The following is a 212282-nucleotide window of genomic DNA, read 5'->3' as shown; positions in this document are numbered from 1 at the left end:
TTTTTCTGTTGCTAATATTACACAGATACTGCGGAGAAATGTATCAACTTTATATCAACTAAATGTAGCAATTTGTAACAGGTCAGAATTCTCCTGGATTACTGAGCTGCCAGACTGAAACAAAAGAGACACAACCATAAATCTTTAAACTTAAATTTTGGAAAAATGATAAAAAATAAAAGATAGAAAGTAATTGAAAAAGGCCTTTGTTTATGGTCAACAATCTGAAAACAACTAAACTGAAAAAAAGTGTTTGGAAGTTGAACAATGCCATTAAATAAGAACATGATCTTTGTTCTATAGTTATACATGAAAATATAGTTTCCTGGTGTTTATCAACCCATCGTTTCTGTATCGATAAAATGTAATAAATGTGTATCTGTATACATAAGGAAACCCATGACCTCCCTGGTATTTTATTAAACATACAATACTGGGATTACCCAATTCGTAAATGCTTTATTTGTAACTGTTCCTCATTTGTATACTGTTTTGATATCAGTTACATGAAAATTGCTTTAGAAACATACCAATGCCTCTTTGATTACGTGTATGCTACTATGGTGTGCATGGAGCCACTTATTTTGTATATACAGCACAATCTTCCCAGAGAAAGAGGACATTTCTGGATACAAAACACATTGTTGCATTATTTTTCAATGAGGCAAAAAAGTCAAATAATTTATTAAACTGAGAATAGTTGACTTCTTTAAACTTATAGAAACTTGTCAGTTTTAATTAGCTTTTTCAGGTAACTTTCCACTTTTTTCCCCATGAATAAATCCTGACCATTCGAGGTTTCAGAAAATACTTGTGCATATTTTTTTCTATTCATGTTTTTACGCCAATTTTTTTTTAACTGAAAAACAAAAAAAACCCTGCAACTTATTGATAGATAATCCCCAAAGCCTAACACAAGGTGATTAGTATCTTGTAGCTCTGTGGAGGGAGACTGGCTCCCTCTAAAAATGAAAAGTTATTCTTTATTGTGAATATAGCATGTGAGACCACAGTATTTTTCAATTCCTGCGCATATGATAATCATGGATGCTTACATGCAGGTCGTAGAAAAGACCTAGGATTCTAAATTAATAATTTTTAGAAGCTGTTTGTGGTCTTTTAGCTTTTGGTATGCTATACAGGACAGAATAGAAGCAAGGGGAGCAGGAAAAAGGGACTGGAATAGAATAGATCACCACTGTCTAAAGCCTGGAGCAGAAAAAGCAGACTGACTAAACATACTTGTTGAAGGTACTACATCCTCAATTGTACAAGCATTATTTTGTTGCTACTGTGAGCAAAAACTGTTTTCCAAAATGTCTTTTTAATACACCATTTGCAGTCCTGGCAAATGTCATCCTAAAGTAGTCCAGTTTAAAAGATGATTTAGAATAAAAAAAACCCTTTGCCATTAAAGTGGCCCTGCATCAATATATTGTGTTGCACAATAAAATAAAATTTTACTATAAACTTTATAACATACATTACTATTAAAAAAAAAATAATCTTCTCACTTATCTTCTGCTTAGCCAACTTCTTTAACATGATCCCAAAGCATGCACAAACACCAACATTAGAGGCACTGACCAGTAAACATTGGGAGCAGGGCTCTTCACTGGTACTGTACCTTCAATCTAGTTCAGTGCTGTCCAACTTCTGTGTTATTGAGGGCAGAAATTTGTCTGGCCTACATGGTGGAGGGCCGATAATGGAAGCCAGTGTAAGCCACTCCCTGTTTTTAAACCATACCCACTTTAAACCACAAGACCATTACCACATTAATTGTAGTAGCCGACCAAAAAAACCCAAATGGTTGGGGCTCACTGCAGGGATAGTGCTCATATTAAACCATACCCTTAAATCCATATACCTCCTCATCCCCTGTGGATAACACAGCACCCCCAGCACATGATTAAACACCTTATGGGCCCCTAACAATAATCTATTTCCAAATGCTAACAAACCCCATAACAAATACCATGCTTATGTTCCACAGAGAAAGTAGGGCACACACAAGCAAAGCATGTTGCACACAGGCAGATCAGGCCACACACAGGCAGAGTATGTCACACAGGCAGATCAGGGCACAAACAGGCAGAGTATGTCACACAGGCAGATCAGGGCACACACAGGCAGAGTATGCCACACACAGGCAGAGTATGGAAGGCAGAACAGAGCAGAAGACAGGGAAACCCATCAGGACCACTGTAAGATGTACCACATACAGTGATACAGTGCTGGTGCCCATTTAGCATTTTGTATAAAGTGTGAACAGATGAACAGTTTTGGGCTTTAGGGTGTGAACAATAGAGGTGTGAATAAATGCAGGGGGATCACAGGTGTGAACAATACAGGGGATTAGTCTGCATTTGAGATTTAAACAATGCAGGGGCCAGTTAATCTTTGTAGCGATACTATTTAAAGTTTACACATCGTAAGCAAACACAGCAGGTAGGTGGGGGGCCCCACAAAGGGGGGGGGGTCGCCAGTTGGACAGCCCTGATTTAGTTCACTGAGCCCTATGCACAAGACAATTTCTAGCCTAGTATTTTGCCAAAACTTTAAGCCTCGTTTAATGTTATTCCTTTAAGAAATTACCTCCCACTGTATCTATTTATTATTATTACATGTATTCAAGAAAAGAAATGTTCTTCCAAACAGAAAAATGTTCTTTGCATTAATATTCACAATACTGTCTTCAGCGACATTTATTTTAAATCATTCAAATCTTGTAAAGCAAATCAAATGTAAAAAAAATATTTATTATTTAATACAAAATATTCTTTACATTAGCATGGGGCAATATACAGTACACATTAAAATACCTCAGTAACAGTATTTAAAGTGAACGAAATGGAGTTAATGAAAAGCTATGAGGGTACCCCCAAATTAGTGGCAGTCCTTTTGGTATTATCCCTTTTAGTTGAGTTGGATTCCTAGATTATGTTTACGCCCCGAGACAGGCATGGCTTTACACAATACAAAGCTATCCTTAAGGACAAACAGAATATATTGGGGTATGTCTTTTATAATAAAGGCCATTATTTCCTAATCTATACAATAAATATACCTCGAAAATTGTGTACATCAATAAAAACACACCTTGAGATAAGACATCCTGTTTAAAAAGTAGAGCATAATTTAAACAGGCTCTAACTTATTTTCTAATACAGAACACCCAATACTGTTTGACAAGTTTTTTCCCATTAGTGTTCATTCTGCAAATCTGTTCGTGCCTTCAGTTGCTCTGGAAAAAAAGAATACACAAAAAACTGAGGAACAACAAACAAAAGCTCAATTATTTCAGTTCAAGATATTTTCTTTAGTATTTTTACAGCACACAAAATGAAACTATTTACTTTAGGGATACACCAAATCCAGGATTCAGTTCGGGATTCAGCCTTTTTCAGCAGGATTCGGCCGAATCCATGTGCCTGCCTGCACCAAATCAAACCCCTAATTTGCATATGTAAATTAGGGTCGGGTAATCATTTTTCCATGTTTTCCTGTCATGACCATAATTTGCATATGCAAATTAGGATTTGGTTCGGTATTCGGCCAAGTCTTTCACCAAGGATGCGGGGATTCAGCCGAATCCCAAATAGTGGAGTTGGTGCATCCCTAATTTACTTACACATGTTCTAAATTGCAATGGTAATACATACAACCAATAATATATTTTCTTTCATTGAGAACGATGAAAGTAATTTGATAATTGGTTGCCAAGGGTTACAGCAAATATGCAGTATAGAACCTGTGTGATTTTAGCAACAAATCACAACATGACAAATTGCTGCAGAAGTACTAAAGTGGCTTTAGGTAATGAATGCCAAAAGATAAATGACATTCATTGAATAGGTTCTTTACAGACAAGCGTTAACAAAACAAAAAAAATGTGTGTGTGTGCGCATGTATGTATGTATGTATATATATATATATCTATATCTATACACACAGTATATATATATATATCTATATCTATACACACAGTATATATATATATATATATATATATATATATTGTGGGGATTTGCTCAATTGGTGGCTGCAGTGCTTGCATAACACGAAGGGATCAGCAAGTGGAGTTTGTAAACAGGACTGGGCCTGCTTGTTTATTCAGCAAAATAACACAGTTCAAGTGTAAAATGAAAACAGCTTACTTCAGCATGGCATAAATCCAAACAATCAGGAACTTTCAATGCCTCCTTACAAGCCCCAGTACCTCTCCCAATGAGTCTGGCTGGCTTGGTTTTAGGGAGCCTGATCTCTCCTCTCAGTGCTTCCCCCTTCTCACTGTTCTGAATTGTAACACTCCTTTTACCATTCAGTCAGCTGAACATGATCCTGGCACAAAATCCATAATGGACCTAGGAATGGAAGCTTCATCCCACCCAATGCTCTACAAAGCCTCCGACTCCAGGACAAACAAATTACAGTGGTGGTAGAGCATAAAAACAATAAGTTTAATTTGTGGAGGGTGCCAAAATGTATGGCACCTTTTACCACCAAGGTTTTCCTTGCCTTATACAGGAATGTCCTACTTCTGAGCTTTCTGAAGATCTGGTTGCAGGATAACAGATCCAACACCTGTTTGCAGGAAATAACTTTAGTTCCATTAAGTTACATTGGGATCTGTCCACATTTTGTTTATTGTTATGATCAGTCACAAAGTACATCCACTGTGACTATGCAGCACATCAAAACAAGACATACTATGCTATACTAAGCATTTTCTGGCACTACTGGGTACTATACTTACTTACAGTTCTAGCCAAATAACACAGTACACAAATGTTTTGTTACCAAGCATTTCCCAGAGAGAAGAAAGAGACCAAACGAAGGCCAGATGCTTTTTTTTTTTTATCTACATCAAACATTACCTTGTTCACTGCACATTTCCTCCTTTTATTGCTAGGTTTTCTAACTGCTGAAGTGCACGAAGTTCTTCTTGTGAAAAAGGTGACACCTAAGGGTAAAGTATTTCAAATTATAAATAATATTTTATAACTATCCCCCCTCCAAAAAAAACAAGAAAAAAAACAGCATTAGTGCTTGTACAGATTAATTTAGGAATGATGGTTACCATTTTGTTACATTTTAAAAAATATGGATTCAGGATTTTGTATTGCATCTTCTCATTCTAAAGTTCTCTACTGATGTCACCGATATTGCAGGTAGTGAAAGGTAGGCTGCCACTACAATATATAATGTCCACTAGGGTCAGGAGAATTTGACCCGTTTCGCGTTGCCAAAAATTTGCTGCCAGCGAAATGTCGGCAACGGGCATTATTTCTATTATTTTTTGTTGCGCAGCAAAATTTTTTTGACGTGCATAATTTTTTTTTTCTATGGGTGCCATTTTCGCAGCGAAACAAGGCAGAAAAATTCATCCATCCCTAATAGCCTCTTTAACTTAAACCATAGACTGGTCAGAGAAGATTAATGGTTTACCAGTATCTGCATTTATGAGTGCACATGAATATCCTTTGTTATGTTAAAGAATTTTAATTACTTATTTGAAATAATCCATAAAGCTATACAAAATGTTGGATATGGTCGTGCTCAGTATAAAAAGATGGTAGAAACGGATGAGAAATGGCAGCTTAAATAGTTGGCAAACCTTTTAAAAGAATACCTGAAAATCAGTTTGTTGTTGTAAGTGTTGCACCATTTTCAATGTGTTACCAATAGTCGCTTGAATACCGTCTACTGATTTTTGCTGGTCAGCTGCAATCGTTTCCAACTGTGCTGATAACGTTTTGAACCTTAATTTCACTGTTGCCAACTGCTCCAATAATTTCACAGGGTTTTCCTAAAAAGGTATTAGAAAAATGCTTATAAGAACATTCAGTTGGTTTTAGATAGTATACAAGACTATTTTCAAATCTTTAATATTTTTTATGTTGTTCCTCTCTAGTGTTTTCAATCTGGAAGTTTAGTAATCCAGGTGCAGTCTCTGAACTGTTAAACCATCTCAGCAGCATCTGTGGAATGAACAAATTAGAACAATTTACAGAGTTGGTGACCCCCCCCCCCCATTCCAGAGCTTACACATGAGAAGATGAAACTTCAGTATTAAAGAAATGGTCAAAAATTAAAAATAGAAAACAATTGAAAAAATAATGAAAGGTGAACAACCCACCAGGAACAAGATAGACAAGGAGGATCACGTACCTATCATACAACTAGAACAGGGATGGCAATGCCAGCCAGGTAGTGCAAATATCCTTTAATAAAAGGAGCAGTGATGGATTTCCAGTGTAACGTAATAGATTTCTTAAGATATGGGGTGAGATAAACCCTTTTTAGAAATATATCTGGTATAAATCTTTTACAGAAATGGACATACATCTTTCCATGTATCTTCCACTAGGTCTGACATATGTCATTTTCACTTGGTACTATATAGGGGGTTAAGGACTGCCTGCATTAGAAGGGTATTAGAAAGACAATGGTTTGTGCAGGCCTCCAAGGTTGTCTCTTTTAGTTGTATGGGTGTGTAGAGGAATTGCATTTGAAATGTACACTTTAGCTGAATATACCAAAATGTATGCCAGGGAGGGGGAGGAAGTAGTGTTTGTAATTTTCTTACATTCCATTTTCTTAACCTCAAGGGGTTTCATTCCCTGTCCAGCTCGATGTACAATGCATAAAAATACAATATATATATATATATATATATATATATATAAAAAGTATACACATGGAAGACAAACCACATATTAAATATACACAGAAATCATATCAGGACAAGTGCTATGTGGTAAGAGACATAGTGGGAAGGAGGTCCCTGCCAGTAGAACTTACAGTCTAAGTGGATGGGAGGTACAAATTGGAGATGAAAAAGTGCACAAGGTAAGGCATAGTTGTTAGGCACAGGACTAGGCTAGGCTAGATGGTAGGCTAAGTTTCTTCTTGAAGAGATTGAGAGAGGATTCTTTATGAAGGAAGTCAGGAATTCCAGAGGTAAGGAGCAGCAAGAGAAAAGGGTTTGAGACGAGAGGTGGCAGTAAATGGACAGTGAATGTAGATGGTGTGAAGAGAAGGTGGCTTTGAGAGGAGCAGAGAGCATGACCAGGAACGTATAGTGTGACAAGAATAAATGTAGCGAGGAGCAGAGGAGTGAAGGGCTTTGAATGTTAGTAGAAGTGTTTCATATGCTATTCTTTGCTAAACAGGCAGCCATGCTAAGGATTTTAGTTGGGGTTGAGCAGGTTCCTTTTTAAGAGAGAGCACAAGGATTATAATGGGACAACATCACTAAAAGTAGTACTAGATGGCTATTATCCTGATAAGCTAATGAATAGTAGTCAATAGTGTACATCAAGAAGCATTCCACCTGGCTTCTTTACTCTTATAGTTCATCCACATATATCACAAAGGGTCTGTACAGATGACTGCCTATTGCTATGCTAAAACTGGAATGGATTACCTGTACGGATGCATCTTCTGGAAGACTTTTTCTTATCTCAAACTCCAGTTTTTGTTCAATGTAATCCAAGTCTGATTCGGCTTTTTGAAACTGAAATTGATAAAATGTTGCTGTCAAAATTCAGCAAAAGCTTCTTTGGTCTAACACCGACACTATAAACTAAATACATTAACATGTATATGTTTGTGCAATATTAACATCCAACAACCACCCCTTCCAGAAATGAAGTGTAGCAGAACTAGGATGGTGACTGCCATGTTTAGCTGTGTTAGTAGGTTCCCAGCTTGGACTGTGATAACTGGTAAGCAGGTGTATACCCAGGGTTTACTTGCCCTTTATTTGTTTTTGGGTTTTTTTCGGGTCAAAGAATACTAAATTCCACACAACCCAGCAGAAAGTTCAGCAATACACTTAAGAGGACAGACAATGTAAATACAAATCAATATGAGAGGGATTTCTAGTCAGACCTAGTAACACCAGTAAGTTTAGAGAAAAATTAGGCCACACGTTTTACACATTTATTATGAATCTGCTTCTAGCAGGCAGTGTATCAAAAGGGCATAGTTTGTCGCTTGTCAAAAAAACGGTCGCCCATAGACTTCAACGCATTCAGCAAATTGTCATTTCGCAAATTTTCGGCTAAGCAAAACGGGTACAATTCGGCCCTTATACATAGGGCAAGAAATTTTCAGGAGATTCTTCACCCATAGCTATCGCAGATTTTACAAAGGCAAAAAAATGTCCTCATTTGCTATTGTGTGCTAGTGACATTTCAGTTGTAAGAGATAGCATATTCATTAAATGCCCTAACTAGGGATGCACCGAATCCACTATTTTGGATTCGGCCGAACCCCCGAATCCTTCACAAAAGATTCGGCCGAATACCGAACCCGAATTTGAAGGGGAAAACATTTTTTACTTCCTTGTTTTGTGACAAAACGTCACGCATATGCAAATTAGGATTCGGTTCGGCCAGGCAGAAGGATTCGGCCGAATCTGAATCCTGCTGAAAAAGGCCAAATCCTGGCCGAATCCTGGATTTGGTGCATCCCTAGCCCTAACAGAAATAGGCAATGTTTGGGACCTTTTCCCTTGTATATCTAAAATTTGACCTGTATGCCATAGACCTGCAGATAAAAGTAATCAGCAAACTAAGAATTTATAGAACAGTTTATATACAGTTTTATTTTGTGACCAAAGATACACATATAAAAATATTGTTATATTTCGAGTCCTTGTGACTACAGACTCTTCCTCTGGTATTTGCTTGTTATGTGAGGATCTTCTGCTTGCAGATGCTTTGACAATACTATTGCACTGCTAGCTGTATAGTACAGTAGTGCAATAAAGTCAGAGCACACATTAACAGAACAAGCTCCCAAATTCAGGTGACCATAAGCCAAGCAGGACTGCAGAGCATAGCCCATCAACCGAGAGACTTGCTGGAAAGAAAAATTAAATACATTACTGAATCCAGTCAGAATGTGGCCAGTGGCCCTGGCCAATGCCTTTTTAACATTGCACTGCTTTTGTGTGTGTGACCACTAGTAGAACAACATAAAAAGGGCACTGGACAGGCTCATACAATTGGTTTATATGCAATATGATTAAACAAGTTACATTTAACATACAGAACCTAAACCGTAACATACAGAACCAAAAAAGCCTCCCTTTTATATTTTGGTTGTGGTAAGTGAATACTGTATATGGTTCTTAGCTCAATTTATGATCAGCCAGTAAAATGATATTCGAATTATGTTTCTTGTCCACTGGATCGCTGTACCAGTCTGGTGTATAACACTCCTTGTAAATAGGAAGATCCATGCCTCCTAAAATAACTAGTTTGTTCTTCCCCTTGCCAATGACATCAGAAGGCAAGGCCACAATGTACGGATTACCGTATATACTCGTGTATAAGCCGAGTTTTTCAGCACTCAAACTGTGCTGAAAAAGTCTACCTCGGCTTATACTCGAGTCAGTACCTGCAGACAAGCCATCTCCCGCTGCCTTCTCTCTGCGCACGCCCCTGGAAGTCGATGAAAAGGAAGACGTGCAGAGGCGTGACTTAAGACTGTACGACGGAAGTATGAATGCGCACTGTTTGCGCAATCACGTTGACTTGAGGAGCGGCGCGTCCTGGCATGTACCGGTATGTGAGTGTAGGAAGTGATATCTGGATGGAGTTCGGCAGCGATACAATCCGACCTGGTTTCGGCAGCAGCAGTAGCCTCCCACATACACAGAGGAGGGACAGGCTGATCCGCCGCCTGCAGGTACCAGGTGCAGCTAATTAGGCAGCAGCATGCAAGTCTAACGCCCACTCCCCGGGGACCCTCGGGCTCTTTGGGCAACTGCCCCCAGCTCGGCTGTGTCTCCACCACAGCCTGTAACCTTGTTGAATCAATTATACTGCACGTTTTGGCTGTGCTAACAGTGCAGCTAGCACACAAATAACCAGTGCTAATTTAGCTGTCCAGTACCGTACATTAAATGTCAATATAAACTGCTCATGAAGAGGCTGTCATCCCTTACTTAATGGAATTCCTTGCAGAACAGCAGTCATTTATGAGACTATAAAGGGTACTGGCAGAGGGGTTAATACCCTCTAGGACTGTGGCTGTGGGATAGCAGTGACAATTCTGAAGGGAGGGGTTAAAGGGCTGAGCAAGCAGGACAGAAGCAGGAAGAACAAATGAATGAAGCAGCTGAGCTGTTTGCTTTTCAGAGACCAGAGTAAGAGGTATGTAAAGAATGTAGTGAGCCATTTCATTAATTAGATTTTTGTTGTGACCAAATTTAGGAAAACTTACCAGTAGCTGCTGCATTTTTCAACCTAGGCTTATACTCGAGTCAATATGTTTTCCCAGTGTTTGTAGGCAAAATTAGGTACCTCGGCTTATACTCGGGTCGGCTTATACCCGAGTATATACGGTAACTTTTTTTATGCAAGTAATAACAAATAGCCCAGAGCAGCTGTGGATACTAGGGAGTTCTACTAGAAAGATAGAAAGCTGAACGGCATTGGTCTTTACTGGCTGGACACAATAAGCCCTATGTACAACATTTCTAGAATAGACAGATCGGGCTTTATTTCGACCAATGCAAACTAAAGAAAATATACTTATTTTGACTTTCCAGTCCTAAAAAGCAAACATATAAATTATAAACTGTATGGGTCTCTCCCAGCGATAAATGGAAATTTTAGAAAACCAAACGAGCAGGCACACCGCAAGCAGCAATGCGAAGTTGAATGATAACTATGTTTATATGGAAACGGATTTCTGGAAACAATTTATTCGAGTGTGATACCACATGGCCAAAATTTTCAACATAACATAGGAACTGTCAGTAATGTCAAAGCAAAGTCCTGTTCTATTTTATTTCCTCCCAACATAGCCTCCAGTACTTTGCTACAAAACAACACAGTATTGGCTCTAAGGTGATGGAATCTGGCCCCCATTTAACTCACATAGTTTACATGTACATTTCTTTAACCAGACAAAGCTGTGGCTCAGTGTAAAAGGCTTTTATATGTACCCATATTAATTATATTGCCCATGATGATACTTTATGTGAAAGGAGATGCAATGATTTACAAGCAAGGGGATATCGGTCCAGCTCCTTCAGGTATGGGACCTGTTATCCAGAATCCTCAGGACTTGGGGTTTTCCAGATAACGGATCTTGCCGTAATTTGGATCTCCATAACTGAAGTCTACTAGAAAATCATATAAACATTAAATAAACACAATAAGCTAGTTCTGCCTCCAGTATGTATTAATAATATCTTAGTTTGGATCAAGTACAAGGTACTGTTTTATTATAACAGAAAAAAATAAAAAAACATTTTTAACATTTGTATTGTTTGGATAAAATGGCGTCTATAGGAGACAGCCATTCTGTAATTCGGAGCTTTCTGAACAGATTACTGGATAAAGGATCCCATACCTGTACAAAAAATGATCATGATGAAAAGAATCTTCCTGCACAAAGCAGATGAATCCAACTGTGGCTTTTGTCAGTAACTTTAATGGAGCGAGTCAGACTAAGGCACAATCTATTAGAAGACATTGGTCCTTGATACAAAGGGCGTATCCTTACTTTTCTATCAATTCCCCTTGTGTCCTATAATAAAAGTGTGTACTTTATTAATAAAGTTGGTAAGGGCTGCATCTCCTCCAGTGAAATAAGCGAGACCAATTTTTGGGACCTCCAAAACAGGGCATCTTATACATCTTGTATATATACAGGGCGTCTTGTATGCAATCTACGGTTGTGCTACTACAATGTTTGAACATTACAATAAATGATAGAAATACAGTAGGACCCCATCAGAAAGGATGTTGCGTCTTCACTGTCCGGCACTAGTAAGGCTTTATTCATTTGTCCCTTGGTTTTTCCTAAGAGTTTTTCTAGTGTCCCCAGGAAAGCATAAAAACAGGGTCCTACTGTATAGACATCCCTGCCAGTAGTTTACATGTAATTTTGATTATTGTGTTTATCTTTTAAGGTGCCCTGTGGCTCGCTCTCTCTCTCAACACAAAGTGTGCAACCGTATTTTGAAATGTAGGTAAAGCATTAAAAAAAAAATACATACATACTGTATACCAATAGTTTCCAGACCATGAAAAATGTAATTTTTATTGTTACATAGTATCTGCTTCCAGATACTATGTAACAATACAAAATCACATTTTTTCACTAAAGGGAGTGCTGGTTTGGAAACTATTGGTGTATGCAAAATTACCGTGCACCCCTCTCTTTATCTATTGCCTTGGAGTGCGGATACTCATTGGAGAATTATATATATATATATATATATATATATATATATATATATATATATATATATATATATATATATATATATATATATATATATATATGTAGACAAATGACCAGCAACACCGAGATATTTCATGAATAGTTCAAGTGTATTCAAAAAAACATGCAAAGCCGACGTGACGTTTCGGTCCACTCAGGGACCTTTCTCAAGGCAACCATGTCAAACATCCAAATCAGTTTATATACCCACAATCCCATTAAACCTATCAACAGGAAGTGACAAAACATCAGGTGTAGCAAATCCCTCAATGCTAAAAAGGGGCTGTGACAATCATAAAATAGTTTGAGTGCTAATATGTATAAGTGGTAGCTTAAAAATATAAAAGTGATGAAAGTGTTAAGAATCGCTCATTAGTGTTACTGGCAGAAATGTTGTGAACATTAAAACTTACAAGAAGTAAAAAGTTGTACAAAGTGATAAAAGCTAGTAAGATTTCAGTAAAACACTGATACATCACTATATTAAGATTGTAACATTTTTAACATATTGTATTGGTTACTCAAACAACCCCCTGGTGTTAAAAATCTATAGAATTATATCATAAACATTATAACTATAGTACACACAAGGTTAAGGCTGAACCAATTCTAATGTGTTATCTACAACATGTATTACACAACAAGATATGTATAAGGCCATCTGTATATTATATATTTACTTCTGTGTTAGGCCAGGAATATATTCATGGAACCTGTATCCAATACTAAATGATCTCATAGAAAACAATTCAAAGTGAGAGAGCTATTTAGACCCTTCGGAGCTACACAATTAAGTTCATATGTCCAAAAAGCTTCCCTCTGAAGCAGCCTGCGGTCCGTGTCTCCGCCTCTTAATGAATCCTGTATGCAGTCAATGGGCATGCACTTAAAGGCAGATGCCGGGTGTTTAGCCGACAACCAATGTTGAGCCACCGGTTGTTTTGAGATATCCTGCTTGGTTTCCCTTCTTGGTTTTGGATCAAGCGCTGCTCTAATGGTGGAACGGTGCATGCTAATGCGTTCCCGTAGTTGTCTGCAGGTTTTACCACAGTATAAAAGCCAGCAAGGGCACTTTATAATGTATACCACGTTCTGAGATGTACACGTGAGCCTCTGCTTGATGGTATATGCTTTGCCAGTGTGTGGATGGAAGAATTTGTCGCCTACAATTAAAGAGTTGCACATAAATCTTACTAGCTTTTATCACTTTGTACAACTTTTTACTTCTTGTAAGTTTTAATGTTCACAACATTTCTGCCAGTAACACTAATGAGCGATTCTTAACACTTTCATCACTTTTATATTTTTAAGCTACCACTTATACATATTAGCACTCAAACTATTTTATGATTGTCACAGCCCCTTTTTAGCATTGAGGGATTTGCTACACCTGATGTTTTGTCACTTCCTGTTGATAGGTTTAATGGGATTGTGGGTATATAAACTGATTTGGATGTTTGACATGGTTGCCTTGAGAAAGGTCCCTGAGTGGACCGAAACGTCACGTCGGCTTTGCATGTTTTTTTGAATACACTTGAACTATTCATGAAATATCTCGGTGTTGCTGGTCATTTGTCTACATAATTGATTTCTTTACCTTGCACCCGAGTCTAAACATCAAGAGCGGAGTGCTGCCCACATGGACTTATATATATATATATATATATATGTTATCCTTCCTGCACCTAAGCACCTTACCATTATGCTATACAATGAAGTACAATTTATTGTATTGGAACATGTTGTGAAATTACAGTAAGGGGAGATTGTAATAAAAACAATCAAATAGACCTCACTATGCTTAACATGTTAAATCCCTTGGATGCGTGTTTTTTTAATAGGGATTATGATTTATACATTCTTCCTTAAACATAGATTTTGATACAAATTAAACAATATTTCCATGTACACATTTTTTGGTTGTTCTCTAGACACGTATGGCCAGCTGAAAGGGCTTGTTCACATATTTTCAGATAGTTAATGAGAAATAAAAACTCTTTCAGTTTCAGTTTATTATTTTTGACTGTATTCTAATATTAAAATTAAGCATAATCCCTGAATTTCATTAAAGGCAACCGATATCATTGATAAAAGAGTGACTTACACACCACAGATACTATAGACAAATGTATTAACTATTGTAGCAAACTGTAACAGTTTAGAGTCTGCACTTGGACTGCCAAATTCCTAGTCTGAAATATTAGAGGGGAACGTCTTTTTACATTTTTTGAAAACAGTCAAAATAAAAAATTGAAATCAATTTTAAAAGTATTTCTTTTTGGTGTACTATCTGAAAACAATTAAATTGTAAAGTGTTTGGAAGGTGATATATCCCTTTAATGATAATAATCTGAGTGAGATTCTTATTTCTTTCTATGCAGTCACCAGTGATGCTCTGAAGGAGTAAAGTCTAAATCAAAGCACGTGGGCTGTTGTTGCAGTTGATTGGGTCTGTTTTGATTGATGTGATTGTAAAACATACAGTAGTTTGCCCATGAGCAACAGACCATGTAGATATTTTCCTTTCATTGCTCATTATCCAGTTTACTATGTTGCCTATAACATGTTTAACAAACCCCATTCCATGTGACAACCATGTGTGAGCACACAAGTCAGAACCATAGGTTTGTCCTAAATTAGGAAATGTAATACAATTGCTGAAAGGCAGCGGATTAAACACAGCTGCTCTAGAATTTATCATTTTGTTGTAATGTTTGGTTAGACTCAAACAGTTTTCTCTTCCACTTTTATACATGCCATATCATGACCATAAACATAGACCCACTGTATTTACCTTTACAGGGCTACAGTGGCTTTTTTTACAATCTCAGATTTAAGACTTAAAACATATTTTGGAAAGGTTTGCAATGGCAAAGAATAACCTATTAATACATGGAGAAAATAAATATGCATCAATTAAATCCCATTTCACCATGATCGACCAGATCAGTAGCTCTTACATTATACCTGGATTACCCAGAATGAGCCCACAAAGCCCTTGTATTTTTTGTACTTTTTCAGTTACACTGCAAGAGGTCAAGGCAAACTTCTGTAAACATAAAGGACCTCCTATACAAACTCCATAAAAGAGAAGGAAAGTTCCAATCTATGAGGGGTGCCAAATGTTAGGAACCCCCAAGGATTGTAATTACTTACCTGAAGCCACAGGCTGCTTCTGTTAGCAGAAAACTCTACTAGCCTGGGGTAGTTGCAAGCAAGCAATCCTCTTCCTCCAGTCTTCTTTCTTTAAAATCCAGAGACCAACGCATTCATGGTAGAGTGAAAAAGCCGCCTTTTTTGTTGCGCACAACAAAAGAAGGTACTTGCTCGCTCACATGTACTAGGGGCCAGTCCAGTTTTCTGCTAACAGAAGCACTGGCCTAGATATCGGATAAGTGACTACAATCCTTGGGTGTGCCCTAACATTTGGCACCCTCCATGGATTGGGTCTTTCCTTCTTCTTTAAATGGTAGATTCATGTCTTTAAAAATTGTTCATGGTCCGGTGTGATCTGCTACAAAAAAAACCAAAGGGGGTGCAAATCTGCGTGTAAGACCAATGCTTTGGTGGGATGATGTTACAAATTGTAACAAGTTCTCCACAGCTTACAGACAGCATGCAGGAACTACATAACCTGCAATGCATTGTACTGTGATGTTCCTTTCCTTATTGAAATCATGTGTGCATGGAATTGTGGGGTTTGGAGGATGCAGGCTGAGGACAGATGGCTATTGATACAAAGTAACAGTAGTCAGACAGATTAGCAAAGTAGTCAGACAGATCAGCAGGGGGCTAGGCTTAGGGAACTGTTCCAAACCAATAAAATCATGAACATTTTGCATATTTTTAGGGTAAGGCCATACGAGGAGATTCGGGGGGATTTTGTCGCCTGGCGACTAATCGCCTCGTCTTTTGATCGACTATCTCCCCGAACTGCCTAAGCGTTTTTCCCCATAGGCTACAATGAAAAGTCGCCTGCACTAACGCACACGTGGGGATGCGTTTTCTATAGTCGCCCGAAGTTGCTTCACTGACTTTTCATTGTAGCCTATGGGGAAAACGCTGAGGCAGTTAGGGGAGATAGTCGCTCGAAAGACGAGGCGATTAGTCGCCAAGCGGCAAAATCTCCCCGAATCTCCTCGTGTGGACTAGCCCTTAATTGAGGTATATTGCAAAGTTGCTTGAAATTATGTTTACATTTCAAAAAGCTTGTTATGTTTTTGTGGAGTTCCCCTTTCATAAACTGGCTACTGATACACCGTTCCGAAAAAACATATAAATGAATTGTTAAACAATGTAGGGTTACCTATTGTATATTGGTTAGTGGCTTACAATTACTTCATAATGCAAAATGTGATGTTTTGGGGCTTCTCTGCATGTTATGAGTCCAATAAATGATTGACATCAGGTAGCGATTTCCAGGGCACCTCTACTAGTCATAAACATTGTGATTTTGTTTTCAGTTGCAAACAATGTGTGCCTCAAGTCCTTAGGGATCAGCATGCACAAACAATGTATTTGTGCAAAAGGCAGCTCTACTGGACCTGGAACTGTAATGGTGATTGTTCTCTCATGTCAAAGGGCTCCCTAAGTGTCATATTTGCATTGAGGCCCCGAGTGCCACATGCTTTTTACGATAGCAGCCTGTCGTTGTGGTTAAATGGCGCAGGGTGTGAATTTAACGTGGCACAGGCAACGTGCAAGTCCATTCGCCCCATACACCACTAACTGGGGGACGGCGGAAATAAGCGGATGCAGGAGGAAGCTAAACAAGATAAGGAATGTCAGTGCAGGCGGCAGATAGAGGGTTCATCGGAAAGCGAGATGGGCCATTTCTCCAACCACTGACATGGAAGAACTACAACTTTCTGCAGCTACATTAGAAACAGCTACACTAGAAGCGGATACGGATTAGGGGAGAATGGCGAGGCGGATGGGAAGGTCCAGCAGGGAAAGCGGTCCTCAGCTCCCGCCATTTCACCAGGATAAATGCCCCTCCGCGACAACGAATTTAGTCCCTTCAAGAACAGCTCAGACGGCCATCATTCCCGCAATGAAGCAACTGGGCTACCACCACACTGGGGCCTCGGATGCTGCGCTTCTCCGCTCTTTGGCGCGTTACTCAGACATCTCTCCGCACGCTGCACACTGACATTTATCTTTAACAATATCCGCCCCATCAATTTGTCTTCACGACCCCCCATCCTCCGCTCCTCCCATGGACTGAGCGAAAGAGCACATCCACAAACACGCGGATCGCACGCTCCGCGCTCACACCCCTATCGCGGCCGTCTTACCAGAGCCTCCAGCTTATTGACTGACGTCTCCATGTTGAATAGTTTACATTCCTCAGGCGGACCCGGGAATAGTAGCGGGTGAGGGCGAAGGGGAGGAGCCCAGCCTGTGGGAAAAGCGAATATGGTGTAGAAAAAAAATTCACGCCGCTGATTGGACAGCTGTCATTCGCAGTAAGCCTATGATAAGACAGACGTCGAAAAAAGCATTTATGCCATTGCCCGAAACAAAATAAACCGTCTTATGACACAGTCTCTATAAATGGTCTAAATCCAAGTCGTTCGGCATGGTTTATAGTTCAGTATCTCTATTATTGGTGCTAAAGGCGTCCTTTGCGCTTTAAATCCTTTTTGCCACAACAGTGTGTGGAATTCGCTAAATGTGATGTGTTGATTGGTTAATAATTCCATCCCATCCATTCATAGCGTGCTTTCTGATTGGTTCATGTCCTTTTTCGTTACCCATTCCGAGTTATCTGGCGGAAATTAGGCGGGGCAAAACACAGGGTGCTGGCATCTGATTGGCTATGCGGGATGCGCAGCGATTTTGAATTTGCCTTTTGGTGACATGACAAATACATGAATGGTAGCGGCTTACCAGTAAGTACCAGTGCAGAGTTTCCAAAGAATGCATTCCTTAGCGATCAGAATGTTACAGAATTCATGTCATTCAACCAACCTAATAGTTTCGCTTCAAATTAATTTGATGTCACATACCTCCCAACATTTTGGAAGTAAAAAGAGGGACAAAGAAAATTGTTACAAAGTATCTTATTTGCACCTACTAGCTGTTCTGTGCTCTCTGCTAAAAGCCAATTAAGTTAGAAACTTTGTTTCTTTTTCTGTCTGTTCAGTGCAGAGAAAATAGGGACTTTCCAGTACAAATGAGGGACTGCGGGTTGAACTGCCAAAAGAGGGACTGTCCCTCCGAAAAAGGGACAGTTGGGAGGTATGATGTCAGCGTTGTCTTATTAACAAAAAAGAAATCCCTCTTCATCGCATCCTGGCATATCTGAGCTATTATACCTCCTCCTTTAAATGGATTTTTTTTAACATCACAGTTAAAAGACCACACAGACATCAGCGCTAAAAAAGGTAACCCCCCCCCCCACACACACACAAGTTATAAAAAGCTATTGGGGGCCAGGGCCCTCCTATAAGTTAAAAAAATTGGGGCCCCAAAGAACATTTTTTAGAAAAACATTGGTGCCAGGGCCCCCTTACAAGTTAATAAAAAAATAGGTGCCACAAAGAATATTTTTTAAAAAAAACTTTGGTGGCAAGGGCCTAGAGTATTAAAATAATACATTGGTAACCAGGGTATTAAAAAAATAAAAAAACACACATTGGTGTTCAGAGGAATTGAACTCAACTAGGACTTCAACTTGGCCTCCTTTCGTAACTTTGGGTCTTTCCGCCGCTTCAGGACTTCAATTTCCGATGTTTTCGTGACTTCGGGTCTTTTCGCTGCTTCAGGACTTCAATTTCGACTTTTTTTTTTGTGACTTCAGGTCTTTTCGCCGCTTCAGGACTTCAATTTCGGCTGTTTCCGTGACATCGGGTCTTTTCACCACTTTGGCTGTTTTCGTGGCTTTTCGCCACTTCAGGACTTCGGCTGTTCAGCTTTTTCGTCGCTTCCGCATCTCGGCTGTTCGGGACTTCGGAAGGAGGCGGCACAGCTTCGGCGCTGTCAAGGGGGGCCCGGCTCTTTGAAAAGTTCAGTACTGCCAAGCCCCCTTTAGGCCCGGGCCCGGTACACTTGTACCCCCTGTGCCCCCATGATGGGGACCCTGGTGACTCGTTGCAAATGTAACTGCATGTTAAAAGCATTTCCCTTGTTTGTTATAGTTTATACAGGAGTAGTGACCAGCTCCATGTTGTAGCTCCCACACTTTCCAGCTATAGTCAGGTGATCCCAGTGGTGGCCAATAAAAGGGAATACATGTTTGGTAGTTTTAACCTTGAAAGCAGCTAGTAAATTGCAGGTAAATATTAGTCCCTGTGTAATATGTATAATGACGCAATAGAATTAAATTCATTCAATAGAATGAAGCAATGAATCAGATGCAACTTGAGTGTAGGACTGGCCAGATATGGGATGACTTTGATGTATTTGGCCAGCTTAAATATATTGTAATATATGGACAAGCAATCCCTGTTTTGTTTAAAGGGTAAAGGTGGCCATAGACAGAACAATTACGATCATCCAAGATCAATTACGAACAATAGAATTCTAACTGTATCTGACGATTCAGCACTAACAACGGACGATGTTTGGATGCTTTCAAAGGCACATGATCAAAATTTTCCGTCCAGAACGAGCCGACCGATATTCAAGTCTTTTGCCGATATCAGTCGGCTCTTTTCCCACCATACACGCACCAAATATCGTACGATAATTAGTTTTGTACAATATTATCTTTGCGTCTATTAGTAGCTCAATGCACAAAATGTCTCCATGTCCTAAATATATTGATAATGGGTTCAGTGCAGATCACCTCTTGTATTTGTCTATATGTATTTTGTGGTCACAGCCTCATTGCACCCCCGCCTAATGGTTTTAAAAATTAGTGGTGAGCACAACTTTCCCTTGTTTGTTATAGTTTATACAGGAGCAGTGGCCAGCTCCATGTTGTATCTCCCACCCTTTCCAGCTATAGTGTGATGTGATCCCAGTGGTGGCCAATAAAGAGGGCAACCATGTTTGGGAGTTTTAACCTTGAAAGGACTGGCCATACCAGGGATGACTTTGATGTAGTTGGCCAGCTGAAATATATTGAAATCTATGAACAAACTGTCTGTCGTAAAAGTAACTTAAATGTCTGTATGTGCATAAATGCTTTCTTCAGTGTGACAAGAGGTGGTTTGAGGCCATATAGCAGAATATCCTACAATATCTATAAACAGCTTAGCTTGGTACATAAGCAACATATTGATCACGCTTCATCAGCGAAAATATTATAAACCTTCTGCTTAAGCTTGTAGAAATGTAAGACCTCTAGGATAATTTTGCTTGGTAACAGCTAAAAGTCTTTTTTTTTTTTTTTAAATCATGCTTTTTTTACAATTTTTTTCCCCCAAGATTATGGCAATTTATAAGGCACGTTGACCAGGCAAACACAAAAAGAAACCATGGCAAGTGATGAAATCTAAGGGGCAGATTTATCAAAATGTGAGTTCAGATTTTAATAAAACTCGCCCACATTCTATTTATTCCTATGGGATTTTTAGAAGGATATTTATCATTAGATCAAAAATTAGAGCTCACCATTTGATAAACACGCTTACAAAAATCCCATAGGAATGAATAGAACATGGGTACATTTTTATTTATTAAAATCTTAACTTTCATTTTGTTTACAGTGTTCAGCCAAACACTGTAAGGTCTATATGTTGATTCAAGACCTTTATTTGTAGATTTAGGGCAATTTTAATAACTTTTTGTCAATTTTGTATGTAAGCTAGAGTCAGATGCTATATTTAAGTCATGTGAAATGAATTGATGATGGATTTATTTGCCTACTATAGCTACATTAAATTGTGTCAGCTAAAAAAACTTTCTCCTGAATGCTGCAGTAAACCGTGCTTTCTGTTTCTATGTTTGAGCTTTCCTTGTATTGCCTCTTGTATGGAAACCATCTGTTGGGCCTGCAGGTTTATCTGTCAGATTCCATGCATGACTTACCTGTGGAAGGCAGTTGTTATTTACAGAAACAGCAGTGAAATTACAATCTAAAAATCTTTGTTCAGAAAACACCTCAGTACTATGTTCCTGGGAAATGAAAGACATACCACCAAAGTGGAGTATATTATTATGCAGGCTGAGAGGGGTTCCCAAACTTTTTCTTATGACTGTAAATGTAATTTGGATTTATTTGTTACTGGGAAAGAGCCTTAAACCCACCTTCAAATGGTGAGGGCTTACCATTGCCTTGTTAAATGGAAAGAAGTTTAATGACAGAAGAAGAATCTTTTGTGCATCCAAAGGTTAAGCACCCCCAAGTAATTGTATTGACTTACCTAAACCCCCAGGCCAGTGCTCCTATCAGCAGAAATTTGCACCATGGAGTGATCCTCTTCCATTGTTCTTCAAATTTCCCAGGGCAAACGCATGCGCAGTTCAACTAAATCGGCGACTTTTTAGTTAAAGTTCGGCTCTTCATTCTACTGAGCATGCGCAGCGCTCCGTGGTGCTCACTGGTATAACCCCGGGCCCGGCCCAGGGTTTCAGGTAAGTCAATACAATCACATGGGGGTGCCTAACATTTGGCACCCCCAAGTGCACCAAGCCTTTTCCTTCTCCTTTGAGGACAATGTTTGTTTTATTAAACCATATATTGCATGATGTATAAAACCACTTGAGCTAGCATTCTATATTACTCACTATATCACTAATATCAACTAACTAAAAATCCTTCTGCAAGTGTTCTTTCTTTTAGCTATTCATTTTGGAAGAAAAATAAAAAAATATATAACTTCTATGGTTCTTATGTTATTGAACATTTATAAGCATTAGAAACACCTCCTTCATTTTTATTTTTCACAGTAGGAGAAAATGTACTTTTGTAATAATCAATTTAATTTCCCTTAGCCACTTGCATGCTGTAAAACATACATTTTATGGTTTCAACTGTGAGGGACATAACTGCTGTTGCTGTAAAACATACTCTTCTGTGTTGCACTTCTATTCAATGTGGCATGTTCACTGCAACATGTGGTTCAGCTAGATCAAATCCCTGTTAGTCAAATTGTTAAATACACATGATAAGTAAATATACATATGAGTAGGTGCTGGTATAATTCAAGCTGTGTTTGTGAGTGTGACAATTACATGCTCATTAATTGTGTACAGAACAAACCCACACAACATAATTTATATTGCATCCTTACATTTGGGGGCCGATTCATCAATAGTCAAATATCGAGGGTTAATTAACCCTCGATATTCGACTGGGAACTAAAATCGTTCGACTTCGAATATCGAAGTCGAACGATTTTGCGCAAATCCTGCGATCGATCGATCGAAGGATTTTTCGTTCAATCGAACGAATAAATCCTTCGAATCGAACGATTCGAAGGATTTGAATCCAACGATCGAAGGAAAATCCTTCGATCAAAAAATCACAGGCAAGCCTATGGGGACCTTCCCCATAGGCTAACATTGACTTCGGTAGGTTTTATCTACCGAAGTAGGTGGTCGAAGTATTTTTTAAAGAGACAGTACTTCGATTATCGAATGGTCGAATAGTCGAACGATTTTTACTTCGAATCGTTCGAATCGTTCGAATTCGAACGAATTTAACCAATTCGATGGTCGAAGTACCCAAAAAATACTTAGAAATTCGAAGTTTTTTACATTCGAATTCTTCACTCGAATTTTGTAAATCTGCCCCTTAAAGTCAAGATCATGTGCAGAGAATATTTCCAAAGATTTTACAAATATTTCCAGGGCCCATAGCAACCATGGCTGTACTATCATTATTCAATCTGTAGAAAAAATTATCAAAGTTTATTGCTAATTGGACACTATCAGAATGTCTGCTTTATATTTGTAAATGACCTTTGATGTGTATTATTTAACGTGCAGTTATATTATTCTCCTAAAAATGTTCTTTAATTCAGAATCCTTAGTTTACACTGGCTGCATTCTTTGCTACTTTGCAGAATTCCAGATCTAGTAGTAACAAGTGGTACCTGGCATCTAAATTTGCTTCTGGTTGATGGTTTCATCAGCATTCAAAATGTAGGGAATTTTCTAGTGAGAGCTTTTCTTTCTTTGTGCTGGAAGAGTCACAACAACAGATTGAAAAAGGTTTGCTAATGCTTACATTCTTTAACCTTAATGTAGTACATAAACAACTATTTTTTTTTAATTTACAGAATTTCCTGGTATCTTTCCTGGTATCCTGGTGACACTAACCTAGCAAACAGCCACTTTAAAGGTATAGGGTCTAGTTCAACTTGAGGTTTTTTTTTTCCCTCTGAAAAAATGTTTTCCCCTTTAAAACTCTGACCAGAAAAAATCAAACTTTAATAAATAACCCCCTAAATGTTAACGAGAATACACACAGTTATTCAACTTGTGCAAAATAAATAAAAGTTATGTTGAAATTACAGTCTGCCTACTTTTTTAACTGTTAAAAAACAATATGGTTTTGGGTGCACACTAAAGCTTGCCATAGATGTAAAGATTTTTAAAAGATCTTTTCGTTATTGTGAGACCACGATTATCTCAAAACGATCGTTTAAATGTACGATTTGTCCATCAACTGATATTGTCCATTCATTTGATATTCATATATTAATAGTTAATCCATGATAAATCTATATCTAAACGATGTTTCTACTAGTTCATTCAGTACTATGGTAAATTCATTATACTTTGTTCCTTAGTCTAAATTGATATGGTCAACATTGTTACAAAATAGTAAAAAATTGTAGAAAAAAGTTCATTCCACTGTCCCATATGGCTTATTCTTTAGCAACACTGCTATTAAAAAGATACTGTTTCATATTTACATTTTACTTCTAATCACAGTGGGTACAGAATCCATTTATGATTACAAAATTCTATATTTCTGTTTATATAATTTTATGTACATATTTCATATCTTTATTCAGATTTCTGCGACCTAAAAACCGTTTCCCAAACTTCATTATATATAACAGCTAATATCGAAAACTGAATTTAATCCCTGCGGCTGTCTGGTATTCAATTTGTGTATCCATTTCACTTCCGCTCGCAACAATTTAGCCCGCAGGTCTCTCACATCCAAGGTTACACGTTCTATTCCCTGTGCTTTCAGCATTGCCACATTACTATTGCTACACATTTTAAAATGCCCTGATACTACTGTGGTTTCACTGCCTGATCTTATAGTGTTAATGTGTTCCCTTATTCTCTCTTTCATTGGCCTAATGGTACAACCTACATATTGTTTGCAACAAACTCTGCACGTTAGTAGATACACTACTGACTTTGTATTACAGTTTATAAACTCATTAATTTTGTACTTTTCATGTGTTACACTACATTCAAAACTATCCGCTACATGGACCACTGAGCATGTCACACATCTCATTGCATTACATTACATGTCTGCTTGACCCTGCAAACATAGATAGATTGCACTGGGACCAATACATTTTTTTTAACCTGGCTGATCAATTTTCTGACAGATGTCGGACAAAAAATTGAAAGATGCACGATCATTCGATTACCACTAAAGTCACGATAAATTACACTGAAATAGATCGTTCACCAACGAAAAAACTTTGCATTTAACTAAAGGTGGCAATGTACGATAAGATCTGCTTATTTGGCAAGGTCTCCAAATGAGCAGATCTTTCCACGATATGTCCACCAACGGCGAGGCAATATCGGGTTAGCTAAGATTTTCACACATGCCTGATTGATAAAGCAACTGATATCCCTAGTATTTGCATATCAGCTGGGATCATGGGGCCTCCTACAATATTTCTTTTTTAACTTTTTCTTTATTGATTTTTATAATAACAGAGATAGTAGAGATAATTAGAATTAGGGAGAAAGAGAAGAAATGGAGAAAGAAGAAGGGGATGGGTTACTAGCATCCTGTGATACATCAAGTTTATATTAATACATTCAGTCCAAAATATCTACAGATCTGCTGTCTGTCTGTGGATCAATCAACCACCGGCCCCAAATGTTCCCAAACTTGGCTGGGCAGCAGCGTGCCATGTAGGTAAGTTTTTGTTTCGGAAGCATCTCATCTATTAACTTGATCCAAAAACCCAGAGTTGGGGGTTCAGGGGCCTTCCATGTCAGAAGAATGGCTTTTCTTGCGAAGTGTAGTAGTTGCTGAAGGCAAAGTCTCTCTCCAACCGATAAGCTGAGGTCCTCCACGTGCCCCAAAAGGCAATATTCAGGAGTTCGAATTTGGGGCAGACCTAGCGAGGATCCCATGAATTGAAGAACGGCTGCCCAGAACGTCTGGATTTTAGGACACTTCCAAAATACATGCATATAATTACCTTGTTCAAAGTTGCATTTCACACAAACATCGGGATGTCCCTGATAAATCTGTACCAGCCTATGGGGTAGACTCTGTTTAAAAACTTTATATGTATATATCTGTCTCTAGTTGAAATGTGAACATCGGGTACCTGTTCCAAGATGTCCTTCCAGGCTCCCTCCTCCAAGTGGGGGAGATCCTAAACCCATTTACAGCTAATGTGTGCAATGGGATCATGATCTTCCCTTAATAGCATGGTGTAGAACCAACTAAGAGGCCTAGAAAGATGTAGGCAGGTACCGTTCTCGAATAAGCTCTACGACTATGAGGGCTTCCCCCGAAAACTGGGCTACGTATGCATGCCTGAGTTGAAGGAACCGAAACAGCATATGGTTGCTCAGCCCTAGTTCCTGCTTCAGCTGATCGAACTGCTTAAGTTCTCCCTGCTTCACTATATCATTCAAGTATTTTACCCCAGCAGTTGCCCAGCCCGAGGGCCTCCTACAATATTGATTGGTATGTGTATGGGCAAGTTTAGCATATGACAGGTGGACATGGTGCCATATACCACAGAACCATATGGAAAATCCTTGAACCTTGGCTTGTAACTGACCTGCCATCAATTAATAACTGAAAGTATCTGGACACCCACCTGTCTGAGATCTAATGTAGGCTCACACCGTCAGCTGTGTATTTTAAATTAGTAGGCTGTTCGTATGATGTTCCCTGGATACTCCGTCCTGGCATCCACAAATGATGCAAATGTATCATAAAGGTTAGGAATCATACAGCAGGCAGAATAACTGCTAATATGCTTTTATTTTGTGTCCACACGACAGACATGTTTCGGGCTTCAAGGGCCCTTTCTCAAGTTGAGAAAGGGCCCTTGAAACCCGAAACATGTCGTGTCACTGGGGTAAGTGACTAAGCTAGAACACTATGGTATAAACATACACAGCACAAATATATTGAAGAAATGTATGGATTAATTGGGTACAATGTACTCAATATTGCCACCTATAGGGAAAACCGATAAGATAACAGCTGTCTTTAGGGGTAGGCAGCAGAGGCAGGCTCTAAATCTGACAAAACCTAATTCTCTGTCTCTGTGCAACTGTGCCTACTGATTCTGACCTGAGTGTATTACTAAGAAACAGCTTTCCGCTACCGCCATTTATTCAAGTCACCAGATGGCGCTTCGTGGCGGTACCTAATACAATTAGCGAAAAGGTTCCACTCGGAAGTTGTTTCCGTACGGACGGTTTCCACTTTGCACCGTCACTGTACTCCGGATAATTTGGTCCCCCAAGCAATACTGAGGTTTCTTGAATCAATACAAAAACATGGTGGGGAGTGGGGGGCCTACCGTGTTACGGGACCTTCTAGGGTCGGACATAGATCCGGCGTGGAAGGATGAAGAGGTGTGCGTCGTGGGACTTTTTGGTAAGACGGCGCTGGCGCAGGGAAGCTGGCAAAAATGCTCCCTCGTCAACTCTGTGTGCGACCGGCACATCTTTCCGCTATTTCACCGCGCCCCGGAGCGGCCTTCGGAACGCAGTCTCTTCCAGACTTATTATGAACAGGATTCGCGGGTGCTGTACGTGCTTCTGAACGGACTGAGTGATACGGGCTCCCTGCTGAAGGCCTGTGAGGATTTGAGCCGCGGAGTGTCCCATGCAGAGGCGCACGAGTGGTGGAAGGATGAGGAGAAGTTGTACTGCATGCACCTCCTCTATCTATTCTCAGTGTGCCATATCCTGGTGCTGGTGCACCCTACCTGCTGCTTTGATATCACCTATGAGAAACTGTTTAGGGCTTTGGATAGTGTACGACAAAAGATGCTGCCATCACTGAAGCCAAGCTTGAAGGATTGTGCTGTGGGTCTGGACTGGAAACTCAATGCCAGACCTTGTCCACCCAGGCTGCTCTTTATGTTTCAGCTTAATGGAGCCCTTAAAGTAGAGCCAAAGGGTCAAGGGCAGCAGACCAGTGACAAACCCAAAAAGCACTCTCCAAAGAGGAGGCTGCAGCATGCTTTGGAAGACCAGATTTACCGCATCTTTAGGAAAAGCAGAGTCCTGACTAACCAATCCATCAATTGTCTATTCACTGTGCCTGCCAATCAGGCCTTTGTGTATATAGTGGCTGATGAGGATGAAGACCCTGTAAACATACTACTGGAGGGTTTGAGGCACAACTGCACTTTGAAAGATACAGAGTCTTTAGTACCTATTTCGGGTCCGAGACGTTATCAAATGATGAGACACACTCGCCAGCTGTCTTTCACAGTTGAAAATAACACAAATTTATCTGGTCAGTTGGTTGACTGCACCCTAAGAGAGTTCCTCTTCCAGCACGTGGAGCTGGTTCTCACAAAAAAAGGGTTTGATGACAGTGTGGGGAGAAATCCCCAGCCGTCTCACTTTGAGCTCCCTACATACCAAAAGTGGGTTAGTGTGGCTTTAAAGCTGTATGAAATTATCATTGAAAATAAAGATGATGATCCCCCTGCTTTCCCAGGTGGATTTCCCCCAAAGCTTCTTGCTAACATGAAGGTATTAGAAGGGTATCTGGATGCAGACACCAAGTTCTCAGAAAACAGATGCCAAAAAGCTCTACCCATGGCACATAGCGCTTATCAGTCTAATTTGCCCCATAATTACACCACAACTGTCCATAAAAACCAACTTGCCCAGGCCTTAAGGGTATATAGCCAGCATGCCCGGGGACCTGCTTTCCATAAATATGCCATTGTTCTTAATGAAGATTGTTATAAATTCTGGAGTAGTGGACATCAGCTTTGTGAAGAAAGGAGCTTAACAGATCAACACTGTGTACACAAGTTCCATTTGCTGCCTAAATCTGGTAAATTCGGCTGTCAAAGTGTGGTTTGTTTAAATATTATATGCAATAACCAAAGTGTTAATATTTCTATCACTCGCCCTGTTTTTAACACTTTTTCTCGGGTGCCAAAATTCTTAGCTTTGACATGTATCAATTTGTACCATTAAACATAAACCAAAGTCTAGCTTGTTCCATGTACTTTGAATATTCAGTTAAGCTGGTGGCACACAGGGAGATTAGTCACTAAGAGACTGAAGTTTCTGTGCACTAGCTTGCATTAAAAAAAGCAAGGTTTTGCAGGTGAAGTGGAGCCAATACTCTGTCTGACAGGGCTTTAAAATAAAGGACTGTTCCCATATGTGAACTTAGGATAAGTAGTGCCATCCAGGGACGGAACTAGGTGTAGGCAGAGTAGGCACATGCCTAGGGCACAAAAGCTGGGGGGGGAGGCACCAGGCATGATCCTCTGTCGCCTACCCCATGTCCGGTCCCCTTTCTCTGACAGTCTGTTCTATATGCAAGTGTATTTCTACGTGCGTCAATTCGCGCAAGAAGCATGGCATAAAGCATAAAAGATGGTGAAGGATTAGAGGCTCCAGGGAAGCTGTTATTGATACAGACATGGAACTTGTTATCCAGAATGCTGGAATGTGGGTTTTCTAAAAAAGGGATCTGAATTTGTAATTTGGATCACCATACCTTAAGTCCATTAAAAATCATTGACTAAAACATTAACTAAACCCAATACAATTGTTTTGCCTCCAATAAGGATTTATTTTATCTTGGTTAGGATCAAGTAAGAGCTACTGTTTTATTTTTTCATAGAGAAAAGGAAAATCATTAAAAAATATATATATGTACAGTATTTTATTAAATGGAGTCTCTGGAAGATGGCCTTCCCTTAATTTGGAGCTTTCTGGCTAACAGGTTTCCGGATAATGAATTATACCTATATAATGTTCCAACATATTTACTAATCACAAATAGATTCATATTGCACCCTTAATAATTGCATGTATACATAGAATGTGTATACCCACACTCCTAACAGACACTTCTAACTTTAATGGCATAGTTTTTCATAGTTTTTTATATCTATGTGCAGATTTTAAGAGCTTACCAGAACTATACTGGAGATAAAGATTTGATTATGAATGAGGTTATTTTTCATATGCATATTAGAATTAGTTTTTTTACATAGCTATTGGACAGATTATGTGCTTTCCCTTCAGAAAGCATTTACCAGTTCACTATGCTTTTGTGTTAAATAAAGAGCATATTTTAAAAAAAAACTTTTGCTCAATCTTAGGAGAAAAAATTGAACCAGAGAGAAATCCACCAATTCTATTTCACAACAGTCGGGCACGTTCGACAGGCAGCTGTAATTGTGGAAGAAAACAGGCACCACGAGAAGACCCGTTTGACATAAAAAGTGCAAATTATGATTTTTATCAGGTACTATATGTTATGTTATCCTTTTAATAATAGCATGTGTAGTGTAAGCATATTTAGGCTAGGTTACCAAGTCTTGTAAAATATCAGGGACACTTCTCCAAATCCCAGTGTTGTAATGTGGTAAGCGGAGCCCAGCAGCTTTCATTTGTAATATGTGTCCCTGGTTTTATTATCTGGTAACCTTATACCAATATGGTCTTTTTTTCCCTATATGTATTATATTATGTTGTTTTTCTAAGCACATTATAATTTGTTTGATTTTTATTATATTTAGGGACAGAATAATTTGCGCGTCAGTGAATTTGCGTAGTTACATCCGTTGCGCAAATTCGCCAGGCGTAAGGGTGCGAAGTAACACTAGCGAATTTACGCCAGCGTCCGTTAGTGAATCGCGAATTAACGAAAATGCGCTACGCTAGCGAATTAACGCTAGCGTTAGGCGCTTCGTCATTTAGTGAATTTGCCCCTTAGTCTTTAAAGAACTGAATGCAAACACTAAGCTAAGCAAATACAGTGTTTTGTCTGCCAGTGGCAAATGGTGTCACAAAAAGTGTTGATTTTACCAGCTAATGACCCATATGTGTGCTCAATATTAATAGTGGAATTTGCCTCTCAGTAAGCACATTTGAGTGTTTGGGGATTTTTTTTGTCCATAATCTGCCCTGTTCCCTTAGTGACTGATTTATCTCCTTTCAATGTGCCCACATAAGAACAAAAGTTTTAAAATTTTTTGAAAACAAAATTCAATTTTTTTTTCAATTATTGATGTACTGCATCTCTTTATGTAAGTATATGTCACAATAGCATGGTATAATTTTTTCTGTTTTGCTGTACAAATGTTCATGTTCAGATATAGTTTGTGATTTTTGCCATACTTTCGATATTTAAACAAAGTGCTTATGCATTCGACAGATCCTGGAAGAAAAATGTTGTGGAAAACTGGATCACATCACCTTCCCCATATTCCAGCCCAGCACTCCAGACCCAGCTCCTGCAAACAACGAGGCTTCGCCTGCTGCACATGATGGTGAAGTTGAAGGAGAGAAGATAAAGGATAAGGAACCACAAACTCAGGGAGAAAGTACAAGTTTGAGTTTAGCACTAAGCCTGGGCCAATCCACTGATAGTTTGGGCACATTCCCAGAGGGCCCAAAAGCAGGAGGGGACAATACAGAAGCTTCTGGCCATGGGACAGATGAGAAGGTTGAAAAAAGGCCAAGTTTAGTGGATCGTCAAGCCTCAACTATCGAGTATCTACCTGGCATGGTACATATAAATTCACCAAAAGGACTTTTACCTAAATGTTCTAGTTGGGCTTTGGTAAAACTTGGTCCTGCCAAATCCTACAATTTCCACACTGGATTAGATCATCTTGGCTTTATTCCAGGAACAAGTTACTTAATGCCTTGGGACATTGTAATTCGCACTAAGACAGAGGATGAAGGTGACCTTGACACAAACTCTTGGCCAGCCCCCAACAAGTCCATTCCTGGGAAAAGAAATGCTGTGGTAATGGGGCGGGGCCGTCGAAGAGATGATATTGCGAGGGCATTTGTAGGTTTTGAGTATGAGGATTCTAGGGGACGTAGGTTTATGTGCTCAGGCCCAGATAAAATAATGAAGGCGATAGGTAATGGACCTAAAGAATCTGCAATCAAAGCACTCAACAGTGACATGCCTTTGTATATGCTCTCACCATCACAGGGCAGAGGACTTAAACCTCATTATGCTCAGCTCATGAGACTGTTTGTTGTTGTACCAGATGCTCCTGTACAAATTATATTGGCTCCTCAGGTAAGATTTAGTTAAATGTTACAGAGACTTACTAAATTGTTGGATTACGCACCTTCCTTTAGTTGCAGTTACAACCCCAATAAGCCATGCAATAATATTATAGTTTCCTGGGGTGGTGCTAGGTGGAAGAAATAATCAAAAAAGGAAAAAAAAAACATCAGTGCAACCACTCAAACCACAAAACAACAAACCTCTCCCTTTCGGTCCTGTAACACTGCCTTTATTACATACATTTTGCAATACACATTAAAAACATCCTATGCAAATTAACAATGCAGCTGCATACTGTTGGTTTAATACCTTGATTAAAGGGTAAGCCAAATATACCATTGAAGTGCATAGTTCAAGATATGTATTTTTGAGCTATAGGACTCCAAATCTAAACTGCCACTATACATGTGATTCCAGCTAGTCTGCTCAGTATATGGGCATTTATGTATCCTGTATAAGTTGGCATGTTTATAATCTTCTCCCACAAGGTGCAGATGTTGGCAAAGTGTACCTGCAACTGGATAACATGCCATCAAATCAGTTGAACTCAGACACATTCTTGTGCTAATTAAAGTCCAGGTTACATATGTCTGCCTTGACCCTGGTTTCCTGGTCCTTAATACAAAATACATTGACAAAATCACAGTTCATATTGGGACACTCTAAGCATTTAGAAGCTTTTATATATTCAGGTAAGAGATTAATTGGCACATTGCAGTGACTATCTAGTCCAGGAGCATTCAGTATACACCATGGCATACTGTTTTAACTAATAGTAAAAAATCCCAGAACAGGGTTATCATAACCATAGACCTATAGATCCAAGTGAATTTAGGAGTTTATTACATACAGTAGCTAATGTGTTGAGTTCTTACAATGGGCATGCATTTGGACAATTACAGCTTGATTCACATATCCATTGTAAAATGTCTCAATTAAGCAAAAAGATTTTAAATTTACAAGCATAATGCAGAACTCATAAAGGGGTATATTTATCAAAGAGTGAAGTTAGAGATCACCTAGAGTGAAATTCCACCAATCTCCGTTCATTTCTATGGGATTTTGAAAGGCGTATTTATCAAAGGATGAACTTTCACCCATTGATAAATACTCCAAATAAGGATTTGCTCCAAATAAGTATTAATTATATCTTGGTTTGGATCAAGTACAGGGTACAGTTTATTATAACAGAGAAAAACTAAATTTTTAAAAATTGGATTATTTGAATAAAATGGAGTCTATGGGAGACACCTTTAAGTAATTCTGAGCTTTTTTGGATAACGGTTATCCAGATAACAGATCACATACCTGTATATTATAACAACTGTTATGTATATTATAATGAATATAATAATGACAGTTTTCTTTTAAGGCAATGGCACAAGATTTATTAAGGGTCGAATAGTAAATTCAAATTTTCGAATAGTTTTTTTGGTGTCAAAATTCAAACATTCGAATTTTAATTCCCCAATTCGAATGTGAGATTTATCACACCTCGACCATGAAAATAGTTCTAATTCGAATATTCACCACCTAAACCTGAATTTTTGGATCAGGACTATTCGATCGAATATTAGACGTTCAAATTTTTTCCTAAATAACCTCCCATTCGAGTTGTGAGTATATTCGAATTTATTAGAGTAAAAAAAAAAAAAAATTCACATTCGAAAATCGACCTGATAAATCTGCCCATTAGTGCTGAATATAAAACATTTTACATGTGGCAATCAAGCTTAATCATGGGAGAATGCAGAGTAAGTTGGATCATCAACTTTAAAGTGTTTTACATGTGGTGATTCCAATTCCTCCTGGTAAAAAAATAATTTTCAGGCACTATGTTTGACGTTGTCCTTACATCTATTGCTTTTTTAATTAACTTGGTGATATACTTGGATATTGTGATATTTTAGCTTGCCAATGATAATGTTGTATATATATTTTAGGTGCAGCCAGGACCTCCTCCTTGCCCTGTCTTTGTCCCTGAAAAGCTGGATATCACCCTTCCTTCTGATGGACTGTGGGTTCTAAGGTTTCCCTTCTCTTATGTCTCAGAACGTGGGCCCTGTTACCCTCCCAAGGAAAACCAGCAGCTTCCGAGCTACAAAGTCACGAAAGGGATATTGCGAACTGTCCCCCAGTAAAATGTATTTTTTTATTAAGGAAACTGTATTAAGATAACATATAGTCCAAGCATGCCATATTTAATTTTGATTATTGGTCAGAAAAAAACTTGTTATATTGTAAATGCTCCATTCCACTTCATTCTGTAATAGAAGACTTTTGATCTACAATTATGTGCAAGATTAATCTTAGGGTTATTGCAGTGTGGTCTAACACATTAATATAAATAAAAGTAATTGTATTCCTATACACTGCTTTTTGTCTATAATATTGAATTGTGTAAAGCATAACTAAAACCCCGAGCTACTGTATAAATTGCACTAATTATCCCATGTTATCTCCATATGGGGACTGAAAACAGTCTGTTGAAATACACTGGCCAAAAACCAGCCCCTATAAGGGCAGTAGCTTTTTGTCCTGTCTGTACCTAGAAATATTGTGTTGTCTCAGGCACATGCAGCTGTTTTATGCGAAGATATGCGAGTTTGTATTCGCACTGAAATTAGCCGCAAATGCCTGCGCCGAGCTAAACCAGTGGTTCCGGGTGGAGACAGGAGAGGAAGTTCATGCCTGCATACGGGCTAATTTTCGGCTTCCTTGTTTCAGCAGGCCCTACAGTAGAAAATGTACTTATTACTAAACGTAATTTTATTGTTTTCCTGGACTGACCCCTATGTTACAAGCACAGATAGCACTTCTCTACATATGTATTGTGCACCAGCAGCTAGAGATCATGCACAGCATGGCTGACACCTCTAAGTGGATTGACTAAGAACTGGACTGCAACAAAATAAGATGTGGAACTTTGACAGGGCTAGTTGTAAAAAATCATTATTACTCTGGGGGGGGGGGGTGATGTACAGCAATCTTAAAGGTTCCCATTATTTCTATTTTTTATTTTCCCATGGAATTGTTTGATAGAAATGTTAAAAAGGGAATGTATAGCATTTAGCTCTTTTTTTCTCTATGGTGTTGTTACTCATTCATCATCTTACAGTTTTTGCATTACCTAAGCTGCTATTATTGTATAGGCAGGCTATCTACAACCTTCCTGATCATCTATTGGTAAAATTCAATTTATCAAACAGTCTTGATTGATAAGATTATTTATTTTGATAACGTCTAGATCGCTTTGTCCAGGCACAGAAAAGTGACCCGGATTAAATTTCAGAATATGCATTTATACACTAATAAAGAAATAAAAAAACATGTCACACCAAAAGCATAAAATGTTCCAATCTGTTATCGTGCCCTTGCATATGTCTCAGGCTCTGGGCCAAGAGTACTTAGCATACACATTCAAAAACATGCTCTCATTTAAAGGAACAAGACCTCACCCAAATTATTCTTCTGTTTTGTTATAAACTGCTAAATGGATGCAAAGAGGCAGTGCCATGTGCATGATCAGACCTCATTGAATGGGTAGCCAAGTTCAGTAAATTGAATTCTTTGTTGCAAGATCAACCATGAATATATATACCAGCATAGGCATTCACCTGTTTTAATCACAATTCTGCAAGAAAAGTTTGTGGTCCTTTAATATGTGCAAAGTTGTATCCTGTCATAAAGTGTATAACCTTTATTGTCTAATTGATTGATAAATTATGTGTATGTTTTTGGTGTATTTGATTTGGAAACAGTGACTAACCTGAATAGGTCTCTTAATGACACTGTTCGTAAATTACATTTTTGTTAACTGTACAGTACAGACTGCATACTAAGGGTTCAAGTTTATAAATAAATCATGCATTTTACTCGGACTGATCTGTTTATCATGTAAAATATATCAGCAAATTTCTATAACAGCTGTCTAAAGATGTAAGAATGATAATAAAAATGCTGGAGCTACATAGTTTACTTAAACCAGAACTGTCTTTTCATGGTTAAAATTACAAAAGAAATGGGTTTATTAGGGATTATAAGAAAATAGGTTTGAGGGTGTGAAATGTTAAAAGTAAAGTTATGCAGAGTTTAAAGGTCAAGCATGGGCAGATATAAGATGCCGAATTTTTGACCCATTCTCACCAAGTTGGTAGCTTATCTGCCCATGTATGCAAAGGGCACACACACCCTGCCCCTCAGTACAGTTGCTGAATTTAGCTAGGCGATATATATCTATATGTATAATAACAGTGTTTTTAAAAAAAGTTTTATGTTATTCCTTTATAGAAAGAAGCCAGCAGCACACTGAGTCTGGTTGTAGTTGTGTTCAAAGATGAAAATTTATTAAGCCCATATGCAAGAAGGCAACGTTTCGTGCCTACCAGGCCCTTTATCAAGCTTGACTCGGTGTGCTGCTGGCTTTTTTCTGGATATTGTTTTGACCCAGTGACAGGAGTGGGTCTCACAGTACAGCACCTGGCACTACAAAAGTGTGATTTGGGAAGGTGAGCGCTCCACATAATTGAGCCTATTCCTTTATAGAAAGTGAAGAAAATTATGCCATTATTCTGAATACAACTGCGTGTGTGTGTGTATATATACTGTGTATGTGGAACAATAAGATTTAGGCAAGGAAGAGCCTGAGAGGCAGAACAACTGCTCAAGTGAATTTATTTATGTTTCACACTACATGTTTCGAGCCTCCTGGCCCTTTGTCGACTCGACAAAGGGCCAGGAGGCTCGAAACATGTAGTGTGAAACATAAATAAATTCACTTGAGCAGTTGTTCTGCCTCTCAGGCTCTTCCTTGCCTAAATCTTATTGTTCCAGTTTGAAGTGTACCCAGGTGGAGGTACTTAACAAGGATTGAAGCCGACGAATTGTATGCAGAAGGGTTACAGGTAACAGTCACCAGACTGATTTTATACTGTGTATGTGTATATATAGATAGAGAGAGAGAGAGAGAGAGAGAGAGAGAGTCTGAAGAGCAGCGCACTGACCCCTAGAAAAAGGCAAAAAAAGCCCAGGTACTGGCACAAAAAGTAATAGTATAAAGAACACAGAGACTTAATTTATGTGCAGAACTTTAATGGTGTAAGTCGACACCAGCACCAAGGGTCTTTCTGTATAAAAAAAATCAATCTATTATTGCATGCTATGTCAGGGCCGCCCTCAGGGGGTACAAGTGTCCCGGGCCTGAAGGAGGGTCTGGCAGTGCTGCACTTTTGAAAGAGCTGGGCCCCCCTTGACAGCGCCAAAGCCGTACACCCATTTCCGAAGTCCCGAACAGCCGAAATGCGGAAGTGCCAAACAGCTGAAGTCCCGAAGCGCAAAAAGACCCGAAGCCACGAAAACAGCCGAAGCCAAACTCCCGAATCGTCTAAAAGCCGGAAGACACAAAAATAGCCGAAGCCGAACTCCTGAAGCGGCGAAAAGACCAGAAGCCACAAAAATAGCAGAAGCCAAACTCACGAAAAGACCTGAAGTCGCGAAAACAGCCGGAATTGAAGTCCTGAAGCTCCGAAAAGACCCAAAGTCACGAAAGGAGGCAAAGTTGAAGTCCTGAAGCCATGAGTTCAATTCTACTGAAAACCAATTTGTGTTTTGTTTTTTTTTTTATCCCCTGGCCACCAATGTATTATTTCAATATTCTATAGGCCCCTGCCACCATTGTTTTTTAAAAAAATGTTCTTTGGGGCCCCAATTTGTTTAACTTGTAAGGGGGGCCCTGGTCACCATTTATTTTTAATTTGTAGGGCTGCCCTGACCACCAATTTTTAAAAAAACTTTTATGGGGGGCCCTGCGCCACAGTTTTTTATAACATATAAGGGGGCCCTAACCATCAATAGCTTTATATAACTTGTGTGTGGAGGGGGGTTACCTTTTTTAGCACTGATGTTTGTGTTCTTTGGGGCCCCAATTTGTTTAACTTGTAAGGGGGGCCCCTGGTCACCAATTATTTACTGATTTTTGTGTGGTCTATTAACTGTTGTGTGGAGTGGGCAGGATCTGGGGTTGTTGTTGTTGTAAGCGGCCCCGTGATTTCTAATGGCAGCCCTGTGCTATGTACAACAGTTTTGGTCCCCGGAATGTCTGTTGTGCATAATATGCAATAATAAACTGATTTTTTGATATAGAAAGACCCTTGGTGCTGGTGTTTGTTGTATTTTTCTATACACTGGCACTAGCACTGTTGGAAAGTGCTGCTGTCCGTGAGTTTTTATATATATATATATATATATATTTTTTTTATTTCCCCATCATGTTAGTTGAGCAAAATAAACTTTACTCATACTATATTTATTAATTAAATTTTGATTACTTTAGTCTTACAATTCTCTATTATAGTAAGCAGACAGGTGCTATTTTGTGACGAGGCAAGTTGTGTGTCACCCCAATATCTTGTGTATGCGCCAGAATGGGGGACCTAATGCCCATGCATGGTACCCTACACAATTATGTGGGAGGGGCAATGTAAGGAGTGCAGTGACATCTAGAAAGTACTGAATGGAAAGTAAAAGTGACGGCCCTGCCTCTATGCCTGAGGCATAGAGGAGGGGCATGCAATATATGATTGACAGCTGAAACATGTAAATGAGTTTATAAAAGGTATTGGTGTTTTAAAGAAAAAAGAACTTGGGATTTGTTTATTTTGCAACATGATACAGCTTTTTATGTGTGGGTGACAGGTCCACTTTAAAATGGCAACCAAACTGACTGATATGGAAGAAAACAGAAAACTACCATTCAGATGGATAGAAGAATAGCCAAAATGGCAAAGACTCAATGATCAGCTCCAAGAAGATCAAAGAAGGACAAGACGTCTATGTGAAGCCAAGCTATCGGCAAGAAGCCCCTGGAAAGTCCCATTGTTGAAAAACAGACATGCTGGAGAGGTTACAATTTGCCAAAGAACACATTGACTAGCCTAAAGAGAAATGGTGCAACCTTTTATTGACTGATGAAAACAAGATTGTTCTTTTTGGGTCTAGGGGCCGCAGACAGTTTGTCAAAGGGCCCCAAAACACTGAATTCAAGCGACAGTACACTGTGAAGAGAGTGAAGCATGGTGGCGCAACATGACATGGGGATGTTTCTCATACTATGGTGTTGGGCCTATTTATCACATACCAGGGATCATGTATCCGTTTCAATACATCAAAATGGTTGTGTTGCCGTAATGCCCTTGAAATGAGAGTTTCAACAAGATGATAACTCCAAACACACCAGTAAACAAGCAACTTCTTGGTTCCAGACCAACAAGATTGACTTTATGGTATTATACCGGCCCCGGCCTTAGCCGGTGTTTTACCGGCTAGGCCGGTAAAATACCAGCCGGGTGGCAACCCTAGGTTCATATGAAGGCAAGAGGTCTGTCCCAGCAGCACCCCTCCCTGCATTGCACCCATAGGCATGTGCCTCTTCTGCCTACCCCTAGTTCTAGCCCTGCATACAGGCAAATTGTATGTAAATCTAGTTGAAACAGGAGTAAAACTGGAAAAAAATATTTTAACATAGAATCCTGCTAAAACCAATTGACTTCAAGCTGCTGAAAATACGGATGACCTTGGCATGTCTGTTAGCGCGATATTTTTCCCAAAGTGAAAAGAGCTTATCATGTAAAGCGAACATTGAGAGAGTATCAGAATGTAGTGCAGCAATAAATCTGATTTGTGCCGAGAGGCGGTCGACTGCCACGTGATACTTTGGCGGCACCTGAACGCCGAGCTCCTGCTCCTTGTACCTCCGCGCTCCCAGAGACCACTCATTCCCCCCGCTTTGGAGCGCGCGTTCCGAGCAGGAGCGCGCATTATCACAACATGGCGCTGCTGTGAGTTACTTGTTTTGGGGAGTATCAGGCAAAGCCGACGGACAGATAAAGAGCTAGGGAAGAGACTCCATGATTCAGACTGGTCCCTTAAAGCAACCGCCGTGACTGGAGGAAGTGTGCCTACCACCAAGGTGAGAGTCGCTGTGCCAGTAGCACATTCGTGAGGCGGACACCAGTCCATCACAGCGGCAAGGCTCCGTGTAGCTCCACCGCTCTTGTGGGATGGAAGTTCAGTTGTTGCCTCATTGTGCTTCAACCACAAGGCTGTGGGACAAAGTAGAGGTGCGCTCTGTCACCTGCAGCTCGTACAACTGTGCGACTGTACCAGTGTGCACCAGCTTCTTTTGGAGGTGCGATAGTAGGCGATGTAATGTACAGACGTGGTATCCCAGTGTAACCGCATAGAAATCAGCCAATGTGCCTGCTACTGGGTCAGGGAATAAAGTTGCATCTGGCTACAGCCCCAGACTCTGATAAGACAACTTGTATGGGCTGTGCTACATGGCAGACTGCATTTGTATCCTCCTTAAAGGAACAGTTCAGTGTAAAAATAAAAACTGGGTAAATAGGCTGCACAAAATAAAAAATGTTTGTAATATAGTCAGGCAAAAATGTAATGTATAAAGGCTGGAGTGACTGGGTGTCTCGCATAATAGCCAGAACACTACTTTCTGTTTTTCAGCTCTCTTGGTTTACACTGACTGGTTACCAGGCAGTAACCAATCGGTGTCTTGAGGGGAGGCCACATGGGTCATAACAGTTGCTTTTAAATCTGAGCTGAATGCTAAGAATCAATAAAAAACTCACTGAACAGATATGTACCATGTGGCCCCCCTTCAAGTCACTGACTAACTCCGAGTTAGAGAGCTGAAAAGCAGGATGTTGTGTTCTGGCTATTATGTTACACACCCAATCACTCCAGCCTTTATACATTACATTTTTGGCTAACTTACTATATTAGAAACATTTTTTTATTTTGCACAGCCTATCTATTTACCCAGTTTTTATTTTCACGCTGAACTGTTCCTTTAAAATCCAGACATACTGCCTGCATGTAACTGGTGATATTTCTATGTTTCTCAGTCTGAAATGCTTATCCAACTTTGGGTGTTTTTTTTTTATATTGCATTTGCTCCCAACATGTGTGCATTATCAAATGGCAGATCTCCTTTGTAGTTAATTTATTCAGTGTAAGCTATTTTTTGAGCAGTTTTATGGTGGCCACAGACTAGCCGATACTATTCATTATGTGACTGATACTTACGTGAAGGCCAGCCAGACTACTACTAGGTTATGATTAATCTGAGAACATCTAAGAAAATCTTTCATGCAGTTTCATGTAAATCTGCAAGTTTAAATGTTATTTAAAGTAGGCAGCACTAATAACTTTGGTCCTTGAATGATTGCTTTTAAACTATCTCTTATAACTGGCATTGGCTTATGGGGATTGTAGTTCAGGCCTGAGCATCCATGTCCAGCAGTTGGTAAGGGTGCAGCCTCGTGAGTCATGGATAGGTCTGCAAAGCTCATGCTTTGACCTGGCTGTGTGATGTGTCTATTGTTGTTGAACTACTCAGGAGTTTGTTGTATGTTACACATTGACCTGTCACATCCTACTAGTCCTACTACTAACTAGTAGGACTAGATGAATATTGTCATCATATTAATTGATTCAGTTTTATTCTGCCTGGTTGTACCTATAAGCAGATCTAAATGTATGGTCAACTTCAGTAGTGGATACTATTTCTTACAACTTATGTTCTTTGGACAGACTTTAGCCTCATATGCCTGTTGCAGCATAGTTTTACACTGCACCACAATAACTTATTTTCAAATGACCCCTGCTGGCAGTGATATACAATTATTATATGTAGGATTTATGAGTTGTCACTATTTTGCCGTTGTTCTCTTTTGCTGTTGTTCGCTGTTTGTGCTGCTGAGAGTAAAGCTGGTCATACAGGGGCAGATGAAATCTGCAGACATACCAAGTTGGCAGCTTATTGGCTCATGTATGGGGCCCTCCGACGGGCTTCCCCGATCGATATCTGGCTGGAATTATTAAACAACTTATCTACAAAAACTCCTAGATCCTTCTCAGTTAAGGAAACGCCCAACACACTGCCATTTAGTGTATACCTTGCATTTATATTATTTTTGCCAAAGTGCATAACCTTGCATTCATCAACATTCAACCTCATTATCAGTTTTCATTGTAACGTCACCTGTGTTTTAACTTTTTCTAGGCGTTTAGCCATACAAAATACATTTTGTATATCAATGGTATGCATTAATAATACCAACAGTAATCACCTTTCAAGGCAAGCAGTCTCTATTGACTTGACTTTGAGACATAGTTGTGTCCTCAGCTTCTGTAAAGTGATCTTTTCTTTTTTGCCTTGAATAGATACTTACAGAGTAGGATCTATTCATATGCAGTTTAAGTAGATTTTTTGAAATAGTGGTCATGGTTGGTCTTGTATTTTCAACACATCTTTTGACCAGAATTAGATCTGCATCTTGACATAAGAGTGTGATACTAATGGGCCATTGTGGGGAAAAGAATGATTAAGTTGAATTGTGTTGCCAGGGTGCTTGATCCTTTTAAACAAAAACTGTTAAAGAGTGATCCTCTTAAAGTTTCTGAGATGGTTAGTTCTTTCAGCTGTCAAATTACAGACTAATTTGTGTAAATTAATGTAATTAAAACATCATTCATAAGCCGTTTGTAAGAAGAAAAATATGAAAGAAAAAAATATATATATATGTATATTTTTTGTTTACTTAATAGTGACAAACTGATATTTGCAGATACATTTTTATTATTTATGATTCTAAAAACATGAATGATGTGAAGAATAATAGTTTTATTGTTATATATTTAATTATGTAGAAATTTGTAGAAATTTGCTATAAATCTTTGAGTGCAGTTTTTATTACATTCGTTTTTTTTTAATAACTTTAAATCATTTAAAGGTATGGAATCCATTATCCGGAAACCCATTATCCAGAAAGATCAGAATTTGTGAAAGGCTGTCTCCCATAGACTCCATTTTATATAAATAACCCACATTTTTAAAAATTATTACATTTTTCTCTGTAAGAAAAAAACAGTAGCTTGTACTTGATTCAGACTAAGATATAATTAATCCTTATTTAAAGCAGAACCATCCTATTGGGTTTATTTAATATTTACATGATTTTCTAGTAGACCAAAATGACGTTTCAAATTACAAAAATATCTGTTAGTGCTACGCAATATGTACAGTGCTACGCAATATGTTGGCGCTATATAAATACATGTTAATAATAATAATAATAATAATCTGTTATCCAGAAAGCCCCAGGTCACAGGCATTTAGGATAACAGGTATATGAATGCTAACAACTAAACAAATCTCAAAGTCTGCAAACATAGCAGTTTGCCCCCTAATCCCTTGCTCACTTTGAAATTATGTTAGAATTGACTTCCTCCGTTCATGTAAGCAAGTGACTCTTCTTACAGAAAATCATACACTAATATGTCTGTTCAGTTATTTATCCTGTGTTAATGGTATTTTTGCTGTTACATTGCTCAACTTTATTTAAATGTAGTTGTTGCAGCTAGTTTGTATTTATATGCTTAGGTTGTATGATTTTTCGAATGAAAACAGAGAAAATGCAAATTGTGCAGAAGATCAAAATTTTTCAAATTATTTTTCTCTTTCTAATAAAAAAAGCATTACCTTGTAATATTCTGTATTAAGCTAGAATTGGTGTTAAAGCAATCTTGCGTTTATTTAATGTTTATATGTTGTTTTAGTAGACTTAATATATGGCGATTTAGGTTATGGAAAAGCCTCTTATCCAGATCCAAAGCATTCCAGATAATAGATCCTTTACCCGTTTATATAATTTTTTTTTTTTCTTTCAATAGTTTTTATTGAGTTTTAACATTTTAAGAAGAATAAGTAGTTATAACAGTTATGCAATAACATCAAGTATTTACTTAGAGAAAAGTAATGAAGAGAGAGAGAAGAGTAGAGATGGAACCGGTCCTGTCCCAATCCAGTGGGCCGATCGATTAAAGAAAGAGAGAGGAAATAAAGCAAAAGAAACTTTGACGGCATATTATGTAGGGTTTGCAATGTAGATTTTGTCTACCATTGAAGCTTTAATATTTTATGCAAATTATGTAATCTTCACGAAAGCACTGTGTATATACTTTTTTTATATGATTTTTTTGGTTCCTTGGTAAAGAAATACATATAAGCATACTTTTTATTTAAAATGGAGACAAAAAGGAACACCAAGAGCCCCAATAGTGTAATATGTTTTTACAGGGAGTAATGGTAGAGTAAACAAGTTAATACTCACAAACCAGGGTTACCGATAGGCAACCACTGTATAGGCAGGTGGGGAGATTATCCTGACCCCACTCAGGAATAAAACGTCGCTCTCTGTAGAAGAAGAAAAAGGGGATGATACCCCTCCACTCGGGGTGGACTCGATATAGTAGTAAGACAAAACAGATGCGCCAAAAGGATAAAAATAGCTAAAAGCACTTAAAAACCCAATGGGTAATTCAGAGGAGGTAGTAATGAACTTACCTCCTCCAAGCAGACACCAACGAAAGTGGTAATTTTCAATAATAGTTTATTCACAAAACAGTATTGCAACGCGTTTCGCAGGCATTTCCTGCTTCATCAGGCAATATGGAACGGGAGCAAAAACAACAGTGTCTTTGTATAAACACGCCAGGCGCCTCTGTGACGAGAGAGGCGCCTGGCGTGTTTATATAAAGACACTGTTGTTTTTGCTCCCGTTCCATATTGCCTAATGAAGCAGGAAATGCCTGCGAAACGCGTTGCAATACTGTTTTGTGAATAAACTATTATTGAAAATTACCACTTTCGTTGGTGTCTGTTTGGAGGAGGTAAGTTCATTACTACCTCCTCTGAATTACCCATTGGGTTTTTAAGTGCTTTTAGCTATTTTTATCCTTTTGGCGCCTCTGTTTTGTCTTACTACTATACTTTTTATTTAGTTTAGGCTAATCCAGTCTTACTCATTGTATTAGTTTTGCATTCTAGGCATTAAAGGGGTTATTATTTTAAAAATATAATTCTGGGCAACTTTCGAATATGCATTTACTGCGTTTTGTTTTTTTTGTTTTTTAAATAGTAATTAGATTGGAGTAAAATGTCCATTTAAATGCCAACATATTTTTAACGCCCCTCTATTCGACAAAAACATCTTAAAAGTAATTTTGCCTGTTTAACACTTTTGAAATCTGACAAAAAAATATTTTTTGATGTTAATAAGGCAGTTCATAACCCCAAAAAACACATTTCTACTGTATAGTTTTATTTGGTGTATCATTGAAAGGACATTCTAGAATTAACATTGAATTCCAAAGTCTACAAAAGCTTTGTTCCCAGGGTAGAAAAATCAGATGCTACTTTAAAACATCTTGAACACTATTAAACCGTTATTATTAACGTGTTTTGGAAAGTTGCATAGAATTACAACTGTTTTCATATAGCAACATTTTATTTTTGTGTGTACCTCCCCTTTAATATGTAATTGTTTAAAGTTGTCCCAAGTAAAACGCTTGAGTACTGCACTGAGACATAATTTCCTGCTTTTATTTTTCCTGATGGCCCACAGCTGGTTGTCCCTTATGGGAGCCTAATTAAGAAGTAAGGACGATTTTGCATTAGCAGCACCACAATTTGCATTTTATGGCAGTCTGAAGATGGCACATACAGGCTTTTCATCTTTTCTTGTTTAGATTTAGGCTTGTAAATTAAATTGGTGTCCAAGACTACAGCAGTAACCACAGATGGACAGAGGAGGAGTTCCTCACTCTTACAGCTGCTGCATATGTGAATTTGTTTATCACCTATACTAAAGGGATTTTTAACGGCTGAAGAAGAGCACACGTTGTGTGTATTGAAAGGCATCTTTTAACTTTTGTTATATTTACAACTTTTATATTTGCACTTTCACTCCTCAAATGTTTGTAACAAATAGAGACTTTGGCTGCATTATATGCTAATACTTGTATATCAAACTTGACTTGGAGAAATATTTTCCCATTTCAGACAGTGGCAGCAATTTTTGTGTGACATTCAGGTAAGATAGCTTAGAATGATGTTGTTTACTTACAGTATTATAACCATTTACGTTCGGGTGGGACTAGAACAATGTATAATATTATTATCCTAGCATATAATAAAGTGCTTTACCTAAAATATTCATATCGTTTCCTGCTGCTGTGGAGTGTACCATCCAGTTTCCCTCCCTCATACACACACATACACACACTTTGAGGTCAGTTTTACTAGAATTTAGTTAACTTACACTGTATTTCTGGAAATCCAAACAACGGGTAAACGCACATGCTCCATGTAGCTAGTGCTCTGGGCAGAAGCAGATCCAATATTCCAACACTGCAAGTAATGTTACCTTACTTTCAGTTAAAAAACTATGTTGGAAAGTAATAATTGTATTTTTGCTGTCATGAAAAAAGAATGATAATAGAAACAGGCAGGGCATTGTGGCAACTGGATCATTGTTAGACAATGTTAGACCTGGTCTTAAAGGAGAAGGAAATCAGCTCCCAGAATCTGCGACGAGGGGAAAGTATAAAGTATGGGGCATTTCCCCGCGGAGGAGGGGGAGTCTATGTGGGGTGGGGGTTACGGGTTTTTTTCTACAAGGTTTCCTTCTCCTTTAAGTTTGTTCCTTGTCTAGTAACCCTTAGGAACAGGTAGTGTGTACTGCTCAGCTGATAATACCTCAGACTGGTTACTAGGTGTGGGCAAAGTTTGTTTTTTTTTCTAATTTTTTTTATTGTATTATGTTGATTGTTTCTATAATCTAGCATATTGGAATATAAAAGAACAAAAGTTAAATTACATACACTTTCTCTTTTTTTATTTACTTACAGATTTTTCCAAAGAGAAAATATGAAGTACTTAACTCATTTGGGAATATTATATTGTCTGTGGGAGCCTTTGTTGAAAAAAAAAAATCTAAGCTTTCCCTTCAGTTTTAGCCTTTAATGTCCGTTTATAGCAGCAATTTGCTATACTTCATTGGCTTTTGTTTGCAGTAAAGTCTATTTCTTCTTGTCTGTAATGAGCTGTTAGATGGCACTATAACTTTTTTTAGTCTTGGATTTTTATTGAATTTTCTTTGGCTGGAATTCATTCTGCTGTACAGATTTTACACACCCAATTATTATCTCTTCATAAAGTTGTTATTTCTGTTTTCAAAACACCCAATATCAGAGTATTCTATATTTAATGTAAATGTATATTTTGAATTAGTGTATTCCATCTTTACTGAGTTATCATGTTAGGCTCAAAACATAACATGAATCACAGTTAAGGTACCTTGCAGAATTAGGAATTACTAGAAGTTCAAATATTTATATTTACATTAGTGTCAGACTGCTATGGGTTATGCTTTAGTTTTCTTTTAAATGAAAGGAGAGATGCAGAACTGAAATACTGTACACAAAAATGCCTTAAATACAATTACGTGTTGTTCTTAACTTTGTCTGCATTTGTGCACTTTGAACTAATTCTTATGAACTACTTTACATATTGATTTGGAATAACATCACATTGGTATGTAGGAGGGGTTTGTAATCCCCGCCTTGCCCACCCCCTACTCACCCCTTAAATACAGGTTTACTGGTGTATACTTGCTAGGCTTGATAAAGGGCCAAGAGGGGCCTGAAATGTTGCCTTTTTGTGAATGTTTATGGGCTAAATCCAGTAAATCACCCTTTTCACTGAGCAATCTTTTTGATATGCTTCTGGATTTCGTCTATACCTCTGCAGTGGTTGTGAGCCAATTGCCACTTTAGAGGCTCATGTTAGAGCACTAGAGCAGCAAATTGCAACATTGCGGTTGATTGGCAATCTTGAAAGGAGTCTCCTGCTTACAGTTAAGGACCCAGTGGGGTCATATAGTTTGGGGGGGGGCAGAACAGCAGCAGGATGGCGCAGTTAGCTGGGTGATAGTTAGAAAATCCAGTGTGGGCAAAAGGAAAAGGGAGGCTACTCCGGGGTTTATACATCCCAACAGATTCACCAGATGTGTGAACTCTGAATTGGCAGTTCTAAAGGGGGCTGATCTCCATCAGCCAGGAGACCAGTCTCTCTAGTAGTGGTGGGGAGGGGAGCAGAGCCAGGTCTAAACAGATTGTGGTTGTAGGGGATTCAATTATTAGGAAAGTGGATAGGATAATCTGTCGTCCGTGTCACTACAACCAAACAGTTTGGGGGGTAAACTAAAGAATTTAGGGGAAGCAAGGGTCGATGGGGCAGTGGGATTAGTAAAGGGTTATTGAGGAGGAGTGAGGGCAGGGCCGGATTTGAAGTTATGGTGCCCCGAGGCCACATGTCCCGCGCCTGCTGCTTCGTGAGTGCGCGTACTCCCGACCCTGTACCCACATGGTCCTAGCGAAACTTCCCCCCTGTGCGCTCGTGAGTGCGATCTCAAGCAGCGGAGCATTGGGGAGCTTTGGGTCCCCAGTGCTCCCTAGGAATGCGGCTGGACGGCATGCCACCCCTAACATTTGCCACCTTAGGCCCGGGCCTTTGTGGCCTCCCCACAAATCTGGGCCTGAGTGAGGGGGCATACAGGTTACAGCTAAGGAGGGTAATTGCATTCTCTAAAAATTATGATATAATTGATATCACTGAGACCTGGTGGGATAAAACATGTACTTGTGCTGTGAATTTAAATGGTTACACCCTTTTCAGGAGGGACAGAGGGATTTAAAAGGGTGGATGCGTGTGAAATAACAATTGATGGTTGATGGCACTGGGGAAGGGTGGAATCCCTATAGGTAGAGAGATTTCAACCGGGCAAAAGGTGTATGCTATAAACCACTTTGTATAAGTGACCAGAATGAATCCCAGCTACTTTTACCAATAGAAGCGGCTTCGCAACTAGTAATTATTATGGGTGACTTCAATTATACAAACATTGACTGCGGTAATGAGGTTACCAAGATAGAAAATCAAGCGGGTTTGTAAATATGCTAAATGAAAACTTTTTATTTCAGCCTGTTCAAGAACCAACTAGGAATCAGTCTCTTTTGGATCTTGTAATAACTATTAAATCCGAATTTATATCTAGCATTTGTGTGGGTGAGCATTTAGGGAATAGTGATCATAACATGGCCCCCTTTGTGATTATGTTGCAGACACAATTCTATAAGTGTGTAACTAAAACACAAAATTTTAGACGTGCAAACGTTGAGAGTATAAGGGCATCTCTGCAATTAAGTGGGAAATGCTTTTCACATGGCTAAACACAGAACAAAAATGGGAAGTTTTTAATTAAATATACATGTCAGTATATTCCCCTTGTAAGCAAGGAACGTTGTTGCAAAACAGAACCGTTGTGGTTCAATAGAAGTGTTGGTGTTGAGGTGGAAGAAAAGGCCATTTGTATAATTTACTTTCTCATACTAAAATATCCTTCCTGTCATTTCTACCATGTTTATAATTGTATGGCAGTATTTGTGGAAAGTGTTAGTTCATACGTGTGTGTGTCTGTGTGTTTTTGGCGATGGAGATAGAGGAAATTATTTATATAAAATGAAGTCTATGGCAGAGGGTCTTTCAATAATTTGGAGCTTTCTGGTTAATGGGGTTCCGGATAACAGATTATATATTGGATTTGCAATATGTATTAAACATTTTAAGAGGAAAATGTATCATATTATTTTATATCCTAAATAACACTTTGACCTTACATGTTTCTAGTGATATTCTTTTGTTCCTCAGGAAACTACCATAATGACATATTAAAAAGAACTTTTCTGCACTGGATTGAAGACAAAAGCAATGTCCATGATGAAGTCTAACATGAAAAAGACTGCAAAAGGTAAAGCCTCGCCTCTCTACAATGGATAAAAGCATGGCCATGGAATGTAGGGGGACAGGCAGATATGTAACTTATTCAGAGTCAGTGTTAAAAATTCTCATGGGAACTGTTTGCCCCTTGATTTGTATTTATAAAAAATATATTAAAAAAAAAACAGTTAAAGAGGACTTTTTACAAATGAAATTCCTTTTTTACTGCAAAAATTGTTTTGCGTGAACTGCTTTGACTTATTAACATGTGTTTTCTTAAGACGTTAAATGTTTTACTCATCATTCTATTGAGTAATTCTGCGAAGTACTCATTTTGCAGGAAAAGAGTATATATTGGCACCAAAAATAAACAGCAATTTTGTTAGCTCCACATACTCCATTTCATATGGGATAATTTGCTTGTGATGTGGTTGCTTAGGCCTAAACAAGTGGAACAAAAAAGGGCTTCCAGGTTGGGCACTGAGTCATTGCCTTGTGCTACTCTTTAGCAGGTCTTATGAAGGATTCAGATGTTCCTTTTTACTGCTTTAGTATTAATTCCATGTTCCTGATTCCAGGATTTCTGAGACTATCCCGACCTGGTCTTTGGATTTTCAGTTTTTGAACCCTGGCCTTCTATTTGTCTTAACTGAGGGTTTAGATAAAGGGCAGGCAAGTCTCCTGTCGGGGGAGCTTAGACTTTCTGAGTGAAACACAAAGGGGCATTGAGGCGCACTGTGCAAAAAAGGGATCATGTTTGCATATTAAGAGTATAAATGCATTGTAAATATATTTTAGTTGCACCCAGGAGGACAGCTGTACCAAGCCCGGTGGCTATTACCCTTTAAGGGGGCCTGGCTATGCTGTACTTCCCACTAATTGCTTTGTTTAACTTTTATGGGGGACCTTCGCTACCATTTTTTTTAACTTTTGGGGAGTGCCTGGCCACTAATGATTTTCTTAACTTTGATGGGGGCTTGCCACCAATTCATTTTGTAGGGTGGCCCTGACAACAAATGACTTTTTATAACTTGTGTTTTTACTGTTTTAGTGCTGATGTCTGTGTGGCCCTTTTACTGTGGAATGGGTGGGATCTTGGGTGTAGTAACCAGTTTGTGACTTACAGGGGGCACATGGGTCATAACTGTTTGCTTTTGAATCTGAGCTGCATGCTAAGGATCAATTGCAAAGTTAACTGCCATGTGCCCCCCATCTTAAAGTCACTGACTAACTAAGTGTTAGAGAGCTGAAAAGCAGGAAGTAGTGTTCTGGCTATTATGTTAGACATCTGTTCAATCCACCCTTTATACATAAAAATTTTTGCCTAACTAACTATATTAGAACATTTTTTTTATTTTGCACAGCCTATCTATTTACTCTGTTTCTATTTTTACACTGAACTGCACCTTTAATGCCTCCAGAACATATAAAAGTATAAATGCAGTGTTTGTTTCATACTTCAGGAATAGAAAACAGTATAAATACTGTTATAACAATATTGTATGGTCTTAGAACACAATCCAGTATAAGTGCATAGCCACTTTACCATTTTATGCTCTCAGAAAACATTTGTCCTTTCCTTGGTGGGTAATTACATGTAACAATTGTAAAAATCCTTTGAGCATTTCAAACTCTTCTTTTGGCTCATGAGAGGCTCCTGGACAAGGGATGGGGGTTCTAAAGGAGAACTGTGCATTGCCTGCTGAGCCCTGTTGCTGCTGCTGAACTTTAACCTAGCCTGGAGTGGAGGAGTCTGCTTTGCAATATATTTTGTTTTGCTCCACAACACACCTTACACAATGCTAGAGAAGTATAAAGCATAGTGACCACCTTTAGTAACTACAGGCACAAATACAGTTTCCATATAAAATGTTTGTGTATTCTGCGTTATCTACAAGACAACTGCTGCCAGGAAAATAGTGGTAGTGTTCACCCAGGCCAGTGCAGTGCTTGTCAGTGCAGAGACCAGCACTAGCGGTTGATCTATTTCTCTGCATGTGTTAAAGGGTTTCACCTTCCAACGCTTTTTAGTTCAGGTAGTTTACTAGAAATTACTTTTTCCAATTACTTTCTATTTTCTATGTGTTACCATTTTTCTAATATTGAAGTGTAAAGTTTCATTTTCCACCTGGAGTCACTGACTGTAACCTGTTCTAAATTGATACATTTAGTTGATACATTCCTTATCTTTAGTCCTGCTGAACTGCATCCCTGAGTTTCATTAAAGGGGTGGTTCACCTTTAAATTAACCTTTAGTATGTTCTAGAATGGTCAATTTGAAGCAATTTTTCAAATGGTTTTCTTTTTTTGATAATTTAATTATTTGCCTTCTTTGTCTGACTTTTTTCCAGCTTTCAAGTGGGGGGTCACGGACTCCATTTAAAAAACAAATGCACTGTAAGGCTACATATGTATGTATTGTTATTGCTACTTTTTATGACTCCTCTTTCTATTCGGGTCCTCTCCTATTCATATTCCAGTCTCTTTTTCAAATCAATGCATAGTTGCTTGGATAATTTGAATCCTAGCAACCAGATTGCTGAAATTGCAAATTGGAGAGCTGCTGAATAAAAAGCGAAATAACTGAAAAGTAAAAGAGTAATACAAATTTAAAACAAATTGCAAATTGTTGCAGAATATTACTCTGTCTACATCATACTAAAAGTTAATTGAAAGATGAACATCCCCTTTAAAGGCAACTGTTCTAATTGATACAATAGTATCATAGAATCATTAAACATTAAACTTCAATTGTGGAAAAGCAGTAAAAAAATTTAAAAAAAAAATGGAAACCAATTGAAAAAAGCCTTTATTTTTGGTGAACAGTCTGAAAAGGTGTTTGGAAAGTGAACAATCTCTTTAATATGCAGGCTGAAAAACAGTCATGTCCAGCGTCACACTGGGCCGGCGGGACACTGGGGAGGGGGGCCTGATGTAGCAGCACCGGTGGGCCCAAACCCCCCGTCTGACCCTGGTTATATTTGGCACTACCCTAATCTCCTTTATACTATGAATATCCTGAATGAGTAACTAGAGTCCCCCCTGCTATTTTTCCAATTCTAGGACCTGACAGAAAGGCAAAAGCTTAGTTTTCTGAACAGTAAATGTCACCTGATGGATTAGTAATATTCAGTTTAATTTCACTGAGCAGTTACATGGGCGAATATATGGATGAAACCTTTAATCATATTATCTTTATATATAACCTTTATTATATGAACGTCTTATACAGTATAATTATAAATGATCATATTTCACTTAAAGGAACAGTAACATCAAAAAATTAAGTGTTTTTTAGTAATGAGAATATAATGTACTGTTCTGCAATGGTACAACTGCCGTATTTGCGTCAGATACTCTACTATTGTTTATATAAACAAGCTACTGTATAGCCATGGGGCAGCCATTTAGAACTGAAAAAGGAGAAAAGGAAAATGTTAATAGCAGATAACAGATACCGTAAGATCTGTAGTTTACAATGGGATTGTTTGGAATGTATCTGTTAACAACTGTGTATCCTGTGCTTGAATGGCTGCCCCCATGGCTCTGCAGCTGCTTGTTTATATAAACTATAGTTGTGTTTATCAATTAAATGCATCAGTTTTAACAGTGCAGGACAATGCTACATTATATAGTATAAAACTCCGTGCCCTTTATCATCCTTTTTTTTTTATTGGCTTTTTTTATTTTTTTTCTCACTGTTGGAGACTCAAACTGAATGGATGCTACCCCAGGCACCATCCCGTATAGTATTAAGTTCAACTGAGATTTGTAATGTTATTGGGACTTAATATCTGCCTATTTGGTTTGTTGATTGAACAATTCCTGATTGGCCTTTTTTATCTTATGAATTCATAAATACTGTTATTAAGGCCTAGTACCTAGTAGGCCTAGTAGGCTGACACACAGGGCAATTGGTCACAACAAGTTTTAAAGCCCCAATCATCACGACTATTAACCAAAGTTGCCCTCCCATCCAAAGAAAAGTCACCACTGGACCCATTTTCTTTTTTCAACAAGTGGGCGTGACTAGCTGTAAAATCTATAAAATAGAAATGTACAAATGACCATGACTAGCATTATATCGCTATTTGTCGCCACAATCAGGTTTTTTTTTAAAAAAAAAGGCTGCAACTTATTGCCTTGAGTGTCATTGCCCTAAGAAGATTTTAATTTTAGACCAATGTTAATTTGTCACTTTTTATACCTTAGAAACATTTAACTGGGATGATTACTTGAATGAGACCAGTTCAGTAGCTGCACCACCAAATTGTTTCAGACAGGTAAGCGTTACTAAACTATTCTATATTGAGTACTGTTTTTGTAAATTTTTCTGCAATCTGTTGCAGTCGGGCATTGTGTTTTGCTTCCTTTCAGTGCTATGTTTGTTCACCCCAATTAACACATTTTTCACTGTTAAGGATACAAAAAATGTGTTGTATAAAAATATTACAATGGTTTATGTGGATGAGAGCTGTCACCATGTTTTTTGCTTTGATTATTAGTCAGTAGCTTTTGATATAAGATCTTAGGGGCCCCATACAATTTGTCATATGTAGATCAGCTACAGGGCTTTCAAAAGACAGTGAAACCTCTGCTAGAGTTAAATTTCTTATTTTTTTCGACAATTGCTATACAGGCTTAGGTCAAAATGTGACCTATCTAATGGGCCCACACGCTGTCACTACTTGGTACCTTGCATTGGCAATTCAGCTTGTTGTTCCTGTTGCGCATTACTGGAGCGCATGTCTGACTTGTGCTCTTCACTTTCCTTTTTAATGCTTTGCAAAAACATGCAAAAACATGCAAAAACATGAATTACATACATTTTATTCAAATTGTATGTAGAAGGAGAGAGAAAAGGAAGGGAAGGGGGGGGGCAGAAAGAAATAAAGGTATGGAAATAGGAGAAAACAAGAGAGTGAAATAACACTATGTGCTCTCTAAGTCCAGACACATTAACCACCTCAGTCTGTCATCTTGTTAGGAAAAGGCTTACTATGCCAGGTTGTAACAATGTGGTGACCTATGGAGGAGGGGGGACTCTGCCCATTGCCCTGTTAGCCCTGTTAGTAATAATAATATAATAATAAGTCTATTTAATATCCAGGTGTCCCATATTCCAGTGTATAGCTCAATCTGGTTATCCAACTGTTATTGCAGTTCTTTTTTGTGTATTTTATTTACTTTTACAAATCAGAAGTTTTTGTATTTCATGTGGGGCCCCAGACAATTTTTCTTTTTCCAATGTGGCCCAGGGAAGCCAAAAGGTTGGACACCCCTGCTTTATATCCATACAGTACATAATATAACTAGTATAGGTCAATCTAAAAACAACTGGACTTGCTGAGTAATCAATGAAGACGTTTCACTACTCATCCGAGCAGCTTCTTCAGTTCAACTGTCTGCTACATACAGTGCTGTTCTAACATCTGTACCCCGGCGGATTCAGAACACTTCACACATCCATTCATGCAACTCTCACAAGTAACACCTGTATCTAGGAGTTGCATGACACATTGGATAATCCTATCACAACTACACAGAATCAACACCTCTGTGAATTTCTTCAGATGTCACCTCTTTGAAGAGTTACATTGTGCCATTGTAAATGGATTAGTGGAAGAGTTTATATGACGAAAACTTCCCACAGCAGTCAGTTGAACTGAGTAAGCTGCTCGGATGAGTAGTGAAACGTCTTCATTTATTACTCAGCAAGTCCAGTTGTTTTTAGATTGACCTATACTAGATATACCATGACCTGGATGAATGAAAATCTTCATAGTCAGTACATAATATAGTTCTCCTTATTGTAAAATATAAGGATAGAATAAGTAAACTAGGTGTCCATTGGCCATACAAAAGCACAAGTCTGAAGGATTTAATTTATAGGATATTTATGGCTGTGTATTATATGATAATTAAATGCTATTTTAAAATATAGCTATATTGTAGGTATAAAGACTATTTACGGTACACATTAGCAAAAATGGACCTTCATTGGTTATAAAAGGGACTTTACAATAAAAAAAACAAAAAAAAAAAAACACTGAAACTTGTTTTCATGCAGGGTCTAAGTATGATTTGCTTTGCATGTGGAGGCTTATACAGTATTATTTTCTGTAGTCTAGGACACCACCTAGAAATGATTTCAAAATTGGCATGAAACTGGAAGCTCATGACCCTCGAAATGTTACCTCTGTTTGTATTGCTACTGTTATTGGAATCACTGGGGCACGTCTGCGTTTACGGCTGGATGGCAGTGATGACAAGAACGACTTCTGGCGATTGGTAGACTCTTGTGACATTCAACAAATTGGCACTTGTGAGAAGAAGGGTGACATGTTGCAGCCTCCTTTAGGTAAGAACATCTGTTTGAATAAAAGTATATTTTAGAGCCATGTGTAAACTTGATAGCCAGTGATGCATTTTATTTGTAGCTTATGGCAAATGTCACATGAGAAAACTTGTTGCTGCAACTTTGTTGGTTGTCATAGTGGCATAATTACTAGGCAAATTTTGACCTTAAAATGCGAAAGTATGCGTTTTTGGGCAAAAGTCAGCTGCAGTTTGCGTTTTCTCAACTTGATATTTTTTCACTGGAAGAGAAAACATTTCACAAGTCATCCAATAGCAAGTCAAGTTGATTTGACACATTTCTTCAGATATCCTCTTGTGACATAATGCTTATATTTTTTTCCTTTGATTTTCACAGGGTTTCGTATGAATGCATCTTCTTGGCCAATGTTTCTCTTGAAAACACTTAATGGAGTGGATATGGCACCAGCAACTTGCTTTAAAAAGGTGGGTTATGGACTGGTATGCCAGTTATAGACAAATCAAATTTGTCTTTCTTGTTTATTCAGTTTATACAGTCATCTTGCATTATGGACATTCTGTTCCTGTTATTAAAAATACTATCACCTATTCAATAATTACAGGGCAAGAAATTGAATAAATAAAGTAATTTGTAATGCAGTAAAAAGTGAAAAAAAGTGAAGTTAATCATGGCTTTGCAATATACATTAATTAAAATTTTTATGGTTTTTTAGTCATCTGTATATGTATTGTTATTGAAAGCAGTTTTTTTAGTTCTAATCTCTGTCCTGATGGTTAAGAATGTGAATACAATGTATGACAAGGCAGCTGATTAACAGACCTGTCTTTGCTGGGGAACTAAACCATTTGCAACATTGTTTAAAAAGTAACAACCAGGAGTTAGTGATACTGACATATTCAAAAATATTTCAAAATATTAATCTACATTAAAAGTTACCTATAGGTCATGTTGATAGTTTTTCACTGATAGTTCTGCTTTTGTAAATAATTGTTCCTAAACCTGACTGTTTTGCCAACCTGACTGTCCCTTCTTAACCTGCCAGTTAGAGTTTCTGATACTAACTGACTACTGCTGGCAGCCCCCTCATAGAGGAACATGTGCGTAAGAATGGTCATGTAAAATCATCAGGCAAATACAGTACTTTTATGGCAAAATTATAAATAGCATGAGACAATGTTGTGATAGATATTCAAAAATGTTATTTTCTGATGTCCGTATCTCTTTAAGCAAATGCTGCTTTCAATAGCAATTGTTTTTACAAATAACTTTAAAAGCACTGAAAAAAGCATATTGGAAAGTTGCTTAGAATTATGTTTTCTCTTCTTAGACAAACTTTTATTTTGGGGTTAACTTGCTCTTTAAATTTTAGTTTTAGATCTGACATCTGACTCCGTCACTATGCTTGTGAATGCCAGTAGCTAAAGACATGGGACAAATTTAGCCTGTATAAGCGTTTTTCTACTGGCAGATAAAATGTATAGTGTGACATTAGCCTAAAAGCAGTTATCCGGGCAATAAAAAAAATAACTGGCACATCACAGAAGCTGTCTGGGTCCATAAACATTCCTGTACATCAGTGAACTGAGAAACCCTCTGTATACCTCTCCTAGCTGTAGCCTTTGTTATAAGAAGCAGCTCATTATGCAGAGTGTTTCCTAATAGCCTGCCTTCTTCATTACAAAAAATAACCAAAAACAAAACAGGCAGAAACTGTGATCGGCACAATCCCTGCTCATGCCACTAATGTTGAAAAGGGGGATTTAATTCTTGTTTAAGGGGCTCTTCTAGACTTTGTTTAGTTTACACCTTTACTTCCCTTTGTAAACTCACTCTTTTTAAAAATAGCAATAAGCATTTCTATATTTTTCATCGATATTCTGTAGTTGTTGGGGAAACACGACAGCAGTTCCTTAACTGATCTTTATTTTTGTGGGCAGGAAATTCAAAAGCCATTACAGAATTTCTTTAAAACTGGAATGAAACTGGAAGCAGTGGATAAGAAAAACCCTTATTTAATTTGCCCAGCGACTATTGGAGATGTTAAAGGGGATGACGTTTTTATCACTTTTGATGGCTGGAAAGGAGCATTTGACTATTGGTGCAAGTATGACTCTAGGGACATCTTTCCTATTGGATGGTGCTCTTTGACTGGGGATTCACTACAGCCCCCTGGAAACAGTGGTAGGTTACAGATCTTAAAACTTTTACTATGATCATGCTGAATAGAAATCTTTTATTATATATCTTTAGTTGTTTTTTTCCCCACTGATTATATGTAGTGCTGTTTGATTATTAAAAAATACAGTAGCAGCTGCATTTAACCCATTAAGTGCCACAGATCATAGAATCTATGTTCTGTGGATAAAAGTACCTAAGTGCCACAGAACATAGATTCTACAATCTGCAGCACTTCCGGGTTGAGGAGCGGAGGAATGGCTGAGCAATGCCTTTTATATTTCGGTGGTTATATTGTGATTATGGTCATTTTATTGCATGTTTAGCCATTTTATCACATTTTCAGCTCTGTGTTGCTTGTTTGTTTCTGTCGGTAAAACATATTTGGCCATTCTAAAATATGTCAACTGTTCTTCTGACTGCTGATTACACTAGGCGAAAAAAAAAAGCATTGATTTTGTGGCTTTATTGGATTTTAGTGATTTTATTGCATTTCACACTGTTCTTTGTTACTTAGTTTTTGTCTGCTACAGAGACCTCCATTTGGAGGTCTCTGTGCGCCACATAGTTTGGTATATCTATGCATATTTGGTATCAAACTGTTCAGTAGACCCCTGGAATTCATATTTAGGATGTTTTATGCGGATACATTATGAAATGTGGGGCATATAATGGGCAAACTTTGTGACGATTTTCAAAAATTTCAGAAAAAAACGCTATGTTTAGCATGGCTTTGCAGTTAGGTAGTTTGTTTGCTGTAGAAATACCCATTTAACTATTTTTTAATTTTGAACTATTTTCATGTGGGCATCTCTGTATATCACATAATTTGGTTTATCTGTGCATATTGGACATCAATGTGTTCAGTAGACCCCTGCAGTTCACATTTAGGAAATGTTATGCTGATATGTTAAAAAATGTGGGACATACAATTGAGTAAAATGCAAGCTTTGTGGCCATTTTCAGAAATGTCATCAAAATTGCTACGGCTTTGCAGTTTCATAGTTTGTTTCATACGCATATCGGGTGCTTATATTGCAGCAGCCAGATTGTCAGCCATAAAAATTAATTTGCACTATTCTCATTTGGGTGACTGTACACCACATAGTTTGGTAATCCTATGCACAATGGGCATCAGACGGTTCAGTGGACCCCTGGCATTCATATTTAAGATGTTTTTTCTTTGTACCCTAATGCTATGTGGGAGATAAGATGCTAGAAAGTAGAATCTTTGGGGCAATTTCAGGTATTTCATAAAAACCTACAAAGGAAAGAATTGTGTCTCCTTAATTTGAAGTAGAAAGATACGGTTACCTATTTTGGTTTGCCTGAATGTGTCCTTTCCAAAAATATATGGTTTTGGGGGTCAATGTATTTTTTGTTTTTACCCCACAAAATAATAATTTATGCAGTAAATGTTTTGATTTTTCAAGTAACCTCCAGGACAATTTGTATGTACTAACTTCATTTTAAACTGTAAACCCCAGATACTTTGGTAATCCAATGGCATCAAACTGTTCAGTGGACCCCATGCATTCATATTTAGGGTGTTTTTTTCTTGGTGCCTGTGTGGGAGATAAAAAGCTAGAAAGAGGAAGCTTTGAGGCATTTTTCAGGTATTTGATCAAAACCGACATTCTTGGGAAAGCATTGCGACACCGTAGTTTGGAGTAGAAAGACATGGTTACCAATTTTGGATTTGTCAGAATGTGTTCTTTCCAAAAATAATATGGTTCTAGGGTCTACATACTGTTAGTGTGTCTTATGGTACATAATACACATACCTGGTACTTATATTGCAGCAGCCATAAAAATTAATCTGCACTATTTTCTTTTAGGGACTCCACATAGTTTTTTAATCCTATGCACAATGGGCATCAAACTGTTCAGTGGAACCCTGGCATTCATATTTAGGATTTCTCTTGGTACCTAATGCTATGTGGGAGATAAGATGCTAGAAAATGGAAGCTTTGAGACAATTTTCAGGTATTTCATCAAAACCGACAATTTTAGGAAAGCATTGCAACTCGGTAGTATGGAGAAGAAAGACATTTGTACCTATTTTACATTCAACTGAATGTGTACTTTCCAAAAATATATATTGGTTGGGGGATCAAATTATTTAACTTTTTGTGTTTTTACCCTGCAAAAAATGCACTAAGTGTGTGAATTATTCAGTCGCTGAAGTGACTTCCGGGACAAGTTATATGTGCTAACTTCATTTTGAGGTCTCTAAACGCCAGAAACATTGGTAATCCTATGCACAATGAGCATCAAACTGTTCAGTGGACCCCCGACATTCATCATTAATTTTTAGGATGTTTTTTCTTGGTATCTACTGCGTTGTGTGAGATACGAACTTGCAAATTGAAAGTGTTGGGGTGTTTGTTCAGAATTTTCATAAATTTTTATAGAAACTGCTACATTTAGAAAAGCTTTGATGTTTGGTACTTTGGAGTAGAAAGACATGGTTACCCATTTTGGTTTCGGCAAAATGTGTACTTTTGAAAAATAAATTGTTTTCTGGGGAAAACCTTATGTTCCAGGATTTTTGGGCTTTGGAATCTAAAGTATGCCATATTCTACTGTAGTACAATGAAATTCTGTAATTAGTCAGAAATCTCCATAAAACTGTACTTATCTGGTATTGGCACGTTCGAGACACTTGAGGTTATCCAAATCACTTGAACTTTTGTGCATTAAATAAAATATTTTTCTGGTATAAATCCCTAGATCGTGAAAAATAAAAAATGTTATGTTTTTTTGTATTTAGAGCTCTAAATCTTGTTCCAAAAGGGGGAAAAAAGCAGATTTAGAAAGCTCAGGTTCTCCTGAAAAAAAAAAAAAAAAAAAAAAAAAAATATATATATATATATATATATATATATATATATATATATATATATATATATATATATATATATATATATATATATATATATATATATATGTATATATGTATATATATGTATATGTATATATATATGTATATATATGTATATATGTATATATATGTATATATATGTATATATATGTATATATGTATATATATGTATATATATATATATATATGTATATATATAGTTTTCCTAGGTAAACTAACATCCCTCCCAGGAAATGCCCCTAAAATGAGATAGAGTTCTTTAAAAATCTGGTTTGTATGCCCCTGCTGTAAAGAAAGAAAAAAAAATATGAATAAAGCAGGAATAGACAGTCTTTTATATGTTATTGAGCAGAAAGGAGATCTGTACGGACTCATCTTTGTAGTTGCTCCCTTAATTTCCTTTAAAAAACTGGTTGACATGTCCCTGCTGTAAAGAAAGAAAAATAAATCAAACAAGAATAGTCAAGGAAATGACAGGAGATGGACAATCCTTTGTAAGTCATTGAGCAGAAAGGAGACCTGTACATCTTTGGTATAGCTCCCTTTGCAGAATGTGACCATGCCATTAAAAAAAATAATAATAATAATAAATATATAAATATATATATATATATATATATATATATATATATATATATATATATATATATATATATATATATATATATATATATATATATATATATATATATATAACACACATATACACACTTTCCAATTATATCCATGTTATCATTTTCCCTGTTCATCCGTCTGATGCTTCTAATTCACTAAATATAATACTCCTCCAATTGATTTTCAGTCTTTATAAAAGCCCAGTGTCACCGAAAGCCCTTCAGTATACTGGACATAACTTTCTGAAATACTACCAAGCCCCACTATGCTTCATTATGGCAGGTTACCCATGCTCAGTGTCTCTTGCCAGATGTCCGTAAAAAATGTTTTAGTTTAGTTATGGCTCTAACTGGTAGTATACTCACTAGAGTTAGTATACTGTTTGTTCTAACTTCCTAGTGGGTCTAGAGCTTTGCCGGTTTGTCTATTTCTTTATAATGAAACAAGCTGTTGTTATTCTGCTAAGGCTAAGTCTTGCTTTGAGTTACTTAACTTCTGGCCATATATGTCCTTGGCTGTCATTTCCCTCCTGAAATATATATTTTTTGGGACTTTGTACCCATGCTTTTTCCTCATTATAGCTCTCTGTCCCCATCTTCTGGTCAAATGAACATACAACACACAAACAACCTTATGTAATAAAAAACAATGTTTGTCCAGGTGCAGTAACCTGACGCAACCAATAGAATATTTGCTTTTATATAGGTGATCAATAAATGCTGTCTGCTGATTAGTTACTACACCTGTGTAAACTTAGTGTCTTTTATTACCTATATGACGTTACACATTTTTCCCCAGTAAATCCTACTACTCTTCCGTGCTACCTTTCCCTAGAGCACAAAGCCAGTCTTAAAGGAGAGCTAAAGCTTAACTAAAGAAGTAGGCTAGAACTATTGTACATTATGTTTTGGACTTCTACACCAGCCCAAGTCCACCCAGCCATTTAGCAGGGAAGATCTGTGCCTCTGAAGATGCCCCAGTAGCTCCCTATCTTTTCTGCTGATTCATTGCACATGCTCTCTGCTGCTGTCACTTACTGATCTTAGGGTCCCACTCAAAATATACAATACATATATAAATATTTATAATGTTCTATCACAATATATGGCTGATTAGTAATTAATACAGATAATAAGTACATGAAAGTCAGTGGGAATGTGACCACTCAAGACTCCCCCCACCACGCCGTGTCCCTCCAATTAGCTCCACCGCCTCCGTGTGCTCAGCCACCAGCGTCCCAGCTATGATATAGATCCCAATAATAAATTCCGGCGGCACTCCAGATAGGTATAGAGGAGGTTTATTGCAACTTACGTGTTTCGGGAACACGATTAAGGGAATGTGTTCCCGAAACGCGTAAGGCGATGCTGTTACCCTAATGTTGCAATAAACCTCCTCTATACCTATCCGGAGTGCCACCTGAATTGCTTACTGGGATCTAATTAGTACATGGCAGCACAAAACCAGTTCAACTAGCATCAGAATTTAATAATTGACCTTGTAACATCAGCTTACATTACACGCCAACCTCATTTTCAGTTTGATAATTTGCGACAACCCCTAAGATTAGCTTCTAAAAAGTCTGTGACACTCACACTGAGCATGTGAGTGTCACAGACACTTTCCAAAATGCTGACAATTTGGACGTCCTGGATCACTGCTGCTATTGAGAAGCTGAATGCTCTTATCTTATCCGTTTAGACTATTGCAATCTCCTCCTAACTGGTCTTCCTGACTCCCATCTCTCTCCCCTCCAATCAATCTTAAACTCTGCTACCAGGATCCTTCTGCACTCTCCGAAAAGGGAACCTGCTCAACCCCAACTAAAATCCTTAGCGTAGCTATTAACATTCAAAGCCCTTCACTCCTCTGATCCTCACTACATTTCTTCTCTTGTCTCACGATACGTTCCTGGTCGTCTTCTCAGAACCACCTTCTCTTCACACCATCCACATACACTGACACCTCTCATCTCAAACCCTTCTATCTTGCTGCTCCTTCCCTGAATTCCTCCGTAAGGAATCTTCTCTTAATCTCTTCAAGAAAAAACGAAGAGCCTACCTTTTGGACCACTAGAACATTAGCCTAGTCCTGTCCCTACTGACTATGCCTTGCCTTGTGCACTTTTTCATATCCAATTTGTACCTGTGTTAGCCTCCCATCCACTTAGACTGTAAGCTCTATGGGGCAGGGACCTCCTTCCCACTATGTCTCTTACCACATAGCACTTAAAGGAACAGTAACACCAAAAAATGTACGGTAAGTGTTTTAAAGTAATGAAAATATCATGTACTGTTGCCCTGCACTAGTAAATTTGATCTGTTTGCTTCAGAAACACTACTATAGTTCATATAAACAAGCTGCTGTGGAGCAATGGCGGAAATTGAAAAACGGCTATATGGCACAGGTTAACTAATGGATAACAGATAACACCATTAGACAGACAGAGCTTATTTGCTATCTGCTGTGTAACCTGAGCATTTTCTCATTTGAAAGGCTGCCCCCATTGCTACACAGCAGCTTATTCATAGCAGTTTTACCAGTGCAGGGCAACACTACATTATATTTTCATTACTTTAAAACACTTTTATTTTTTGACGTTACTGTTCCTTTAAGCTCTTTGTCCTATGATTCTGTATATATTTATTATGTGATTTGTCTACCCCATGTATTATACTTCTTATTTATATATATATATATATATATATATATATATATATATATATATATATATATATATATATATATATATATATATATATTGTACTTTTATGCACTGTACAGTGCTGCGGCTCCTTAACAGCGCTTTACGAATAAAGTTATACATACATATAAAATTTGGCATTTTCAGCCATATTTATTTTTAGCGTTTAGTTCTCCTTTAAGCCAATACTTCAGAGAGCCACAATACTTTTTCAGCTGAGAATACTAAAATATCACAAACAAAATTCTACTTTGTATTTGAACCATTTGAGGATGAAGGCAAATTTTTATTGTAATTTGCATTTTAGAACATGATGATTTAATGCTGGGCTAGCACTGTATCTCAGCTTGGACAAATGTAAATACATATGAATTGATATTAATGAATTTCCATAATTCCTCAAAATTAAACCAGACACACAGGTTATTTTTCTGTTGCTCATCTATAATGGTAGCAATAAATAGTTGGGATTAAACAGACTATACATGTTCTGTTAAATGTAAATGATCATTTGATTTTGTGATGGATGGAAAATTCTATAGTTACGTATAGCAACCAGTCACAATTATTTTTGGCCTGTCTACTTCATATAAGGTTATAATTTAATCTAACTGGATGCTATGGCTACATTTATGCAATTGTTTTTCACATAATATGTCTATCTTCCTATGTTACCTAAAAGGTTATGTTCATGGTACACATGACAATCCTATGGAGAAACACCTCAGTCTAGCATTGCTTTCTCATAGTCCCAGTACTTGTATATTTAAGCCAAAAAAAAGTACATCTAGCTCTAGTGTAGTGATCCCCAACCACTGGCTTGTGGGCAACATGTTGCTCACAAACCCCTTGGATGTTGCTCCCAGTGGCTTCAAAGCAGGAGCTTTATTTTTGAATCCCATGTTTAAAGGCAGGCTTACAAAGTTAAATAGGGTTGAAAAAAGACCAAGTCCATCAAGTTCAACCCCTCCAAATGAAACCCAACATCCATACATACACACTGACCCCTCCATACACTCACATAAACGCACTCACTATGTTGTAGATGAAGAAAATAGTTTTTATTCAAGTGATTTTACATCTTAATCCGAAGTTTTTCCCACCTGGGGACCTATCTATACCAACTATAGATTTTAGTTTCACAAGAGCCTTGGATATTTTGCTTTAAAGGAGAATTCAACCCTTTAGCAAATAAAAAACCCTACCTCCCCACCGCACGTAGACCCCCCTCCCTTCTCCCCCCCAGCCTAACTGCCGCCCTGGGGAAATGCCCCTAACTTTTTACTTACCCATCGGGGTTGGCTCGCAAGTGCCCGGTGGGAATTGCTATAGTGCGTATTCCATTATTTTCAATAAGGCTTCATTTTGTGCATACTTACGCTCGGCTGTAAGTTTTTAAAAACGCAATGTAAAAACGGCAATGTAACTTTGCCCTGATGGAAAACTAACTGCAAAGTAAAGCAGTTTGCGGCAAACTTGCTGTAAGCGCAATAGCACACCAAACTTTGCTATTTAGCACATTTTAGACAGAAAAAAATAAAAAATAAAACCATAGTACTTAAATATACAAACCTTACTTTAAAGTTACTGTTAATAAAAAATATGTATCCTTTTGTATTGATTTGTTTGCTTCAGTTGCTTTTACCAGTCAGCAGCCTGTTGCTAAGCTGTATTGTATAAAAACTATGTGTACTGCCAAACCAATAGGCTGCCGTCCAAGTAGGGGCTACCAGAAGCAAATCACAGCCCTTATTTGGCACCCCAGGAACTCATGCTTTTGTTGCTCCCCAACTATTTTTTAGAATTGGTTGTGGCTCATGTTTAAAAAAAAAAAGGCTGGGGACCCCTGCTCTTGTGCAGACAGCAGTTCTGCTGCTGTCTCAGGTGGTAGTTACCATTCAAGTAAGTTGGAAGTGATGGGACAGATTTGGCACCTCTCCACTGGTGGAGAAAGTACTAATTGTGCTATTGGCCTATATAGCATGATCGCTGGTGAATGTAGATACAAAATATACAGATTACTATATAGTTGCCAGATTGATATTGGGAGTTTTCCATATATTGATGGAATGTCCAACCTCTGCTGCCTAGTTTTTGTATCATCAGCATGTTCTCAATATGATTTGGGGGCATACTTTGCATCTGTGGGTTATTTGTAAGGTAGGAATAGTGCTATGTGTAGCAACACAAAATTTCACAGTTACAACTTGTCATGGAACGCATAATAAAAACTGCTGTTAACTGGAATTCTACTGCAAGGCTGTGGTACATGGAACATTTTTACTGCCACTGCCAAATGCCTGTCACTAATCCATGCTCCTGTACTTGTAGAGTAGGATATTATTGTTTTGACTACTGTTCTCCACCAGAGGGCAGTATGTGTATGTATGTTCTATCAACCTAACTATCAAAAGTAATTGGGGGATTCTGAGATTGGCCAATATATAGAAGGGATGGTTTAAAACAAAAAATACTTTTACATTTAGCAAATGTTTCTGGCTTGCTGGTATTGCTTATTGAGACATATTTACCTATACTGATTTCTTCAAGATAATAGTTTTCCAAATGTATATATATAATAATATGCTGGAAATGTGACCATGAAAATGTTGGTGTAATTCAATTAATAATGCCATATTATTTAGGTGATTGTATGTGTTCTATTATCTATTTTTTGCATTTATGTTTAAAGCTTTTGACTAGGTTAAGGCCCTGTATTTTATGCCCCCAGGTGTTGTTGCTTTGTAACAAAACAGTTTTGATAATTTACTTTCACCCATCCGTTGCTTCTTCCCTGTCATCTTGGTCTAGTGATAGGATATTATCCTGTCATCCGTTCACTTGGTCTTTGTCAAGTGGGGCTTCTATAGTTGTCAGACCCAGATGCTCTCTGGGTGTGTCTCTACAGCTCAAGTAAGCCAACATTTTCTGCCCAGTTCCTCATGCTAGAAGAATGCATTGTGCCATAGGTTGTGTTGGGAGTTAAATCAGAGGTTATAAGAAGTTCAGTTGTTGTTCCTGCTTGGGCTGTGTGGTGGAGCATGTTTCTCACCCCATACCTCCAACCATCAGATGGGGTTGCAAAAAGATGAGTGATAGTGTTCTTTTCTCCTAGAAATTTGACAGGGGAAGTCTTGGAATAGATAAGGGCCTGCAGATCATAGTTGCCTTTTTAACTCTAATTAAAGATGCTTTGTCTTTGCACTGTAGCGGACTAGTCGGCAAACAAGGAGATAGAGCCATTGTAGGTAATTTGGCCATTTTTCCTGGCAGTGAGCAAAACAGCATCTCTATCCTTGAAGTTCAAATTCCCACTCTCCCCTATTGAATCCTATTATGTGCTTCTAAATGAAAACGTTACCAATGCCTACTTGTGGAGGGTTCATATGTAATATGAAAAGATTTCCCACTGTCAATGATTTATTTGTTTTGTTATTGTTGCATAGGGAAGGGGTCACATGTGCCAAGTTGTAATGGCTGCTGAAGTCTCTGAATCTTTGTTCCACTTTGTTGTTAACAATTTCATTAGTAAATTAATGGGTTAGCATTCTGTGTGTAACTTACTTATACCATCCTTATGGCACCATGGCATCAAATTTTATCCTAATGTTAAAAAAACACTTGTTACTCATTCATATAATGCCTTTCAGATCATTTAGATGTAATTTTCTCCGAAATTCTGTATCTGGAAGTACTGCAGGTCATGTCAGTTGCTCAATATTACTTTGCTACTTTTCATTGTTTTACTAACATATAACATTATGATGCAACATGTATACAAAAGCAGATGACTTTACAAAAATTTTAAACAGATGTTCTGCTTTCAGACTCTGAGTATAGCAAGTCCCCTAGAGACTGATCCGTTAACATTGCCTCTCTGCAAAACCTGCTTCTTCCATTCCCCTCCCATCTGGAGACTTTTCCAGTACACCCCTATTAACAGCCTAGCCTAGTTCTTCCCCCAATAGGGTTTTCTTACATTCCATGTATTTTATCATTTCCACACTCTGAGCACCTAGCACCCACCAACTGCTGTTACTTCTGGGGACTGATTGACCTGTTTTCAAAACTACATTGTCCATAAAAAATGGGAAAATAGTAAAAACAGTATGTGATCCTTGGTACATTGTTGGACTACAACTTACAACAGTCTCTGACAGATATAAGATTAGCTGAGCTTATATTCTCACACACACATTGCATAACTGTATTTAATTGGTTTTGTTTCTATGAGGCCATTAATTTGCATTCTATTTTCTAGTCTAAATGAATACAACATAGGTATAACTGTACAACGTGAGGATACATTTACTACTCCACGAGAAAATCTGCAACAAATAGTTGACGGGAAGCCTTTTTTTGTTCTGTTCTTTAAAGCATAACATAAACAATATGAAATGTCTTTAGTAAACGGCTCCACCGTTTTCTAAAGCATCTTTGTTTCCTGCATGAAGTTACAAGATATGTACAAGCAGAGTAAAACAAGTTACTCTTTATGGGTTTATTTATGTATTTGTTTTCCTTACCCATTGCCCCTTGATACATCCTAATAAACTCTTGTGTGACTTTTAAACCTTTCTTCACTTGCCCAAATTGAGCTTAGTTGGGATACTATTTTCTTCTCCGTGTACATCAGTGCTGGCTGCTCTGTTTCTTTTCCCCCGCTCCCCCCCTGCTTGATTTCTTTCCAGATCCGCTGACCCAACTCAACCTTTGCTCTGTCTCCCAAGGCTGGGGTGAAGCAGCCTGAGCAGGTGACTGATGATTACTGTCAATACAGCTTGCAGACAATATGACATTACTTTAGCAGTTTCTCTTCCTTTTTTCCCCCCCTTTCATTATTTTAATCTTCCCCTCCCCCTCTGCCAGCTTTCCACACTCTCCTCCCCACCAGCACCAAATGCAAATATCTCATTACCCATTTGCTAAGATTTTCAGGGCTGAGCCAGCAGCAGGGGGCTTTGTTTTAGACTTCTGTCTGTTTTGGTCCTAGTGAAACTGAAAATCTAACCAGGGCAGAATCACAAGATCCTCCTCACACTTATGTGCAGATCTGCCTTCAAAATTAAAAGGTAGGGAAACCAGATACTGTTTATTTTGTGTCCCACCTCACATATGCTTGTAGCCAATTCATTGTGTGATCCAGACCTTTTGTGTTGGGCAATGAAAGCTAACAAATACCATGTGAAGTCAGGAAAAGGATCTTATATCCTTAGATAACTGATCATTTCCTCAGCGATACAAGGGACACATGTATTTAGCGCACACTGTGAGAACTCCTGAGTATCATAAACTATTTTCTCCAGAGCTGAGATGCTGCCTACTGTCAGCCTGTATAATATGTGGAGCAAATGCCACTTACTCTCCAATCCCCTTCTCTTCACAAATTCTATGTCTGTTAGAAAAAGTGTCTTTATGCTTTCTGTCTTCATCTGCATATTAGTCTTTGGACTGAATTTTTCATAAAGCCACTGATGCCTATCACTACTCTTACACTGTCAATAAAAATAAGTTGCCTGTTTTTTTTACATACCTTGTTTTTAAGGTTGCTTTGATATATGTGCCTGTATTAGTTAGAAAAGTACATTTGAAAATGGCTGGGATACAGCACATGTAAATATATTACACATATTTGTGTATGATAGTGTATATACATTTGCATATTATGGTCCATTATGGTTTGTTGAGTTATAGATATTACTTTTTTTTTTTTTATCTCTGCTGATTTTTCAAGTGCTATATATACTGTAAATATAATGATACTGTGTTTATTTTTCACTCCATTACCCCAGCATGCAGATTTCCTCACGTGGTATCTAAAGACTAGTTGGCAACGTTATTATTCATAATTAGTAATGCAGAGTACATTCATTTATAGAAAATAGAGGAAAGAAACAGCCTTGAATTCTACAAGTTTATTTATTTAATTTTCAAATGAAATTGTCATGCAGTGCTGCCAAAAGTCTTCCCTTTGTGGTGCATGAGGGGATGCTTTCTCTGTCCTTGTCTAAAGGATGCTGCATTCTGTTGGATTTTTTTTTTCTTCATGTAGTTTTTGCATGTATTTAAACACTGATTCAGATTAACTGGATTTGTACAGTAACTTTTGGAACTGGACACAGATTTCCCTATTTTTTCTGTTTCTGATGCTAAATAAAAAAAATGTTACACATTGATACCAGATAAGATATGCCTTATTTTACAGTGCTAAGATGAACGAACAGTAATCAGTTCAGAAATCTGAGAAGGGGTAATCAATTTATTCAAATTCTATGCAAACTGTTTTACTGTTTTTATATTTGTTTTGTCTGTAAAGGTACTTAAATTATCTCATTAAGTAAGTAGTAATGATGACAGTTGGAAGCTTCATAGTTCTCATTATATATGTTTTGCATTTGTTTTATGGCTATATTCTGGGTTTGATTGGTTAAATTAAAATGCAGCTCCTTTTTAGACTATCAGCAGAAATGGAGTGGAGAAGTGAGGCATTATTAGGGAAAATGTCTTTTGGTTTAATCATGTTGTTCAGCTGACATGACTGATTCTAGGAATGCCTGGCTTTTTGCTGTAAAACATATAAATACACAGGTAGCACGGGTGCACATACTGTATGTGCAAGAAATACATGGTTAGAAACCAGACTAACATATTTTGCTTCTAGCAGCTGGCCAGCTCTGTAATATGAGCTTGAATGAGCATTGAGTTTTCTCTTTTTAAGTTGTTGGCTCTCCAGCTGTTGTTGTAGATGTCTTCAACTATTTATCAGAAACTTGATAAGGGGTATGGAGGCCTTGAAAAGGCTGTAAACGCCAGTATATTAAAATGCCCTACATACATTTGTGCACATAATATCTGCTTGCATTGTCAATAATTCAGGATTATTTTTTTTATGGCCTCTAATTGTGTTGTGCAAATGATCACTTTTTCCTCTTTCTGGAGAACCTCATGCATGAATATCAGAGGAGTCTCTGAGTGCAGCTTCATGTAGCAGATATTGCCATGAAAATGAATGTGTTTGTGTTTGCTGCTCCGTGTCCTTGTATGCAGTGTGACACTGGGCCTGTCAGTAGAGCTACACATAGAAGCGGATCTGCTTCTCTACTTGCATTCAAAAGATAGGCCGACAGAAGTGACCCTATGCCTTGTGTGCCCTCAATATAAAGTGCTTTGACACAGCATGATTTCTGCTGCTCTAAAAAATACCTACTTTTATTTTGTGTACTGTTTATAACTGCACATAGATTTGACATCAGTCCCTGGCCAGTGGAACTTTAAGGCCCCTATTATACTCATACACATTAGTCAATTTAATGAGGACTCCATTAAACTTCCTGTATGAAAACCAGACAAAACCAAGAGGAGAACATGCTAACTCCTTGCAGATAATTTTTTGGCTGGAATCAAATCTGTAGCCCCAGTGCATTGTTCTGCCTTGACATAAGGGACGTGTACCGTTTCATATTTATGACTTCAAAAATGTTTGCATTATGTATAGTTAACAACCAAGTAATTTAACGTTTACACAATTTTACCATTAGAAAACTAGCATATTTACAGTTAAATTCTTGTGAGAAAAACAAGGTCCGTAATTTATTTGACTGATGGCATATCACAGAATCAATTGTTTACTTTTAGCTGTTGTAACATGCGAAATGCCTCTGCAATGAACTTTTTAAACAGGAAAGTGGCATTTGTAAACAAGTTAAATCTAAAACAAAAGGACCTTCTGTTATAAGAGCAATGAAGAGGTGATGAATAAAAGCAGAACCAAGGAATGTCTATTAATATAGTGAATAAAGTACCCCCTCTTGTAAATTATAAGGATATTATAAGTTACAGAGGAGTTTCATGACCATATAAAAACACGAGGCTGAGGCTGAAGGCCGAGTGTTTTTATACAGGTCATGGAACTCCAAGGTAACTTCTAATATCCTCATATTTTGCAACAGGTGGTACTTTATTTATTATAATACACAAATTTCAGTGAGTCATGTGACAGAAATGACATCAGAACTCAACGTTTATAAGGATATAATTTACAAGATATTCATGGCTTTTGTGTATTATAGAATATTATTTTATGCCAGTGTTCATGCAAAGATTATTGTTGTTTTAAGTGAAGGAACCACAAAGTTTACAGTTTTTGGATTGATTGTATGAGACTATGCTTTACCTTTATAATGTATAAAAGTAAACTTGGTTTAGGTTCATATAAGCCACCTGCATCCCTACATATATATGAAAGTCACACCTTCACTATTTTAATAGAGAGTTCTAATCTGCAGGGTTGCAGTCTAACCGTGACAGAAACATTGGAAGTCACAATTTTCTCTGCAAAAATCTTTCCTTGTAGCTCCATATTTGTAGAAAGATTCTAGCACACAGAGATTCCTCCTGCATAATGGACTCCTGCTAACAAATCGGTCACAACAAAATGGAAAGGGAAGGTGGGTTGTATTCTGGTAATCTAATTATCTGCCTCGCAAGGACCAAACACGGCGTAGCTTTAGTTTATCTGTTTGCCCTCTTTAGCTCAAGAAATAACAAAAAGGCTAGATTTGCCCTAAATAAAACAAATACTGTACAATGTGTTATTTATGCAGAAATGTGGGAAAACTGTGAATACGGGGATGTTAATTCAGGGTTATACTGTATAAATGGTGCTTTCACAATCTAACACATTTACTTTAGCAAACAAATCAACCATGCTGTGGGTCAGTAGTGCATTGCATTCCGTACATTCAGTTAGAGCAGGTAAAATCCGTCAGTGACTAGGGATATGGATATGCTGGATATGGATATGTTGGTTGCATTTGGAAAAGAAATGTCATGTTGACGAACATACAAATAATCCTTAAATATATAAACTGTGTTAAATATATGCTTATCTGTGGGAAAGAAAAAAAAACACTGAAACAAATGTATTAAGGGGCAGATTTACTAAGGGTCGAATATCGAGGGTTAATTAACCCTCGATATTCGACCAGGAACTAAAATCGTTCGACTTCGAATATCGAAGTCGAACGATTTAGCACAAATCCTGCGATTGAACGATCGAAGGATTATTCGCTCGATCGAACGATTAAATCCTTCGAATCGAACGATTCGAAGGATTTTAATCCAACGATCGAAGGAATATCCTTCGATCAAAAAAACGCAGGCAAGCCTATGGGGACCTTCCCCATAGGCTAACATTGAGTTCGGTAGCTTTTAGCTGCCGAACTAGGGGGTCGAAGTTTTTCTTAAAGAGACAGTACTTCGATTATCGAATGGTCGAATAGTCGAACGATTTGTAGTTCGAATCGTTCGATTCGAAGTAGTAGTCGAAGGTCGAAGTAGCCCATTCGATGGTCGAAGTAGCCAAAAAAACACTTCGAAATTCGAAGTTTTTTTAATTCGAATCCTTCACTCGAGCTTTGTAAATGTGCCCCTAAGTGTTCACTAGTGTACTACTAGTGTTCTAGTAGTGGCAATTCCACTTTAAAATTTGTTTCATTTGTTGATAATTTTATTGTGTGGCAACTTCTGTTCCTACTGAGCATGTTCCTTGAGGCTTCAAAAAGTCATCTGTAACAATTGTAACATTAGTTACTGGTATTCCTCTGATGCATATATGAAATGTATCAACTATCATGATTGGTGCCATTAAAGAAAAATAGTTGTGTACACTGAACACTATAAAATCTCCTGCTGTGCCTTAGGGCTAAACTACATGGGATATTTTGGTCTGATTTTGAGTCAGGCTTTATCTGGCCCACAAAATCACATCCTACAACCGTGTGAGATCCTACAAAATCTGATCCCCTCTGCTGTAAGATAAAGCTGCCGATATCTATCATTTAGACCAATTTGACAGCTTATCTGCCCGTGTATGGGGGCTTCCGACGGGTCTTCCCGATCGATATCTGGCCACGATATGGATCGGGAAGGTTTAATTTATACCCGACCGACCCGTCGGAGCCCCTTATCGTAATTCGATCGTTCAACCATACAGCCAAACGTTCGAATTACCCCCGATATAGCCATGCCGTTAGTGGCATATCGGGGAATGATACGCTCGTTTGGAGGATCTTTGAGTCTATGGCCAGCTTAAGTCAGATGAGATAAAGTCGGATGGTGTGTTTTGTTCATGTATAATTCATTTAGAGTTTTCTTTCATGTGCATTAGTTACAGTATTTCAAGGATGTGCAACAATATTACAGAACCACAATATACAGAAAAAAATAGTTTTAAACACACCAGTTGAACCAGTGCTGCACAACGGTACATTACATTTAATTTTTTGATGTTACTGTTGATTTCATGGACACCGTGATTGATTCTCACAAAAAAAGGTTTTAACAGCGCTATCAAAGAGCTTTAAACATTCTCTTTCTTTGATGTGTTTTCTTGTATCTCTGTGTCACATTAGAACAATGAAAATCACTCAATCCTTTGTGTATCGTGGCACCTAGAGAGGGTGTCAGTGGACAATCTTGTGCATTCCTCCAGCAATCTGGAATGAATTGGAAACACCAATTTTATGAAAGTACCAGCTAGTACTTTCTGCTTTATGAGTTATGTGCTGAGTTATGTGCTTGTTAAGTTATGTCTTCATGGATCATTTTGGGCAAGCACCTTAACTTTATTTTTTATTAGGGAGATGGCCACAGGGCATTTTTAAGTATCCAAAGAGCACCCAGGCTGTCTCTCGTTGACTCCAATGGGAACTGTCTGTCCCTTCTATTACAGTGGATTCTCTGCCTGAAATCAATGTTGCACACTTTCATGCAGAGAACTACATGTACATGTATTCTTGAAAATTCAGCTTGTTTTATGGTTTAGTCTATTTTCCCTTCTCCTCTCACTGCAGTAGGCGTCCACAGCCTGGACAAACTACCAGCATCTGGGAATTGGGTAAGCGGGAGGAGGTCAAAGCTAAATCTTCTGACACTTAAGTTGGCCGTAGATGTTGAGATTTTTAAAAGATCAGATCCTGATCGTGAGACCACGATCTTCTCAGAACGAATTTACCATCAACTAAAAAGACCAATTTACCAGGAAAACAAAGGGGAGCTGCCTGCTTCGCCCTGCAAACATAGATAGATTGCACTGGGGCCATCAAAGATTTTTTGACCTGGCCGAAAAATTGTAAGATGTACGATCGTTCGAATACCACTAACCGCACGATAATTTCGAAGGATTGGTCGGGCTTCCCTAAAATCGGTCGTTCGGCAAGAAGAATCCGTCGCGTCTATTGGGAGCTTTAATTGCTGCTGCTGGTATGTTGCAGATACACAGGAGATATACACCAAGTGAAGTGATCAGTTTCTGCCTGAAGTAATTCACCAGGTCCATTGGCTGAAATGTTGGTGTAATTTCCAGTGCAATTTTAGAGTACACACTAATAAAAACAGTACTTAAAGCTTTTACTTACACAAACTAAGCCTAAGTGTAAGCTCAAAATCGGTTCAAATGCGAAAGCCTTATAAATATGTGATTCATATAACATTTATTGGTGTAAATATGCAAATTTCCAAATCTCTCTTTTTTGTGTACTGTAAGTCCAGTTCTCTAGATTTACTAGAACCTTAGAATCTAAATCAACCTAATTTTGTAGAGAGCTGATCTGATTTCCTCTGACTAATGTAAAGTAAAGACTTTGTCGCAGGGTGCCAAGGTGCTGTATTACAACAATTGTTTTAGTAATAACAGAGGAATTGAATAGCTTTGGTTCACAATTTCAGGAAGACCTCAATATCCAGTATTTGCATGACTCTGTTGAATAGCAATGCACAACTCTGCTTATAAATATGCAAAACAAAGGCTGCATGCCTGAATCAATTCAGTAATGCCTTTCATACGTTTTGTTCATTGTTGGTCTTGAGAGGTTGTCTTGGGGGCAATACAAGACAACTTTTATTTTTCATTAAAACTCATGAGGGCTTCTTTTTACTTCATCGAATTTGTTTGTTAGCAAACTCAGGGCATGAGATATTTGCTGTAAATGTGTGCAGCTGACTCAGGTAGTCTGTGTCCATCTTATGTTCAGATTTGCAAAAATAATATATTTGGTAAGCCTCACTAAATAATGAGTTGCCTAAGGGTAGGACTACATGGATGTTTTTGCGCGATCCAACGCACTGCGAAATAATCTAAGAGAGATAAAGTCGCATCGTTGATGCGACACAACTGTCGGATGCAGACGCAGCGTCTGCATTCCGACAGTCGTGATGCATCGGATCAATGCTGCGACTTCATCCAACATTTCTATCTCTTACCTTATTTCTGTTGCATGCTTTTTTTCGCAGCGCGTCGGATTGCGCCGAAAACGTCCATGTAGTCCTACCCTTCGGCAACTCATTATTTAGTGAGGCTTACCAAATATCATATTATTTTTGCAAATCTGAACATAAGATGGACACAGACTACCTGAGTCAGCTGCACACCTTTACAGCAAATATCTCATGCCCTGATTTTGCTAACAAAGATACTTATTGAGCATCACTTCCCCTGATTGATTATTTAAACCAAGCCATTTTTTCCATGAATCTTTCATATGGTATATCCTTTGCAGTTGCTCTCCCAAAGACAACAAGTCCTACAGCAGCATCACAGATAAAAGGTATTAGACGTTCAATGCAATCACCTCAGAAACATGTGCAGACACAGAAAGGAAGGAAGCCAATGCGAGACAAGTGCCTTGAACAAACCTCTGCTCCTCCAAGGAAAGGCAAGCGTCCAAAGAATACGTCTCTGTCACGGAACACCCCCAGCGCAGAAAACCTCAAAGCAAAGGGTACAGGGTTAAAGCCAGGAAGAAAGGTCACTATCATTCAAATTTTCATAGCCAAACTGTTAAATGTACAGAAGATTGATTTTTTTTTTTTTTTTTTTTTCATATGTTTACACCATCTTTGGCAGGACTGGAAGCAGTCTGTAGATAATTTAAGAATTTTGCACAAATCAAATGTTAACAGAGACCCTTTTAAGACATATACGGCTTCATGTTAATGAAAATTAAATAATCAATAGTGCACAATTTTTTTATTACTATTATTATTTCTATTATTTAGGCCATACTGTGTTTTTGCATCATAAATTTACTTTAAACATTTTTAAATTTAAAAATTTACAGTACAGGTATGGGATCAGTTATCTGTAAACCCGTTTTCCAGAAAGCTCTGAATTACAGGAAGGCCATTTCCCATAGTCTCCATTTTATCCAAATAATTTAAATTAATAAAAATTATTTGCTTTTTTTCTGTAATAATAAAACAGTACCTTGTACTTGATCCTAAGTAAGATATAATTGATCCTGATTGGAAGCAAAACAAGCCTGTTAGGTTTACTTAATATTTAAATGATTTTCCAGAAAACTCCACGTTTGCATAACAGGTCCCATTCCTGTACTGGGGAATGAATGCTTCATGTTTCATGTTTTTTTTTCTATAGTGTTTTTTAGTATTTCTATTTTTTTTATATTATTTATCTGTGGACATATGTGTAAATTATTAATAGGGCACTATGTGGGGTTTTAGTACTAGAATCTTATAAGGCACTTATGCAAAGACACATTTTATTACATTTGCTAATTTTCTTTCCTGTTGTGTCCTCTAACTTCTATTTTCCATTTTATTTTCCATTAACACTGAGCTCAGGGAAGGTGCACCGCTGCTCTTGTCGTGGTTGTTCCATTTGTAGCTTAACATTTTACATTATTTCAAATGCTCCTTCCATGAAAGCAATGTGTACGCTTGTAATTCATAATAAAATTAGTTAAATCTCTATGCTATCCTTAAGTACTTTGGGTGTATTTATTGTACTATGTGCTGCGCTTTGTGGACACAATTGTGCTTCATAGTGTTAATGCCGAATTTCTTTGGGAAAGTAATGTCACTAAAAGCACAACTGTATTTTTCACTTGCAGAAAGAAACTTTAACATTAAACATATCTCTGCCTCTTGGAAACACATCTGATGTAGACCACAGCAAATCCCAGATACTTAAAGATTGTGTTGGAATACTGGATTCTCCTATGGCAGTGATATCCACAGGTAAATAACACTAGTTTTCTAGTAAACAGGTCCTGATCAGAATCAAGACCAGTTACACCAAAAATTGATTGGCATATGACTTACTTCTATATGATATGATTCAGTCTACAAATAAAGAATTTTCAGAAGTGTAGCTTAAATGCACATTTTTATTTTTGTAAAATAAGGCCTGTTGACTAGAACATTTATTTAAGAAAAAATGTAACCCTATACCCTAACAGGGTGTGTCCCATTTCATGTGCACATGTACAGGTATATTATTTTCAGTGGGCACTGTATTTCTTATTTGATAAATAGCAACATATATATTTCCAAGAAGGTTCTTTTCAGAGAACTTGCATTTCCTGTTAATGGATAAATAGACATATATTTACAAGCATAGGCAGTACACTAATATTTGTAGATTTTTGCTTTGCCTAAAGCTTCTGATATTTTTGTGCACACTGGCAAAAGAAACTAAAGGAAAGATTATTTGCAGCTTTAAAGGAGAAATCTATTTATTATAAGTGATGAGACCCCCCCTTTATAAAATGCTGCATTGATATCTAATGTGTGTGCTTTTTTTGTAGGTTTATTTTAAAGCATATCTGCTATATTAATGGATTTTATTCTCCTTTTTATCTGACCCTATAATTATAAACGCTATTACAATCCTGTAAAAAAAAAAAACAACAAAACCCATATTTCAATACTGAGAGTTACCTATTTGTTGCATTTTAAAAGGCATGCTACTAAGAGGGATTTTGAGATGTGTTTGATCAGGGCATTATTAAGAAGTACAATTGAACAAGGTGGTATTGCATTAAAATGTGGGATTGCAATGCCACACAAAACCAAGCTTCATCCTTGCCTTACATGATCATGAATATCAGAACAAGTTGCGTGGCATGTCTACAGTTTTGAAAGTATTCAGTGATGTTTGTGCACAGAAATTACAGTTCTATTGATTTTTCTTGTTCTAGTTTGTGTATATGTAAACAAGCATGGAAATTCAGGACCACATCTGGATAAGAAAAAAGTATTACAGCTTCCTGATCATTTTGGGCCTGGACCCGTAAATGTAGTTCTACAGCAGGCAGTGCAGGCCTGTGTTGACTCTGCCTACTACAGTAAAGTAGTCTTCAACTTTCTTAAATCAGGCCATCATGGCGGAGAAGCCATAACAGGTTTGTCCTTCTCTCTTATTATTTAAAGGGGAACTCCACAAAAACATAACTTGAGCTTTTTGAAATGTAAACATAATTTCAAGCAACTTTGCAATATACATCAATTAAAAAATATGCAGACTTTTCATGATTTTTAATCGTTTGGAACAGTTCCCTAAGCCTAGCCCCCTGCTCTCCTGCTGATCTCTCTGACTACTTTGCTGAGCTGGCTGACTACTGTTACTTTACTGTTACTATTAACAACCAGCTGTCCTCAGCCTGCATCCTCCAAACCCCACAATTGCCTGCACACGTGATTTCAATAAGGAAAGGAACATCATAGTGCAATGCATTGTGGGTTATGTAGTTCCTGCATGCTGTCTGTAAACTGTGGAGAAGTTGTTACAATTTGTAACCTCAATGTTTAGTCTCTCCTTCCCTGCCAGGATTTCAAATGATGCAGAAAGAGGACAACTGTTAAAACAGCTGGATTTCAGCATAGAAAATGGCATTTATTCATACTTTTTGAAGGAACAGGTTACTGTGATCAATATATTAGGCATTTCTGTATTATGTGGGCCTCTTTATCAAATATTGGTTTGGAAGCCGGAGTTCCCATTAAATGCTTATACAAATAAAATGTTTTCAAATGTTTACATTGGGAGGCACATTTATCAAGGGTCTAATTTCAAATTCATGTGAGTTTTCTAAAACTCCCATAAACTCCCATAAATTCAAATTTCAATTTACCGAAATTTGTCAATAAAATCCAATCTTTTAACTTATGAAGTATGATTCACCTGAATAAATGTTTCTCCATCTACTTTGCAGCTTCTTTTGATGGAGCAAAACACACTGTTCATCTTCCGACAGTGAACAGTGCATCTTTTGTGTTGCGATTTTTAGAGAAACTCTGTCACAGCCTGCAGTGTGATAATCTGTTTAGCAGCCAACCTTTCAGCCTGCACATGGGTGGAGCACACAATTCAACAGACTATGACAGGAGTAAAACAAGTAAGGACACTTTAATTGTAGTACAATTCTAAAGATTCAGTTTTCTGTGATTTCTGCGAGTATTTGCCACTTGGTACATTTTCTTGACTATTGTAAGAAAAAGATCTGCAGTAGGGATGGGCGAATTTGACCCGTTTCGTTTTGCCAAAAATTCGCCACCAGCGAAATGTTGAAGACGCCCATAAAAGTCTATGGGCGTCAAATTTTTTGTCGCACATTTTTTTTTTGTCGCCCGACACCATACAAGTCTATGGGAGTAATTTCCACGGCAAACAAGGCGAAAAGATTCGCACATCCCTAATCTGCAGCCTTACGTCCACATGGAGCAAATTTCAGCATGAAAAGAAAAGATTTAAAAAAAAATATTATGTAGTAATGGGCATCAACTTTTATGTAGAGATTATTGTATACTCTACTGTAATGTATGAGGCTACTAGTGGTCACAGATTAGTTTAGTAATGCTATAGGTCCAGGTAGAGGGCTTTTATAATGACCGAAGTTTTTCCAGATATCTTCTGATAGCCGTTCAGATTTAAGTAGGGCTGTTTTATGTCTTAAATGGGAATTTTTGTCATGGGAAAATTTTTTTTTTCAAAATGAGTCAGTTAATAGTGCTACTCCAGCAGAATTCTGCACTGAAATCCATTTCTCAAAAGAGCAAACAGATTTTCTTATATTCAATTTTGAAATCTGACATGGGGCTAGACATTTTGTCAATTTCCCAGCTGACCCTGGTCATGTGACTTGTGCCTGCACTTTAGGAGAGAAATGCTTTCTGGCAGGCTGCTGTTTTTCCTTCTCAATGTAACTGAATGTGTCTCAGTGGGACATAGGTTTTTACTATTGAGTGTTGTTCTTAGATCTACCAGGCAGCTGTTATCTTGTGTTAGGGAGCTGTTATCTGGTTACCTTCCCATTGTTCTTTTGTTTGGCTGCTGGGGGGGAAAAGGGAGGGGGGTGATATCACTAACTTGCAGTACAGCAGTAAAGAGTGATTGAAGTTTATTAGAGCACAAGTCACATGACTTGGGGCAGCTGGGAAATTGACAATATGTCTAGCCCAGGGGTCCCCAACCTTGTTTTACTCGTGAGCCACATTTGAATGTAAAAAAGAGTTGGAGAGCAACACAAGCATGAAAAATTCCATGGGGATGTCAATTAAGGGATGTTGATGGCTGTTTGGTAGTCCCTTCATGGACTGGTAGCCTACAGGAGGCTCTATTTGGCAGAACACCTGGTTTCTATGCAACCAAAACTTACCTTGAAGCTGGGAATTCAAAAATAAGCACCTGCTTTGAGGCCACTGGGAGCAACATCCAATGGGTCGGTGAGCAACATGTTGCTCACGAGCTACTGGTTGGGGACCACTGGTCTAGCCCCATGTCAGATTTCAAAATTGAATATAAAAAAATCTCTTTTGAGAAATGGATTTTAGTGCAGAATTCTGCTGGAGCAGCACTATTAACTGATTCGTTTTGGAAAAAAAAATTTTTCCCATGACTATCCCTTTAAGTAAAATTTCTGATACTGTTTCTGTATCAGGAATGTTTTTAAACTTTGGAGAATGTATGGAATTTGTACTTCAATAACAGCTGCAGCTTTGCAGCTTGAACGTTCCTTGACAATTTAATCTATATAGCAGTAAATGCCTCATCAGAGTGTTTGATCCAAATGTTTTCTTCCTTCAGATATTCTTGTTATTGTCAAATTTTTAAGACATGGGCTCACGTGACAGGTGCAAATATCTGTGTATTATTTCATCAGACACTACTTATATTTATGTAATTAAAAATCCTGTTATGTTTCATTTTGAAGCAAAAGAAGAAATCACTGATAAGAGCAACAAAAGATATTGTCAAGACCCTCCTTCATTTTCAGCCCCTCTATCTCCCAAGCTGCCAAGAACAGAGGTGCATCCTCCAGAAGGTAGGTACCTTATTCGTGTTTTTCTAATCTCTGCCAGAAGCAACCTAAATGGCAAGAAAAAGCAAAGTGTTAATGTGGTGGCACATGTAGCGTTCCAGAGAGAATAGTTGCCCAACGACAAACCTCTTCTTCTTCGGGTGACTAATCTCCCCGAAATGCTATCCCGCTGGCTGGAATGTGAATCGCCAGCGGGATGGCTCTCGAATCACTTTGGTTTTCCGAAGTCACCCGAAGTTTCCTCGCGAGGCAACTTTGGGCGACTTCAGAAAACCAAAGGGATCCTAGTACAAAGGAAGGCATTTCAGGGAGATTAGACACCAGAAGAAGAGGAGATTTGTCGTTGGACGACTAATCTCCTCTGAACGCTATGTGTGTCACCACACATACATGGGACATTAAAAGAGGCTGATGGACCTATTCAGCAGAATATCGACCTATGTATAGGGCCCTCTATGACTAATCTCCTCTGAACGCTATGTGTGTCACCACACATACATGGGACATTAAAAGAGGCTGATGGACCTATTCAGCAGAATATCGACCTATGTATAGGGCCCTCTAACAGGGCTATCTGACCATTACTTGCCAAAAAAATTTCCAGATGTCAATTGGGCAGGTTTATAAATCCCATCAGGATGAGGACTTCATTACTCGTCGATACTGTTCTGTCCCCAACGGTCTGTATCCCAGTGATTGTGTTTTGTCCTTAGTCCAAACAATCGGATCAACCCATTAGCTCCAACCTTGAGGTGGGCATACCATGGGTAGATTTGCTTGTTTAGTGTTACATATCCTTATGGCAGAGGATGTCCATGTCAACTTTTGTTCCCTGAAGTATATTCCAGATTTTGTGTTTTCTTGAGTTGGGAAAGGGGTTTTGGATTTCATACTAATAAAATGTTTCCATCCAAGGCCCTCATACGCCTTTCCATGGATGTCCAATTAATGTAGACCTGCCGATAGATAAATAAATATTGTAAAGAAACCTAGAGCTACACAGGCAAGAAACGTTCATGGCCTAGGGCACTAGGGATACCCAGCCTTTTGTTTTTCTTGTTAGGGGTGCTCTATAAATAGGTGGATTAATGCAGTCTTTTTTTTCTGGCAGTATTTAACCCTCTAGTCTCCAGCATGTAACTCTGTGTCCCGTGAAGTCAGTTTTTTTGTATTTTAAATAAAAATACCTTTCTGTAGCAGAAACATTGCCAACAGAAGAAAACACCACTCCAAAAGATCAAAGATTTTCAGAGGAGTCCATGGATTCAGCACAAAATACATTAAATACTCCTAGCCCAGCTACTCGAAACACAGCAGAGTACCGCAACATAGGAGCTGCATCAACCTATTACAGGGGCTCAGTTCAGCCTGTCACTGCTACCTCAAATTCTGCTCCTGTTGTACGAAGATCATCTTCTAGCTCTGCCAGCAACAGCTATGATACTAACCGAAATTGGACTCAGAGGAGAATAGAAGGTAAATATTCCAGAAGCTTAAACTGTTTATTATACATTTAATGGCAAATCCTTACACAGATAAGAGGCTGGTCAATTTTGAACAAAAACACAACAGTAATTGTAGACTTGCCATCTTAAAGGGGGGTTCACCTTTATGTTATCTTCCAGTATGTTATAGAATGGCCAATTCTAAGCAACTTTTCAATTGGTTTTCATAATTTAATTTTTATAATTTTTTTGAATTATTTGCCTTTTTCTTTGGATTATTTCAAGCTTTCAAATGGGGGTCACTGTCCCCATCTAAAATCAAATGCTCTGTAAGGCTACAAATATTGTTATTGCTACTTTTTATTACTGATCCTTCTATTCAGACCCTCTCCTATTCATATTCCAGTCTCTTATACAAATCAATGCATGGTTGTTAGGGTAATTTGAATCCTAGCAACCAGGTTGCAGAAATTGCAAACTGGAGAGCTGCTGAATAAAAAGCTTAAAACCTCAAATAATAAAAATTAAACAAATTGTAAATTGTCTCAGAATATCACTCTCTACATCATACTAAAAGTTAATTTAAAGGTGAACAACTACTTTAACATAACTGGCAATTAGGGCCACGCAAAAATATATCTTTTGTTACCTTAAATTAGGGACATTCTATGAGTATCTTTGATCAGGACTGCCTATCTGCAAGGCAAGGAAATTACTTCAATAATTCATTTAAATATGTGTGCAGAATAATAGCAGTCCGACATCACTAACATGATCAATCACTGTTTTGGGTAGAAATTATATTTCTACATTGCAAATAATTTACTACAGGTATGGGATCTGTTATCCGGAAACCTGTTATCCAGAAAGCTCCAAATTACAGAAGGGCCATCTCCCATATTTATCCAAATAATCCACATTTTAAAAAATGATTTCCCTTTTCTGTGTAATAAAACAATACCTTGTACTTGATCCAAACTAAGATATAATTAATCCTTATTGGAAGCAGAACCAGCATATTGGGTTGATTTAATGATTACAAAATGTTCTAGTATACTTAAACTAAGAAGAACCAAATTATGGAAAGATTTCTTATATGGAAAACCCCAGGTCCCGAGCATTCTGGATATCAGGTCCTATACCTGTAGTAAAGTAATAGAAAACCAACAGACCCAACAGTCATGATGTGGATGCTGCTTATTCTGTGTAACTGAATCATTAATTGAGGCTTTTTCCAAATAATAATAATAGTTAGTTGCAAATGACAGCAGTGTCGAGTTCAATTCGTGAGGTTATTCATTCTGTGAAAAAAAAACAGGTGTCAATTATGGCTTTTTTTTAGAGCAGAGACACGCGTTGAGATTTGGGGAAATTTTGTCACCTGCCAACATATCGCCTCTTCTTCGGGTGACTAATCTCCCCAAAATGCCTTGGTAAAGGTCAGTGAGCCCTATACATAGGTAGCTATTCTGCTGATTAGGTTCATCAGCCTCTTTTTTAATGTCCCATGTATTATCACCTTAAGGGTGGTGGCACACGTAGCGTTCCGAGATTAGTAGTCCAGCGACAAATCTCCTCTTCTTCCGGCATCTAATCTCCCTTAAATGCCTTCCCGCCAGTTAGAATGTGAATCGCCGGCAGGATGGCACTTGGAGCACTTCGTTTTCCGAAGTTGCATCACGAAGAAACTTTGAGCGTCATTGGAAAATTAAGCGATCTGAATGCCATCCCTCCGGTGATTACGATTCTAGCCAGTTGGAAGGCAGTTCAGGGCATTAGTAGCCTGAAGAAGAGGCGATTTGTCGCTGGGTGTTTAATCTCCCTGAATCTCCATGTTTGTCTCTGCCCTTAAGAAAGGGAGGCAGCAAATGCTGATAAATCTTGTCAAAGGCAACTGCTGTGCATGCTAGTTATATATAGTACATTTCTCTCTGAAAATCTGAGTAAAATGGGTCGTTCCAAATAAATAGCAACGATAATGTTGTTTTCATACAAAGTGAATTGCTATCTAAAATGACAATTTTGCAGTGTATTCTGTAAAACACACTATAGCATTCATGAGCTTGTATAATAAGCTACTGTATATTTTGTTTTTAAAGCTGCAAGTTCTACCACAGGACCTGAGCTTCACTCGTCAGAGCGGCAAACCTCACAAGGCCTCGGCAAAGACCCAGCCATGTGGTCCGTAGATGACGTCATGCGTTTTGTGAAGGAAGCCGATCCCCAATCACTGGCCCCTCATGCAGAACTCTTCAGAAGACATGTAGGAACACGTGCCATTATTTATTTATTTATTTACCACAACATTTTTTATTTAACTGCTCTGACCTATTATATATAGTACAGCTCCGCTCTTCGTGGAAATGCAGTCCTCAGATAATCACTATATACTCCCACACAGAGACCGCAGGGCACTTCACTTTCCTTGCTTCCTAGTATGTGTGATCAAACTCGGCTATTCATTGGCACCACTTACTAAACAGACTAAACTTGATATATTTCACAATGTGCTAAAGGATTAAGTTAATAATTGTGATGTTTTCAGGTCACACTATGTTTAAGTCCTATTTCATTGATTGAATATGACTAATGTGAATACGTTTAACATCTGTTTCCTTCCCTCTTTACAGGAAATTGACGGCACAGCTCTGCTCCTACTTAAAAGTGACATGATTATGAAATACATGGGACTGAAACTTGGCCCTGCCCTGAAGTTGTGCTACCACATTGAAAGACTAAAGCAAGGAAAGTAATTTGTTACTGGACGCAATTGCTAGCAGCCGTTATTTACCTCTAGCATCATCTCACATATGCATAAGCTTGAAACTGGCTATAAAATACCTCCTTTTGTAATATAATACTAAAGATCTCAATTATTTTTACAAAACTTGTCAATTTTTTTTCAATTTAGATATATTGTTTTTACTCTATGGTGGTGCTAAACAGCAGGAGAACTGGACCCTCTTTGTCTGCGGATTTTTGCTGCACAGATTGATGCAGATGTAACCAAAAGGCTAATATACAAATCAGCATGCAAAGCAGGAGTGGCTAATACCAGAAGACCAATACCAGCATTGTTGAATTTTTTTTACCTATTTATTTATATATATTTATATATATATATAAAAATGTTTTTAAGAAAAATTTTAAGACTTGTGCTAACTTTGGCAGCTACACTAAATGTAATTTTCTTTGTCTAAAACGTTGAACAGTGTTTCCATATTTCTACAGAACAGACTTCAAAATCTTTATTTTATATCCACTCCTGGATTATCCAAACTCTCTCATTTACCAAGTTTTGGAAGAATTTTACTTTAAAGCAAGACTTTCTACCTGCCCATGTGTGTACTCATGTTGCAAACAGATTTATTTAGATGAAATTGAAATTTAACTAACCTGGTAGCTTATATTTGAAAGGGAATATGTAAAATCTTAAAGGGATACTGTCATGGGAAAAACTTTTTTTTTTTTTTTTTTTTTAAAACGCATCAGTTAATAGTGCTGCTCCAGCAAAATTCTGCACTGAAATCTGTTTCTCAAAAGAGCAAGCAGATTTTCTTATATTTAATTTTGAAATCTGACACGGGGCTAGACATATTGTCGGTTTCCTAGCTGCCCCAGTCATGTGACTTGTGCTCTGATAAACTTCAGTCACTCTTTTCTCCTGTAGGCAAGTTGGAGTGATATCACCCCCTCCCTTTCCCCCCCAGCCAGGCCTGGATTTGTGGCAAGGCCACAGAGGCCTGGGAAAAGGGCTGCAAAATTTTAGGGGCGGCATGCCGCCCTGCCGCATAGTGAACTACATTGGGAACTCTGAGCTCCCTTGCGCACGCTTGCGGGGGGCACTAGGACCGGAGCCCTTCGGGTGGTGAGCAGGGGAATCCGGCCCTGTCCCTAGGAGCCCATCAGCAGAACAATAGTAGGGTAATCAGATATCAGCTCCCTAAAACAAGACAACAGCTGTCTTATAGATCAATCAATAGTAAAATCCAGGTCCCAGTGTGTCACATTCAGTTACATTGAGTAGAAGAAACAACAGCCTGCCAGAAAGCAGTTCCATCCTACAGTGCTGGCACTTTCTAAAAGCACATGACCAGGCAAAATGACCCGAGATGGCTGCCTACACACCAATATTACAACTACAAAAAATTAATTTGTTGGTTCAGGAATGAAATGTTATATTGTAGAGTGAATACATCATCAGCCATTTGGAACCGACTTGTATTCTAACCCTTTCCATTTTATAATAGGACTCACAATCATATAATTGCTTTCAGTAAATTATATTGAGAAAACAAAAACACATATATACTACCTTTTTTTTTTTTATAGCCATTATTTGTCTGTGTCTTTATTTGATGTATAAAGTCATTACCAGTGGGGACTCATTTATCAACTGAGCAGTAAGGGTAAGGCCACACAAGGAGATTCGGAGAGATTTTGTCGCCTGGCGACGTATCGCCACGTCTTTTGCGCAACTATCTCCCCGAAATGCCTCAGCGTCTTTTCCCCATAGGCTACAGCGCAAAATCGCCTGCGCTAATGCACACGCGGCAATGCGAATACTGAGGCAACTTTGGGCGACTATGAATGAAAAGTTGCCTGCGCTGATGCACACGCGGCGATGCGTTTTCAATAGTCGCCCAAAGTTGCCTCAGTATTTGCATTGCCGCGTGTGCATTAGCGCAGGCGACTTTTCATTCATAGTCGCCCAAAGTTGCCTCAGTATTCGCATTGCCGCGTGTGCATTAGCGCAGGCGACTTTTCATTCTAGCCTATGCAGAAAAGACGCTGAGGCAGTTCGGGGAGATAGTCGCGCAAAAGACGTGGCGATAAGTCGCCAGGCGACAAAATCTCCCCGAATCTCCTCGTCTGGCCTTACCCTAACTCGTAGTAACAAATGATTAAAGGCAAAATGTGATTGGTTGTCGTGAGTTACTGCCACGGTGCAAACGTTGATAAAGGAGTCCCATTTTCTCCTAAATCTGCTCCCATCAAAAATGACAATGGATTGCTGAAGAGCCTCTCTAAAGGGATATCTACTTGTGTAACGTTTGGTTTCTAAAAGGAATACATTGTGCTTGGAGCCTCCTATGCAATATTCCATGTGTAAAATGTAAATGCCGTATTGTACGAATATACAGGACGCCAATGACACAAACGCACATACGTTCTTACTGAATGTGTAGTGATAACTTACAGTGTGAATTATATTTCCTACTGCCTTTTGTATACAAAATGATCTATTTGATGTATTTTCTGCACACTTTATTGATGAGAAGGCTTTTCTAATGTTTGATTCCTCAGGTTTTAGCAATTAAATGTTGCTAACTCTTGTGTCTAACTCTTGTTTTTGTTAACAACGGCAAACTGTAAATTTACACATAATATACAGTGCGGATTTCATTTTAACAGTTGAAATAAAACAAGTTGTATAAGAAAAATGGACAATAGTGCTAAATCTCGGGCCATAAATCTGTACTACAACTACAAGTACAAGGGAAGGCTCACCGGTCCATTTTGTAAGCAACTTTAGTTGTACTTTAAGTCCTTGCAACCCCAGACAGGGGAATTGTGAGCACTGCAGTGCAACAAAAACTGGAGACCTTTCATGTTCCTGCACTAGGAGCTTAGAAAAAGAATATACATGGTACAAAAATTCCAGTAAAAGTAAGAAAATAAGATATCAATATAATGCCCTTTATTCTTATGTGGATTATAATCTATAATAATATTGAACCCAAAATAAATCACTTTTGTGCATGTAGGTACATTTTTCATAAAATATAGTTGGGTGGTGGGAGTGGTGGAATATTTTTTTTCCAAAATGAATATGCAAATTCGGGTTCCAGTTCAGTGTGGCATTTGGCTACATTTTTGGTACAGTCTTAAGTTCTAAAGTGCAGTCTGTATTGAAATAGATCTGCAGTAAATAGAAACTACAGCTTTTATGTCACGTTGTGATTTATTTCTATTGGTTGTGACTGCTTAGCTGTCAGGTAGGTTTGTTTATGAGCTTCTCTCGTTCCTTGGTTTAACTTGATGTAGTTTCAGTAGTTTACATATTGTCTGTGCTTTTTTTTTCTCTTTAAGAAAATGTTTCTAACTAGAAAGGTTAATTTGATATCTTTAATGGCTATGCATAAACATTCATTATTGTGAAATGAGGGAGTGCATTGAAAGGCTCTCCAAAATAAAGCCCATTTACCTTGCAGACCTGGATTTGCACTTTTCTCTCTTTGCAGTAATTATATATATATATATATATATATATATATATATATATATATATATATATATATATATATATATATATATATATATATATATATATATATATATATATATATATATATATATATATATATACACACAAACACACACAGTGGTGTGAAAAACTATTTGCCCCCTTCCTGATTGATTTCTTATTCTTTTGCATGTTTGTCACACAAAATGTTTCTGATCATCAAACACATTTAACTATTAGTCAAAGATAACACAAGTAAACACAAAATGCAGTTTTTAAATGAGGGTTTTTATTATTTAGGGAGAAAAGAAATCCAAACCTGTGTGAAAAAGTAATTGCCCCCTGAACCTAATAACTGGTTGGGCCACCCTTAGCAGCAATAACTGCAATCAAGCGTTTGCGATAACTTGCAACGAGTCTTTTACAGCGCTCTGGAGGAATTTTGGCCCACTCATCTTTGCAGAATTGTTGTAATTCAGCTTTATTTGAGGGTTTTCTAGCATGAACCGCCTTTTTAAGGTCATGCCACAACATCTCAATAGGATTCAGGTCAGGACTTTGACTAGGCCACTCCAAAGTCTTCATTTTGTTTTTCTTCAGCCATTCAGAGGTGGATTTGCTGGTGTGTTTTGGGTCATTGTCCTGCTGCAGCACCCAAGATCGCTTCAGCTTGAGTTGACGAACAGATGGCCGGACATTCTCCTTCAGGATTTTTTGGTAGACAGTAGAATTCATGGTTCCATCTATCACAGCAAGTCTTCCAGGTCCTGAAGCAGCAAAACAACCCCAGACCATCACACTACCACCACCATATTTTACTGTTGGTATGATGTTCTTTTTCTGAAATGCTGTGTTACTTTTACGCCAGATGTAACGGGACGCGCACCTTCCAAAAAGTTCAACTTTTGTCTCGTCGGTCCACAAGGTATTTTCCCAAAAGTCTTGGCAATCATTGAGATGTTTTTTAGCAAAATTGAGACGAGCCTTAATGTTCTTTTTGCTTAAAAGTGGTTTGCGCCTTGGAAATCTGCCATGCAGGCCGTTTTTGCCCAGTCTCTTTCTTATGGTGGAGTCGTGAACACTGACCTTAATTGAGGCAAGTGAGGCCTGCAGTTCTTTAGATGTTGTCCTGGGGTCTTTTGTGGCCTCTCGGATGAGTTGTCTCTGCGCTCTTGGGGGTAATTTTGGTCGGCCGGCCTCTCCTGGGAAGGTTCACCACTGTTCCATGTTTTTGCCATTTGTGGATAATGGCTCTCACTGTGGTTCGCTGGAGTCTCAAAGCTTTAAAATGGCTTTATAACCTTTGAAATTGAACTCAGGTGTGATAAACCACAGTTAAGTTATTTTTTAACAAGGGGGACAATCACTTTTTCACACAGGCCCATGTAGATTTGGAGTTTTTTTTCTCCCTTAATAACGTAAACCTTCATTTAAAAACTGCATTTTGTGTTCAATTATGTTATCTTTGACTAATAGTTAACGGTTTTTGATGAGCAGAAACATTTAAGTGTGACAAACATGCAAAAGAATAAGAAATCAGGAAGGGGGCAAATAGTTTTTCACACCACTGTGTGTGTGTGTGTGTGTGTGTGTGTGTGTGTGTGTGTGTGTATATATATATATAGATATATATATATATATATATATATATATATATATATATATATATATATATATAATTATAAGTAATTACAATTACGCCAGGCGTTAAGTACAGGGTTCCCTTGCACCCATCAACCCTGCGATCTGCAAATTTTTCAATGGGCAGAATGAGATTGGTCCCAAGTGTATAGTGATGAATAAGGGGAAAGGAACCTTTGGACATTCAGCTGGGTTTATGTAATTGTATCTGAACTGCCAACAATAAGAAAACCGTGACTGACGCAGGGACTGTTTCTCCACCTTTCCTTTGGCTGGAGAATAGTCATTCAACCTGCTCCCGTCCCACCTCCATTACCTTGTTTCATGTTGAAGTGATAAAGTCCCTCTGCTTTTCTTGGTGGACAACACACAGATTCTCTAGAAAGCAGAGGGATTTCCAAGTGCCAGAATGAATGAGCTTATTAATTGAAAAACATTTCAGTCGGTGCTGTGAAGGGATATAACAATGCTTCCCTCACTATGCAGGGTATGCACCGAGTATAGAATCACAACAGCCTATCAAATATTCTATTATTTTTACTCATTTTAATTGGATGTATTTGTCTTTTCTCTGAATGGTAGCTTTTATTTAAAAGTAATGTTTCTGCATTAGTAAACAGCTTCTCCAACCAATCGCTGTTTTTGCATCATAAAATGAAATCCAAATTCAAAGCAACATTCATTCACTAAAGAAACTCCTCTTACTGCACAATTATTTTATGTACATGGATGCTGGATAATGCAGTATCTACATATTGCTGAATGTAGTAGGGATGCAGAATATCTACTATGTACATCAGCACCAAATTCAGTTTGTAAGATTCCAGCTGTACCATAGCAGTAGAATACATTTTCACCTTTAAAGAGGTTGTTCCCCTTTAAATTAACTTTTAGTATGATGTCGAATGTGATATTCTGAGACAATTTGCAATTGGTTTTTATTTGTGGTTTGTGAGTTATTTCGCTGTTTATTCAGCAGCTCTCCAGTTAGTAATTTCAGCAGTTGCTATGGTCCAAATCACCCTAGCAACCCTGCACTGATTTGAATAAGAGACTGGAATATGAATAGGAGAGGGCCTGAATAGATAGACGACTAATCATATGTAGAAATAACTGTGTGTAGCCTTACAGAGTATTGGAGGTTAATGAAACCCCCCCCCATCCAAAAGATTCCAAAGTGAAAAATAATCCACAAACTTTAAAAAAGAAAAAATTGCTTAGAATTAGCTGTTCTATACCATACCGAAAGGTATGAACTTAAAGATGAACAACCCATTTGTCAACTTTACAGCTGACTTACTTTTTTGTTATTTTTTAATATATTTTGCATCCTTTCCAGTGATCACATCTCCTATTCTTACAGTCCCTCATTCAAATCACTGCAATGTAATCTGGTCATTTATACATTTGTGACCCCCCCCCCCTATTTACAACTGTTAGTACATTTCTCCCAAAAAGGCCTGGGAGATTGTAGTGCTTGACAAACAAACTCCTGGTTGCCCTCAAATCCAGCCATGATTGATATTTTCCCCGAAACTGCTTAAAAAGGACATCATTCAGCAAGTGACTTGCACATACAAACATTTATTTAAATATGCAGTGTAGCTATCAATATTAAATACAGCATTGAAGCAGTCCTTGGCAGTAAAAACAACCCTGGCCAGTCCATAAAATGTGTAATCCAATTAAAAATAGGTTGCTTTCCTGGACTTGCCGATACAAGTAACAGATTAAAAAAAAAAACTTTAAAGGTCCTCTGGCTAATAACTTGTAGTGTGTAATAAATTACAAAGGTGTCAGGATGATCCACTCATGTACAGGTCCATGTAGTACAGAGATGCCTAGGTTTTTAATGACAACAACAAAAAGTCTTCCTTTCACAGTCACCAACACTGAACTAAACATGGAGAGCTCCCATCCCTTTGTGTAACTAGTAGACTTAAGGTTATTGAGATTATGGCCTTGGGGAATATACAGCAATGAATTTCAGACGCCTTGTCTTGGACTAGGTGTTATTTCCTAGGGAAAAAGGCAGCCAGCCTTTGCTTTTTTATGGGAAGAATATGTATCTCTTGTGAATTCACTTTCTTTAACTTTACACTTCTGTTTTTGATTGGTTTGCGTAGTGCTTCTGCGGTTTCCCTGTGCTCGGCCTGACCCTTTACATCGTAGCACTGAACACCAGAGACCTGAGGCAAGTCCTTCTTGAAAGAAAAGTTTTTCGTGGAAACCCCAGAAAGCCCCTTTATTTTGCCACAGAAAATGGCAGGAACTGCATCTTTAACCGACACGATTACTTTCGCTGTCTGGGAGCTGCTAACTAGTTCAATGTTGTTGTTGGATTTTGGCTCATAAGCAGCTCTGGCACTTTGCACAGGGATCCATTTTTGCTGGCGTAATGGGTCGGCAGTGTTGCTGCAGATAACTTTACTGTCCTGCTTCTGTGCCAGCTCATGATGAACTAGAGGTGGACTAAAAGATGCAGCAGTCACACTGTTCTTTATTGGGAGATGCCTTGGAGAGTCAGACATGGACCCGCAAGACATGCTTGTGCTCCCATGTGGATTTGTACTGGGGCATCTTTTGTTTATCGGGACAGACAGATCAAGAACACCATCATCCTGTATCACTTCAGTACTTATATCAGTGTTTACAACCAAAGGTTCGTTTTTAATTGACAAGTCTAGTGCTTCATTTTCGCTGCTCATTTTAATTACCGAATGGCGGTAAAACTGAGAAAACTCTCTCCTGTCTGCGATTTCGAATGGCTTTAATTCTTTTTCCAAAGGGGTTTGGGTTTCCTTGCAGTTCTTTGGAATATCTACTGTCGATTTTGGCTCATTTGCGCTACCTTTTGTCTCGGAGTGTGACATTGGGATAGGGATTGGGATAGGTATAGGCACTGGCACCGGAAGTGGTACAATCACTGGGTATGGCACTAGCAAGGTTGCAGGAGGGACAAGTGGAGATAAAGGCGAGGAGCTAAAAAGTTGGGGCGGAATTGTGTGAAGATTGCTAGATGCGTAATCTGGAGGTATATGACATGGAGGTGGTGCCCCCAAGCTATTAGCTGATGGGAAAAAGTCTTGCAAGACAGAAGGAAAACTTGGAGCTGTAAAAATTGGTGGCAGCACTGCTTCCTGTGTTGGGCTGGAGGTTTTCTGATCTAGAATCTGTGGCTGGCCAACCAACGTAGCAGCTGATGGGAAGATGTGACTCTGAAGAGAGGTAGCGGGACATGGAGAACCCTGAGGTAAAACCAGAGGTGAATTCAAATGCTGAAATACATGTTGCTCCAAAAGCACAGGTAGTGGGACGGGGCCTTGTGCTGTTATCACATAGGGGGTGCTGCTATTTGTGCTCATTTGTGGTGGTGTCCCACCTGATAACTGCCAGTGTATTGGTAATACTACTGGACTTTCACCTAAGCAGATTGGCTGAAGTACAGCTGCTGCCATTTTCATGGCTACTCCACTCTGGGAATCTGTGGACGGGCTCAAAACAGCCGGAGCTGGAACAGTCACTAGCGGTGAAAGGGCTTTTTTCATTAAGCCTGAAGGATTAATATTCCATGCTTCTGCAGTAATTAGCTGGGCAACCCCATTCTCCAACTTGTTAGGAAGGGTGGAAGGAGGGCTGTTCAAATCAATTTGCAAGTCTTGGTTTTCTTTATAGAGCTCCTCCATATTTCTCACTGATGATGTGGAAGATCTCACTGGTGCTCCTTACATTGCCTTACTTTAGCTCTGGATTCCCACAATCTTGCGTGAAGTGCAGCTGCATCTTGATAGCCTGCAAGATACACAGACGGCTTTGATTAGCATTTAGATCACAGCTGCCTCTAACGAAAATACATTGTATTGAAATTGGGATTTTATTTTCATTTGTTAGCAAACTGCTTGCCTACAGTTACACTGAATTAATACATGTGTGGGAAGATAAAGGGACATATTTTATCAAGCCTTTTTCATTACATCACCTTGGCCCTGAATTACCTGTGTTTTGTGTTATCAGTGTAGATACTTGGTAGATTTGTACTAAATCTGCTTGTGTAAAGTAGGCCTCTATCTAACTGGTCGAGATAATGTCCTAGGCCCTGTGCTGCTCTATTAAGCTACAACTGGCCATGTTTCCTTATTGCATGCTGGAAGCATTTATTAATGCACAGTAATGTACAGGACTGCACCCTTCCAATTACCAGCTGAATAATTTACCATAATGATATCCGCATGTGGGAGACAAGCCATAGATAACTGTCCATTAGTTATGTTAATTTGTTCCTGCTTATTATTCTAGCATATGAAATACGTGTGGCTGAGCAGGAGGAAGAGCGCACAGTCTGGAACCAGCTTGTTACCAAGGTACGTATGTCTTAAAGTGTGTATCTGCCTATAAAGGGTTCAATGAGATCTAATATATACATCAATAGAATTAGGGGAGAATATCAGTATTAAATCAGCCCAGTAACATAACTGGAAATGTTACATTAAGAGGCTCCATTAAAATTTCTCAGGCCAGTGTGATCCCCAAGAGACATTTGTGTTTCAATAGCTACCTCTAACTTATTTAGTGGCAACGTTGTTCCCCTGTCAGTACTTCTAATGTACAGTGCTATGTATGGAAGCAGTGCTAGAGAATAATATACCGTATAGTTCACTTACATACACTCACAGGACACAGTAAATAAAAGCTAAAATAAACTGGTCACTTTGAAAGGACCTCATGTAGAAATATAGTACAGTAGATCCTATGACACAACGCCAGCAGCATGTGATATTAGGGAAGTTGTAAATCTTGAGTTTGAACATCTTTAGTATACATGTACTATAGGTCAACTACAGGACTCTGCTGTACAAGTACACATTATTGTTTGATGCACACAGCACAGTTGGATAGTGCTTTTATATGATTTTCTGTATTCCATTTAAGTCTTCAGGCTTCTCAATGGCATGTTCAGTAGTCTTGTAAATAAAGACATGAAACTTGTTGTTGTTGGCTGATCTCTTCCTCTCTATGCTAAGTCAGTCCCCTATCCCCGAATGCTCACCCCCCAGTTACAGTTGTATTCAGAATAATAACAGTCTGACATCACTAACCTGATCAATCACTGTTTAGGGTAAAAAAAATTATTTCTACATGGTAAATAATTTACTAGTAGGTGTAGTAGAGTAATAGAAAACCAACAGACCCAACAGTTATGACGTGCATGTTGCTGATCCTGTGAAATTGAATCATTAATTGAGGCTTTTTCCAAATAATAATAATAGTTAGTTGCAAATAATAGCAGCGTGGAGTTTAATTAGTGAGGTCATTCATATTTCTCTCTGAAATATTAGAGGAAAATACATATAAGAAGTGCTGCTCAGCTAAAATGATCTCAAATGCTTTATAATGGCAACCACAACCTGAAAGACGTGGAAGAAAATGGAAAAGTTCCATACATGGATAGAAAAATAGGCTCAGCCAATGATCAGCTTCAGGAAGATCAAAGAAGGTATAAAGTTACCTGTGAGTACTGTTACAATTAGAAGATGTTTATGTGAAGACAAGCTATTGGCAAGAAGCCCCCATGTTGGAAAAAAAGACATGCTGGAGAGGTTACAATTTACCAAAGAACACATTGACTAGCCTAAAGAGAAATGGTGCAACATTTTGTGGACTGATGAAAGCAAGATTGTTCTTTTTGAGTCTAGGGGCTGTAGACAGTTTGTCAGACGACCCCCAAACACTGAATTCAAGCGACAGTACACTGTGAAGACAGTGAAACATTGTGGTGCAAGCATCATGATATGGGGATGTTTCTCATACTTTGGTGTTGGGCCTATTTATCACATACTAGGGATCATGGATCAGTTTCAATACATCAAAATACTTGAAGAGGTCATGTTGCCTTATGCTGAAGAGGAAATGCCCTTGAAATGGATGTTACAACAAGACAACGACCCCAAACACACCAGTAAATGAGCAACATCTTGGTTCCAGACCAACAAGATTGACTTTATGGAGTGGCCAGCCCAATACCTGGACCTTAAAGGAACAGTAACACCAAAAAAATATAAGTGTTTTAATGTAATGAAAATATCATGTACTGTTGCCCTGCACTGGTAAAATTGATCTGTTTGCTTCAGAAACACTACTATAGTTCATATTAACAAGCTGCTGTGTAGCAATGGCGGAAATTGAAAAATGGCTATATGGCACAGGTTAACTAATGGATAACAGATAACACCATTAGACAGACAGAGCTGATCTGCTATCTGCTGTGTAACTTGAGCTTTTTCTCCTTTGAATGACTGCCCCCATTGCTACACAGCAGCATATTTATATAAACAATAGTAGTGTTTCTTAAGCAAACACAGACGTTTTACCAGTGCAGGGCAACACTGCATTATATTTTCATTACTTTAAAACACTTTTATTTTTGACGTTACTGTTCCTTTAATCCAACTTGTGGGGTGACATCAAAAATGCTGTTTCTGAGGCAAAACCAAGAAATGCAGAAGAATTGTGGAATGTAACAGGTGCCAGAAGTTGGAGGACTCCATACAACACAGATGTGCAGCAGTTCTCAGAAACACTGGTTATACAACTAAATATTAGTTCAGTGATTCAAAAGAAAGCTAAATCTTGAATTTTTCAGTTTATAAAGTGAATGTTTTAGTTTGTAAAGAAGAATGCAGACACTGCTATTTTTTTTTAACAGCCTAATATTCCCTATTCGTCACTTTCTGTAAAGGAATAAAAAAAATGTAATACATTGTTCTTCATGTTGTCATTTGGAATAGAATGTGCAGTGTTCCCAGTGCATTTGCGTGTATGGAAATAAAAGCTAATATAAGGATTTTGATCTTTATTCACTTTTTATACACACTGCTATTATTCTGAACACAACTGTATATACAGTAAGTAAGCTGTGTGGCCCACCTATGGTTTAGAGGCTAATTCTGCCAGGGAGCAATTCATACAAATCTGTGTACAGTTTAAATGCAGTTTGTAGGGATGTGCCGCCACTTGCAATCATGCTCAGCAGCCAAGTCCTGTACACTGTGTTGCTTTATAAGCGGCCTTTCCCAAAGCAAATTCCATTCTTCCCTACTTATCATTTCTATTAAAGTCTGGGAACCAGAAACATGGGCCCTTATCTTTTCCCCAGCATAAAATAACAGACTCCTTACTGTTTACTCGCTGACACTGCAGCCAAAGCCTTTCAGCAGTTTTGGCAACTCACTCTCCCGGGTTTCATGTCTTGAACGTGGAATACAAAGCTTGTCCTGTACTATATGAAGAAAAACAAATGTTTCCCAACTTGACTATTTCTTTTCTGCTGTCAATGAGTTGAAATGTCACCGTTGCTAAGCAGACTCTGCGTTGCTGTGGTGCTCCTGTTCCTATTGGTGCATTGGCAGAGAGAGTTCACGTAAGGCTGGGGTGCTCCATGGACAAAAAGGAGGCTTGTTTTATTAAGGAGAATTCATAAAAGCAGGGAAAAGCTGACTTGCTGGTAAAACAACAATGCAATATCTATTAGTTTTGTCTATCCGCAAAAGTGAGAAAAAACTCTTTCTCTCTCACCCTCTCTCGTTCTCTCTCCCTTTTTGCAATATACCTTCCAACACTATACAGACCAATTGGAATGACAATTGTTCACCTTTTAGTTAACCTTTAGTATGTTATAGAATACAAGACTTTGGTATGGTATGTTCTACAAATAGACATGGAAACACTACAGAAAGCACAAGGCAAGAAGGCATACCTCTGATGCAGAACCCCATGCTACATTATATTACGTGAGTGAGTTGAGATGAGGGGGCTGCTATGGTACCCCCAAAACTAGAAGTCTCATCAGAATTTGAGTTACTTCTCCACAATCTAATGCAGTATAATTACACTTTATGACACACAATGAAGTATTATCACTGTGGCATTTCTACATGAGGGTTCACGTTCAGTCAAGTTTCAGTAAAATGCTCTCAAAACCAAAGGCCGTCATGTTGCACATGATACTGACACACTTGTATCAAGGACGTTAGTAATAAGTATTATAAAGTACCAATATTCCAAGTGTTATACTGTACAGGAAGGGGATCAATTATCTGGAAAACTGTTATCCAGAAAGCTCCAAATAAAGGAAAGGACATCTACCATAAACTCTATTTAAATAATTGAAATTTTTCTGTAAGAATAAAACAGCAGCTTGTACTTGATCCAAACTAAAATATAATTCATCTTTATTCAAGACAGAACAATCCTAATTGTATTTAATGTTTACACAATTGTATTTAGTAGACTTAAGGTATGGAGATTAAAATTACAGAAAGATTCTTTATCCAGAATACCCCAGGTCTCAAGCATTCTGGATAACAGGTCCCAATCCTTTCTGTTTCACTAAAATAGGTTGGTTGCTCCATTTCATTCACAACCCCAACATGCTGAGCTTCCTCCTTTTTCGTAGGAAAAATCTGTTCTTTATCTTGTAACAACCCTTTATATCTGAATTTGAGACAGGGCATGTTCTTATTCTGTATGTTAGGGACACGCCTTTAATACCAATCTAGGGGCCGAATTTACTTACCTCTGAAGTTGGACCAGCGATGACTTTGCTGCACTTCGCCAGGTGTAGATTCGCCAGGGTTCGAAGTTACGCTAGCAAAGGCAAATTTGCATACGGCGTGCAGTTAAAATACAATGGGCGTATATGCTGCAGTAAAGACATTACACTACACAAGGCCAGGGAACCTTAATAAAATTATATAGAGGTTTTATATTGCCCTACACATGTGCCCACAGTTTAGTTTAGGTGCCATATGTAAGCAAATGTAGGAGGGAAGAAGGGTACCCTAAAAAAAACCCGATCTTTTTTTCAGCCTATCACCCTATAAAAAGTAAAAGACGCCATCGGTTTTTTGGGACTTAGAAAAAAAATGTAAACTTTTTTTTGAACCATCCCTTTCTACTCTATTGCACTTCGACTGGTCTGAGGTGGCGTCTGGCGCAAGAGGTAACGTTCAAGAAAATCCGCAAGTTAGTGAATTAGCGTAGTTACGTCCTTTCGTCATATCGCAACTTCGGCTGGTGTAAGGGTGCGAAGTAGCGCTAGAGTAGGTCCACTTCACTAGCGAATTTACGCTGGCACTCGTTAGTAAAGTGGCAAAATGACGTCACGCTGGCGAATTTTCGCTAGTGTTGGCCACTTCGCCCTTTAGTAAAGTTGCCCCTAGGCGTCTTTTGTGATGTTGCCCCACTTCCCAAGCCGAAGGGACCACACCTGTGCCTCCTCCTAATAAAATAAATATAACAAAATCATAACTTTGTTCAGTTGCAGCAGCATTTGCCCTAAATGTAGCCCCCTTGACCCAGTATTTTTCATTAGCATTCCATTTTGTTTCATATTGCTTCATGTTTCAGTTGCACTTCTACACCAGTAACCTACCTTAATCTCTTATTCTAGTCATACCACTAAATCTTCAATAACAGGAGCTCTTTGCCATTTCTAAACAAATTGTCTCCCCTACCTACAGCAGTCACTTTCTTGTACAAGGGTATATTTAATAGCAAGTCATGCACAGAGCAAGGACATTCGGGTGACTGCACACAGCTTCTCCCAGCTGCACGCTCCAGCAACCGAAAGCGAACAACACTATCACAGTACGACTCCAATCATTCGTATTCTATTTGCAATACAATATTCAATGCGTTTTGCACAGTTGTTGATAAAAGGGATTATTTAATTATAATTTTAGTAAAGAAAACGGAGTGAACGTAAGGCCTCGTATACGTCGACAGTGAACGGTTCAATGTAAAAATAAAAACTGGGTAAATATATATTACAGTGGAACTTCAATTTTACATCCCCTGATTTTAAGTTTTCTCTCATTTTACATTGTTGTTTTGTGGTCCCATCTATATATTATGCATACTACATTTCCCTGATTTTACATTTTCATGTATTTTACACCATTATTTTCTGGTCCCCTGAAAAATGTAGAATGGGGGTTCTAATGTAAAATGTAATGTATAAAGTCTGGAGTGACTGGATGTGTAATATAATAGCCAGAACACTATTTCCTGCTTTTCTGTTGCTGGAGTAACATGGTTGTTTTTGTGAATTTGCTTTTGTTTCCCTCCTTCTTTTTGCCCCACTACTGGACAGTTTATGAATGTACAGTATTTGCACAAGGGATAGCCTGCAGGATATTCAGACAGAGCTACCATTAAAGTTACCAACATGCAAAATAGCCGAGGAGCCCAAGCAAATTGATGATGCCAGCAGGGTGACGAATTTTGCACTTGCAAATGCTAATGAATGCAAAACTCAACCTGTCCATGCCGATATTCTAATTCAAAGAACAGAAGGTCGTCTTCCTGCTGTGCAGTATTAATATAAGTGTTTATTATACTAACAAGTATATATTTTCCACTGCATCGATCTTAAAAAATGACTTGCTGTTCATATAACAGCAGCAATTAAACAATGCAGTCTCTAAAGAAAAGTGCTAGCAGTAACTCCAGACTTACTATGCCTGTTATACTGCACACAGGAAGATCTGGGTCAGAGCCTGCCTCCCAATAATAATAAAAAAAACTTTCAAATTGCTCTTTTGAGCACTTTTGAAATGGTCTTTTCTCTAACCATGATGTAACTATTATCTATTTATTTTAGCTATTTAGAGTTAATTCAGTTTGTGGCCAGCTACTCCAATGAGCTATTGCTCAGTATATTCACTTCTCATCCAGTAATGCATCGTAAATCCTACAAACCCTGGTATAAAATATGCACTGGGGCCCCAAATTACCACTAATTTACCACTAACCTACAGGTCTTGTGATGCCTCATCAGTCACATCTCATCATCACACCACAGCACCACCATACCACAGCAGTCTTTAGCTGATAAAATAATTGTAGTACCACAGGGAAAGGTATATTGCAGTAAGGCCCCTAGATTAGCTGATTGTCCACCCACAAATTGGGGATTGGCTGGCATGTAAGGTTGTCACTTTTGTGCAGGCAGGGTGTGGGTCTATGATGTCACAGGGCGGGTCAGTGACATTGTGGGTGGGGAGTGCTACATCACATGGGAGGGTCTAGGACGTGTTGACAGTGCCGTAACTAGAGGGGGCGGGCCCTGGTGCGTGACACGCAGCCGGCCCCACCCCCCCTCCGTACACGACGGATTTCACTGGCCAGCGGGCTGCCGGGTGCCCTGAGGGGATGCGGGCCCTGGTCCGCTCGCACCCCCTGCTCGCCCCCGGTAGTTCCGCCACTGCGTGTTGCTCAGAGATTGGCTGGTCACCATGACAATCAAGGGAGATCTTGCCCGGTTTTCCTTATTTGGAAAACTGGGCAGACTGTGTTGACCTGGGCAGCCCTTCTGAAACCAGGCTGTCTGGGTCAAATCTGGACAGGTGGCAATCCTACTGGCGTCATATATAAGTACTGCACCCTGATGAGTTCTTCCAGCTCTCCTGAGCAGCTTGGGAAAGCAGCCAGTGGTAGTCAAAAAGTAGGTCAACTAAAGGTTTCGATGTAAATTTTTATTAAAGCAGCACTATAGACAACTATTAAAGGGCATCTTTCAACCAAAGGTCTACGTGAATGGCCATGTTGGGACATTAACAGGTCTATTTATTATAGGGATGCACTGAATCCAGGATTCGGTTCAGGATTCGGCCTTTCTCAGCAGGATTCGGATTCAGCCGAATTCTTCTGCCAGGCCGAACCGAATCCAAATCCTAATATGCAAATTAGGGGTGGGGAGGGAAATGGTGTGACTTTTTGTCACAAAACAAGGAAGTAAAAAATGTTTTCCCCTTCCCACCCCTAATTTGCATATGCAAATTAGGGTTTGGTATTCGGCAGAATCTTTAAGGATTCGGGGGTTCGGCCGAATCCAAAATAGTGGATTCGGTGCATCCCTAAATTATTATGCTCTGTAAAACTTAGGGATGCACCGAATCCAGGATTCGGTTCGGGATTCGGCCTTTTTCAGCAGGATTCGGCCGAATCCTTCTGCCCGGCCGAACCCTAATTTGCATATGCAAATTAGGGGCGGGAGGGAAATCACGTGACTTTTTGTCAGAAAAAAAGAAAGTAAAAAATGTTTTCCCCATCCCATCCACCCATTGCATATGCAAATTAGGGTTCGGATTCTTTTCGGTATTCGGCCAAATCTTTCACAAAGGATTCGGGGGTTCGGCTGAATCCAAAATAGTGGATTTGGTGCATCCCTAGTAAAACTACATTTCCGGAAAAATTGTGTAAAAAGCTGTGTAAGACAAATGGTGAATTTATCAAGGTGTGTATTATTTCTACGTCAGGTGAACGCCAGATTTGCCGCTGTTATTTTACACTGCTTCAGACTTCCGGCAGAAGTTGCTCAAAGAAAGAGCGTGTCAAAAAAATGATGCCATTTTAACACTGTTTTTTACACAGTGATGTGTGGTGAGTTATTCTGCTGTTTTTTTACACAGCATAATAAATCTGCCCCTTAGAGCTCTTACAGACGAGAGTTTTTACCTGCGCTCCTCTGCGTTCCGTTTTTCTGCGTTCAGCCGCAGGGGAGCGCAGGAATAGACGCATTACATTTTTTCCAATGGGGCTGTACTCACACAGGCGCGTGTAGGCGCCGAACGCAGGTTGAGATGCCTACATGCGCCTGTGTGAGTACAGCCCCATTGGAAAAAATGTAATGCGTCTATCCCTGCGCTCCCCTGCGGCTGAACGCAGAAAAACGGAACGCAGGTAAAAACGCTCGTCTGTAAGAGCCCTAAGAATAGTGTCGCTGGCTATGCGCACACATGTTGCTTATCACACACACGTACATAACAGCCAAGTCGGGAGGTCTTTCTTACAGGGTTTAGAGGTGTATAATTCAATGGCAAATACATGTTTTTAACATTATATTTCCCCTTTAAAACAACAAGAAAAAAATGTTGCAATGAGCACTGTGACAATTTTAAGATCACCCTGACATTTCAAGAAGTCCCAGGGAGTTAATGAATTCTAATTACATGCCTGCCATTAGCTTGCTAAAAATGCTAACCAGCAGGAAAAGAAGTCATTACCATTGCCTGACATAGTTCTCTTTCTTACTTGTCAATATCATTCATTGCCTTCGTGTTGTCAGCAGGAAGATCCAAAGGCAGCAATGCTCACTCACAGCTTAAATATATCTATCCTACTACAAATTGTTCGGATAAATATCTATATGCCCACTTCTTTTGCTCATAGTTCCACCGCTTTTGTGCAAGCTGCAAACATCTGTGTAGCTGTATGGATGGCACTGTAGTATGGATGGCGATTTAAAGGGGAACTTTTGCAAAAATGAAAATTTAATATACCGGTAAGCTTCAGCACACTGAAATACAATCAATTATTATTCATTGTTTCTGAAATAATCAAGTTTATCTGCACTACTCCTCTCTCAGCATCTGTTTCTCTTCATTCTGTCTTCATGCAACAATTGGGTGTCAGATGAATGATCCAATGTATCTTATAGGTGGGGGCTTCCTTTCCTAGCAGATGAATTCCAGTACTGATTCCAGTACAAACAAAATATAACAAAATAACTGCCTTTTGAACAAATTCTGCATGTAGAGAGACACGATGTCTGGTGATTTTAATAGAGTGAGCTTTAATACATCTTATAGGCAAAAGGAGCCCCCCTATAAGATATATTGGATCATTCATCTGACACTCAGCTCCTCAATAAGGAGAAACAGATGCTGAGCGACAAATAGTGAAGATAAACTTGATTATTTCAGAAATGGTACAGAATTTGTAATTGATTGTATTTAGAAAGTTTCTTATTTCAGTATGCTGAAGCTAATATTAAATTTTCATTTTCGCAATACTTCACTTTTAAAGAAAAACTATACCCCCAGATTGAATACTTAACCAGATAGAGCGGCCCTTTTTATGCAGTATATTCTTACAGAGACCTATATTGCATGAGGGAACTCATGAAGTGGCATATACTAGTACGGTAAGATGAAACAAATACTTCAGCACAGAAAGCAAAGAGCTCTAACAACTTATTATAGAGGGAAATCATAAAAGCAAGGTGTACCATACAAGGGGCCGTACACAGCATGGGCAGCTTTCAATATCTCAGGCCTGCAAGTGAAGCAGCAAACACTAGCTATGCAATGAAAGGAGCACCCACTGAATTAAACTACAACTTATAATCACATTTACTGTAAATGTATGCAATTCTAGCAGAGATGCTGCTTTTATTTTAAGGTACTACCAAAAAACCTGGCTTGAAAACAAACAATAATAATGTGTCCATAATGCCTGTTGCCGCTTAAGAATGGTCTAGTTAGTTTATGCTACTCCTTAGGGACCAGTGTCGGTTGTCTCTGCAGGGCAAATTATGGGTTTTAAAGCTAGCCATAATAACGCTGTAGGGCATTAACACTATACAGGGAAATATGTTTAAAAAAAACCCTGCCATTTTAGTGCAAAATTTATTTTTTTCATTTTTCCTGCATTTTCTACCAAGTTTTAATACAGAGAGAAAGTATCAGAACAATGCCAGCATCAGGAATGCCCAGGACCTGGGGTTTTCTGGATAAGGGATCTTTCTGTACTTTGTGTCTCCATACCTTTAAGGGTCTCCATTTTTTTGCTCAAGATTTTAAGGGAAGAATTCTTCGAAATCTTTCAAGTTATTGTTCTCCAAAGTTACTAAAGACCACAATCCGAAAATACTCCAGCTAGAACCTGTCGAAGACATCTAAATGTCAATGGCAGATGGTCCCTTTAACAACTGGAAGATGTATTTTGCCCTCATGATGTTTGACACTGGTTTTTGTTAAAAAACAATTCAGGTGACAATTCAAACTGACGCATGATTTAGTTGAAACTTTTCCCGCACATACAATTTTCGCTCAGATTTTTTAGTAAATTAAGCCAAATCATAGTTGGGAGGGAGTTAGGTCAAATTAGAGGAAAATTAGAGTTTTAAAAAATACCCCCCCCCCCCGTATGTCTGCTAAAAAAAAAACATTTCAACATTAAATTGTGTCATTTTATTATTACAGGGAAAATAGAAATCATTTTTAAAAATTAGACTTATTTAAAATGGAATTTATGGGGGATGGAACTTTCTGGATAACAGGTTTCCGGATAAGGGATCCCATACCTGCATTAAACAATCTTAAATATGTAGACAAGAAATATATAGATATCATGTGTTATACAGTATTTAGACTAACACAACAGGAAATACATAGATATTGTGTCAATGCGTTTTACAAGGCACTGTATGTGTGATCATGGGAACACAGAATGTATTGTGTGTGTGTGTGCTTTGGCTAGTAAATTATAGTCTGTGGCCACAGAGCACTCACCTAGTTCTGCTGAAAGTTTATAGCCAGTGACAGGCAGGTTTAAAGCTTGGAACACTGACTTCCAATATGCAATTGACCAAAAAGAAATTCTAAACAGCTGTACTGTAGCTTTCTATTATCTGCAGTAAGGGCAAATGAAAGTCATTGCCTAGAGGTGCTGACTTACCCAATGTGATAGTTGCTGTTAGTCCAGTGTATGTTCTGCCTACTTTGACAGCCCAATAGAATGCTTCTGCTTGGCCCTGTGATCTCTATCTAACATCAATCTTGCTGGGACTTTATTTTAGAGGTCACTGTTCTTCATTCATTTTCTTTTTTTTTTTTATACAATATGAGCTAAACCAGACAGGAACAGAGCAGGACATTTCTATCCATCCCCGTCTGATGCACCAGTAGATAGAGTTATAAAAGCCACTCGCATGTACATGGAGGAAACCATAAAAGATTAAAAGCTTTGCCAATAAAAAAAAATATCCGTGAATTCTGGATGCAGGTCCGCTTAATGTGCTTAGAAATAAAACACTGAAAACTAACAGATTTGGCAGCAAACAGCTGAACCAGAGCACTGGGTATCTAATGAAAAGCAGCCAGTGCCTAATAAAATGCAACAGCAACTCACATCTGGTTTTTGGGAAGGAGTCACTTTCGATTTTGCTGTTCTAAAAATAGGTGGCACAGCAGAAGAAAAAGGTATAAACAGGCAAGAAAATACAATATGCAAGTCTAAAAATAAAGAAGAAAAGTCACCCTGGGGATGCTGGGTAAATATATTAAATCTGCTTGTATCCAAAATGGCTCCCTGTTCTGTATAAGGGTGAAAGACAATTCATTAAACGTTTGGATGGAGGCAGATTCACCACACTATTGTGCATGTGCTCACCCAATGTGCTGCAGGGGATGCCTAGGATATCAGAACAATATGGAGGTGCAGCTCTCACTTTGTACCAGATACCTTGGGCTGGTGCATTTCTTTTAAATTCTAGGAGTATCAGTATGGAGTAAATGTACAGGAATAGAATCAGTTAGGTGCCTAACAACTTTTGCACTCCCCACTGACTCTACCGTTGTGCTTTAATACAAAAACATGGTCTAGGAGTACTTTAGCAATTGGAACATGTTTTTTACCTTCCGGATTCTCAATAGTTTAAAGCTATTTGAAACAGGTTTTCGTTCGATAATCCAATAAATTTGAGATTTCCCGGCAGCGATTCAATAGAGTTGAGTTTTCCGGGTGACAATTCAAAGAAGTCATACCATTAAAATAGATGCTCGATTTTGTTGCGACTTTTTTTTTTTTTTTTTCAAACTGATTTTTTTCGAGAAGTTTCATTGGTCAATTAAGGGAATTCAGATTTAGGAGTTTGGTCTAATTTTTTTTTTTAATAAAGTGAGAAAAACTCAGGTTTTAGAAATTAACCCCCTAAGTGTAGCTCTGTTATTACTGATACAGAGGTTGAAAAAAAGACACACGTACAAGTTCAACCTCTTTATCCAAAGAAATTGTGTTTTTCAGAAAATATAAAAATGCATTTTGGCTCCCACTGAGAGTACAAAGGAGTGTTATGATGCACAACCTCTTGTTCAGGCCTAGAACTTAGGTTTAAAAACCCCCTCACTTCCAGGTTGAAGAAATGAAGAGAATGCTCATTAGACTCCTTTGCTAATTATGCATCTGACTCATCTCTGGCTAATCAAGGCACTGTATAAAATACCCATATTATAAATGAATTAAATAGGAATTCATTTATTGGTAGTAAACTGGGCTTAATAATGGAAGAACGCAAATGATTGTTTATATTCATCACAACAGGCCAGGCTTACAGGTGTCGGCCTGTTAAGTGCATCATGCCTCCTACAGATAGCTTTAAAACTGGCAGCACAATGTAAATAGCATTACAGCTATTTGATCTTCAAAAGGCTGTTAGGCGGTAACAGGAATTCTGTATAGAAGTATATTTAAGGTTAATGCTGGGGCTTCTCAAGGGAACTGTTCATTCCAAGCACCAAACAAATCTCAAGTCAGAGTATATAGCATTTAGAGCAGATGTGTTGCAATATAAACCCCAATTGCTTCTGAAAAGTGCCGGCTTTATGGAAATATCTAGGCAGTTAACGTGATTATTTGATCAATCATTCTTATTATGACACCTGTGCAGATATTCAGCAAATCATCCTCTGCCTTTCTCTGCCATGTTACAGGTGGAAGGAAGAGACAAGGAGATGTCGTACAGGAGGCTGTTGTTGCCAGTGGGGCAGTGCTGTCAGCTTGTAGAATACGCTAAAAAGGGTAAAGAGTTTGAAGAATTCTTTTCATCCATTAGGGGGTAATAATTGGCAAGTCATTTTGAATGCACTTTGGTGAAGCATCAGTCTATCTACATGTGAGCTACAACTCTCAATGCAAGGACTGTAGCTGTAGCTGATGTGAAGAGGCCCGGGTGTTTGGCATGCTGCCAAGAGAATTGAGAAAAAGCATCTTTGGGTCTTCAAATACAGGTATGGGACCTGTTATCCAGAATGCTCGGGACCCGGGGTTGTCCAAATAAGGGATATTTCTGTAATTTGGATCTTCAAGTCCAGTAGAAAATGATGTAAACGTTAAATAAACCCAATAGGCTGGTTTTGTTTCCAATAAGGATTAATTATATCTTAGTTTGGATCAAGTACAAGGTACTGTTTTATTATTACAGAGTATAATGATTTCATATTTATAAATTTGGATTTGGATAATATGTGCCACAGCCACCAGAATTCCTATGGACTATAATTGGGGAAGCTTTGTGATAACACCTGTCTGTGTTTGGGGCAGGGATTTGTGTGACAATTACGAAATTAACTATGGGACCCAATTTGGAAAAAATTCAGTGCCACCTGATCCTCTCAGTGCCTTAAGTAGGAACCTCAAAGGATTCAAGTCTATTAAAGTAAATGGCAACAAATACTACAACACTCCCAAGCTCTGATACTTCCAAATAACCTTGTTGTTGGCACGTGGTACAGAACTGAAACTTTATTGTACACCATTAACCTTTTTGCACACTTCACTCTCCCCAAACCTCTTCGGTAGAGTGTTCAATTATTTTTAATAAACAGAGGTGGCAACCCTAGAGTTGGGACCCCTGTTAAAGTGAGGCCCAGATAAGCGAAAATCATATCATACTTACCGAGATTTTCCTTTCCTGGACTGGAACATGGCAGTGGGCAACAATGGGTTAATCCCTCCTGCCATGCAAATGGGACAGGAAATACCAAATAAATTCCTGACTTCCTCCCCCGGCCGCCATCTTGATTCTCTTGGAGTCTCCCCTAACGAGGGTGGGAAGCCATGCCCACTGCCATGTTCCAGTCCAGGAAAGGAAAATCTCGGTAAGTATGATATGATTTTCGCTTTTCCTGTTCCTTTCACATGGCAGTGGGCAACAATGGGATGTACAAAAGCAAGAACTACATAATGCAAGGGAGGGTATTCTTTTTATTTTTGACCCATAACAGATTTCAGAACGGCTGTTCCAAAAGCCGTAGATTTGCTCATAAACACATCAAATTTGTAATGCTTAAGGAAAGTGTGAAACGAGGACCATACTGCAGCTTTGCAGATGTCTTCAGATGAGGTTCTGGCTTGAAAAGCCCAGGATGCTGCAATTCCTCTTGTTTAGTGTGCCCTGATGTTAACGGGTACTGTGCTGGCATTTACAGAGTATGCTGATCTGATGCATTCTTTTATCCAAACCGCAATAGTGGATTTTGCTGGATGCTCGCCCCGTTTTTTTCCTTCAGGTATAACCAAGAGGGAGTCTGTTTTTCTAAAGCTGCTCACTCTGTCCAGGTAAGTTGTGATACATCTGACTACGTCCAATGTGTGCCATTTTTCTTCCTCACTGTTTTCCGGATTGGGAAAAAAAGAAGGTAACGTTATCTCTTGCGTCATATGGAAATCCGACACCACTTTTGGTATAAACTTGTCTGCTGTTCTTAGTACTACTTTGTCCTGAAAAAATAAAATCTTTCCTGGACTAACAGATAACGCATGCAGTTCACCCATTCTTCTTGCCGATGTGATTGCAAGTAGAAAACACATTTTTAGGTTTAACATTTTCAAAGGAATTTCTTCTATAGGTTCAAATGGTTCCTTTGTTAGTGCTTCTAAGACAATACTCAGGTCCCAGGGAGGGACTTGTGGCCTAGAAATAGGAAAGATTTTTTTAAGTCCCAGGAAAAATCTTTTGATCAAAGGTTTGTTTGCCCAGGATATCTCAGTGAAATGTGATATAGCCGTAATTTGTCCTTTAAGCGTAGAAGCGCTTAACTTCAAGTCCATGCCTTTCTGCAGGAACTCTACAATCTGGATTTCTGAAATTTCTTGGAAATTGATTCCATTAGTTTCACGCCAATTGTTAAATTTTTCCCAGATAGTGAAATATTTTTGGATGGTGTTGGGTTTTTTTGCAGCTATAAGTGTAGATATAGAAGCTGCTGAGAGGCCTGATGCTGCCAGGTTTATCCTCTCAAAAGCCAGGCCGTCAGAGCCCATTTTGCTGGTTGCGGATGGATGATTTCTCCTTGTGATAATAGATCTATCCTCTGTGGTAGTCTGAATGGGTGATCTATGGCCATGAGTTGTATTTGTGAAAACCATGGCCTTCTTGGCCACCAAGGCGCTACTAAGACTACCTCCGCTTTGTCTTCTTTGATTTTTTTCAAAGTTCTTGGGATCAGGCTGATTGGAGGAAACACATATGGTCTGGGGATTCTCCAGGAAATTGAAAAGGCATTCGCCACCCTGGATTCCCTCTCCTGTGTCCAAGACGCATATATCGGTATCTTTGCGTTGAGATGTGTTGCCATTAGGTCTATAGAAAATGGACCCCATTTCCTGAGTATTTGTTGGAAAACCTGCTGATGCAGTTCCCACTCTCCATTCTGTGGTTTGGACCTGCTCAATTTGTCCGCCAATGTATTTGTTATGCCCGGAATGTATTCTGCTGTTAAGTTCATCAGGTTTTTCTCCGCCCATGCAAACATAATTATGGTCAAGTTCAATAGGGTTTTTGATTTTGTTCCCCCTTGTTTGTTGACGTATGTCACAGCTGTTATGTTGTCTGATCTCACCAGCACTGACTTCCCTTTGACTAGGTGACTGAATGCAAGCAGACCCAGGAATATAGCTTTCAGCTCTTTCCAATTGGAGGATTTCTTCCTCTCTTCCTGTGACCATAATCCTTGTGTTTTTAAGTTTTGGGCATGGGCTCCCCAGCCCCACTTGCTGGCATCTGTTGTCATGATTAACCAATTTACTTGGTGTAAACATACCGGCTGCAACAGGTTGTTCTTCCTCTTCCACCATTTCAAAGATTCCCTTGTCCTTGGGTGTAGCCTGATTGGTTGTAATGGAATTTTGTAGTCTTTGTCCCACTTTTGTAAGAAGTCCATCTGAAAGATTCTTACATGTGACATTGCCCACTTCACACAAGTTGTGGTGGATATTAATTTCCCCAGAGCTTGCTGGCAAGTCATTGCCGAGTGCGTAGGTTTCGATAATACCTGTTTTACCGTTTCCAGAATGTCTCTGATTCTTCTTTCTGGAAGGTATAGTTTGAAATTTACGGTGTCTATCATGACTCCTAGAAATTCTAGCCTTTGTGTTGGCAATATGACACTTTTTTCGTAGTTTATAAGCCATCCTAGCTTCTGAAGATAATTTATGGTAATTGCAAGATGCTCTGTAAGTCTTCCTTTTGATGGAGCTTTTATCAGGATATCGTCCAGATAGGCGAATATCTGGATGCCTTTTAATCTCAAGTTTGCCACTATGGGTGCCAGAATTTTGGTGAAGATTCTCGGTGCCGTGGCTAATCCGAATGGAAGTGTTCGATATTGGTAGTGTCGATTTAGGATTTTGAACCTGAGATACTTTCTGTGACTGTTTTTTACAGGAATGTGTAAATAGGCATCCTTGATATCCAACTTTGCTAACCAATCCACTTGTGACAATGCCTGTGAAATAGAGCTTATTGTTTCCATCCTGAATGGCGGAACTGCCAATTTTTCGTTTATATTTTTTAGATTCAAGATTACTCTGAACTCTCCATTTGGCTTTTGTCTCAGAAATAGGTGTGAATAGGTTCCTAGAAACCTTTGATTTCTTGGTACTGGAACAATTACTTTGTTTCTTTCCAATTCCTTTATGACTCGCTTCAAATTTTTTCTCTCTCCCGCAGGTCTCATTTTGTCCGAGGATACGAACTTTCTGAGGGGATTTTGTGTTAGCTCTAATTTGTATCCTGTTGAAATAGTGTTCAGGACCCATTGATCCGAAATTTCCAGAGCCCACACCTCTGTATAATTTTTTAATCTTCCTCCAACCAGTGATGGGGCTCCAACACCTTCATGCCTTTTTGTCTGTGTTATTCCAGGGTGTTTTTTGATCATTTCTTTTGGAGGAAAAAAATTGATTCTTGGGCCTCCATTGCCTGGAGAATGGTTTTCCCGGTTTGTATTGTTTCGCGTCCTTGAGGGAATTCCTCGGATTTTTATTTTGAAATCTTCTGTCTCTACGCTCCTGAGGCAAAAAAGATGATTTTCCTGCTGAGGCTTTAGATATTATCTGATCTAGTTCTGGCCCGAATAAATGGTTTCCCTTGAATGGGAGAGAGCATAAATTGTGCTTGGATTGTGAATCCGCATTCCAGTGTCTGAGCCACAAACTTCTTCTGGCTACTACAGAAAGCCCCATGGATTTTCCAGCCAGTTTTATGGAATCCATTGAAGCCTCCGATGCGTATTCATTTGCCATCTTGATGTCTTGTATCATCTCTAATAGTTTTTCTCTTTCTGTTCCCGACTTGATTGCAGACTCAAGTTCCTGTATCCAGATTTTATTGGCTCTCATTACTGAGGTTGTAGCCACGGATGCCTTACATAAAGCACCCCCTGTCATATAAGCTCTTTTAAGAGCTCCATCCTGCCTCCTTTCCATAGTGTCCTTTAAAGAGACCCCTTCATCTACTGGTAAGGTGGTACGCCTGGCCACCCTGGTAATAGCTGCATCTACTTTAGGAGGGGTATCCCATGTTTTGGTATCTTCTGTAGCAAAAGGGAACATTTTTTTGAATCTTCTTGATAATATCTGTTTTTTGTCTGGGAATTCCCATTCCCCTACAATTGTGGATTGAATGACTTCATGTATAGGGAAAAGGTGGTTTTTCTTAGATACTTTCTTAAACATCTTATCCTGCTTCTCTGGGTTCTGAATTTTGTCTTCCAGATCCAGAGTTTTCCTGACTGCTTTAACTAGAGACTCAATCATGTCTGTATTGAATTCTGATTCCCCCTCTTCTTCAGATTCCATGTCAGATAGTTCACCTTCAGATTCTGTTTCTGGTAAATTGATTCTATCGAGGGTGTCCCCTTGTGTCTCTGTCTGCTCCACAGGGTTGTGGGCTATTTGCCCTAGACTACTGCCTCCATCTAAGTTTCTCATAACGTTATCAGTTACTTGCGACACCATATTGGCCATAGATTGGTTGAAAGTGTTCTTCATCCATGACATGAATTCAGTGAATTGCGTCGGTGCTATCCCTGAAGCATCAGAAAAGCATTTTTCACATAGCCTTTTATCCGGCATAGCAGATTCCTGACAAGATGCACACTGTCTCCTTGTCTTTTTCCTTTGTCCAGAAGGAGAACTCCTAAAATAAATATATAAACATTAGTATCTTTCTTTTATCCTTGCAGATCATCCCATAGCCTCTCAAAAATCACCCCCTTGAGCCTGAATGCGAGCGTCTGGAGCTCATGATGAAGGCAGGTTTTCTACCTGCAATGCCAGCCTAAGAAAAAAACATTTTTTATGGCATATTAGTATCATACAGGCTCACAACTGTTTGGTTCAGAAGGTAACCATCTGTTACTTACACAGCACCCTTCTGAAAGCACAAACGGCACAAGCAGCTTACAACAGCCTTACCAACACCAGGCAGCATAGGGGATACAAACCGCCACTATATTGAAGTTTAAATGGCTCTCGGTTCCTTTTCGCGCAGTTTTTTTCAACTTTTCGCGCCCCTTCCGGGTTCGCGTAAGTTCGCGCATGCGCAGATCCCCTGCGCCATCTTGGAACCGGAGAAACACTGACGTCTTATTGCGCATGCGCCGGATCTCCAGCATTGCGGCTGACAGCGTCAAACGGCACCATTTGGCCTTAGTCCACATTCGGACTTCCCTGAGCACACAAGAGGGTTTGGAACCTCGGCCTGGGACTTCAGGAAAGGAGAGGTACTTTCTCTGGCACATCTGGGGGGAGCGACAGGAGAAAAAAAGATGGCGGCCGGGGGAGGAAGTCAGGAATTTATTTGGTATTTCCTGTCCCATTTGCATGGCAGGAGGGATTAACCCATTGTTGCCCACTGCCATGTGAAAGGAACAGGAAAAGTTATATAGGCTCAATTGGCCTAAGGCCCTCCTACAACCAATTAAGCTCCGGCTGTTGTGAGTCCTTTGTATTTTTGCAGGATGAAAGAAGCAGATCTGCTCTGCTTCTCTCAGCCTGCAAAAATATGCAGACTGACAACAACAAGAGCCAACAGCCTGTGTGCCCATAGTTTAGTCTTTTTCTCATATCAGCTGGCTACAGAAAGACTACTGAGAACAAAATTCTGATTGGCTGCTTCTTTCAGTTGAATAGCCAACCCTAGGGAGACATTCACAAAAGTGAACTAAAATTCAAGTAAGAAATATTATTGGACTTAAATTAGAGGTAAAAGGTGGTCATATTCTCAAAAGTTTTACTCCATCAATTCCACTAAAAGCCTTACTTTTTACTAATGAATTAGCCAAGCTGAAAACTGTGTTTTAAAACTTTATTTGATAATTCACAAATATGAAAGTAAATTCATACAACTGCTTTACTCCAACTTTTTGATAAAAAAAAAAAGCTTTTTTGATATTGGGAGGGGTAACCAAAAAAAAGTTTGATTGACCGTGAATTTGGTGTAAACGAACATTTAACATTTCAAGTCACCTTAAGACTGCTTTTGTACCCCCAAGGTATTCATGACTGCCAAGGAACCTCCATTTTTTAGACAAAAATACTACTCACATACTACCAAATCTGGTCTAAAAAAACATATAAGGACTTGTCCAGATGAGCACTTTAACGGCTCTTACTGACGAGCGGTTGTAGCTGCGCTCCCCTGAGTTCCGTTTTTCTGCGTTCAGCCGCAGGGGAGCGCAGGAATAGACGCATTACATTTTTTCCAATGGGGCTGTACTCACACAGGTGCGTGTAGGCGCTGAACGCAGGAAAAATGCAGCATGTTGCGTCTCAACCTGCGTTCGGCACCTACACGCGCCTGTGTGAGTACAGCCCCATTGGAAAAAATTTAATGCGTCTATTCCTGCGCTCTCCTGCGGCTGAACGCAGAAAAACGGAACGCAGGGGAGCGCAGCTACAACCGCTCGTCAGTAAGAGCCCTTACCTTCGCATCCTTGTGTTCCATTTTAAAACACTCAGTTGCAGGCAGGCAGTGCAGGAAGGAATACATTATTATTATTAATTTAAAGGGGCCTATACTGACAATGGTGCACGTAAGCACACAAATGCGTACAAAGCAGCATGTTGCATTCCACCTGTGTTCGTCTCTATGTTTTTAAAAAATCAAGGTATATAATAGAGATATATGGTTTTTAGTGGGATTGTAAACTGGCCAGCCACAGGGCAGAATTATATTACAATTATTATAAATAAAATTACGCTATATGCAGCATCTCCTTATCTAAGTACAGGTATGGGATCCGTCATCCTGAAATCCGGAAAAAGCTCCAAATTACGCAGAGGCCATTTACCATAGACTCTATTTTATCCGAATACTCCAAATTTTACAAATGATTCCCTTTTTCTCTGTAATAATAAAACTGTAGCTTGTATTTGATCCAAACTACAATATAATTAATCCTTACTGGAAACAAAATCTATTTAATTTTTACATGATTTTCTAGTAGTCTTAAGGTTTGAAGATCCAAATTACAGAAAGATCCATTATCTGGAAAACCCCAGGTCCCGAGCATTCTGGATAACAGGTCCTATACCTGTACTGGAATTACCTCAAAGCATTGGAGGAGTACCTTAAAGAGGGCTTGAGGCGGAAGATTCGGCAGGGGAAATTGTAGGAGTAGTCAACTCTCCATTTGGTTCCATGTGTCTGTGTCAGTACTTGCCTATTAAATAAGAGTTGGCTGTGTTCCTCCCTGTGAGCGCTTTAAAATATAACACAGATTAAAACGATCATCTGCCCAAGCCCCAAGGGCTGCACTAATTGTACATGAATATAAATGTAGTCAGTGCAGCTGATCAACTTACATGAATCAAAAATAGGGCAAAATGTGGGGAAACTTAAAATCAGGGAATGTACAATTGAGTTTTTCCCTGTAATATAGATCTGATCCAAGTTATACCACTGAAAAATGACAAAAAGGAAAGTATCAGTGGTTTCACAGCAAATGTTAAAGCACCTGCAACAGTTATTGTGAGAAAGCAATGCAAAATTCAGTATAACAAAATCTTTGACTGTGACTTTAACAGAATATTAAGTGTACATGGAGCAGTGTAATCATATCCACATTTGTCCAGGCGGACTAATTTATGTTGACAGGACTGTGAGAAAATGAAGAGTAAAGGTTATGGAACCCATCAATAATATTCTGAAAGGCAAGGAAAATCAGTGTGCAAAGGCATTTTATAAATGATCACAATCAAAAGTATGAATGTGTCAGGGTAATAAATAAGTCAAACTGAGAGCAAGGAGAGGAAATCTATTGGCTGTCCCAAATAAATGGACTCATCTCATGCTTGACTAGTGGCACATTTTACGGTACATCCAATTTACAATTGATTTCATACCTTCTAAAAAGTGGCAACAACTTCCTGAGATATAAAACCCAGGACTGCATACCATCCCCTGCCCCAAAAAGGCTAATGGTTTACTATAAGGTTACAGATCACATGAAAAACAGGGTCACTTTTAGAAAATCCAGGTAGAAGGGTTAGGTAGTTTGTGCTTTATTTAAAGGAGTAGTTGACCTATAAGTTACCTTTTAGTAGGTTAAAGAATACACTATTCTTAGCCACTTTTCAATTGGTCTTATTTTTTTAAATGACTTGCTTTCTTCATTTATCCCCAGTAGCCAAACAACGATTGCTCTGTGAATCTACAATTGTATTGTTATTGTTAATAATTGTTGCTTGCCTTTATATTTCAGGCCCTTTCTTGTTCATTTTCCAATCGCTCTTTTAAATCAGTCTGGTTGCTATGTTAACTTTGACCCTAGCAACCAGGCAGCTGTTAACATGCCAAACTAGGGAGCTGCTGAACAAAATGGTAAAAATTTAAAAAAAAAAATAAACCAATGGAAAATATCTCAGAATATCACTACTTCATACTAAAGGTAATATAAACGTGAACTACCCATTTAAATGCAATTAGTCTGCAATCATTAAAGCACAGTATTTGCATGTATTAGAAGTGTCTCTCAATTTTAAATACTCTGGGATTGGAACAGGTAAATATATAAGATGAAGTTCTGGGGCAAAAACTTGGTGAATTAGTTTCGCTGCAACGCAGAATCTATTTTTCCCTCATTAATATTCTCCCCCCAAAATAATTTTTAATTCCATGTTAACTCATATGACAATTTAACTACAAAATGTCCCTAAAATCCATGCCCCCCCCCCTTATACTGAATAATTCAAATGTTTGAGATCTAATTTTCCAGCAGATGAACAAGCCATGTAAAATATCTATTCAGCATAATAAAAAGGAGCACGTCTAATTGGTGCAGTTATGGGTACTAACTGCCTTGGAAGGAACTAATGCAAAACACACAGATGCTTCTGTCCCATGTGGGTCATTCTCAAACTCAGGGGGGAAATTCCTGAAAAATATATCCCCACCTCTATTAAATTATAAATGCAAAGAAGCGTGAAAAAATGTGTCAACCCTTCCTCCGTCTGCAAAATGGTTTAATATTTTATGACCAGAGCTAATTCAGATAGCAGGTCTGCATTAATGTATTTGTTCATGTAGCACTAAATACAGTCAAGCAAAGTAGATATGTAAATGCAAAGACTGGTTTTTATGAATTACTCCCAGTGCAAGCCTGTCTCAGTACAATTAAGGTAGCCTAAAGGATTATATAAAAATAAGTGGATAATTGTAGAAAATCCATCTGAAGGAGTGCTTTTTATTTCATTTAGATATGTCCATGCTTTTCACATAATCTGGTTTAAGATTTGAAAGATAAGCAGTCCACAGGCCAAATGGATATTGCATGATCTGGCCAGTTATTTGGAGTGATGGCCCAAAGAAACAAATTTGATCCACCTGCAGGATGTAAACATGTTTGACATCAAGCCTCTAAAGGTCAGACTTGGGGCCTCCAGGCCATTCGGCTGTTGGGGATGACATACTCAACACTGTTCGTCACACCGATAAGTGGTAAAAAAATATAGGTTATATATAAACCTGACAGGTTTAAAAGAGCAGATCTAAAAAATGTATGGCAATTTAGCCAAGGCGATGGTTTTTGTAAACTGCGAGCTAGGAGCATTTCTGCTGGGAATGCTGGAAGTTGGAGTGCCTTCAAACTCCAGCTGAATCTGAATACATTCTTCTGGCTCTCCCATGCCATCCCATGCTATTGCTTCTAAAGGATGCAGGTAAGGATGATGGAACTCAAGACATTTTGTGGCCGGTGCTGTTTCCAAGTCCTCTGACCTATTAGGAACGTGAAATTGCAGATGACCTGTGACCCACTCCACCTCTCCTGTCCTTTTCAGCTTCCTGTTCCCCCAGCCCATCCATACTTCTTATAGGTATGCCACTGCATATACAGTAGTGCTTTTTCAGGAGCTTTCTCTGCCAAGCACCTCTGTAATGAAAACAGCACTCTAGGCACAGAAACGCTTTAATGGTAATCACAAGCAATGAGATTCTTAGTGCTGCGAGGGAGAGAACCTTTTATAAAAATGCACACCACAAGCTTTGATAGATTCAATGTAACGATTTGTCTGACTTTTTCTCTACTAATCCATCTTTCTATTCTCCAGCATTTCTCCTGCCGACATGACATGTGCCGCACACAGGGCCGCCATTAGAAGCCATTACAGGTCCTGCCCACTCCACACCACAATTAAAAGACCACGCAGACATCAGTGCTAAAAAAGGTCACTCCCCCCACACACAAGTTAGAAAAAGCTATTGATGTTCAAGTGGCGCCAGGGCCTCCCTATAAGTTAAAAAAAAAAAACATTGGCGCCAGAGCCCCCCATAAATTTTTTAGAAAAATATTGGCGCCAAGGCCCCCCCCTTATAAATTAAAAAAAAATTGGGCCCCCAGAGAATACTTTTTGAAAAACATTGGTGGCAGGGGCCTATAGAGTATTAAAATAATACATCGGTGGCCAGGGGATCAGAAAAAAAAACACACACACATTGGTGCTCAGTAGAATAGAACTTGTGGCTTCAAATTTGCCTCCTTTCGTGACTTCGGTCTTTTCGCTGCCTTAGGACTTCAGAGCTTTTTGGCCGTTCAGGACATCGGAAGGGGGCCCGGCTCTTTCGAAAAGTGCAGCACTGCCAGGCCACCCTTTAGGCTCGAGCCCCGTACACTTGTACCCCTGTGCCCCCCTGATGGTGGCCCTGGGCGCACACACATCATCATTATAAAGAAGACACAGAGCTGCTAATGGAGGTGCACCTTCAAGATGATTGAAAAGAGACTGTGGGGCTATGGGTCAAAGGCACAGGTTTATCTGTATGTATATTTTCCATGCACGGTAGAACTCAAAACATAAAAGGCAAATTCACCTTAAAATGAATCTTTTAACATCCTGAAGATAGAAGCAATCAAAGCAACTTTTCAACTGCCGCTGCTACTCTCCAGTCAGGAATTTAAAGTGCTCTCAGTAAGAACCACCAGAAAGAAATATCATTCTGAAGCTTGATATTTAAACTTATTTTATGTCTTATACTTCTAATCAGTTCATCTCCTGTTTATCTTCCAGTGTTATTCAAACCTCTGCCTGGTGTCAAGGGTCAGTGGCAGGGTCACCATTCCTTAAAAACACTATGGAATGTAAGAAAAGGTCTAAAATTTGCTACTGTTCCAGTTACTCACAGCATCCAATCATCTTGTAGCATTCATGACAGGGACATGGGCAAACTTAAATTATATGTACATATATATATATATATATATATATTTCATATATCATATATATATGGACAAACAATCCCTGTTGTGTTTAAAGGGTAAGGCATTTTATTAGCTTAAGGCACAACCTCATTGCACCCTCACTTACTGTTAATGTTGCGGTGAGCACAACTTTCCCTTGTTTTTTATATATATATATTAAAACATACACAGACACACACACATACATATGCTCAATTGGGTTGCTTAATGCATCTGCAACCAACACATGCTGTCAGTCACTGACAGATTTCAGCTGCTCTAAAGATGGCCATAGACGTGCAGATTTACCTTCATATAGGATGAATGATCATTCGGTGCCATCTCCCGACCTGCCACTTACCATTCAGATCAAATAAAGCAGTAAAAGAACAGATCAGACAATGTTCTGCACCTGACAGAAATCGTAGGAAAGTTATGTCCGACAACAGCTGGTGACAGTCTCCCACTTATATCGTCAGATCTGCAATAAATGCCGACAGAAATCTTCTAAGCTGTCCGATCGACTGAACGACAGATCGCCATGGCGGACATGTGCGTGTCTATAAAACCGGAAGCTGGCAGCGTAAGGTTGTGGGCAGGGAAATCAAGTAGAAGAGCTCATTCCGAACCCACCCACAACCCGAAAATGGGGGAGCGAGGTAGGGCCAGCCCGCACATCACTAGTAGGCAACATTACTTGAGTAACCAGAGATGTACTATGCCCCAATAAAGGACAGTGTGAGTGGTAAGAACAGAATACACAGAACAACAACATATGTAACCTTCCAAAACAGAAGAAAGGATTACACAGAAACTGAGTAACCAAAGACATACCCTGCCCAGATAGAGGTGGTATACAGTGAGTGGTATACAGAGAGTGTAATGGCAGATACTGTCCAGGCAATACTACCCAGGTACATATTTGTATAAAATATAGAAACGTCAGCAACTGGGAAATTCGTAGTAAGGACGACAGCCCAGCAATTGGAAAGCTAGTTGGAAATAACACGTATGGCAAAGCCATTACAATTGCTGTTGTACCATATCTATTACTTTAGCCCTTGAATTTTATAACAACATTACAAAAGTTTAAATAAATTGCAATTGGGCTGCTGATTTGTGCAGCAAAAACCTTTATAAATGAATTCCACTGCACCCCCTCCCTCAGAGAACACAAAGAGACTGATCACTTTGTGTAACAGTAATGAGATTTCAACCACAAGGAACTTAAAGTACCATTGAGAACTATAAACAAACACCAGGCCTGGAAAACAAAGAGAGAACTTCTGTTTTTTCTGTTGATGGTAAAGTGATGCCTGGAGCATCAATTACATCTCATATCTCAATGAATGAAAGGATCCTTTAAAACCCATTAGGCCATTAGAAAAAGTACAGCCCCCCTGTTTAGCGTTTGGGATAAAGCCTACTATAAATTCTCAATGGAAATTCAGTCTGGTAGATCTCAGTTTGCAGTAAACACTGCAGCAAAGAGGTGTGACAGGCATATGCAACAAACACAGCATCCCTGAGGAACCCCAGGAATTCATTCCTTTCCCATAAATGTTATATTTAAATTAACAGTATTATTATATTGTGTTACTATTATACACATGAACTTCTCCATACTTAACACATGTTTGTTAGATGTATGGTACGTAATAACTTTTCTGGAGAAAAATCATAATATGGTATGGGACCTGTTATTCAGAATGCTTTGGACTTGGGGTTTTCTGGATAAAGGGTCTTTCCATAATTTGGACCTCCATACTTTGTCTGCTAAAAAAATTATTTAAACATTAAATAAACCCAATAGGCTGGTTTTGCTTCTAATAAGTATTGATTATATCTTTGTTTGGATCAAGTTCAAGTTACTGTTTTAAAGGAAATCTTTACCCCCAAAATGAATATTTAAAGGAGAAGGAAACCCTTTGCAAAAAAAACACGTACCAGGAGAAGAAAAGGCGTTCCTTCCCCTTTAAGCAACAGATAGTTATATCATATTAAGTGACATATTAAAGAATCTTACCAAGGACAGTACTTCTAAAGCAGCTCTGGGAGGGAAGGGGGGGGTCACCGAATCTTTAACTGTTCTAAATTAATACATTTACTTGATACATTTGTTATCTTTGTCCCTGTTGAACTTTGTCCCTGATTTTCATTAAAGGCAGCTGTTAGAATTGATACAATAGTTGCTAATATTCTACAGATACTGCTACAAAATATCATACAAAATGTAGCAAATTGTAACAGTTCAGAATTTGCCCATGGATCACTGGGCTGCCAGACTGACACACCAGAGACACACTTCAATTTTGGAAAAACAATAAAAGATGGAAAGCAATTGAAAAAAAGTCTTTGATTCTGGTGAACAATCTGAAAACACCTAAACTGAATAAAGTGTTTGGAAGGTGAACAGCCTCTTTAATATTATAGAGAAAAAGAAGATACTTTTTAAAAATGCTGATTATTTGATTATAATGAAGTTTATGGAAGACGACCTTTCTGTAACTTTCTATATAACGGGTTTCCTGATAATGAATCCTATACCTATATTGTAATCCATATTGTAATCCATTTATCTTATCTGCTGAAAATTATTTTTTTTATTTTGTAGTAAACATATTTCTAGTGGTCCTATATGCCCCAGTGCTGTCCATGGGTCAGGTATTCTATGTAAAACATATTTGTGGACAAGATTTTAATAGATAGTTGTTGTCATACAGCTATAAATAGGGGGCAACTATGGAAACCTTGGTCAGGCTAAGGACCATGAAAAGTTTGGGGAGAGCTACACTGGACCTCCAAATAACCAGGACATTACATGTATGGGATCCGTTATCAGGAAACCTGAATTACAGAAAGTCATCTACCGTAGACTCCATTTTATCCAAATAATCCAATTTTTCAAATTGATTGTCTTTATCTCTGTAATAATAAAAAAGTACAGTGTGCTTGATCCAAACTAAGATATAACTAATCCTTACTGGAAGCAAAATCAACCTATTGGGTTAATTTACATGATTTTCTAGTAGAGTTAAGCTACAAAGATCCATTAACTGGAAAACTCCAGGTCCAAAGCATTCTGGATAATAGGTCTGATACCTGTATAACACTATTCAGCAACAATATCTGTAAGCCTGCCATGAGAGTTGTAGTTTAGTGAAAGCTGGGGGACTTAAAATGCAACTTTTGAGGGCTGATTATAACAGATGATTACTGAATTTGATGATAAGGCTAGTATGAACAGAATACAGAATGTGAAAAGAAAGTCATAAAATAATGTATTTATAGAGTTTAGAATTGTGTCCACAAAGGACAGATTACAGCAGATGCTATTTTATGAAACCTGATTATAACTCCTAGGAAAACAATGGTAATAAATACATATTCTCAATCTGATTAAATAGAAAAATACAATGTTCCTAAGATTGTTCTCTGGAAAGCTAATTGAACTGAAATAAAAAACAGAACATACTTAATGTCTTCCTCCTCATCTGTCCTCTAAGCACAACACAGCCTGCTTAGTCTCTTCCTCGTCCAAGAGCTCTGGCTCCAAACTATCCAAATAAAATACATCACTGGATTTGAGTGTGCTGAATTCTGCTTTACATTGCCTATACACCTGAATATTGCAAGCATGTTTCATTGCCATTAGGGGAAAGGGAATTGAATGTGTTGGCCAGAGTAATATAATTATCAGGTGCTGGGAAAGGTCTTTTTTGCACCAAGACTGCAGGAGATTTTGCTGAATTGACTGTCATTCTAGCAAGTTATGTGCTTTTTTCTGAACTGTATTTATGAGGCTCCAAGCAGGAGCATCTGTCCAGGGTATTGTGCATGGATGAACCTGCAGATCAGCAGCTTTAGATGTACTTCATCATCTGGAGGGCAATCCATATGTTGGATAGTTCCAATTTATAACAAGAATGACTTTTTATTTGCATACACAGGAATAAGATCTATTATCCAGAATGCTTGGAACCTACGGTTTTCCAGATAAGGGTTAATTCTGTAATTACGATTACCATACCTTAAGTCTGCTAAAAGTAATTTAAACATTAAATAAACCCAATAGGATTGTTTTGCCACCAATATGGATTGGTCCAGCATAGTTGGCATCAAATTCAAAGTGCTATTTTATTATTACAGAGAAAAAGGGAATCATTTTTTAAAATTAGAATTACAGAGCTTCCTTTATAATGGGTTTCTGAAAAAGGGTTGCCATACCTGTATATCTAAAGCTGGCCATACATGTACCTGTAAAATGACATACAAGATCAGTCTAAAACACAGGATTTGCATTAGATATTAGTGGTTACACTTTTTAAAAAAATCTTTAAGCAAATCAATTCCTGTCTTTGTACAGTCATGGCTAATAAAGTATGGCTAAATCACAGTTGTATGTTGTATTACTCATAAGGCATTATATTAACAACTTACAGTAGCATGTATAAAGTTTTCTAGAATAATTGGTACTGCAAATTAAAACGGAGGTCCCAAGCATTCCAGATAACCAATCCCACACCTACAGAGAAAAGGCTAGCGGTTTAAAATTTACGTTGATCATTTGGCCACTGGGGGCACACTTCCATTGATGTGAATGAAAACAGTGCAGTAAAGCAGCATAGAACAATCAACATAAATGAACACATCTAAAATGAGATATGTAGATAAATAATATTCTTCGTAGGGTAAAACATGGTCCCACCACTTTTACTTTTATGTATAGCAAAATCTTTCTTATGAATATGCTACATAAGAGTGAAACCAGCATTGTGTTAATGCAGGGCTTTATGTTGCTTTCTCTTTTGATTAGGAATAGCAGGAGCCAGGATTGAAACATTTTTTCACAAAACCCTATGGCTTCATATAAATAGATCACAAATAAGGTCCTTGTACATTGAATTTCTGGTATTAAAATAATAAAACCATAAATACAAACTATTTATTAAATCAAAATATAAGCAAAATATTGTAGATAATTAATGCAAAAGGGCTTCATTATTGCGGCGGCAGTATGAAGCTTTCCTGTGCGATGTTTGTATTGTAATTTAGTCCCATACATTATGCATTAGAGATGTGAGTTCCTAAAATCCAGCATCAAATTATCTACAGCTCCACCCGAAAGACATGAAAGTCTATTCAGGCTGAAATAACTGCTTGTGTATCCCGCGCATCCTATTCTCTGGCCACCAGAAACCAAAGTGCAGAATGCATTATCACTTTAACAAGCAGGCAACTTCAGAGCAATACAATGGGAGCCCAAACAGCTCCAATCAGATTGGATTTCAAGAAAAACAGATAAATGTGCAAAACTACAGCAGTGCTCCATCTGGAGAATCCTCCATTTTGCTTTTCATCTGCCGTTAAAAGACAATGGAAAATAACCTTTTCATTCCAGCATGCAGCTCCTTCTGACATATCTGAATTGGGCCCAGTCAGATTGTAATTAAAGGGACCTCCCACCTATTTTTATTCAAATACAAAGGTGGAATACAATAGCTTCTCAATGTAACGGCAAAGCATTGATATTTGGCTCCTGCTGTTAATAAAACATCTGTCACAACTTAACCACTTTGAATCTTAAATGGGGACATTTTTATAATTATAGGAATGCTATTAAAATATTGTGTGTCTCTCTTTTCAGCATGCTGCTGTCATGGCTTTACAAGGACAGTTTGTTGCTCTTATCAGGCTCCCTTTTGCTCAGTAAAAGAGATGCTACATGATGCCCTCTTCACATCCAAATGTAAATAGTCTTTTTTTTTTAAAAATAAAATATAAACAAAATAAAAAGTCTATGAAGCTCTGAGTATAGAAATCATCTTCTACAACATGTTCCACTCCCCTTGCCATTATTAAGCCACCAAATATATCTGCCTAGCCAAGAAAATAGGGGAAAGAAAATGACCCCTGGGATATGTGCATGTGAAACACAAGGCAGCAGCTGTTTGGCAACATTTCTAAACAGCAAATGCAATGACATTTTATTTGGGAAAACCTGCCAGTTCCTTTTTCTTAGCTGCATAATATACAAAATGGGATATTTCATTTTAAATGGCAAATAGGTAAAAGTGATCCTTTGGTTCCAATGGATGGAATGAAGTGCATAGTATATTAGATTAGGGAAGATAAATAGATAGATACAGAGAGTGAGCCAATATATATGTATACATGTAAATGGTTATGCAGATGGGTAGTTAGACAGCTATTATTATAGGAATACATAGACATATATATTTATATATATATATATATATATATATATATAGACAGGGGGATTCATGTTGTATCTATCTAACTTGCAGTTGCAATCTTCCAGTTGTTGTTAAACTACACTTTTCAGCAATCCTTCTTGCAGAGTTGAGAGCTGTAGTTTAACAACTGTTGGAAGGTTTGTGTAGGCCCCTTCAGAAGATTGGCATAGAGAGGGATTAGTTTCCCATGTATATATCTTGCAAAGTAAGGAATGTGCTTTACATATATAGTATAAACTAAGGCTTAGAGAGCCAGTGGGAATGAGGCTGAGGTGTCAGTCAATCCCAGAAGCAGCAGCAGCAGAGTCAGAAGCTGACCAGGGAACATATGAGCAGAGCCGTTCCTGCTGGAGAGGATCCAATGTAGGAGTACGATCCCTCGCACCGGCCTCCATGGTTGTGTGTAGTGACAGCAGGGAAGGGACAGACGTACTCCACATCCTTGTATCCTCTCATAACCTTCCCCGCCCATGGCACGGCTTTCAGCTCTCCTTATTTGCCCCACACGCCTTGCCACTATATATCTGTTACCCTGTGGTGCCCGGGTTTCTGTAAGAGGATGGCGCCTAACCCCAAGCGCCGTCCTCTTCTTCCAAATGCTTCAACTCCCAGGATCTGCGCCCTCTTACCTGGACAATCCCTGGCACTAGTGATGTATCCTTCCTCCAGGCACCAGAGTGGAGATGAAAGCTGCTGTGGGGATGTCGCTTTCGCTTGCGGCGCTACGGCTGCTCCATAGACAGAGAGAGCAGATTGCTGGGTGCTGGGTGTCTGTGCGCCGCTCCTCCCTCTGCTCTCTGTCAGTGGCACCGCCCGACAAGCTGTGGGCCGGCTGCTTTGCGTCTATCTCCCTCCTCTGGCTTTTGCAATGCTGCCCAGTACATCCCATTTTTTATGTGGGATTTTTGGGAAATCATTGCGCACCTGTACAATAATAAAACTGCGCCTGTCAGATTAGCGCTCATTTCAGATACATGCAATGGTTTGAGGTGTTACAATGAGGCGTGGTTCTGTTTACATTATTTACCACATCCAATAGTTTCATACAGGCGCAGGCATATATTGGATTAGCCACAATGTGAATGTCCAACCTGAGGTACAACCCTAGCTCACACACACAGCCTTGTTATATACAGGAGGTTTATCCCCCCGAAACGTTGATCACGAGGTGATATAATAAAGAGGGGTGTCCCCCCAACTGCTGATCATAGCGTGTGTGCGGATCCGTTTCTTGTTTGCTGTTGTTATATACAGGACCACTGAGAGTTTAACAAATAATAGGAGCAAAGCAGATCTGGAATGGGAGTAAAAATAGGCCGTGCTATTCCAAGTACTCAGAGGCCCAAATAGTCCTCTACCAGGCCCAGTCCACTTAATAATGATTGTCTATGGGACCTTTGCAACAGCCCCTCTGGCATTTGCCAGAACCAGGGGCACTTCGCCAATGAGGCGAGTTGAGGCTGTCGCAAAAATGCCGCTCCTGGTACTTTTAGAGCCGAATTTCCATTTTTCAAACCGGAAATTCGACTCTTCTAGCGCAGAGAGTGCAGTTATGCTCTCAGCGCAAGCGTACTGGCCCTCTCTGCCACCCTCGTGGAGCCCCCTGGACCCCCTTAGGCGCAAAAAGGTTAGCGCACGGGGGAGGAGGTGGCAGCAACTGCTGCTGCCTCAGGCGGCGGAGGGGTCAGGATCGCCCCTGGCCAGAACCCACAGAATGCCAGTCTGGACCTGGAGCAAAGTTATAGACAGTGTCAGACTGGGATGCCTGGGGCCCACCAGAAAACTGTTGGCCACAGGCCCACTCTCCAAAATATTCTTCCTTTTTTTGTCATTACCTTTCTTTATTCTTTTAATCACTTGTCCTCAAATATTATCATCAGTCTCTACCTCCATTTCTTCTCTTTATTCTTATATATAAATGGGGCAACTGCTGTTTTATAGGCATACAAGGCAAATAGTTGGGTTGGGTCCGACACTGCTTATTGAGCAAACAGCTCTTGGGCCCTGGAGAGCAAGAAGGGGCCCTATGACACTCGCTGTTAAGCAATTTTAATATATCTGTGTGAAAGATTTTGCTAGTAACACCACTACTTGTGAAACTGCACACACAAATTACATACACTGAGCACTTGTCTCCCTCAGGGTTCCCTGATTTAGCACTAACACCCACCCTCAGCAAGTCTCCCATCATTCAAGGCCTGCTGCTGTAGTTAAGATAGTGGCATTTATTTCTCTGTCATCCTGTCACTGAGCATCTCTCTGCATCTTTGTCTTCCACACACAATTTCATTTTATTAATGCATTGCAGAATGGCACTGTTATTTCTGCCTTTTATTTCCAACCCTCGTGTCATCCTATAGTATATTGCTTTGTTTGTCTTAACATTGTCCCCATGATTTGCATATCTTAACAAATCAGTATCAGAAAACATGAAGAAGTTATACAGGTTGGTGTATTCTGTCCAGGCTCTTTACATTTTTTAGTAGATCAGACTGTAACAGTGACATGTATTCTGTTGGTTATAAAAGAAATGTTTGAAGTATCTTTCTTTTATGGGACCAACAATCTGTGACCAATAAATGCTCCAGTATAAATTGTGAATGGGCCTGTGTACAGGTACAGTACAGGTGAGCTGACAGAAACCATTTGGAAATACTGAAATTCTACAAAAATGCTGGCTTGCAAAATATATTTAAAACTGTAATTGTTGGCTTCAAGTACAGGTATGGTATGCAATACCTGGAAACCTGTTATGTAAAAAGCTACACATTTCAATACAATGCAATACATTTATATGTGCAAGTGAACACAGCAACACTTTATTCACAGTTCGCTGATACTGTTTCCCTTCATCATTACAGAACAGTACAAGGTAACAGTGTACAGAGCATATCTGCAGCTTATCCCCTGGTGCTCTACTTTCACAGAGGCCCTCCTGGGTTAGCAGGTGTCTGGTATAGATGGGTTGAAAGAGGTCCCAAAATAAATTCACAAAACTCACCAAGTACTGGAAGAGGCCAGGTGCACCTCCCTGAGCCTTCAGCTAGGGGAGCGCATTAAAACATATTGATGTAGAGCAGACACTCAAAAAGCAGCATATCAAATCCAAAAAATTTATTTAGGTACACACTGAGGTAGCATTACGCATTTCGTGTCTTACAAACACTTAATCATAGGCATCCTATGGGAAACAGGAAACACATAAGGCTACCTCTGTGTCGATCAAAAAAATCCAAAGGCAGCAGTCTTAAACTGCAAATAATTTTTATTTGGGGAAGTGAATGTCTCATGTTGTCACGAGTATGATATTCACTTTCCCAATTAAAGATTATTTGCAGTCTAAGACTACTGCCTTGGATTTGTCCTAAAATTCAACCTTCTTTGATTGATTCAATTGAGGTTTTAACATGGGATAACCCGCAGGATAACCAACAATCGGTGAGCTGCAGTTAATCTATATACATAATTGGAACTACATTCATGTGTACCTAAATTTATTTGTTTGGATTTTACACATCTGTTGGAAAGACTGCTCTTTGAGTGTCCGCTCTAGCAGGGGTCTGGCTCAAGTTGGCACATACAATTTGTCCTTCCTACAACAGTTTACACAATGCCTGACTTTGTTATGTTATTACTGTGGTCCTGTACTAGCTGAGTGCCTGCTGGGGTGCTGGCCCTACTATCCCTCTGTGGAGCCTAAACTGCTCAACAAGCTGACCTAGTACCAACTCTCGCCAACTAAGGCGAGGTCTATATAACTACAGAAAAGGGGGGGTTGTGGGTGCAAACCTAAGGCCAATTTCAAAATATTTAAAGCCATGTCTAAGTAATTCAAGTAAATATGCAAGTGCATGTAATTTTTAAAACAGGGTTCTTTTGTTACAAATTATGATCATAAAATTGATATGCCACCATACCACGTCAAGGTAAACCCCACACGGTGGTCCCTAACTTGTTTACCTCTAATCATAGTAAAAAAGGTATTTTACCTCTCTGCTTAAAGGAAAACTATACCCCCAAAATGAATACTTAAAGGAAAACTATACCCCCCAAACAATGTAGGTCTCTATTAAAAGATACTGAGTAAAACAGCTCATATGTAAAACCCTGCTTCATGTAAATGAACCATTATCATAATAATATACTTTTGTAGTAGTATGTGCCATTGGGTAATCATAAATAGAAAATTGCCATTTTAAAAAATAAGGGCCGCCCCCTGAGATCGTAAGATTCACTGTGCACACATACAAACCACATGTTAGGTCACATGAGCCAATTAACAGACAGAGTTCTGCCTTTTGCTTCCTCACTTCTTCCTGTTACAGTTAGTGTTGTAGTATTTCTGGTCAGGTGATCTCTGAGGCAGCACAGATAGAGTCACGAAATGGTGGTTCAAGGCAAGAGATGTAAAAGGGCAATATTTATGTAAATATATATTCCAGTTTGGTAAGATTCTTTAATATGTCATTCAATTTGATATAAACTATCTGTTGCTTAAGTATTCATTTTGGGGGTATAGTTTTCCTTTAAGCAACAGATAGTTTATATCAAATTGAATGACATATTAAAGAATCTTACCAAACTGGAATATATATTTACATAAATATTGCCCTTTTACATCTCTTGCCTTGAACCACCATTTCGTGACTCTATCTGTGCTGCCTCAGAGATCACCTGACCAGAAATACTACAACTCTAACTGTAACAGGAAGAAGTGAGGAAGCAAAAGGCAGAACTCTGTCTGTTAATTGGCTCATGTGACCTTACATGTGGTTTGTATGTGTGCACAGTGAATCTTACGATCTCAGGGGGCGGTCGTTATTTTTTAAAATGGAAATTTTCTATTTATGATTACCCAATGGCACATACTACTAAAAAAGTATATTATTATGATAATGGTTCATTTACATGAAGCAGGGTTTTACACATGAGCTGTTTTACTCAGTATCTTTTAATAGAGACCTACATTGTTTGGGGGGTATAGTTTTCCTTTAATAGCATTACTTTCTATGAACATCTCCTTTGCCTTGGTTTCAAACTGCGAGCTAAATCCTTCCACTCCGACTGCTGATGCGGCTTTTAAGAGGGAGAGACTGCCCAAACCAACGCCCATTTTTAAAAAAAATGTGGTAGTGGGGTCTGATTAAAAACAAAGCAGAATGATATGTGCAGTTACACGTTGGTGTGTATGCGCGTATTTGTGGAGTGTGGGAGTGTGTATAGTGGTGAACGGGGAATGTGTTTGTGGAATAAATATAAGTGTATGTATGGTGTGGATGTACTGTATGTGAAAAGGAAAACTAAATGAGGAATGTGATGGGTGTAATGTGTGTGTCTGTGCAGGAGTGTCTCATGGGATGTTGGTTTTTTCACGGCTAGATCCTCCCACGCCGCTAGCATTTGCGGCTTTTAAGAGAGAGAGATTGCACAAACCATGGCTCTTTTTTAAAAAGACAATAGGACCACCAAAAGGTCTATATAACTGTCTAAATAAAACTGCATAAATTAACTGGCCTAATTAAAAAAGATGAAGGTCTGGGTGGCTCTCATCTAAATTAATGCCCTGAGGTGAGTGTCTTTTGGCATTAACCATAAGTTATTTCTGCAAACAGTCAAATAATCCCAGGCCTGGCCCACATTCTGCTTCCTTATATTACATTCCTACAGTGAATCCTCTATTCTACATCAAATTACATCAAATGTATTCCTCTTATACTTTTTCCTGTGGCACCAGTTTATCAGAAATGTGTACTGTCTCCTGAACCGTTTGTGGCAAAAAACTTTGCAATCACAGTCATATAATTACACAATTATACTGTCCATTCTATGCTTTTAACTACAGTTCCTGGTACCACTATGCAATAGTGGGGGTCTCAAAACTGGTTTGCCTTAGGCAAATTGATGATAAAAGCATGACATCTTGTGTGGCTATCAAATTACATCTCCTGTAATAAACAGAAGATCTAAATAATGATAGAAAGAATAGAAAAATGTGGATTTTGCAGCACAACTATTTACATTTACAAAACTGCTCCTTTGGACCTGTGTTGTTGGATGTAGATAATACTCTCATGAAGCTGGATTAATACCTGCTATTTGTAGATAGTGTGATGCTGCAAGGATTATAACTATACTTGGTTTGTAGCTGTAATGGGACAGGTTTCCTAATCTGCACATGCTGGCAGCTATAGATACAAAGCCACTATAGCTTGAGTGTGTGTTTAACATTTCTGCTCATTACATTTTAGTACGCTATTTAACACTCTTCCCCATAATAAGCCTGGAAATATAAAGAAGCTGTCCGCCAATTCTTTTCATGTAATAACTATAATAACTTTAAATATCAGCTCTTTATTCTGTGATGGATGGCCTATGGTGCCAGTAATGAAAAGGAAATAAGTATGAAGGAGGGAGCATCAGGGCTTTAAGTCAGGTCCCGAACTGGAAGACCTTACATTGCTTATTGAGGCAATTACAGTGACAAGCCAATCACAGGAACAGCAATAAGGCAGCCGCTCACATTCATTTGTGTCTTTTTTATGTAACTCTTCCTTGCCCTGTCATAAATTTAAAAAAAAAAAATGGATAGGCAGCACCACAAATATATACCCTTAAATACGCACATGGATACTTGCACATGCTAGCATAATAAGTGTCCTAACTCTCTATGCATTTTCTTTTCTAACATTCCTTTCTTCAACCCTTTGTTCTATTCTGATATTCATAGCCTCTTCTATTAGGATAAAAGTAACATTTTTAAGATGGTCGCTACATTGAATGGTCTCTAAATTTCAATAATTTATTAATCTGTCTTGGAAAAGCAACCATACATACTTAGAACAATACACCTCTGTGCAGTGGCGTAACTATAGAGGAAGCAGGCCCTGCAGTTAGGGTTGCCACCTTTTGTGGAAAAAAATACTGGCCTTCCTATATATTTATCTTTTTTCCCTATTCATAACATTGGGATCAACCATCATTTTTACCAGCCAGATGGCAACCCTAATTGCAGTGGCAGAGTGAGTGGGGTTGGGCGGGTCTGGGCAGAGAGTGGGCAGAGTTGGGGAGGAAGTGGGTGGAAGGATGGGGATCAGAGTGCACTGGGCCTCTCTGAAGATTTTTTTGCAGGGGGGGCCCAGCACACTCTAGTTATGCCACTGCATCTGTGTATCGCAGAAGATGATGTAAAGTTCAGGGGGAGTGGGATCACCCATGCACTATGGCCACAACACAATAGTAGAATAAATGTCCTTTTATTTCTTATTCAAACTTAAACAAGCTGTATCTTCAGCAGGTGAAAATTGCAACTTAAACACAGTTTCAGCATATCAGCTGACATGCTCAGCAAAACTGACAAAATAAACAGTTCAGTTTAAGGGATCAGTCTCACTTAGCCTTGCAAAACTTTTGATCCACAGTCAGGAGAGCAGTTTCCAACACACTTTTCCTTGTGCAGACCTCAAGTATGTCTACAAACCCCCTTCCTGAACTCTCAGGGCTCTCTTATTTCCTGCAGTAATTAGCCCTCCTGTGCACCTTCCAGGTACCTAAATAAAGGGGAAATATACCTGTCGTCCATGACCCACCCCAGAATTCCTGTACAGTGATTATAATCAATGCCATCAATAACCACTATAAATATATATTAATTACAGGATAGTTACAGAATCTTGTAGAATTAAGTCTAGAGCAACTTTTCTGAGTTTTCTTGAAAATTATTCACCTCCCATCCGAGTGGCTTCCAACAGATTGGTACAGTCACAGACATCCAGTCATCCAATGGTTCCATTGAACTTATTCAGTTGGGTATTAACCGAAACTCACAGATGTATGAAAGTGTGATGCAGTCACAATGGTTCTATGATCCTCATTGAGGCAGGTGTTCATTTTTCAATGTACATGACTGGAAGTGTGAATTGTGAATTGTATGCAGAGTTGTGACAAACTGACCAGACGCCCAAGGCAGACACTAAACTGAAGGCGCATAGATTGGATTCCGTTGTGGATAGAAACACTGAGTGAAAGGACTGTGTAAAATCTTCTTTTATTAAATCTTCATTAAAAGCACCAAAAACTGGACAGGCAGAGCTGGGGAGTGCATGGCTCAACGCGTTTCGTGACTACAGCGGTCACTTCATCAACCTGGCCGGCCACCTTGTCCCCTCCTGTGTGCACACTCATTTCCACGGTGTTGTTAAGTGTGCACACACTCATTCGCGCAGTGACATCACATGGGGTCACCAGAGAGCACAGATAGAATCTGCAGCATGGGGAAGAGGGCCTGGACTAGGGGTAAGTGGATGGAAGAGGTATGTGCCCAGTGCCCCCTTTCACCACCGTCTGCCTACCCCTAATTCAGGCCCTATATGTTGCTGACAAGCGGTGTTGCAGGCTCGCTCCTCTTTTCAGGGATGTTTTTTCAGTTTGGCAGAGAAGGCCTCCTTCACACCTCTTCAAACTATGTGTCTTCTCTATCCAAAATATACACATCCTCAAAGGAGTGTCCCTTTTCCTTTAGATTTAGATAGATTGCTGAGTCTTGTCCTGATGAGTTAACCCTTCTATATTGGGCCATTCTCTTGCTGAGCCTTGTTTAATCTCCCCAATGTGTAGATCCAAGCATTCTTCACTACACTGTACAGTACATCACTTTTCATGTGCTGTGGCAATGGGTCTTTTGGATGTACCAACTTCTCATATCCACATAATACTTTATATAATGGTCTGCTCAAAACTGCTTCATTGAGGACTTCTCCAAACAATTCCTAGGGGTGCCGCTTGTTTTATTTCAAATATGCATTTGCCGCTCACCACACAGTGATCCTGGTCTGGGAGCCAAGCCCCAGGCCCTTCACTTGAGGAGGCAAACAGTCAAACATCAAACAAAGCAGTGCATAAACAGGTCACTCACCAAGTCACTTTGGTGGTCTGGGTGCCGTGCCCCAGACCCGTAGCATGGGGAGAATCAACACAGCGATGATACACAGACAAGTGCACAGGCTTTCAGTATAAGTGCTAAAAGGAAGAAAATCATTTTTCAAATCAAGTCCTGACCAAGTTTCACCATAAAATCCATCAGCACATAATATTTAATTGTTTTACTGTGGATACTGTAAGCTGGTATCTGTGTCTATTTAACATTGTTGTACCAACTTTTGTATTCATTATAATACACAAGTTTCAGTGAATCATGTGATAGAAATGACATCACTAAGCACCGATGATATTACTAAGCACCATTTGTAAGGATATAATATTCATGGCTCTTGTGTATTATAGATAGATCTAGAGAGAGAGACGGATATAGGATTGTTTTACCACCAATATAGATTCATGCAGTGTAGTTAGGATCAAGTACATGGTATTATTATAGAGCAACAGGAAATATTTTTTTTAATAAAATTTTTTATTTGTTTACAATGGACTCTATGGTATGGGACATGGTCTTCCTGTAAATTGGAGCTTTCAGGGTTCTTTGTTTTTAAACTTTACTTTGTATAAAAAGTTAACGCCTTTGCGGAGATGTTGTCTACAAAAGTTAGAATAAACCAAACAGGTATCATGTTCTAGCATAAATATTTTATTCGTTTATGGAAACTCTGTATTTTCTATAGGAATGGGATATGTCCAGAAACCCGTTATCTAAAAAGCTCCAAATTATAGGAAGGCCATTTCCCATAGTTTCCATTTTATTCAAATAATTAAAAATTTGAATATATATTTCCTTTTTCTCTGTAATTATATAACAGCACCTTGTTTCCAAGTACTGGAAGATATAATGAATCATTATTGAAAGCAAAAGAATCCTATTGAGTTTGTTTAATGTTTAACTAATGTTTTAGTAGACAAAGTATGGTCGGACCACGCGGCCTAGGGGCGGCCGGCAAAGAAATCCGGCGCTGGATAAAAATTATCTTGGGACATGGCATTTCCAGATGTGGAGCCAGTGTCGGACTGGCCCACCGGGATACCAGGAAAACTCCCGGTGGGCCCAGGTGTCAGTGGGCCCTCATGCTGCTAAATATTTGGCCTATTTCATGGCCAATCCCTATTTATATTAGAACAAAGAGGCTAAGTAGATGGAATAATAGATTATAGTATGTAAAAAAAAAGAGACTAGGAGAAGAGTGAGGAGAGGAAGAATAATAGTACCGAGCATGGGCCCCTGGTCTAAGGTTTTTGGGTGGGCCCCTGGTGCTACCCAACCCATATATATATATATATATATATATATATATATATATATATATATATATTATTTTTTTTCTTTTCCCTGATGAAAGCTCCAAGATAGATAAAGACCCCACTGAGGGTCGAAACGTCGATCTAAATAAAATAGATTTCCTTCTACAAATTTATATTAATTTATATATATATATATTTGCATGAAAAAGGCAAATAAGGGTAAAGAAAAAAGGTTTTTCTTCCAATGTTTCGGTCCCTAAAAGGAACCTTTATCGTACAGTATAAAGCTGAAGGGATAAGCATAGGGTCTAATATTCCAAACTTGGCTATGAATGGAAACTGCTAAATGTGTTAAGGCAAACACTTTGCAGAACATGACGCCAACCCCAACATCTCCAAGCATAATCACTTTTCTCATTGGAGGTTTTCCTTGCCTTAGGCATCTGGTACCGATATTAATATGAATATATGGGAACTGATTGTAGATAAATCATACATGGTGCAGCTCAGTGGAAACACATGTGGTTAACTGGTGCTTATTGGGAAGAAAGGTCAGCGCAAGATTTGTGAGGCTATTTCTGGACATTCTTGAAACTCCATCATATACATTAACAATAGTCACAAACAATAATTCACCTTTAAACCTGTATATTTCCAGAAAGGGATAACCAACTTTAATAAATCTAACCAACTCTTCTTCTTTTTTTTTTTTTTAGACAGTATTCTGTAACAAGAAATTAGATGATGCAAATACGTATTACCAATCAATTTTATTCTTCTGTTGATTACAAATTTGGAATCAACACAAAATTGTTTTCTTTTTGCTGCTAGGGCTAATGTATACATTTTATATGCAAACAAACTGAACCTTTGAGAAATCACATTTTCACAATGATTTTAAATACTATATTGAACAAACAAAATTTCTTTATATGTGTCTACATTTATGTCCCTGTGTAAAATTATATGTTTATGGAAACTCTGCAAGTCATCAGCTAAATATCTTAAATATTGATGCCCCTTCTTGACAGGTGGATATATATTTTGTTAGTTTCCCAGGTTTCATGTAACTTGTGCTCTGATGAACTTCTGTCACTCTTTAATGTTGAACTGCAAGTTGGAGTGATATCACCTCCCTCCCCCTCCCTGTAGCCCTTCATCAGAACAATGGGATGGTGACCAGAAACAGCTCCCTGACACCTGCATTACTAAATTGCTCCCATGCCCCAACTAGTGGTAGAAATAAGAACAGCACTCAATAGTAAAAATCCAAGTCCGGATTACCTGAGTCACCACTGCATCAATTACACTGAATAGAAGAAACAGTAGCTTATAAAAAGCAGTTCCATTGTGAAGTTTTGTCCCTTACTAAAAGCACACAACCAGGCAAAATAAGATGAGATGTCTACGCACCAATAGTACTGCTAACAAAAAATACATTTATTGGTTCAAGAATAAAATGTTGAATGGTAGAATGAATTCTGCAAAATGTACACAGTGTGATTAAGTTATAAAAACTATATCATCCAATCATGATAAAGTCACTTTAAGATCAATCTCACTTTCATTCAGATCTGATTTTCACCTTGTTTCGAGTGAATGGATAAATGCTGTTTTGGGAATATCATAATTTTTTACAACAATATGGGATAATCCAAATGTCAGCTACCCCAACTATATAATGTTTCACTTGCAAAATGGAGAGCAGAAAAACACACAAAATATTGTTATATTACCTGTTGCAATATTTTGTTCCATTATTTTACACCACTTTCTAGTTTGCATTATGTCAATTGGACACATTCAAGAAAATTAATAATGGCATCATTAACAGCATAAAAATAAGGTAAAAAAAGCAGCAATTTTTACAAGAATATGGCCATTGCTTTTTATGCTGAAATTGTAAGAGATCACCTGAAATCAATATACATTAGGGGGCAAATTTATCAAGGGTAGAATTTCGAAGTACAAAAAAAGAGGCTTAATTATTAGAGGTAAAACTACGAATGTCATTGAATTTATTAAATGTTCAGATCAAAAAAAGTATGAACGAAATAAAGCTCTGGTGATACGAAAAAAATATGAATACCTCGGACATTTTTCGGACAAGTCATCGAAGAATAATCTGAAAACCTTAAAAAAAAAACCTCTTTAAAAATAGTCCAATAGGATCAACTCATCTCCCGCTTACTTGACAAATTTGGGCATGAAAGGCTTTCATGGTTTTTACACTTAATAATTCTTGAATTTTTATAGCTTTTTAGAAATGTAGGAAAACCACAATTTTTCGTGCTTCGTGGAAAAAATTGCATTTGAATGTTAATAAATGGAACCCTTAGTTTATTTTAATACAATAATAAAAATGTACTCATGCTTAAAAAAAGTTCTATATATTGATAAAATACATTTATTTGGCCTCATCATAACCTTAAATAGATTATTTTTATCCTTTGTCTAACTTTAAAAGACACATTTACATTTTTTAAATTCTGTATAATTCTTTGTTAATTTTATTGTCTTTTTATTGCTCCTGATATCTTAAGAAATCCAGATAAGCCTTTTGATGACTGCTTCTCACATTTTAGTGATTTTCCAGGGGACAGCCAGCATCTGAAATGTTTTTTGTTGGTTATTTATTATTTGCAATGTATTACAGGTTCAAATAAATAGTGCTAGGCACGTACTGCCAATAGCAGTAGTTCTCAACTGTAGGGGCTTAAAGCAGGCTCAGCCTCTAGACCAATTAAGTAGACATTTGGGGAGCCCAGCTTGAAGGTTATGATGAAACTGAAGTGAAAATTACTTTCTACCTAAGATATACTTTGAACTATTGCTGAATGACTGATGCACCAACAACAGCATCCTAAGATAAGGGAACCCTGACTAAAGGCTGGATCTCAAAGGGTGGCTTGAACTCAAAGTCCAACAACATCATATCTATAAGATACCACACACTGAAAGGCAGCTTTATCAATTTTCTGGTTTTAGGAAAAATAGATCTAGTTGTAGAATAAATAACAAAAACACAACTCAAAAACAGCTTTTTACAATTTTGAGTACTAGAAAAAGTCAAAATAGTCATAGTCACAGTCTGTTGCAGAAAAACAAAAATTACATTGCCCCATTCATATTCAAGAAGGACAATATTTTTACTTGTTTATCATGCAAATGTTTGTGTTTTTTTCTGTAATAATTTGCAATTATATGGATTTTTAAAAAACATATTTTTGTTTTTATTTGAAAACTTTGCATGGATCTATTCATGTCCCCGTATCAGGAGTAAAGAAGATTAATAAGGCTTTGGTTAAAATAAAAAGTACTGTAGCAGAAGAGTACTGTATGATATAAAGGAAGGGAAGTTGTAAAACTGTAAGCTTTAACATTATGGATTGTTGCCATAGCAACAAAGATACTAAACTTCCAGAGGGGAAGAGTTCAGTCTATACTGGTTACATATTACCTTTGGAATAAAGTTCTAAATTAGCCAATAGTAATAAATGGATAGGATAGAACTAGTGCACACTGCAACATTGTTATTTAATGTGCCACAGAGAAGCATTTAGTAGTGGCAAAGCACCTATAATTTCCAGTTTTTCTGATGTGCCAAATGATCAGTGGAAGGTGTAGCAATTTACATAAATTTTTAGGTATACCATTCCCCAAAAAATAAGAGAGATGGTCTCTTTTACATATATATTGACAAATTGTGCAATATTAAGGGCCCCAGTTAAGGGTGCCCCCCTAGATTTAGATCATGCTTTTGGATTCTTCGATATTCTGTTGCTATTCTATTCTGTTTGCTTTTTCCCATCATATGAATAACAGTGACAGGAGCTGCCTTATTTAAATGGTTACAGGCATAATTTGAAACATCAAAGTCATATTAAGGGACAGGGCAAGGGATAACACCACGAAAGCAATGTGTTGCTTTTATGTTGCTTTTCATTTTTAAAGGACTCTGTTATCTTATTTTGCTGCACCCCTTAATTTATATAAAATAGGAGAATCCTTATTTTAGAATCTTAGAATGAAAAAATATCAAAAGTGAGTATATACAATTTGTGTGTGTTAGTGTGTGTACACACACTGACATAATACACGAGAAAGACATTCTTTAGCGTGCAGCATTATACACTTGGTAAGAATGAATGCAAAGATCCAGGTTCCAGTATTATAGCCCATTCCAACTCTAGCAACATGGTAGTGACCTATTGGGAACAAAGATCAGATTAAAAGTATCACTGAAACTGTATACCTATTGGAAGTCATGTAAAAACAGCAAATTACTTTAAGCATAATCATAATCTCCCCATTGAAGATGAATAACTGGGAACTGTTCTACTGAGAAATCTTATTATTGCATTTTAACGAATTAGCTTTCCAGCTTGAGGCTAAATTGGAACTTGAATTAATTTTCGTCTCTGGATCTGTTTGGCTGGGCCCTTTGTCTACTGATGTCTCTAGCAATGGGGCTGCATATAGGACTCCCATTGTAATTATACTCCTTTTAAGATGGTTATCATTTTCACTAGTGCTTCTCTGCTTATGAAATCCCTGTGATCAAGTGAAATTACACGGCACATTTATTCCATAGAACACATCCAATTTTTTTTAATTAATAATAATTCCAGCCAACATAAATGAAAAAACTGATTTTAATATAAAATTTTATTTTTAAATTAACTGCACCCAAAGATATATTCACAATGCCCCCATTTATGTGTTCATCCTGCATAAATAAATGTATGTTTGCAAGTTCAGCAAGCAGCCATTTTTGTTTACATTGCAATTCTTGGCAGGATTTGGTCCTCCCTGGATAATGCTTGTAGTTAGCTACATTCTTACAGTATAACAGGATGCAGGGTTTGTTTTTAATTAAACTTGAAGAAAGTAGACAAATTATGCCACAATAATACATGTCCTAACAATACAAAGTAATGCTGAAAGGGTACACATGAATCTTTTTTAAAGAGCCAGTATACCCTTTGTTCAACAAGAGTGCAATGAAAAGGGCTTGTGTTGAACGTACTTTTTGTTCTATTATAATAATCTATTTTTTGTGTTCACTTTTTGAGATACATGGGAGACTAAGGTTAGGGTCAGATGGGTCTGGAAACAGGCTGCTGAAATCTGCAGGCTGATTTCAGCCCCTAACTGTTAGCTGAATCCTCTTCTCTGCATTGGCTCAGGTGCAAACACACTCGCCTGATTTGGGTGTAGAAACACAAGAATTTGCATTTCATGCTGAAATCTGCCAAGTGAAGAGGATTCATCTAGCAGTCAGGGGATGAAATTGGCCTCTGCATTTCAGTAGGTTAATTTCAGACCTGACTGACCCTTGCCTGAAGTTACTCCATGTTTGGTCCTTGGGAGATAGATACAGTAATTAGAGTCCCAGAATACAGCCCCCTCTCTTGTTACTGTTTTGTTGCAGGATATCATTATGCACTGGGTACCGGAATCTATCTATCTGGAGTTCTGTCTACCGCCCAAACAGGGTCAGACTGGGCCGACGGGACACCAGGAAAAAACCCGTTGGGCCCCCGGCTCTTGTGGGCCCCGCCGGCCCAGATCTGCACCCAGACCTGCGATTTAAAGGCTCCTTTTTGCTGCTCTTTCCTGCCACACCTGTCTGAAAACCATAGTGCACGTGGCGCAGCAGGGGGGTCTGGAGGGGGGCAGCAGCCCTGGTGGGCCCCCCCAGTCTGACCCTGCCCCCAAAGACCAAGCACTGAGTAGCCCCAATCACCCTGTTTATCACAAAAAAAAACAGATTTTTATGGATTGAAAATATGAATTAAAAAAAACTATGTTCATCACAAGCCCTCTTCATTAATCTCATGCTGAACAAGGGGGTGTATCCCCCCTTAAAGGAGACTTTTACCTTTACTAGTTGAGAAGTGTCTTTGTCGTGTCTTTCCTTTCAGGTAGTTCTTTAATTCTGGATTTGATCTCACAAGAAAGGAAGTGGCAATGTGGTGCAAATAAATGACAATAAGAGTGTAACCTGTACCCAAGTCTAGGCAAGGGTCACACTGCCTCCACCCCAGCCTGACTGGGCAGCAACCAGCTCTCCGCTCCTAAAGCCATGTCGGAATGTTCACTGCAGTGAACTAGGCATTGGCACTCTAAACAAAGAAGATCATGCCCATACTTTTTTTTTGTAATACTGACATATTCCTATTGCGTTTTATAGGAACCCATAGTTAGTATGTGCAAAATAAAAAAATTTTCAATAAAGTTAGTTAGCCAAAAATGTAAAGGCTGGAGTGACTGGATGTCTAACATAATAGCCAGAACACTACTTCCTGCTTTGCAGCTCTCTTGGTTTCCACTGATCAGGCAGTAACCAATCAATGAATTGAGGAGAGGGGGGCACATGGGCCATAACTGTTGCTTTTGAATCTGAGCTGAATGCTGAGGATCAATTGCAAACTCACTGAACAGAAATGTACCATGTGGCCCCCCTTCAAGTCGCTGACTAACTCAGAGTTAGAAAGCTGAAAAGCAGGAAGAACTGTTCTATTATGTTACTGTTCCTTTAAAGGTGACGTAAACCCAAAATAATACATGTTGCCTCGTGAAAGAAAATGTAATTCTATGTATCTTTTCGATTCACATTCATTATAGATTTTTAATGGTTATGAAGTCATTTGTAAATGTAATTGCTATTGAAAGCAGTACCTGTCTGCCTCTTTGTATTATATGCATTTGTGGTTCTGGGACAATAGAACAGAACACAATAAGACAGATCTGTAAAGAAGCATGCAAGACATTGTAAGAAAGGGATTGTTGGCTGGAGGAGAGCTAACTTCTTTTGAGAGTCAGTTTGAGGAGTGCAGAAAGGGACAAACTACTACTGTTTGTAATTGCTGTTACAAATAACTTAAAAACAAAAAAATAACTAAAGTCTTTTAGAATTTTAGTGAATGTATTTTGGAAAGTTGGTGAAATGTATATTTTCTTTCGTTAGATGTAATTATATTTTTAGGTTTACATTCCCTTTAAATCAAGTATCCTAACGTCATTATTTAGCAGGTACCTTTTTCCTAGTCAAGTTCCATTTGAATAACGTAATTTGTTGCGTTACAGGATAGCCCTGTTACTCTGTTACCCAATATCTACAAAATCATTATCAAGGGTCAGATTTACTAAAGGGCGAAGTGACTAACGTTTGCGACGGTTCGCCAGCGTTACCGCTTTCAGGCACTTCATCGATTTACTAACGGGCGCAGGCGTAACTTTGCTATCGAAAGAGACAGACGCTATCGGTCATTTGCAGTCTATCGTCAGGTGAATTTTCGCTCTGGTGTTACTCTGCAAATTCACTAATATGCGGATTTTACTATACGTTACCTCTTTTGCCAGACTGACCTTCGCCAGCTCAGACCAGGCAAAGTGCATTGGAGTGCATAGATCTTCCTCAATCTTCTGTTACTTACATCATATTTTTAGTGGAAAAAGTCCCAAAAAACACTGGCGTCTTTTCCTTTTTTTTTAAGAGTGATAGGCTGCAAAAGTCCTTACATTTTTTCTTGGGTAATCTTCACTTTGATTGGCAAAGTAACGCTATAGAAAATTCGCCAGCATTCGGCGCCCTGGATGTAACCGCATTTTATTAAATTAGCATAGTATGAGCGAATTTTCGCCCTGCAAAGTGTTGCAATGGCTGCGAATCTGTCGCTGGCGAATTTTCGCCGCTTAGTAAATTTACCCCCAAGGGTTTAAAAAAGGTTTAAAAAAAGAGCCAATAGTCTGAATCGATTCAACGTCAAAGAGCCTATAGTCTGAATCGATTCAACGTCATTCATTAATTGTATCCAAAGCCACTCCTAGCACTTCTGCATAGTTGTACTCAGCCAGCTATAGCTTTACACTATCTTGCATCCGTGTGGGTAACTTGCTGGCTCTGTATAAATGAGGAGGAGGAGGCCACATCCCAGTGCAGTAAAAGTTATCATAGGCCGTTTTTTGTTAACCCTGGTACTAACCTGCCATAAACTGCTATCTGTGCAGTCCTTTGCTTGGCTCTATTGTGTCAATCTTGAATCTTATTGTGAATGGTATGCAAGTCCTCCGATTGATTCAGGGAACCCTGGTAATGTGCCACACACTGCTATCTGAGGCATACCTTGCCTCATATGTGAGCCCCTAGCATTCAGATCCACTTTGTGTGCTTTGCCTCCTACTGCAATTCATATTGATGCTGGGAATCTGGAAGCTACCACCACCTCAAAGGTGGTGATAGCCCTAGTGTTCTTACACTAGGCTGCATAAATTGATGCAGCAGACTTACACATAAAGAATCATGTGCAGATATTTTGACATTGAGCACAAGAAATAACACAGACTCAACTATGAATAGTTTTAAAGAAATTGTGTCCCATTTGGCAAAATCCGTGCAACACAAATCAGGTGCAATTGCGCTGTAACTAGTGGCAGATCTCCCACTTGTGGCCGTAATGATGATCGGGAAAACGCTTTATTGTGGATAAAAAAAATATGGCAACCTGTGTCCCCACTTTGTTCTTGCACTTGTAAATTAGCCTTTTTTGTGTTTAAACACTTGATATTCCCGAAGGTTTGGCAGGAAATTATTTATATGGGTGACACAAGTTTAATTTTAAAAATGTAGAATAGCACCAGAATTATTGATACCTTTCTGTTGAGACCTGTCACATTAAAATATGCAACCCTTTCTTGGATTTCCACAGTTATTGTTAGTTAAAGGGGCAGTTCACCGTAGCATTTAGCTTGTAGTATGTTACATAGTGTCCTGCACTTCTTCTATATTGATACCATTTACTTTTCTGAGCAATTGAATTTTAAGTTAATTGATGTTGAAACATCTTTTACAGAAAAGAACATCCCACATTGTAGATTTTGTTTCTTTTAAAACCTTTTGGTAAAGCCCAACATTCCCCTTTATCAGTGTAACATCTGCTGGCACAGACTTCTAGCGGCCTCAGTTATCATGAGGTGTCAGGCGGCCTGCCAAGATCATCTGGTTGTTGATATTATTTAATAAAGCTATGGCCTTGTTTTGAGAAAGAAATTTGTGTGTGTGTGCGTGATTGCATGCTTGTGTTTATTTAAACAAAGGGAGGGAGGTTTCAGGTCTTACCCAGGTCAGCATGTTCTATTCGAATGCAGTTTCTTCTCCCAGCAAGCCTTTCATTAGTCAGCATTGTCTTACATATTCATTATTCTGGTTTTGTCCTTCTTAGCGGTGTCTTTGAAGTGCCTTAATATGCTGTATTGCTGTGTCCATCACTTCATAGATCACCATGTGTCCCTGCAAATCCAAATTCAATTCTCAGTTTGTACAGGATGTGCTTGTTGTGTATTAGATTCAATTCCGTAACCTGCTGCTCTGCATAAACAAACGGCGGCTTCAGGGCCAATAAAATGGGGTTCCTGGAATGAAAAGGGAAGTGCTGCAGGGCTACTATTAATGCTATTAATAAGTATGATTTAGCATCTTTTCACTAAGCCAGGCAGAAATGCAAGGCTAAAATCCCGATTTTTACTAAAGTCTTAATGGGATCATCAGAAATCACATGGAACATACAATTGATTAAAAATAAAGGACAACAAGGTAATCTTTTGCATACATGTTGTGTTTATTAATTTGAATGAATTTAAATGAATGGTCCAACAATTTTTATCCCATAAAAATACCAAAATAAATAACTACATTGCACAGCAGGAAACATAAGGCATGACTTTTATACTGCAGTATAGCTACAGTGCCATCTATAAGAATAATTGTTGCCTTGATGAGATAGAACCAGAAAGATATTATACAGCATGTACCATAGCAATATTAGCTATATATATATATATATATATATATATATATATATATATATATATATATATATATATATATATATATATATATATATATGTAATTAATAGACAAATAATGGGCCTGTGCCACTAATTAATGTTACATCTAGGATGAGCTAGACCTAGTAATACAGTTCAGATCTGCACTGAGAGATGTTACAGTAGGTGTCTGCACACAGTTCACATACATTTATGCAGATTAAATGCATTTAGTGGAGCTCACAAAGCTTATGTACTCAGCAGGGATTCACAGGGTTGGATATCAGTCAACCACAGCCAGCAGCTAAACCGCAGGGCACAATCTGCTATTGTGCTTTGGAAGAGTCACTTAATCTATCCTAATGGTGGAAAAACCCATGGGACAAATGTCTATTAAAGGCAGCAACTTAGTTGTATGGTTGAAGTAAAGCTCTGTAAAACGCATATGTGATAACACTTTAAAACGTTATTAATGGCACCAAAATCCTCTTGAATAACACTATTTCGATTGAGAAAACAAGACCACAGTCTGGCTTTGCTAATCGGTTTTATGGGAAAAAAAATACAACTGTTTTGAAGATTATCATCAGACATAAAAGCCACAGAACATTGTTGTTTCCCAGAAATTAAGAACACTGCTTTGAGAAACAGATTTAATAACTGGGAACACTGCATTAGGAATGTGTGTAAGGCAAGTGCCCTTTTGCAGATGCTCATTTACCGTCGCCGAGAGCTAGCAAAGGGAATGAAGGTCTCAACTGTGCTGTTATACCAGTCCTTTTGACATTGCGTATATGCCCACAGGTTGCTAGATTTACGAAATACAAAAAAAATTGTGTATTTAAACCATTACATGTCAATAAATAATAACACTATAGTGCTGGTGTTATAGATAGTACCGCATCTTTTAATATATGCTGCAAATTTGCTTTACATGGCAATGGGTGGCTAAATCTTTGGTAAGCCTCTGTTTATCCAGAGGAATGCAGAAATCATTAGGAAACAAATTTAGCACTATCAATTAGGGTTGCCACCTGTCCGGATTTCTCCTGGACAGCCCTGTTTTTGGAAGGGCTGCCGGGGTGAAAAGTTCCTGTCCGGATTTCCAAATTAGGAAATCCGGACAGGACACTGAAGCAAGTTACATGGCAATCAGCCAATTGCTGATCACCATGTCATCAGTCCCGCCCCTGATGTCAACCGTCCCGCCTCCCCACGACAACCGCCCCCCGATGCCAAACACAGGTGATGCTGCATTCAGAGTAAGCGCAGCTCTTTGCACCTCACTCAAGGTAGCAAAGTCAACATACATTTACCATTTTGAGGAGTGTGTGGCGCCCTGATGCGGCAGCCCTGGTGAGACTTGACCCTCTCCCCAGTCTGGCACTATGCTTTCCCTCATGTTTCCCTCTGTTTTTTGTGGTACCACCAATATATAATGCATTTCCCTGATTTTACACCTTCCCAGATTTTACAAATTATATTTCTGGTCCCCTGAAAAACATAAAATGGGGATCTACTGTATGCTCACTTCTTTTTGCTTGCACCCTATATAATCATCCTGGCACTGTGCAAAAGAATAAATACTGGGTGGATAAGACTTCCCTATAATGCTAACATAACATATACAGTTATGGGCTTCATTATCCAGAAACCCGTTCTCGTGAAATCTCCAAAATACAGAAAGGCTGGCTCCCATAGACTCCATTTTATCCAAATAATCCAATTTTTAAAAAAACAGTACATTCTACTTGATCCAAACTAAGATATAATTAATTCTTATTGGAAGGAAAACTTGCCTATTCTGCTTATTTAATGTTTATATAATTTTCTAGTTGACATAAGATATGAAGATCCAAATTACAGAAAGATCAGTTATCTGGTAAACTCCAGGTCCTAAACATTCTGGATAAGAGGTCCCATACATGTAATCTGAGGACACAGGGACATCTAAACTAAACCAATATATAATGTAACTGAGATTTTTTCAACACTCAGCACTGAACACTCAACAGTAAAGCAGAATGTATTCCCATCAAGGGTATTCTGTACCAGTAAATACAATTTTCCATCATCTCATGCAATAAAGAGATTTCTTCACTGCGATATCCTGGAGTGTCTGGTAAATGGCGAATCTCTAAACTTGAAACTGTTGTATGGAATTAGAAGTAGAGGAGTCATTTTATTTATAGGTTGTTGCAATTTGCTTTAAGCACATATTGCATTTTATCTTGAGAATGTTTAGGGATAAACCATTATTTTCACAAGGGGGTTAATGCATGGCCACAGGCACCACACAAAAAAAAGGAATGCACCATCTTGTTTAAAGGAACAGTAACACTAAGAATGAAAGTGTTTTTAAAGTAATGTAAATATAATGTAGTGTTATGCAGCACTAGTAAAACTGTTGTGTTTGCTTCAGATAGACTACTATAGTTTATATTAACAAGCTGCTGTGTGGCCATGGGGGCAGCCATTCAAGCTGGAAAAAAGGAGAAAAGGCACAGAATACACAGCAGATAACAGATAAACTCTGTAGTATACAAAGGTATTCTTCAGATACTGTGTATCATGTGCTTGAATGGCTGCCCCCACAGCAGCTTGATTATATAAACTATAATAGTGTTTCTGAAGCAAACACACCAGTTTTACCAGTGCAGGTCACCAGTACATTGTATTTTCGTTTGTTAAAACATTTTTATTTTTTGGTGGTACTGTTCCTTTGTTCCTTTAAGAGCTGAGTGTGACTCTTGTGCAAGGACTCACTTTTGCCGTGGCCCCCTGCAGGGTATGTGCCTCGGTAGTTATACCACTGACTGTAAAGGATTCAGTCAAATCTCAGCACTTTTTGCAGTATTGGATTTGGCTGAATAGTTTGTGCCAAACCAAATCCAAACCTGGAGTCATGAGCATTAAAGTAAAAGCGACAAATATTTTGAAATAATAATATATATTTTTTATTTTTCTAGTACATGAATATGCAAAAACCACAAGCACTCTTTATGCGACTGCATTGGAATAATATACCACCTTTGCTTTTTTTTTTGTCATTTTATGTTATTCAGATTCTAAAAATGCCATATTTTAGGTTCAGCAAGAATGTAAAATGAGAGGACCAACGCTGTTGTTTTGTTTCCAACTTGCAGTCAATTCTGGCAATTCTGCACTGGACATATAGGATCATATTTATGTAAGCTCCCAGCAGGGAAATTCCACCACCCTACTTACATTCACTTTTATAGGATTCTTATGGATAAAGTTATAAAAGGGTGAACTCTCACTTTCACCCATTGATAAATATAGTAATATGGCACACAGGCTGATCGCTGGTGTTTAAGTGTTTAAGTGTTTGGTTGTCTGTCTGTATTTATTATATGCATTTAATTTTACATTCATATTTATTTTCTGCAATTTCCATATTCTTGAAAACAGACATAATCTAGTCTAGGTATCAAATAATTATTTTTGTGTTATTTAAATAACTATCCTAGTTCTTTTATATATTTTAAAGACATTTTGGGCTAGTTAATTAATTCCCTGGGGTTAAAAATGTCTATGTTTCAACCTATGCATGAAACAAGCCAATACATGCTAATTATAAATATTTGTGAAAGCTCTGCATGCACCTTCTGTTAAAGAGAATGTGCTTTGGTTTTATTGTCTGCTATTTATGCAGTCTGTTAATGCAGTTGCAAAGAAATACAAGCACTATTCTCCTGAGCGCTGGGACTTTCACACAGATGATCTGTAAAGCCCATCTCCTCTTAATGCATCATGGCCACACCTGATACCAATCTATTGCTTAGGAAGCCATTCTGTCCCTGAATCACTGCCTGTCACTCACACAGAAAAGCAATTAAATAGGCAATTATTGCCTTATATTGCATATGACAGGATATCCCTTAACAGATGACTACGAAGAGAACCTCAATCATCTTTCTCATTTATAAGGATTTAAGTTCATAAGCAATTTTAAAACCAATCAATGTAAATAGTCACACAGAGCACACAGCACTCCATTTACATTTTGCTTAAGGGGTGAGAATCACTAGAATTTTGTGTGTTTATTTAATGAAATTATTTGATTTGATTAAAAAATCTTAGTGACATATAGAAGCCAAAAAGGCTAAGAAATAATTACAGTACTTGTATCATGTAGCATGGTATAAAACTTAATGTTTAGTCTATGTGATTTTAGGCACTTCTGATACTATACTATACTATAACACACTATTAAAGGTGTTACTGGTCTTTTAGCTGTTGCTGTCCTATATATATATATATATATATATATATATATATATATATATATATATATATAAATAAATATATATAAAAAAAAAAAAAAAAAAAAATATATATATATATATATATATATATATATAGTTTTTTAGGAGAAGTGCTTTCTTGTATTTGACTTAAAACAAAACAAAAAAATAAAATATATGTATACAGTATGTGAGACTTTAACATGCCAAACTAACTAATGTAATAAAAGTCATCACGTTGCCAATCATTTTGCTTTAAAGAGGTGACTTATAAATCCTGCTGCTATGAATAACTAGACCAGAAACAATAATTGCTACTCTTATACATAATCCCCATAGAGTAAACTGCTAAATATTGGAATAGTATTATATTTCAGATGTAGGGGTTATTAATAAACACAAGTACAAAGTACACAATCAAGTGTGAATTTGCATACACAAGCTACAAAGGAACTTATTTTTACACACACTCCTCGCAACTTGTGTCTAATCCACCAGTTAAAGCCTGCTTTGCAGAAGGTGCAAAATACAGGAAACATAGATGGGTTGCATACAGGGGCGATCCTGGCCCCTCCGCCGCCCGAGGCAGCAGCAGTTGCTGTTGCCCCCCCTCCCCCAGAAATTTGCTCTTAAAGTACCAGGAGCAGCATTTTTGCTGCCCCTGGTACCTAGCGGGGCGCTGCCGTCTGAGGCGAAAGCCTCAACTCGCCTCATTGGCGAAGCACCCCTGCTTGCACATATACACACAACAAACCTACACACAATGTACGTTGGTTCCAAATTTTGATGAGCGCCTACTGTATTATTTCACACATGACACATTTTGTCCTGTTAAAGGGGAAGGAAGACGACATCTTCTTCCACTCGATCTTCTTCCTGCTGTGTACGGCGTTTTGGCGCATGCGCAGTAGGATCATTTCGCCGGTACGGATCTACTGCGCATGCGCCAAAAGTCACGCGCATGCGCAGTAGATCGTACCGGTGAAATGATCCTACTGCGCATGCGCCGTTCAAAGCAGGAAGAAGATCGCATTGAAGAAGATGTCGTCTGTGAACTCCCTGGACTGGACCTGCGCAGAAGGGTAAGTAACAAGTTAGGGGCATTTGCCCAGCGGGACGGGTAGGCCAGGGGGGAGGAGGGAGGGTGGGCAACAAACGGGTGGGGGGGTGGGGGGTTTGCGCCGACTAGGTTTCCTTCCCCTTTAAGAGGAGTAAGGATTCTGAAAAAATATCCCTGTTAGACACAGTACTTAATCTTTTTTTTCTAATCTTGAATTCAGATATTTAGGTAATCTTTAGAATAAGTAAAGATTTAAATAAAAATCACATATTTTTATTCCACAGCCTTAGGCATTTTTGTGTATATTTTGGAATATACGGTACCACAATTTTGTTTATTCTCCATGGAACATTTACATAAAATAAAACAAAATGTAGCTAAAATTTACTGTTTCTATCTAGTGTGGCTATTTAGTATAGTCAGCATATGGTATTATTGCCAGAGGATATTGCATATTCAGAGGTGGCCCTATTTGGTTTCCCCAGAGATTTGCAGTAGGGACATGTTGGAGGAGATCGCTTGGGTATTATAACTGAGTCATCAATCACTAGAAAAAAGCACATCAATGCTTGTGGCCCAGACAGTAGGAAAGGTAGATGAAAAGCCTAGCAAAACTAGTTCATGTATAAACATGAAAGATAAATGCACGGCGCAACAGAAAATAAACAGTTGAGTGGCTTTTTATGATAGCTGAAATGAATAATTTCTGATTGTGAATTCCATTCTAACAAAGAGGGAATACATTTCCTATTGTGAGGTTGCTTTGCATTCAGTGACCTTTCCCAATCCATGTGCTAGTCAGATTTCTGATGAAATAAAATGTTTGCAATAGGTCAAGTAAGCCCTGGCTGTCTTTGGAAGCATTTAAGGCAGAGACAAGAAATAAAGGATGCCAACTCCATGTGCCAAAGCTTATCCTTCACTCATGAATTCAAGTAAGAGAGATAAACAAGGTCTAATTAAAGTGCATTGCCAGGACAGTTACTTGTATAGAAATCACTGTGCTGATTCTTACATTTGTACTGACTATACATAGGCAAAGACTCTTACCAGAGGGTTGGAAGGCATCAAATGACATGACACTAAGAAAATAATAAATAAGAAAAAATAAAAATAGACCCATCTACTAAACACAACAGCACCCATACATACACACTCTGAACCCTCCCCATACACTCACATAAACTATATATATATATATATATACTCATATATCAACTATAGATTTTATTATCATAATAGCCATGGATATTATGTCTGTCCAAGAAATCATCCAAACCACTTTTAAAGGCATTAACTGAATCAGCCATCACAACATCACCCGGCAGTGCATTCCACAACCTCACTGTCCTGACTGTGAAGAACCCTCTACGTTGCTTCAAATGAAAGTTCTTTTCTTCTAGTCTAAAGGGGTGGCCTCTGGTACGGTGATCCACTTTATGGGTAAAAAGGTCCTCTGCTATTTGTCTATAATATCCTCTAATGTACTTGTAAAGTGTAATCATGTCCCCTCGCAAGCGCCATTTTTCCAGAGAAAACAACCCCATCCTTGACTTTTTATCCCTTTAATGTATGCCCTTTTTTAGGCTAGACAATGATAATGTTTGCAGTAATAGGGGAAGAATTCGATGTTACGGTATAACTCAACTTACCAGTACATAAAGGGGCATATTTAAAATGTTGTGTAAAAAAACTGTGATAAAATACACTACACATTACCATCTGAATGCCATACAAGGTTTTCCCATTGACATAAAAGGGCATAAAATAATGCCATAAAATAAGCTGATCACATGGTATAAAAGGAAATACTCGCCTTTATAAATACCTAACACCATTATACCAAACTCAACAAACAATTAGGCTAGAAATACTACACCTTAAATTTTGGTCTCTTGAACCAGCCCAAGGTCAACACATGACCCTTTTAAATGAGAAAACTAAAAAGAGAGAACTAAAAAGAGACATTAAGGAGGGAAGAAAGATTGCTGGTCTCAAAATAAAGTAAAAAAAAAAATCCATGGCCAGCATACTCTGTGAGTTTGGAGCTTTAGTAGTACTACTTTGTAAAAGACAGGTAGGTATACAGTATATTACCAAGTATAAAGTATTAGTAATTGTTAATAGTTCTTAATAGAGATTGCACAACCTAATCACTTTCCCTTGGATGTTCCTCCCAGTGGCCTCAAAGCAGGTGATTCTTTTTGAATTCCTGGCTTGGAGGCAAGTTTAGGTTGTATAAACACCAGGTGTACTACCAAGCAAATCCTCCTGTAGGCTACCAGTCCACATAGGGGCTACCAAATAGCCAATCACAGCCCTTATTGGGTATCCCCTAGGAACTTTTTCATGCTTGTGTTGCTCCCCAAATTTTGTATATTTGAATGTGGCTCATGGATAAAAAAAGGTTGGGGATCCCTGACCTAGACCATTCTTGATTAAGGATTACCCTCATTCACATATCTAATGGAATATTAAAGGTGTTGTTTAAATTCAAGTTAACGTTTAGTATATTATAGAATGGCTACTTCTTAGCAACTTTTCAGTTGGCCTTAATTTTTTCCTTTTTGAATTTTTTTTGGTACTGTTTGAATAGTTTGCCTTTTTCTAATGTGAGTCATTGACCCCATCTAAAATTCAAATGGTCTGTAAGGCTACAATGTATTGTTATTGTTACTTTTTATTACTCATCTTTTTATTCTGGCTGTAACGAACATACCTGGTGGTCTGGGGGGGGACGACAGGGACGCCTGTCGCCCCCTCGGCGGGGACGACGAGCGGCTCTGTAGGCCGCAGGCGCCGGCGTCTTAGGGCGCGCGCGTCGCGCTCTGGAATTTCTTAAAGGCGCAGGCGCGCTGACGTAGTGACATCAGCGCGCAAGGGCGCGCAATTCAAACACTATTTAAAGCCCATTAGGGCTGTGAGACTTTGCCCGTGATAGGATTTCGTTCCTGGTGCTTTTTGAGCTTTTGCTGTATTCTGAACCTGTTTTGATTCCTGTTTTTGACCCCTGCCTGGCTATTTGACTATTCTGAATTCTGGATCCTGACCTTGCCTGCTTACGACTACTCTACGATTGATCACCCGGTTTTGACCCTTTTGCCTGTTTGATGATTCTTGTTATCTGCCTGCCTCGACCCAGCCTGTCTGACGATTCTGTTGCCTGTTCCGTTTGTACCGTGACCTTCGGCCCAAAAGACTCTGCTACCTGCCGTGCCCCTCCGCTAGCCAGAACATCTTGCCTTGTACCCCTCGTTAAGTCCAGGTGGCACCCAAGTAAGCTGAGGGCTCCTCCCGAAGCCCAACGGTGGTCACACTACTGGTGAAGCCGAGCCGAGACCAGGGTACTTGGCACCTGTTCTGGTATTGGGTGCCGGCCGTGACACTGGCCCTCTACAATTCATATCCCAGTCTCATATTCAAATCAGAACATGGTTGCTAGGATAATTTGGACCCCAACATCCAGACTGCAGAAACTGCAAACTGGAGAGATGCTGAATAAAAAGCTAAATAACTCAAAAACTACAAATAATAATGATAAAAAAAACAATTGCAAATTGTTTAAGAATATTACTCTCTAGATTATACTAAAAGTTCATTTAAAGGGGAACAACCCCATTAAGAACAATTCCAATGGTTCATGCTGTGCATTGTTGAAATTCTTCCTAGACTTTTCAAGAAATGTAATTCATTAGGAGCTACAGAGCCGCTGTCAGTGCTACGATCAAAAGATATTTGCAGCAGCAGGGCCAATTCTTCTGTTGGCTGATTGCAATTAGTAAATGTGTCTAACTTGATGATTTTAAAATAGCCACACTGCAGGAGCTAACGCGCTGTAATAGAATCACCACGACATTCATTTGACTTGTCCCTGAATGCCCCATAATGAGGTGATTAGATAGTGAAAGCCTACCCTATCGAGTGGGTACTTTTCTTCAGTATGAGAACTGTGAACAAAGCGAGAGCTCTTTTAGAAATTAAATTATTCCTACTACTTACTTTTAGAATAATGGGCCACAGGCACTCAGATATATACAACTGGCTTCAGATCTCATTTTGTGAGCATGATGTTTTTTTTTATTTAAGATCAGCTATGTTTTTGGTTATAACACAATGAAGAGGATATTAATCAATGTCTGTTCTTCGGTTATGTGGGGTAGACCCTAGTATTTTCATTACTAGTCAGGTTCAGGTACACCATGAGCTATGAAACGGGGTTCTGGATGCTACTTCTGACCTCTTGCATCAATGGGAATTTGGTGGTGAAGATCCCCCCAAATAGAGGAAAGAACATTATTCATTTTATGAACCCCTTAACCTGTATACCACCACTTTATGTATATTTTTTCTTGAGTCAAGATCTGGATAATCAAAGAGTAATATCTTGGCTTAAGCATAGAGGCTAGGGATCAATACTTTCTTTAAATATTGTCTCAACCATACCAGGCGCACACTACCCAGAGCAGAGCGTTGGCAAAGGATCTGAGGACACAATACACAGATTTATTATTTCTGTATTTCATTCTATAAATGTACTGGTCTTGCCCCAGACCCTCATATTTATCATTATGCTCTGCATATTTATTTGCTTTGTAAGAGAGAATATCATTATTGGATGACTATGAATACACTACACGAAATATCATTCCATACAATAAAGAATGCCTAGGAATTCTTCAAATGAGAATAAGAGATAAGAGAGATAAGGCATTATGTGTAGGATGTAAAGTAAGAAGAGGTTATATAAAGGGAATATAAATCCCCCCTAAAACAGAGTGTAACTGGTACCGTTTTTGGCACTCGAGGATCTGGACCTCAATCTTATTTTAACTAAATTTAGTTACTGTACAGAAACAGAATATGGTCACTGAAACTGCACAGACAAGCTGCGCCACAATTAGATGCACATGGCCTCTTATCTCCAATGCATTTGCACTAATTGGGTTCATGCATAGAATGGCTAATTAAACATACATTTGGAAATACATTAGACAATGATTTGCATACACGTGGAGAAAGAAGAATTGTTTATGAAAGCAGTGTCTAAAAGGGAACACTAAGACCTTGATTTTTGTTGTAAAGTAATACATTTTTCTTTCATATAATAAAGCATAATGTAAGGGGTAATTTAAAACATAGCTTCAAGAGACTGCATTAAAAGACATATATACATGTATATATTTCCAAGAACATTCAGACTGTTTTTCTTTTTTATGACATTCAGGCAAGGTTTTTTTTTTTTCAAGGACTGTGGAAAATTAACTGTTTGTGTACTGTAGTCTTCAATTTAGAAATATTTGACATTTACTGCATACACTGTACTGAAACATTTGGAAAACCACAGAAACCCTCTCCTATGCTGTGGTGATGATGACACCTTATGAGCAGAAAGTGTATTTTCTGTAGGCTGAGCTTAATATGCTGACCTATTGGGGAAAACAAATTATTTTCATAAGCAGTATACTGTGGTGTATGTGATTGAAGTTTGCTGCATGGTAAAATATTTGTGACATGACTGAATGTTTGTATATAGGCGGTAGACAAAGAGGAGACAAGAACCTTTATCTGCCACTGAAATTTTGTTAAAAAGATTACACACCTCCCAACATTTTGGAAGCAGAAAGAGGGACAAAAAGATTTGCTGCGCAGAGCACGTCAAAATGTTTTGACCATGCCAATTTTGTGACCACACCCCCTGATTACCATGTCAATTTTACAAAATGTGGCATCATTCTGGTAGAGGTTGATCTTGGTTTCATGTCTCTAAAGAATGTTTTTCCAGAACTGTGCTGGCTTTTTTACATGTTTTTTTTTAGCAAAGTCCAATCTAGCCTTTCTATTCTTGATGCTTATGAGTGGCTTGCACCTTGCAGTGCTCTCTCTGCATTTACCCGCTCAATACAGACAGTTGGGATGTATGGGATTATGGCATTAACAAAATGCTTCCGTTAATGGTGCACCTCCAGCAGAAGTATGTATTAAAAATCTTATTTTTTTAAATTTTTTTTCAATATTTAATTTTGAAATCTGACATGGGGTTAGAGATGTTGTTAGTTTCGTAGGTGCCCTTAGTCATGTGACTTGTGCTCTGATAAACATCAGAACAACATTCTTTACTGCTGCAATTCAAGTTAGAATGATATCAGCCCCCTCCCTTCCCCCTCTCAGCAGACCAATGCGAAAGTATCAAGATAACAGCTTTGACATCTGCATTTCTAAATATGTCCCCATGCCCCACCTGGTGGTATATATGAGAATGGCAATGTGAAGTATTGGCGCTTTCTGAAAGCAGGAACTTGACATTGGAAATGACCTGAAATGGCTGCCTAAACACCAATATTACAACTAAAAAAATTATTTTTTGTTCAAGAATAACATTTTAAATGTGCACAGTGTAATTTAGTAATAAAATCTATACAATAAAAATCATGACCAAAGACCTTTAAACCCTGAATGGCCTTCTAAAAGCACCATTTAAGAATATTATAGCATGCTGCAGTAACCTGTGTCTGTTTGTTAAACTCTAATTCTGGGACCTATAGTTCAACATCAGTGGGGTACAACAATTTTGCTGTCATATAATGCTTGAAGTTTTAAGGAGGGGTGGAAACTGGCTGGTAAGTTATCATGAACAGATGATTTGGTGTTTGTAGCTTAGCTATATTTGTTTGAGGGCTTATTGATTCAGAGGGAAGGCTATAGGCTGGATGGTGGTAGCATTCCTTTGAGAAATTAGGGAAGAGGAAGATTAGGCATCTTTCCCTGTGGCATAACATCTACAATTCAGATGTCAGGGAATGCTGTGAAGTCAGACAGATGTAGGAAGGGGAAGCCATTGTTTCTATCACTGCCATCACAAACCTACCTTCTGAGAGCCATCACTCCAGGAGAGAGAAACCAATTGCCCTGCTCCTAATTTGCAGAAGGGGGCCTAATAGTGATGGATGAATTTATTCGCCAGGCAGAAATTCGCTGCGAAATTCCGAGTTTTGCCCCCGAATAATAAATTTGCAAAATTGGCACATAAATTTGCCGGTGTCAAAGTTTTTTTTGACGCCAGCGCCAATTCCGACAAGAATGCCGGCGACAATTAAACAGACGTCCATTGACTTTAATGCGCGTCAAATGTTGCCAGTTTTGGAATTGTCACCGGCGTAAATTTTGACACCCATGAATTGACGCCGGCATGAAAATTCACGTTTCGCAAATTCGCCAATCACTAGGGCCTAACCTGGAGTGCCTTTCTTACACAGAAACAAGAGATATAGACAGATAATGACTTGCTTTTCCTCGTGGAGACATTAACAGTAATCAAGATGTTTTCGCTTTCTTTCAGGTTTTTGCCCAATTCAACATCCAGATGTTTTGCTTCCCTAGTAGTTATGATAGCTGTTCCCTGCTGTTCTGTGTCTTCTTTTGTCTTTTCTTACAGATGGTTTCCAGTATCCACAACCTCATACTTGTTACTCAAAACTTCAGTCTCCCATGTCCCTCTTATTTTCTGCAAGTGACTTCGCATCAGCAAATCCCAGATTTCTCCACAATTATGAGTGTATAATCTACACAAATATAGGGAATTGAATTAATATTTTCCTCTATATCATGCAACCCATACTGGATTGACATTCTGTAACGTAAGGTATCCCAAACCCAGAACAAACCCCTAGGTCCCAGCCTCCGCTCACACTGCTGCCTTTTGCTTCGGGAGGAACCCTCTGCTACTCAGATGCTGTTGGGTCTTATAGTGAGATGATTAAAGAATGATTTCTGGGAAAGCTAGGGAAGCAAACATGTGCAGGAAGAGTGGAGAACAAGGGATGTGGTCAAGGGACATGTTGGGTCAATATTAATCAGGCAGGGCAGTACCAAATCAGAAGACAGGAACGTAGTCGGGGCCACAGGTCGGCATCAAAAGCAACAGTAGCACAGTACAATAAAGAGATCTGAAAGAATTGTCAAAGAACAGGCAGAGGTTAGGACAGGCAGCCCACTAGGAATGGTCAGGAACAGGCAAGACAGACTAAATCACACCAAGGAACTATTGAAAATAGACTTATGTTGGGCAGAGAGATATTGCCCGTGGCCCCTTTAAATATTTGAATTTTATGGCAAATGTGATGATGTCAGACGCAGTGCTCACGTCAAACCCAGAAGTGATGCGAGCGTCATTTGGCATGTAGGACCGGATTTGTGGCGAGGCCACAAAGGCCCGACCTAGCAAATTATTTGGGGGCGGCCTGCCGCCCTGCTGCTCGCTGAGGAGCACCAGGGATGCGCAGCTAGCGGACCACACCGCCAGCGGGTGCTTGGACCGCCCACCCTAGGGGCGAATGTGGCATGCAAAGGAAAGTAAGTGGCAGGTGTCCCCACCCCACTAGACCACCAGGTACTCTCACACCTTCATTTGAACCCTAGCAACCAGATAGCTGCTGAAAACTGCAGAGCTGCAGAACAAAATCTCAATGATTTTAAAAAAATAAATAAATAAAGACCAGTTGCAAGTAATCTCTCTAATGCTTTATTTAACAGTATTTCTTTCCAGCTGACAAGAGGTCATGGGTTTGCGCCAAAATATTCGGAAAGGGTTTTTTACAGTGAGAGCTGTGAAGATGTGGAATTCTCTCCCTGAATCAGTTGTACAGGCTGATACATTAGATAGCTTTAGATAGCTTTATGAAGGGGTTGGATAGCTTTTTAGCAAGTGAGGGAATACATGGTTATGGAAGATAGCTCAAAGTACAAGTTGATCCAGGGACTAGTCCGATTGCCATTTTGGAGTCAGGAAGGAATTTTTCAAATTGGAGAGGGTTTTTGCTCTCCTCTGGATCAACTGGCAGTTAAGCAGGTTAAAAAAAAAAAAGTCAAAAGGTTGAACTTGATGGACGTTTGTCTTTTTTCAACCTATGTTAGTGGCTATTGATAATGGTATGGCAGACATTCCTCTTTATTTGAGGAATGGGGCACAAACTCCCCACTTTTGTTTCATAAGAGGAGGTGATGGCTCATGCATATTGCTACAAGGGGCCTTAATTAATATTGCTATTTGTTACCATGTATTGATAGTTGAAGAATAGTGTGAATTTCATTTAATTAATTTATTAATACAAAATGTACATTTATGTAACTATATTGAATTACTATATTTAATGTGACTGAGGGTGGTTTAGGGTTGCTACATTCTGTCTGTGGATGGTTGATATATATATAAATATATATGGATGCACAGTAATGTTAAAATAAAACACTATTGATTAATGAAACTAGAGTGCTGATCCATCGTGAATAATTATATATATATATATATATATATATATATATATATATATATATATATATATATATATATATATATATATATATATATATATATATATATATATATATATATATATATATTAGTATAACAAGACCCTAATCCTGGCAATGTTCTTGATAGAATCATAATTAACATTTTACTTTAGAAGAAGGGCTGCATGCACTGTGTGATTTCATTGCAAGTGTGAGAAGCGCTTACACTGCTTTATGGTTCCCTAAGCCAAATATACTTGCATTGTTAAAGGGAATCTGTCGTCATTTTAAACTTTTTTTTTTTTTGCATTTTTATAAAAAACACACATCCATAACACTGTCTGGCAAATAAAATGTTAATCCACAAATCCATGCATAAGTTATTTTAGTTTGTATTTTGTCATGGGGGCTTCCATTTTTGCTCATTACACATTCATCCTGTGCTGCTCTAACAGCAGGCACAGCATTACCTGTGTGCTTGGAGGCAGCCACTCTGTAATGAAAAGCCAGGTCGCACTACGACATGAGAATCTAGCTGTACACTCCCCCTCCCCTCTCTGCCCATGCATGTGATGTCTGGAGGAGAGAGGTCACATGGTTTGCAGGGAACCAATTACTTTCACTTTCCTACGTCCTGCTCTACAGCTGCACTAGCAGACCCTCCTCCCACAGACACTATCAAAGCTCCTGCCCTTCTGTAAGTTTGATCTCTGCATTCAGGGCCGGCCTTAGGTCTATTGGACCAATTGGGCCCAATAGGGCCCCGAACCTCTGGGGGCCCCGCACCACAGGGCAACACAAATAATATTTCCCTCGCACATGATGCTGCCTGGCCTGCCCCCAACTTTGAGAGTCCAGCCCATCCCCAAATCCATAGGTCCAGCCCACCCCCAACTCTGATAAGCCAGCCTATCCCCCAACTCCATAGGTCTAGCCTGCCCCCAACTCTCATAGGCTCAGCTTTCCTTCAACCTTGATAGGCCCTGCCTGCCCCCAATCCAACCAAGCCTGCTCCCATGCTGAATTGGCCCAGCCTGCCCCAAACTAATTGGCCCAGTCCACTCTCCTATTTCCTCCCTCTCTCTCTTACCCTGTGTGCCTATATTATGTGCCCCTATTTCATCCCTCTCACTCTCTTACCTTGTCTGCCCCTTTCCTTTCTATTTTGTGCCTGTATGCCCTTATTTTCCTAAATACTTGGTGTGTCAGTAGCCAGCAACACTTTGTCTAGGGGCCCCGCCAACATGGTCCCAATTGGGCCCCACATTTGATAGGATCAGCCCTGTCTGCTTTCCTTTGGAGGGGGAGCTTTCTCTCCTTGTTGCCTTCCTAGTTAGTTTTACTGGTTACTAGATGAGGTAAAGGAGCTGTGAGTTCCCTCTGCTATCCACCTCACACACACCTTGCTCCTTTCCTGCCTGCAATACTTCTTTTTTTCATTAACTACTTACTGCCTCCTTTCTCCTGAACTATTTTAACCCTTTCTAGACTTCCTCCTAAGTTTTCCTGGTTTTCAAGTATGTCCTTATTTTATCCTTTTTTCTATTCCCTGTCATCAGTCCTGGGAGTGTACTCCTGTGTTTCTCCTGTGTTTCATTTTTGTGTAAACAAATTTAAATAAACTATCTATATAAAATATTTTTTCCAGTGCCAAAAATGAATTGTGTGTGTGTATGTATGTGTATATATATATATATATATTTATTTTTGAAACGTAAGTGGGGGCAGAGTGATCACAGGACTATCTTATTTCAGTCCTTCTGAAGTGGTGTCAGTGGGAGCTTATCTTGATACCTGCCTATTGTTCAATTGACAGGCTCAGCAGACAAGGCTCTATTTACATTACAGCAGCTTGTAGGAGGGAGGGGTAATGACATCACTCCAACTTGCAGTGCAGCAGTAAAGTGTGACTGAAGTTTATCAGAGCACAAGTCACATGACCTGAGGGCAGCTAGGAAATGTCAAAATGTCTAACCCCATGGCAAATTTTAAAATTAGATATAAAAAAATCCATTTCTTGTTTTGAAAAACAGATTTCAATGCAGGATTCTGCTGTAGTAGCACTATTAACTGATACATTTGTAAAAAACATTTTTTTCCACGACAGTATCCCTATAATTTAAAATGATGAAAGCAAATGGCAGACACGTGACACAATAGGAAATTTGAATGGAATTTAATAAAGTAAAAATTACAGCCCTTCCTAAATTTAGCAAAACTGAGAACAACTCAAAACTTTAAATTAAGTACAACCCCGCCCCCCCCGAAAAAATATAATATGCTATTAATTGCTTGCAGAACAATGCAAATCATAGCAATCTGTGCAAGCTGGGTGACTTTGCTATTCATTTAAAACAACTTTCAATCTCCATAAGGAATAGATTGTTAATACAATTTAAACTAGCAATAAATAATGCACCAAAATTAATAGATTTATGTTGCCATCTCATTTGCCTTTTCATTTTTAACTTGTTATATATGTCAGGGCTAAAGACGCTGATTCCTTTGCAAGAGATTTTACAATCCTTGTAAGTTCCATTTATAATGAAAGCAAGCTGTCTGGAAAGGTCAGTGAGAAGGGTAACAACATATAGTGTACTTTTAATGAAATATATTTTGCTATCATTTAATGATTTCTTGACAATCTGGATTGAAGTTAATTTGTAAAGCACTGCAATGAAATATAAACTAAGACATCACTCTTTCAGAGAATGATTTACATGGTGTATTGATTGTGAATTAGACCACAGACAAAACAAAGAGCAGCTTGATTTCCTAAAGAGAAAAGTGATCTTGAAAGGTTAATTTTGTTACCAAAATTAATAAGTGATATGATTACATCCTTGTACTTCCCTAATATTGGCCTCCAATGGGCTGTGAGATAACTACCATACTATAAACACAATATTTTGTTGCAAATGGGATACAATTAAACACATAAACATATAATAAGTGTACAATCAAGGCAGAGTTGGGCTGGGAATCCTAGTGTCCTCTAGAGAATCTGGCATTCAGAAACCATTTTCACAGCAATTAGATGTAGTTAAATTTTACAAGTGTTATACAGGCCTAAGTAAAAAAAGGTTGAAATGTTGGATTTTTCTTGGGCTGGAGTCCAAAATTGTAAGCAATTTTGGGCAGGGGTCGTCTATACCTCTTCGGTTATTAGTTCCCTTGTATCTAATACTGAATGTTCATGTATAAACCCATTTATTGTACAGACCTGCTGAATAGGATGGTGCTTTACAAATACATGCATAGTAAGGGAAAATGGAGGCGGAGATTTGGTTGGGGGTACTGTTAAGGACAGGGAAGACCACATGTTGTATTTACAATATTCTCATGCTGGTACCGGTATTAAATGTGTGTTTTCAAATGGAGTCTGACTGGTAAAATGGGAGAGTTGGTGTTGCTGGCACTAGAGGGGAAATATGATGTGGTTGTTGTTGCCAAAACATGGCTGAATGATTTGCATGCCTTGCAAGTGAATATCAGCAGCTATGCTCTGATTCAGAGGTACAGAGGCAATGGAAAAGGAGGAGGGTATGTCTGTTTGTTAGGTAGGATTTAAAAGCTAATAAAAAGCAGGAGGTGATGTTAGAAAATGAGGGAGCAAATTAATTGTAGCGGTGTGCTATAGATCCCCTAATATAAGTGAGGAGGAGGAGGCTAAGCTCTTGATGCAAATAGAAAAGGCTGCTAGCGTGGGGAAAGTAATTATAATGTGGGATTTTAATTACCCAGATATTGACTGGAGGAACAGTACTGCCGGGACAGTTAATAGAAACAAGTTTGTAAACTTGTTGCATGACAAATTTATTGCACAAGTTGTTGAAGAGCCAACCAGAAAACAGGCCATACTGGTCTACTGATCTCTAATGACCCAGAACGTATAGCAAATATGCAAGTAAATGCACCCCTGGGTAATACTAACCACTGTTGGCTCACCTCAAACTAGTCAGTGGCTGACTCAGCTATACATAAAGCTTTACTAAAAATGAATGTGAACAGGTGCAAGGGCCAGATGGAATACACCCTCGGGTACTAAGAGAGCTTAATTTGGGTTTAGACCGGCCTATACATGTGATTTTATCAGACTCCCTTTCATCTGGTATGGTACCTATGGATTGGAGAAAAGCTGAGGTAATTTCTATATTTAAAAAGGGATTACAATCTCAGCCTTGCAATTATGGGCCACTTGGTGGGCAAATTAGAAGGCTTGTTAAGGGATCTCATTCAAAATTTTGTAAATGGCATTATGAACTGTAATCAGCATGGCTTTATGAAGGATAGGTCATGTCAGACAAATCTGATGAGGCAAGTAAGATGCTGGATGGGGGGTAGTAGATCTATTCAGATTTTGCCAAAACTTTTGATACAGCGCCCCATAAACAACTGCTCTCTACACTAAGGGCTGTTGTGCTTAATGAGGATGTTTGCACATGGATAGGCAACTGCACTAGGCAAATCCATAATGGAAAAGGACCTTGGAGTCCTTGTAGATAAACTTGTCTGTAGCAAGCAATACATAGTAACATAGTAACATAGTAAGTAAGGTTGAAAAAAGACACATGTCCATCGAGTTCAACCTTTTTTTTTTTTATATTAACTACCTATCTGCCAGTTGATCCAGAGGAAGGCAAAAAACCCATCTGAAGCCTCTCCAATTTGCCTTAGAGGGGGAAAAATTCCTTCCTGACTCCATAATGGCAATCAGACTAGTCCCTGGATCAACTTGGATTATGAGCTATTTCCCATAACCCTGTATTCCCTTACTTGCTAAAAAGCTATCCAACCCCTTCTTAAAGCTATCTAATGTATCAGCCTGTACAACTGATTCAGGGAGAGAATTCCACATCTTCACGGCTGTCACTGTAAAAAAATCCTTCCGAATATTTAGGCGGAACCTCTTTTCTTCTAATCGGAATGGGTGACCTCGTGTCAGCTGGAAAGACCTACTGGTAAATAAAGCATTAGAGAGATTATTATATGATCTCCTTATATATTTATACATAGTCATCATATCACCCCTTAAGCGCCTCTTCTCCAGCATGAACATCCCCAATTTAGCCAGTCTTTCCTCATAGCTAAGATTTTCCATACCTTTTACCAGCTTAGTTGCCCTTCTCTGTACCCTCTCTAATACAATAATGTCCTGATGGAGACCAAAACTGTACGGCATATTCTAGATGGGGCCTTACAAGTGCTCTATACAGTGGAAGAATGACCCCCTCCTCCCTTGACTCTATGCCCCTTTTAATACAGCTCAAGACCTTATTTGCCCTTGATGCTGCTGACTGGCATTGCTTGCTACAGCCAAGTTTATCATCTACAAGGACTCCAATGTACTTTTCCATAATGGATTTGCCTAGTGCAGTCCTATTAAGGGTATAAGTGGCTTGGATATTTTTACATCCCAGGTGCATGACTTTACATTTATCAACATTGAATCTCATTTGCCACTTAGCTGCCCAGATTGCCAGTTTGTCAAGATCATGTTGCAAGGATGCCACATCCTGGATGGAATTAATTGGGCTGGATAATTTTGTGTCATCTGCAAACACTGATACATTACTTACAACACCCTCCCCTAAGTCATTAATGAACAAGTTAAAGAAAAGTGGACCCAATACTGAGCCCTGGGGGACCCCACTAAGAACCTTACTCCAAGTAGAGAATGTCCCATTAACAACCACCCTCTGTACCCGATCCTGTAGCCAGTTTCCTATCCACGTGCAAACGACTTCATTAAGCCCAACAGACCTTAGTTTAGAAAGCAGTCGTTTCTAGGGCACAATATCAAACGCTTTGGAAAATCCAAATAGATCACATCTACTGCCCCCCCACTGTTCAGAATCTTACTTACCACATCATAAAATGCAATCAAATTCATCTGATATGACCTATCCTTCATAAAACCATGCTAATTGCTGCTCATAATGCCATTCATTAGGACAAAATTTTGAATGTGATCCCTTAACAAGCCTTCAAATAATTTGCGCACCACAGATGTCAAGCTTACTGGCCTATAATTGCCAGGCTGAGATCGTAATCCCTTTTTAAATATTGGAATAACATCAGCTTTTCTCTAATCCATAGGCACCATACCAGATGACAGTGAATCTGAGAAAATCAGAAATAAGGGCTGGTCTAAAACTGAACTAAGCTCTCTTAGAACCCGGGGGTGTATGCCATCAGGCCCCGGAGCCTTGTTTACATTAATTTGTATTAAAGCTTTTTGAATCATATCCTGAGTCAGCCACTGACTAGATTGAGCTGAACCATTCGTGCAGTTATAAAGTGAGCCTGTGAACCCAGACTTCTCTATTGTAGAAAAGAACTGATTTAACACATTTGCCTTTTCTGTATCTGTTACAACCATACTGGTACCATTATTTAATGGAGCAACACTCTCAACCTGCATCTTTTTACTATTAATATATTTAAAAACTTTTTAGGGTTAGTTTTCACCTCCACCACAATTAACTCTTCATTTCTTTTCTTAGCCTTCCGGATTGCTGATTTACAACATTTATTACAGTGTTTATATTCATTAAATGCAGCTTTTGTCCCTACAGATTTGTCGTTTTTAAATTCCTTTTTTCTTCTTTCCCATTAACTTCTTTACTTCTGTATTAAGCCACACAGGATGATTCTTAGAGCTTCTACGTTTAGTCCTTAAGGGAATAAATTGAGAACAGTAATGATTTAATATCATTTTAAAGGACAACCATTTCTGTTCTGTGTTTTTAGCCAAAAACCTAATGCCCCAATCAATGCTCTGTAGGGCAGCCCTCAAGGCACTAAAATTAGCTTTTCCAAAATTCATGGTTTTTGTTGCCCCAGTATATTTTTGTTTTTTGCACCAGACTTTAAAAGATATAACATTATGGTCACTATTACCCAGGGGTTCAATGACTTGCACATTTGCTATAAGTTCTGGGTCATTTGAGATCACTAAATCAAGAATAGCATTTTTTCTGGTAGGCTCCTCAACAACCTGTGCTAAAAAATTGTCGTGCAATAAGTTTATAAACTTGTTCCCATTAACTGATCTAGCAGTACCGTTGCTCCAGTCAATATCTGGGTAATTAAAATCCCCCATTATCATTACTTTACCTAAACTAGCAGCCTTTTCTATTTGCATTAGGAGCTTAGTCTCTTTCTCCTCACTTACATTAGGGGGTCTATAGCATACTCCTACAATTAATTTGCTGGATTCTTTACAATTGGTGAAGAACTCCACCCATACGACTTCTGCCCCCTCATTTTCTAAAATAACCTCCTCCTTTATATGAGCTTTTAAATCCTGCCTAACATACAGACATACCCCTCCTCCTTTTCTATTGCCTCTATCCCTCCGAAACAAAGTATAGCCACTGATATTTACTGCCCAGTCATGCAACTCAATCAGCCATGTTTCGGCCACACCAATCACATCATATTTTCCTTCCAACACCAGCAGCTCCAGCTCTGGTGTTGCATTTGTAAACATACATTTAATACTGGTACCATATTGAACATATGACATGTGGTCCTCCCTATCCTTAACAGTACCCCCAGCCAAATCTCCTCCCCCATTTTCCCTTTCTTTGCCCACTATCTCATCTAACCTGTTTTCCACTGAATCTTTTACTGAACCCCCCCCACACCTAGTTTAAAATCTCCTCCAACCCTCTAGCCATCTTCTCTCCCAAAACAGCTGCACCATCATCACTGAGGTGCAGCCCATCCCTTGCAAAGAGCCTGTAGCCGACTGAAAAATCAGCCCAGTTCTCCAAAAACCCAAAACCCTCCTCCCTACACCAATCTTTCAGCCACACATTAATCTCCCTACGCTCCCGCTGTCTCCTTAGTGTTGCTTGTGGCTCAGGTAATATCTCTGAGAAAATTACCTTGGAAGTCCTCACCCTCAGCTTTGCACCTAGTTTTTTAAAATCATTTTTGAGGACTTCACCACCTACTCTAACTTTGTCATTGGTATCTATGTGTACCAAGACCGCTGGGTCTTCCCCAGCCCCTCCCAATAATCCGTCCACTCGTTCCACCACATGCCGAACCCTAGCACCAGGCAAGCAGCAGACTGTTCCGCATGTAGGGGCCTTGCGACAGATTACCCTATCCACCTTTCTAATAATTGAATCCCCTATAACTAGAACCTGCCTTTCCTTCCTTGCACTCCCCCCACCAGCCGTATTAGAGCCACTGCCTCCCGGGGTGCTCCGAGAGTCAGCCTGCTCCATACACGCCAGTTCGGAGTTTTCCTCCCCAGCATCTTCAGCCAAAACGAATACCATTATTCTTCCACTGTACAGAGCTCTAGTAAGGCTTCATCTGGAATATGACACTACAGAGGGTTCAGAGGAGGGCAACTAAGCTGATAAAAGGTAAGGAAAATCTCAGCCATGAGGAAAGACTGGACAAGTTGGGGTTGTTCACGCTGCATTTAGGCAGGTTATATATATATACTTAAAAGGTTAAACTTGATGGATGTTTGTCTATTTTCAATCTAACTTACTATGTTATTATAATTAATAAGAATAAGAATAAAATAGACTGGGCCCACTATAACATCCTCTAGTATTTTGGCACACAAGCTCAACCCTGAATACATTTTATCTGTATTTATATTTATACAGTACAGTGGAACATGGATTGATCAGGACAGTACATCTGCAGTGTATGTGACCGTGCAAGACATTTACATGCTCATGTGCTCCTTAACTCCATTTTATGACATCATATTTTTGGTAGGACACCAAACTAATAATAAACTAATATAACATAGAAAGAAACTGAGTCAAGAAAATGGACAATACCTTTCATTAAAACTACATTTTTTCCCTATTGTAAAAAAAATATAGGAAAATTACTTTTAAATAGTTTTATGGATGCTCTTAAATGTCTGATGAAAATACTGTCTGTGATGGGTAAATCTAAATTGGTTTTCATTTATATATGCTATTTCATGAAAACAGTATTGATTTAGATTCTGGCCAGGAATGGGACAAAAGAAAAATAAATACATTTATGGCATATTTGTTATGTCTTCATTTTGTTCGGACTACTGATTACCTCCCTGTTTTTTTAGGAATCACAGTTTTTTTAGAGAAAAACTAACTGTTAGCAAGGTTGGTCTGATCTTTTATGTATAGTGGCAGATTCTGAACATGCAGCATATTATGCACAGTTGACTAGTCCCCCATTGCCTCCTCTTGACTATATGTAGGAAGACCCTTGCCTAGTGCAGTTATAAGTATACAGTTAAATTGTATAATAACCATAGGACAAAATAAAGAATTTAGAATTAGGAGTAATTCTCTGTTGGCAAGACCATTTGTGCTTTATACACAGGAGTGCTATATAAGTAATATATGTGATGTAAACAGGTTACTCAACAATAAAGGAAATGCCATGTTGTCCTTGGGTAACCTTAATATCTACACGAGGAGTGTTATAATTGTTATGGCTGCTTAATCACTCTTTATTATATTGATATTTTTTAGCCATTGCGACTTTTGTTGTCCAGTATATGGGACACTGGAAAACACTTATATTTCCAATTACAGTCATTTCATTACTTTTTATTCTTGCAATCCTAACCACAATTGTTATATTCTAGATGCATTTAAAGGGAAATAATAAATACAGGATTTAGCATAGTATTCCCATTGTGAAATTCCTTTATGCAGATCATGCTAATACCACCTAATAATATGAAGATGTGCTAGTAAACAAAAACACATTTTAAAGTTTGCACAGTAAAGAAACGGAATGTTACATCCTGAACTTTGTTATGCTTATGAATTCCTTCCATCATGCAGCAAGCAATGAAAAAATTATTTAATTCAGTGACAAAGTACATATTGGTGTTTACGTGCAATAATAACCAGTGGGAATTATTTCTTCCTTTGGACATTTTTTTACCGCAGCATTGTGAAATATTACACTTATAATGTGTGTTTAAGAATTCCTAAAAGATTTCCTTTTCAGAAGCTGTGATGTCAAAATTAGCCCACTTTGCCATTTTAATTGCACATTTTTCATAGGTACAATGGAGAATTCAATGCAGGCTCAGTGCCAAAACTGAGCCCAGTACTAAAGGAACTTAACCCCCCAATTAAGAAAAGCCTCAACCTACTAACCTAGATTTCTCACCTATCAGTGCAGAGTAAGCGCAGCGGAGCTTGTGGGCGCCATCTTCCAGATCACCAGTCTTCATCTGTAATAGAGTGCCATATTGGCGCAATCGCAGTTGGAGCAGTCTTCAGGTTCATACCGACTGTGCATGCGCCAAAAGTGACGGAAATTGCAGAAGAGGACTCGAATTGCTAAATGGCTGTTTTAATTGAGACTACATTAAGTGGGGTTTCCGCCTAAAGAAGCTGCATACAGACAGTTGTAATGCCAGTAATACACTTCCAAGATATCTAAGCCCCCTCTCCATCCCCAGCCATCATAGTTTGCCTAGAGACCCTGGGTGGCCCAGAGCTGTACACAAATATGAACAGATGACTTTGCAATCTTTTAATGTAAATTCATTTTGCCTCATTGGTGTATATTATAAACTCTTACTCCCCCTTCCCAATGTGTTCATGGGAAAGTACACAGAGTCCAGCCAAGGTCCCATAAGTTTTTTTTCTGGTTTTAACTGGAGAACCTCATAGAGAGGTGAATGTTACTCTACAGTGTGATGATCAGGCTCTACAACAACTATGAGATGACCCATGAAGTCAACATGGAGAGGGAGCAAGGTGTTGACATAACATCCAAGCAGTTAAGGAGAGTAACTAAAAGGGAGCAAGTTAAAATAATCAAACAATATTCGTGTAGCTGGTTAGTTTGTATGTTCTAAAATCAATTTACCAGAAGACTCAAGAAAAACAAGAATCAAACTATGTATATGTAGGATTATGTAGAATATGCATTTAATTAAATTTTCTTTTATACTACAGATGCAAAATGTGTGCTTTTTTAATAATAAACAAGGTCACATAGTGGATTCTAGTTTGGTTGGACTTTTTTATTTTAAAAAAATCAGAAAAATCGGATTTTGATTAATAAGCTTCTTATTATACACAAGACTTCACTTGATATATTGTGGGACTATGGGTATTTCTTTATCTTAGCAGATGCATTATCGGTACATCATAATTTTTAAATTTGGCTAAATACCCAGGGTTGGAACTAGGGGTAAGCAGAAGAGGCAGCTATCTAGAATGTAACTGTGGGGGGGGGGGGGGTGGGTACAAGATAAAAAATTTACTGCATGATACAGTTGATTCCCATTCCGCTTAATCAGTACTGGAGAGGGGAATGAGTGTGGGGGGGGGGTCTGGGGTAGTGAGTGGAAGGGGGTCTCTTGTGGAAAGTAGGAAGTGGTAAGTGGAAGTTAGTGGAGGACAAGAAGAATTTGACCTATTGGCCCAGCTCTGCGAATCTTCCATAAAATATTTGCCAGAATACCAAAATGTACTCACTCGAATGGGAGGCTATTTATGGAAAAACTTGAACGTCTAACAATCGATCGAATAGGAAAGACTCGAAAATTCAAATCGAATTCAAATCTAATTTGAATCTAATTTGGATCAAGTTTTCCTACGAAAAAAAAACTTGAAAGTCAGGAAGACTATGAAAATCTTCAAATGGTTCAACGGACCTCTGCCATTGACTTCTACACAAACTGCTTTTAAATGGAGAATAGTGGAATTAGAACAGTTTCCAGGGTCGAGGTGTGATAAATCTCACATTCAATTTAAAATTCAAATTGGTGGTTTTAAATTAGAAATTGTGAGTTTTGACCAAAAAAACGATTTGAAAATTCAAATTCGAATTTACCATTTGAACCATAGTAAATCTCTCCCTAGGAAGCGGAACTAAACATACACTCTGCAACCTAAGATATTAGAATTATTTTCAGGATGAACTTTTATATCATCCTGGGTTATTATATATCTTACTTATCTGAATTCTTCTAATACATAGATTGTGGAAACATCCTTCATTTTTCTTTACCAGCAATAAGAATTCAATGGTCTGCATGGATTATTTAGAAATAACTAATGTCAAAATAAGCAAAAACAAGTAGTGCTTACAATGCAATGGCCGTCACTGGTGCTTGTGGACACTGCTGGGACCAGTCAATTCTAATACGCTCCATGAATCATTGCTGTCATAAACTGGAAAAATGTTTCTTTGCTTTATGCAGATTTAAATGAGTTCTACCAAGAATGGTGGTAGTCATTTATGAAGCTTAATGTGTGCTATTTGTTCTCTGCATGAAGATTGAGCCTAATTAACATTAATTATATCAATTTGGTGCTGATAATGACATTAGATGTGTCAGCCAATTATTCAGTGTGCTCCAGCAAATGAAATTATATATTAGTGTGATGACTATTCTGCAGCATTATGCTTGGAATGAAACTGACAGGTGCAAACCTAAGGTTAAAGGAAAACTACAGCCTAAACAGAAGGTGCACCTGTGTAAATGAGAGATTGCTTGAACATTTAGTGGAAAATTTGCTCATTAATGTCATTTGTAAGGATAGAATTATTTAAAGCAGAGAACCTTAACCATTTTCTCAGGGGACCCAAATAAAAAGTCAACAAATCAGCTTTGCGACCCAAAAATTGGTTTTGAAATTGTAGAAACATAGAACTAATGAGAACAAACAGAACAGAAAGCTGTGCACAAAGACTATTTCCTCTCAACCAGCTATAAACAGCAAATATCTTTAGTTCATTAAAAAGTACCTGTATTATTTTCCATAAATGTTTTCAATAACTACAATATATACGTGGGTTAGTTAAGGTGAATTCCTGAAAACTATATGTCAAACAAAATTATCATTATCAATGTTTACAGTCATGGGAAAAATGTTTTTTTTTCAAAATGAATCAGTTAATAGTGCTGCTTCAGCAGAATTCTGCACTGAAATCCATTTCTCAAAAGAGCAAACAGATTTTTTTATATTCAATTTTGAAATCTGACATGGGGCTAGACATATTGTCAATTTCCCAGCTGCCCCAAGTCATGTGACTTGTGCTCTGATAAACTTCAATCACTCTTTACTACTGTACTGCAAGTTGGAGTGATATCACCCCCTCCCCTTCCCCCCCCCAGCAGCCAATAAAAAGAACAATGAGAAGGTAACCAGATAACAGCTCCCTAACACAAGATAACAGCTGCCTGGTAGATCTAAGAACAACACTCAATAGTAAAAACCCATGTCCCACTGAGACACATTCAGTAACATTGAGATAGAAAAACAGCAGCCTGCCAGAAAGCATTTCTCTCCTAAAGTGCAGGCACAAGTCACATGACATGGGGCAGCTGGGAAATTGACATTATGTCTAGCCCCATGTCAGATTTCAAAAGTGAATATAAAAAAATCTGTTTTCTCTTTTGATAAATGGATTTCAGTACAAAATTCTGCTGGAGCAGCACTATTAACTTATTCATTTTGAAAAAAATTTTTTTTCCCATGACAGTATCCCTTTAACAAGAGCCCCAGTCCATGAACTAGCCACACAGCCTTACAGCATGATGGAACCTCCACCAAAGTTGACAGTAGGTAGCAGGTGTTTTTCTTGGAAAGTGGTGTTCTTTTTCCGCCATGCAAAGCACTTTTTGTTATGACCAAATAGCTCAGTTACATGCATTCATATTAGCAAAATTACAAAGGTTCCCACATTTTTGCACAGCCAGTTTTTCCACATTTAATTTAATTTCATACAACTGAATACTGCTTCACTAAAAATCTTTGTTCAGAAAACACCCCAGTACAAAACGTTTTCATATGACTGTATATATATATATATATATTATATATATATATATATATATATATATATACAAGATTCCTCTGCACTCAACCCATTATCAATATATTTAAGACAGAGACATTTTGTGCATACTGCTACTGAAAAATGCCTTACCCTTTAAACAAAACAGGGATTGTTTGTCCATATATTGCAATATATTTAAGCTGGCCAACTACGTCAAAGTCATCCCATATCTGGCCAGTCCTATGCTCAATTTTATCTGATTCATTAAGAATTCTATTGCTTCATTATACATTTTACAAAGGGACTTGGTTTTACCTGCAACTTAACTTGCTGCTTTCAAAGTAAACCTCCATACTTGGCTGCCCTTTTATTAGACACCAGTGGGATCACCTGACTATAGTTGGAGAGGGTGGGAGCTACAACATGGAGCTGGTCACTGCTCTTGTAGAACTATAACAAACAAAGGAAAGTTGTGCTCACCACTAGTTTTTAAAATCATTAGGCGGGGTGCAATGAGGGTGTGACCACAAAATACATATAGACAAATACAAGATTCCTCTGCACTCAACCCATTATCAATATATTTAAGACAGAGACATTTTGTGCATACTGCTACTGAAAAATGCCTTACCCTTTAAACAAAACAGGGATTGTTTGTCCATATATTGCAATATATTTAAGCTGGCCAACTACGTCAAAGTCATCCCATATCTGGCCAGTCCTATGCTCAATTTTCATCTGATTCATTAAGAATTCTATGGTTTAATTATACATTTTATAAAAGGGACGAATACGTTTTACCTGCAACTAAATTATTATGCAGGAGGCTAAGAGGGGTTCCCAAAAGTTTTCATATGACTGTATATATATATATATATATATATATATATATATATATATATATATATATATATATATATATATTGTGGTAGAGTGACCAGGAAAAGGTGGAAAAAGGTCACTCTAGCCTGTAATTTCTCCCCAGGTACTGAGAGAGGCTCCAGGAAGGGAGTTATTAAACAGAGAATCAGCGCTCTGTTTCAAGACTTTAGTAGCCAGGGACTCCATTCCGCAGATCCAGTCCAGAGATTGGAGTTCACCTTCCACAGGAAAGCTGTCCTGTGGAAAGACTATTTAAAGTTGATTGGAATAGGAGAGGGTGTCTCTCAACAGGGCACAGCAGGTAGGAGACCTGGCTGTGTAAGGAACTCCCAGAGGAGCTGGGAGTGCTGCCTGTTACTGCAAGAAGCAGAGGGAGCCCGTGACTCTCACAGAGAGTATTGTGAAGGGAGTGAGGAAGCCAGGAGGCTGAATAACCACGGCAGGAAGGAAGTCCTGTGAGTACAGGGGTGAGCCAAACTATTTCTTGTGCTGGTTGTCCACAAGGGGCCCAGTCTAGTCAGGGACTGCTTCAAAGTGTGAAGGTAGTGCCCAGTGGGCTAGGTTTTATTTTTATGATTTATATTGTATATTGTATCCTGAAAATGGTCACCCCTGTGCATTATTAACGGGGTGTGTTAAAAAGTTGGGAAATAAACCTGTGTTTTCCTTGAAGAAGCTGTGTGTCCCTGTCTTTCTGCTCCTTTCTCCTATGCTGCCTGCTCGCCATTGACTAATCCCCCCTAAAAGTTACGTGTTCAAGCCGCCAGCTTGTCACAATATATATATATATATATATATATATATATAGCAGTATCAATAATCTTCTTTCCTGACAGCAATTTAAACTTTACAGATTTTGAGTGTTTTTACTAAAACTCTTTATCAGAAATAAAGAAAGACCTTCATTTACTCTTGTTGTAGAACTACAAGTTCCACCAGTCCAACAAACAATATGTAGGATGTATTTCAACATCTGGCTGTTATATAGCAACATGGAAAAACATTTGGACAAGTCTAATAGCTTATAGTATGGTTGTAGTTCTGGAGGCCCACAGGCCAGCCGTGATTTTTCAAAAGGTTTTTATGGCCCTCAGGAGATGAACAACATTCACTACAGTGTTTAGGTCAATGCATATGCTTTTCTATACATGTGCCTAGGTGCATGGAAGGCCTGTATTTTACACACTTGGTGCAAAGGATGTTCAACCCACAAAAAATGAAAAGCTAAACATTTTGTGGAACTTACCTCCCTTCATCAGAACTCCCAAGCCAGACATCCTTGTGAAAACCTTTGTTGGATAGTGTGTGCAAGAACTACACAGTATTGCAGAGCTGAGTGCTTACAACAAATAATATACAGACATAAATACAGCAAAGTTCATTCTCTGCAACTGGGTTAAAACAACAGAGCTGTTCTGATTCCCTCCCTAGAAGGCTGCCAACTTACTGAGCAGAGTGTTTGGTCAGAAAAACAAGTTATTAAAAAAAAATATTTCTGCACTGTACATATATTTCTAGTATTTTAAAATCCGTTCAAGGATTTTTGCTACCTTATTTTTTTTCTTTTTATCTTTCTATTGGAAATATTCAATATTCAAATACTCAAGTTATTTCGTATTTCTTCTCCCCCGGCTACTATTGCTTTGTACCAGTTCTTGTTTCAACGTTACCTAAACTTCTATTGTCTCATGTTGTCTATCATTGTCTATCATGTTCAGCTCTCATAGGGGCAAATTTACTTAGGTCCAATGTTTTGCCATACTTTTCGCAATTATGTCAGATGTTAATTACTATGACTACCTTTATACCTGCTAAGTTCTCCTTGAAGTGGCAATGGTGGTTGGAATAGGGGAGCCTGGAGAGGGCCTGGAGAGGGAGGGGCCCACAAAGGCAGGACCCCTTGGTTTTTTCCAGAACTGTCGGACCCTGTTCAGGCATATTCTCCACCAATATAATCAATTACTGGAATAGGCCTGAAATCACTGGAAAATGTATTTTTGAAAAACTCTTGTTATTATTCATTAGAATCTTTAATCTGAATTTACTGTGCTGCATTGCTCTCCTTAAAACAGATGTGTTCAGACTTTTTGGATTCAATCTCCCCTTTTGAGATCCAACATTTGCTCAGGCCTCACTGCAGTTCATAACAATGTTACAGATTAAAATACAAACAATGGTATACTATAGTAAAAAGTTTTAGATAACAGCATATAACCATTCAACCATCAGCCATGCAAACTTGGCTCCACTACCCCTTCATTGGGCCATTGTGAATTTGGAAACTACTTCATTGAAGAACACTCAACAAAGAATTAGGCTACAAATGTTAATACACATGTTTTGGGCCTCTCTATAGATGCCTATAGTAACTTAAAAGGATGGTGCTGCTCTGCACATCTTTGAAGACATAGATCATTACAGTTATAGGGTTACGGCATCTCTGGGTAAGTAGAATAAGTATTGAACATAAAAAATTAACATTCCAAACCATATTAATTTTGTGGCTTTAGTTCTCTGAACACTTGAATGTTTATATCCAAACTGGAGCCTCCATATGATGCTTGCTTCATGAAGCTTCAGAATATAAAAATTAACAGCACATTCAGTACTTTTCTTAAAAGGGAGAGGCATCAGTTTTGTTGAACTATGCCTAAAAAATAATAATGCAACCGACTGTGTTATACTTTACCAAGAATAGTTTCTCATAGCAGCATTTGCACCATTGGGGTAGGAGTAGGAATTAGCTTCTCTTCTTGCTGTCATTTATATACATATTCCTATCACTTCAGCATCCTCATTCCAGTCTCTTGCGTTTTATGCTTTTTACAATCTCTCTGTAGATGTTCTTGACTTCCTCTCTGGCACCTTCTCTGACTTTGAAACTTGTCTCTTTTCCATCCTTTGCACTACACAACAATAATGCAATATTGGCTTGCCATTTTCTCCATCAATCTGCTCTTCTTGGAACTTCAACAGATACATCACCCCATAAGGATGGGGAGGGGGGGGGCAGGCAAGTACCACTCTGCCTTCCTCCACCTTGTTTTGGCCCATCTAAATCTCACAGTTTTCCACTCTGAGCCTATTCCTACGAAACTGGCTAACTCTTTGCTGTATGGTGGCTTGATCAGTCCTAACACCTCAGATACCTGAGATCATATTTGACCACCAATATTTAAGCAGTCGATCTGTTATTCCTCTTCATATTCATGGAGTGCACCTCTTCCTGCTGACCAATACATTTTTACGTATGTTCCAGAGGAAATACACTTTTAGTTCTCACCATATAAATGCTGTGTTTATTAAACTTTCCATCAGAGCCCACATCATTAATTTCTAATCAGCTTTGGGTATAACAAATCCCCCAACAATCTTCTCTAACAAAAAAGTAATGAAAAAAATTATTTTCTTCCAGTTCTTTGTAACAGTTGCAGGTCTCTAAAGTGTTCAGGTGCAGAGCAAAGTACTCTGAGCAATGTCATTTTAGTATTTTGCATTCTCAAGTTTCCATGGATACAGGTATAAATTTGTACAGCAGTATTTAATATCCCATAGAAGGGAATATGTATGTAGTGTCAGTGAAGTTCACCACTACTAACATCAGTGTTAGTACACAACAAAGCATAATAGATACTTTCCTCTCAGCCTACAAAAAAAATATAAATCGTATAATAACTCCTGCCATCTTGGTGCTACCTACACAATTGCTGAATTCTCTCTCTACAACTTTTCAAATGACAATGTTCTTATGAAGAAGCTGTAAGCTGTCTCAGTGGAATGAAATACCTGCCTCATTTGTTCCTTCCAAAACACTTCCGCTTCCAGGACCCACCACCAAGATTTTCCAGACAGGAAAAAATATATTATACTATGTTTAACAACCACCTGTTTTTACATCTCCACTAAGGAGAAATTAAAGGCAAACATGCTGTGATGGTACCTGGAGGTATCCCTGCAGCCTCCTCTTCTGCACGCCTCTTCTGTTTGACGTGCATGCAGCGCACCTGTTTATATTCAACATGCCATGTTGGATGTCAGTGCAATTGGCGCAAAATTCAAATATATAAAGGCTTCTTGTCCATTTTTTCGTTGCCCAATGTATGTCTATTCTAGATAGTTTCTGGGTGCGCTTCTAGATTCTTTGTTCCTTGACCTCTGCTTGTCCTTGACATCTGCTGTATTGCTGCCTGAACCAAGCTCGGCCTGTTATTGACTAGTCTTCTGATTCTATACTGTGCTGCTTGACTGGTTATTGACCTCGGCCTGTTCCACAACTACGCTTACGCCTTTCCCGTTCCTATTGTCACATGTTCTGGTTCCCTTGCCTGCCCAGAACCCTCACCTTGGTCCTCTCACCTGGCAGCATCCAAACAGCGAAGGGCTATTTTCCGAAGTGAAAGGCAACTGTTATAGAAGTGTGGAAGTGTGAGCCGTGACCGGGACCTTGGTGTTTATTCTGGGTTTTGGGATATCGAATGTAACACATGCCTTTTCTCACAATGCATTACTTTCGTCACTTGTTTAAAGGGTATATATTGTCAAAAATGAAAATCCCCCTTTGCCTTTGGGGAATAAATAGAAGCCTTTTTAAAATTGCAATTAATTATTTTTTATTAGCCGGTTTTGAGTTGCTTTTCAGTTTTGAGTTGAGCACAATCAGTTCCCCCATATACCAGCTCTTTCAGCAGCACCCCTAACCTTCACGGCCCATGGCAGTCTCTGCTGCTTGGCCCGCCTTCCAATGAAAAACAAATAGGCAATCTTGTTTGCAGACGCCTGCTCGATGTGCCTCACCGTCACTTGACTACCTACTTGTTTTTTCATTGGTAGCCAGGCGGGACTAGGAGAAGAGGCAGACGGGCCAAGCAGCAGAGACGGCCACGGGCAGTGAAAGTTTTGTGCGCTGCTGAAAGAGCAGGTATTTGGGGGAATTGATTGCGCTCAACTCAAAACTGAAACGCAACTCAAAACCGGCTAATAAAAAACAATTAATTGCAATTTGAAAAAGACTTCTATTCATTCCCCAAAGGCAAAGGGGGATTTACATTTTTGACCATACACCCCTTTAAACTGTTAATAAATTAACTTGGTCTAATGGATCTGTGAAAATGACCACAAACCTATACTACAGGAGTCAACGATTAACATTCTCAGTGATAACCTGACCCCAGCATGGGCAAAGAAAGAACCGGACAGATGAAGCTGATTGAAAATAACTGCAGCATTATGCATTTAGTGTAGATTATGATGGTTTACAGGAAAGACCTGAATGTAGATCCCCTGCAAGGCCACCTATCTACTATTACACTGTAAGGGGCAGATTTATCAAGGATCGAAAATCCTTCGAATTCGAATATCAAATTCGAAGGATTTACCTCAAAATCTTCGATTGAACAATCGAATAAAGATCTAATGATTTGAAACGATCGATCGAAGGATTTCTATTCAATAAAAAAAAACGTAGAAAAGTGCTGGGGAAGGTCCCCATAGGTCAGACTGCACCTCGGTAGGTTTAAAGTGGTATGAAGTCAAAGTATTTTTTAAAGAGACAGTACTTCGATTATCAAAGATTTTTACTTCGAATCGTTCAATCATTCGATTCGATCGAATTTGACCAATGGTCGAAGTTCCCAAAAAAATACTTCGAAATTCGAATGTTTTTACATTCAAATTATTCACTCGAGCTTAGTAAATCTGCCCGATAGAGTATGGTTTAATCTGCCATTCCCTATTTCCATAAGCAGTTAGCCTCCCATCCACTTAGACTTTAAGCAGAGACCTCCTTCCCACTGTGTCTCTTACCACACAGCACTTAAGCTCTTTGTCCTGATATGAATTTGGTGTAAATTTAATGTGATTTGTCTTTCCTGTGCATACTTTTATACATATATTGTACTTTTGTGCATTGTACATTGCTGCGGCTCGTTACAAGTTATACATACATACGTGTTGATCCAAAATATGGAAAGACACATTATCTGGAAAACCCCAAGCATTCTGGATGATAAATCCCATACTTAGAGAAAATTAATTTGCCACATATTGGCATCTGTTCTCCACTGACAAGTGATTTATTGTTCTGCAATAAAAATGTATGTCATTAAGATAAAATATTTTATAGTGTCCTCTCCTCACAATTCTTTATTTCAAAAAGCCAAAACAAGACTTCCGTCCAGATGGACATTATCATTTTAATTACATGTAACATCATTGGAACTGCATTAAAAAATATTCTGGAACACAATGTATTACGGAAAATATTGTAGAGATAAAAACGAGATGGCTTGGATCAAAGGGAAGTATTTTTAACATTTGTTGGTTTCTTGTATGTTGCCATAGTGATATGTAATTCTGTTTTTAAACATCATTGTTTATTTTCACATAGAAGATAAATCTATGATACATCCTGTATTAACAGGGCCCCATGCCCTATAACCCATAGCAACCAATCAGATGTTTGCTTTGCAGTAAATACTGGCTGCTTATTAGTTGTTGTGTTACTAGAACTGACACAGACGTTGCACTTATTATATTAGCTCCATATGTGAAAACAACTGGAGAATTTATAGTCAACTTGGTCTCAAAGGTAAAAAGGTAATACCGTGAGGAAAAAAAATGCAGTTTAGAAATAGAGACTTTTGTACATTATGATGCACTCTAAAACTCTGTCCCTTCCCCACCCCAAAAATGTAACCCACTATTAAAGAGTAGTATAACAATATTGAGAAAATAAGAAGTAAAATTAGCCAAAAGAAATAACCAAACAAAAGTATACTGTGACCTAAATGAAATAAAGTAACCAAGGAAAATAACTAGATATGAATATTCTGAACTATTAATGCTTTGCTGCCACTTTTTTTTATTGTAACCTCCCTCTCCCCAAAAAAACTAATTGTATTATTAAAAATCTAACATATGCCCATCTTATGTGAATCTATGAGAAAACATTTTTCTAGAGTCCAAGGAAATGTTTTAATATACTTACTAGTCCTTTACAAATGACCACTGACCACCACACAGAGGAAGGGACAAGGCAAGATTATGGATATTAAGTAGTGCCTTAAGGTGGCCATAGACGCAAAGATCCGCTCGTTTGGTGACATCGCCAAACGAGCCGATCTTTCCCCGATATGCCACTAACAGGGATGGCTATATCGGGGGTAATCTGAACATTCGGCCCTATGGCCGAACGATCGGATTACGATGAGAGCGCAATGGGCTCCGAAAAATGTCGGGACTCTCCACACACGGTCCGAAAATCGTATGAATCCTCGATTCGTACGATAGGATCTTTGCGTCTATGGCCAGCTTTACACTTGTTGTTTGAAGCAAAATGCTTTAATCAGGAACACCCTGTCTTAGAAACCCCTCAATACAGGAATATGAGGTTGCTGCCAACTCAATTCAGCTGCAGTTTAAATAACTCAGGAGGGAAATATACAGTGAGGTTATGAAAAATACTAAATCTATCAAACAGATGAGTAGGGCTAAGTTAAGTAAAATAATGAACAAGCCATAGCCATGGAAACTATAAAAAAAAGTATTAGGTTAGAAAAAAAGATTGGAGAACATGGGTCCAGGCCACAATAACAATATCTCAAGGCTGAATGTTCCAGAATAGATGAGATAAAACAAAAAAATAATAAACAGGATGAAAAAAAATCAAGAACAATTTGAGTGTGGACTCAAATACAGTGTAATTTTACAGGGTGGTTTTGATGATGCTGTCACCCTTCAGAATCATCAACCTGATCTCCATTTTACTGAGGTGTCTTCTAGGTTAAGTCTTTTCCCTCCTATGGTAGTCATGTGGCACTTATTTAATTCCTGTAATAACAACACATAGAGCATGACTGGATGCCATACTCTACCTTTTGCCTATAGATGCACAAACCTATCCTTCAGCACTGTCCAAATGTTTTTATATTTACCCCATTTACTACAGTGCCTGTTCTGTATAGTATCTGCACGATTACACAAGGCTGAACTGAACTGTAATTGCCAATTACAATAAATGCAATATATATTCAAGAATATGTTGTTGGTCATCCAATTGTTTTATTGTGCTGCAAAGAACTTACCCTTGTATTTTGAATTAGATACATAAAACAGTATATTACAGTGGTTAATCAGTCGGGTTCCTTTCTGGATTAGCCCATGTATGTCCACCTTTACACACTAGCATATAGTACCACACAGAAGGAACCAAAATCTCAGAACAAATTCTGACTTTCAGCAGATTTGGCTGCAAATTTGTAGACTTCTGCAACCACTTCCTCCTCCACCCCTGCTAATGGGCCTATTTAAAAGAAACAGAACTATTAGGAGCATGTCACATTTAAGTTCCCTTTGCAGATGACCTGTCTCTCAACTTTCTCCGACATTGTAAGTTAATTGGAAAAAAACATCTCTGTAGTGATTTATGATGCTTCAAGTAGCTGTTGTGAGGGTGAATTTTGCATGTGCTGTGAAACATGTATGGTGCCAAAATGAAAGAACAAGTCTGATAACCGTTCAAATTCAATATTTTCAGGTTACTCTTGGATCCATACAGTGCCTATTGTTTACTGGCAATGCATTGCATTAATCAAAAGAAGTCATGAAAAGGGTAAAGTAGATTGTAATCCCCAAGAGAGTATCAAAATCCTTAATCTCAGAGTGACCAGGATCAAGCCATAGTCACATTAACAAGTTGTATCAGCACTATACTTTACAGATTTCTTGCTCCACAAAAGGATTTATATATTTCAGTTCTCATAGTGACCCCTAGTGGCAAATAATATAAAATATATTTAAAACTTGAATCCAGTCCCAACATAAGAATCTGTTTTGCATACATCATCCTTAACACCCTCTTGTCATACTATATTGAACAATACTTTTTTTTTGTTAATCTATTAAGTCCTACCCCCTCAGAAGCCATGTTCCAATATATTGCACTGATGAGATCTGACAAGATTGAAACAAGTTTGGATATGCAGTACGGCTCTAAACCATTAGGCTGTATCTGTGCTATAAACCAGTGGTTCTGGATGCAAAGCTGGCTAAAGGGACATAAATGAGTGATTTGCACGTCTCTGCCCAAGATGCCTTATGGGAGAATTAAGACTCTCATTTTTGGTATCTAGGCAGTGCTGTGTGTATGGCATGAGACAAGTAAATACCTTCTGATTTCAGGCTTCACTTTGCTTATACTCTGGCACAAGCAGTCTAACTGTGCATGTAAATATTTTAAAAGGATCCTCTAGATATACCTTTATCAACATATTAAAATGCATGTAAAGGCAAAAAAAATAAAATCCAATTTTTACTTTCTTTAATGAAAAAGAAACCTATCTCCAATTAAAAAATGTGTACCGTTTTTATAAGAAACCTGACTGAATGCAGTTAAATTATCCCTTCATTTACTGTTGTGGATAGAAATTGTCAGCAGGCCCCTAACTGCTCTGCAGGGAAACAATTATACTTATGAACAGCAGGGGGAGCCCCCGCCTTACTTAACAGCCATGCAGAACTCAAGCAGCTTTGTTTGTCGGCGACTGTGTAACAATTTGTATTGAATTTTATTTTTGCCTTTATAGCCCCTTTACTGTTTCCAACTCCAGCTGCAGGGACAAAGATCATGGAGGCAGATTTAAACAAATAAACTGGGATTCTATAAGGAAGATTATTTTGCTGCAGCCACTGGTTCTGCAGAGTTGGAGAAAGTTTGTATTAAACAATACAAAAACTATAAAATCCACATTAGATTACATGACAATGCAGGACCCAGTGCAGTCTGCATATTCTAATTATTAATCAGTCTTGCTGTATCAGCTTCTGGTAGATATTATTTGACTTGTGCTGTTTTGATAATTTATGACGATCCCTAAGCAGCCCAGACCACACTGAGAATGTGCACGTTACAAGATGGTGACCCCTGTGGCCAACTTGGAAAGCATAAATCATTTGTTTGATTAGGCTTGTGGTGCAGTAAGTTTATGTTTAGAATACAAAATACAGCATTTCTAGCCTTATTCTATTTTAGACTTTTCTTCCACTTTAAAGGCATGAAAACATTTTGTGAAAATATCACCTTAAAGATCAGATATTGTTCACCTATACTGTATATTAATTTATTTTAGTTGCTTCATTAAACCTCATGCCTCTCCCCTTCTTTCAACTCTCCAATATATTTTGTTCAGCTTTCCCAGCCTTATAATGCACTCTTTTCTTCTCTTTCTTTCTTCTCTTCTTCCAAGCTCTTCTTCAGTCACTCTTCAACAGCTCTGCGATATTTCTTCTGCCATCCACCTCTATCACGATCATGAGGTTTTGCCAAACATCTCACCCACCAACATGAACCTCTGCTGTCTAGCAAACAAAGTCAGCAGCTCACAGTGATGTGGCCATTGGTTTTGGGTGCTATTTTATTATTTTTTAGTCTTCTACTACAGGTATGTGATCAGTTATCTCAAAACCTGTTATCCAGAAAGATCCAAATTACTGAATAGTCTTCTTCCATAGACTCCATGTTATTGAAATAATCCACATTTTTTTTTTACAATAATTTCCTTTTTCTCGGTAAGAATAAATCAGTACCTTGTACATGATCCAAACTAAGATATAATTAATCCTTATTGGAAGCAGAACCAGCCTATTAGGTTTATTTAATGTTTACTTGATTTTCTAGTAGGCTAAGGTATGAAGATCCAAATTACACAAAGATCTATTAACCAGAAAGCCCCAGCTCCTGAGCATTCTGGATAATAGGTCTCACACATATACTTCCTTCTTATCCTATTTATAAGTGTGTCATACAACGCTCTCTCTCTTAGATATCCTGCTCCTCTTGGGATAAACATTCGCAAAATTTAAGACAGAAAAAAAGTTCCCTCATATCTCTATGTAGTGATTTAGTTCTTTTTGGTGCCAGTGTGATTCCAATGCAGAGGACATGTAACCGTCTTTCTGTTTTCTGATTGGCAGGGACTCATTACAGAGTCTCCCAACAAATATTCTGCAAAATATTGAACAAAATATGTACTATAATTTCCATATACTATATCATTAATATCCATATATCATATCAGATGCCCAGTGTTTTAAAATCACATGGCTTTAAGGATTCGGTTTCACCAAACACTTTTGTCGAATCTTTCACAAAATGCTGCTATATACCTACTGACTTATGATCAATTGTAATTTATTGCTGGACGCCCAACCTAAGACAAGAGGAGGCTTATTTATAAAAGGGTTGGACTTTAGTGGTTTTTAAAACCATGATTAAACTCACAAACTCTAAAACTACGAATGTCATGACATTTACTAAAAATGATGAATAAAAAAGTACAAACTAAAGTAAGTGCTGAATGATGCACTAAAAATAAGAATACCCTGAAAACCTTGAACCTTGAGTTTTTCAGAATTTCTAGTGGAGAAAAAATCTGACAACCTCTTAAATTTAATTAAATTGGTCAGAATTGAATTAAAGTGGATCAGCTCAACTCCCACTGACTTCTATAGCACATTGACAACTTTTACTTGGCAACGTAACAATGTTTTGCCTCAGAGGATTTCATGTTTTTTTCACTTTATCTCACATTTTTAGAGCTTTTTCTATAAATACAGAAAAAACACATATTTCAGAGATTTGTTTTACTAAATCAGATTTAAATAGAATTTTCCCACGAATCTCGAAATATTTGTGGTTAAGTCAAGCATACAATGTACAAGGCAGAGCCGGTGGCTATTTTTATACAGACTACTTTGATTTTTAAGTCAGGGTTGAAGCTATCTGACAAAAGTATCTATACAAAATCAGAGGCAATCAGGAACTGTAAATCTCCTTTCCACCTGCATTTTACACAAGGATATGGGACAGGTGTTATTTGTAAATTTTGAACAGCCACATATTTAAGTCTAGTACTTTGCACACAGTGAAAAAATACCACTTAAACTAACTAAAGCAAAAGTTTTATACATATATGTGCACACTATAACTAAAATAGCAGTTTCATTTTGCATTTGGGGAAGTAAATTAATCTTCAAATTTCTTATTGTTTCGTTAAATAACGTTCATCCGTTATTAAAATTTCCCCTGTTTTATAAAAAAAATAAAGTTAGTCCCAAATAAGACTGGCATGATAAAAACGTTTTTTGTTTCTTTAGAATAATATGCTCAGAGGATACATCTTACATTGAAGGCTATTCAAAATGATCAGAGAGGTATTGAAAGTCTTACAGTCACATGACTGTCAGTTTTTATCTTGTAATTTAGCTTTTTTTTGTCCCAGGTTATTTTTCCGCTCATGGCGAAGACTACGTATGGAACTGTTGATTGCAGCTACACAAGCCTTCCAGTCTTGCCCAGATTCCTTTAAGTCAAATGTTGGGTAGTTTTCCTGAAGGAAATCTAGCATTAAAAAAACAAAAAAACACTTCAGTTACAGTTTTTTGATTATCAATACTTACACTTGCCTTAATGTTCACATATTGGACTTATTTAAATTAAAAAAACAAAAAGGGAAAAAAGGGGTTTTATTGGGTCATTGCAGCACCCCCCATGCCTAACATCACAACTTAAGCAGCAAAGGGAAAGTATGAAACAAGTGGTAATGAGGAGGGGTAAAGGGAGCAAAGGTTTAGTATTAGAAAGTCCGAATAGTGCTGGAATATGCCTGTAAAATGCTGAAACTTGTCAATGCCACTATAATACACCAATGACACATACATCACAAAACAATTTATTCAACACAAGTGTATCCTTCATATTCATGAAATATAGAACAGTATCAAACTGAAAACATATATATCAAAAGTAAAATAAGCAGCTTTTACTCAAAAAGACAAGGGCTCATTTACCCCTTCAGCTGCAGTTACGGCCAATGAAAAAACAAGCAAAGCTGTTGCATGTATTGATGCCATTTATTAAAAGGTTCTTGCGTCCATAGACTCTTCTTGTACTTCCCTATAGTTGTGATCGGTTGTGGTGCATCCATCCCTCCTTCTTTTGCAGATCGGGCACCTAGTGGTGCAGGGTAACCCTGGGGCTAAAGCACCCTTCAAATTGGCAGTAATTGCTGGGTTTCCACTGCAGGCTACCCTTCAAGCTGGCAATATTTGCAAGGTTTATATTGTAGGCTGTGGCAATATGCACAGCAGAATAGTGCCAAACAACCAGATGTAGACATAATTTTAATGGTGAGTGCCGTCCTGACTCAAACTTCAATACAACTGCAAATCTAATTGCGAATTGGGTGCAGCTAACTCAGGGGCATATTTGGAGGCACATATATTTACTGCTAAAAGGCTGAGGTTGCCTTGGGCTTCTATAGAAACTTAGAACATAATATACAACATTTCTAGCCTACTTCCTTAGTTAAGCTTTAGTTCTCTTTTAACAGGCGCACTTACTTGAGATTCCTCTATACAGACTGAGAGGGCACAATGGTGCTTGGTGTAAATACACACAAGTGCAGGAAGTTATTTAAGTACATTTAAAGAATGGCATCAATGAAGAACTGTACCCATTTCTGCATGACCATAAATCCTGTGGCTATAAATCAGTCTCTTTTTGCCTGCTCTGCTATTAACATTATATTAAAATTCTGAAATAATGACTAAACCATTTTCTACAGAATTTTGTTTTATGAAACCAAGTAATTTACAAACCATAAACTAAAATAAAATAACATTACATAAAGACTGCATGATGAGGTGAGCAAGGGGGTTCCTAGAAACAAGACAACAGTTTATTATACACTATAAAGCTATGCTAGCATATCTAGTGCCCAGTAGTGCATCTGTAGAAAATTGTGAATAGTGACCCATTAGTGAAATAATAACAATACCTCTTAACGCCCCAATCTTGTTGGGGTCTAAAGGCAGCACACCACGATCCGGGCTACCATACACATTGCTTTTAATTAATACATCATCTGGGAAGAGTTGTTTTATAAGGAATCTTGCAGCCAGTTCAGGGCGAGCTTTTTCTTTCCCTTTAAACATAATCATAGTCGACAGTTTCACATTTCTTGACTGTTCTCCAAAATAATCTTCAGAATAAAACAGGAAACAAAACAAATAAACAGATGAATAAACATACTTTCCTCAACCTCTATCATGCTTACTTCAGACTTTACTGGTTTCTATATAGCCATGCACTGTTAGTTTAGCTGGAAAGCCTATGGTTCCCTTAACCAAGGCAGCCTACAGCATGCATTTAAACAGATTACTGATAAGCAATCTGGCTAGTATATTTTATAAAAGGAGAATCTCATCTTGTCAGTATATTTTATTATAATCATTACTTAGATCAAATAAATTACCTTTACTATGTTTGCATGTTATGTTTTCACAGTATCCATGTATAATCATAAAACTATAAAATATGACTACAAAGGTACAGGTAAAGGTACTAGTTCACCTATAAAAATGCACTTTACTGAAATTCACATATTGCAAACTGACTGCAGTTAAAACAAATACAAACAGCGGAGCCTTGTGCAAGTGTCCCATATAGTAATTCGATAAGGAAACCTTGGCTTTATTACTTTAACCATGCACAGCTTTAAAAAACAATCGTTCATAGTCATTATTGAACTGCAGGATGTATACTTTTTGTTCCAATTTAAAGGAATCATCTAGTCAATTTATCTCATTGCTGTTCAGTTTTAAAGGGATAAGGGGAAAACATAAATTAAGTTAAAACAAAGTCAGTCTGGTTAAATGGAGAGATCATTTCTTTATAACCATCAAGCTTAAATTAAGTAATATTACCCATTGTATCTGTAGATGGACGTGTTCCTCCGGATGTCAGTGACTTATTCTGTCCTGTGGACCTCAGTGAATGACGTTCAGACTTATTCTGTCCTGTGGATATTAGTGAATGCAGTTCTGATGTATTCTGAGATTCTGACCGATTATCCTTCTGCTGGACTACTGGAGTAGCAATTACTGAACTGGATGTCTGCCAAGGAGATTTTACTTCCTCATCTTCAGGATCAGAATCTACACATATTGAAACTTCATGAATTTGAGAATGAGCCTGATTATAATTAGTTATAGTCTGTGGAAAATGAAAACATACATATTGATTGTTTAAGCATTGCTCTTTTCTTTGGAAGTCATATATTTACATCAGCCTTCATGTGAATTAAATACATCTGACTAAACATGGTTAATCTTCTAAAATGCATATCAGAAGGTATGAAAGAGTTAATACAAAGCATGAATGCATAAACACAAGTCACTGAAGGAAAACTAAAGTCAACTGTGCCTCTTTCCTGTGAGATTGTGGCTGCCTTTTTTAGTCTCCCCCCCACTGAGGTCAATATTGTGCATTACTAAGCTTGCCCCAATGAGCCACTGGAACATTGTACATGCTGAATGCAGTCAGCAGCCAAGCCTTCAGCGAAGATCATTGAGAATGATCCACAAACTGATGGTGGGTGTGGATTTGGCAGAACCTTGAGATGCTGGGGCTGAGCAATATCACAGCCAGCAGATAAAAAGTTGGAGATTTAATGCTTGAAATGGCTTTTATGATGCAATTCATTCATGTTTGTAAACCATTCTTTCACTGTATTTTATTAAAGTAACAATACATTTTTGTTTTGTGAAAAAATAATATTTTTTCCTTTACCTATAAAGAACCATTGGAAGTTTACTTTCCACTGACATAAAACTGGGGCTTGACTGCAAGTTTTTCTTCTCTAATAACACCCCCAAGTATCTCTCTCTCTCTCTCTCTTTCTCACAATGGGAAAGTAACCAGATAACAGCTCCCTAACACAAGATAACAGCTCCCTGGTAGATCTAAGAACAACACTCAATAGTAAAAACCCATGTCTCACTGAGACACATTCAGTTACATTGAGAAGGAAAAACAGCAGCCTGTCAGAAAGCATTTCTCTCCTAAAGTGCAGGCACAAGTCACAGCTGGGAAATTGACAAAATGTCTAGCCCCTTGTCAGATTTCAAAATTGAATATAAAATAATCTGTTTGCTCTTTTGAGAAATGGATTCCAGTGCAGAATTCTGCTGGAGTAGCACTATTAACTGATGCGTTTTGAAAAAAACATGTTTTCCGATGACAGGATCCCTTTAAAAAGGTATGGGTTTACTCTTACCAAAGATGCATTGCTTTTTGCTTGGAAAGAATTGAGCATATTTTTGATAATGTTGCCACATATTTTCCAGTCTTTTCCAGATTCTTCAAGATCGTAGGCAGGGAATGAGGATTCTAGAAATTCTGTAGAAAATCAGGAGTCCTTAAAATTAGGCCACAATCAATTTTCCAGTATATGATATAAGGATCTAATAAACAACAATAATACAATTCATCCCTCCACCACCCTCAGTGTAGCTCAAATGCAAGTGGATATATAAAAAAAAAAAGTGCAATGTCAATGCCAAACTTTATACAGCCGCAAACTTTATATAAATTTTTTTTGCACAATTCAGAGAATAAACTAAATATGTAGCTGTAGAACACCGATTTTTACGGTCAGTGCATTTAATATTACAGTGCATGCACTGATAACACATTTTTGGAAGTACTAATAAAAAGGGTAATTTACAATTCACCTTCCAACATTTTTTTGTGTGACCATTGCTTATGTCCTTCTACTGGGAAGAGGGTCACCAACTCAGTAATCTGTTCTAAATTCATACATTAATTAATACATTTTTTATCTTTGGCACTGGTGAGCTGATGAAATTGATACAATAATTGCTAATATTCCACATATGCTACTGAGAAATGTTTGAACTACTACTACTGAATGTAGAAAATTGTAACGGTTCAGAATCTGCACCTGGATCACTGAGTTGCCAGACAAACTCCAGAGGGAGCAAGAATAAACTTAAGACTTCAGTTTTGGAAAAGAGGTAAAAAAAAATGGAAAGCAAACTAAAAAAAGTCTTTATTTCTGGTGAAAGTAAACTGAAAAAAAGGTTTGGAAGGTGAAAACCCCTTTAAGAATAGAGTGTGCAATGTCCAAAAAACACTGGGCGCAATCAGATTTTTTTCTGCACTTTACACAACAAGTTATGTCTTTATAGTATTGCTGCAGAGACCTGCTGCTTCCTCCAGGAATACAGTGTTTGTCAGCTTCCATCCAGGTTAGATGTGTTCTTCTCCTTGTATTGTCCATAGGGCAGGCAGCTAGTATGGAGCCCTGTTAAGGGCTGCGCCTCCTGTTGCTTCCTAACTTGCGCTTCTGAATGATGCCCTGCCTGCCCCTCACCAATAAAGCACTGACAAATAGAGTCAGCATTGTAATCTTGGAGAAAGCATTCCAAAACTTGCAGCAATTTGACAGAGCCTAGTAGTGTGTAAAAAAAAAAGTCTGATTGTAGTTTTTTTTTTAACATTGGGTTAAGCTTAGTGAATGAAACAGATCTATACATGCCACAAAGTAGTAGGGTGTGTTGTAAATCATCTGTTAACTTGATCATCATCAAGTTATAACATGACAAAAAAACTACAACTAACTTTACTAGAAATCCCCTTCAAAGAGAGACAAGATAGTCAAACCTCATGCAAACTTATAGTATGGTTTAAAAAAAAGAAAAAAAAAAGCTCTTTAAGATCAGTAGACATGCAGGTGGGTGCCTTCTCTATTTCAGTTCAAATTCCCAGTTTGTAATACAGCCGTTGTGTTGTCTTCACCCTTATTAAACATCTCTACAATTGGTTAAGAACAATAATTATTTCTTATAACTTTTAGCATGTTGAATTGCTAAAAACCCTTACCCTTACTGTAAATTGAGTGAGCCTTTGCCGTCCTAAAAAATCTATGTGCACCATACCTCTTATTGCTGACAAGTAGTTTACATCAAGCGTTGGTGCTTCATTCTCCACAGAACTGTTTTTAGTGAACAAGACATGAAACAGATAACGGGCAGCATATATTGGCTTTGTCTTTTGTTTTGCTTTCATTAAACTGGTTTCAGGAATTTTTACATTTCTGCTTGGGTCTCCCAAATAGGCTGTTATTAAAAAACAAAGAGAAACCATACATAACTTCACTACAAAAAATAAAGAATGCTACAAAGGTATTAGATGAAAATGGTTACTTCATAATATCATTACCTTAACTGCATTTTCTTCCACATAAACCAATGTGTGTTTAGATTTAGGGGGTAATTTATCAAAACTGAAAATCCGCACAGATTTATTCCCCTTATTAATCAGTTAAATAAAATCGTGAAAAAATTCTAATCGTACAAATTTTTTTGATTTGTTGCCGAAAACAACAAAATTATCGAAGTATTGCTTGAAACCCATCGCAGATCAGGATATCTTCGGGGCATCTCCCATTGACTTCTACATGAATTTGGCAGGTTTAAGTTGGAGTACTTTTTATTCAGACTTTTAACACCCTCTGGGTTTAATAAATCCCCCAAAATGAGTTTTTTTTCCCACAAATTTTTTTCCCCCTTTAAAAGGCCAATGAGAAAAAACTGGACCACCCCATCCCCAACCTCCTAGTGCCCCAATTCCACTGGTCTTTTGTGACATCACAGTGGGGCAGGCACAGAATATAAATAGAAGTGTATGGTAGGTTAGGGTCTGGTGCGAGTCGAGTATTTATTGACCTGCACATCACTACTCTACATGCACAGAACCTGAATTTGATACATCAGCTAAACTCAGATTTCCGTCATCCCTACAAGAAATAGTACCATTAAGTGAATTATTTTCTAGGTTGCAGAGAACTAATGTCTCTCCTATATAGCCAGATCAAGGATAGTTAACAGAGACCAGACAAATTCTAGTGCAACTGAAGATACCAAACTATCAGAATCATTGGCTGTAATTGGATTCAGATATCACTATATAGCACGATTAAAGTGGCTATCATTTGCAAAAATTAGGAGATGCTGTACTGTATGTGCTGTAGAGAAGGCAGTGGATACAATTATCTATGGTCTCAGCCTCTCCTGTGGGCTGAATGACAACATCCACAATACTTGGGTTCTAAAGTTGACAAAGGAGGCTGACTAGTGTGAAACTGCACAAAAAGGGAGCAAAGAAACATTTCACTTGTTTTAGTAAGCCACAAAAAGACTTCACAGAGAGTTTACTGTGAACTACTTACCATACTGTGAAGCAGCTGGACCTGAGGAAGACAGTAGCTCATCACTAACAATGATTGTTTGAGGAGAAACTTGTAAGGCAGTGTTAGGGTCATTTTCTGTAATATGTGTTTCTGATGCTGAAAGTTCAACTGGTGGAGATGTTAAGCTTGCACTTAAATTTGGGGTTGACACAGAATTACATTTAGGAACGGTCTCCATAGCACTTTCAGATGGCTTACATTCTGTCATCTTTGCATTTGTTACGGAAACAGAATGCTGCAAGGAATGTGTAGATATGATAGTAGGCAAGGGAGGACTCTGCCTTTGAGCTCTTGGCTGGTCTCTTACAAGAGAAACTGGAACAGGCCTTCTTAATAAGTGTGCTTGATGTTGTGAATTATGTTCTGGTTTTAGTCTTTCTGAAAGACTGACCGATCCTCGGGAAGTTGGTAGCAAGTGTGAACTTGGCATTCTAGAGTTTATCTTCTGTAACCTCAATTTTCCTTGAGGTAAAGGATGAGAACCTCTGTTTGGAAAACTCCCTGGTCTCTGCTAAGAAAAAAAAAAAAGACTTTGTAAAGAATATGTTTTCCAATGCCCATTTTGCTGTTGTGTGTTTCACACATGCTCTCTATGTGAAAAATTAATTGTATGCATTTGTACTAGTGACCTGGGTGCACAGCAAATCACAGGAGAGGCAACAAAAATATACATTGACATTTACCCATGCCATAAAATTAAAATACTAACCAAATTTACATAGTAAACAAAACACACCATACATACATAATTCACAAAAATGCCATAAAAATAACTGCCTATATTTTACCATGTACTCACGGGTTTAAAATGTGGCTTCAGTCGGTCATAGTGCAGCTCAGAAACTTTTCTTTGAATTGAATCCATCTTTTTATCCAGTTTTTGGACCATGTCATACATTACCTATCATAAAAGTAAGAGAACTGCTATAACATCAAGTCATTTGTACTAGTGAATAACTGTAAGGTTGGCAGTAAGGTAATTCATTCTCAGAACATTCCTTGCTTGTACGGCGAGTGGAAAAAGGATTTATAGCAATCAAACGGTAAAAGACAAAATACGGGCAATATAGTTAAAGGGTGTCTATCTCAAAAATTTTATATAAGCTTCATCATACTGAAAAAAGAAACTTCCTTTCCTAGCAGATGTATTAGAGCTTACTCAAATAATGGATTCCAGTACAAACAAAATAACTTCCTTTTGCACAAATCCTGCATGTAGAGAGACATGAGGTCTGGGGATTTTAATAGAGGGAGCTCCAATACAACTTCTGTTTTGAGACTGTCATGAGATAACTATAGTTATTGATGTTTCTTCACTAAACATGCAATCTCAAGCCATGCTTGATGCCCATCATGAGGTACATGCAGCTTGTGTGACTTTCACAAATAGGCACTCTTTGTGTCCCTTTCAGAAAGGGCAAGTCAGCATTATGCATGCAGATTTATTTGAGTTACATATATAAAATATGTAGAACTACCTGACAGTAGTTGAAAACCTCTGTAAGCATACTCTGCTGATCTCCCAAATAGGATCCTTCAGACAAAACACTTGCCTATTGAATAGAACAGAAACAGTATGCAAAATATTTTTCAGTGTTGCAGATTAAGAAAAAAATATATTCTGTGGACACGTTTTGTAATAGTTTAGATATCTAAATACAAGATTCTGTTTAAAAATGCCATGGACAAATACTACTTACAGCATCATAATCTCCATCATAGTCGTACATTATATTTTGGTCATCCGAATAATCTTCATCCTGGATTTTGATCTGCATAGATTTAATATAAAAAAAAGGCTCAGAGATTCTGAAAATGGCACCTCGATAGGTGCCTATGTTTTTGAGAACAGAATGCCTCTGATTTACAAATGAAGGTGATGAAATGCACAAGCTTTATTGCCAATTGCAGCCAATCTGCAGTATGTTTTTTACTACAGTATGGATAATGAAAGCAAAGACCTGATTGATTGCAAGTGGCAACTGCACTTATGCAAGTTAGCACCTGTTTTAGTAAATTAGCCCTGAGCTGCAAGTTTTTTTTTTTCATTTGAACCAGTCTAGCTACACAGTAAAGAACAGTTTTAAATTATAGACGATTCCAACATTTATGGTAGTCAAAAATATTTTTAACAAAAGTGACGTGCAATTGAAAAGAAGCAGGTAATGGTTGAAAACCTAAGCCGAGTCTTGCTTAAGAAATCAAGTACATTCAATTGCCGGGAAGCTGAAAACACACTTATCTACATAACCAGCCTTCTGTACACATACATACCATGCTGTTTGCAAGTCTCCTCCTTTTACAAGAAAATTTATATCCGATTTCTTCAGTCACGTTGTTATCACCCTTATAGTTGGCATGCTGATTATGTTTTCTTGCAGATTTTGCTAAAGGTGGCATGCCATCATTCTCTAAAAATAAAAATATATAATTTTTCTAAAGATTTCACAAAAAGGAAAATCACCATACGTCATCACACAGCACTGTTTTTAACCATTGCAAAAACGCATAATGCAGAAGACATATGGAAGCATCTAATATTTCCAGACAGGCAGCCCGAAAATTTTTGCCTAATTCAGGGCTATGCGAGTTTTAAGGCCCCCACAGCAACTCCCAATGCATACATTGTGTTACAACATTATATTACATATTCTGTCTTCCCAAGCATGTAAAACAGCTGATGGATACAGCATGACAAAGAATGGACAGAACTGCCCTAAGTAAAGCAGAGGTAAACTTTTTGAGTTCAGGCTCTGCTTTGATGGCTAACATTCTATGAAATTATTATAAAGCACAGACTACATTGGTTGTGCTATAAACATGAACTATACTCAAGGGAGCTTGCTATAGAACCAGAACCATATACAGTATGCCAAGGTTTGGTCTGCAATGTTGTTCAATTTTGAACATACTGCCGGATTGCTTGAGCATGTACTATTGTGTACAATTGAGAATTGATTTCAAAAGATTATCCTGTGATCCTGCTGGACTGTAGTAAGTATTTCCAATCTGCCCAATCTACCTTTCTTAGCATGGAATTCTAGTATACTGGAGATTAGTGTGTGAGGAGGAGACAAGAGTCACAGCTACTCCCCTTAAAGGCCAAATCACATGATACCTGTCCAGTTGGAAAGACCCCGGGTTAAACGCTGAATAAAAGTCTTTAGAAACAAAATAAATTAGTTTAGAGGTATATGTTTAGTGAAGTATATCAGGGGCTACTATTTCAAGTGTATTTTTTCTCCATATGTGTATTTCTGCTGGCTGAGACTACAAATGTATATCACACAACTTGAACTGTAATTGACAAGCATGTATTTTCAAGCTAAAGTCAACCTGAACAAGTGGTGACATGCAATGTCCATTTAAACAAATGAAAGATGGCACAGACAGTCTTCTTTCAGGCTAAAATCTACCTGAACAAATGGTAAAAAAGCAATTGTTATTCAAGTCAATAATCCGCAGGCGTAGTTTAGAATTACAGTAGCATTACATTGGCATTATTTTACACTGAAAGACGTCAGATAGTTTTGTATTTAAATGAGCAATGTTATAACTTTAAATTTTAAATTACATTTTTGGACAATAATGAGCTACTGTGACCAACCAGTCAATAGTATAAAGGTAACTGGTAGATCTCAATCTAGATTTCCGTTACCCCAGTATTACATTATAGGATATGCTATAATAATAAAATTGAGTTTCAATTTCCACCTCAAAATAAATAAAGTATTTTGGGAAAAATATAATTTCCCCAGATTTTAAAAAAGCTTTAGCAATTTGTGTTCCCATGAAGGGAATGCAAAACTAAATCTTTAGAGTTATGGCACACATGGCATTTTGACTGCCAAATGTTCATCTTTATCATTTGTAGTTTCCGATTAAAAAAAAAAGTTCATTGCTTTGTTTAAAGTTCTCAAGTGATCCAAGCCAGTAATCACCTGCTTCTTTCATATGCATATGATTTATATGCATTTTTATATACATTTGATACTTTTACTACAGTGGGTTCTCCTGAGAGTTCCACAGCGGTCAAAGGTTTAAGGTAAGCATAGAAATAAATGTTTGATGGATCCTGTATATTTTTCTAATTATAACTGCTGTACATCCTAAAGTAATAAGAATATAAAAGGTTGACCTATATATCATCTTATATTATATATATTATTATTGTATAGACAAGAAAGCCAGCTAATAAAAGTAAATGTAAAAAATGCAAGCAATGGCAGATAAATGCAATAACATGCAGTAGTAGTGGTGAAAACATATCATTACCCTCTTGATGGATCTCTTCAACTGGCAACATAAATATGTCATTCTGAGCACCATCTGCTGAACTATTTTCAATAATTACTGGCTCCTCTCCATAGTCATCTTCCATTTTAAGATCAAAATTACCTAAAAGGCAGTGAACTGATAAGAAAATCATTAATTGTATACACTCAAATAAAAACATTAGAAATCATGGTGCAATTACCTGTAGGCTCCCTTGGAATTAATACTGTGGCTGCTTAAATATGTCTCCAATCCAGTGCAATCTCTGTCCCCTTTATGTTACTTCCATGCCCTCAAAGACAGTTTTAACTAAGAAAACCCCCAGGTCCCATGTGAGGGGGAGAATAGATCCAAAAACTATAATATGCTAGTGAATTATAATTGTAAGGTAATAATAAATAACATCTCAAATATAATGACAGACTTTTTCATATAAAAATTTTTTTTTTCTAATATTGAAGTTTCATTTTTTTTAATCTTATCATGTCTCCCTAAAACATCTTGGGTGTCAGTCTACTGTTCTAATCTAATAATTTGATAAAATTCTTACCATTGCCCTGCTGACAAGCCCTGAGTTGTATCAGCTTTTACAACGGACACAATTGCTGTCAACACTGGTGCTAACAAATGTATAAACTAATGTAGAACATTGTAACAGTTCAAAGTGTACCTGGATTACTGACCTTACACACTGAAACACCAGAAAGGGGAACTTCAAAGTTCAACATTAGAAAAATGTTCAAAAATAAAAAATAGAAAGCCATTAAAAAGTTATATTTCTGGTGAACTAAGAAGGTAAACAATCCCTTTAAAGCAAAACCGATGTTCCTATAATAATTATAGGAACATGTCCATATCTAGGAGCTGCTGCACGCTGAATAACTGAAATATGAATAAGAGAGGGCCTGAATAGAAGGATTAGTAATAAAAAGTAGCAATAACAATACATTTGTAGCCTTACAGAGCATTTGCTTTTTAGAAGGGGTCAGCGACACCCATTTGAAAGCTGGAAAGAGACAGATGAAAAAGGCAAATAACTATAAAACTATAAAAAATAAATAATGAAAACCAATTGAAAAGCTGCTTCGAATTGGCCATTGTAGAACATACTAAAAGCAACAGTACTGAGGTACCACTTTCCTTCACCCAAAGTTTGCTAGTGTTTAATGGACTAAGGAAGTCCAGGATGTGGCTGTGTAGTTAGCTGGCATCTATAACATATGCGAAAAAAAAACCCTGCTTGTTTATGGGCCGCAATCAAACTTTCTGATTGGGAATATTGGAGCACAACGCACGCAAGAACTGTGCTTATGGAAACGGCAACACTGTAGTGAAGCGAACAGATCTTTGCGAACGCAATGCCATTATGAGAAAAACGAAAAACGGGAAAACACTCAGACGCCATCACTGGCAGTACCGCATCCAACCAATCACGCGTGGGGAATACAAACGCCATTTCCCAGCACCTAATCACGTGACTGTGGCTTCAATGGCGTTTGAGAACCCTTTTCGCCGTTTCCGAACTCTTTCGTTAAATGAAACAATGCAAGGTGTTTCACCTCTAGTTTACTAGGATTTTGGCGTTTGCTTGGTATCTGTCACCGGTGCCAAAACTATAAGTCAAAATAAAACGCTTTACCTTCCTCGTTCATGTTGACTGAACTCCTCGAACGCTCTGTGTTTTGCGTCCCATTCACGCAAGCGCGAAACGTACAGAGGGTGGGCGTGTTCGAGGCTCGGAGGCGTAAAAGTGAATGAAATAGCGCTTTGGAAACAAGCAGGGAGCTCGCCGTTACAATTTGTGTAGAAATTGGCGATCAGTTAGCGGTGCGCATCATCATCATGACGCAACACAGTTTTTTGGGGGGTTATGGCGCCGGACGTTTAATAAACGTAGACATATTAGAGAACGCAAAGTGAGTTGCTCCATTAGTATTTGAGATGGTAAACATACTGGCTGAGAAATCGTATAATATCATTCTGTGAGTTAGTACATAAAGTAGTAGCCGAAAGTACTTTGTAGGTTGTAGTGGAGTGGCGGTCTAAATATGTATGATCCCCCTCGCTTTGTCCCAAGGCCACGTGGCCAATCATTCCCCACTGCATATTCTGACTGTATGTCAACAGACCGCTTTGTTGGATGTAAACCAGCGTTTTTTTGGACAAAATAGAGCTGAGACGACAACATAAGCAAAACTGGACCCAGAATTGACATTACTTTATTAAAGGTACTACTTGCATCTAGGGTTGCCACTTTTTCTGGAAAAAAATACCGGCCTTCCTATATATTTAGCATTTTTCCCTATTAATAACATTGGGATCAACCATCATTTTTACCGGCCAGGTGGCAACCACACTTGCATCTAGGGTTGCCACCTTTTCTGGAATAAAATACAGGCCTTCCTATGTATTTGTTTTTCCCTATTAATAACATTGGGATCCTCCATTATTTTTACCGGCCGGGCCGGTAAATTACCAGCCAGGTGGCAACGCTGCTTACATCCAACAAGTGCTAGTGATGACTGTATATGACAGTAACCTAACTGCAAAAATGTTGTTGTAATTGTGTCTCATTTGTTATGAGTAACATATGTACATACTACTGATGCCTGTATAAGTATTTATACATACATACATACATACATACATACATAGATATAGCAAAAAGGGAAGGTTTCTTTCTGGAACTTAATTAAGCAAAGAGGTTTTTTCAGGGCCGGGCCAAGGTATTTTGGCGCAATAGGCAAGGGCTTCATTCAGTGACCCACCACCCGGTCCTACATTACTCTTTCCCACCTTACCATTCATATTTCCTCTTGCACCAGCAGCCATTATGTTGCCCCATGTACCTGCTAACAAATTATCCAAAGTCCCTGGGGTCCCCCTCGTTCTCCGACTCACAGACTCGTTCTCCATCGAGTAAAAGCAAATGGAAATTTCTTTTGATAGATGGGAGTCAGCGCTAAGATAAGATTAGGGAGATAAGTACACAGCACCAAAATAATAATATAGTGTAGTACGTTCTATTTTTCAATGGCCCACAATGACCCACTATTTACAATCGCCAATTATTGTTGTTTCATTAAATTACTCTGTGAAGTTCATATTTCCACCATCCTGAAACACCACGTGTATTAATTCTCAGGTGGGTACTTACAAATGTTTATTCATATTCTGCGCATATCAAATAAATCCCAGTTGATTTGCCAAATAGAGATCCCTGCTGTGAATAAAAATGGAGCACGGAAAAGTGTAATACAGTTTTATTACTTATAAAAAAAAAATGTAAAAATACACTCACAAGTGTAAAGGTTTCAAATGCAAATAAAGTCTCCCTTTGAAAAGTCTGCCCAAAAGTATATTGGTGTCCGGGGCTACACAGCTGACCACAACCAGCGTTGTCCTGCATCACCACTCCTGCCTGGGGAGTGTGACGTGTGCGATACACATTTTTTGATTATATTATATTGGCGATAGGTTTCTTTTTCATTAAAGTAAAAATGGGATCTTTGCCTTTACATCCCATTTAAGCAAATGCTGCTTTCAATAGCAATTATATTTACAGAAAACTTTTAAAGCACTAAAAAATTTTTAATAGATTCATATTGAAAAGTTGCTTATAATTGTGTTCTTTTTTTTAATATGAAAAAAGAAAGATTTTTTGAGTTGACATGTCCTTTAAGGTATGCAGCATAGTGTGGCACGGGTGGGGGAGACGGACGTGGAAGTTTGGCCCCCTAAGGTCCTTAGTGGGGCCCTTCTGATTTCAGCTCTGTTGGGCCCAGGAGACCCCAGTCCAAAGCTGTATTTGTAAAGTGCAGTTTTATAGGGTTGCATAAGGAGCAAATTTGCTTCTCTTTGCCTGTAAAAAAAAAATGCCGGCTGAGTGCAGTGGAGCCAACACACTGTGCACCCTCAGCCTTTGAGCAATTGTCTAAGAATTTTTTCATGGATTGAATTAACGATGACACCGATAATTTGAAAATCCAGCCCTGTGTGGCTATGACAATGCTAGTTGAGTATATTTCATGTTGGGAGCATCCTTAAACATAGTCACATGCTTGAGAAAAGCCTGTTTGAGAGAAACACACTGCTTTATGTGACATAACTATTGGAGGCCAACACCATGCATATGCTGTAATTTGCTGTATTTGACTTTGATTATTATACTGGAGTAACCCCCCCCCATTTATGATTGCTACAAGAGGCATATCTTGCTGCCCAAAAGCTCCTCTCTTTTAAGAAATACTGGATGGCTCATGCTTATCATGCATCCTTTTCAACACATGGCAGGGGATATCCCTTCTCATTCTGAAATGTATGCTGCTTGAATTCATGGATATCTGTACTGACTTCTATGGTCAATCCCCTGAATGTAAACAGTCAAAATGAGAATGCATCCCGGCACAATGTATATCCAGAATGCTCGAGACCTGGGGTTTTCCAGGTAACAGATCTTTCCGTAATTTGGATCTTTACCTTAAGTATACTAGAAAATCATGTAAACAAAAAATATGTTTTTTCTTTCAATAAGGGTTAATTATATCTAAATATATAAGTTTGAATTGAGTTCAAGGTTCAGTTTTATTATTACAGAGAAAAAAGCAAATCATTTTTAAAAATTTGGATTATTTCATTATAATGAAGTCTACAGGAGACGGCCATTCCGTAATTCAAATCTTTCTGGATAACGGGTATATGGATACCGGATCCCATACCTGTACTTTATGTATTTTACTGTATGCCTAATACCGTACTTACTGAAATGAATACTATACCAAACACTTGGTTTCATTGCAGTCATGTTTATTTGCAGCTTCTGTACACACTTTCCATAAACTTAAACTTCTTTGACACATTTTAGAGGGGTTCACAAAAGAAATTGTCACCATTTTACTAAAAAATAAATACAATACTTAAAGTGTTGCACTGTTCTAAAATATACAAAGGCTTAGATTTCATGTAAACCTCTGAAAACATTTTACAAAAAAAATCATATTTGCAACAATTTAATTTTAAAAAGTCAATATTTACAGATATTACAAAAATACAAAATGGATGCAAGCCCCATAACAATAGTCCTGTTGAGTATCGTTACCCCAATTAATAATACTCTGACCACAGTTTGTATTGTTGTTTGTTTTTATTGCAGCACATTTACTTTTTAGCAGTGGCTGCAAAATAATCCCTTAATGATTAGTTGCTAAAAGGCCAGCAGCGCATTGTATCACAATGCAATGCTGATTAACTTGGCAAAAATGGTTAAGACTATTTGCCACTACAGTAACCAAAGCAACAGTCTGTCAAACTACAAAGTTTATAGTATAAAATACATTTGTATTCATGATTTCCTTTTAACTACATACTTAAATATAAACCTAAGAAGAGAAAAGAACATGAAGAGGAAAACACTAGCTTTTTAATAAAAATATTACATCAGTGCAAACAGAACATTAATTTGGAAGGATGAAATATATCCTTTTAAATAAAGTTACTGAGTTAGTAAGATGTTAATCGGTTGGTTTTACTGATCACTTTGCCCGAGGGCAACGAATGATAGCATTTAGATCTCAGCTGACGTCATTGCTGATTTCATGGTGGCAGCCGCATATGCAAAGTTTGCCCTCCTTTACTAGCTTTTAATCAATAAATCAGCAGTTAGCTTTTACTTGTCTAATGCAGCATGATGAACTTTGTTGTGGCACACTTTGCCTACATTATTACATAACTATATAAGCCCATTAGATTTATAAAACAAATGGTATCTATTCGGTGGGTAAAAAAGCTGTTAGTTTTGCACTGCAGCAATACTCTGGCTTTACTTACACTATTTCATGCTACATTTTGGGCCAGGCACAAGTAAAACAAGCATGGATTCTTGTAGTAAGTTAAGTAGTACCCTTTGTGCAAACAATAAATACAATGACACATTTTATATATAGATTACACAGCTGAAAACGGGTGTAAACAAAATTCTTATAAATTGTCTATCTATTCAAAAGTAAATAGTTTCCTTCCATTATTATTATCTCCACTTTAATTCTGCATATACAGCTGTCTTCCACAGTGCATATTGGATCAGAACATTAGGGTTTTTCCATGTCGCTACAGGAAGGAACATTTTCAATGGACCAAGTGCCCTGTACATACGGAGGTGTCAGGTCTTGAAGATAAACATCAGAGTTTGAATGGAAGTGCAGGTGAGTCTGTATGTATGTCGGTGAACACAGATATATTTATTATATATTTCAGTGTTGAGACTGTGCTTGTATTTTATGGTGGTGCCTGGCTTCATGCTTCTGTTGGGTTGCTAAATATCTGTCACTTTTATATCTTTAGAAACTAGTAAGGAGGATAAATATAAGTAAGAACATGCTATGGAGTGAAAATAATATAGCAGTATTTGTCAACATCAGTTAATGTTTTGTTCCGAGACCATTCAAGCACAGTTAGGTAGAAGCTATGGTACAAAAATATTTCCAGATATTATGCAGGCAAGTATGATCATGGCACTACATGTGAGCTTAGCTCACCAATTTGTTCACTGGCTTCTCTTTTTTTTCTATTATAAGAGTAATCAAAAAGGTTTGCAAAAGACAATTATTTTTTGTTTCACCTGATCTTAAAATAACTGACTGAAAAATGCTGCTGCCAAGCAAGCTTCTACATTACGATACACTTTTTAAACCTGCTTGAGGAAACATAACCCAGTGTTATAAATGCTCTGAATCGCTGCAGTAATCAGCATTTTCATGTCATTGTTTGTTAGTTGAACTGCATGAACCAAACACATTTTCACATTACAAAAAGTATAATAGGAAGGCTAAATTTTTTCTACAAGGCCATACAAAATTGGTTGCTGCATAAGTGAGTTATATTTGTGTGTTCACAGTGGTAGAAGTAGCAGAACAGAAAGTGCTTTATCAATATGTTGAAGATTTGCAGCTAGTTTAACTGTTTCATGATACATCATTTCACTGAGATTATATTCCTAAACATAGTCAATTTGGGTTCAGTCTCACAACCATGACATAATGTATGCTGTAAGCAATTGATCAAAAGGCACAATGAATCAAATTTTGTTCTCTTCTTAAAAGCCAGAATTACAGAATTATTAGCTGTCTATTTAGTTTTTCTTGCTTCTCAGTGTACCAGAGTGTGTGTGTGTGTATGTATGTATATATATATATATATATATATATATATATATATATATATATATATATATATATATATATATATATATATATATATATATATATATATATATATATATGCATTAAGACAACACAAGTGTATGGATAGCACCTACTACAAAAAAGGCCATCCATATAATCCTCATTGCCACTGAGTAGCCTCTTTGTGCTTTGAGTGCATCAATCCATTTTAGGCAGTTTAAAGCATAAACAGCAGGGGAGTAGCTGGGCAATCTTATCAGTCCCACATTTATTAACTTATAAAAACAACTGGTTGAAGTAAATACATTTTTTATTGAATATTGTAAATAATTGTTTCTTGTTTTCTTAGATCATTTATTTTGTTTTCCCTTTTTAATTGGCATAACAAATAAACATTACAGAAACGTATTGCTAAGTAAATGATTTATTCAAATATTTTTTTTTTAAATTAGAAGCTATGACTCCCTAGATTGCAAGATAGTAAACTGATGGCACACATAGCCTGAAACCACCCCTGAAATTTTTTATTAACTTAGAATAAGCATTTTACTGCTCAAAATTGCCAGCACTGGTGCTGTCATTGGTTTCTGACTGTTTTTCTCTACCTGGAGACAAAAACAATGAACAATGAATCTTATAGACAGGGCCTTCCTCACTTATATCTTGGTTGTTTATACTGTATGTAGTCCACTGTTTCTATATGTGGTTTGATTTTGTTTGTTGTACTACTGTATTTGTATTTTCTCCTTATCCAGTGTACCACACTGTGGATTATGTTGCCACTTTAGAAATTACCTGTAATAATAAAATTAATAATATAAAAAATGTAAATATAATTTATCATCATAGCTTGAAATTAAATGTTTTATATGTACTAATATATTTACATTGCTTTAAGTGGAATTTATTCAAGGACTTTATGAAATTCACCAGTTGTGTCAATTTATGTGTAATGTAGTCATCTATATTACATGCATCTATATTACATACATCTAAATTATGTTCTGTTATGTTTCATATTATTTCTATTACTACTACATTTTTTGTTGCCTGCTCCATGGGGACTATAGCATAAAGTGTTTTGTGTACACTGGAAATACATTAAGGGTCAGTTCACCTTTGAGTTAACTTTTAGTGTGTTATAGAATTGCTAATCTAATCAATTTTTCAATTGGTCTTTATTTTTTTATAGTTGTTTTTAATATTTGCCTTTTTCTTCTATTTCTTTGCAGCTTTCACATGATGGTCTCTGACTTAATTTATAAAACAAATGCTTTGTAAGGCTATAAATGTATTGTTTTATATACTTTTTATTACTCTTCTTTCTATTCAGGCCTCTCCTATTCTTATTCCAGTCTCTTACTCAAATCAGTGCATCATTGCTAGGGTAATTTTGACCCTAGCAACCAGATTGCTGAAATTGCAAACTCGAGAGCTGCTGAATAAAAACCAAAAAATTAGTGATGGGCGAATTTATTCGCCAGGCGCGAATTTGCGGCGAATTTGTGCGATTCGCCGCCATCGAATAAATTCGCGAAACGCCCGCGAAAATTCGCGGCAAAAATTCGCCGGCGTCGGAAAAACGGGCGCCGGCGTCAAAAACGAGACGCCGGCGCGATTTCGCAAATTTTTCGCCGTTTCGCGAATTTTGCACGAAATTCGCAAATTTTTCGGCAAAGCGAAATGGCGCAAATTCGCCCATCACTACTAAAAATAACCCAAAAACCAAACCGAAAACATGAATTATAAAAAATGAAAACCAATTGCATATTGCCTCAGAATATCACTCTACATCATACTAAATGTTAATTTAAAGGTGAACAACCCCTTTAATATAATGTAAATGTAAATGTCTCCATAAAGTAATATAGTATATGGTACATTGCATATGTGGCCTTTCCACAAATCCGGGCCTGCAAATAATGGCCACATTATTTCAAACATGTTATATACATTTGTGTACAACCTAACTTTAATAATTTTAATAATAATTAAAGGGGACCCATCACGCAAAAAAAAATATTCCAAATCCTATTTTATCATGTTAGACAAGCCAAATGAACTTTAATTACACCGTATAAATTATTTAAATCTTGTTTCCATCAATCTGGGAACTCAAAATTATAGCAAGCAGGCAGGAGCCATTTTGTGGACACTGTTATTAAGGCAAGCCTTGCGTCATCTCAGAATCTTGTTTGTGCACCAGAATGGGGGACCTGATGTCCATCCTCATGCACTGGCTACACAATTAAACAAGTAAGAGAACTGGGGGAATGTGGGGAGATTTTTTAAATCAGTTTACAACAGCTATGAATGCTTTAATAAAATAAAATAATTTTGATTTCACGTTTAATTTGAAAATTTTATTATACAGATTTTTATGTCTGGGTGACAGGTCCACTTTAACGATATAAAGAGCAATTTTGATGTTAAAGATAAACTACTTGCCAACTCATTTGCAATGCAGTCCAAACCCAGTAATTGATTGTTCTATGTTATACAGCAGTGGTAAAGTCAAATTTGGAAACAATAGATCCAATACAGGGATCCACAATCCTTAAAGGGATACTGTCATGGGAAAAAAATTTTGTTTTCAAAATCAGTTAATAGTGCTGATCCAGCAGAATTCTGCACTGAAATCCATTTCTCAAAGGAGCAAACTGATTTTTTTATATTCTATTTTGAAATCTGACATGGGGCTAGACATATTGTCAATTTCCCAGCTGCCCCAAGTCATGTGACTTGTGCTCTGCTAAACTTCAATCACTCTTTACTGCAGTACTGCAAGTTGGAGTGATATCACCCCCCTCCCTTTCCCCCCCCAGCAGCCAAACAAAAGAATAATGGGAAGGTAACCAGATAACAGCTCCCTAACACAAGATAACAGCCGCCTGGTAGATCCAAGAACAACACTCAATAGTAAATACTCATGTCCCACTGAGACACATTCAGTTACATTGAGAAGGAAAACCAGCAGCCTGCCAGAAAGCATTTCTCTCCTAAAGTGCAGGCACAAGTCACATGACTGGGGGCAGCTGGGAAATTGACAAAATGTCTAGCACCATGTCAGATTTCAAAATTGAATATAAAAAAATCTGTTTGCTCTTTTGAGAAATGGATTTCAGTGCAGAAGTCTGCTGGAGGAGCACTATTAACTGATGTGTTTTAAAAAAAAAACTTGTTTTCCGATGACAGGATCCCGTTAATGATTTTATGAAAACCACCCAAACCCCTTCATTTAGGTGCAAACTATCTCATACACAGACACTAACAATTGTATAAACACAATACATTCCTTCATATTTGTGTAAAAAGAAATGTTCCTTACAGTGCATTCATGAATACACTTACTTAAATGAATTCACAACTCATACATTCTCAGACACGTTACCTACATTAAATAACTTTCTATTTTATAATTCTTTATATGTTTTACTTATTCAATGTGGTGTAACTGTTAATACATTATTGTGATGTTGCTGACTTAGCTTAAATAACTTAATGTGATCACAGCATATATTTGCTTTTATATACTTATATTCTTAATAGTATTGGTTACAATGTTTGAGTTGACTACTGTTACTGGCAAATTATCTTTCATAATAAATAGATGGTGCCAGTTTAAGACAATTCACATTTGCAAATAGTTGCTCTGTACATGAAAAAAGGTCAGCAAAATATTTTAATATCACATATTTTTAGTAGAAGGAAGCCAAATTGTGGAGATTGCTAGTCTTACATTGTTGTTGTTCTTTACAAATAGGTGATAATAAAATACTACAGGCAACAACATTTTTGAAAATGGTGTTCTTTTTCTCACATTTGAAAATTCAAATCAACATATCTATACTTGCATTGTGAATGTAAGAATGGGTTCTTATTCATCACTTGTGATTGGATAATATAACAGGAAACCACATTGTTATAGATAAGAAAAGTCTGTTTGTTTTGTGTTTATTTTTCATATTTGAAAAATCCAATCATTCCAAGTAAAGAAAGGAGAAAGTTATTGCTTTTCTAATTGTATTGTTGTGCTAACTCAAAGATGGCAGTGGTTTATAGCTTAGGTAGCCCTTGTTGTACTGCAATGATTCTGGCCTAGGGTAATGGATTTACGGTTTATCAAGAAGCAGGGTATGATAAGCTTATTACTGGTAACAGAATTATTTAAAATGTTAAATGTGTTGTACCATTAAAAACCTGATTTTAAACTGTCTAGCACTAATTTAATAGTTTTCTGTATGAATAGCTGCCTGTATTTTATATCTTTCTCATTAGCATACAACTATTCTTTCTGTGTTAAATCTTTTAATACCACCTTAACTTACATTTTGCTTTCACGTGTTTCTTTCCCATTCACCTTTGAAATGTAAACATTTTTCACTATTCCTTCCATGCTCATTATACCACAGACCTTTATCTTCATTAAAGTGCAAATTACAACAACTTTCTAGCACATGCAAAAGACAGATTTCAAGAATTTCACTGATGTCTGGTATCGCTGCTATTACTTTCCGAGTGCACATTCATGGCCTTCTAATCATTAATTATTCAACCTCTTTGAATAAAATGCTACACTTTCTTAAGGAATTTTTTATCATTGTAGAAATACAATTTTTTCAAGTATTTACAAAAGATTTTTTGATATTCTCATTACATTTAAGAAGATTCTTATTTGAAAAATTGGATTATAAGTATTTGATGTGCATTTTCAGTGTAAACCAGATGCAATATTTACATGGAAATGAAGCGTTACATTTATTTTTTTTTGCAAAACTGAGTTGGATAATTAAAAAACAAACCTCCCCTTCAATTAATTTACAATTATCTGTTTTCAATGTAAACAATCTATTAGGCAACTTTTCTGTATCCTGAAAAAAATTGCTTAACGTACCTCTTACTAACAGAACTGTTAATAACTGAAACTATTAAACTGCTGATAATTCTTCAAGAACAAATTGCCAAAATGCTTTATTGCAAAAATGTGGAATTACATAGTGTGGCCTGCTCAGCTTTCCTTAAATGCGTCCAATGTCTGTTCAGTTTATGACAGTTTGCTAAAACACAATACAAATTGTAGGTAT

The 212282-nt window shown here is 38.1% G+C and overlaps 6 protein-coding genes across 14 annotated transcripts; 2 read left to right on the top strand and 4 right to left on the bottom strand.

Annotated features, from left to right (window-relative positions):
* Positions 1 to 2743: 2743 nt before the first annotated feature.
* ska2.S (spindle and kinetochore associated complex subunit 2 S homeolog) lies at positions 2744 to 17897 on the bottom strand. 2 transcript variants are annotated; one of them, XM_018249653.2, is made up of 5 exons: positions 17553 to 17892; positions 7433 to 7522; positions 5636 to 5812; positions 4881 to 4966; positions 2744 to 3247 (listed from the first exon to the last, which is right to left on the bottom strand). In XM_018249653.2, the coding sequence occupies exons 1-4, from the start codon at positions 17583 to 17585 to the stop codon at positions 4886 to 4888; spliced, it is 381 nt and encodes a 126-aa protein (XP_018105142.1). In that variant the 5' UTR covers positions 17586 to 17892; the 3' UTR covers positions 2744 to 3247; positions 4881 to 4885. The 2 variants fall into 2 exon arrangements, with proteins under 2 accessions (XP_018105142.1, XP_018105143.1); XM_018249654.2 differs by lacking the exon at positions 2744 to 3247 and adding an exon at positions 4140 to 4587 and having other exon boundaries at positions 17553 to 17897.
* Positions 17898 to 26625: 8728 nt separating this feature from the next.
* smg8.S (SMG8 nonsense mediated mRNA decay factor S homeolog) lies at positions 26626 to 35508 on the top strand. The gene is made up of 4 exons (XM_018249652.2): positions 26626 to 28408; positions 29697 to 29842; positions 30755 to 31636; positions 33571 to 35508. The coding sequence occupies exons 1-4, from the start codon at positions 26887 to 26889 to the stop codon at positions 33766 to 33768; spliced, it is 2748 nt and encodes a 915-aa protein (XP_018105141.1). The 5' UTR covers positions 26626 to 26886; the 3' UTR covers positions 33769 to 35508.
* Positions 35509 to 39293: 3785 nt separating this feature from the next.
* scml2.S (Scm polycomb group protein like 2 S homeolog) lies at positions 39294 to 88941 on the top strand. Of its 3 annotated transcripts, none has more exons than XM_018248475.2 (14): positions 39294 to 39593; positions 49254 to 49353; positions 53535 to 53605; positions 55449 to 55683; positions 56038 to 56126; positions 57600 to 57843; positions 76598 to 76845; positions 77951 to 78077; positions 79040 to 79243; positions 80054 to 80236; positions 82052 to 82162; positions 83360 to 83635; positions 85704 to 85867; positions 86235 to 86940. In XM_018248475.2, the coding sequence occupies exons 2-14, from the start codon at positions 49314 to 49316 to the stop codon at positions 86355 to 86357; spliced, it is 2115 nt and encodes a 704-aa protein (XP_018103964.1). In that variant the 5' UTR covers positions 39294 to 39593; positions 49254 to 49313; the 3' UTR covers positions 86358 to 86940.
* Positions 88942 to 93056: 4115 nt separating this feature from the next.
* Positions 93057 to 128236, bottom strand: rai2.S (retinoic acid induced 2 S homeolog). 2 transcript variants are annotated; one of them, XM_018249651.2, is made up of 2 exons: positions 127961 to 128236; positions 93057 to 95284 (listed from the first exon to the last, which is right to left on the bottom strand). In XM_018249651.2, exon 2 carries the CDS (start codon positions 95176 to 95178, stop codon positions 93505 to 93507), a length of 1674 nt encoding a protein of 557 aa, XP_018105140.1. In that variant the 5' UTR covers positions 95179 to 95284; positions 127961 to 128236; the 3' UTR covers positions 93057 to 93504. The 2 variants fall into 2 exon arrangements, with proteins under 2 accessions (XP_018105140.1, XP_041440038.1); XM_041584104.1 differs by lacking the exon at positions 127961 to 128236 and adding an exon at positions 98668 to 98860.
* Positions 113150 to 114879, bottom strand: LOC121400629 (lamina-associated polypeptide 2-like). Its single transcript, XM_041584105.1, has 2 exons — positions 114607 to 114879; positions 113150 to 114533 (listed from the first exon to the last, which is right to left on the bottom strand). The coding sequence occupies exons 1-2, from the start codon at positions 114639 to 114641 to the stop codon at positions 113231 to 113233; spliced, it is 1338 nt and encodes a 445-aa protein (XP_041440039.1). The 5' UTR covers positions 114642 to 114879; the 3' UTR covers positions 113150 to 113230.
* A 60022-nt stretch (positions 128237 to 188258) lies between the features above and the next one.
* Positions 188259 to 201829, bottom strand: LOC108709626. 5 transcript variants are annotated; one of them, XM_018249650.2, is made up of 12 exons: positions 201660 to 201829; positions 200021 to 200158; positions 198020 to 198156; positions 197446 to 197517; positions 197224 to 197298; positions 196545 to 196646; positions 195725 to 196256; positions 194433 to 194612; positions 192749 to 192870; positions 191397 to 191685; positions 190469 to 190615; positions 188259 to 189030 (listed from the first exon to the last, which is right to left on the bottom strand). In XM_018249650.2, exons 1-12 carry the CDS (start codon positions 201670 to 201672, stop codon positions 188873 to 188875), a joined length of 1965 nt encoding a protein of 654 aa, XP_018105139.1. In that variant the 5' UTR covers positions 201673 to 201829; the 3' UTR covers positions 188259 to 188872. The 5 variants fall into 5 exon arrangements, with proteins under 5 accessions (XP_018105139.1, XP_018105135.1, XP_018105136.1 ...); XM_018249646.2 differs by having other exon boundaries at positions 190469 to 190672; positions 201660 to 201827; XM_018249647.2 differs by having other exon boundaries at positions 190469 to 190672; positions 195725 to 196253; positions 201660 to 201827.
* Between the last annotated feature and the right edge of the window lie 10453 nt (positions 201830 to 212282).

The sequence above is a fragment of the Xenopus laevis genome, chromosome 2S (genome assembly GCF_017654675.1).
Source record: "Xenopus laevis strain J_2021 chromosome 2S, Xenopus_laevis_v10.1, whole genome shotgun sequence".
NCBI lineage: Eukaryota > Metazoa > Chordata > Amphibia > Anura > Pipidae > Xenopus > Xenopus laevis.
This window is presented reverse-complemented; position numbering and strand designations above follow the sequence as displayed.

Excerpts from the sequence above, each read along its gene's own strand:
- ska2.S (XM_018249654.2), bottom strand. The coding sequence starts at position 17,585 with ATGGAGACGTCAGTCAATAAGCTGGAGGCTCTG. Across the intron at positions 7,523-17,552 it reads TCAATAAGCTGGAGGCTCTG|TTTCAAAAAGCCGAATCAGA; the intron begins GTAAGACGGCCG and ends TATCAATTTCAG. Across the intron at positions 4,967-5,635 it reads AACAACAAACTGATTTTCAG|GTGTCACCTTTTTCACAAGA; the intron begins GTATTCTTTTAA and ends CTTTACCCTTAG.
- smg8.S (XM_018249652.2), top strand. The coding sequence starts at position 26,887 with ATGGTGGGGAGTGGGGGGCCTACCGTGTTACGGGACCTTCTAGGGTCG. Across the intron at positions 28,409-29,696 it reads CCATTTGCTGCCTAAATCTG|GAGAAAAAATTGAACCAGAG; the intron begins GTAAATTCGGCT and ends GCTCAATCTTAG. Across the intron at positions 29,843-30,754 it reads CAAATTATGATTTTTATCAG|ATCCTGGAAGAAAAATGTTG; the intron begins GTACTATATGTT and ends TGCATTCGACAG.
- scml2.S (XM_018248475.2), top strand. The coding sequence starts at position 49,314 with ATGTCCATGATGAAGTCTAACATGAAAAAGACTGCAAAAG. Across the intron at positions 53,606-55,448 it reads CACCAAATTGTTTCAGACAG|TCTAGGACACCACCTAGAAA; the intron begins GTAAGCGTTACT and ends TATTTTCTGTAG. Across the intron at positions 56,127-57,599 it reads CAGCAACTTGCTTTAAAAAG|GAAATTCAAAAGCCATTACA; the intron begins GTGGGTTATGGA and ends TTTTGTGGGCAG.
- rai2.S (XM_018249651.2), bottom strand. The coding sequence starts at position 95,178 with ATGGAGGAGCTCTATAAAGAAAACCAAGACTTGCAAATTGATTTGAAC.
- LOC121400629 (XM_041584105.1), bottom strand. The coding sequence starts at position 114,641 with ATGAGCTCCAGACGCTCGCATTCAGGCTCAAGGGG. Across the intron at positions 114,534-114,606 it reads TCGCATTCAGGCTCAAGGGG|GAGTTCTCCTTCTGGACAAA; the intron begins GTGATTTTTGAG and ends TATTTATTTTAG.
- LOC108709626 (XM_018249646.2), bottom strand. Across the intron at positions 197,518-198,019 it reads GGAGACTTGCAAACAGCATG|ATCAAAATCCAGGATGAAGA; the intron begins GTATGTATGTGT and ends AAATCTATGCAG. Across the intron at positions 196,257-196,544 it reads TGAAGCCACATTTTAAACCC|CAGAGACCAGGGAGTTTTCC; the intron begins GTGAGTACATGG and ends TTTTTTTCTTAG.